General features: G+C 41.4%; 4 protein-coding genes across 11 annotated transcripts; 3 read left to right on the top strand and 1 right to left on the bottom strand.

Moving 5' to 3' along the window:
- Nucleotides 1-23,834: 23,834 nt before the first annotated feature.
- On the top strand, nt 23,835-35,083 carry LOC134351398 (myb-related transcription factor, partner of profilin-like). Its single transcript, XM_063057494.1, has 2 exons — nt 23,835-24,702; nt 34,363-35,083. Exons 1-2 carry the CDS (start codon nt 24,090-24,092, stop codon nt 34,824-34,826), a joined length of 1,077 nt encoding a protein of 358 aa, XP_062913564.1. The 5' UTR covers nt 23,835-24,089; the 3' UTR covers nt 34,827-35,083.
- Nucleotides 35,084-58,911: 23,828 nt separating this feature from the next.
- On the top strand, nt 58,912-165,359 carry zc3h7a (zinc finger CCCH-type containing 7A). Of its 2 annotated transcripts, none has more exons than XM_063059237.1 (24): nt 58,912-58,998; nt 59,516-59,654; nt 79,139-79,244; nt 99,287-99,326; nt 105,572-105,766; nt 106,525-106,683; nt 121,451-121,531; nt 121,623-121,673; nt 122,587-122,626; nt 123,005-123,291; nt 129,524-129,740; nt 130,315-130,382; nt 133,028-133,211; nt 135,660-135,821; nt 139,686-139,891; nt 141,568-141,668; nt 145,114-145,295; nt 150,899-150,975; nt 156,300-156,433; nt 158,693-158,798; nt 158,882-158,990; nt 161,016-161,143; nt 162,953-163,116; nt 164,292-165,359. In XM_063059237.1, the coding sequence occupies exons 3-24, from the start codon at nt 79,177-79,179 to the stop codon at nt 164,479-164,481; spliced, it is 2,949 nt and encodes a 982-aa protein (XP_062915307.1). In that variant the 5' UTR covers nt 58,912-58,998; nt 59,516-59,654; nt 79,139-79,176; the 3' UTR covers nt 164,482-165,359. The 2 variants fall into 2 exon arrangements, with proteins under 2 accessions (XP_062915307.1, XP_062915308.1); XM_063059238.1 differs by lacking the exon at nt 58,912-58,998 and adding an exon at nt 59,277-59,426.
- A 9,641-nt stretch (nt 165,360-175,000) lies between these two features.
- txndc11 (thioredoxin domain containing 11) lies at nt 175,001-263,384 on the top strand. 2 transcript variants are annotated; one of them, XM_063059228.1, is made up of 12 exons: nt 175,001-175,370; nt 193,919-194,135; nt 196,835-196,932; nt 197,886-198,015; nt 221,705-221,798; nt 222,606-222,718; nt 226,637-226,837; nt 232,863-233,610; nt 236,532-236,677; nt 252,067-252,179; nt 254,835-254,915; nt 262,808-263,384. In XM_063059228.1, the coding sequence occupies exons 1-12, from the start codon at nt 175,231-175,233 to the stop codon at nt 263,382-263,384; spliced, it is 2,658 nt and encodes an 885-aa protein (XP_062915298.1). In that variant the 5' UTR covers nt 175,001-175,230. The 2 variants fall into 2 exon arrangements, with proteins under 2 accessions (XP_062915298.1, XP_062915299.1); XM_063059229.1 differs by lacking the exons at nt 221,705-221,798; nt 222,606-222,718; nt 226,637-226,837.
- A 97-nt stretch (nt 263,385-263,481) lies between these two features.
- On the bottom strand, nt 263,482-286,514 carry snn (stannin). Of its 6 annotated transcripts, none has more exons than XM_063059231.1 (3): nt 286,292-286,513; nt 282,300-282,570; nt 263,492-265,176 (listed from the first exon to the last, which is right to left on the bottom strand). In XM_063059231.1, exon 3 carries the CDS (start codon nt 265,077-265,079, stop codon nt 264,819-264,821), a length of 261 nt encoding a protein of 86 aa, XP_062915301.1. In that variant the 5' UTR covers nt 265,080-265,176; nt 282,300-282,570; nt 286,292-286,513; the 3' UTR covers nt 263,492-264,818. The 6 variants fall into 6 exon arrangements, with proteins under 6 accessions (XP_062915305.1, XP_062915304.1, XP_062915301.1 ...); XM_063059230.1 differs by having other exon boundaries at nt 282,300-282,448; XM_063059233.1 differs by lacking the exon at nt 286,292-286,513 and adding an exon at nt 286,066-286,193 and having other exon boundaries at nt 282,300-282,448.
- Nucleotides 286,515-288,358: the final 1,844 nt, after the last annotated feature.

Below are 288,358 nucleotides of genomic sequence, written 5' to 3'. Positions count from 1 at the left end.
GAAAAGAGAGAATGTCTGTAGCGGATGGCGTCTTTGATTATGCCGGCTGTTATATTGAGTCAGTAAGAAGTAAAGATAGAGAAGGGAGATTTTCCTGTGATGGGCTGAGTGTGTCCACAACTCTCTGCACTTCCTTGTCAACACATACAGAGCAGATGCTAGACCAAGCAGTTATGCATCCAGATAGAATGCTTTCTGTGGTGCATTGGAAAAAGTAGGTCAGAGACTCAATGCAGACATGCCAAATTTCTTTAGTATTCTTTACTTCCTGAGGAAGTAGCAGCAGTGGTGACTTTTCTTGGCACGACATCAACATGGCACTTAATGGCGGCTCCTTTGCGTTTATTTGCGAAAACAGTTTAACTTCTACCTTTAACATCTCTCTTTTTTCTTTTCAGGACGGACAGGGTTCTGTCAGAGACCTTGACCTGAAATTGCACTCAGACTTCAGCTGTTTGCGGTGGTGGGACCCACTCCCAGAGGCTCACAACCAGCTGTTTTTCAAAATCCTAAGGACGCAGCATAGAAGGCAAGCACGCCTTCGGGGTTCCGAGGTTTCACGGCGCTATGGATGAGCTGATTCCATGCGGTGCCACTGACTGAAGCATCAGGAGAACAGCGGATCAACTGTCAGAAGCTCTGTACTCGATGAATCGCTGTCTCTTTCTTGGTGGTGGGAGGAGTTTGTCACCGATTCTTTGGTTGGAGAACAAGGGGGAAAAAGGGTCTGTGATAGACTTTTAACACCATAAATCAGTGAGTTGTTTTGTTATGTCTCCTCTCTCGCTGTGAAAGGGGGGCACCTCCTTTTCCCTTTATTAGGGAGAGAGAGAGCCTGTGTGGTATGTTGAATTGTCGGGTGAATGATCAGGTTTTGTTGTACTGCAGATCATAGTCTTTCTTGGGGGCTTTGTTATTGCTTGCTTGGTGGGTAGAGGGTGCTGATGCTTTTATTTTTGCTGAAGCGAGTGGGAGAGGGGGAGGGCCATTGCTTTGCTGCTGCTTGTGCCGAGGAGAGGAGAGGGGAGTAGAGCAGGGCTTTGGGGTTCCAATGTTTTTATTGTCTCTCGTTCTTTGGGGCACTCTTCTGTTTTCGTGGATGTCTGCGAAGAACAAGAATTTTGGGATGTATATTGTACACATTACTCTGATGTTAAATGAAACTATTGAACTATTGAACATGGCCAGATCAGGATGAATGCTTTCTTCTCAAGTCCTGTAAAACTCACAGATATCTGCTTTCTTTCAGTTTTGGCCACTTGTGTGTCCCAAGCTGAAATTGCTCCCTCACTGGCAGCTCAAGCCCTGAGCTCTTCCTTATATATTTCCACCTTGTTTTCTTCTTTTTAAGGCAATCCTTAAGATCTGCCTCTTTGACCTAGTGTTTGGGCGAGCACAAGTATTTCTGTAAATGGCTCAGTCAAGTTCATGAGCTAACACTCTTGTGAAGCAGCTTTGAAGTTTCAGTAGAGTAAAATTAATTTTAGCAGAGTGGTATTATTTAAATATAAATTGTTATTATTATTTTACTGGCATTACCCTCCGCTTTGCTGAAAATTAAATTTCAGTACTCTTTATTTTTAAGCTCCATCTTTTTGTGTTTAAGGTATGGTTTATTTTCACCTGAAGTATACATGAGGACTCAAGGAGTATCACACTACTACAACTACTACGTCGACTCAGGCCTAGGGGGCCGGCATCAGGCACGATGAAGGACTCTCCACTTCTCGCTCTCCCTGATCAGTGTGTTCAGTTCATCTACATTAGCCGCGCCGCTGTCTTCTAGGAGTGTGTTGACCATAGTCTTGGGAGGGCGCCCAGGGTTCATCCTCCCGTGCTTGGGCTCCTATATGATGACTAGGCTGGCAGGTAGCTCAGGATGGCGTAGACAGTGCCCCACTAGTTGCAGTCTTCTCACCTCGATTTTAGTGGTGAGCATCGGCAGGTCGTCATAGAACTCGACGTTCATCATGTGCTATTGCCAACTCACGTCAAGAGCCATCCGGAGCTTTTGTGTATGGCAACCATCGCATAGCAACTTTCGCATAGTCTTGGTGAGTGTCCACGTCTCGCATCCGTATGTGAGAATGGACTCTATGACTGCTATGAAGAAACTCTTTTTAAGCCCACTGGTCAGGTTCAACTTCCAGATTTCCTTCATGTCGTTCATAGCCCTCCACTCCAGCGCCTTCCGTATCTTTATGTCCTTCTCCGAACTCATCATTCTTGACCTGAGGTACTTGTAGTCAAAGACTTTCTTAATGGTATCATTCTTTATGGTTTTGAGAGTACTTTCATCGCAGTTAATCGCCATGTACTCTGTCTTTTTAGCGTTTAGGTGAAGTCCAACTTTATTGCACTCAGTTTCCACTTTTGTCAGTGGCTGCTGTGCTTCCTCCATCCGGTCAGAGAGCAGGACTATGTCATCTGCAAAATCGAGATCTGTGAGCGTAACTGGTCTGACAAGAATTTCATATCATGAAACATTCCCAAAACACAATCAGAGAATCCCGAGCCCCTGGGACATATCTAGGAACCTGCTCTAGCTGAATCTTTATCCTGGTCTTCCCTCTCTGAAGGTGCAGCAGGAGGAGCAGAACCAGCCTGGTGTGACGAGAGGCCTAGTAGAGGATGATAAGGAGCCGAGCGCTGGAGTACTGAGACTAGAATCAAGACGCAATGTGAGACTGAGATGAGGACAGGGTTCTCAACTAGATGCTAGGTGAAAATCCAAAGTAGATCTGACGATTGAGCACCGAACGTCGGTTCAGATGCTCTTTAAATATTAAAAATCTGGTGCCAAAACATGACCGCCAGTTAGCAGGGCAGTCTCAAGTCTTTAAAGAGGCTGTGTCAGCTATCCATATTCCAGAGTCGGATCATCTAAAGCCTGGAAGCTGACACAGTCGGGTGCCTATCATAAAACCTGAGGCTACCCGGGTAGAAGTTACAAACACCTGAAAGCATGTACCACCAGGCTCAAGGACAGCTTCTACACAGCTGTAATAATATTATTAAATAGTTCCCTAGTATCTCACGTACCGGCACCAACTTGGTACGCCCACAACATTTTCCCTTAAATGGCGAAACAATGCACAAGCTACTTTTGAAATAGAAGGGAAAAATAAGCTTGTTAAAATTCTCCAGATTCTGACGTCTATTTGGGGAAATTGTCAAATCTTACTCAGACTAATCATTGAAGTTGCATTTAGGAGATTGCAATCCACAAGTCTGGATAGGTATTGGAAAGTGGGTGGGGAATAAAACTAGAGGAGGTTTGTTGCAGCTGTACAGGTTTACACAAAGAGTACACCTGGAGTAATGGATAGAGACAATTTTAGTCTTATTTATGGGGGGTGCAACCACCACAACTTAGGAGCGATGCAACGATTGCATTGGCAGAAGCAGTTTCAAGTACGGGGCACTAAATTTACGATTGCCTAGTTCTTAATAAAATGGAACTGGAGATTTTCAATGTCTCACAGTTTGTCACCCTCTGTTCCATGTGTACGTGACTGACATTGTGTGTTCATTCATCCTCCCTTGCCACAACCCAGCAAAGACAGCATTAAGAAGTTTATTCCCCTCCATAGATCTGCCTGATTTGCTGAGCTCCTCCACCATTTTTATATATATTGTTCAAGATCTCCAGCATCAGCAGACTGTCTTGTGCTTATAATTTGCTGTTCCACTGCTAAGTCTCTTTGATGTATGCCTACAATGAAAAAGTTTATTCCTTTCCATAGACGTTGCTGAGTTTCTCCAGCACTGTGCGAGTGGCTGCTGAAAATATATTCAGCGGCCACTTTATTAGGTACCTGTACACCTGCTCATTAATGCAAATATCTAATCAGGTAATCATGTGGCAGCAATTCAATGCATAAAAGCATGTGGACATGGACCAGGGGTTTAGCTGTTGTTCAAACCAAATGTGGAAGAAATCTAATCTCAGTGACTTTGACTGTGGAGTGATTATTGGTGCCAGATGGGATGTTTACGTGTCTCAGAAACTGCTGATCTCCTTGGATTTTAACACACAACAGTTTACAAAAAAAATCTTGTCCAGTAAGTGTCAGTTCTGTGGGAAAAAGACACCTTGTTAATGAGAGGTCAGAGGACAATGGCCAGACTGGCTCAAGCTGACCGGAAGACAACAGTAACACAAATTTCTTACTACCTCCTCTTTCAGTTAGTCCTGACGAAGGGTCTCGGCCCGAAACGTCGACTGTACCTCTTCCTAGAGATGCTGCCTGGCCTGCTGCGTTCACCAGCAACTTTGATGTGTGTTGCTAGTAACTCATATTATTGTGTGTTACAACAGTCGTGTGCAGAGGAGGGTTTCTGAATGCACAACAATGTCGAACCTTGACGTGGATGGGCTACAGCAGCAGAAGACCACGAATATACGCTCAGTGACCACTTTATTAGGTACAGGAGTAGCCGCTGAGTGCACAGCTGGATGTTTGCAATATGCATGCTAAATCTGCAAAGACTACAGGCTTCTCCAAGCACAGAGAGCCAATGACTATGACTTATTCTTTTAAAAGTAGCATGTGGAGAGGGAGGAGTTGAAAATAAGAGAGTCATCTTACGCCATTTCATTTTTCTAATCAGAAAAGAGTATAGATTAAAAACAGGGTCTATGTATGAGAATACTGTCAGCCTGAGGCCCAGCAAAAGTTCGGATTCATCCATCTATCACATGTACATCAGAAATGCACTGGAACTGCTTTGTTTGTGTTAACAACCAACACAGCCCAACAACATGATGGGGCAGCCCACAAGCGTCGCCACACATTCCACATCCACTGCCAACGTAGCATGTCCACAATGCTCGGCAGGAAAACAGAAAGGACAACACAACTGAATATAACAAGCAACAAAACAATCTCCATTCCTCCCTGAATGCACATGCACAGTTCTCTAACGACAGGCAGCCTTTGGCCTCCAACAGACCAGTGGATTCAGACATTAGCATTTGTCACGTACCCCGTGACGGGAATAAAGAACCAGCAAAAATAGAAAACACTTTGGAGTCCAGTATTGCTATTAACTAATAATATTTATTAGTAACTATGCAATACAGTAATATAAACGTAGATAAATCAAACAGGTTAGCAATGATTATATATATATACATATATCAGTAAGTGTGGAAATATATATGAAAACCAAGCAAGTCTAGGGGTAAAAAGATACAGTCTTACGATGATGAGTAAAGTTCAGTTCAGTTCAGTTCGTGGTATTCAGTTGAGTAGTGATGGAGAGAGAGAGAGAGAGAGAGAGAGAGAGAGAGAGAGAGAGAGAGGGAGAGATTTGAGTCTTCAGGTGAGCTGGTGCCGTCGATCTTCTCGTCCTCCGAAATCCTTTAAAAGTCACCGACTGTGACTTCAACGAAGGGGACCGGTTTTCTGTGGTGGAGCTATCACCGAGGCAAGGGTGGACACATGGACAACTCCCCACCGGTCACTGCCTTTTCTTTTCACTGCAACAGCCGCTGATCGATCTGCCTGATTGATCCTCCAAAAACCCACTTTTTCTGCGGGCACAACAAAGCTCATTCAGTGCCCCAAAACATGTGTCTGAGGTCTATCCTCTGACCTTCAGTTTTATCTTCCCGTGCTGAGCATCAACTGTCACTCAAATAACTCCTCCTGCCTTTGTCTGTGTAAGAAATGTACAAGCAGGCAAATATCATTGAAGGAAGTATAAACAACCTGTGAGCAGTCTTCATCTCTCTCTCTCTCTCTCTCTCTCTCTCTCTCTCTCTCTCTCTCTCTCTCTCTCTCTCTTTCAAAACAACATGTCGGTGTTAAATAACTCTTTCTCTCTTTTCAAAAGCACAGTTAATAGGGGTAAACGAGTACAGTTCATAGGGGTAATTCAGGACCCCGTCACACATTGACTTTCCCACCAGTCTCGTGGAGATTCACAGATCCAGGCTTCCGCAGATTCAGGACTTCCGATCAGGTTTCGTACTTTGTCTATTGGTATCCTATAATGTTTCTATAATGGCAATGTGTCCTTTGTATTGGTCAGTCCAGCAGGATTCTCCAGCTTGCTGCTGCTACCTACGGCTCTGTGCCACCATGCAATCGAAGAGATCATGGTGATTCACTGGTGGTGAGCAGAACAGTTGGGTGCTGTCATCAAGTTTAACCAGCTGACAGTGCACGTAACCTGTAAGGTATGGATGTAATGCTTGCAATAGCACCAGTAGTGTGAGAATGAGGTGGAACAGATGACCTGGAGCCTGACTGATAGAAAGCGGGAGATGAGCTATGGAGGTGGGGGTGAATTGAGCCATTTCTGAGGTTAGTACTGAAGTTGGCTTCAGTATTTGCAGGTACATTGGCTGAAAACTCAATATGACATCAGTTAACTTCTGAAACGGTATACAGATTCACTAAGACAATCACCCACTCCCTTTGGGTGATGTCTCTGCTCCCTTGTTATCAGACTATTGAATACAACAAAATGGACCCTTGACCTCATGATCTATCTCATTATGATAGTGCATCTCATTGTGTACCTGCACTCCACGTTCTCTTTAGCTGTTACGTTTCCAAAGATTCAAAGCACGTTTATTATCGAAGAATGTATAAATTTAAACCTTGGTGTTTGTCTGCTTGCAGGCAGCCACAAAGCAAGAAACCTGAATAACCCAATTTAAAAAAGACCAAATATCACTGCGCAGAGAAAGAGAGAAAAAAAAAACACACATCATGCAAATAATAGAAGCAAGCCAACAGCATCTCGAACCAGACTGAGCCCCAGATCTGCCCCTGGCGCAGCCAGAGTAGACCCAAGCCAAACTTCGGTCTCCAATTCATCACACTGGCAGGGCAGAAACACACTGCAACCAGATCAGTTCACAGCCTCAGTGCCGTAGAGAAAGGAATAAACATTCGCAGGACAGTGAGCAAAACTCGCCTCTGTACCTGACCCTTGCGCCCAAATCCAGGTGCCCTGATATGCTTGGGCTGCCCAGCCTGAAGCCGTTCTTGATCCCGCCAAACTGGCTCGGTGCTTGGAGTGATTCGACCTCACACCTGGGTGAGGTGAATGAGCATCGAAACTCTTCCACATTGACTCCTTTCCAATTCATCTTCCATCTCCAGCAGCGATATGAACTCCGTCTCTCTCTGCGGCTCAAATACATTGTACCTCACGATGCCTTAGCACGGCTCATACCTCGAGCCAGCCTCACCTCTGCCTGCCTGCTCACTGTCTGCAGTGATAGTTCTGTATTCTATTTAATTATAAATTCTATTACAGTACTGTTTTACCTTGTACTACCCCAATGCACAATGTAATAATCTGATCTGTATGAACTGTATGCAAGAATGCAAAACAATCTTTTCACTGTACCTCAGTACATATGGCAATAATAAACCAATTCCAATCCAATTTCCCTGCTTGTACCAACATTACTTGTACACTATCTCTCCTACATAGATCTCAAGTGAAGAAAGAAAGCATTATTGTAGCCCTTTCTCTTTTACGTTCTGCTGTTTTCTACCCTAAGCAACAGACAGCTCCTATTCCAGCTATAGTGCATCTCCCCTGTAAGAGGTAGACTAGCTATAACTAGAGTTATTGCCCTCGGTTAATCTTCAGCTGTGACTGGCCATATAAGTTGATGTTTTACCCGCATTACAGTCAAAGGCACAAGTTAATTACACCATGTGGCATGATTATTTTTCAGTAAATATCCATGTTAGGTCCCAAGGTCTTTGCTAGTACATAGCTAAACCCAACGAGGAGAAATCTGGCAAGTGTTAAACATTTTGAACTCACAAAGCTGAAAGGAACAGAAGAATTTGGTGGTGGGTGAGATGTTCAAAGTTCAAAATTCAAGGTAATCATTATCAAACTACATATATGTCATCATAAACAACCCTGAGATTCATTTTCTTGCGGGCATACTCAATAAATCCATAATAAAATAATAACCATAATAGAATCAATGAAAACAACAGGAATTCTGCAGATGCTGGAAATTCTAGCAACGCACATCAAAGTTGCTGGTGAACGCAGCAGGCCAGGCAGCATCTCTAGGAAGAGGTACAGTCGACGTTTCAGGCCGAGACCTTTCGTCAGGACGATGGGTCTCGGACTGAAACGTCGAATGTACCTCTTCCTAGAGATGCTGCCTGGCCTGCTGCGTTCACCAGCAACTTTGATGTGTGTTGCTAGAATCAATGAAAGACTGCATCAACTTGGGCATTCAATCGATGTGCAAAAGTCATCCTTGCAAATACAAAGAAAAATAATAATAATAATAATTAAGCAATAGATATCAAGAATATGAGATGAGGAGTCCTTGAAAGTGAGTCCATAGTGAGCCTGATGGTTGAGGGATAATAGTTGTTCCTGAACCTGGCAGTGTGAATCCTGAGGCTCCTGTACCTTCTAAGTGGTAGGTGTTCCTGATGATGGATGCTGCTTTCCTGCAACAGTGCTCCATGTAGATGTACTCATTGGTGGGGACGGTTCTACCCATGACGGACTGGGCCATATCCACTACTTTTTGTAGGATTGTGTTTCCACACCAACGCAAGTTGAATTATTAGGAGTTATTGTGCAGTAAATGCTGAGGTACCTGCCTTTTTCCCAGGTGACAACCAGAGGACATCATTTAAGGTGAGTTGAGGAAAACTGACGGGTTTCTCTCACTCTCCTTTTTCTCCCTCTGTCCCTCTGACTATACCTCTTGCCCATCCTCTAGGTTCCCCCCCACCTTGTCTTTCTCCCTGGACCTCCTGTCCCATGATCCTCTCATATCCCCTTTGCCAATCAGCTGTCCAGCTCTCGGCTCCATCCCTCCCCCTCCTGTCTTCTCCTATCATTTTGGATCTCCCCCTCCCCCTCCCACTTCCAAATCTCTTACTAGCTCTTCCTTCAGTTAGGCCTGACGAAGGGTCTCGGCCCGAAATGTCGACTGTACCTCTTCCTAGAGATGCTGCCTGGCCTGCTGCGTTCACCAGCAACTTTGATGTGTGTTGTTGGAAAATGTCAGAGCTAAGATTTTTACATAGAGAGTTGTGGGTATCTTGGATGGTGGTAGAGATTGATATAATAGAGACCCTTAAAAAATGCTTAGAAAGGCACATGGATATAAGAAAAGTGGAAGGTTAGCACCTGTGTAGCAGGGAAGGGTTAGATTGACCACAAGTAGGTTTATATTGGTTGTCACAATATCATGGGCTGAGGCTGTAGTATGTTGTACTGTTCTATGTTCTTAAGTACTTTGTAATGTTAGTTACAAGTCTGCTAGATTTCAACTTTCATTTTATATAACCATATAACAACTACAGCACGGAAACAGGCCGTCTCGGCCCTCCTAGTCCGTGCCGAACTCCTACTCTCACCTAGTCCCACCGGCCTGCACTCAGCCCATAACCCTCCATGCTGTCCTCAGGAAGATTGGGCAAAGCAACATTTTTTTGAAATGTGTCATGGTTATATATCAGCACAAAATAATCCCATTTGCCTCTTCTGAGTTTTACATAACATGCTTATGGTTTTTTTTTTCTTTTTTATGAAAAGTTTAATACTTGCATTATGGTACCTTAACTGATATGTTCTCAGAAGTTTGGATATTCTCAGAATATGTATGGTACTTTGACCTAAAATACAACAGCAGCTTTAGTAAACAAATATTTCATTTGGTTGTTAGGGCGGGGCTCTGTTTAATGTGGGTTCTCCATTTAAAATCACCTAATGTCCATGCTGAAAAATGGTGGCTTTCAAGTCTCTGGTGTCAAACAGTTATTGTTTCAAGAATTCTAGAATGTCAGCTATTTAGCTTCGACTTCAATGAGAAATACTTTAGTTTTTAAATCTGTCTCTTTGCATATTTGTGTTCATATATGGTTGATTTCTTTCAATGGCTTGCTTAATTAATATTTATTCTCAATCAATGACAAATACTGAGTAGCCACTTTACTGGGTATCTTCAGTATTTAATAAAGTGACCATTGTTTATTTCAATATGTTCATCGTCTTGTGCTGCTGTAGCTAACCCACTTCAAGGTACAGCATGTTGTGTGTTCAGAGATGCCCTTGGGCACACCACTGTCAGAACGTGTGTTTATCTGAGTTACTGTCACCTTCCTGTCAACTTGAATCAGTCTGGCCATTCTACGTTGACCTTTCTCATTGACAAGGCATTCTTGTTTACAGGACAGCCACTCAGTGGATTTTTTTTTGTTTGTTTTTTGCACCATGGAGTATTGTGTTCAGTTTTGGTCACCAAATTACAGGAAGGATATTAATAAGGCTGAAAGAGTGCAGAGAAGGTTTACAAGGATGTTGCCGGGACTTGAGAAACTCAGTTACAGAGAAAGGTTGAATAGGTTAGGACTTTATTCCCTGGAGCGTAGAAGAATGAGGGGAGATTTGATAGAGGTATATAAAATTATGATGGGTATAGATAGAGTGAATGCAAGCAGGCTTTTTCCACTGAGGCAAGGGGAGAAAAAAACCAGAGGACATGGGTTAAGGGTGAAGGGGGAAAAGTTTAAAGGGAACATTAGAGGGGGCTTCTTCACACAGAGAGTGGTGGGAGTGTGGAATGAGCTGCCAGACAAGGTGGTTAATGTGGGTTCTTTTTTAACATTTAAGAATAAATTGGACAGATGCATGGATGGGAGGTGTATGGAGGGATATGGTCCGTGTGCAGGTCAGTGGGACTCGGCAGAAAGTGGTTCGGCACAGCCAAGAAGGGCCAAAAGGCCCGTTTCTGTGCTGTAGTTTTTCTATGGTTTCTATGGTTTCATTCTCTGTAAATTTTAGTGTCTTGTCTGTGTAAATCCCGGGAGATCAGCAGTTTTGGAGAGACTCAAACTTGTTGGTCAGGCACCAACAACCATTCCATGGTCAAAGTCACTTAGATCACATTTCTTCCCCATTCTGATGTTTGGTCTGAACCACAACTGGATCTCTTGACCATGTCTGCATGGTTTTATGCACTGAGTTGCTGCTACATGATTGGCTGATTAGATATTAGCATTAGCGATCAGATGTATCGGTGTACCTAAGAAAGTGAGCAGTGAATGTAACTAGCTGGTTAAGGCAATGAAAGAGAACTTGTAGGGTAAACATTTGAGACTGTATTTGCCTACATAATAATGGTGATCAAACATTGAATGCATTTACAGCAGTGTGAGATATTTTGTCGACATGAATCAGAATGAGAATCAGGTTTGATGTCACCCGCATATGTTGTGAAACTTGTATTTATGGTGGCAGTACAATGCAATACGTAATAATAGAAAAAACATGAAGTACAGTAAATATATATATAAATAGTTACATTAAATCATAGAAATAGTACAAAACTAGAAAAAAATATAGAGGTAGTGCTCATGGGTTCAATGTTCATTCAGAAATTAGATGGCAGAGGGGAAGAAGGTGTTCAGGTATCCTTCACACTTCTGTACCTCCTTTCTGATGGCAGCAATGAGAACAAGGGATTATGGGGTTCCTCTGATGAAATATATTAAAAATTTAATTAAACAAGTAGTTCAAAAAGAGAGTAAAAATAGTGGGTTGGTTCATGTCTGTTCAGAGATCTGATGACAGAGGGAAGAACTGTTCTTAAAACCTGAGTGTATGTCTTCAGGCCCCTCTCTGATGGTAGTAAAGAGAAGAGCGCATGTCCTGGGCGACGGGGGTCCTCAGTGATGGATGACACCTTTTTGAGGCATCACCTTTTGAAGATGTCCTTGATGATGGGGTGGCAAGTGCCCATGATGGCTCTGGCTGAGTTGGCAACCCCCTGCACCTTTTTCCAATTTTAAAATGTGGCCCCTCCTTATCAGATGCTGATGCAACCAGTCAGAATGCTCTCCAAGGTACATCTATTGTCCTTGGTGATACGCCAATCTCCTCAAACTACTAACGAAATATGGTTGCTGATGTACCTTCTCCATAATTTCATCAATGTACTGGGCTCAGGATTGACCCTCAGAAGTGTGGACACCAAGGAGCTTGAAACTACTCACTCTTTCCACTGAGGACTCCTCGATGATGACTGGTGTGTGTTCCCTCAACTTCCCTTTCCTGAAGTGCACAACCGATTCCTTAGTCTTACTGACGTTGAGTGCAAGATTGTTGTTGCAACAACACTTAAGGCCAATTTATACTTGTGCGTCAAATTGATGCTGTAGGTACGGCGTAGCCGCGTACCCTATGCCATAGCCTGACACGCACCTCCCCAAAAATGTAACTATGCGTCACGGCGACACAGACTGCAACAACTGTGATTGGTCCGCTTGCTAGCATCGCATTTCCTCCTACGCTGCAATAGCTTCCCATTGGGTGACTGAAGGGCAGGGAAGGAACTCTGGCTGCAATGCTTTCCATAAAGCTTTACAGACCTCCGAAATTATGGAGCACCCTGTGCTTGACGCCAGTTTGTAGCTAGCTGCTACAGCCTGTTGACTTCCACCTGAAGCTAAAACTCGAATGGTGATTGCCAGTCTCTGAGGATACTGTGTGTACACTGATGCGAAATAAATGGTTGGAGACAATGAACTAAATCATCAAACCTACCTGCCGACATCCGAAAATATTTGAAATGCATTTCCTCGTCCATGTCTCTCTGTGGCCGGACAAGCACAGAAAATTCACCCTCTTTCAGTTTCAATCGCCATTGTTTGAAGTTTGAGTTTCTTCGTGTTGAGTTTCAACAAGAAGAAACTCAACACAGTGGCATAGAAACCCCACCGCTAACTAGTGTTTTGGCGGTGAATTGTAGAGTGACGCAGACACACCAACGCGCAAGTATATATGCTCACAAAGGTGTAGCCCACTTGCGTAGGCTACAGCGTAAGCTAGTATGCACAACTATAAATCAGCCTTTACTCCAGCCAATCTATCTCACTCCCCTAAGCTTCCTCATCACCGTCTGAGATGCCAACAACAGTTGTTTAATCGGCAAATTTATAGATGGTATTTGAGCCACCCAGTCATGGGTGTAGAGAGATTAGAACAGCGGGCTAGGCACGCATTCTTGAGGTGCACGCAAGTATATTGTCAGTGGGGAGGAGATGAAATGTGTTGTATGAGTTTTAATTATTTCTGAACTGAAAGACAATTTGAAAATAATCTAAATTATATTGTTGTCAAAATACATTGCAGTTTGGAAGATTATCAGAAGTGGATTGCATACAGTAATTTAATATTGCTTTGTATCTAAGAGAAGTTGCGAGAGTATATGGTTTTATTGCTTTAGAAATTGATACGTGAGATAGGTACCACAAGGGGACAGAGACTTTATTTTGGATATTGCTCTTTGTAAGAAATCCTCTTAATGGTCTGTCAATAGAATATAACTTGCATTCAACAAGCCAATTCCCAGTGAAAATTGGATTTCATTGATAGATTTTCCTGCAAAAGGACAAATATTTTTCTTTTTCTGTGTGTTGCAGATTAAAGGAAGGTGGGAAATATCATTTGGGCCAGAGTAATAGATGACTAGTTACATATGTGTCTTACTTCTGTGTGAAGTCTGCTATGTTGTTTAAGGTTTCAAAGGTACATTTAATGTCAGAGAAATGTATACAATATAAATGCTAAAATGCTTTTTCTTCGCAACCATCCATGAAAACAGAGGATTGCCCCCAAAGAATGAAAGGCAGTTAAATATTAGAACCCCAAAGTCCCCCCAGCTCCCTTCCCTCCCGCACGTAAAAGGCAGCAAACAATGATCCCCCCTCCCCCCACCAGCAAAAACAAGCGCATCGGCACCCACCACCGAGCACTTAAGCGTGAGCAAAGCAACAGCAAAGACATATATAGACATATCTCTCTCTCTCTCTCTTTCTCTCTCACTCGCTCTCTCTCTCTCTCTCTCTCACTCGCTCTCTCTCTCTCTCTCTCTCTCTCTCTCTCGCTCTCTCTCTAATAAGGGAGAAAGAGATGTCTCTGTTTCACAGCAAGAGGGGAGACATAACAAACAACTTACTGGTTTATGATGTTAAAAGTCCATTGCGTCACTTTTTTCAAGCTCTGTGCCCAAAGATCTCAGGTCTCTGGGCACACAGCCATAAACCTTCCGACTCCCATGACACAACGAACTCCTTCCGGGACACCAACCTTCAATCTGCCCATCTCCAGAGCCATAAAATCTCGGACCTCCGAAGGCAAGCGAAGCTCTTAGGCTGCGCCCTTGGCATATTCAATAAAGGCCAGTCATGAATCCCCAAGAGCAGGTCCCGTTCCCACAAAAGCTTCAATTGTCTTTATTCACAAATTTAATAAAATCAATATGGCATTCCTCTGTTTTATTGCCCACAAGCTTCAGAATTAACATTCATTTCCAGTGTACAAAAGGAATTTTTAATTCCAGCATGTCACACATTTAGCATATTGTGCACAAGGTAAATTATCTAAACATGGGGAGCAATGCTAAGCTTAGGGTGAAAGTGACTTTTCTACAAATAGCTGGTTTATTCATAAACAGTCATTTTCACCCTAAATTCAATTCATATTAGAAGGGTGCTCAGATACAGAATGTAATTATATCTTATTTGAAATTGTGAACTGTTCCATAAAAATTCTCTGTTGTGATTCAATAAACTGCAAGTATATTTTTCTTGGAACCATCTGCAAGAAATTAAAATACTATTTCCATCTAGAATTCAATAAAATGATAATTAAAAGTGAAGTACCTGTCACTAATCAAGCAGAGGCAATCTTGTGTCTGGGTTCAGTTTTGTTCAACCGATCATTCCCTTAGTGTCAGTGGTCTATTGTTACTCGATAAATTGTACTATACAAACTCTCCATATGAACATGGATCATTTGTTGTGTGAGCTTTGCAATTTAAAATGACAGTTCAAGTTCAACTTCAACTTCGTGTATTGCCATTTAAACCCGTAAACAAGTATACTACCAAATGAAACAATGTTTCTCCAGACTGAGGTGCACAACACAGTATGGATAACACACACACACACACACACACACACACACACACACACACACAAAGTAATATTACCACAAATAAATAAACAAATGATAACATGCATTTGCATCACAAGCTAAGAAGTAAACAGTATAACGCTACTGGTGCTTAATACAGTATGTGGTGTGACCTAGATGGTGGCAGGAAGTTCAGTAGCTCTCCCACACACAGTATAAACTGTGGCGCCTAACCAACAAAGTGGGTGACCAGCTGAGATACGATTACTGCTCCAGTCAATTTGTGAATAAAGACAATTGAAGCTTTTGTGGGAACGGGACCTGCTCTTGGGGATTCATGACTGGCCGTTATTCAATATGCCAAGGGCGCAGCCTAAGAGCTTCGCTTGCCTTCGGAGGTCCGAGATTTTATGAAGACACGTAGCCCTCTTTTATTGTCATTTAGTAATGCAGGCATTAAGAAATGATACAATATTTCCTCCGGTGTGATATCACAAAACACAGGACAGACCAAGACTGAAAAAACTGACAAAACCACATAATTATAACAACACACATCAAATTTGCTGGTGAACACAGCAGGCTAGGCAGCATCTCTAGGAAGAGGTACAGTCGACGTTTCGGGACGAGACCCTTCGTCAGGACTAACTGAAGGAAGAGCTAGTAAGAGATTTGAAAGTGGGAGGGGGAGGGGGAGATCCGAAATGATAGGAGAAGACAGGAGGGGGAGGGATGGAGCCAAGAGCTGGACAGTTGATTGGCAAAAGGGATATGAGAGGATCATGCGACAGGAGGCCCGGGGGGAAAGAAAAGGGGGAGGGGGGAAAAAACCCAAGGATGGGCAAGCGGTATAGTCAGAGGGACAGAGGGAGAAAAAGGAGAGAGAGAGAAAGAATGTGTGTATATAAATAAATAACGGATGGGGTACAAGGGGGAGGTGGGGCATTAGCGGAAGTTAGAGAAGTCAATGTTCAACCTAATTATAACATATAGTTGCAACAGTGCAACAATACCATAACTTGATGAAGAAGTCCATGAGCACAGTAAAGTTCAAAGTCTCTCAAATGTCCCACATCTCACGCAGACGGGGGAAGGAAGAAAAACTCTCCTTGCCATACCCCACTACAGTCCGACTCTGAGTCATCCGAAAACTTCAAGCTCTGATCAGCTCTCCGACACCGAGTACCGAGCACCATCTCTATCCGAATGATTTGACCTCCTTCTTGGTCGCCAACAGCAGGCAAAGCCGGGGATTTTGAGGCCTTCCCTCCGAAAGATTCCCGACCACGCAGTAACGACAGCAGCGAACGAGCGTTTCAGAAATTTCTCCGGATGTTCCTCTGTGCTTTCACGTCTATCTCCATCAAATCAGAATTGTCCACGGCCCCTATTTAACAGATACGATATCATTTTTCACCGGAGGGCTGCGCACACGCAGGCACACCGCTATCTTCTCCTCTCGCCTTACGAGTCAATGGACAATTTTAAAGCAAATCGGAATCAGTTAAAGTGTTTTCAGAGTACTGAAGTCTATGTAAGTTAAGTGATTATTTTTTAACCATTGGAACAAGGACTTTGCAGCATATGATTCTGCCAGGATCGGTGAACGATTTTCACCCGGCATTGAATACTGTGGAGCTTGCACATTCTACACCTGACTGTGTGGGTATCCTCCAGCTGTCCTGGTTTACACACAAATCCCAAAGACATGCTGGTCGAGAAGTTAGTTGACTTTGTAAATTGCCTGTAATAGAGCTGAGTAAAGAATTGATGGGAATGTGGAAAGCATAGCTTGCAAAAATAACTAGACATGTATGGGGCCGGTGGTGGGGTGGTGAATGAGATTACTATGTGAGCCAGCTAGACTTGATTGGTTGAATGAACTCCTGTGCTGTCAGGAATTATGAACAATAGGAATTCTGCATCCATCTTTATAAATAAATCATTAGTTTTCTTATTGAAAATTGTCTTATTGACTGTACCTGATATGGACATGCATATATGGCCTGGCAATTCCATGATTTGGCAGGCCAGATTATGCCCCAGTCCTTACCCACTCAACTGCTCATGTTTTCAGCAGTGGTGTGTTCCACAATACACTATACAGTTATTGGAACCACGTCTGTGGTACTAGAACTCATATATCAGCAGTATTGAGCACAAGAAGGACGGCGTGATGAAGGCTGGAGGAATAAAGGAATAAAGGAGAATAGACAATAGGTGCAGGAGTAGGCCATTCAGCCCTTCGAGCCAGCACCGCCATTCACTGTGATCATGGCTGATCATCCACAATCAGAATCCAGTTCCTGCCTTATCCCCATTGATGCACTATCAATTACTCCAAAAGACTGGAAGTAGAGTAAATACTGAAAGGCTTTTATTAACAGTAAAATGGACTCATGTCCATGCTGAATATCTGTCCTGGACTGAGGGAGGAGCAGTGGCACAATCGCCTTTATTCAGGGGCCTGTGGGAGGAGCCACAGGAGCAGTCAGCAGAGGGGCGTGTCCAGACAGGTAACCCAGTTACAACCTATATACATGGTTTACCACATTCACCCCTCCTTTTTAAAAAAGAGAGCCCCGCAGGGTGAAGTGACTGACGATACTTAAAACAAGCATATTTACAGGTCAAGTCTATCAGGCGGTCGAGTCCATCGCTGTGATCTACGTAGCACCAGTGCTGATTGCACCGGTGACGGCGATTCTGCTGGCTCCAGCCTGACCTGAGGTGCCAGCACGTTAGGTGTCGATAACTCCTTGTGCGTGTGCGTCGCGCCCAGTATGGGAGTGTCGTGTGGCGTCTGTGTAGGGCTTGGAGTGCGCGGTGTCTCACGGGTATATATATCGGTGGGTACGGGGTTAATAGTCACCATGGAGTGTTCAGGGTAGGGGCCCGGTGCTCCTGAGGGCGTCAGGTCGCGGATCGAGACCATGTCCTCCCGCCCATCAGATAAAACCACGTAGGCATACTGGGGTAAACACAAGGAATTCTGCAGATGCTGGAAATTCAAGCAACACACATCAAAGTTGCTGGTGAACGAGTCCTGACGAAGGGTCTCGGCCTGAAACGTCGACAGTACCTCTTCCTAGAGATGCTGCCTGGCCTGCTGCGTTCACCAGCAACTTTGATGTGTGTTGCTAGGCATACTGGGGGTTCGCATGAAGTAAGTGAACCCTCTCGACCATCGGGGAGTATTTATTGCCCCTCGCATGTCTCCAGAGCAGCACTGGCCCCAGGGATGTCAGCCAAGTTGGTAGGGTGGTCCCAGTGGTCGACTTTCTGGGAAAAGAAAAGAGCCGCTCATGAGGGGTGGCATTGGTGGCTGTGCATAACAGGGAGCGGATGGAGTGGAGTGCCTCAGGAAGGACCTTCTGCCAGCGGGAGACCGGCAGTCCCTTTGACCTGAGGGCTAAGAGTGTGGCCTTCCACACTGTGGCATTCTCCTTCTCCACCTGTCCATTCCCCTGGAGATTATAGCTTGTGGTCCTACTAGTTGCAATTCTCCGAGCCAGCAGGTATTGGTGCAGCTCGTCACTCATAAACGAGGACCCTCTGTCACTGTGGATATAGCATGGGTATCCGAACAGAGTGAAGAGCTTGCGCAGGGCTTTTATAACTGACGTGGTAGTGGTGTCGGGGCAGGGGATGGCGAAGGGGAACCACGAGTACTCGTCAATTACATTAAGAAAGTACACATTGCAGTCGGTGGAGGGAAGGGGGCCCTTAAAGTCGACACTCAGTGGCTCAAAGGGGCGAGTGGCCTTGATGAGTGGTGCCTTTTCGGGTCGGTAGAAGTGCGGTTTGCACTCTGCGCAGACTTGGCAGTCCCTGGTCATCATCCTGATCTCCTCAAGGGAGTAAGGCAGGTTCCGAGCTTTCACGAAGTGGAAAAGCCGGGTGACCCCCAGGTGGCAAAGATCTACATGTAGGGCGTATAGCCGGTCGATCTGCGCGCTGGCGCATGTTCCCCGGGATAGGGCATCGGAGGGCTCGTTGAGCTTCCCGGGCCTGTACATGATGTCATAGTTGTAGGTGGAGAGTTCGATTCTCCACCTCAGAATTTTATCATTTTTGATTTTGCCCTGCTGTTGGTTATTAAACATGAATGCGACTGAGCGCTGGTCAGTCAGCAGGGTGAACTTTTTGCCGGCGAGATAGTGCCTTCAGTGCCTAATAGCTTCCACTATAGCCTGGGCCTCTTTCTCCACTGCGGAGTGCCGAATTTCAGGGCCTTGAAGGGTACAGGAGAAGAACGCCACCGGTCTTCCCTCCTGGTTGAGGGTAGCAGCCAGCGCAAAGTTGGAGGGGTCACTCTCTACTTGGAAGGGAATGGCCTCATCCACCGCATGCATTGCTGCTTTGGCAATGTCCCCTTTTATGCGGCTGAAGGCCGCGCGGGCCTCGACTGAGAGGGGGAATGTGGTGGACTTGACCAGAGGGCCTTGTCTGCGTAGTTAGGGATCCATTGGGCATAATATGAAAAGAAACCCAGGAACCTTTTGAGGGCTCTGAGGGTGTTGGGAAGAGGGAGTTCCAACAAGGGGTGCATACGGTCGGGGTCAGGGCCAATGACTCCGTTCTCCATGACACACCCAAGGATAGCAAGTCAGGTGGTTCCGAACACACACTTGTCCTTGTTATAGGTGAGATTGAAGGCTTTGGCTGCTTGGAGAAATTTTTGGAGGTTGTTGTCGTGATCCTGCTGGTCGTGACCGCAGATGGTGATGTTATCCAGATATGGGAACGTGGCCTTCAGTTGGCACTGGTCCACCATCCGGTCCATTGCCCTCTGGAAGACAGATACACCATTCGTGACACTGAAGGGGATGCGCAGGAAGTGATAAAGCCTGCCGTCCGCCTCAAAGGCGGTGTAAGGGTGGTCCTCCCGGTGGATGGGGAGCTGATGGTAAGTGGATTTTAGGTCTATGGTTGAGTACACCTTGTACTGTGCTATCTGATTGACCATATCCGCGATGCGGGGTAGAGGGTACGCGTCGAGCTGCGTGAACCTATTGATGGTCTGGCTATAGTCCACGACCATCCTATTTTTCTCCCCGTTCTGAACAATGACCACCTGCACCCTCCAAGGACTTGTGCTCACCTCAATGACCCCCTCCCTGAGCAGCCGCTGCACCTCCGACTTAATGAAGGCTCTGTCCCCCGCGCTGTACCTCCTGCTTTTAGTTGCCACAGGTTTACAGTCGGGGGTCAAGTTGGCGAACAGTGGTGGGGGAGGGATCTTGAGGGTGGTGTCCGTAGCGCGGCTGTGGGCATGGTGTTGGGTGGGATGTGCGGGTTGGTGTGTGTGTGTGGTCAGTAGCGGGGTATATGACGTATTCCTACAAAACTGAGGATTTCCGACAGTGATTGGTGGGAGGGGCCCGTCATACTTCATTGTCACGTTTTTCAGGTGGCTCTGGAAGTCCAACCCCAACAGCACAGGGGCACACAGTTGAGGCAAGACCAGTAATGTAAAGTCCCAATATTCTGTGCCCTGCACCACTAGCGTCACTACACAATCCCCCCGGATGTCTATTGTATGCGACACGGAACCCATGGCGACCCTCTGGTTTACCGGCTGTGTCGCGAGTCTGCAACGCTGCACCGTGTCCGGGTGGATAAAACTCTCCGTGCTGCCTGTGTCAAACAGGCAGCTTGTCCTTTGCCCCTCCACCAGGATGTCCATCATTGACCTTGCGAGTTGGTGGGGAGCGCTTTGGTTGAGGGTCATGGAAGCCAGGGTGGGGTCGCTGTCTTGGTCCGGCGTGGTGGGGTGCCTGGTGAGCACCCGTTGGTCGTAGGCGGTGTGAGGTGGTGCCGACCAAGATGGCCACCCCCATGTCTCGTACGTGGTGGTGGCGTGCAGGGAAGATGGCGACGGCCAAGATGGTGCTCCCCATGCCTCGCACGTGGCGCTGTTCGATCCCGCTGGCGGTTTGGACTGACAGGCCTTGGCGAAGTGGCCCTTCTTTCCGCAGCTGGAGCAGGTTGCTTCTCTGGCTTGGCAGCGTTTCCGGGGGTGCTTCTCGAGTCCGCAGAAGTAGCACTTCACGGACTCGCGACGGGCAGCAGCCGTGGTCGATTCGCCGGCAGGTTGCGGGGTCTGCGGCATCCATGAGGCCGTCGGGAGATCGCGTGCCTGGAGAGCATCAGAGTTGTGCAGAGCAGCTTCCAGCATGTCGGCCAGCTCAATCGCCGAACGTAAGGTAAGATTGGCGTGTTCCAGCAGCCGCTGGTGCACATACACTGACTTGGTCCCTGTGACGAAGGCGTCTCTTACTAGGAGCTCCGCATGCCGTTCAGCCGTCAGCCCCCGGCAATCGCAGGCCCGCACGAGTGTCTGTAGGGCCTGGATGAACTCAGCGCTTGACTCTTCGGGCTGCTGCTGCCGCGTTGCTGAGCAATGTCGCGCATAGACGGTGTTTACCGGCTGCAGGTATTGTCTTCTGAGGGTGCTCATTGCGCCGTCGTAGCTCGGCTGGTCTCTGATCATCGAGTAGACCCGTGGACTGACCCTGGAGAGGAGAACTCTGCGCTTTGCGGTGGACTCAGTCACTTCAATCTCCTCCAGGTATGATTCGAAGCAGGCCAGCCAGAGTTTGAAAGCGTTTCCAGCTTCAGGTGTTTACAGGTCAAGGTCTAGCTTGTCGGGTCTCAGAACGTGTTCCATGCCTTAAAATTACTGTTAATAAAATTGATGCACTATCAATTACTCCAAAAGACTGGAAGTAGAGTAAATACTGAAAGGCTTTTATTAACAGTAGAATGGATCCACGTCCATGTTGTGTCTGTCCTGGACTGAGGGAGGAGCAGTGACACAATCGCCTTTATTCAGGGGGCTGTGGGAGGAGCCACAGGAGCAGTCAGCAGAGGGGCGAGTCCAGGCATGTCCAGACAGGTAACCCAGTTACAACCTATATACATGGTTTACCACACCCATAACCTTTGATTGTGCTATCTTTAAGAGCTCTATCCATCTCTTTCTTGAAAGCATCCAGAGACTTGGCCTCCACAGCCTTCTGGGGCAGAGCATTCCACATATCCACCACTCTCTGGGTGAAAAAGTTTTTCCTCAAGGTGAGAAGGTGGGATAGCACCAGAAAATGGGAAGAGGAAGGTAAGGGGGGAATGAATGATTGGGAAAAGGGAATGGGTTGAAGAAGACAAGTGAAGATGCAAAGGAGAAGTAGAATGAAAATGATGGCAGAATGCAAGGAAGAGACAAGCTTTATACCTATTTTATGAGGAGGTGTCACAGTAGGCATTTGGGCAAGGTGAGGGTGAAGGTAGGAGCAATTGTCTTTCTTCTCCCATTCCAGAGTGTATAGTTTGAGGGAGAAGTTGTCGCCTTAAATAAGAGGACCGAATGCAAAGAGGACTGGACTACCACTGTTGGCTGATATGGTGGGGTGGAGGAGAATTGTGGCACAAGGTGAGGCTGTGGAAAAGTTAATGAGAAAAAATGGGGGTGAGTAGATGCTGGCCAGGCACTGGGAGATGTTCGGGTGTCAGTGAAAAGCATCTGATTAATTTACGGAAGATGGAGAATAGAGAGAGAACATGGATAGGAAAGCCAGTTCCAGGGGATTATTAGGAAAATATAGGCACCTGAATAAGGTACATTGAACCTGTGAATTGCATCAAGAAGTCCGCCAGCTCTTTGTAAACCGGATTTGGGTGCTGCAAGGTTTTCACTGTTGAAAAAAAATCACCTTTGTTAAAAGTCAAGATATTTTGACTTTGTTATCTTTTATATAGCATGAACTATAGAGAAACATGAAATTAACAACAGTGGACCATTTGTAGCATTATTAAAATGTTTTTGTTTGTTTCCTAGTATCCACCTAAATGGGAAGCATACAACATTTTGGGTTAGAAAGCATGCAAATTTGGTTTCATATATTATAATTATATCCCTAATTGTACATAAATCCCTAACATTCAGAAGGCTGTGTTAAATTTTCCATTTGGGAAGCTTTTCCAGCTCAACCTGCAACTGGTAGCTTCTAAAGGTTATAAAATATATAGGAACAGTTATAGAAATGCAAATTACCTTTGCTAAAATGGAAAAAAAGTGTTGCTTATTGAAAGGCTTGCATTTCTTTCACAACATTTTGCAACATGTAAAATAGTTTTTATAATGATTCCCCATCTAATTTCCATTCACTCTGCGGCTGTAGTACTTCTCTGCCGCACGCTAATGAATGCACACGGATGTGTAATCATATATATATATATAATTTCATTTCATATATGTTTCATTTTTATTATCATCATCTACATTAATAAATGTGAAATTATTGTGTAAACTGGAAACCGACCGTCGCAATTATCTGCCAAGCATTCTGAATAATTACACTTCACGATCTTTACAGAAGTTTTCCAGTGGTGAGTCGTAACATTTTTTTTTGGCTTTCGTTTTGTGAGCTTGTTAGTTACTGCAAAATAAGCAAAGGTAGGGATAGAACTTGTGAATTCCCCCCGCATTATAAAATACTTTATTTGCAAGTGATGGTGTGTGTGTAAGACAATGTGGATGCGAAATTGCGAGGATTTCCAATACTTCAGTGATGACACCGGCAGCAAAAGAATGTAGAGAAGACATCGTAGATTGGTATTTACCTGCACCCGGTCCCTTGCGTGTTATTATAACTGGCCGAATGAGCAATATTTGGCGCAAAGTGTCTCTCTTCGTCGTGCATTAGCATTAGGGGTTGCAATAATAAAATTGTGTAATAATAAAATTGAAATAGCGTGCACGCAGTTTGCACACTGCGGATCAACAGCACATTAGCATACGTGACTTGTCAGCCTTGTATTGCAATTGCGTGCAAGTAGAAAGACATCGGATTTTTTAAGAGTGCAAGAATTTGATTTGCCTTTTTTTACTGGTGCCCATCGGGGGATATCAGCAAGTCAGGGATCGGATTTGAGCAACTTTGGTCAATATTCTGTCTTTTTGCAAAATTCCGTCGCAACTCCCCTTGCGACGCCGCAAAATTTCGTCTTTCAGACGCAGCAAAAGTGCGTCGGCCCTCCGGAGTGCAAATTCAACTCAAGAGTCGCCATTTTAAGCTCTCGGGTTTATAGGGGATGTAGCCTCATGTAAAAGTACGCTAGAGTTGCGCACAAACTGCGGCCGGCTGCTCCTAATGGCGCAGGAAGAAGCCTTCCGCCGCCGCAAGCTGAATTTTAACGAGGAGGAGACCGAGGTCCTGATCCGTGAGGTGACACTGAATCAGGAGCAGCTGTTCGGTAGAGGTGTCGCCAAAATTCCACCAGGGGCCAAAACTAAGATCTGGCTCTCAATACTGGCCAAGGTTAATGCTGTGTCCAAGTGTACCAGGGACATAGGAGACATCAAGAAGAGGTGGTATGACATGTGTCATCGGACGAAGGATAAGGTGGTCAGGCTGGCCCAGGAGGCAATGCAGAGTGAGCGGATTGCCAATACTCTGCAGCAGGAGAATGCCCTCCAGAGCGTTGCTAACTATGACCCAGCCGCACTCAGTACCAGCAACGACAGTGAGCCCAGCACCAGTGGGACCAGCCGGGACGGCCACGTGAGCAGGGACAGTGGCAGCCAGCGGAAGAAACCTGCACTACCCAGCAAGATGACTTGGCAAGCCAAACAGGTGCCAGTGCAGCCATTGCCAGATCATCCAGTCCAGTGGCCACCGGTCCTGCTATTCACTATGGGCCAGAATGCTGCAGAGGAGAGCAACCAGGAGCCTCAAGGTCACCAAGCTAATGTAGACTTCCACGGTGAGTCACCTCGCGGAAGTAAGCTTACTTACTTTACTTACTTAAAGCCCATCGCCCCTACTGGAGCATAGGTCACCGAAAGCAGCTTACCAGTGTCCTCTGGTCAGACTTGTCTTTCGAATTGTCCCCACTTGTAACCCATCTTCGAAGACCCTTCCTCTCTCTCAGGGATGAGAACTTTGGAACTTCTGTTGGCATTTCTGTAGCTGTGGGTTTTTACAAGATAGAGTTTTAGCCCCATGCCTAACCCTCATCCTTTCACAGCCAGACTTTGGACCATCCATGGTGGAGTCCTGGTCAACAGCACATGTCACCAAATCTCCTCAGTAACGCACCCAGTAGATATACCTGCTGAGTCTAATCCCTAAAGGAACACAATAAAAAATCACCCCATGGCTCAGTGTGAATCACAGGTAGTTAATGTCAAGATTGCTGCCCATTCTGATGCCAGAGACTGTTTCCAGTTTGCTCCATCTGCCTTAGCCCTTCTTCTACTTGAGAGCTAACCAAAAACATAGATCAGTACAGACCCTTTGGCTCATGATTCTGTGCTGACCTTTTAACCTACTCAAAGATTAATGCTTTCCTCTTGCCTATCCCTCCACTTTTCTTTCACCCATGTGCCTATCTAAGAGGCTCAAAAATGTCTCTAATGTATCTTACTCTCCCACCACCCCTGCCCATGTGTTCCATGCACCCACTATTCTCTGTAAAAACAACCTACCTCTGACATCCCTCCCCCCCAATCACCTTAAGATTGGGCTCCCTTGTATTAGCCATTTTCACGCTGAGAATAAAGTCTCAGGTTGTCTACTCAATTTGTGTCTCTTATCATCATATACACCTGTAGCAAGTCACCTCTCATTCTGCAAATGCTGGGGGAACTCAGCAGGCCAGGCAGCGTCTATGGGAAAAGTGTAAACAGTTGACATTTCGGGCTGAGACCCTTCATCAGGATTGGACCCCCACCTTCTTGCTCTGACTTCACATCATTTTTCTCCAGTAGCGATGAAGGGTCTCAATCCAAAATGTTGACTGTTTACTCTTTTCCTTAGATGCTGCCTGGCCTGCTGAGTTCCTCCAGCATTTTGTGTGAGTTGGTTGAATTTCCAGAATCTGCAGATTTTCACTTCTTTGTGATTGGACACTTCTCATCCTCGTTCTCTTCAAAGAGAAAGGCTTTAGCTCACTCAACCTTTCCTCATAAAACAGGCTCTCTAAAAGCAGGGAGCATCCTGGTTAATCTTCTCTGCACCTACTCTTAATTTTCCACATCCTTCTTACAACGAGGCAACCAGAACTGAACTGAAAAGGTCCAGTTTCTGAAGGTTTCTCATGATCTCTTCAGATTCTCTACTCTGTCCATTAGTAAAGATAGACAGGCAATATAATCTCCTGGTGCATGCCATTGCTTCTCCACAACAAACATCTTACAATTGCCCCAGCAAAGTTCCACTTAAATTGGGAACTTCTCTCTGGAAATTTTCAAATAGATACAGTATCTATTGGGATGTACTTCAAATTCACACCACTACCAGTGCCCATATTGCTCTGCAACACTAACCTTTTGCATATCCTGTTCTCTTATTTAGTTTCTCTGTACTCAGTATGAAACAAAACACCCAAATTTTCATTGATGTATAACATTCAATATCATTTACAATGTAACCTTAACAAGAACTAAAAATCATGTTTCAAGTTGGGTTTGAATTATTAAGTTTTCCTTTTCTGTTCAGTTCAGGAGTGTGCATTCCATAATGTCATAAGATATAGGAGAAGAATTAGGCCATTTGGCCCATTGAGTCTGTTCTACAGTTTCATCTTGGCTGATCCATTTCCCTCTCACTCTCAATCTGCTGCCTTCTCCCTGACTGACAAATGAAGAATCTATCAACCTCTGCCTTAAATGTACCCAATAATGTGGCTTCCATAGCCACCTATGACAATGAATTCTACAGATTCACCACTCTCTGGCTAAAGAAATCCCTCCTCATCTCATTTGTAAATGGACATTCCTCTATTCTGAGTTTGTGTCCTCTGGTCTTAGACCCACCCACCCCCCTTATAATTATTTTTCAGAATCAGGAAAAGAAGAATAATTTCAGAAGATGCATCAATTTTTGGCTTTTATGGGTTGTCGATGTATTGAAGGATATCCAGCCTGTCTATATTGATCCAGGATATTATTCTGTCATACCACTGTCTCATATGTTCTATTACATGGCACAAACAAATATATTGGTCTTCAATCGTTACAGGAGATCCAGATTTTAAAAGCTGCATTCCTAACACAGAATTCACAGTTGATATTCTAAAATGTTTCACCCAAAAGCAAATTCCTGATTTTATTAAGTTGGCTTTTATTCATAATTTTTAAATTGGTAGTTATGGATACACTATGAAGAATCAATGCGCCCATTTTGATTTATGGAAGAGCTACAAAAACCACTGTAGAAGCTGCTGTTGTGTTATGTGTAATTCAAAGGTAGTTTATGGGGGGGAAATGGACCCTGTATACACGCTCCTTTAGGTTAGTCATTTAATTTGTTATTCATTATAGGTTTATGACTCTTAAAAAAGATAATTTGAGTGAAAGTGAAGCCAAATTTTCTGCTAAATTGTGCTTTTACCATGGAATACAAACATTCTCTATTGTTTTTTTTAAATAGATGAAGGACATATTGGACAAAATCTGCCTGTTAAATGACAGTGAGGATAATTTATTTGTAATTAGAATACAAGACAGGAGGAAGTACATAGTCAAATTTTAGTGCCCAAAGATCATGATCCCCCCATTAGTTTCACAAACATAGAATCTCACTATTTATAAAAATCAAGTGCTTTATCTCCTTTCTTGATGTAGAGAATAAAGTCCTATATTTTCAAAAATAAATACGTTTTAATTATGTGATAATAGTTAATTAATGCCAATGGGTCTTTGGCACTGAAGAGTAACTATTAAAATTGTGCATTGATTATTTTAATTAAATGAATATAAAAATAGCAAATATACTTTAAGAAAAGATTTTTAAGTTCCTCTTTTATTCCAAAAGACCATAAGACATAGGAGTATAATTAGGCCATTTGGCCCATTGAGTCTGTTCTGTCATTTCATCATGGCTGATCAATTTTTCTTCCCAGTCCCAATCTCCTGCCTTCTCCGCATATCCCTTCATGCCCTAACTAGTCAAGAACCTATTAACCTCTGCCTTAAGTATACCCAATGACTTGTCTCCACAGCTGCCTGTGGCAAAAAATTCCACAGATTTACCATTCTCTGGTTAAAGAAATTCCTCATCATCTTTGTTCTAAAAGGACACCACTCCATTCTGAGACTGTGTCCTTTGGTCTTAGGCTCTCCCACCATTGTGTATATCCTCTCCACATCCACTCTATCAAGTCCTTTCACCTTTTGATAGGTTTCAATGAGGACCCCCTTCAGTCTCTGAATTCCAGTGAATACAGGCCCACAGCCATCAGATGCACTTCATATGACAAGTCGTTCAAACCAGGAGTCATTTTTATAAATATCCTTTGAACCCTCTCCAGTTTCAGCATATCCTTTCTAAGATAAGGGGCCCAAAACTGCTCACAATACTCCAGTGCTTTAGAAGGTCTCAATATTACATCTTTGCTTTTATATTTTAGTCCTCTTGAAATGAATGCTAACATTGCATTTGCCTTCCTCACCACAGACTCAACCTGCAAATTAACCTTTAGATAATCCTGCACAAGCACTCCCCAGACCCTATGTGCCTCCGCTTTATACTTTCTCTCCATTTAGAAAATAGTCAACCCTTTCATTTCTTCTACCAAAGTGCATGAGCATATGCTTCTCAACACTGTATTCTATCAGCCACTTCTTTGCCATTCTCCCAAACCATAAGGTCCTTCTATAGCCTCTCTACTTCCTCAAAACTCTCAAAACTACTTGCCCCTCCACATATCTTCATATTGTCTGCAAACTTTGAAACAAAGCCATCAATTCTATCATCCTAATCATTCACATATAACGTAAAAAGAATTGGTTCCAACACAGATCCCTGTAGAATACCACTAGTTGCCAGCAGCCAACCAGAAAAGGTTCCCTTTATTCTGAATATTTACCTCCTGCCAATTAGCCATTGCTTTATCCAAGCTAGAATCTCCCCTGTAATACCATGGGCTCGTAGCTTGTTAAGCAGCCTCATGTGTGACATCTTGTCAAAGGTTTTTTGAAAATCCAAATACATAACATCAACCAATTCTCTTTTGTCTATCTTGCATGTTATTTCTTGAAATAATTACAACAGGTTTAGACCATAAGACCGTAAGACAAAGGAGCAGAAGTCGGCCATTCGGCCCATCGAGTCTGCTCCGCCATTTTATCATCAGCTGATCCATTCTCCCATTTAGTCCCACTCCCCCACCCTCTCACCATAACCCTTGATGCCCCGGCCACTCAGATACCTATCAATCTCTGCCTTAAATACACCCAATGACTTGGCCTCCACTGCTGCCCATGGCAACAAATTCCATAGATTCACCGCCCTCTGACTGAAAAAATTTCTTCGCATTTCTGTTCTGAATGGGCGCCCTTCAATCCTTAGGTCATGCCCTCTCGTACTAGACTCCCCCATCATGGTAAACAACTTTGCCACATCCACTCTGTCCATGCCTTTCAACATTCGAAATGTTTCTATGAGGTCTTCCCTCATTCTTCTAGGCAAGATTTTCCCTTCAGGAAACCATGCCTATTTTATCATGTGCCTCCAAGTACCCCAAAATCACATCCGTAACAATCGACTCCAACGTCTTCCCACCCACTGAGGTCAGACTAATTTTCTATCTTCTATACTTGGCCCATTTGGCCTATAATTTCCTATCTTCTGCCTCTCTCCTTTCTTGAAGAGTGGAGTAACATTTGCAATTTTCCAGGCTTCCAGAACCATTCCAAAATCTAGTGATTCTTGAAAGATCATTACTAATGCCTCCACAATCTCTTCAGCCACCTCCTTCAGAACCCTGGGTCCAGGTGACTTATCTACATTCAGACCCTTCAGTTTCCCAAGAAACTTCTCCCTAGTAGTGGTAAATTCACAGATTTCATGACCCCTGACATCTGGAACTTCTACCATACTGTTAGTGTCTTCCACAGTGAAGACTGATGCAAAATAATTATTCAGTTCTTCTGCCATTTCCTTGTCCCCCACTACAACCTTATATGTGAAGATGCATTGGTCATGATCTTTCAAGAATCACTTGATTCTGGCATGGTCCCAGAGGACTGGAAGATTTGCAAATGTCACTTCACTCTTTAAGAAGGGAGGAAGGCAAAAGAAAGGAAATTATAGGCCAGTTAGTCTAACCTCAGTGGTTGGGAAAGTGTTGGAGTCTATTATTAAGGATGAGGTTTTGAGGTACTTGGAGACTAATGATAAAATAAGTCAAAGTCAGCATGGTTTCTGTAAAGGGAAATCTTGCCTGACAAATCTGTTAGAGCTCTTTGAGAAAGTAACAAGCAGGGTTGACAAAGGAGAGGCAGTGGATGTCATTTACTTGGATTTTCAGAAGGTGTTCGATAAGGTACCACTCATAAGGCTGCTTAACAAGATAAAATCCTATGGCGTTACAGGAGAAATACTGGCATGGATAGTGGAATGGCTGACAGGCAGGAGGCAGTGAGTGCGAGTAAAAGGGACCTTTCTGATTGGCTCTCAGTGACTAGTGGTGTTCCTCAGGGGTCAGTATTGTGACCACTGCTTTTCACATTGTTTGTCAATGATTTAGATAATGGAATTGATGGCTTTGTGGCAAAGTTTGCAGTAGTTAGTGCTGAGGAAGCAATGCGATTGAAGCAGGACAGACAAATTGGAAGAAACAGCAAAAAAGTGGTATATGGAATACAATGTTGGGAAATGTACGATAATGCATTTTGGTAAGAGGAACAACAGTGCGGACTATTATTTAAATGGGGAGAAGGTTCAAACATCAGAGGTGCAGAAGGACTTATGGGAGTTTTGCATGAGGACTCCTAAGGTTAATTTACAGGTTGAGTCTGTGATAAAGAAGGCAAATGCAACGTTGGCATTAATTTCAAGGAGAATAGAATGTAAAAGCAAGGACATAATGCTGAGCCTTTATAAGGCACTAGTCAGGCTGCACTTGGAGTATTGTCAACAGATTTGGGCCCCATATCTCAGTAAGAATGTGTTGTCATTGGAGAGAGTCCAGAGGAGGTTCACAAGGATGATTCTGGGAATGAATGGGTTAACATGAGGAGCATTTGGCAGCTTTGGGCTGTACTCACTGGAACTTAAAAGAGTTTGTGGGGATCTCATTGAAACGTACCAAATGTTGAAAGGACTAGATAGGGTGGATGTGGAGAGGATGTTTCTTATGGTGGGTGTACTTAGAACTAGAGGGCACCGCCTCAAAATTGAGGGTTGACCCTTTAGAACAGAGGGAAGGAGGAATGTTTTTAGCCAGAGAATTGTAAATTAATGTAATGCTCTGCCACAGACTGCAGTAGAGGCCAAGTCCGTGGGTATATTTAAGGTGGAAGTTGATTGTTTCCTGATTGGTCAGGGCATCAAAGGATATGGCGAGAAATGGAGTTGAGTGGGATCCGGGATCGGGATCAGCCATGATGGAATGGCAGAGCCGACTTGATGGGCTGAATAGCCTAATTCTGCTCCTATGTCTTATGGTCTTATGGTCTACCTCTCCAGCATCATTTTCTAGCGGTCCGATAATGACTCTCGTCTCTCTTTTACACTTTATGTATCTGAAGAAACTTTTGGTATCCTCTTTAATAAAGCGTCCCAATTCTCTAACTTCCCACTAATTTTTGCTCTATTATGTGCCCTTTCTTTGGCTTTTATGTTGGTTTGACTTTTCCTGTTAACCATGGCTATGTCATCTTGCATTTAGAATACGTCTTTCTCTTTGGGATGTATATACCTGTGCCTTCCAAATTGCTCCCAGAAATTTCAGCCATTGCTGCTCTGCCATCACCCCTGCCAGTGTTCTTTTCCATTCAATTCTGGCCAGCTGCTCTGTCGTCCCTCTGTAATTCCCTTCACTCCACTGTAATACTGTTACATCTGACTTTAGTTTTTCAGGGTGAATTCAAACATATTATGGTCACTTGCCCCTAAAAGTTATTTTACCTTAAGTTCTCTATTCAATTCTGGATCATTGCGCAACACCCAATCCAGAATAGCTGATCCCCTAGTGAGCTCAACCACAAGCTGCTCTAATAAGATATCTTAAAGGCATTCTAGAAATTCCCCCTCTTGGAACATAGCACCAACTGATTTTCCCAATCTTCCTGCATATTTAAATCCCCCATGACTATTGTAACATCACCCTTTTAGCATGCATTTTCTATCTTCCATTGTAATTTGGAGACCACATCCGTACTCCTTTTTGAGGGTCTGTATATAACCCCCATCAGGGTCTTTTTACCCTTGCAGTTCCTTAGCTCTATCTGCAACGATTCAACACCTTCTGACCCTATGTCATCTCTTTCTAATGATTTGATTTGATTTTTTACCAGCAGAGCAGCACCACCCTTTCTGCCTTCCTGTCTGTCCTTTTGATACAATGTGTATCCTTGGACGTTAACCCTCCCAGCTATAATTTTCTTTCAACTATTATTCAGTGACGCCTATAACAGTATACATGCCAACCTGTAACTGTGCTGCAAGTTAATCTACTTTATTCCGTATACTGCATGCATTCAAATATAACACCTTCAGTCCTTTATTTATCTTTTTCGATTTTGTCCACCTTTCATGTTGCAACTCATCCTGTTGACTGCAATTTTTCCTTATCATTAGCCTGTCCTTGCTAGGAGTCTCAATACATGTTGCCTCTGTTTGTAAACCAACTATCTCATCTTCAGCACTATCACTCTGGTTCCCATTCCCCTACCAAATTAGTTTAAATCCTCCCAAACAACTCTAGCCAACCTGCCCGCAAGGATATTGGACCCCTTTGAGTTCAGGTGTAACCCGTCCCTTTTGTACAGGTCGTACTTTCCCCAGAAGAGATCCCAATGATCCGTAAATCTGAACCCCTGCCTCCTGCACCAGTTCCTCAACTGTGCATTCACCTACCAAATCATTCTATTCTTACTCTCACTGGCATGTGGCACAGACAGCAATCCAGAGATTAATATCCTGGTAGTCCTTTTTCTCAGCTTTCTACTTTAGCTCCAGTTGGCGCGTGGCCAAGTGGTTAAGGCGTTCATCTAGTGATTTGAAGGTCGCTAGTTCGAGCCTTGGCTGAGGCAGCGTGTTGTGTCCTTGAGCAAGGCACTTAACCACACATTGCTCTGTGACAACACCGGTACCAAGCTGTATGGGTCCTAATGCCCTTCCCTTGGACAACATTGGTGGCGTGGAGAGGGGAGACTTGCAGCATGGACAACTGCCAGTCTTCCACACAACCTTGCCCAGGCCTGCACCCTGGAAACCTTCCAAGGCGCAAATCCATGGTCTCATGAGACTAACGGATGCCTATATAAAAACTTAGCTCCATAAAACTCTCTTCAGGACTTCCTCACTTTGTCCACCTATGTCATTGGTGTCAATATGCACCAAGACTAGATAGGCCAAAGGGCCTGTTTATGTGCTTTACTTCTCTATGACTGAATGTATGAACAGGTGAAATGGTAGACATGGACAGTAGTGGGTATAAATTTTATAGAGAGTGGTAGGGGCTGCCAGGGGTGATGATGGAAGCAGACATGCTTGTGGTTTTTTAGAGTCATTTATGCAGATACATGAATATGCAAGGATGGAGGGACAAGGATAATGTGCAGGCAGATAGGTTTAGTTTAACAAAACATTAGCGTCAGCACAGATTTCATGGGCCAAAGGATCTGTTCCTGTGCTGAGCTATGTTCCATACACTGCAAAATCTATAACTTTCATAAACATTGTAGGTTGCCTATCAATAAATTGAATCCTAGCAATCATGTGGTTTTTGAAAAATAGTATTCACAATTGAAAGTGTGATCTGATAACATTGCAGTCAGAAAAAAAAACAAGATTTCTGATACCACATACACTCAGAGGGCCACCTTCTCCTGTACCTAATAAACTGGCCATTGAGTGTATGTTTGTGGTCTTCTGCTGCTGTAGTCCATCCACTTCAAGGTTCAACACGTTATGCGTTCAGAGATGCTCTTTTGCACACCACTGTTGTAACACATGGTTATTTGAGTTACTGTCAACTTCCTGTCAGCTTGAATCAGTCTGGCTATTTTCCTCTGGTCTCTGTCATTAACAAGGTGTTTTCACCCACAGAACTGCCACTCACTGGATTTTTTTTGTTGTTTCTTTGTGCCATGCCCTGTAAACTCTAGAGAATGTTGTTTATGAAAATCCCAGGAGATTGGCAATTTCCGAGATACTCCTGTCTGTCACCGACAATTATTGCACAGTCACTTGGATGACATTTCTTCCCATTCTGATATTTGGTCCGAACAGCAACTGAACCTCTTGACCATGTCTGCATGCTTTTATGTATTGAATTGCTGCTACGTGATTGGCTGATTAGATATTTGCATGAATGAGCAGGTGTATCTTATAAAATGGCCACTGAGTATAAATTCTGATATGCATAGCTGAAGACATTATCTTCTCAATGATTATGATATATGTTCAACAGAGACCATTGTTGATGTGAAACAGGAAGACATTAGTTCAAGCGTTGATGTGGATTATTCTTCTCCAGAAATTGGATCTCCAGTAGTCTCCCGAGAAGAAAGTCCATTCCAGCTGGGGAAGAGAGGGCGTAAGCAGATTTCCGAGGAAGAACTATTAGGTATCCAGGAGCAACACAACCTATTACTCGGGGTTGGCAATGATGAGTTGCATGGCATTAGGCAGGAATTAAGAGAGCTCCGAAATGACATTCAAGAATTGGCCACAACTATCAGACAACCCTTGGAGCGTCTGGCAGATTATGTACAGGCACTCCTTCCGTTGTTGCAGCATCCTCCTCGTCCCCACATGACAGAGACGACTGATGCTTTCACACAGCACGATAACAGGGAGTCCAGTGAGTTCCAGTCTCGTGGCTGCCGGACTGGGCGAAAAGCCCGCAAGAGAGCAAAGGTCAATGTGCAATAAAGACAAGTTCTGGTAAAAATGTCAGAAACAATCAGCAGTCCAGGCAGTATCTGTGGAAAGTGAATGAATTAATGTTTCTGGCAGGGAGCCCTTCTATAGAATTGGGAAAGAGAGAAAAAACAAACTTGTTTCTAATGTAAGTTTTTTTTTTCCCTAGAATGCCTACATTGAAAATGTTCTCCGAAGGGACCTCTATTTGTCCCTTGCCTCATTTTGCCAAAGAGTACCTGACATGAAGCACTAATTATTTCTCTGCTTGCAGATCCTGCCTAACTGCTGAGTGCTTCCTGTATTTCCTGTTTTCTTTTTGTTTAAGATTTCTAGTTTCCGCAGATTCCGATCTTCTTCTGAATGTATATGTGTTCAATTAAGATGATAAGACATAAAAGCAGTATTAGATCATTTGGCCTATGGATTTTGCTCCACCATTTCATGATGATTAATTTATTATCACTCCCAACCTCATTCTCTTGCCTTCTCACCTAACATTTGTTGCCCTTACTAATCAAGAATCTATCAACATCCGCTTTAAATAGACCAAATGACTTGGCCTCCATAGCCATCTTTGTCAATACATTCCACAGATTCACCACTGTCTGGCTAAATAAATTCCTCTTCATCTCTGTTCGAAACCTACGTCCTTCTATTCTGAGGCTAAACCCTCTGGTCCTTGACTCCCCCACTTTAACATCTTCTCCATGTCCACTCTATCCAGGCCTTTAAATATTCAGAAAGTTTCAATAAGATTCCCCCTCATTCTTCTGAACTCCAGTAAATACAGGCCCAGAGTCATCAAATGCACCTCATATGTCAACCCTTTAATTCCTAGGATAATTCTTGTAAACCTCTTCTGGACTTTCTCATATGATGTGGGCATCACGGAGTTGTGGCTCATGTGGTTCTGCTGAGGGAATTTGAGTAGCTAAGGACCAAATTAAAATGTAGAACCAAAAAGCTAATAATCTCTGGATTGCTACACGAGCCATGTGCAAATTGGGTTAGTAAAATCAGAAAGATAAACACGTCCCTCAAAGATGGTGTGGGACAAGTGGGTTTGGATTTTGATACATTCAATTTCATCTCTGGGTTTACTTGATTGCACAATAGCTTTTAGTTATATGTTCAATGAATAAGTTTATGTAATGCTGTTATCACCAGGATTTTATTAATGTGTGCTGTTGGGAGTACGGAGAATTCAAACATTACATCTAGATTTGGATTGTTCATATGAAGTATTTTGGACTTGCTTGTATTAGACATTTGATCACATATTTTTGTAGTGTGGACAATTTGAGGCAATGAATTACATTGATCACAAAGTAAGTATATTTGTCATGACATGAACACATTTTTGATAATGTGTATTTTCCTACAGTGTATTGGTGCAAGTATACAAAATATGGCTAGGTAAAATGAAATGCTGTTCGTTGTGAGTAAATTTAAGGCTGTTTTAAGAGTATACATAGATCTTAAGCAACAGTTGTGAAAATGTTTCTGAAACGGGTAACTTTAAAATTTGTAACAACATACACTCAGTGTCCACTTTATTAGGTGTATATTCGTGGTCTTCTTCACAGTATCCATAACCCAACTATTTCACGGTTTGGCGTGTTCTGTGTTAAAGAGATGTTCTTCAGCACAACGTTGTTGTAACACACAGTTCCATTATACTGTTGTCTTTCCGTCAGCTTGAATCATTCTCCTCTGACTTCTCATTAACAAGGAACAACAGGAATTCTGCAGATGCTGGAAATTCAAGCAACACACATAAAAGTTGCTGGTGAACGCAGCAGGCCAGGCAGCATCTCTAGGAAGAGGTGCAGTCGACGTTTCAGGCCGAGACCCTTCGACAGGACTAACTGAAGGAAGAGTGAGTAAGGGATTTGAAAGTGGGAGGGGGAGGGGGAGATCCAAAATGATAGGAGAAGACAGGAGGAGGAGAGATGGAGCCAAGAGCTGGACAGGTGATTGGCAAAAGGGGATACGAGAGGATCATGGGACAGGAGGCCCGGGGAGAAAGACAAGGAGGCGGAGGGGACCCAGAACATGGGCAAGGGGTATATTCAGAGGGACAGAGGGAGAAAAAGAAGAGTGAGAGAAAGAATGTGTGTATAAAAATAAGTAACAGATGGGGTACGAGGGGAGGTGGGGCATTAGCGGAAGTTAGAGAAGTCGATGTTCATGCCATCAGGTTGGAGGCTATCCAGATGGAATATAAGGTGTTGTTCTTCCAACCTGAGTGTGGCTTCATCTTTACAGTAGAGGAGGCCGTGGATAGACATGTCAGAATGGGAATGGGATGTGGAATTAAAATGTGTGGCCACTGGGAGATCCTGCTTTCTCTGGCGGACAGAGCGCAGATGTTCAGCAAAGCGGTCTCCCAGTCTGCGTCAGGTCTCGCCAATATATAAAAGGCCACATCGGGAGCACCGGACACAGTATATCACCCCAGCCGACTCACAGGTGAAGTGTTGCCTCACCTGGAAGGGCTGTTTGGGGACCTGAATGGTGGTAAGGGAGGAAGTGTAAGGGCATGTGTAGCACTTGTTCCACTTACACGGATAAGTGCCAGGAGGGAAATCAGTGGGGAGGGATGGGGGGGACGAATGGACAAGGGAGTTGCGTAGGAAGCGATCCCTGCGGAATGCAGAGAGAGGTGGGGAGGGAAAGATGTGCTTAGTGGTGGGATCCCGTTGGAGGTGGCGGAAGTTACAGAGAATAATATGTTGGACCCGGAGGCTGGTCGGGTGGTAGGTGAGGACCAGGGGAACCCTATTCCTAGTAGGGTGGCGGGAGGATGGAGTGAGAGCAGACGTACGTGAAATGGGGGAGATGCGTTTAAGAGCAGAGTTGATAGTGGAGGAAGGGAAGCCCCTTCCTTTGAAAAAGGAAGACATCTCCCTCATCCTAGAATGAAAAGCCTCATCCTGAGAGCAGATGCGGCGGAGACGGAGGAATTGCGAGAAGGGGATGGCGTTTTTGCAAGAGACAGGGTGAGAAGAGGAATAGTCCAGATAGCTGTGAGAGTCAGTAGGCTTATAGTAGACATCAGTGGATAAGCTGTCTCCAGAGACAGAGACAGAAAGATCTAGAAAGGGGAGGGAGGTGTCGGAAATGGACCAGGTAAACTTGAGGGCAGGGTGAAAGTTGGAGGCAAAGTTAATAAAGTCAACGAGTTCTGCATGCGTGCAGGAAGCAGCGCCAATGCAGTCGTCGATGTAGCGAAGGAAAAGTGGGGGACAGATACCAGAATAGGCACGGAACATAGATTGTTCCACAAACCCAACAAAAAGGCAGGCATAGCTAGGACCCATATGGATGCCCATAGCTACACCTTTAGTTTGGAGGAAGTGGGAGGAGCCAAAGGAGAAATTATTAAGAGTAAGGACTAATTCCGCTAGACAGAGCAGAGTGGTGGTAGAGGGGAACTGATTAGGTCTGGAATCCAAAAAGAAGCGGAGAGCTTTGAGACCTTCCTGATGGGGGATGGAAGTATATAGGGACTGGACATCCATGGTGAAAATAAAGCGGTGGGGGCCAGGGAACTTAAAATCATTGAAAAGTTTAAGAGCATGAGAAGTGTCACGAACATAGGTCGGAAGGGATTGAACAAGGGGGGATAAAACCATGTCGAGGTATGCAGAAATGAGTTTGGTGGGGCAGGAGCAAGCTGAGACAATAGGTCGGCCAGGACAGGCAGGTTTGTGGATCTTGGGTAGGAGGTAGAAACAGGAAGTGCAAGGTGTGGGAACTATAACGTTGGTAGCAGTGGATGGGAGATCCCCTGAGCGGATATAAGTCGATGATGGTGTGGGAGACAATGGCCTGGCGCTCCTTAGTGGGGTCACAATCGAGGGGTAAATAAGAGGAGGTATCCGCGAGTTGTCACTGTGCCTCGGCAAGGTAGAGGTCAGTACACCAGACTACAACAGCACCCCCCTATCTGGACTATTCCTCTTCTCACCCTGTCTCTTGCAAAAACGCCATCCCCTTCTCGCAATTCCTCCGTCTCCGCCGCATCTGCTCTCAGGATGAGGCTTTTCATTCTAGGACGAGGGAGATGTCTTCCTTTTTTAAAGAAAGGGGCTTCCCTTCCTCCACTATCAACTCTGCTCTTAAACGCATCTCCCCTGTTTCACGTACGTCTGCTCTCACTCCATCCTCCCGCCACCCCACTAGGAATAGGGTTCCCCTGGTCCTCACCTACCACCCCACCAGCCTCCGGGTCCAACATATTATTCTCTGTAACTTCCGCCACCTCCAACGGGATCCCACCACTAAGCACATCTTTCCCTCCCCGCCCTCTCTGCATTCCACAGGGATCGCTTCCTACGCAACTCCCTTGTCCATTCGTCCCCCCCATCCCTCCCCACTGATCTCCCTCCTGGCACTTATCCGTGTAAGCGGAACAAGTGCTACACATGCCCTTACACTTCCTCCCTTACCACCATTCAGGGCCCCAAACAGTCCTTCCAGGTGAGGCAACACTTCGCCTGTGAGTCGGCTGGGGTGATATACTGCATCCGGTGCTCCCGATGTGGCCTTTTATATATTGGCGAGACCCGACGCAGACTGGGAGACCGCTTTATGAACATCTATGCTCTGTCCACCAGAGAAAGCAGGATCTCCCAGTGGCCACACATTTTAATTCCACATTCTGACATGTCTATCCACGGCCTCCTCTACTGTAAAGATGAAACCACACTCAGGTTGGAGGAACAACACCTTATATTCCGTCTGGGTAGCCTCCAACCTGATGGCATGAACATCGACTTCTCTAACTTCCGCTAATGCCCCATCTCCCCCTCGTACCCCATCTGTTACTTATTTTTATACACACATTCTTTCTCTTACTCTCCTTTTTCTCCCTCTGTCTCTCTGAATATACCCCTTGCCCATCCTCTGGGTCCCCCCCCCTTGTCTTTCTTCCCGGACCTCCTGTCCCATGATCCTCTCGTATCTCCTTTTGCCTATCACCTGTCCAGCTCTCGGCTCTATCCCTCCCCGTCCTGTCTTCTCCTATCATTTTGCATCTCCCCCTCCCCCTCCAGCTTTCAAATCCCTTACTCACTCTTCCTTCAGTTAGTCCTGACGAAGGGTCTCGGCCTGAAACGTCGACTGCACCTCTTCCTAGAGATGTTGCCTGGCCTGCGCGTTCACTGGCAACTTTTATGTGTGTTGCTCTCATTAACAAGGTGTTGTTTTCCACTCATTGAATTTTTTTTTCTGTTTTTGTTTTTTTTTTGCACCATTCTCCGTAAACTCTAGAGACTGTTGGGCATGAAAGTCCCAGGAGATCAGCGGTTTTTGAGATACTCAAACCATCCCGTCTACCATCAACAATCATTCCAGGGTCAATGTCACTGAGATCACATTTCTACCCATTTTGATATTTGGTCTGAACAACAAGTGAACTTCTTGATCATGTCTGCGTGCTTTTATGCATTGAGTTGCTGCCACATGATTGGCTGATTAGATATTTGCATTAACGAGAAGGTGTCCAGGTGTACCTAATAAAATGGCCACTAAATGTCGTTCATCTAAAGCTTTCAAGTGTAAGAAATAATTGTGAAAATGCCTCTGAAATATGTATCATTAAACTTGGAAGCAACAGAAAAATACTTACACTGTATATTAAAATTATATTACACAAATGAAGCTCTTAGCGATCATTTCATTGGATTAATTCACTTTGATAAAGCAGTGACTTGTGAATGCTGTGAGGGCAACTTTTTGTAACTTGAACAGCTGTAACACAGGGGTTGCCTGTATTAGGTTTTCAAAAGTAAGTATCGTCCAGCTGATTCTTGTTCAAGTATTGAAATGTTGGAAATAATCTGTAACAATTTAATTGTGACTATGATAATTAAAAACTTTGGGGTGGAGTAGCTAGAAGAATAGACAATAGGTGCAGGAGTAGGCCATTCGGCCCTTCGAGCCAGCACCACCATTCACTGTGATCATGGCTGATCATCCACAATCAGTATCCAGTTCCTGCCTTATCCCCACAACCTTTGATTCCACTATCTTTAAGAGCTCTATCCATCTCTTTTTTGAAAGCATCCAGAGACTTGGCCTCCACAGCCTTCTGGGGCAGAGCATTCCATACATCCACCACTCTCTGGGTGAAAAAGTTTTTCCTCAACTCCATTCTAAATGGCCTACCCCTAATTCTTAAACTGTGGCCTCTGATTCTGGACTCCCCCATCAGCGGGAACATGCTTCCTGCCTGCAGCATGGCCAATCCCTTAATAATCTTATATGTTTCAATAAGATCCCCTCTCAGCCTTCTAAATTTCAGAGTATACAAGCCCAGTCGCTCCAATCTTTTGACATATGACAGTCCCGCCATCCCGGGAATTAACCTTGTGAACCTACGCTGCACTCCCTCAATAGCAAGAATGTCCTTCCTCAAATTTGGAGACCAAAACTGCACACAGTACTCCAGCTGTGGTCTCACCAGGGCCCTGTACAGCTGCAGAAGGACCTCTTTGCTCTTATACTCAATTCCCCTTGTTATGAAGGCCAGCATGCCATTAGCTTTTTTCACTGCCTGCTGTACTTGCATGCTTGCTTTCAGTGACTGATGTACAAGAACACCTAGATCTCATTGTGCTTCCCCTTTTCCTAACTTGACTCCATTTAGATAATAATCTGCCTTCCCGTTCTTACCACCAAAGCGGATAACCTCACATTTATCCACATTAAACTGCATCTGCCCACTCACCCAACCTGTCCAAGTCACCCTACATTCTCATAACATCCTCCTCACATTTTACACTGCCACCCAGCTTTGTGTCATCGGCAAATTTGCTAATGTTACTTTTAATTCCCTCATCTAAATCATTAATATATATTGTGAACAGCTGCAGTCCCAGCACTGAACCCTGCGGTACCCCACTGGTCACCGCCTGCCATTCCGAGAGGGACCCGTTAATCGCTACTCTTTGTTTTCTGTCAGCCAGCCAATTTTCAATCCAGGTCAGTACTCTGCCCCCAATACCATGTGCCCTAATTTTGCCCTCTAATCTCCTATGTGGGACCTTATCAAAGGCTTTCTGAAAGTCCAGGTACACTACATCCACTGGCTCTCCCTTGTCCATTTTCATAGTTACATACTCAAAAAATTCCAGAAGATTAGTCAAGCACGATTTCCCCTTCATAAATCCATGCTGACTTGGACCAATCCTGTTACTACTATCCAGATGTGTCATAATTTCATCATTTATAATTGACTCCAGCATCTTACCCACCACTGACGTCAGGCTAACCAGTCTATAATTCCCTGTTTTCTCTCTTCCTCCCTTCTTGAAGAGAGGGACAACATTAGCCACCTCCAATCCACAGGAACTGATCCTGAATCTATAGAATATTGGAAAATGATTACCAATGCGTCCACGATTTCTAAAGCCACCTCCTTAAGTATCCTGGGATGCAGACCATCAGGTCCAGGGGTGTTATCAGCCTTCAGACCCAACAGCCTATCCAACACCATTTCCTGCCTAATATAAATTTCCTTCAATTCATCCATTACCCTACTCTTTTGGCCACTATTACATCTGGGAGAACTATGATTCTGACCTAAATTTGGAAATGTTTTCACCCACTGAAAGGTACATTAATTCGGGTCTTCCCAACAATTTTTTACCATTTACCGAGGAGTCCATGGACCCCTGGTTGGGAACCACTGCACGAATTAAATGCATCACACACGCACTGATGTGCCTTGCTGTAACAAAGATGTTCTTTGTGAACTCGGCTAACATGACCTTGGGTACACGCAGTGGTGTGTCTAATAGAGCTGCAGTTCCATCAATCCGGCAACCCATCTCTGGTGCCTATCCATGTGCAGCTTGCAGAATCTATGTGTAATTGCCTGGATTTGTACCCAGTTCATCCCATATCCCAATGATTTGAGGGCTAGTAAGTTAATTGGCCACTATAAATAGCCCTAAACATGGTGGCATCATAGACTCATGCAACATGGACAGAGACCCTGTGGCCCACACCAAGCGAGATGCTCATCCAGACTAATCCAATTTGCTTGCATTTGGCTCTCATCTTTCTAAACCTTTCCTATCCATGTATCTGTCCAACTGTCTTTTAAACGTTGTGACTGCACCTGCTTCAAACATTTCTCCTGCCAGCTCATTCCACATACTATATGTACCATGTGTAAATAAAATAAAGTTGTTCCTCCCATTCTTAGTAAAACCTTTACTCTTTCATCTTAAACCCTGAGAAGAAGACTGAGTGTGTTCATCTATCAATACCGCTCATGATTTTATACATCTCTATATGATCATCTTGTAATTGAAAGGAAAGGGTCCTAGCCTGTCCAACCTTTGCCTAGGACTCAGTCCTTCCAGTCCTGGCAGCATCTTTGTAGATATTTTCTGCTGTCTTTCCAGTTTAAAAACTGTGTTCCTAGTGCAGGGTAACTCCAACTGCACACATTTCTCAAAGTGTTGCCTCGCCAGCATCTTGTACAACCACACCATGACCTCCCAGCTTCTGGACTCAGTGCCCTGACTGATTAATGCCAACGTGCTAAAAGCTTTCTTCACCAACCTGCCTAACTGTGATCCACTTTCAGGGAACTCTAGTGTCCCTCTCCTACAATGCTCCCCAAAGCCCTAACATTCAGATGACTCGTCACATCTAGTGTGAGTAGATGGGAATACCTTGAGAATAAAATGGGTTGCAACATACACAAAATGCTGCAGGACTGAGCAGGTCAGGCAGCAACTATAGAAGCGAACAAACCATCGACATTTCAGGCCAAGACCCTTCGGGCCTTCCTCCTGCATTTTCTGTATGTTGCTTTGGATTTCCAGCACCTGCAGGTTTTTATGTTCAGAATAAAAAGGGTGTTAGATGGTCAGCAAACAAAAACAAAAATGCTTGAAGAACTCAGCTAGTCAATTTGCATCTGTGAAATGAGCAAACTGTCCTGCAAAGTAATCATACAACCTCCAGTGTAGATGAGGCCACTTTGTGACTATTGAACAGAACTGACTAGATAAGAAGAGCAAGTCAATTGCTGCTTCATCTGGATTGGTCATTTGGATCCCGGGATAGTGGGGATGGAAGAAGTGAATGGACAGGTGTTGCATCACCTCTGGCTGCATTGGAAGATGTTATGAGGAGTTTCATGAGAATTATCCTGGGAATGAAAGGGTTAACATATGAGGAGTGTTTGCTAGCTCTGGGCCTGTACTTGCCAGAGTTTAAAAGAGTGTGTGTGTTGGGGGGGGAGGGGGAGGAAATCTATTTAATCCTATCAAATATTGAAAAGCCTAGATAAGATTGGGTGTAGAGAGGGAGTTTCATATAGTGGGGGAGTCTAGGACCAGCAGGCACAGCCACAGAATACAAGGATGTCCTTTTAAAACAGAGGTGAGGAGGAATTTTTTTTAGCCAGAGGGTGGTAAATGGTATGCTAATCCATGTCAGTCATCCTTGAATAGTTGAGAAAAACCTGTTACCTGGAGGATAATGTTATGGAGACCTTAGGTTATGGGGAGAAGGCAGAAGAATGGGGTTGAGAGGGATAATAAATCAGCCGCAATGCAATGGCAGAGCAAACTCCATGGGCCAAATAGCCTAATTCTGCTCCTGTGTCTTATGGTCTAATAACATTTTAAAAACTTCAAGGTTGCTTGTGCCTAGAAGCAAACTGCATCCCCCAATTTATTATGACAGCATTGCCTGAGGCCAGAGTTGCCCGTCCAACCTGGCTGCAGTGGTCAATTGGATAGGCTGGCAGCATACTGCCCAGGTGAGCATGGGTGGGCACAGACCATGAGCATTGTGTCCAGGCAGTAAACTAGGAACACCATGTTCTATCTCATAAATTTTAAAAGAGTTTAATTAGCTTTGGCTATTGAAATTAGATGGAATTGAAGTTAGGTAGCTATAGTGTATAACAAATTTGGGATATATTTATTTGATCTGGTATGTTCCTGTACAATTCCAAATGGTATCCAATCACTTGATCTTAAAAAAAATAGAAAATACAAGGCAAAAGAGTATGGCTGAAAGTTCAGCTGAAGTCAGAAGTTTACATACACCTTAGCCAAATACATTTAAATTCAGTTTTTCACAATTCCTGACATTTAATCCTAGAAAACTTTCCCAGTCTTAGGTAAGTTAGGATCACTACTTTATTTTAAGAATGTAAAATGTCAGAATAATAGAAGAGAGAATGATTTATTTCAGCTTTTATTTCTTTCATCACTTTCCCAGTGGGTCAGAAGTTTACATACACTTTGTTAGTATTTGGTAGCATTGCCTTTAAATTGTTTAACTTGAGTCAAACATTTTGGATAGCCTTCCACAAGCTTCTCACAGTAAGTTGCTGGAATTTTGTTCCATTCCTCCAGACAGAACTGGTGTAACTGAGTCAGGTTTGTAGGCCTCCTTGCTCGCACACGCTTTTTCAGTTCTGCCCACAAATTTTCTATCGGATTGAGGTCAGGGCTGTGTGATGGCCACTCCAATACCTTGACTTTGTTGTCCTTGAGCAATTTTGCCGCAACTTTGGAGCTTTGCTTGAGGTCATTGTCTGTTTGGAAGACCCATTTGCGACCGAGCTTTAACTTCCTGGCTAATGTCTGGAGATGTTGCTTCAATATATCCACATAATTTTTCTTCCTCATGATGCCATCTATTTTGTGAAGTGCACCAGTCCCTCCTGCAGCGAAGCACCCCCACAACATGATGCTGCCACCCCCATGCTTCACGGTTGGGATGGTGTTCTTCAGCTTGCAAGCCTCACCCTTTTTCCTCCAAACATAACGATGGTCATTATGGCCAAACAGTTCAATTTTTGTTTCATCAGACCAGAGGACATTTCTCCAAAATGTAAGATCTTTGTCCCCATGTGCACTTGCAAACTGTAGTCTGGCTTTTTTATGGTGGTTTTGGAGCAGTGGCTTCTTCCTTGCTCAGTAGCCTTCCAGGTTATGTTGATATAGGACTCGTTTTACTGTGGATATAGATACTTGTCTATCTGTTTCTTCCAGCATCTTCACAAGGTCCTTTGCTGTTGTTCTGGGATTGATTTGCACTTTTTGCGCCAAAGTATGTTCATCTCTAGGAGACAGAATGTGTCTCCTTCCTGAGCGGTATGACGGCTGCGTGGTCCCATGGTGTTTATACTTGCGTACTATTGTTTGTACAGATGAACGTGGTACCTTCAGGCGTTTGGAAATTGCTCCCAAGGATGAACCAGACTTGGCATCATTTTAGAAAACGTGGGCAGAACTGAAAAAGCGTGTGTGAGCAAGGAGGCCTACAAACCTGACTCAGTTACAACAGTTCTGTCTGAAGGAATGGAACAAAATTCCAGCAACTTACTGTGAGAAGCTTGTGGAAGGCTACACAAAACGTTAGTCCCAAGTTAAATTTAAAGGCAATGCTACCAAATACTAACAAAGTGTATGTAAACTTCTGACCCACTGGGAAAGTGATGAAAGAAAGAAAAGCTGAAATAAATCATTCTCTCTTCTATTATTCTGACATTTTACATTCTTAAAATAAAATAGTGATCCTAACTGAGAATGTTTTCTAGGATTAAATGTCAGGAAATGTGAAAAAAACTGAGTTTAAATGTATTTGGCTAAGGTGTATGTAAACTTCTGACTTCAACTGTATATAAAAACATATTTGCAAGATATTCTATTTTCTCCCCTCTTCCATTAGGGTAGAAGTTACAGAAGTTACAAAATCCTGAAAGTACATACCACCGTGTTTAAAGACAGTTTCTATCCTACTGTTGTCATGATCTGATCTGTACGAACAATAAGCAAGACACACACAAAGTGTTGGAGGAACTCAGCAGGTCAGGCAGCATCTATGGAGGGGAATAAACAGTTGACATTTCAGGCTCAAACCCTTCATCAGGACCTGATTTTCTTCACCTCTGTCATAATAGTTCCATTGATGAGGTCTCCACTTTGGTGTCCCTGAAATCTTTCTTCCTACTAAAACATGATTTCTCTTCTATGAAAGTGGATGGAGCTCTCAACCACATTTCCTCTGTTTCCTACATGTCTACTCTCACCCCAAACCGCCAGGGACAGAACAAAGACTGTATTCCCTTGATACTACTGTTCACCCCAAACTCCATCTTGATTTTCTGCATGTCATTTCAACTGCCCTCCCCATTCTCACACCAGTATGATTGTCCTCGGCCTTGTCCACTGCGGTAGTGAAACCTAGCACCAACCCATATTCTGCTTGGGTAGCGTGCAACCATTGGTATAGACATTGGATTTCCCAATTTCAAATAAACTATTCCCTCTGTGTTCCTTTCCCACTCCTAGCAGTCCATCCAGGGGTTCTTTCTTGTCATTCACTTTTCCATCCCCTCTTCTACCCCTGTATTACCTAGAGTTATCACCATCTATACCATCTGACGTCACCAACATACCCATCTGCTTGGGTTTCTTCTCCACTGGTTTGCCTTTTTATCCTTTCTCCCACCTGGTTCCAACTGATTGAGTCACCAAAGACTCTAGCAAATTTTTACAGATGTACCACGGAGAGCCTACAAGTGGTATGGAGCTCCAATGCACAAGATTGAAAGGGATCGCAGAGGGTTCTAGACTCAGCCAGTTCCATCACGGGCAAAAGCCTCCCCACCATCGAAGACATCTTCAAAAGGTGGCATCCATCATTAGCGGTCCTCACCATCTGGGACGTGCCCTCTCCTCATTACTACTCTCAGGGAGGAGATACAGAAACCTAAAGACTCACACTCAACATTTTAGGAACAGGTTCTCCTCCACCATCAGATTTCTGAACAGTTCATGGACTCATGAACACTATTCCTCTTTTGCACCATTTTAATTGTAATTTATAGTTATTTTTAAAATATCATGCAATGTACTGCTGCCTCAAAGCGACACATTTCATGATGTATTTCAGTGATAATAAACCTGATTTTAATCGCCCCGTCATCCCTTATCTGGTTCCAACTATCGCCTACCAGCTTCTGTTTCCATTCTCCCCCACCTGTCTTATGTTTCCACCTATTACCTGTCTCTCCCCTTCTTCTCACTTCTAAATTCAGCGCTGTACTGCCGAATGCCCCTCTGCACTGTTTTGATGCGGGGTCTTGATCTGAATTATCGACCATCCCTTTGCCGTTCGATCCGCTAAGGTCTTCTAGTAGTAACACACAAAATGCTGGAGGAACACAGCAGGTCAGGCAGCGTCTATGGAGAGGAACACACAATTGACGTTTCGGGCAGAGTCCCTTCATCAGGACAGTTTTTTTTTAATATAGTAGGCTTTCAGTTATACACATTGTGTTGAAGGCAGCTTGAATTGTTGTGCAGAGAAATATTGGCCTGAGCCAAACCAGAACAGAAATCCCCGAAAACAAAACAATCACTGGTGTTACGTCGGTCGATCGCCAATGTAAACTAATCATCTGTACCACTAAATAAAATAAGCAAGTATGATTGAAGACCGTGTATGTAAATAACAACGCGACTTCTAAGCAACAAAGACAAAATGCTGGAGGAACTCAGCAGCTCAGGCAGCATCTATGGAAATAAATTATCCGCCCACATTTCAGGCCGAGACCTTTCATCGGGACTAGAAAATAGGGAGAGGGCGCCAGGATAAAAAGGTGAGGGTGGATGGCTAGGAGGTGATAGGTGACGCCAGCTGGGTAGGTGAGGGCAGACGAGGAAGGGATCTGACAGGAAAGGAGAATGGACCACAGGAGGAAAGGAAGGGGGAGAGGACCCAGGGGGAGTTATGGGCAAGTGGGGAGAGGTAAGAGGCCGGAGTGGGGAATAGAACAAGAGGGCAGCGGGAGGGATTTTTTTTACTGCAAGGTGAATTCGGTATTCATGCCATCAGGTTGGAGGCTATCCAGGCGGAATATAAGGTGTTGTTCCTCGACCTCGTCTTCCACAAGGGGAACCCATGGACCGACCTGTCGCAAGGGGAATAGGAATCGGAATAAAAATGTTTGGCTGCCGGGAAGTTCCGCTGTTGGCGGATGGAACGGGTGTGCCTGACGCGAGTTCGAAAGTGTCATTGATAAGAATTCCTCAATTATTACAGACTGACAAACTTAATCTTTGAATATTGAAGAATCCGTTCGTGGCGTGGCGAATAGGATAAATTCCGTCTGAACATGTATTTACTGATGCTGCTGATGCCCAGCTGCTCACTGTCCATGGGGTCTGGTTGTACGCATCTTCCCTCTCTGAAATGTGAAATCTGCTGTCGTGAACCATGCTAGCAATTTTGAGCCAAAGATTTTAGAATGTATTAACCATGGTAAATGACTCTTGAGATATAAGCTAGCAGCATATTTTCTAACTGTAACGAAACCTTTTGTTATACAAGAAAGTGAGTAATGGGACGGGTTTAACTGAAGAACGTAGCGTGACCAAAGTTCTTAAAGCAGTTTTGAGACAGATTAACCCTTTTATGTACTTAATTTAAGTGCAGATTTCCTTTGTCGTACCTGATGAAAAAAAAAATCAGCGGCGCTAAACAATAACGTTTGCAAGTAGTGTGGCGTTCAAACTGGGTTTCTTCAGCTTCTTGTGTGTTATTGGGACACGCGTGCTTGGAAGATTGGCTGCACCATTCAGTATTATTTCTCTCTCGTGTTGGACAAGCACCAGAAAACATGTCGATGTCATTGTTCTGTTTTGCAACATGCGTATGTCTCCCAGCTTATCGTCAACTTTACAGCCTTTGGATTCTAGAGCCTTCAGTTTTATTAAGCCAGGAAGCTCTGCAGAGGACTATTGGACTCAACTGAAGAAAACGGAATGAAGAATTTGACATCGTACAACACGTTTGGATTATATCGGCATCATCCAGAAGGCTTTCTGTGTGGTAGGGTTGGTTGTGAGGTCAAAGACTCAGCTCCAAATAACTCTTGGCCATCACAGCTACAGCCCTGTAAGGATTCCAGTGGAAACACAACACTTAATCAAAAAGGTAGAGGAATCTGAACCCTTAAGAAAGGAGTTTCAATTTCAATAAGGGCTTACATCAAGCTCTTTCATGTTACAAGGAGCGGACCAGAAATGTAAAGAAACAAAAGATCACCCCCGTCTTCAGATCGCAGCCTGCCTCTTCAAATGAAATTAATTTGTAACTTCATCCTTGTAACTTGTGAGTAAAGGTTCAAATAAAATTATAATTACAATTATTCTGTGAAATATATCCAGAAATAAGGTTATCCAATTTTGAAACCAGGAGTCTTACACTTATTTTTCTTAGATTTAAAGTTTTGAGTCACATGTTTCAACTACAGCGTTTTTCAGGAATTTACCTTCAATGTAACTTGAAGTGTGAAATCAAGAGATTCTGCAGATGCTGCAAATCCAGAGTAACACACACACAAAGTGCTGGAGGAACTCAACAGGTCTGGCAACATCTATGGATGGGCAACACACATCAAAGTTGCTGGTGAACGCAGCAGGCCAGGCAGCATCTCTAGGAAGAGGTAAAGTCGACGTTTCAGGCCGAGACCCTTCGTCCGGACTAACTGAAGGAGTGAGTAAGGGATTTGAAAGTTGGAGGGGGAGGGGGAGATCCAAAATGATAGGAGAAGACAGGAGGGGGAGGGATGGCGCCAAGAGCTGGACAGGTGATAGGCAAAAGGGGATACGAGAGGATCATGGGACAGGAGGTCCGGGAAGAAAGACAAGGGGGGGGGGACCCAGAGGATGGGCAAGAGGTATATTCAGAGGGACAGAGGGAGAAAAAGGAGAATACACCTGTCCAGCTCTTGGCTCTATCCCTCCCCCTCCTGTCTTCTCCTATCATTTTGGATCTCCCCCTCCCCCTCCAACTTTCAAATCTCTTACTCACTCTTCCTTCAGTTAGTCCTGACGAAGGGTCTCGGCCTGAAACGTCGACTGCACCTCTTACTAGAGATGCTGCCTGGCCTGCTGCGTTCACCAGCAACTTTGATGTGTGTTGCTTGAATTTCCAGCATCTGCAGAATTCCTGTTGTTTTTATCTATGGAAGGGTCTCAGCTTGAAAGATCGACTGTTTATTCCTTTTCATAGATGCTGCCTGACCTGCTGAGTTCCTCCAGCATTCTGTGTGTGGTATTCTATATATGAAGCATGGTTAAATTTGTATTCCAATACTCCAGCAGCCACCTTCTTGTCTGACTCATAACCAGTGCAAGACTAAGTCTTTAACAACTAAAATTATGTAATTTAAATGTATCCACTAAAATAAAAGACAAAATTGATATTAAAGAGCCTTTGAGACTTTGGATCCTTGAAATCTGAAATGAAACGGAAAATACCAGGCATAATCTGAGAGAGACGAGTTACATGAATATTTCGGATTGCTGGTCATCCATCAGATGAACTTGTTAGTTAAACCACCCTGTTACTTCAGCCACCAAAGCCATACGCCATCAAATTGCCTCCCTAAATCTGTACTTTCTTTATTCCTTTAAAGATATTTCTTAAAACCTGTGCTAATATCACGGCATATAATAATAATAATAAATATTGATCCTGAGTGGAAAATTCTTTTGTTACAACAGCAGCATTTAAAAACACACTTAGCAGTGTGCAGACTTGACTAATAATAAAGTACAGAATAACAATATATACAGTAATAATTTACCAATGTGCAATAATATGCAATAATAATGTACAAAATAATAAAACAGAAGCTATTGTATTATGATGTGTGTTCTCCTGTCACACAGAGACAAACTGTTGTTTATGCTTATTGCATTTGGTAGGAAAGATTTTCTGTAACAATGCTTGTGACAGCTGAGCTGAATGAGTCTGTTTGAAAAGGTGCTCTGCTACTTATTCAGTAGGTCATGGAGAGGATGTGCCAGATTGTCCATAATGGATAACAGTTTGTTTCATGACCTCTTCTCCACCACTAACTCAAAAGAGTCCAGGTTGTAGCCAAAGATGGATCCAGCCTTTTTAATGAGTTTATTTAGTCTTTTTGCATCACCAGCACTGATGCTGCTCCCCCAACATAAGGCCACAAATAAGACTGTACTTGCTACAACAGACTGGTAAAAGATCTCCAACATCCTGCAGCACACGTTGAAGGAAAATAGAGTCTGCTCATCCCCAGAGAAAGTGGCTCACCTGAGGACTGGGAGAAATTCAGAGTTCAGCAGAGGAGGACAAAGGGCTTAATTAGGAAGGGGAAAAAAGATTATGAGAGAAAACTGGCAGAGAACATAAAAACGGACTGTAAAAGCTTTTATAGATATGTAAAAAGGAAAAGACTGGTAAAGACAAATGTAGGTCCCCTGCAGACAGAAACAGGTGAATTGATTATGGGGAGCAAGGACATGGCAGACCAATTGAATAATTACTTTGGTTCTGTCTTCACTAAGGAGGACATAAATAATCTTCCAGAAATAGTAGGGGACAGAGGGTCCAGTGAGATGGAGGAACTGAGTGAAATACATGTTAGTAGGGAAGTGGTGTTAGGTAAATTGAAGGGATTGAAGGCAGATAAATCCCCAGGGCCAGATGGTCTGCATCCTAGAGTGCTTAAGGAAGTAGCCCAAGAAATAGTGGATGCATTAGTGATAATTGTTCAAAACTCGTTAGATTCTGGACTAGTTCCTGAGGATTGGAGGGTGGCTAATGTAACCCCACTTTTTAAAAAAGGAAGGAGAGAGAAACCGGGGAATTATAGGCCCGTTAGCCTAACGTCGGTGGTGGGGAAACTGCTGGAGTCAGTTATCAAGGATGTGATAACAGCACATTTGGAAAGCGGTGAAATGATCGGACAAAGTCAGCATGGATTTGTGAAAGGAAAATCATGTCTGACGAATCTCATAGAATTTTTTGAGGATGTAACTAGTAGAGTGGATAGGGGAGAACCAGTGGATGTGGTATATTTGGATTTTCAAAAGGCTTTTGACAAGGTCCCACACAGGAGATTAGTGTGCAAACTTAAAGCACACGGTATTGGGGGTAAGGTATTGGTATGGGTGGAGAATTGGTTAGCAGACAGGAAGCAAAGAGTGGGAATAAACGGGACCTTTTCAGAATGGCAGGCGGTAACTAGTGGGGTACCGCAAGGCTCAGTGCTGGGACCCCAGTTGTTTACAATATATATTAATGACTTGGATGAGGGAATTAAATGCAGCATCTCCAAGTTTGCGGATGACACGAAGCTGGGTGGCAGTGTTAGCAGTGAGGAGGATGCTAAGAGGATGCAGGGTGACTTGGATAGGTTGGGTGAGTGGGCAAACTCATGGCAGATGCAATTTAATGTGGATAAATGTGAAGTTATCCACTTTGGTGGCAAAAATAGGAAAACAGATTATTATCTGAATGGTGGCCGATTAGGAAAAGGGGAGGTGCAATGATACCTGGGTGTCATTATACACCAGTCATTGAAAGTGGGCATGCAGGTACAGCAGGCGGTGAAAAAGGCGAACGGTATGCTGGCATTTATAGCGAGAGGATTCGAGTACAGGAGCAGGGAGGTACTACTGCAGTTGTACAAGGCCTTGGTGAGACCACACCTGGAGTATTGTGTGCAGTTTTGGTCCCCTAATCTGAGGAAAGACATCTTTGCCATAGAGGGGGTACAAAGAAGGTACACCAGATTGATTCCTGGGATGGCAGGTCTTTCATATGAAGAAAGACTGGATGAACTGGGCTTGTACTCGTTGGAATTTAGAAGATTGAGGGGGGATCTGATTGAAACGTATAAGATCCTAAAGGGATTGGACAGGCTAGATGCGGGAAGATTGTTCCCGATGTTGGGGAGGTCCAGAACGAGGGGTCACAGTTTGAGGATAGAGGGGAAGCCTTTTAGGACCGAGATTAGGAAAAACTTCTTCACACAGAGAGTGGTGAATCTGTGGAATTCTCTGCCACAGCAAACTGTTGAGGCCAGTTCATTGGCTATGTTTAAGAGGGAGTTAGATATGGCCCTTGTGGCTACAGGGGTCAGGGGGTATGGAGGGAAGGCTGGGGCAGGGTTCTGAGTTGAATGATCAGCCATGATCATAATAAATGGCGGTGCAGGCTCGAAGGGCTGAATGGCCTACTCCTGCACCTATTTTCTATGTTTCTATGTTTCTTGTAAACAGCCTTGGTGTTGGTTTTCCAGACAAGTCTGTTGTCAAAGTGGACACCCAAGTATTTGTACTCCTCCACCACCACAACTTCTCGCAGAATGTAAACAGGACTCATCACAGTCCTCTTCATCCTAAAATCAATCTCCATCTCCCTGGTTTTCACCACATTCAGGAGCAGGTGATTCCTCCTACACCAGTCCACAACCTTGTCCACCAGTCCTCTGTACTCCAACTTCTGCCCATCGCTGAGACACCCAACAACCCATATGTCTTCATGTAAAGTTTTGCTTGACATGTAATTCAATAATCATCTTAGGAAGATTTCGAGGAGGTACTATACATAAATGCAAATTGCTTTAAATGTAAGATAAAGCAATTTATGTGCATTTCATAATTAACTCTTAGTTCTTTAGATTTTAGGAAGGTTTAGATTGTGTATTGTGTACAATTATATTGTGTATTCAGTATCTACAATCCAGCACATACAGTGTTAATATTATTTTGTGGCTGTATGTGCTGGATCATAACTTCTTGAGCTGCATTTTGCACTTTGGACCCAGATGAATGTTGTTTTCTTTAGCTGTATACATGTGTATAGTTGAATGACAGTAAACTTGAACTTGAATTTAATTGTATTGCAAGGATAAAATATTTTTTACAATTGAACATATTACATATCTGCTGTTAGTGTATCATCTTGAATGAAGAAACTTTTTCTTATCAAAATAATATGACCAAAAGATTAGTTTGTGTATTTTCTTAATCTCACTGGATACGAGCAAAATACTTCATTGCAGTTGTGTATCTCTGATCATTGTTATGCTCTTAAATTGAATTAATTGACATGTAGAACAATTCAAAACTCTCTTCTCAGTTTTTAGAAATACGTTGTTTTTCCAGGTGAGGCGACACTTCACCTGTGAGTCGGCTGGGGTGATATACTGCATCAGGTGCTCCCGACGTGGCCTTCTATATATTGGCGAGACCCGACGCAAACTGGGAGATCATTTCGCTGAACACCCGCGCTCTGTCCACCAGAGAAAGCAGCATCTCCTAGTGGCCACACATTTTATTTCCACGTCCCATTCCCATTCTGATATGTCTATCCACGGCCTCCTCTACTGTAAAGATGTAGCCACAATTAGGTTGGAGGAACAACACCTTATATTCCGTCCGGGTAGCCTCCAACCTGATGGCATGAACATTGATTTCTCAAACTACCGCTAATGCCCAACTCCCCCTCAGACTCCATCCGTTATTTATTTATATACACACATTCTTTTTCTCTCTCTCCTTTTTCTCCCTCTGTCCCTCTGACTATACCCATTGCCCATCCTCTGGGTTTCCCCCCTCCCCCTTTTCTTTCTCCCTAGGCCTCCTGTCCCATGATCCTCTCATATCCCTTTTGCCAATCACCTGTCCAGCTCTTGGCTCCATCCCTCCCCCTCCTGTCTTCTCCTATCATTTTGGATCTCCCTCCCCCCTACTTTCAAACCTCTTACTAACTCTTCCTTCAGTTAGTCCTGACGAAGGGTCTCAGCCTGAAACGTCGACTGTACCTCTTCCTAGAGATGCTGCCTGGCCTGCTGCGTTCACCAGCAACTTTATGGAATGGTAAGATTCCTTATCTTAGTATAACAGAGATGTAGTATGTTGGGACCTTTAGTGCTACAAGTTATATGCAGATGGTAACTGAGCAGGGTTTTCTTCAAACAGGCCTCGTTGAAGTCCCTGACTATGATTTGACATGTGTCGGGATGGACTATTTCTTGTTTGGAGACGGCGATATTGCGAGTGCTTGATTATAGTCAGCCATTGGTGGTATGTAAGCTGCTGTCAAGAATATGGAGGAGAACTCCCAAGGTAAATGGAATGGATAGCATTTGACCTTTAGGTGTTCAAGGTCAGGGGAACACAAGTTCGACAAAACAGCCACATCAGAGCACCACCGAGAGTTTATCATGAAACACACACCTCCAACCTTTGCCTTTTCAAATCAGCAGTTCAGTGTATTCTGTGAATCAAGAAGCCTTCAGGTCTGATTTCTGCCATATCTGGCATGCTGGAAGCACGTCATTTCTCGTTCCAACACAGAACACAACATTCTCTCATTTCCCTCCGATACAGCAACCTTGCTCTCAGGTCCTCAGTTCAGTTCTCCAGCAACTGCACATTTGCTAACAAGGTGCTGGGTAGAAGGGGCTTCATCCCTCTGTGTTTCAACCCGGCTTGGGGTTCCCCCCAACACCCCTGTTTCACTTCTAGACATGGCAATGAACCTTTGTTTGCTTAAAGGTGCCATACCTGCTTTCTTGAGAGTTAAGCCCACTATGGGACACTATGCTGCTTAATTGGGACAGGAGACTGTTGCCAAACAGTTTCTAACTAGCATCAAATGCGTGTACTCACTTCTGAGGCTGTTAGACACTACATTGTGCTTAGAGCAAACAGTTTTTAAATAGTGTCAGTTGCATGTACTTGTGTCCAAACAGCAGTGATTTTTGTCATAGATAGTTGGCGAGAAATAACCAGTAAGACAATCCAGAACTCTTAGGCTCACTGTAGTTTCAAGCATTCAGGCTTGGAGATGCCAGAAAAGGCCGGAAGATAAAATGAAATGATTTCACTACTTCAACAAGTTAGGAATCATGAAGAATTTGAAGTTATTGACAATCATCTTGAATGTCACAATGAAAATGAAGACTTGAAGGCTGCATTTGTCAAAAATTGTACGAAGGCAGGTCTACCAGGTGTCTGCGCTGATTTTGTTCATTTACGGTCAAACAAAAAGAACACAGCAGTGTGATTCCTCTGTCAATAACTATAGGGAACTAATCCATACTTTTATAGTACTGTAGTAGTATTGAAGTGTTCTAATATGTTCTGTATTTCATTTAAATACATAAGCTATTACTCAGTTAAACGGTGGTTTGTCTTTCTTTATACCGTTATAACTATTTCCATGAAACTCCGGCTAACTGGGGCAGCCACTTAATTGAGCCAAAGTGTACTGGTCCCAATGTGTCCCAATTAAACAGACTTCACTGTATTTATATTCAATGGTTCTGATGCATTTTTATCTCTTTACTTTAAATTGACTCTGCCACCAATCCCAATGATCCAATACCTGAGCATGTCTGGCAGGTTTCTGGACCTGCTATTGATACAGATGATGTGAGATGTGTAAGGGAACAAGAGGAAGATTAACCCAAATCTAGTAAAAATAAAGAGGTTACTTTCCTTCCGGCATTTTCTATTTCTTGTTACCAGGCGACCGAGAGGAATTCACAGGACAGTATTCAGTTTCAGCATGCTTAACTAAATACTTTGATGGCGACAATAATAAATAGAATTTCTGTTAGCATTGTTCAAGTTAAATGTTTTAGAAGAAAGATATTTATCTCATTATGACACAACTTTAAACTATGCTGAGTTACATGGATGCCATTTGAAGAGAGGTTGTAGTGCTATCCTGTGAATCTCTGTTTACAATAATTGGAACGAACAATTATTGCACTCGGAATCATCCTGTTCTTCTTGGTTACAGCGTTTTGAGCCCACATGAACCTCAGCCCAAGATGGCAGGCTGTACTTAAGTGGTCCAAGTTTACTTTGGTGCTTTGGGAGATGAAACCATTTCGTGCTAGGACCTGAAGCTTAGGCATAACCTTTACGTGGATACAAAAGGTTAGTATAAATCTCTGGCTCTTATTTTGATCATTGTCATCAGTACTTTTGAGATGCTCATACAATTTCCAGAATTTGTTTTATTTTCATATAGTTTACCATTTATATAGTGCTAAAGTATGGTCTGGATAATGATTTGTACTCATAATATTGAAATTATAATTGTTAATTTAAGACAGGAAGCAAGGGAAGTGATTGAGGCAGCTGACAAGAAATATAGGAGTTTAGGAGTTCCTCACTCTTGCTGTGTTTTGGAGAGAAAAGAGAACGCTTTAAAAATGATGCTTACAGCAGACTAAAAAAATAGGAGGGTGTTTTCTGTAGATTCTAGGACAATCCTTGGATGGGGAGCAATTTTGGCAGATGGGTGAATGATATGATAGTTTTTATTTATAATACGCCAGCTATATTAGAAATATTTGTAATTGTAATTTCAATGGACTCATTGTAAGCCATGCCTGGAACAGTTTCAGAAAGAGTTGAAGCTAAGTAATTTCATGCACAGCATGTTAATGCAAGATGGAAAATGATAAATAACCACACAAGAGGAAAGTAAAGAGGATACCAACATTTGGAATATGGTATGGTCCATTGTTGTTATTTAATAGGGATCGTCACCTTATCGTGGTGGAGAGGCTTGTGAGTTGTTAGAAGAATTACAGGACTGATGAAGGGTCTTGGCCTGAAACATCAACTGTACTCTTTTCCATAGATGCTGCCTGGCTTCCTGAGTTCCTCCAGCATTTTGTGTGTGTGTGTGTGTATGCACAACAATGACTCGCCCAAATAACACTTACTCCCTAGTGTACTCCACTCAGAATCAAGAATCAGAGCTAGGTTTATCATCACTGATATATGCCATGAAATGTGTTGCTTCATGGTAGCAGTACAGTACAAGACATAAAAATTTCTGTAAGTTACCAAATTAAATACTATAAAAGACAAATTATGAGGTAGATTTTGTGGTCTGTTCAAGTAGTTTCTACCTTTCTTCTCTCTCAGCCATCCATTTAATCTTAACACCAATATATTGTCCATTAACAACCACCCTAGATCATTGTTATTCCAACACAGCTAGCCCATATTTTCACCAAATTTCTTTAATGTGCCCTCGCATTCTCATTTTATCATTCTCCCTAACTGCTCCATGAATCTTTTTAAAGAATCATCAGGGCTCTGGCAAATAGATCTCCTCACTGCAGGAGGAATGCCATTTATAACTCACTTCCTATTAAAGCACATGGCCCTTTCATGGCCAATACTAAAACGAATGCTAGGTTGTTTATGAGATAAGCCTCCAACTGACAAGCACACCTCAAGCTGAAATAACCCCTGGCCAAACAGTAATTAATTTCTATTGGACATCCAGAGGAATCACATTTCTGATCTTACAGGTGCAGGTTAGTGTTAACACCAGTTTACAATCAATCCATCAATAAAATAAAAGAATTTCCAGTAAGAGGCTTGTCATAATGAAATAGATGAGATAATTAAAGCAATATTTAAGACGAGCTAGTATTTTACAGTGCTCTTTAGAATATAACCGTCGCAGATGCAACGTGTTTACAGACAGGAACATCAATTTTCTTTACAGACAAAAATTTAGATGTCAATAATTTGTCCATTTAGTTACTGTGCTTTAAAACATTATTTTACTTTTAAACATTCGTTGTTTCCTTATTGAACGAATAGAAAGCGAAGACTTTACGATGAGATGCCTGCTTGAAAAGCGCGATTGGCACTGTTTCAGTAAAATAATGAGATAAACTTGTTTCAAAGTAATTTCACGTGTACGTTTCCGTCTGCAGTTTAATGACAAGCGAAGAAGGTGGGGAATTAATGTTAGCTCTCGGGTTTCGATTTGCCATTTATTGTACAGTGCTACTTGCATGTTTTGAGCTCTCTATCGCTCTGTAGGTGGCAGTTGTTAACTGACAACGAAGCAGAGGGAAAGACACGTTTCTGATTTAGCAGAGAAAAGAAAATAAGGTGTATGGAGAAATTGGGGCTGTACCCACAAAGAGGACAAAAGATCTTCGTCTAAGCTTGTAAACAGGTCAGTAGCAGTGATGAGCGGGCCAAACTAGGCGATCTTATCCGTCGCACCGTAGTCTTTTGTGTGTATGTGGTTAGATTTTGCAGCGAAAGAGGGGGACAAAAAGTTTGTGATCGCTGGTGCGAGAGGTGGCCGTGCGCCTCCCCGGGTCCTGGCGCTCACGCCGCTGCCGAACAAAGCAGCTGCCCCTGGCAACCCCGGCCGGGAACTGGCCCGGGATGGCTCGGCGGGCCTGATGGCAGACAGGGCTCCATCCCGGGCCTCAGGATTCCTTCACACTCTTCTGAGATGGGGGGCAGGGTGGGGGTGGCTCCCCGACTAACCCCACTTCCTGGAGGCTGGGAGGGCTGGCGGCCTCTAGGTTGGCCGGGAGCCTCGGGCCTCGCGTTGGCATGAGGTGGGTCTAAATGAGGGCTTCGTCGACGCGGATCCGAGGAGGGGGAGGCGCGGTTGCCGGACGTGCTTTGTGTCACAGCTTCAAGAGCGGAGCCCGCTACAGGCCTGCAGAACCCGCGGGGGGGAGGGAAGGGAACACTGGCTCAGCCGTCAATCGCTATGCAATCCTGCCGAGTTATTGCTGAAATGAGTTAAAATAGGATCCGAGCTTGTGTTTTACCCATGCATATTTACATTTTCCTTGTAACCTGTAAGGAATTCAAGTGTTCGCTCACGCTTTAAGTTTTTTTGTTTAGTATAACCCTTGTGTTTTCGGTTCATATATATTAAATGTAATTTGGAATGAACCCAGTCGTAGCTTTTTAAAGCTGTTTATGTAAATAACGGGCTAAACAACATAGTACCTTATGCTTCCTTATGTGGGAGTTGTGGTATGTCTCGATTTCCTAAGGACACTCGGTAAAGATACTGTAGATTCTGAAATCTGCTGTCATATCAAGTAAACTCAACAGTACATGATGGACAGGTTATAAAACGGAGGACTAAATGGTTGTATTATAAGCTGGTAGAAATCATTAATGTTTCCACAAGGATCAGGACTGGATTCTCGGACTATTTGCAGACTATTTTAAGGGCTGGTCTAAAGGAAGAGTATATGGAGTTGTCATCTAAATCTGGCAACGATACAGAGTTGGATTAGGAGAGGAAATGTGGATCTGAAAGTCCTGAAACACCTGATGACCCCAGATTACATCCCTGATGATGTACCTCAGTGCATCCTTGGAGGCACCTCAGCATCAAAGGGAGGAGATGTAAAGGTATATAGACAGGTTAATCGAATGGATTGGGAAGAAGCTGACTGAACACAATGGGGGAAACATAGGAAATTATTGTTTAAAGAAGAGGCATGAAGCTAGTTAAATAATTATTGTACAGTTGGGCCCTGGTGGGTGGGCAAATAGTATACATCAAATCATCATTCAGGTAGAGCAATAAAATGATGGCAATACTAGGGTCAGACAACCTCTGTGTAACAACAAACAGTGCAGCAAGCAGATTCGAAGACAAATTGTACTGTGGCCTCCATTATAAAGAGGGTTGGAGCAGAAAAGTAAGAGAGAGTCATTCTGAAATTGTCTTAGGACTTTTTTTTTGAGATCACACCTGGATTGCTACAGGCTCATTCTTAAGGACGGAGTAATTTCCCTTGCGCAAAAAAAAGCAGCTGGAAAGACTGAGCAGCTCATCGAGTTTCTTCAGTAGAGGAGGATGAACCAGTCCTCATTAAGGGATCAGAGGTGGAGAGGGTCAGTAACTTTAAATTCCTTGGTGGTATCATATTGGAAGATCTATCCTGGGACCAGTATGTATGTGCCATCACAAAGAAGGCACAACAGTGACTGTACTTTCTTAGAAAATAGCGTAGATTCAGTGTGTCATCCAAAACTGTCAAACATCTATAGGTGCACAATGAAATGTATCTAGGCTGGTTGCACCACGGTTTGGTATGGAAACAATAATGCCTAGGAATGGAAAAGTCTACAGAAAGTGCTGGGTGCAGCTCAGTCCATCACAGGCAAGCCCTCCCCACCATTGAGCACTTTTACAAAGAGTGCCTCCAGAAGAACGCAGCATCCGTCATCAAGGGCCCCGCACAATCCAGGCCATGCTCTCTTCTCACTACTAGCATCGGCGGGAGGTACAGGAACCTTAGGTCCCACACCAGCAGGTTCAGAAACATTTATTCCCCTCAAACCATCAGACTCCTAATTCAGTGTGGATAACTTCACTCACCTGAACTCTGAACTGGTTCCACAGCCTGTAAACTTCCTTTCAAGAACTCTACAGCTTCTTCCCAGTTTTATTTATTTAATATGCACAATTTGTCTTTTTTTTGCATCTTGGTTGTTAGTCTTTGTGTATAGTTTTACATAAATTCTATTGTATTTCCTTATTTTCCCATAAATGCCTGCAAGAAAATGAATTTCAGTGTGGTATATGGTGACATATATGTACTTTGATAATAAATTTTTTATTTTGACATTGACTTGACTTTGAGAGCTTGTCGTTTGCTCTAGATTCCAGCATCTGCAACTTCTTGTATCTCAATTCAATTCCCTTGATGGCAGTACCGTGTGGATACTCTTGATAGATTCTTAGTCTGACAGATCTAACCCAAAAAGAAAGATTGAGGAAACTGGACCATATTCACTGGAGTTTAGAAGAATGACACCATTGAGTGTGTTGAAAACAAATGCTGAGAACAGGAGACATTGTCTTGCACCATTAGGAGTTGTGATTACACTGTTCCCTCTGAGGTGCAGGAGTGTGTAACTGAAATGATCCTGCATACATAGCCTTTGTTGTTCTGCAGCTGGGATTTTCTTGAATGTTCATATAATTTTGAAATCTATGTTAATATAATTGTGAAATACCCTATAGTTAATTATGTGATAATGAATATAATCCGTAAATTTTCTAAATAATATAAGTATCACAACCTCTACTTTGAAACATTTTAGAGCTTCAACATAGTTACATTGTCAATGTTTCAAGTTACAACACTGTTACAAATTGTAACAATAAACACAGAATGGAAGTCAGCTGCTCATTGTTAAACTACTGGTTTGCTGAACGCCAAAGCTGTCTAAGTTTAGAAGTTTATGAAATGTGAAAGATTTTCTTTGTTATGCTGTATTTCATTATACCCTCTAATTAATAAATAAAATCAAAAGAATGTTGTTTTTCAATTTTCATTTTAAATATTCATAGTATGCATATCACAAAAAAGTTGTTTTCAAGCTGTATACAAACTTCCTGCCCAGAGCAATGATTGGTCCATGCAGTTGTAAAAAAAGGAGGGAACGTTGGCTGTGGATGGTGAGTTACGGAGTGTTTTCAATACTAAGATTGATGTTTGAATACAAGGAGGATCAAGGGATTGCGGAGTTCAGACAGGAAAGTGAATGAGGAAAAGGGCCTGCTGTAATCACATTGAAGGCACAGCAGGCTTTGGGCAACACAGCTTCCTAGTTCTCTTTGAACTTTAATTTCAGATAGTTTTTAATTTACAAAAATCCTGGAAAAATAATTGCAAGTGTTCATTGGCATATTCTCCGTTGTAGGAACTTTTTTAAGTTAATGCTGCAGATAGTCATTTGAAGACACACAGTCAACAGTGTAGAAATAGCTTCTTCCCCTCCACCATCAGGTTTCTGAACAGTGTACCAACCTATGAGCACTGCTTTGCTATTTTTGCTCTCCTTTTGCACTACCTATTTAATTTAATTTTTAAAAATATATTTTTTATTGCAGTTTATTGTTTGCGTATGCACTGTACAGCTGCTGCAAAACAACAAATTTTATAATTTGTCAGTGATATTAAATTTGATTCCGATTCGTTTTTCATACACCATAAAGCATCCCAAGGCATTTCTCACAAGTAGCCACCGAACAAAATCTGACACTGAACCATCTGACAGATAAGGAGGTAGATTTTAAAGAGAACCCTAAAGGAGAACAGACAGTGAGGCAGATGTCTTGAAAGAATACTCCAATACTTAGGACTTCAGAAGAGCAAAGACACAAATATTGGAGGAGGTTGATGAGAAAGTGAAGGATGAGATCAAAGGGGGATTTGTTCAGTTCAAGAGTGGTGTTGGTCTTTTTGACACTGGTATGCAGGTCAGCATATACAATGGTGGCTGATCACTATTTAGTGCAAGTTTGTCTACATGAGTTCAGATGCTTGTTCAGAGTTTATCTATATGCAAGGTATATATCTATATGATGACAACATAGTAGTATAAACAGTTGCAGCACTTTACTGTTCAATTCCCTAACTTCCTGTCTGCTTTCATCTATGGTATTTTTCAGGGTTAGATTGCACTTAGAATTTTTTCCTTGTAGTTTAGAGTTCAGTGATTTGTTTATCCTTTTTTGAAATACAATAGAGAAAATGCATTAAAATATGGTAACTCTTCCTGAGGACATTTCATAGACGTTAGGAACTGCTCAATAATATTTGTAATAAATTCATAGAACATAGAACATTACAGCACAGTGCAGGCCCTCTGACCCAGGATGTTATACCGATCTTTCGATCTACTCGAAGATTATTCTAATCCTTTCTTCTTATTTAGCTCTCCATTTTGCCTTCATCTGTGTGCCTATCTTTAAGAGTTTTTTAAATGCCCCTCATGAACTGCCTCCACCATCATCCCTGGGAGCGTGTTTCACACACTCACCACTCATTTAAAAAAGAACTTGACTCTGACATCCCTCCCTATATTTTCCTTCGATCATTGTATTAGCCATTCCTTCCCTGGGAAAGAGTCCATGTCTATCCACTCAACCTATGTCTCTTATCATCTTGCTCTCTTCTGTTCCCAACTAGTAACTGTTACTCAGCAGCTTTTGTAAAGTAGAGAGATGGGCTTTATTGAGATTATATAGAAGAGAGTGTAATTATCGGTCCTCTTATTTAAGAAAGGACAATGGAAGCAATTGAAGATGATTTACTACACATAAGTCTGGAAAGGGCAGTTTGCCTTATGAGGAAGGGTGAGCAGGTTGGGCTTATATTCATTAGAGTTTAGAAAGGTGAGGGGTGAATTGATAGAATATATAGATCCTGAGGAGTCTTGATAAGGTGGATACGGAGATAACATTTTCTCTTGTGGGAGAATCTAAGTAAGGGTTACTACTTTTATTTTAAAAAGATGGAAAGGCCCATTTAAGAGAGAGCCGAGGAGAATCTTTGTTCTGTCCTTGCTTTTAATTTCTAGCCCTCTCAAAATGAATGCCAACATTGAATTAGCCTTACCGACTCAGTCTGCAAGTTAACTTCTTGATGGGATTCCGTGGAGAATCTTTTCTCTGTCCTGTGTGTGCCGTAAGTGTGTGGAACTCTCTTCCTCAAAGAGGGGTGGGAGCAGACACTCTATTTAAGGCATCGATGGACAGATATTTGATTTGAAAAGTTTATGTGGACAGGCAAAAATGCAGAGTTGAATGCATAGCCGTGATCTTAAGAGTTGTGCAGCATGGCAACAAGTCCTTCAGCTCACTGAGTTTGTGTTGACAAGCAACCATCCTTTCTACTGCACATAATGCATTTTATTCTCTCCTCAATCCTATCAGCTCCTGCAGACTTTTCCATTCCTCTATAATAATAAGGGCAATTTACAATGGCCAGCCAACCTACCATCTCTGGCATCTTTGGAATATAGGTGGAAACTGGGGCATCCTGTGGAAATCCACATGGTCTCAGCAAGCGAGCAAACTCGGGCAGCGCCTGAGATCAGGATCTAACCCAGGTTGCTGGAGCTCGGGCAACATCTCCACCTACTTTGCCAATATACTGAATTGCAGAGCAGGCTAGAGAGGCTAAATATTTACACTAACTCCGAATTCATATACCTTTGTATATGGCAAAGCATTTGATCAGAGACAATTTCATAGTCAAGTTGTGTCCTTGTTTAACGTTCATCACTGGATACCAATCAGGAGAATGTTTAGCTGAAATTGCCAATATTCTGAAGATGATGGAGGCAACACAGGAACTGAATTTGTATGTTATTGAACAAATCTTGGTAGTGTCCAATATGGAGGAGTGATGATCTATTGGTTTGTTTGAAGCAATGTTTTTGGAGGGATATTTGGATAGTTTGGCTAAAGTTACACTTACTGGAAACTTGAGATGTTGTGATCCAGAATCACAAATCATTGATGGTAGTTTGAATTGATTATATGGCCATTAGTGAAGCTAATGTGGTTGTATAAAACTAATTTGCCCATTAAAACTTTGTAATAAGTTAATGGCCTTCAAAATAGGAGACAGTAGAAATTTATACTGATGTGTCCATAACCATTACTTCAGAGTGACTCCTTGTAATTTGTATAGCTTGTATTTTAAAAATTAATTGTATTGCATGTAAATCCAATATGGGCATTGGTGTAACATAGAGAAATCTGATAAGGTCCTGCAAAGCAGAAGATTAATGCTTCAATATCCTAGATATTATCTCAGATTATTGTCACATTAAGTTGCTTCCTAATTACTTCAATATTGGGTAAAGTCTGTGTTATCTGTCATAATTTTGAATGGGGTTTGAATCCAGACCTGAATGTATGATATATACTCATTGGCCTCTTTATTAGGTACACCAACATTTGTTGCTTTAGCCCATCCTCCTTGTTTGGTGTGTTTTGAATTCAGGATGCTCTTCTGTACACCACTGTTGCAATGTGTGGTTAGTTGAGTTACTGTCACCTCCCTGTCAGCTTGAACCAGTCTGGCCAATCTCCTCTGACCTCTCCCATTAACAAGACGTTTTTGTCCAAAGAACTGCTGCTCAATTACTGCTTTTGTTATTGTTTTTCGACCATTCTCTATAAATTCTAGAGACTTGTGTATGAAAACTCCAGATCACCTCAAACCACTCTGCACCAACAATCTTTTCACAGTCAAAGTCACTTAGATCATATTTCTTCCCCCATTCTGATATTTAGTCTGAACAACAACTAAACCTCTTGTCCATGACTGCATTGGGTTGCTGCCACTTGATTGGCTGATTAGATATTTGCATTAACGAGCAGGTGTACTTAATAAAATGGCCATGAGTGTATATAAGTACAGTATATGATATATAGTAGGGGAAAATGGATGTGGTGCAACTTTTTCAATTCAGGATACAGCAAAATGCTTCAAATTCATTGAACATTCAGAAAATAGAGTCACTTGTAATAAGGCAACAAAATTTCGTCTTAATGATTCAAATAAAATGTTGCACCAATTTTTTCTTCATTGTTTATAAGCTTTTGCACAGTACTGTAGTAATTTTATGTATTGCACTCTACGGCTCCCACACAAAAAAAAAACAAATTTCATGACATATGTGAGTGATGATAAACCTGATTCTGATATAAGTCGGTATTGTGGACTGAGAGCGGGAACGGTGGAGGGAAAGGAGAATCATGGTTGGGAATGGGGACAGGGAGAGGGGAGGGAGTGGGAGACTCCAGAGAGTCATTCTGTAATAATCAATAAACCAGTTGTTTGGAATCAGATGATCTTGTCTGATGCCTCAGGGATGGGTGTATCTCTAACCATGTCATCCCATCCCACCCCTGGCATTTCTTCTGTCTCCTGTCCCACATCGCTCTCACAGAGCTCCACCCTCATATATCCTTTGCTGCTGCCAGATTTACAAAACTTGTTCTTCGCTCCACTTTGACAAAAATAATATTGTGTAAAAGTGGTTTAATTGCAGATCTGTGTCCTTAGAGTTCTAGCTTCCATTATTTTTTACTGTTCATGCACCACTAGAAGAGTAGCTCGCTTTCTGCTCTTCGCATCTTCATGTTTGTAATGTTCCATTTTATTGTCATAGGCATAAGCACATATTCATGTATTTTTATTATCAAAGAATGTAAAAATTATACAACCTTGAGATCTGCTTGCTCACAGGTAGCCACAAAGCAAGAAACCCAAAAGAACCCAATAAAAGAAAAAAAAAATTATATATGGAGTGTAAATGCCACAAAAGTTACCTTTTTGTAGCACTAACACCAAACATTACAGACATAAGTTTCAAAAAAAGCTTAAATTGGACCATAAGACATGGGAGCAGAATGAGGCCCTTAGGCCTATCAAGTCCACCATCCCATCATGGCTGATTTATAATCCTCTCAACCCCATTCTCCTGCCTTCTCCCCATAACCTTTGACACCCTTCCTAATCAAGAACCTGTTGATCTCCTCTCTACGTATAACCCAACGGCTTGGCCTTCACAGCCCTCTGTGGCAATGAATTTCACAGATTCACCACTCTCTGGCTAAAGAAATTCCACCTCATCTCTATTCTAAAGGGATGTCCTTCTACTGAAAGGCTGTACCCTCTGGTCCTAGATTCTCCCACTGTAGGAAACATCCTCTCCACGTCCGCTCTACCTAGTCCTTTCAACATTTGATAGGTTTCGATGAGGTCCCCTATCATTGTACTCGATGGAGTTTAGAACAGACCCAGAGCCATCAAATGCTCATCATATGTTAACTCTTAGATAAGATAGGATTTTATCTTGTTAAGCAGACTTGTGTGAGGCACCTTACCAAACGCCTTCTGAAAATCCAAGTAAATGACATCCACTGCCTCTTCTTTCTCCACCCTGCTTGTTCTCCTCGAAGAACTGTAACAGGTTTGTCAGGCATAATTTCCCTTCATAGCAACCATGCTGACATTGACTTATTTTATCATTAGTCTCCATCCTCATCCTTAATAATAGACTCCAACACTTTCCCAACCACTGAGATTAGGCTACCTGGTCTTCAAGCTTTTGTGCCTCCTACCTAATGGCAGCATCAATAAAATGACTTGGCCACCCAGATTGTGGAGATTGTTTGTGATGGGTGTTGCCTTTCTGAGATATTGACTCCTGCAGATGTCCTCGATGGTGGGGAGAGTTGTACCGGTGATAGAATTGGCTGAGTCCACCACTCTGTAGCCTCTTGTGCTCTGTGCATTGGACTTCCCATACCAGGCTGTGATGCAACCAGTCCGAATGTTTTCCACTGCACTTCTGTAGAAGTTTGTCAGCGTTTTTAATAAAATGCCTTCTTCTTGATTGCATCTGTGTACTGGGCTCAGCTTAGATTCTCTGAGGTGTTGGCTTGAATCTGCCCACCCTTTCCACCGCAAACTCTTCAGCAAGGAAGGTCTGTGAATGTTGTGTTTGGTGTGAAATTATCATTTGCGTTCTGCCAACAAAAACAAATGATTCTGTGATGTTCACATCACCACAGTTTTGTGTGCCTGTGATACCACTGATGCATTATGGTTTTGTAGGATGTCTTTATTTTTGGTTGTTGTTTCAGGTAATTTCCACAATTTATTTTTCATTGCCACTCTGAACGTAATGGAGTTGTTGTTGGATCACGGTTATAATTTAGAGAAACAATGACAGAGTGAATCAGTGATAACAGAACATGAGATATAGTCCCTTTCCCCGTCCCCAATTCTGCCTGTTAATAAGAACACAGACAACCTGATCTTTGGTCTAAACGTTCTCTTACCTAATTCCCTCTTTCACTCCGTGATGGATGAAACTCTCTTTGCCAGCTAACTACAATAGTTTCTTGAGAAATGAACTTGATTTGTTTTAATGTAGTTTCTGAAGGTGTTTAGTAAACCGCACATCCTCAGCTTGGTAGTGATAATTCGTTATCTCGATTCTGCTACGAAATTGTTTGTTGCAGTCATGCATTAGATTTATTCTTTTGAGATTTATATTTTGATTTTTTTTGTTTCTTCCCATAGTCCAAAAACGTATCAGTTGGTAGGGTGATTGGTCACTGTAAATTGTCCCGTCATTAGGCTAGGATTAGTTTGGGGTTGATGGGCGGCTCGGGGGGGGGGGCGGGGGCAGAAGGGCCAATACTGCAAAAATCATTATTTAAACTGCCTCTCTTTGAATGACAATTGTTATCAGATATTATGTCACTATCCCTTGCAATTAGCAAACAGTGATTAAAAATTAGTGATTAAACCAGAAAATGAAATCATTTTTAAGAGAGCTCTATAAGGATTGAAATATACAGACATGATAATGGTAAAAGCTGAAATATTGTAAAACTTTCAAAATATTGTATTTTACAATGTGCATCCATATGAATTACAATTCTCTGAGGGACTGAGAGCTTGCCAAACTCTACTAAGTCTTGGAATGCACCACTGTATAACACTTAAAGAGAACAAAAATCGTTTATATGTATGTGACGCTTTTATAAGTTCATTCATTTTTTTTTCTCTGGAGTTTACCATGGAGCAGGCTTCAAGTTATGAAGAGGACTATGAGGAAGTAAGTCACTGAAAGACACTTCTGGGGATGAGGGTGGAGTGTGTGCTTGCAGGTCTTCCATGCACAGCGCTCCAAGTATCGCTGTCAAGTTTAGAATCAGAATCAGGTTTATTATCATTTCAGTATGTCATGGAATTTGTTGATTTGCAGCAGCAGTACAGTGTAATACATACAATATACTATAAATTATAATAAGACATTTATGTATAAATTAAATAAATACTGCAAAAAGTAAGTAATGGCATTGATTGCTGCCAGTTCGGTCATTATATCTAAGATCTGCAGCATCGTTTAATGCATGTTATCAGGACAAATACATGCTCTGCTCTGTTGCACTCATGTTTTTTTAAAACTCCTTTTGGACTTAATTGATACCTGTGGTCCCGTCGATTGTCTGTCATGTCACCATAAAGGTCACAAAAATGCATTTTCCTTCAATGAAGTGAGTGGTTTGAAATCCCTTGGTGTATGATTATTTTGCCGGTGGCCTCTATTTTAAGAAAAAAGTAAGTTACTTAAACCAGCAGTTCAAATGTATTTCTATTAATGAAAATATGATTAAATCTGTCAGGTTTTCAAAGATTTGAAGTACATTTATTTTCGAAGTATGCACGGAGTATACAACCCCGAGATTCTTCTTTTCTAGGGGAAGACCACAATTTCTATGCTAATAGTTTTATGGGGAATAAAATACAAAACACATTTTCACCTGCTATGAGGTGATATCTTTGCTTAAGATACCTTCTAATTTGTATATTGCCTGTCAAATTAGCATTCAGCTCCTAAAACCATGAGTTTTTAATGTTGGGTATAAGTTATACCACCATCTGCAATTCCCCCAAGTATCTCTTTGTCTATAGCTTTAATTTGTAGGAATTGATGTAGAACAGGTATTCCCAACCTGGGCTCCACCGACCCCTCAGTTAATTGTAAGTGCCCATGGTATAAAAAACCCTTGGAAACCCCTGATGTAGAACTTAATCCACACATCCAAACGAATGCTTAAAGTGCCATAGTGCTGTGGACCTGCAGCAGTCGTCTTTTGTATACACAAAACGTTGTGCAGGTAAGCAGCGTTACTTGTGGGTCTTTTGTGCATTTGCACTTGTGTGAATCTGGGAGTTGAGCATCCACTTGTTTGATGTGACTCCTGGAACTCCTAAAGGACTCATTGTCAACAGACCGTCTGCTGGAAGCGACGGGGTGTGGTGGCCCCTGGACGGTCTTGAGAACAGATACCCTGATTATTAGTATTGAAGATTGGAACTACAAATGGAAATGCCCAGGGAGCGGATTCAAGTTTTGGAATTCTTAAACTTAAAAATGACCTGACATCTGGATAGATTTTGAAAGCATTGGAGAGGGCACCAAGGAGATTCACTGGGATGTTGTCTGGGATTGGGGAAATTCTGTGTTCTGTCAGTAAGAGTGACTCAGAGCTTCCTGTTACCTGTTAATTTTTCGTGCCACCCCCATTTGGACTTGTCTGATGCCTCGTGCAATATTGCAAGATTGAGGATTTACACTGCATATGTGTCAGGTACTTTGAGGTTTTCCAGACTTGATATTCTTCAGTGTTAGGTAACTCACTTTCTGTTTATCCGACTATCCATTTCTGCTGCAAGTCATCCATGTTTGATATTGATCTACCTGTAGCTGTTCTCTCTCCATTACTACAGCCTGACCTGTTGGACTTCGTCCACAGTCCTGCTGTAACAAACACACAACATGGGCAAAGAAATGTAATCACCCTTATGCTGTTCCCATTGACCCATTTTGATCTGGCCTTGCCCAGTCATAATTATTCCTTTTGTCCTATCCATCCCACCTGTTACCTTCTCTTAAACTTTTAAAAATCACTTTTTTTTTCTGATTTTAAGAAGTCTCTGACTTAAAATGCTAACTCTCTGTCCATAGATGTTGCTGACCTGCTTGGTATCTCCAGAATTTTCTGCTTTGCATTCCGATTTCCAGCATCTTTGTTTTGAATTTTCACTAATTTTAATTTCCTTGTGTGCTCAGGTACCTTATTAAAGGTTGTTTTCCTTTTTGTTCATTTGTTTTATGCATGGGAGGAGGTTAACTTTCATTGTGCTTTAAATAAGGACTGCGTTGCACAATTGGAAACTAATAATGCTAATTATTCTGTGATATTCATTTCCTGTAACATGTAACATAATCTTTCTGTTGAATGAAACCTGCACTGTATTTACAGTTCATGATATGTTTATTGCCCTGCTGGTGGCTTGTAGTATTTTAATTTGGTTTCTTTCGCAATATGTAGATGATGTGGACTTAGAGCAGGATTTGCTACAAAGCTATTTTAGTCAAAATGACATTTTGTATTGTGGTTATGACGTTATTCTCAGTTTGATCTGGAGCAAGTTCTTTTTCTAAAACTACATATGATAACGGGTGGCACCATGACACAACGAATAGAGCTATTGCCTCATGATGCAGAGACCCAAGTTCAGTCCTGACCTTGGGTGCTGACTGTGTGGATTTGACACATTTTTCCAAATCCTAAAGATATGTGAGTCAGTAGGTCAATTATGCTGGATAAGCTTTTGAATGGTGGAGTGCTATGTAAGTATTTGATTTAATTAGTTTGAATATTAAGTTAATACATCAAGGTATTAGGGTTAAGATGGAAAAGCTGGCCTAATTCTCCCTAGAGAAAATGTTAAATAAGTAAAGTTCCTCCCTCGCCTCGTGTGGCAACCTTGGGCGTTTTTTTTTTAGTGTTTATTTGTTTTACGAGGCTGAGTTGCTAGCTTGATGTTCAATTCAGCATGGATAGTCATAGTTATAGTCATACTTTATTAATCCCGGGGGAAATTGGTTTTCGTTACAGTTGCTCCATAAATAATAAATAGTAATAGAACCATAAATAGTTAAATAGTAATATTTAAATTATGCCAGTAAATTATGAAATAAGTCCAGGACCAGCCTATTGGCTCAGGATGTCTGACCCTCCAAGGGAGGAGTTGTAAAGTTTGATGGCCACAGGCAGGAATGACTTCCTATGACGCTCAGTGCTGCATCTCGGTGGGATGAGTCTCTGGCTGAATGTACTCCTGTGCCCACCCAGTACATTATGTAGTGTATGGGAGACATTGACCAAGATGGCATGCAACTTAGACAGCATCCTCTTTTCAGACACCATCGTCAGAGAGTCCAGTTCCATCCCCACAACATCACTGGCCTTACGAATGAGTTTGTTGATTCTGTTGGTGTCTGCTACCTTCAGCCTGCTGCCCCAGCACACAACAGCAAACATGATAGCACTGGCCACCACAGACTCGTAGAACATCCTCAGCATCGTCCGACAGATGTTAAAGGACCTCAGTCTCGTCAGGAAATAGAGACAGCTCTGGCTCTTCTTGTAGACAGCCTCAGTGTTCTTTGACCAGTCTAGTTTATTGTCAATTCGTATCCCCAGGTATTTGTAATCCTCCACCATGTCCACACTGACCCCCTGGATGGAAACAGGGGTCACCGGTACCTTAGCTCTCCTCAGGTCTATCACCAGCTCCTTAGTCTTTTTCACATTAAGCTGCAGATAATTCTGCTCACACCATGTGACAAGGTTTCCTACCGTAGCCCTGTACTCAGCCTCATCTCCCTTGCTGATGCATCCAACTATGGCAGAGTCATCCGAAAACTTCTGAAGATGACAAGACTCTGTGCAGTAGTTGAAGTCCGAGGTGTAAATGGTGAAGAGAAAGGGAGACAAGACAGTCCCCTGTGGAGCCCCAGTGCTGCTGATCACTCTGTCGGACACACAGTGTTGCAAGCACACGTACTGTGGTCTGCCAGTCAGGTAATCAAGAATCCATGACACCAGGAAAGCATCCACCTGCATTGCTGTCAGCTTCTCCCCCAGCAGAGCAGGGCAGATAGTGTTGAATGCACTGGAGAAGTCAAAAAACATGACCCTCACAGTGCTCGCTGGCTTGTCCAGGTGGGCGTAGACACGGTTCAGCAGGAAGACGATGGCATCCTCAACTCCTAGTCGGGGCTGGTAGGCGAACTGGAGGGGATCTAAGTGTGGCCTGACCATAGGCCGGAGCAGCTCCAGAACAAGTCTCTCCAGGGTCATGAAAGCATGCAAGGCTGGATTTGAACCCAGGATCTCTTGTTCTGAAGTCCGGGTGCAAATACGACTACACCACTGCCACAGAGCAAATAAATTTGTGAGATTTCATTGAGTAGATAAGACTGTAGCTGGTTTAGATAGAACAAATAGATGAAAGCTTTTTCCACTCACAGGCATTCACTAATTTAGGCAAATCAGTTTTTTTGTAAAAGATACCAGGAAGGTATGACGGGGAAAAATACTTCTAAGTAGCTGGCGTGTAGAATTCAGTGCCTGTAGAGGAGGGCAAAAAATAATCAGTGCAATCTAAAGGGAGTTGGGATAGGGATTTGACACTGAATAAATCATAGGGATAGTGGAAAATACGGGGGAATACAGTATTGCTGTACTAGGAACTGACATAGAATTGATGGGCAGAATGGCCTCTTACCATGCCATAACAGTTGTAGCTTTCCAAGTGGAACAAATTAAGGTATAGTTATATTGGTGAGAATTCCCATACTTAATTGTATCACATACAGTACATGTTTATGCTTGTGATATCAACGTCCTGCCAACACATTAAAATATGCAACACATCTTTTCTAGTGCTTTCAATGTCAAGTAGAGCAATAGAACTTGAGTCTCTGCCTCTGTGGTGTGGTGATCAACCTTCTGTTCCTATTTGTTTAAATAGAAACATAGAAAATAGGTGCAGGAGTAGGCCATTCGGCCCTTCGAGCCTGCACCGCCATTTATTATGATCATGGCTGATCATCCAACTCAGAACCCTGCACCAGCCTTCCCTCCATACCCCCTGATCCCCGTAGCCACAAGGGCCATATCTAACTCCCTCTTAAATATAGCCAGTGAACTGGCCTCAACTGTTTCCCGTGGCAGAGAATTCCACAGATTCACCACTCTCTGTGTGAAGAAGTTTTTCCTAATCTCGGTCCTAAAAGGCTTCCCCTTTGTCCTCAAACTGTGACCCCTCATTCTGGACTTCCCCAACATTGGGAACAATCTTCCTGCATCTAGCCTGTCCAATCCCTTTAGGATTTTATACGTTTCAATCAGATCCCCCCCTCAATCTTCTAAATTCCAACGAGTACAAGCCCAGTTCATCCAGTCTTTCTTCATATGAAAGTCCTGCCATCCCAGGAATCAATCTGGTGAACCTTCTTTGTACTCCCTCTATGGCAAGGATGTCTTTCCTCAGATTAGGGGACCAAAACTGCACACAATACTCCAGGTGTGGTCTCACCAAGGCCTTGTACAACTGCAGTAGTACCTCCCTGCTCCTGTACTCAAATCCTCTCGCTATAATTGCCAGCATACCATTCGCCTTTTTCACCACCTGCTGTACCTGCATGCCCACTTTCAATGACTGGTGTATAATGACACCCAGGTCTCGTTGCACCTCCCCTTTTCCTAATCGGCCACCATTCAGATAATAATCTGTTTTCCTATTTTTGCCACCAAAGTGGATAACTTCACATTTATCCACATTAAATTGCATCTGCCATGAATTTGCCCACTCACCCAACCTATCCAAGTCACCCTGCATCCTCTTAGCATCCTTCTCACAGCTAACACTGCCACCCAGCTTCATGTCATCCGCAAACTTGGAGATGCTGCATTTAATTCCCTCATCCAAGTCAGTAATATATATTGTAAACAACTGGGGCCCCAGCACTGAGCCTTGCGGTACCCCACTAGTCACTGCCTGCTATTCTGAAAATCATATACTGTATCCTGAAACTTAAAAATGGGTCCTAAAAGTGACCAGTGCAGCATTACTCTACTTGAGAAATATTACAAAGATATGTCCTTTTCTCATATGTAAAGATGCTGAAAAACTAATTCACACCTTTACAAGTATGTCAACTAGACTAGATTACTGCAATACACTTACTACTGGCCTTCCAAAGCAATCTGTTAATAAACTTCAACTCATTCAGAACGGCACTGCTAGACTTTTAACTAAAACTGGGTGAGGGAGCGTATCACTCCCATCCTAACTACTGCGCATTGGCCTCCTGTATCTTTTGGAATTGATTTTACAGATCTCTTATTTTGAAAGCTGTCAATGGTCTGGGACCAGAGTATTAATAGTTTTCGTTTTAGAATCCTGCTTGAGCTCTTGGGTCTTCTGCTAGTCTCTTAAAATTAAACAATCTCCTTTAAAAGAAGATGGTCAAATCAGCTTTTTTAAACCACAGTCCTAAACTGTGGAACTCAGTACTTAAAACTATAAGAGATGAGTACTCAGTTGACACTTTCAAAATGCCAGTTCAAAACCTAATGATTTAACCTTGCTTTTAACTAACTTAATTTTGTCTTTTATTTTTAACTTTGAACTACACCGTTTCTATGGAAGGTGCTCTATAAATAAGTTTTTATTATATTTCCATATTATTTAATTTGTATATGTTAGACATTCTTTGCAGTAAGTTGGATGATATGTGCATCATAAGTTGTAAGGTTTTACTAAGAAATGTTGATAGATAGATAGATAGATATACTTTATTAATCCTGAGGGAAATTTGGTTTCGTTACAGCCACACCAACCAAGAATAGAGCGTAATATAGCAATACAAAAAACCCCAACAATCAAACATCAAAGTGCAACCTATACCAGATGGAAAATAAGTCCAGGACCAGTCTATTGGCTCAGAGTGTCTGACCCTCCACGGGAGGAGCTGCACGTTCGATGGCCACAGGCAGGAACAACCTCCCGTGCCGCCAAGTGTTGTATCACGGTGGAATGTGGCCGAAGTCCAACAGTAAAAAGTTCAATATCCAGTCTGCAAACACATTCCTCGATCATAATATGTCCCAGATTGCACCATCCGTTGTTAGCCAGAACAGTAAGCACCCAACTCCTTTACGCTTACCGCTCTCAGTGCACTTCCGGTCAGCCGGGACGGTATTACCCACCGTAGCTCCTCTTCTCCAAACGTCTCTGTTGTCTCGACCTGGTCCTCTTCCCTCGGATGAATGATTGTTCTTTGAAGGTGGGGGAAAATATCTAAAGCAGGAGTTAATGGTAGGGGTCTGTGGCATAAAAAAAACATTAGGAACCCCTGGTCTAAAGTCAGGGCAGCATGGTAGCGTAGTGGTTAGCACAACGCTTTACAGTACAGGCGACCTGGGTTCAATTCCCACTGGTGCCTGTAAGGTGTTTGCAACTTCTTCCCGTGAACATGTGGGTGCTCTAGCTTCTTCCTAAATTCCAAAGACATACCTGTTAGTAGGTTGCTTGGTCATCGTAAATTGTCTGGTGATTAGGCTAAGATTAAATCCGGGGATTTCTGGGCAGCGTGGCTCAGAGGGCCAGAAGGGCCTACTCCGCACTGTATCGCAATAAATACATAAATAAATGTCTCCTTTTTAGTGCTGTCCAATTCTAGTAGAAGTACCTCAAAATATACCTTATTTTGAAAAGCATCGATTGTGCTTGGCTTTCATTTTGTGTGTTATCAGGCAGCTTGGCCTTTGCATCAGTTTATTAATCACTGGCGATCTGTAGTGTTTAATAATTGTTATTTATTTGAGAGAATTGGCTGGGGAGATGCACAACTCTTCTTCTGTATTGCACATTTTTAGTAGAACTTATGATATGCCCAGGATGGATCGCTCCTTTAATCTTGAAGATCCTGAAAAGCCTTGATGCTTATTTTGCTTCTCTGGAATGACGTTTTTCAGTATGTATTACTTGAAATGACATTGCAATTTATCTTATTTATATATTGATTAAAATCAATTAGTGCGCATGTGCTTTTTATTTTATTTAAAGATACAGCATGGAGTAGGCTCTCCCGATCCTTCGAGTTATGCTGGCAGGCTAACCCCCTGATTTAACCCTGGCCTAATCACAGGAAAGTTTTGCAATGACCAATTAACCTCCTAACTGGTACGTCTTTGGATTGTGGGAGGAAATCGGAACATCTGGAGGAATCCCACTCATTCCATGGGAAGGACATACAAACTCCTTACAGAGGACACTGGAACTGAACTCTGAACTCTGACACCCTGAGCTGTAATAGCATTGTGCTAACCGTTACACTACAGTGGCACTGATGTTGCAATGGTACAGAAGAATTCTATGCTTAAGGACAATAATCAGTAATTTAATACAATATGCTAAATGTTTATCTGTGAGAAAGGCAGTGCCACAATAGAGTAGAGTTTGGTATCAATACTTTCTCTGTTCTTGCATTCTAATATTAATCACAATGTACTTCTTCCCTGTGGTTCTCAGAATAGGGCTGGATCAAGCACCATGATTGGGTGTTTGATTTCACTTTTGTTATTAAGCTCTTTGCCAACAATACTTTATCAGAGGAGAAAATACTATTGTTCTGCTGTTTAGTGCAGAAAGGATGGATCACTATTAATTATCATGAGATTCATGGAAAATACATTTAATATAGAAACGATTAAGTCTATCCAATCAAGTTTAATGGAAACTCAAACATATGTAATGGCTAGAGAACTGCTATTAGGTTGGTAGACTTTGGACGTTTTAGTTCCAAAAGTCCATTGACAATTTTATTAGATTCAACATTTTAGTTTGTATAAGTAGCTACAGAAAGTGTTTTCTTAATACAAGATCAGCACTGATTCAATTGATAGGGTTAGTTTTGAACTAAAGATGGTAAATAATTAGTAAATTAACAGCGTGCAGTTTCTTCCTCAGTAAATGCTGGCTGACCTACCGTGTATCTGCAGCAATTTCTGTTCTTCTGTCTTCCAATACCTGCACGTTTTTGCTTTAGGATTTCAATTACGAGAAAGAGAGTGTTAATGATAAGTTTCTGTGATGAGGAGACTTAACACATCTCACAACTTCCTGAAGCTAGTCATGCTAATTAAGCTGAGACCAAACACCTAAGTGCAAGTTGTAAATGCCTGTGATAAGTATGATTGCATTAATAAATCATGAAGCAGTTCTGGCAATTTTACAAGTATTATGAGGTTTAACTTTCTATCATTTGAGCTATAGTTCATGTTTATACATAAGCAAAAAGATGCTTTTTTCATTGCAGTTAATGCAAACAAGTTTGTTTTTAATGTAAATTTCTTTAAGATTTTTGTTGAGTGATTTTGTTTCTTTAATAATGATTTTATTTTTTCTCTTTCTAACTTAGAATCTACATTGTTAGAGGAAGTGAGCGTGAAGGATAACATGACCAATGTTTCCAAGGATAGAAATAATAGGTGGCAGGAAATTCAGAAAGGATTACAGTTTATCCAGTGAGTATCATCTTAACTATGACACTAATAGTACTGCTCTTTGAAGTTTTGGATCAAACCTTTTGTTTTCTGAAGCCCTGCTATATCTGGGCGTTTTCTATATCTGAACAGAGGTTATATATTTTACTGCGTTTGTTGTGGTAGCGACAGAACCTCTGTTATCGCTCATGATCTCAAGAAGTGAGAGTTGATGTTATATGTGTTCTTCAGTATCCTGAGAACTGTGTGGGATTGACAGTGCTGCTTGTGTCACTAAAGTTGCAAGAAAGTGTAATGCAGTTCTGTGAAAATATTGTTATACCCACGCTGGTTACAAATTAGTCCTCACAAACTTGGTTTGTGATCAGAAGTGTGCATTTGGAAGAAACAGGAGAATTAACTACATAGTCTTGCCATGTATTATAAGGGCAATTTGAATGGGTGAATTAATATGTTTCCTTTTCAGTATAAGAATCAATTACATAAAACCAACATAACCAAGATTGAAAATTTTCTGTCTAGTGAAATATTACATCACAAACTGCTCAGTTGTATAGCACTTTAATTATATAATTATAATTCCTAAAATTAATTTGCTGATATTAAATGGTGTTTTATTACACTGGTCAACAAATTTTTTCAAAAGTGTTGCTTCCTTGGAAATGTTTTTCCATTATGATAGACCACTTGAAGCTGAACACAAATATTTAATTTCAAACTACTTGTATCACGCTGGAATTTGGAGAAACAAGAAATTAACTTTTATTCAATATAATGTGTTTAATTGCATAATGGTGCTGATGTTTTGCAATAGTTCAACTAAACTAAAAACATTTTGTTGATTAGTTGAACTCAGTGTCTGAACTTTCTCGTTTAAATGTCCAACAATAATCAGCCAGCATTGATGGATTCCATTTGCCCTGATACCATTTCTCCATGACCACAATATCCTGGTGAAACCTTCCACCATGCTCGTCACTGACAGCACCAAGATTTGCGAGGATGAAGTCTAAATGGGAATCCAAAAAATGTGAGGAGCCCACGCTTTGTCTTGGTCGCTAATTTTACGCCCAAAGTAGAGCTCATTGGCTCTCTTAATAAGGGGAGTCGTGCTCTGACTTTGAGATTTAAGTGTATACTCGGCACAAATATAATGGAAAGTATTGCGGCTGTTGCAACATTGGTGAGACATTTTGCTATCACACATACTCCTGAAAATGCAATTACTTTATTATAATGAGTACACACAATATGCTATGCACGTAGAACGTGCACATCAACGTGATCACAAACTGATATACGTGTAAATATGATGCATAGAGCAGAGTGTACGTGAGGTTTTTATTGCCCTTTCATGCAGCATCTGCCTTGCCTAAGCATGCCCAGGCATGCCTGGACAAGATAGAAAATTTTGTAGCTTACAATGCGGGCAACATTTTAATTGAATTATGAATTGAAATAACAAATATAGACAATTACAAAAGTATGGTGCATGATAGGGAAATGTTGTGGTGATTTTCATGGTCAGCAGCCCAAAATCCATACGATACACCCAAAAATATTCAGGAAGTAAAATCTTCATTGTCCAGTGTAATTTGCATTGGAGTTTGGTTGCTAGAAAATCCCTTTTTGTTTGGCATACAGTGTTAGATTCAGGAAATGTGAAAATTAATATAGATATAATGAGGCAGAAGAACATATTTATAATTTAGCAATGAAAACAAAACAAAAGGCTGAAGCTAAACATAATATAAAATGTGACAATTTATTTTATTGATATGGGATGTGTTGTTTCATGATTATATAAGATTACTTATTGACTAAATTAATCAATCAGAATTTTTTTTTTAGTTTGACTTGTATCCAATGAGATTATTAGTGTGTGCTATTGGCAACATTCCTTATGGGTGTTCCGTAGTCCAGATCATTGACATACATCGTAAAAAGCAGCAGTCCGAATACCAACCCCTGTGGAACTCCCGGCAGCCAGCCAGAATAGGATCCCTTTATTCCCACTCTCTGTTTTCTGCCAACCAGCCAATGCTCCACCCATTCTAGTAACTTCCCTGTAATTCCATGGGCTGTTATCTTGCTAAGCAACCTCATGTGCAGCACCTTGTGAAAGGCCTTCTGAAAATCCAAGTACACCACGTCTACTGCATCTCCTTTGTCTACCCTGCTTGTAATTTCCTCAAAGAATTGCAGTAGGTTTGTCAGGTAGGACTTTTCTTTCAAGAAACCATGCTGGCTTTGGCCTATCTTGTCATGTGCCTCCAGGTACTCCATAATCTCATCTCTAACAATCAATTCCAACAACTTCCCAACCACTGCTGCCTCCTACCGTTCTTAAATAGCAGAGTAACATTTGCAATTTTCCAGTCATCCGGTACAATGCCAGAATTTATCAGTTCTTGAAAGATCATCGTTAACGCCTCTGCAAATCTCTCCAGCTACTTCCTTCAGGACCTGAGAGTGCATTCCATCCACCCTCAGACCATTAAGCTTCCTGAGCACCTTCTCAGTCGTAATTTTCACTGCACAAGCTTCACTTCCCTGACACTCTTGAATGTCCGGTATACTGCAGACGTCTTCCACTGTGAAGACTGATGCAAAATACACATTTAGTTCCTCTGCCATCTCTGCATCTTTCATTACAATATCTCCAGTGTCATTTTGTATTCGTCCTATATCTACCCTCGACTCTCTTTTACCCTTTATATACTTAAAAAAAGCTTTTAGTATCTTATTTGATATTAGTTGCCAGCTTCCTTTCATAATTCATCTTTTCCTTCCTTTGACCTTCTTAGTTTCCTTCTCACGAGGAAATCTGCAGATGCTGGAAATTTAAGCAACACACAGAAAATGCTGGTGGAACGCAGCAGGCCAGGCAGCATCTATAGGAAGAAGTACAGTCCACATTTTGGGCCGAGACCCTTCATCAGGACATAGGGTCTCGGCCCAAAACGTGGACTGTACTTCTTCCTATAGATGCTGCCTGGCCTGCTAGTTTCCTTCTGCAAGTTTTTAAAAGCTTCCCAATCCTCTATCTTCCCACTCTTGCAGTCATTGTGCTGCAGGAACCTGTCTATCAGGTTTACTGTGTGCGTAAGACAATAATCAACAGTGTCATTACCAGAAATGCAATGAAAGTAATCGAGCCTGATCTTCAGATTACTAGTGAGTTGCCCAAGCTTGCCAGTCAGTCACTGTTGGGATAATGTTGTCTTGTCCTGTCAAAAGTGCACAACAAGCGGCAGGCACGCAGCAGATTGATGAGAATCTGAGCAGTCTAAGGCCTTTCTACCTAAAATTGGCTGGCTCTGCACCAGAATGGCCAGTGAGACCTCACCCCATAATTCTTGCCATTCAGTGGTACCAAATGGCCAGCAATGTTCGAGAACATGTTAACAATGTCAACACGAAATGCTGGAGGAACTCAGCTGATCAGGCAACATCTATTGAGGGTAATAAGCGGTCGATGTTTCGGAGAGTTCTGATGAAGGGTCTCAGCCCGAAACATCGACAGTTTATTGCCCTCATTGGATGCTGCCTGACCGGCTGAGTTCCTCCAGCATTTTGTGTGTGTTGATCTGAATTTCCAGCATCTGCAGAATCTCTTGTGTTCACAATGTTGTACTTGCATTCCATGCATGATGGAATGTTTAAAGTTCTAACAATTCTTACCCCGATTTTTTTTTTATATTTGTTCTTGAAGCTGATTCCTATTCATTTTTAGAAGGGGATTTTAGTTTTCTTTTTAGATTCATTTTAGTTCTGTGGCTGGTCCCAAATAACCATCTGCATTTTAGTGGTGTTGCAACCACGACCTCAGCAAGACCATGGAATTGATTGTAGACTTTAGAAGGGGGAAGTCAGGTAAACATGCACCAGCTCTCACTGAGGGATCAGAGGTGGAAAGGGTGAACAGCTTTTAAGTTCCTGGGCATCAATATCTCGGAGGACCTATCCTGGGTCCAAGTCATTTATGTAGTCATGAAGAAGGCACAGCAGCAACACTGCTTCAAATGGAGTTTGAGGAGATTTGGTGTGTCACCAAACACTTGCAAGTTTCCACAGATGTATGGTAGAGAACATTCCTAATGGTTGCATCACAGTCTAGAATGGAGGCTCCAATGCAGATTGCAGGAAGCTGAAGAGGGTTGTAGAATCAGCCCACTCCATTATGGTACAACTGAAGTCATCTTCAATAGGTGGCACCAAGAAGGGTCCCTCACTATCCGGAAAATGTCTGCTTCACATTACTATCACCTAAGGACCCACACTCAAAGTTCAAAGTAGATTTATTATCAAAGTCCAGATATGTTACTATATAGAACCCTGAGATTAATTTTCTTGTGAGCATACTCAATAAATCTATAGAATAATAACCATAACAGAATGTTGTGATTGTTCTGAGAATGTTTTCAGTGATTCGAAAACTGCTTCGTTCCCTCCATCATCAGATTTCTGAACTGTCCATGAACCCATAAGCACGACCTCATTATTCCTTTTTCTTTGCACTTTATTTTGTAATTTTTAAAAAAAGTTTGTCTTTAAAGTACTGCTCCCACAAAGCGATACATTTCATGACGTAAGTCGGTAATAATAAACCTGATGCTAACATGGGATCTTCTCACTGAGTTCATTGTTAGCTTGTGTCCCAAGAAACCTGATTCCTTGCATACAGTAAAATTAATGAACTAATTCTCGTGATTCTCATACTGTAACCAAATGAGAAGTTATCCAAAAGAATAGCTCAGTAAAATGGTAGAGAGCAAAGAACTGATAGTGGGATTAACCTGGGAACTTGATGCTTGGGACTAACCTTGGACATTGCAAGTCTGTTGTCTGAAGGGCATTGATGTGTCTCCTAGTTTTCAGCAATCCAAGTGGCTGACGTGTCAGTGCTGCCTGGACTATTGGTGGCAGGCATTGTCTGATGACACACAGGCTGGGAGTTTTCGTTAGTTTCCATACTTTGGCACTGCAGTCGAGGCTCTCGTTGATTCAGTGGGAAATGGATGGACCATCATTTTGCAACATACACACAAACATTGGAGGAACTCAGCAGGCGAAATGTCGACTGTGCTTTTTTCCATAGATACTGCCTGACCAGCTGAGCTCCTCCAGCATTTTGTATGTGTTCTCTGGATTCCCAGCATCTGCCCATTTTCTCATGTGTGTAGGCCAATATTTTTCTGTCTTCTTACAATAGGTACCATTGAGTGCCTTAAGCTACTTGAAACTCTGCACAAATAGTAAATAAAGGAAATCTTTGTGCTGCATCCTTTCAGCTAAGTGAAATAACAAAATGATTTTGTGTGTCTAAATATTATTCCATAGTGCTTATTCCTGTTGTAGTTTTTCTTATATGGGGCATCTTGTCAAATATTTGACTAAAGTCCACGAAGACAACCTTATCAATCATCTTTATTACTTCCTTAGGAAACCAAATTGAATTTGTAAAACAATATTTCCCTGGCATAAAGTGCTGGAATTGAACCCCGATCTTCTGATTGCTAGCACTGTAAAGGATCTTGCCAACTGCTGAGCTACTGTGCCATCCATTCTTCAAGGGTCTTGTCTGGTGTCTGTTTCTTAAACCTCATATATGCTTCCTTTTTCTTTTTTGCTGTTCTTTCAACATTTCTTCGTCCAAGGTTTCCAAACTTTGCCACCCTTTCATCCTCACATGAACATAGAACATTATAGCATGGTCCGGACTCTTCAGCCAACAACGTTGTGCAAAACTGTTAACCTACTGTCGCACGTCAGTTATGGATTTGCCCCAAAATAGCCATTCCCAATCTACTTTCCCTAGTTCCTGCATCATACTGTTGTAATTAGCCTTCCTCCAATTTAGCATTCACCAAGTTCCAGTTTTATCCTTATGCATAACTGTCTCAAAACTTAGGGAATTAGGAAAATTTTTCCTAAAAGTTCATCCCCAATGAAACTGATCACATGACCAGTTTCTAATATAGCCCCTTACTTGATTGGGTTATCCAAACACTGTTTCAAGAAACCCTCCTGGATGCACATAACACATTCTGCCCTATCTAAGCCTCTGTCAGTTAGGGAAACCCGGTCAGTGTTGGAGAAATTAATATTACCTACTATAACAACTGTTGTTTTTGCGTCTTTCCACGTTTCCCCTAAATGTCCGTTCCTCTGTCTTCTGCTGGCTTACTGGGAAGCCTATAAGTATAGCCTCCTCTTAGCACTAACTTCTCTTATTTCGAGTTCCATCCAGATGGTCTTGCTGGATGAGTCCTCCAAGATGGCTCTATAAGTTCATCAGTGACATTCTCCAGTAATGTAACTCCCCCACCTGTTTAACATCCTATCTGTCATATATGAAACATTTCAACCATTGAAAATTGATCTGCCAGTCTCGCCCCTCTCTTTACCAAGTTTCTGTAATGACTACAGCATTGTTTAAAAAATATACTAGTACAGGCTCTTACCCATTTTACTTGCATTGAAATGAATACAGTTCGGATTGTTAGTCCCACCATGTTCACTTACCTGACCCTGCCTGTTCTTCCTATTACTCTAACGGCTTAACTTCCATCTCCTTATCAATATCTTTACCTGTTGATGTACTTCAACCCCTTACCAACCCCAATGTAGAAGAGAAGGCGCATCCAAGATGGTATTTAGAACATCAAGGCAAAATGTGAAAAGCACACAAAAGCCCCTGCAACAGGAACAGACTAGAAGATGTAGGAGCAGAATTAGGCCATTTGGCCCATCGAGTCTGCTCCACCATTCAGTTATGGCTGATGAGGCAGTGAGGGTGGTTCTTATGATGTATTGAACTGTCTTCACTAATCTGCAGATCATTGCAGTCATACACCATAAAACAATAATAGATTCTGAAGGACTACCAAAGAAGAAACTTTGCCATATACAGTAATATGCAAAAGTCTTAGACACATATATATAGCTAGGGTGTCTGAGAACTTTGCACACGACTGTAGTAATTTTACGTGTTCCACTCTATGCCAGTGCAAAAAAAAAACTAATTTATGACATATAGAGCGCTGATAAACCTGATTCTGATATAGGTCTCTATTTTGGACTGAGAGTTGGAGGGAGGCAGGGAGAGGGGAATCATTGCTGGGAAAAGGGGAAGGGAAAGGAAAAGGAATGGAAAGCCCTAGAGAGATTTGAATCCTATAACCTTGCCCGGTGTTTCAGGGCTGGGTGTGTCTGCACCACCTGCCCCTGGCACTCCTTCTCTGGCACCAGTTCTGCAACCCTCCTGCAATGTTCCACCCTCGCCATTTTCAATATCCTTTGCCCTCCACTCCAGATTGCCAAATGCAGTTAAGTGCAAAGTCTTGGACACCCTAGCTTCATATTTATTTATTTATTTTATTGAAGGCATACTCAATAAATCCGGTAACCATAATAGAATCAATGAAAGACTGTACCAACAGGCCAGACAATCAGTGTGCAAAAGACAACAAGCTGCAAATACATAAAGAAAGAAAAAATAATAAATAAATAAATAAGCAATAAATGTCGAGAACTTGTAATGAGGAGTCTTTGAAAGTGGGTCCATAGGTTGTGGGAACAGTTTGGTGATGGGGTGAGTGAAATTATCCCCACTGGTTCAGGAGCCTGATGGTTGAGGGGTAATAATTTCCTGATGTAGATGTAGGCATGGTTAGTAACTTTGAAAAGATTAGATAAACTATTAGCTTTATTTGTCACATGTACATTGAAACATAGTCTCAAATCAAATCAGTGAGGATTGTGCTGGACAGCCCACAATTGCCACACTTCTTGCGTCAACATAGCATGCCCACAAATCATTACTTATCTTACATCTTTGGATTGTGGAAGAATGGCAGAGTACCCAGAGGAAACTTATGCGGTCACAGGCAGAGTGTACAAACTCCTTACAGACAGCAGTGGGATTTGAATCCTGATCTTATAGCTGGCACTGTACTAGCCTTACACTAACTTTGCAGATGACACTAAGATTAGTGGTGTTGTAAGTAGTGAGAAAGGTTATTGAAAATTACAAGGGAATCTTGATCAGCTAAGTAAGTGAGCCAACGATTGGCAAATGGCATTCATTTCAGATAAGTGCAGGGCATTGCATTTTCAGAAGTCAAACCAGGCTGAGACTTTTCACAGTGAGTGGTCGGGCCCTGGGAAGTGTTGTAGAACAGAGGGACCTGGGAGTGCAACTACGTAGATCCTTGAAAGTGGCAACTCGGGTGGACAATGTGGTGAAGAAGATGCATGCCAGCTTTCATCAGCCAGGACATTGATTATGGGAGTTGGGATGTTATGTCACAGTTGGTTGTATAAGATGTTGGTGAGGCCACATCTGGAGTATTTTGTACAGTTTCAGTTATTCTGTTACTGGAAAGATGTCATTAAGCTGGAAATTGCGCAGAAAACATTGCCTGGACTCAACAACTGAGGGGTGATATTATAGAGGTGTATAACATCACGAGGAGAATAAATACGATAAATGCACACTTCTTTTTTCCCAGAAACAGGAATAAAAAAAACTAGAGGGCATAGGTTTAAGTTGAGAGGGGAAAGATTTAAAAATGATCTGTGTGGCATCATCTTCATGCAGATGCTGGTCTGTGTATATGGAACAAGCTCATTTTTACAAGACAAAAATAATACCCATCGTAGTACAAAATGGTCATAGTGTTACTAAACAGTCCAACTTGTATTGATTCTACTCCTGAAGAACATTACATTATATGCAAAATAAAATTGAGTAATTCAAATAAGCAACTTTAGAACAGCAAAATGTAAATTATCTGAAAGCCTGATTTAATCACAATACCTGGTATTATGACCAATATCTGTTGTCTCTGTCTTTAAGCACAAACCATTTTATTTACTGTTGTTATTAAATTGTGTTCAATTGTTTTCATAGAAAGTAGTTCATTTCCAAATTTGATAGAAGTGCTTGCATTTATAAAATGATTTTTGTGACTTGAGGATATTTCCATATGTTTTACAACCAATTAAGGACTTTAATTACTGCTCAGATGTAAGAATGAAAATCAAGAAATTAAGGTTTTATTTACAATGAAAGATGCTGCCTTTAGAAAGTGTTAATTTTCCTTCTTTGATCGGAACATTTGTCATGTCCTTGATTTTCTTTAAAAAATAAAATATATTAATGTAACTTATGTCATCTAGGTTATGTATGGATTTATGGTTGGAATGATTAATAAACACTTAACAGATTTGTCTTTTTTGATAGAAGTAACAGGGCTAGTTAAGGTGGAAGTTCTGAATAAGTAATATTTTAGATTTCAACAAAATATGGACATAATTTAAAAAATAGGACTGCAAAGAACAGGAGCTAAGCTTCAGAAATGGATTTTAATGTTGGCTATGCATAAGGATGCTTTTGAATAGAGCTTTGTTGACGTGGCATAGAAACATTAATGGATTGCCAAAGGGCTCAGTATAAGGCCTGTTACTGTTCACAATTATAGGTCTTTTGGCTGGGGAACTGGAACAAAACTGATTTAACTTTATAGATGAGGCTGGGTTGGGTTGCATTTTAAACTCTAGGGAAGAGATCAACCAATAATAGGGTTCTGAGTAGACTGGGAAGATATTCTTTTTAGTTGAAAATAGCAATTAGGGCAATATAAGGAAATATTTGAGAAATGATTTAAATGATTGTGAGCTAGACTATTATTAAGAACATTTAAAATTAAGAATTCAGCTTGGTTCATTGTATTTATTTAATCAAGTCTCCCTATACATGACCAGGGGGACAAGCATCAGTACATTATGTTGAATTTGTACAAGGTAAAGCGAAGACTGGAATACCGTGTATAATTCTGGTCGCAGTAAACAGCGAAATCCAGAGAGTGGGAGCTGGTGCAGCAAAGGACGGCTGGAATAATATTTGCATTAGGGGTTTATAATTTGCTTTAAGGAATCGACAGGAGATACTATTTGAATATTGAAGCCTAGTGCTTTCATACACTCAGGGCAAGCTTGCAAGAAAAGAGAAGCATTCATATTTAATTCTAATTCTCTTCTAACTAGGAGGCAGTGAAGGGATTCAGATTCATTTGTTTATCACATATACAGTACTGTACAAAAGTCTGAGTACACATATATAGCAAGGGTGTTGTAAATGTGCAGAGAGCAAATTTGTGAAATCTGGTGGGAGCAAAGGATGTTGGAAATGACGATGGTGGAGTACCGTGGGAGGGGTGTGGGACAGGTGGCAGAGAAGAAATGCCAGGGGCAGGGGAGGCATGGTGTTGACACCAAGCAAGGTTATTTGATTCCAAACATTTGGTTTACTGATCATTACAGAATGTCTGTCTGGTGCTTCCCACTCCCTCCCCTCTCCCTTCCCCTTTTCCCAACCATGATTCCCCTCTCCCTGCCCCCTTCCCACTCTCAGTCCACAACAGAGACCCGTATCAGAATCAGGTTTATCATCACTCACATATGTCATGGTTTTTTTTATGGCAGCAGTACAGTGCAATACATAAAATTACTGCAGTACTGTGTAAAGTCTTGGGCACCTTAGCTCATATATATATACTTTTGCACAGTACTGTACATTGAAACATAAAGTGAAATATGTTGTTTGCATTAACAAGCAGCACAACCTATGGATTGCCAAGTATCGCCGCAGATTTCGGTGCCAACATAGCCTGTCCCCAATGTTCAGCAGAACAATACAAACAACAGCAACAGTCGGTCGACAGCGGATACATTCTCACTGTCTCTCCACTCGGCCTTGGATCATCTAGACAATAGTAATACCTACCTTAGGCTGCTGTTTATTGATTACAGCTCAATGTTCTACGCAGTCGTACTAATCACAAGCTTGTGTGATTAATACAATCAGCACTAATCATAAGCTCTAAAACCTGGGCCTCTGTACTTCCCTCTGCAGCTGGATCTTTGACTTCTTCACCTGGAGACCGCAGGTGGTGCGGATTGTAAATAACATCCCCTCCTTGCTGACAACCAACGCTGATGCATCTCAAAGATGCGTGCTTAGCCCACTGGTCTAATCTCCACACCCCTGATCATGTGGCTAGGCACAGCTCAAATGCCATCTGTAAATTCGCTGACAACACAACTACTGATGGCAGAATTTCAAGTGGTGACGAGGATGTACATAGGAGTGAAATAGATCAGCTGGTTGAGTTGTGGTGTCTGTGCACTCAATGTCAGTAAGGCAAAGGAATTGATTATGGATTTCAGGAAGGGGAAGTTGAGGGAACACACACCAGTCCTCATCGAGTGATCAGAAGTGGAAAGGGTGAGCAGTTTCAAGTTCCTGAGTGTCAGCATCTCTGAAGGTCTATCCTGGACCCAACTCATTGATGCAATTACAAAGAAAGCACAGCAGTGGCTATGTTACTTCAGGAGTTTGAGAAGACTTGGTATGTCACCAAAGACTCTCGCAAATCTCTACAGATGTACGAGAAGAGCATTCTGACTGGTTATATCACTGTCTGGCATGTAGGAGCCACTGCACAGGATCGGAAAACGCTGCAGAAAGTTGTAAACTCAGCCAGCACCATCATGGGCACTGTGCGTCAAGGCAGTGCCTCAAGAAGGTGGCACCCGTCACCCAGGACATGTTCTCTTCTCATTTGTACCATCGAGGAGGAGGTACAGGAACCTGAAAACACAACAGCTTCATCCCGTCCGCCATCAGATTTCTGAATGGACAATGAACTCATGAACATTACCTCCATATCTTTTTCTGTTGCTCTCTTTTAGCACAGTTTAATTGATTTTAATTTTATATATATATATATTCCTTCATTGTAATTGACATTCAAAAAAATTATGTATTGCAATGTACTTCTGCCACAAAACAACAGATTTCACAACATGTGCCAGTGATCTCCAACCTGTTTCTGAACAACAGCAACAAAACCACTCACACATACAAACAGGCCTCCAACCTAGGACAGGCTGCCTCCGGGCCTCAGATCTCCATTTCTTTGCCCCAGTCACTCAGGCTCGCCAGATGCTGGCTGTCCAACACCTGAGACATGCCCACCCTACAGCTTCGACCTTTGGCCCTCACCCTCTGGACTCACTTCAGGCTTCAACTTCTGGTATCAACCCAAGACTCACCAATCAAGGCTCCAACTCTGGGTCTTGCTAACCTGGGGTGGTGGGGGGGGGGGGACACCAGCTTTTGTCCATGGGGCCTGCCACCACAGATCTTGATATGGGGATCACTGGAAGTGGACAATTACATGACAGTCTCGGTAGGCGAGTAGTATCACGAGGCAAAACATACTGTATTTGCTTGCCTTAACCTGTCTCTTCTAAATTGGCCTTGCATTTTAAATGTCCCTGGTTAATTTGAACACTTGTTGACCCTTAGGGTTGCATGTTTACACTTGGAAATGGGGTAGTAATTTAAAGGTCGAATTGGAATGCAGTTCCGTACTGTGATTTGGTGTTTTCGCGATGTCTTTTGACACAAAATAAAGAGAAAATCTCATCGGTCTGGACTGTTCAGGCATTAATAAGCCACTCATATTTGTTTCCCCCTTTCCACCATAATTATTAGTAATTATCTGGCATTGATGGATCCATTTATTTATTGATTTATTGATTTAGCGCAGAGTAGACCCTTCCAGCCCTTTGAGCCACTCCCCAGCAACCTCCGAGAAACCCGATTAATGATAGTATAATCGGAACAATTTCCAATGACCACTTAACCTACCTGCAACACACATCAAAGTTGCTGGTGAACGCAGCAGGCCAGGCAGCATCTCTAGGAAGAGGTACAGTTGACGTTTCAGGCCGAGACCCTTCATCAGGACTAACTGAAGGAAGAGTTAGTAAGAGATTTGAGAGGGGGAGGGGGAGATCCAAAATGATAGGAGAAGACAGGAGGGGGAGGGATGGAGCCAAGAGCTGGACAGGTGATTGGCAAAAGGGATACGAGAGGATCATGGGACAGGAGGCCCAGGGAGAAAGACAAGGGAGGGGGGAACCAGAGGATGGGCAAGGGGTATAGTGAGAGGGGCAGAGGCAGAAAAAGGAGAGTGAGAGAAAGAAAGTGTGTATAAAAATAAATAACAGATGGGGTACGAGGGGGAGGTGGGGCATTAGCGGAAGTTAGAGAAGCCTACTTGGTACGTTTTTGGGCTGTGGGGGGAAACAAGAAGACCCGGAGAAAACCGACACATTCTGCAGGAAGGATGTACAGAGACTCCTTACAGAATGGCGCTGGAACTGAGCCCCAAGTTGTAATACTGCCGCGCTAACCGCTACTGTATCTGCTGCGCATCTACTTGCAGCTTCTTGAAAGGAACCGGCTACAAGATGGTCACCAAAGGCTTGTGCACGGCAGTTCCTTAACTTGTAAATGCATATCACGTGGCAAGCCACAAGCTAGTCGGAAAACAAATACTTTAGTAAGGCACTGCCCAAAGCTTAACCAGCTGTCAAACCGATGAAATAATAGGAATATTATGAATGTTTTTGATGTTCAAACTCTTTAAAAACTTACCACATTTATACAACTTGGAAATAGAACATCCATTATTTGTTTTGGAAAATCTAGGACATTATCTTTGAAATGAGGCAAAAAATGGGAATTGTTAGGGAAAAAAGTATAGGAATAACATTGCCCAATTTAGCACTGTGTGTGTGCACTGTGGATATCATTGTATTGCATTGTACGTTACAATCAGGTTTCAAATCACTTTGACTTAATGAACTACATTACTACATTCATCTTGGACTCCAAGAATAGCTTATTATAGAAGCCTTTGTTATTTCTGCCAGTGACGTTTTCTCATTCTACATTTAATATCGAAGGGAAAACCTTGGGGAAAAATGGACACAGTTTCCCTGTTAATTTCTCACTATGTAATTCATAAAGCCCACAATTTTTCTTTCATGTTGCACTGTCCAATTGACTTATTTAGTTTGCTGTTTGTTCTGGGAGGGGGAGGGTGTTGAAAGTCTTTGATCATTAGTAAGGAACAGCTGTGTCTTTAGTCAGAAGCAGCTTTAAAATGTACAATAGAATTTCACTTTCCACTTTGTAATTGCATGGCATTGATAAAGGTCACAATGATCCCCCTCCCCAGTCTCCTTATGGATATAAAATGTTTACAGCATTCATGCTTCTTGATTACTATTTTGCTTTTATGTTTTATTTTGAACCCATTTGATTAAAAGTAAATGGAATATTTTTCGGTGTACACAAGATAAGGTTTATATTTAACTTTCAGAACCTACACTACTGATTTTTTTTCCTTTCGCAGTTTTACAGTTCCGTCATGTCATAATTGTTCTGAGTATCCCACACATCCTTCTGCACTAATTGTCCCAGGTGACTCATCTTTGTTGAGTTGTCTTTGTTTTTTTTATATTAACTGCCCAGTGTAGACTCCACAGCTCTTTGTATGTCAAGAGTGTTCTAGTCATCCCTCTATCACTGTTCAACCCGTTCAGTCATCTGTGCTGTCAGGAAGTCGGTGGGGTTGTCAATGAGACAAGCCTTGAGACCATTACTATAAATATTTGTTCCAGATCATGACTGCTTTCCTGTTGTCCCTAGTCTCAAAAAATTATTTACAGCCTCACAATTTTTCTTTGATCCTTGGCTTAGGTGCTAAATAGTCTGCTTTCATTCCTACTTCTGCTGTTGTAGCCTTCATTCACACTTTAGTCTTTAAATTACTTAAAGTAATTAAAGGAGTTTTATTTACCCCTTTTCCTTTGCACTCAATTGGGTCATACATAAGAATCACTGTCCAGTATGATAAATACATTATAAAGTATAGGTTTCTGGTTAATTGGGACACATGAGGACCAGTACATTTTGGTCCAATTGAGTGGCTGTCCCAATTAGTCAAAGTTTCATGGAAATAATTTAAAAAGGTATAAAAAAGAAACTATCATTTAAATCAGTAACAATATGTGTATTTAAATGAAATACAGAAAAAATAGAACACTACAACTACCTCTACAATTCTATAAAACTGCATCAGAGGAATTCATCCAGTGTACACTGCTGTGTTCTTTTGATTGACTGAATGAACAAAATCAGTGCAGATAATGAACTGCCTTCATACAATGCTTTTGAATTTTGCATCCTCAATCTTCAATTTCATTGTAACATTCAAGATGATTGTCGATACCTTCAAATTCTTTGTAGTTCCTACCTCGTTAAAGTAGTGAAATTGTTTCATTTTCACTCCTGTCCATTTCTGGCATCTCCAAGCCTGAATGCTTGAAACCACAGTGAGCAAAACAGTTCAGAATTGTCTCACTGCTTATTTCTTGCCAACTATCAGTGACAAAAATCACTGCTTTTTGAACACAAACACATGCAACTGATGCTATTAAAAAAAACTGTTCGCTCTAAGTACGGTGTGGTGTCTACTGGCCACGGAAGTGCACACAACTGACGCTAGCTAGAAACCTTTTGGCAATAGTCTCCTGTCCCAATTAAGTGGCTTAGTGTCCCAAATAAATGGAAGGGAATCCTGTCTACCTTCTTGTTTAGTTTTTTGTTCTTTAAGCGTTGTCCCAAATGAATGGCTACCCCCATTAACTGATGGCATAATTAACCAGGTTCCACAGTATATAAATCTGTTTGATGGCTCAGGAAGTTAGCAGACAATCACATCTTCCCACTTCCTGTAATAATTTTTTTTTTCTCCAAGGATCGGTCCACTTTTAAAATGCATCCACCACCCTTTCAGGCAGTGCATTCATTTGCGAATTCAGCAAAAAACTTGGGACCCAAGTTTGTTTGCTTAAATCTGTGCCCTCTCGTTACTGATCACTGTGGGTTATGGGGAAAAGGCAGGTAGGTGGAGATAAGTCCATGGCCAGATCAGCCACGATCTTATTGAATGGCGGGGCAGGCTTGACAGTCCACTCTTGCTCCTATTTCTTATGTTCTTATGTTTTCCGTGTGTGCTCCTGTTTCCTCTCACAATCCAAAGACATACTAGGTAGATGAATTGGTCATTGCAAATTGTCCCATGATTGGAGTAGGTTTAAATCAAGGTTGTCTTGGGCTGCTGGGCTGTTTGGCTCAAAGGCTGTTCCGTGCTGTATCTCTAAATAAATAAATAATAGTCTTAGGGAAAAGAATGGAAATCAACCTTATCATTTCTGGGTAGCCTCCAACCTGATGGCATGAACATTGACTTCTCAAACTTCCGCTAATGCCCCACCTCCCCCTTGTACCCCGGGCATTATTTATTTATTTATATACACACATTCTTTCTCTCTCTCTCCTTTTTCTCCCTCTGTCCCTCTGACTATACCCCTTGCCCATCCTCTGGTTTTCCCCCCTTCCCCTTTTCTTTCTCCCTAGGCCTCCTGTCCCATGATCCTCTCATATCCTTTTTGCCAATCAACTGTCCAGCTCTTGGCTCCATCCCTCCCCCTCCTGTCTCCTCCTATCATTTCAGATCTCCCCCTCTCCCTCCAACTTTCAACTCTCCTACTAGCTTTTCTTTCAGTTAGTCCTGATGAAGGGTCTCGACCCGAAGCGTCGACTGTACCTCTTCCTAGAGATGCTGCCTGGCCTGCTGCGTTCACCAGCAACTTTTATGTGTGTTGCTTATCATTTCATGGTTGTTAGAAGCCATTAAATTTTGTTTTGCCCTTCTATGCTCTAAGAATTCTGTGCTAATAAACTTGTTCCTTGGTTTTTGCCTGCTTCGGTGATGCTTGCATTTTAGTTAAGTCTTACATTCAACTTAATTCTTCCCAACCTTGCAATGTAACATCTTTATCTTTAATTGCCCCAGGACCTTGACTGATTTTACCACTGCAATCTTATTTGGCAATATACTTCCTTTAGCTCATCTGATTATCTCTCAATTGAGGTGTCCTACCTGGATCAGCATCAGTGTCAGTGTCAGTTTGAATTACGTCCTAAAAACCTTCAGAAATTCAACAGCGTGCTATTTTCTTTTGTTAGAGGCTGCCCCAACATTAGTGTCATCATTATAAGTAAAAGGTCAGTTTCCATCTATCCACTAACAGGCTTACACCCACGTCTCGTTTTTGGACCACCCATCTTTTAACTTTCATGCATTAATGCCAAGTGAATATTGGTTAATTGCACAGTACTGTAATGGGGAACGGAGAACAAGTTGGTAAATTTGGCGAGAGCAAAGGATGTTGGGAATGGCCAGGGTGGAGTGCAGTGGAAGGGACATGGGACAGGTGGCAGAGAATGAGTGCCAGCATTGGCGAGTGGCGCGGGTGCAGACAGACACCACGCAAGATCATTTGATGCCAAACAATTGGGTTATTGATCATTACAGAATGTCTGTCTGGTGCTTCCCGCTCCCTCCCCTCTCCTTCCCCCTTTTCCCAACCATGATTCCCCTCTCCCTGCCCCCTTCCCACTCTCAGTCCACAACAGAGACCCATATCAGAATCAGGTTTATCACCGCTCACATAGGTCATGAAATTTGTGTTATTTTGTGGCAGCAGTACAGCTCAATACTTCAAATTACTACAGTACTGAGCAAGAGTCTTAGGCACCCTAGCTATATATATGTGCCAAAGACTTTTGCACAGGTCTGTATCTCAGAAATATACTAATGCAAAAAAGCAGAAAAAACACAAATAATTTTCATTTTTATCACTGCTGCAATTCACATGCAAACCAATGTCACAAGATCAAAAAGCAGCTAGCATTTAGAAACACACATCAAAGTTGCTGAACGCAGCAGGCCAGGCAGCATCTGTAGGAAGAGGTGCAGTCGACGTTTCAGGCCGAGACCCTTCGTCAGGCACCTCTTCCTACAGATGCTGCTTGGCCTGCTGCGTTCACCAGCAACTTTGATGTGTGTTGCTTGAATTTCCAGCATCTGCAGAATTCCTGTTGTTAGCATTTAGAAATATCATTAATGTAGGAAAATATCCCAAGGCAGTTTATTGGAATACAGTCAGACAACAGGGGAATTGTTCAGAGGTCTAAGAGCTTAATCAGAGAAATAGACGGTAGATTTTATAGTAAAGTTGTAAAAAAATCACATAGTGGAAAGGTTTAAAGAGGAAATCGCAGAACTCTTGTGTGCATGTTGTTTATCATAAAGTACACTGCAGATTTATTATTGCTTTCTATTTTTAAGTCTGTATGGCATATTATGGACCCATATTGCTTAAAAACAACAATCAATGTTGGAGATAGCTTTGGTCTGGCAATCCATTTAGACCTTAGTCACCATCATAATAAAATCAGTTGTCAATCCCCCAAGCGCACTAAGTGTAATATTGTGACTAAACTTTGTATTTCTTCTACATTAGTTGCTAAGTTTTATGTTTAGATGGAATTCTGCTTTATTACGTCTCCAGCTGGTGCCTGTTTTCAGTTGGGGCTTAGTAACACAGTGTAAAATGGACTAGGTATCCTGGACCTGGCCTGCTTTTGGACCCTGTTCAAACATTTGATCGTCTCCTGGTGCCTTCAAGAAGCAAATGGCTCAATGAGCTGGTTTGCCACACCCAAGGCAGAATAAACTGCCAGTGATAAGCAAAGCCTTAGGAAATGTATTGTGAGGTCCCTGTCCAATAACACCCTGAGTGACTTTGGTGACTGGCTAGCTAACAAAACCTATGAGGGGTATAGATAGAGTAAGCACAAGCAGGCTTTTGCCACTGAAGTTGGGTGCAACTAGAACTAGAGATTAAGGATGAAAGGTGAAATGTTTAAGGGGAGTGTCTTCACTTGGAGACTGGTGGGAGATTGGAATGAGCTGTGGCGGATGTGATAGATGCAGATTAGATTTCAATGTTTAAGTGAAATTTGCATGAGTATGTGGGTGGCAGGACTATAGCGCGCTATGTCCAGATGCAGGGCGATGAGACTGGGCAGTTCGGTACCGACTATATGTTCTATGACTCTGTATGCGATCAGTTTATGATAGAGTATTTAAAAACTAATCAATAAGTGAACAGTACATTTATATAGACTTTGGAAGTAAATAACATAAGTACGTTTTGCTACAGGGTCTGCAATTCTGTTGACATGAAGCGGTTGCGTTAGAACTCTATTGCTGATGTGAAGCTGAGAAGCCAAACACGAAGTTTGTTTGTGCCGTGCCTGGCACCTTGCTACTTCACTCAGGCATTTGTACCTGTTATCTGACCTCAAATTATTCACTCTTCATGTATAGAAATCCAAGATGTGCCGAGATCAGAATGGTTGATAGTTTGCAGTCCTGGTCAGCCCAGTTTGAGCCAATATTATTCTTTTATATTTTATATTAGTGTTTGCATGTTCTCTGATTGTTCTTGATGACCAGATACAGTTCTTGCAGTTCATTACTGAATTTGGTCAGTGCTTATCCATCTATAATTTGATCAATCCCTATCACAGCTGATGACGAAGAGACCCCAAAAGTTTGACTGCGAAAAAGCCTTGTCCAGTCCAGCAACTCCTGCAGTAGGAGAATGTGATCATTTACTTCTAGGATACTTGAAACCAAGAAACCAATTGGCATGTGTTTTGTTTTGTTTTCTCTGTCTCTCTCTTCCTCCCCCCCCCCCACCTGATCTCCATTTTCCTTTCACATTTTCTTTTCCTCTATCCCAGGGGTTCCCAGCCTAGGGTCCAAGGACCCCTTGCTTAATGTTATTGATCCACGGCATAAAAAAAGATTGAGAATCCTTGCTGTATCCTATCTTCCAGTTGGTCTTCTCCCCTCCATTTATCTTCCTTTTTTTTCAGTCTCATTTTGTTCCTTGTGATAAATCTTCTGTAAACGAGATCATCCATTAAAATGCAGATACTGTGGCACATTTTACGAGTTAGGAAACATTTGCTCAACAAACACTTGCTTAAAATTGAAGTTGTTTATGACGTATGAAGTTGATTGATGCTCTAATTAACAAAAAGTATAATGTAGTTTAATAAAGATTTAAATTTTTTAATCTGCACTTGTTGTTTAGCATTTTAAGATGCTGATGGATACCAAAGTCTATTTGATTGCTTAACATTCATGGGATAAGTAGGGTGGGGGAGGTTTGTGTGTGTGTGTCAGATATATAAAAATGGTTTCCTTTTGCAGGTCTACACTGCCCTATCCTGGTACAGAGAAGGAGTATGAGGTAAAATAAATGTCTTCTAAATATTTCAAAGTGTATTCATTAACTTCCTTAATACCTTCCTTAACTGTTGATTCTTAATTGCCATCCCTGTTCAGCGGCAGTTAGGGCTGAGCATTAAATGTCAGCTTTGTCGATGCCACTGTGTCCTGTGACTGGATAAGAGTATAATTTTACTGTTAAATTTATGGTGGAGATGATCATTCTTAAGCTTGATTAGAATTCTAAACTTGCAGAATAAAGAAAAGTCTTTAATTGTGTTTCCAAGGTTAGTGGTGCAGTAAATCAGAATATTTAAAAGGATTCAAAGTACATTTATTATCAATGTATGCAGTATACAACCCTGAGATTCATCTTCCCACAGACAGCTATGAAACAAAAGAAACATGGAACCAGTTCAAAGAAAAACATCACCCTCCCCACGTGCAAAAAAACAAATCGCGCAAATGGCAACAAGAACATCAACCCCACCCCCACGCGCAAAAAAAATCGCGCAAAAGTTATTTGGGTTTTTTTGGCTGGATTCCATATTTGCATTTCAAAAGGGAAGGATGAACGAAAAAGGATGCACGAGATGAATCTGATGTTCTATCCATTCATTTAAATTGATGATAAAGTGGGCAGTTTTCTTAATAGTGTGTAACCGTACATTTACTTTTCAGTCCACCATGATTAGGAAAGACGCACTTGGTGTTCATGCTCCTTGTTATGTTCCATCTAATTTCTAAGAATAGGAGTCAGTCACCCAAAAAAAATACTAGAGTACATCTGAATGGTCTGTTTTCCTGCTAAAGCATTATGTAATTTGGAACTCTATAGTGTGATTTTTGTTGCAAATCCAATGCAGCAGACATTGTGATTTAATTGTCATAATGGCATGCATTCCAGTAAAATGTCAGAACCAGTCTTGTGTAAAAATGGAAAATAACTCTTTGAGGAATAATGAGAGGATATAAATATCGAGAAAACACCTAGCTTGCCAAGAAAGTGAACTATTTGTGTTCTGAGGTGCTAATGGGAATTGTAAGTTTAGCAATATTTGCAACTCCTGGAGTATATATTCCAAAACACTTTTCTCTTAAGGCTTTAAACTCTTTAAACATATTTTAAAGCTTATTATACTGAGTATGGTTGTTAATGGTTTATAATCTGTCTTTACAGTGGAATGTGAACTAGAACCTACTAGGTGCCCAAGATGTGGTTAATGCTTAGATATTATTTCTCAAGTGGCCCAGTAGGACAAAAATTATTGCTTGAGATTAGATACTGGCAAAAACAATGGAATTTTATCAAAGGAAAAGTGGGGAATTGCATGAGCAGACGTACCTATTTGGGAAATAAACCACAGAAACAAGCCCTTCAGTTCAACCCATGCGTGCCAACCTCATTGCCTAGTCCCATTTACCTGCATTTGGCGCATATTCCTCCAAATACACTGTTGTATCTCTCCAGATACACTCTTGGTACTGAGTCTAGCTCTGGGGCTCAGGAGGAAGGTGAGGGGGGTGAAAAGGAGTGCTGTAGTGATGGGGGGTTCTACAGTTAGAGGAGCAGACAAGAGATTCTGTAGATGTGAAAAAGATACCCAGATGGTATTTTGCATCCCAGGATGTCTCAGATCAGGTCCCCAGCATTCTAAAGGAGGAAGGTGAACACCCGGAAGTCATGGTTCATATTGGTTCCAATGACATGGGTAGGAAATGAGAGGAGGCCCTGAGGAGAGAATTTAGGGAGTTAGGTAGAAGGCTGAAAGGCAGGGACCTCTGGGGTAGTAATATCTATATTGCTGCCTGTGCCACGTGCCTGAGGATAAGGATAGAATGATTCGGCAGGTGGATGCCCGGCGGAGGAATTGGTGCAGAGGGAAGGGTTTCAGATTTCTGGATCATTGGGATCTCTTCTTTGGAAGGTATGACATGTACATAAAGGACAGGCTGTACCTGAATCCAAGGGGGATCAATATCCTGTGGGCAGATTTACTTGAGCTTTTGGGGAGGGTTTAAACTAATTAGGTATGAGAATGGGAGCTGGAGTGATAGAGCTGAGGATGGGCCAGTTGGTATTCAAGTAGATATAGCGTGGAGTGAGGGTGTGAGAAAGAACGGATAGATGATAGGGCAAAATTGCAGTCAGTGGGATGAGTTGAAGTGTAACGTGGGGGCAAAATTGAAAAAGGTAATGAATACATGGCTGAAGGTATTATATTTGAATGCACATAACATACAGGATAAGGTAGACGATCTTGCAGCGCAGTTAGAGATTGGCAGGCATTACTGAGTCATGGCTGAAAGAAAATCATAACTGGGAGCTTAACATCCAAGGATACACATTGCATTGAAAGGACAAGCAAGTAGGCAGAGGGGTTGGGGTGGCTATAGTGGTAAAAAATTAAATAAAATCCTTAGAAAGAAGTGACAGGCTCGGATGATGTAGAATCCTTGTGGGTAGTGTGAAGAAATTGCAAGGGTTAAAAAGATTAATGGGAACAGTATCTAGGACGTTGGATGCAAATGTCGATGGGAAATAGAAAGGGTGTGTAATAAGGGCAATGCAGGTAGATTGTGAAAATTAGGTTGGTGCTGGACCCCAAAGGAGGGAATTTGTAGAATTCCTACGATACAGCTTTGTAGAGCAGCTTGTGGTTGAGCCCACTAAGGGAAAGGCAGTTAATGAACTAGATTTGATTAGGGAGCTTAAGGTAAAGAAACCCTTAGGAGGCAGTGATCATGACATGATAGAATTCATCCTGCAGTTTGAGAGGGAGAACATAAGAGTCAGATGTAATAATATTACAGCCGACTAAAGGGAATTACAGAGCTATGAGAGAGGAGCTGACCAAAATTGATTGAAAGGAGACGCTGGCGGGGTTCATGGCAGAACAGCAATGCCCGGCGTTTCTGGGGGAAATTCGGAAGGCACAGGATAGTGGCATCCCAAAGATGAAAAGCTATTCTAAAGGGAGGATGAGGATGAGACTGACAAGGCAAGTCAAAGACAGTATAAAAGTAAAAGAGAGCATATAATATGGCAAAAATTAGTGGGAAGTTAAAGGATTGGGAAGGTTTTTAAAAAGGCAATGAGACAAGCCATAAGGAGAGAAAAAATGAAATATAAAGGTAAGCTCGACAATAATATCAAAGAGGATACCAAATGTCTTTTTCAGATATATGAAGAGTAAAAGAGAGGTGAGAGTGGATATTGGACAGCTTGAAAAGGACGTCGGAGAGGTAGTAATGGGGAACAAAGAAATGGTGGACAAACTTAAGTATTTTGCGTCAGCCTTCACTGTGGAAGACACTAGCAGTATGCCAGAAATTCAAGGTCAGGAGACAGAAGTGAGTGTAGTTGCTATTACTAAGGAGAAGCTGCTTGGAAAGCTGGAATGTCTGAAGGTAGATAAGTCATCTGGACCAGATGGTCTACACCCCAGAGTTCTGAAAGAGGTAATTGAAGAGATGGTGGTGGTGGTGGTAGTAATGATCTTTCAAGAATCACTAGATTCTGGAATAATTCCGGAGGACTGCAAAATAGCAGTTGTCACTCTGCTCTTTAAGAAGGGAGGGATGCATAGGATAAGCAATTATGGGGCAGTTAGCCTAACTTCAGTGGTTGGGAAGATTTTGGAGTCACGTGATAAAATAGACTAATGTCTGCATGGTTTCCTTAAGGGGAAATCTTGCCTGACATACCTATTGGAATATTTTGAGGAAATAACATGCAAGATAGACTAAGGAGAATCTGGGATGTTGTTTATTTGCATTTTTGGAAGGCCTTTGACAAGGTGCCACACATGAGGCTGCTTAAATGAGTCCATGGTATTTCAGGAAAGATACTATCATGGATCGAAGATTGGTGAACCGTCTGGAGGCAAAGGGTGGGAATAAAGGGAGCCTTTTCTGGTTGGCTGGCAGTGACTAGTAATGTTCCACAGGGGTTGGTGTTGGGACTGCTTCTTTTTATGTTATATATCAACGATTTGGATGATGAAATTGATGGCTTTGTTGCCAAGTTTGCGGACGATATGAAGATAGGTGGAAGGGCAGGTAGTGTTCAGGAAGCAGAGAGTCTGCAGGAGGACTTGGACAGATTAGGAGAATGGGCAAAGAAGTGGCAGATAGAATATAGTGTAGCAAAGTGTATAGTCTTGCTCTTTGGTGGAAGGAATAAAGGCATAGACTAATTTCTAAACGGGGAGAAAATTTGAAAACTAGAGGTGCAAAGGGACTCGGAAATCCCTGTGCAGGATTCCCTAAAGATTAACTTGCAGGTTGAGTCAGTGGTAAGGAAGGCAAATGCAATGTTAGCATTCATTTTTGGAGCACTGGAATATAAGAGTGAGGCTGTCATGCTGAGGGTTTGAGGCTTTATAAGGCATTGGTCAGACCACACTGAGTATTATTTGCAGTTTTGGGCACCTTATCAAAGAAAAACGTGCTGGCATTGGAGAGGATCTAGAGGATGTTCATGTGAGTGATTCCAGGAATGAAAGGGTTAACATATGATGAACGTTTGATGACTCTTCGCCTATTCTTGCTGGAAGTTAGAAGAATGGGGCGGGTGGGGGGATCTCCTGGAAATCTATCAAATATTGAAAGACCTGGATAGAGTGGATGTGGCAAGGATGTTTCCTATAGTGGTTGAGTCCAGGACCAGAGGACACAGCGTCAAAATAGAGGAACATGCATTTAGAAGAGAGACGAGGAGGAATTTCTTTAGCCAGAGGGTAATGAATCTGTGTAATTCATTGACACAGACAGTGCGGAGGCCATGTCATTGAGTATATTTAAATCAGCGGTTGATAGGTTCCTGATTTGTCAGGGTGTTAAATATTATGGAGAGAAGGCAGGAGAATGGGGCTAAGAGGGACGATGAATCAGCCATGATGGAATGATGGAGCAGACTCGATGAGCTGAATAGTCTAATTTGCTCCCATGCCTTGTGGTGTTAAATCTTTCCTATCCATGTACCTGTCTGAATGCTTTTTTAATGATAAAATTATACATTCCTCTGCTACTTGTTCTACATGTCCATTACCCTCTCTATGGAAAAAGTTGCCCCTTGGGTCCCCTTTCAATTTTTCCCTTCTCACTACCAATCTATACCCTTAGCTTTAGACTCCCATAGTTAAGGGAAAATAAGACTATAATCTTTCACTAAACCCCTCATCCTCAATTTCCTGCACTCCAGGGGAAACATCCAGTCCCTCTTGCATCCTTGTGAATCTTTTCTTCAGCTTTTCCAGCTTAATGTTGTCTTTCCTTTAGCTAGGCAACCAGAACTGCTCGCAAAACTTAAGTGCAGTCTCAACAGCCTTTTGTATAGTTGTGACATGATGTCCCAACTCTTATACTTGACTCCCTGAACAATGAAGGCAAACGTGCCAAACACCTTCTTCACTAATCTGTCTACCTGCATTGCTGCTTTCAGGGAACTATATACGTGTACCCTTAGGTCTCTGTTGTACAGCACTCCCTAGTGCTCTGCCATTTACTGTGTAAGTCCTGCCTTGGTTTAACTTAGCAAAGTGCATCACTTTGCATTTAGCCAAAAATTCCACCTACCATTCCTTGGCCACTTTCTCAGTTGCTGTAGGTCCTGTTGACATCTTAGACAACCTACTTCACTCTCCACTGTGCCACTTATTTTTGGTGTCATTCAAATCTTACAAACCTTACATTCTCAACCAGATCATTAATCTAGATGACAAATACCACTGCAGCATACCATTGGCCTTAGGCATCCAGACTGAAAAACAATGTTCTCTACCACTGTCTGACCCTTACCACCAAGGTCGTTTTGTATCTATTTTGCTAGCACACCCTGGATCCCTTGTGATCTAGCCTTCTGGACCAGCCTACTGTGTGGGACCTTTTCAAGGGCTTTGTAGATTATGTCTACAGCCCTGCCCTCACCAATCCACTTGGTCACATCTTCAAAATAAAATAATCATATTAGTGAGATGTGATTTTCCACACACAAAGCCATACTGACTATCTCTAATCAGTCTTTGCCTTTCCACATGAATTTGGGTCCTGTCTCTGAGAATTCCTTTTATTAACTTTCCCACCACTGATGTTAGACTTACAGTTCCTTGTCTTGTCCTTGCAGCGTTAGAGTATAAATGCATTAGACATTACCCATCCTCCAATCTTATGGTACCTCATGCACGATTCATTCCATCATAAGAAAGTGAGTAAGTTTCTAAATGTGTAACTTAATGTTTGTACATACATAATTTTTCTTTGCAGGTATTTCTTCAAGAACTTGTGAAAAATTTATATGATGAGGGCAATGATAAGTTTAGAGAAGGCAAATGGGCAGAGGCTTTGAATCAATATACTGAGGCCTTGAATGTGGCTGAGTATGCATCTGAAGAAATCAGTATTGTGAACGAAGTAATAGAGAAGCTTTATGCAAATCGTGCTGCCTGCTATCTGAATATGGTAAGATATTTTTAAATTGCTACATAGTTTGAATTTTTTACTAAGGAACTTTGGTAATGTTTGACAGCAATAATGAGACTTTTCATTATGAAGAGCGTTTGATGGCTCTGGGACTGTATTCACTGGAGTTCAAAAGAATGAGGGGTGACCTAATTGAAACCGATTGAATGGTGAAAGGCCTTGATAGAGTGGAAGTGCAAAGGGTATTTCCTATGGTGGGAAGCTCTAGGACCAGAGAACACAGCCTCAAAATAGAAAGGGCGCCCTTTTAGAATGGAGATGAGAAGGAATTTCTTTAGCCAGAGAGTGGGGAATCTGTGGAATTTATTGCCACATGTGGCTGCGGAGGCCAAGTCTTTATGTATATTTAAGGCAGAGGTTAATAGATTCTTGACTGGTCAGGGCATGAAGAGTTAGGGGGAGTGGCAGGAGGTGGAGGCTGAGGGGAATTAATGAATCAGCCGTGATGAAATGGTGGAGTGGACTCAATGGGCCAAATGGCCTAATTCTGCTCCTACGTGTATATCTTATGGTCTTATTATTCTTATGGTGGCAATTTTATTGTTTAACTTGTTGTGAAAGAAATTTTCACAAGGTGCTTTTTTTTCATCGTTATTGGCATCACGACTGATCCCAGTCCTGTTCCTGACTCTTCCAGCAAAGGTCATTTTGCTTTCATTGTTAAGTTTTGTCCATTGTCAAAACTAATTGTTTTTGTCATCCTCTAAGTTTCTACTTTGTGTTACTTGTCATTTCAGGGTCTCTATAATCAAGTACTAGAAGATTGTGACAAAGCTTTACACCTGAATCATAATAACTGCAGAGCACTCTTCCGAAAAGGAAAGTCCTTGAAAGAATTAGGAAGGCATAAAGAAGCCTATGATGTTGTCGCAAAGTGCTCACTGGCTGTGCCACATGTAAGAGAACTACCATTTAAATCTCCCTATTCTGTTTTGTATCTATTTTCCAGAAAGCTTTCAACATGTCAGTATTGTATGGTGATTTTATTTTTAAGTATTTTATTAAAGAATTTTAAGTGCTGGGTAAATAAGGCATGTAATTTTTTTTTCACTGCTGCCTTTACGAAGGAGGTACAGGAGCCTTAGGTTCCACACAACCAGGTTATCACTCTTCGACCGTCAGCTGCTGAACCAGTGCTGATAACTTCACTCACCCCATCGTTGTACTGTTTTCACAAACAATGAACTCATTTTCAAGGACTCTATAACTCATGTTCTCAATATTTATTGTTATTACTCCTTTTTTTGTAGTTGTCTATGCAGATTTTCACTGACTTTTGTGTTTATTCGTATTTACTGTGAATGTCCACAAGAAAATGAATCCATGTCTGTCTGTCTGTCTGGGTACCACATCCCAGTGGTCCCCAACCACCGGGCCGCAAAGCATGTGCTACCGGGCCGCGAGGAAACGATATGAGTCAGCTGCACCTTTCCTCATTCCCTGTCACGCACTGTTGAACTTGAACATAGGGTTGCCAACTGTCCCGTATTTGCCGAGACATCCCGTATATTGGGCTAAATTGATTTGTCCCATATGGGACCGCCCTTGTCCCGTATTTCCCCCGCTAAGGTAAAGCGTTCCTTTGAGACCTTTCGTGCCAAAATGGCGTAAAGTGAAGAAGCAATTACCACTAATTTATATAGGAAGAATTTTTGAGTGTTCCCAGACCCAAAAAATAACCTACCAAATCGTACCAAATAACACATAAAACCTAAAATAACTCTAACATATTGTAAAAACATTAATGATATGATAATTACACAGCCTATATAAAGTAGAAATAATGTATGTACCGTGTAGTCGGGAAGATTTGTATTATATTTTAAGTTATCCATTTCTTCTTACTTTTCCGTTCTTTTCGTGGGATGGGTTCTTTTGCAGCTACAACCATGGATTCCTTCAGTATTTGCCGCCCTCATCCTGCAGCAATTGAAAACGGTTTTTCACCTTGATTGTGTATTCTGTTTTCAGATGAGGGTTGTTGTAGTTGTTGATAATCCAGTGGTTCTGATCTTTTTGGTTTCTTTAATTTTCTCATCTTTATTTTAATTTTGCATATGACTGGTATGTGGTTGCTTCCACAGTCTGCTCCAGGGTAGCTTTTAGATTGAGTTATCGAGTTTTTGAATCTGTTATTGATTGTTATGTAGTCGGTTTGATTTTTTTTGTTCCCATCTGGGCTTCTCCATGTCCATTTTCTTCTTGGATGTTGTTTAAACCAAGTGTTGGTGATTATCTGATTGATTGTTTTACACCATGATATAAGCTTTTCTCCTCTTTCATTCCTTTCTCCCAATCCCTGGTCTCCAACAATATGGTCTTCTCTTCCCTCACCAACTTTTGCATTGAAGTCGCCCATGACAATGATGGCTCCTTGTGATTTGTATTCTTCTAGTGCTTTGTCTAGAGGTTGGCAGAAGGCATCAGTTTCTTCCCCTGAGCTTGCCCTTGTGGGTGCATATACTTGGATGATAGAGATGTTGTTTTGTTGTCCTTTTAGTTTGATTAGCATCGTTCTGTCTTGAGATATGCCAGTATCCTAGCAGGCTCTTGGATGTTTCTTTGTCTAAGATGATTGCAACACCCTTTTCATGTTTATCTCCACCAGGGTATATCATCCTGTAGTCGTCTGGTTGGAATACTCCAGTGCCTTTCCATCTTATTTCACTTAGGCCTAGGATGCTGACTTCTAGCCTCCTCATTTCTAATTTTACGGTTTCTAGCTTACCAGCTCGGTGCAGGGTTCGAACATTCCAAGTGGCAATTCGCAGTCTCTTGTTCTTGCAGACAGTAGTGGTATGACGGTCCGGACTCACCTGTCTGTTTACATGACATCCCGTACCGAGTGAGGTGTCCGCACTATTTGGAAGTGGGCTGCCATTTACGCTGTTGTCTTTTACATTTGTGTATGTATTAACCATGGTTGTACTAGGGATAAAATACAAGAAGTAGCTTCCCCTTGCTTGCTTCCAATGCAGTGTCTTTACAAGACGAGCGACCCTGAACATTGTCCTATTAAAAGGATCTACTGCTCAGCGTTTGAGAAGCAGGAACCATCGATTGTGTTACTCACAACTTGCCTTCTCTTCATCCACCACCTACATTCCATGGCTTCACTGTAACTCAAGTAGGGAGGCTAACAGGTGCTACACCTTGCCTAAGGGTGACCTGGAGGGAGCTGTGGTTAATGGTAACCTCATTACCCAAAGCAAATGCTCCACAGCTGGATGTAGTTTATCCTCATACCCAGGAGATATGAATCCATGTACTTTGATAATATATTTACTTTGAATTTTTTATTTCATAATCATACTTCACATTTCTCATGCCAGGCTGTTCTGTCTGTACTGACAATCAAAGCAATCCCAACAGTCTTATCCCTGTATTTACTTTCCTATACAGTAATTACTTCATTTATTCTCTACCCATAAAATCTGCTAGAAATGTGTGCAATAAAGGAACAGCAGTTATAATGGGTGACTTCAATCTACATGTAGACTGGGTGAACCAAATTGGTAAAGGTGCTGAGGAAGAGGATTTCTTGGAATGTATGCGGGATGGTTTTTTGAACCAACATGTCGAGGAACCAACTAGAGAGCAGGCTATTCTGGACTGGGTTTTGAGCAATGAGGAAGGGTTAATTAGCGATCTTGTCGTGAGAGGCCCCTTGGGTAAGAGTGACCATAATATGGTGGAATTCTTCATTAAGATGGAGAGTGACATAGTTAATTCAGAAACAAAGGTTCTGAACTTAAAGAGGGGTAACTTTGAAGGTATGAGACGTGAATTAGCTAAGATAGACTGGCAAATGACTCTTAAAGGATTGACGGTGGATATGCAATGGCAAGCATTTAAAGGTTGCATGGATGAACTACAACAATTGTTCATCCCAGTTTGGCAAAAGAATAAATCAAGGAAGGTAGTGCACCCGTGGCTGACAAGAGAAATTAGGGATAGTATCAATTCCAAAGAAGAAGCATACAAATTAGCCAGAGAAAGTGGCTCACCTGAGGACTGGGAGAAATTCAGAGTTCAGCAGAGGAGGACAAAGGGCTTAATTAGGAAGGGGAAAAAAGATTATGAGAGAAAACTGGCAGGGAACATAAAAACAGACTGTAAAAGCTTTTATAGATATGTAAAAAGGAAAAGACTGGTAAAGACAAATGTAGGTCCCCTGCAGACAGAAACAGGTGAATTGATTATGGGGAGCAAGGACATGGCAGACCAATTGAATAGTTACTTTGGTTCTGTCTTCACTAAGGAGGACATAAATAATCTTCCAGAAATAGTAAGGGACAGAGGGTCCAGTGAGATGGAGGAACTGAGCGAAATACATGTTAGTAGGGAAGTGGTGTTAGGTAAATTGAAGGGATTGAAGGCAGATAAATCCCCAGGGCCAGATGGTCTGCATCCTAGAGTGCTTAAAGAAGTAGCCCAAGAAATAGTGGATGCATTAGTGATAATTTTTCAAAACTCGTTAGATTCTGGACTAGTTCCTGAGGATTGGAGGGAGAGAGAAACTGGGGAATTATAGACCGGTTAGCCTAACGTCGGTGGTGGGGAAACTGCTGGAGTCAGTTATCAAGGATGTGATAACAGCACATTTGGAAAGCGGTGAAACGATCGGACAAAGTCAGCATGGATTTGTGAAAGGAAAATCATGTCTGATGAATCTCATAGAATTTTTTGAGGATGTAACTAGTAGAGTGGATAGGGGAGAACCAGTGGATGTGGTATATTTGGATTTTCAAAAGGCTTTTGACAAGGTCCCACACAGGAGATTAGTGTGCAAACTTAAAGCACACGGTATTGGGGGTAAGGTATTGGTGTGGGTGGAGAATTGGTTAGCAGACAGGAAGCAAAGAGTGGGAATAAACGGGACCTTTTCAGAATGGCAGGCGGTGACTAGTGGGGTACCGCAAGGCTCAGTGCTGGGACCCCAGTTGTTTACAATATATATTAATGACTTGGATGAGGGAATTAAATGCAGCATCTCCAAGTTTGCGGATGACACGAAGCTGGGTGGCAGTGTTAGCAGTGAGGAGGATGCTAAGAGGATGCAGGGTGACTTGGATAGGTTGGGTGAGTAGGCAAATTCATGGCAGATGCAACTTAATGTGGATAAATGTGAAGTTATCCACTTTGGTGGCAAAAATAGGAAAACAGATTATTATCTGAATGGTGGCCGATTAGGAAAAGGGGAGGTGCAACGAGACCTGGGTGTCATTATACACCAGTCATTGAAAGTGGGCATGCAGGTACAGCAGGCGGTGAAAAAGGCGAATGGTATGCTGGCATTTATAGCGAGAGGATTCAAGTACAGGAGCAGGGAGGTACTACTGCAGTTGTACAAGGCCTTGGTGAGACCACACCTGGAGTATTGTGTGCAGTTTTGGTCCCCTAATCTGAGGAAAGACATCTTTGCCATAGAGGGAGTACAAAGAAGGTTCACCAGATTGATTCCTGGGATGGCGGGACTTTCATATGAAGAAAGACTGGATGAATTGGGCTTGTACTCGTTGGAATTTAGAAGATTGAGGGGGGATCTGATTGAAACGTATAAGATCCTAAAGGGATTGGACAGGCTAGATGCAGGAAGATTGTTCCCGATGTTGGGGAAGTCCAGAACGAGGGGTCACAGTTTGAGGATAGAGGGGAAGCCTTTTAGGACCGAGATTAGGAAAAACTTCTTCACACAGAGAGTGGTGAATCTGTGGAATTCTCTGCCACAGGAAACTGTTGAGGCCAGTTCATTGGCTATATTTAAGAGGGAGTTAGATATGGCCCTTGTGGCTATGGGGGTTAGGGGGTATGGAGGGAAGGCTGGGGCGGGGTTCTGAGTTGGATGATCAGCCATGATCATAATAAATGGCGGTGCAGGCTCGAAGGGCCAAATGGCCTACTCCTGCACCTATTTTCTATGTTTCTATGTTTCTAATTCTCCTGGTGTCGACCTATTTTGGGGGTCATTTTTCAGATGTGGGAGAAACTGGGAACACTCAAGAGAAATCCACATTGTAACAGGAACTTAACACAAGAAAATAGCAATCAGGCCCTTCATGCTTTCCCAATCATCCAGTGTTCATAACTCATCTATGCTCTTCTCAATGCCATTTCTCTTCATGGCTCTATCCCCCTATTTGTCACATACTTATCGACCTCCACTTTAAGTAGCTCTAACAATTTAGCTTTCACGAAATGCTGCAGCAGGGAATTCCAGCATTACACACACCTTCCGCTAGAAGAAATTTCTACAAACCTCACTTTTAAATGACCAGACCCTTAGCTTGTCCCTTTGTTTAAGATTCTTATACTTGCAAAAACATTCCAATTATCAACCCTATCAAGCCTTCGTAGTGTTCTATATGTTTGAATAAGGTCATCTTTCAACCTTCTAAACTCTGAGGAATCCTAACCCAAACTATTTAGTCTCTTATGGTATTGCATCCGTCCCATCCCAGAAATGAGCTGGGTGAATCTCCTTTGTACTGCCTTTAGTGTTACTACTGTATATCTTTGTGTAAGTAAGTGGACCAAACCTATATGCAGTATTCCATGTGAGGCCTGTACAGTTGTATCAAAGCCTTCCTATTTTTAAAAACTAATCTTTTTGTAATGCAGTTCAAAATGCCATTTGCCGCCTTAACTGCTTGGTGGACCTACCTGCTGGCTTTTTGCGATGCAGAAGAGCACGTGGACTCCTCTGTACTTCACCAACTTGGCAGTATTTCTCCATTTAGATAATAATCTGCCTTTTGATTTCTGTTGACCTCACACATGCTCACATTAAACTCTATTTGTCAGTCTTCTGCCCACTAACTTGTTCTATCTAGATCCCATTACAGGATTACAGTATCCTGATCACAACATGCCCTTCTTTTCATATCACTGGCAAATTTGGAAAACTCACATCCACATCTTTCATTCCAGTAGTTAATGTAAACAGTGAACAATTGCTTGCCGAAAACTGATCACTGGCGTACTCCACGTGTTACATCAATGGGCTCATCTGTCAATCTCCCCAATACATCCTTGAAGAATTTGCAAACTTCAGACAGAACCCAGGGTCAGGATGGAACCTACAGTATTGTGCTTAAGTCTTAGTCACATATATAGAGCTAGAGTGCTTAAGTCTTTTGCACAGTACAAGTGTGGAGTGGAGAACAAGTTTGTAAATCTGGTGGGAGCAAAGGATGTTGGGAATGTTGAGAATGGAGCACCATGGGAGGGGTATGGAACAGGTAGTAGAGAAGGTTCCGGGGCAGGTGCAGACACACCCAGCCCTGAGACACCAGGCAAGGTCATTTGATTCCAAACAATTGGTTTATTGACCATCACAAAATGTCTCTCTGGTGCTTCCCGCTCTCCCCCCTCTCCCTTTTTTCCCAACCACGATTCTCCACTCCTTGCACCCTTCCCATTCTGAGTCCACAATAGAGACCCATATCAGAATTGGGTTTATCATCACTCACACCTGTCATGAAATGTATTTATTTTTTGCAGCAGCAGTACAGTGCAATACATAAAATATACTATAAATTATGATAAGAAAATATGGTGAATGCTGGTTAATTGGGACGCAATTAATATTTTGGCCCAATTAAGCGGCTGCCTCAATTAGCCAAAGTTTCCATATAACCATATAACAATTACAGCACGGAAACAGGCCATCTCGGCCCTTCTAGTCCGTGCCGAACTCTTACCCTATCCTAGTCCCACCGACCTGCACTCAGCCCATAACCCTCCATTCCTTTCCTGTCCGTGTCTATCCAATTTAACTTTAAACGACAACATCGAACCTGCCTCAACCACTTCTGCTAGAAGCTCATTCCACACAGTTAGCACTCTCTGAGTAAAGAAGTTCCCCCTCATGTTATCCCTAAACTTTTGTCCTCTAACTCTCAACCCATGCCCTCTTGTTTGAAACTCCCCCACTCTCAATGGAAAAAGTCTAACCACGTCAACTCTATCAATCCCCCTCATAATTTTAAATTTCATGGAAGTAATGTATAAAAAAGATAAACTACCATTTAACTCAATAACAAATTATGTATTTAAATGAAATACAGAACAAATTAGAACACCACCAATTCTAAACACAACAGATTCTGCAGGTGCTGGAAATTCAAAGCAACACACAGAAAATGCTGGAGGAACTCAGCAGGTGAGGCAACATCTATCGAAATGAATAAAGTCAACTATTCAGGCCGAGACCCTTGTTCAGGACTGGAAAGGAAGGGGAAAGATGCCAGAATAAAAATCTGTGGGGGGGTGGGCGGTTTGGAGGGAAAGAGGATTGGCTGGAAGGTGATAGGTGAAACCACGTGAGTGGTAAAGGTAAAGGGCCGGAGAGCAAGGAATCTGATAGAGTGGACTATGGGAGGAAGGGAAGAAGGAGGGGCTCTGGGGGAGGCCTTAGGCAGTGAGGAGAAGAGGTAAGAGACCAGTGTGGGGAAGAGTAGAAAAGGAAGTGGGGGGGGGAAATAATTACAGGAAGGAGAAATCTGTGTTCATGCGCTTAGATTGGAAGCTACGTGGATGGAATATGACATTTTGCTCCTCCACCCTGAGAGTGGCCTCATCATGGCAAAAGAGGAGGCCATAGAATAACGTGTTGGCGAAGAACTGGCGGATCGAAGTCATGGATGCGGCAGAGGATGAAATGTTGGAGAGCTCCATGACAGGCAGAGGAGAGAGGGGCCCAGAGCTGTGGCAGAGACTGAGGTAGGGCCGCCAGATATCTCCACATAGAGGAGAGGGTGACATGTAGACTGCGGAGGGAGAAGTGGCAGGGAAAGCCGTCAGTTGAGCGTAGGTACCTGGAATCCTCAGTGGGTCCGGACTGGGAGGCCTGGAAACACAGCTGCAAGCCACGTGGAATAAGGTGGCAGTGAAGACAAGTTCCCAGAATAGATGCACAGCTGTGGTAGCGAGTCTGAGTACTTGGTCGAAGAGTCGGGAGGACAGCAGAGATCAGAGGAGGAGCAGAAAGAGAGGATCTCATGGAATTCCCGTCGAAGAGACTATTTAAACTTCTTCAGGCATCACCCAAAGAAACTTTTGCAGTGGAGCAGAAAATCATTAGCACAAGAGACTCTGCAGATGCAGGAAATCCAGTGCAACACACACAGTGCTGAAGGAATTCAATAACTCAGGCAGTATCTATTGAAATGAAAATTATACTAATCATACTACAGTACTATAAAACTGTCTATTAGTTCCTAATAGCTATCAACGGAGGAATTCAGGTGTAAGCTGTCGAGTATGGGGTGCCGAGGGAGGGGTAGCCCCTCTAGTGAAGGGATTTGTCATGCACATTCTGGGGCAGCTCACTCACCTTTGGTCTCTACCAGACCCTCAGCTCTCACCTATAGCTTCAAGTAGTTGTTTGAATGCTACAGCAGCCACACACCAGTACGCTGCTTTGACAGGCAGGCTAAATCAGGTGGGCTTCATATCTTGGTGAAGTAGGAAAATATCTGTTCTAGCATGTGAAGTCAGCTCTGGTGGACTGGGTGGGTGAGATCAACAGTGAGATCCACTGGCCAAGAAGACAGTTCTTCAGCACCTCATGGAGAGCGAAGTGCATGATAAGGCACAGACGAAGTCATGGTTATCCACTGCGACAGGGAAGGCCCCAGTTTGTGATGACTACTTGTGCCACTGGACCTGAACTTTTGAGGTTGAGAGGGTGGAACTGAAGCAGTACAACAATTTTTCCACTTTTTCACTGTCATTGTTGGATATGACAGACAACCAACATGCTGCCATGTTCTTTGATTGACTGTAAATGAGCAACATTAGTGCAGACACCTCGTGCAGATAATGGACTGCCTTCATGCAAGTTTTCAATAATTGTATCCTCCAAATTGTTGTTTTCATTGTAACATTCAAGATGATTGTCAATACCTTCACATTATTTGTAGTTTCTAACTTAAAGTAATGAAATCATTTTATTTTTACTCCCAGCTATTTCTGGCATCTCCAAGCCTGAATGGTTGAAACTGCAGTGAGCAAAACAGTTCTGAATTGTCTTCCTGCTTATTTCTTGCCAATTATCAGTGACAAAAATCACTGATTTTTTTTCTCCCCCCCAAACACAAACAGTTCACTTTAAGCACTGTGTAGTGTCTAATGCCCACACAAGTTCATGCAACTGACACTAGTTAGAAACTGTTCAGCAACAGTCTCCTCTCCCAATTAATGGCATATTGTCCCAAATAAGCAAAGGGAATACCTACTATTTTCTTAATTAGTCTTTATTCTTTAAGAGTTGTCCCAAATGAGTGGCTGCTCCAATTAATCGATGGACCAATTCACTTGAATCCACTGTATAATTCAAAATGCATGCGAAGTGTCCAGCACAGGTCAATAGTAAACAGTTAGTTGTCCAAATGGTGAGACCTCGGTGATTGAAGGGTCTCACAGCCTGGGGGAGGGAGCTGCTATCTAGTCTGGCGGTCTTACCTCCTGTTGCTCCTGTAGCTCTTTCCTGATGGTAGTGGGTCTAAGAGATTGTGGGATTGGTGGTAGGGATCCTCTACAATGCTTTGGGCCTTTCAGAATGAGGTCTATTATCACTGGCATGCGACGTGAAATTTGTTAACTTAGCAGCAGCAGTTCAATGCAATACATAATCCAGCAGAGAAAAAAAAATGAAGCAAAAATAATAATAATAAATAAGTAAATCATTTACAGTATATGTATTTTGAATATATTAAAAGTGTGCAAAAACAGTAACACTGTATATTTAAAAAACATACAGTGTCCGAAGATTCAACGTCCATTTAGGAATCGGATGGCAGAGGGAAATAAGCTGTTCCTGAATCACTGTGTGTGTGCCTTCAGGCTTCTGTACCTCCTACCTGATGGTAACAGTAAGAAAAAGGCATGCCCTGGGTGCTGGAGGTCCTTTATAATGGACGCTGCCTTTCTGAGACACCGCTCCTTGAAGATGTCCTGGGTACTTGGTAGGATAGTACCCAAGATGGAGCAGACTAGATTTACAACATTCTGCAGCTTCTTTCGGTCCTGTGCAGCAGCCCCTCCATACCAAACAGTGATGCAGCCTGTCAGAATGCTCTCCACGGTACAACTATAGAAGTTTTTGAGTGTATTTGTTGACATGCCAAATCTCTTCAAACTCCTAATAAAGTATAGCCGCTGTCTTGCCTTTTTTATAACTACATCAATGTGTTGGGACCAGGTTAGATCCTCGGAGATCTTGACACCCAGGAACTTGAAACTGCTCACTCTCTCCACTTCTAATCCTTCTATGAGGATTGGTATGTGTTCCTTCGTCTTACCCTTCCTGAAGTCCACAATCAGCTCTTTCATCTTACTGACGTTGAGTGCCAGGTTATTGCTGTGGCACCACTCCACTAGTTGGCATATCTCACTTTTGTACACCCTCTCGTCACCACCTGAGATTCTACCAACAATGGTTATATCATCAGCAAATCTATAGATGGTATTTGAGCTATGCCTAGCCACACAGTCATGTGTATCTAGAGACTGGAGCAGTGGGCTAAGCACACACCCCTGAGGTGCGCCAATGTTGATCGTCAGCGAGGAGGATATGTTATCACCGATCCGCACAGATTGTGGTCTTTTGGTTAGGAAGTCAAAGATCCAAGGAGGTACAGAGGCCCAGGTTCTCCAACTTCTCAATCAGGATTGTGGGAATGATGGTATTAAATGCTGAGCTGTAGTCGATGAACAGCATCCTGACGTAGGTGTTTGTGTTGTCCAGGTGGTCTAAAGCCTTGTGGAGAGCCATTGAGATTGCGTCTGCCGTTGACCTACCTATAACGCTCCCAGTAAATGTCACAAGTAGGGGTCGAGGGGAAACCCCAGTGATCCTCTCGGTAGTTTTTACTATCCTCTGTAGGGTCTTGAGCTTCAATGCCTTGCAACTTCTGTACCATACAATGATGCAGCCAGACAGGACACCCTCGATGGTGCTCCTGTAGAAAGTTGTTGAATGGGGGTGGGGAGCCTTGTATGCCTCAATCTCCTCAGAAAGTGTAGCCGCTGCTATGCCACGTTGACTAATGAAGAGGTAATGTAGATCCAAGTTAGATTGTTCATTATGTGCACAGCAAGGAACTTGGTACTCTTCTGTCTCTCCATGGCAGAGCCATTGATGTGCATGACTTGCGTCTTCCTAAAGTCCACGATCATCTCTTTTGTCCATATTGAGACTCAGGTTGGTTCTCACACCAGTTGACAAGTCTCCATACCTCCTCTCTATTATTGTTGCTGATGAGGCCAACCACCGTTGAATCATCTTTAGCTGGATCTGGCAGTGCAGTCATGAGTCAGCAACATGAACAGCACACAGATTGAGCACGCGGCCCTGGGGGTACCAGTGCTCAGCGTGATGGAGCTTGAGATGTTGCTGCCAATTCGGATTGACTGGGGTCTTTGCATCAAGAAGTCCAAGGTCCAGTTACAGTGGGTGGTAACACACACAAAATGCTGGTGAACGCACCAGGCCAGGCAGCATCTCTAGGAAGAGGTGCAGTCGACGTTTTGGGCCTGGACCCTTTGTCAGGACTAACTGAAAGAAGAGATAGTAAGAGATTTGAAAGTGGGAGGGGGAGGGGGAGATCCGAAATGATAGGAGAAGACAGGAGGGGGAGGGATGGATCTAGGAGCTGGAAAGTTGATTGGCAAAAGGGATACCAGGCTGGAGAAGGGAGAGGATCATGGGATGGGAAGCCTGGGGAGAGAGAAGGGAGGAGGGGAGCCCGGAGGGTGAAGTGCAGGCAAAGAGTTATAGTGAGAGGGACAGAGGGAGAGAAAAGAGAGAGAGGGGGGAAAAAAAGGGGGGAAAATAAAAAATATATTTTAAAAAATTAAATAAACAAATAAGGGATGGGGTTTGAAGGGGAAGAGAGGCATTAACGGAAGTTAGAGAAGTCAATATTCATGCCATCAGGTTGGAGGCTACCCAGACGGAATATAAGGTGTTGTTCCTCCAACCTGAGTGTGGCTTCATCTTGACAGTAGAGGAGGCCGTGGATAGACATATCAGAATGGGAATGGGATGTGGAATTAAAACGTGTGGCCACTGGGAGATCTTCCTTTCTTGTGATTATTTGAGTTACTGTCACCTTCCTGTGAATTTGAATCATTCTGACCATTCTCCTCTGTCTTCACCCATTAACAAGGCATTTTCGCCCACAGAATTGCCTCTCACTGGATTTTTTTTTGTTCTTTGCACCATTCTCTAAGCTCTGGAGACTACTGTATGTGAAAATCCCAGGAGAGCAGCAGTTTCTGAGATACTCGAACCACCCTTTATTACATTAACAATCACGCCACAGTCAAAATTACTTAGATAAGATTTTTTTCCCAACTGAACCTCTTGATGCATGATTTTATGCATTGAGCTGCTGCCACATGATTGGCTGATTCGATACTTTTATTAATAACCAAGTGTACAGGTGTATCTTATAAAGTGGCCACTGAGTGTACTTTCACTTCACTGATATGTTCACAGATTTTTTCTTCATTCCCTTATGATGTAATTTTCGCATGCTTCATTTTTGCATTTTATTAACTAGGTTGTATGAACACTTGCCCACATTGTAATTATTTTAGTACTCAGAATGAATTGAAGAGCTAGCTTTTCAGTTTAACATCTGACAAGTGTTTAATTCATCACCCTCACTGGCTGACAGCAATAGGAAGTTTTCTAAGCAATGTGTTATTTTACTTTTCCCGAAAAAGCAAACAGAAATAGCGGCCACACATTTTAATTCCACATCCCATTCCCATTCTGATATGTCTATCCACGGCCTCCTCTACTGTAAAGATGAAGCCACACTCAGGTTGGAGGAACAACACCTTATATTCCGTCTGGGTAGCCTCCAACCTGATGGCATGAACATTGACTTCTCAAACTTCCGCTAATGCCCCACCTCCCCCTCGTACCCCATCTGTTATTTATTTATATACACACATTCTTTTTCTCTCTCTCCTTTTTCTCCCTCTGTCCCTCTGACTATACCCCTTGCCCATCCTCTGGGATTTTTCTCCCCCTCCTCCTTTTCTTTCTCCCTAGGCCTCTTGTCCCATGATCCTCTCATATCCCTTTTGCCAATCAACTATCCAGCTCATGGCTCCATTCCTCCCCCTCCTGTCTTCTCCTATCATTTTGGATCTCCCCCTCCCCCTCCCACTTTCGAATATCTTACTAACTCGTCCTTCAGTTAGTCCTGACGAAGGGTCTCGGCCCGAAACGTCGACTGTACCTCTTCCTAGAGATGCTGCCGGCCTGCTGCGTCCACCAGCAACTTTTATGTGTGTTGCTTGAAATTCCAGCATCTGCAGATTTCCTCGTGTTTTAGTTTTCTATTGGTTGATTGAAGGTCTTACCCTCCATCTAGTCCTTCATAAGGTATCAGTCAAATTTTAAAACGATAAAGTGTATAAAATGCATTCAACATTCTGAAGTAGCTAGTTCCTCGATAAGCTACTTGGTTCAATCTTCTGTCTTCATTAGTATCCTCTCCATTTCTCAGAGCACATTTCCATGCAAGTGCAGGAGATGCAACACCTGCCCTTTTTACAGCTTCCATTCTCAAGGTATGCAAGCACTCCCTCCAGATGCAACAACAATTGTCTTCAATCTAGTGTGCTCATAATGTCGTCTTTTCAATGGTAACCCAAACACAGATTGGATGACTACTTGCACAACAGCTCAGTTCAACTAATTTGCTGTGATTTTAATTCTTCATTCCACTTGCACTTTTTCCACCCATCTCTGGCCTCTGTACCATCCCAATAAAGCCCAATGTAAATGCAAGCAATAGTTTCTTGTGTTCAATTGACAAGATGCAACTCTCAACAATTTTAGATAATCACTTTGAGTTTGTATCACTACTGGCCAGTATGATGAAAGACCTGTAATGTTAACTCAGCTTTTCTCTCTCCTCTGATGCTGCCTGGCCCATGAAGTATTATTTCAAATTTTGAGCGTTCTGTTTGTCCTTCTGCTGTCCAGCACTTTTTCTCTTTGTTCTTTATCATCTCCTCCAGAAAGATTAAAAAAAAGATGAGCTTTATTTGTCACTTGTACTTTGAAACATACAGTGAAATGTGTTGTTTGCGTCAACTGTCTGAGGATTGTGCTGGGAGCAGCCTTACCCGTGAAGAGCAGACTTTTGCAATCCCACATCAACCAGCATCAGCACAGCGGGTGCTTGTCTATTCAGTATCTTTTGAGATCTCTATCACAGACACTCTCTTTGTTTTCTCCACTCTTCCTCCTCCTCTGCAACATAAAAGTTAGTCCTGATGGAAGGTACTAAACCTAAAACATTTCACTTTGTTTCTTCCACCACCGGTACTACCTGATCATAAACACGAGAGATCCTGCAGATATCCAGAGCAACACACACAAAATGCTGGAGGAACTCAGCAGGTCATGCAGCATCTATGGAGGGGTATAAACAGTTGATGATTTGGGCTGAGACCCTTCATCCGGACCTGACCTGCTAAGTTGCTGCAGCATTTTGTGTGTTGTTCTGCCTGATCTACCTGAATTTCTAGCAGTTGTACAATTTTTATTGATCAATATAGAACCATCAGTCTTTTGGTAACAGTCCTGCCTTTAAATACAAAACTAAAAATATGTTTACAATTATATTTCAGGACGATGTTGTAATAAAATTAACCCAAGAGTTGGCTCAGAAATTAGGATTAAAAATTCGGAAAGCATATGTTCGAGCTCAGGTGAATGCACTTTATACTTTTATTTTCATCTATTTTCCAGTTCAAATCTTTTGGACTCATAATTAATTGAATGATTGTCTTTTTCTTGCAGCCTCCATTAATTGCTGTCAGTTCCATTACTTCTGCTGAATCTTCTAAACAAGTAAGGGTATTCTTTTAGGCTGCTTAATTTTCTCCCTTGTATGTGTTAATTGTGCAGGAGGTACAGTATGTCGGCATATTTTGGCTTTACCTGCTTCATTAGTGTATGTTAACTTTCAAGCTCTTGATTTTTTTTCTTCTTGATGATTTCTCAAAGATTTTAGATGTTAACATCTTACTTGTGACAATTGCCTGATTAATAACAGGTACAGAGTTCCTCAACTAAATCTGTAAAGTTTGCTATTCTAAATTGGAAAGTTTATTTTTACATAGTTATCATAATAGTTTGGTATTAGATTTTATTTTTACTTTAGCCCTTCGAGCTGTGTCGCCCAGTATTCACCTGATTTAATCTTAGCCTAATGGTACAATTTACTGTGACCAATTAACCTATGTACTGCTAAGTCCTTGGACTGTGAGAGGGAACTAGAGCACCCAGAGGAAGTCCACGCGGTCACAGGGAGAACGTACTAACTCCGGTGGGAATGGAACCCATGTCATCTGTACTGTAGAGCAGTGATCCCCAACGTCGCCTCTGATCTGGGCCGACATTTATGTGCCGGGCGGCACCTAATTAATTAGCTTGTTTATTTTGGCTTTTTTCTTAACGATGTGCTGGGTGCACTCCGGCTACCGCTGCACTGCTGCATTCTACGTATCCCGGTATTGGTCCGCGGCCCGGAGGTTGGGGACCACTGCTGTAAAGCATTGTGCTAGCCAATACGCTACACCATGCTGCCCCACGTTTGTGGATTTAAATTTGTATTGGTTTCTGAAAATACCCCATAATATCTACACTCACCATGATGCCAATTTAAACTGTACATGTGCAGGTAATCCATACCCCTGTCTGTGTGTGTGTGTAAGCGCCTCTTAAACATTAAATAACATTTTAATCTCTATTTTCTCCATAGCCCAGTAATGGTTCAGGTTCAGTTGAAGATATTGAAACAGGTAAAATGAATTTTAATTTTATATTCCTATAAACTCTGCAGAGGTTTGGGAGTAGTAGAGTTTTCTCGTCAGTAATATGTACATGGTATTGGTATTTACTAATTTTTACTATTTTTAATATTTAATATTTGTAATCCAGGGAGTGGGAAGCACAGAATCAAATATCACTGTGATGATTGTACGTTCCAGTATCAATTGTTTGGCGACAATAAAGTATAAAGTATAAGCTATCTTCTGACATCGTATTGCATATAAGAGTGATACACAGAGGTTGCTAATATGTAGTAAAATGCACATGAAATGTTTTCCCTTTCAGTATTAACAAAAACTTTTTCCAATGTTAAATCTTTGTTGCTAATGTTGCATCCTCTCTTGTAGATTTTCCAGGATTAAGTCTTGAATCTCCAGTTTGTGTATCTGTCTCTTCGGATGAAACCCCTCAAACAGCACGTGAATCAGCACCAGTTCTAATTGTTCCTAATTCTACGTCGCCTCCTGTACATCTGTCCGAGAGAAACAACCCTTCCACTGCTACACTGATGAATGGAGGAGGGGTACCTTATCCACTGTCTGAGTCATGCTTAGATTTTACTGATGGAGACAAAATAGGAGAGGACCTGGATGAGCTGCTAGATTCCATGTCTGCTTTAGAAGAAACTCCTGTGGTAAAATATAATGTATTTTAGTAAAGGCTAACATTTCAGTAAATTGAAGGATTAGCAAACATTTGTTAGTGTGTCATTAATATCATTACTAGTTGAGAACTAGAATATAAAAGCAAGGATGTAATGTTGAGAGTTTAAAAAGCACTGATGAGGCCTCACTTTGAGAATTCTGGTCAGTTTTATGCCCCTAACTAAGAAAGGATGTGCTAACATTGGAGAGGGCTCGAGGAGGTTCATGAAAATGATTCCGGGATTGAAAGGCTTGTCATATGAAGAGTGTTTCACAGCGCTGGGCCTCTACTCACTGGAATCAGAAAAAAGAGGGGTGACCTCATTGAAACCTATTGAATGTTGAAAGGCCTTGATAGAGTGGATGTGGAGAGGATGTTTCCTACAGTGGGCAAGTTCTAAGTCTAGAGGACACAGCCTCTGAATGGAGGGGCATCCTTTTAGAATGGAGATAGAAGGAATTTCTTTAGCCAGAGAGTGATGAGTCTGTGGAATGCATTGTCACAGGCAGCTGTGGAGGCCATGTCATTGGGTATATTTAAGACACAGGCTGATAAAATTCTTACTTAGTCAGGGCATGAAAGGATACGGAAAGAAGGAGGGACATTGGGGCTGAGAGGGAAATTGATCAGCCATGAAGAAATGGAGGAGCAGAGTTGATGGGCCGAATGGCCTAATTCCACTCCTATATCTTATGGTCTTATAATTTGTAAGCGCTGAGCGAACATAGAATTGTAAAAGCATAATATAGAATAAGGTAACATACATCAAAGTTGCTGGTGAACGCAGCAGGCCAAGCAGCATCTGTAGGAAGAGGCGCAGTCGACGTTTCAGGCCGAGACCTTTCGTCAGGACTAACTGAAGGAAGAGTGAGTAAGGGATTTGAAAGCTGGAGGGGGAGGGGGAGTTGCAAAATGATAGGAGAAGACAGGAGGGGGAGGGATAGAGCCGAGAGCTGGACGGGTGATAGGCAAAAGGGGATACGAGAGGATCATGGGACAGGAGGTCCGGGAAGAAAGACGGGGGGGGGGGGGAGGGTGACCCAGAGGATGGGCAAGAGGTATATTCAGAGGGACAGAGGGAGAAAAAGGAGAGTGAGAGAAAGAATGTGTGCATAAAAATGAGTAACAGCTGGGGTACGAGGGGGAGGTGGGGCCTAGCGGAAGTTAGAGAAGTCAATGTTCATGCCATCAGGTTGGAGGCTACCCAGACGGAATATAAGGTGTTGTTCCTCCAACCTGAGTGTGGCTTCATCTTTACAGTAGAGGAGGCCGTGGATAGACATGTCAGAATGGGAATGGGATGTGGAATTAAAATGTGTGGCCACTGGGAGATCCTGCTTTCTCTGGCGGACAGAGCGTAGATGTTCAGCAAAGCGGTCTCCCAGTCTGCGTCGGGTCTCACCAATATATAAAAGGCCACATCGGGAGCACCGGACGCAGTATATCACCCCAGTCGACTCACAGGTGAAGTGATGCCTCACCTGGAAGGACTGTTTGGGGCCCTGAATGGTGGTAAGGGAGGAAGTGTAAGGGCATGTGTAGCACTTGTTCCGCTTACACGGATAATATATAGAATAAGGTGTTTTTTTTAAACACTGGTTGTCTTTAGTTCTGGAGAGTATTTTAGTATCAGAATTTATCTGGAAATCGGAAAGTAACTTCATGAGAAAATTAAGTACGTTGGAACTGGCAAAGGTCCCAGGTTTTAATCTGTTGTGCCTATACAGAACTACAACTGGCCTTATCATTCCTGGGCCTACACTAAGTGATCATATTTCTTTTTTTGGATGCTGTTCCGTATTTGAGGACTAGCTTAAACTTTGTGCTTTTGCTCCAAACACAACTGCTGATGGTTGCCTACCTTTGTGAACATGACTTGAAGTTCCAGAGTGCTGCCAGCTTCCATGCCAAGTATCACAGCATAATTCTTCTTCCAGAAAACTTCTCAGTTTCCACAATGTTTTAGGATTTAGCATTCCTTTAGTTGCCAGTGTCTGGAGAGGGTGAAATGTCACAGCCATAGAGGTTTCTCTGTCAGAGCAAGCTGGAGTATGTACCGACAGGGGATATCAAGTTATGTTAGATATTGGAACTGGCTAGAACTTCAGCAACAGGAATTAATATTGATAATTAGTGTTCCAAGGAGAGTGCTAAATCCACATTATACATTTCTTCACATATTTTAAAAACCTGAGTTTAAAGTTCAAAGTAAACTTACAATCAAAGTACATATATGTCACCATATACAACCCTGAGATTTGTTTTATTGTGAGCACACTCAGTAAATCCCAGAAGCATAATAGAATCAATGAATGACTGCATCCAACAGCGCAAACAAACAACCAATGTGCAAAAGATAAAACTGTGCAAGTACAAAAGAGAAAAACATAATAACAAATAAATAAGCAATAAATATTGAGAATATGAGTTGAAGAATCCTTAAAGTGAGTATATAGGTTGTGGGAACAGATTATTGATGGCGTAAGTGAAGTTGAATAAAGTTCAACACCTTATATTCCATCTGGGTAGCCTCCAACCGGATGGCATGAACATTGACTTCTCCAGCTTCTGTTAATGCCCAACCTCCCCTTCGTACCCCATCCGCTTTTTATTTATTTATTTCTCTCCCTCTCCCTCTTCTTTCTCCCTCTGCCCCTCTCACTATACTCCTCGCCCATCCTCTGGGCTTCCCTCCCCCTTTCTTTCTCCCTAGGCCTCCCGTCCCATGATCCTCTCCCTTCTCCAGCTTGGTATCCCTTTTGCCAATCAACTTTCCAGCTCTTAGCTCCATCCCTCCCCCTCCTGTCTTCTCCTATCATTTCGGACCTCCCCCTCCCCCTCCCACTTTCAAATCTCTTACTATCTCTTCTTTCAGGTAGTCTTGATGAAGGGTCTTGGCCCGAAACGTCGACTGTACCTCTTCCTATAGATGCTGCCTAGCCTGCTGCGTTCACCAGCATTTTTTGTGTGTGTTGCTTGAATTTCCAGCATCTGCAGATTTCCTCGAGTTTGCGTTGAATAAAGTTCTCCCGTTTAGTTCACAAACCTGACGGTTGAAGTGTAATAACGGTTCCTGAACCTGATCCTGTGTGAATCCTGAAGCTCCTGTACCTTCTACCTGATAGTAACAGCAAGAAGAGTGCATGTCCTGGATGGTAGAGGTACCTGATGATGGATGCTGCTTTCTTGCAACAGCACTCCATGTAGATGCGCCCAGTGGCAGGAAGGGCTTTACTCGTGATGGACTGGGCCAGATCCACTTCTTTTTAAAGGCTCTTTCGTTCAAGGGCATTGGTTTTTCCATACCAGGTTGTGATGCAAACAGTCAATATACTCTCCACCACACATCTATGGAATTTTGTCAAAGTTTTAGATGTCATTCTGAGTCTTCACAAACTTCTAAAAAATTGGAGGTGCTGCCATGCTTTCTTCATAATTGCACTTACCAGATGGGCCCAGGGTAGGTCCTCTATAACACTGAGGAATTTGAAGTTGCTGACCCTCTCCATCTCTGATCCCCTGATGAGGACTGGCTCATGGACTTACAGTTTCCTCCTCCTATAGTCAATAATCAGCTCCTTGGTCTTGCTGACATTGAGTGAGAGGTTGTTGAGGCACCACTCAGCCAGATCTTCAACCTCCCTCCTAAATGCTGATTTGTTACCACCTCTGATTCAGCCAAGGACAGCAATGTTGTCAGCAAACTTCAAGTATAAAAGGAATAACAATCAATAGACATCAGGGGCAGTATGCGTAGGAACATGCTGTGGATGTAATCTTAGCATGTTCGATGTGAATTCTCTGTCTACTGTGAAAGTGCAACAAAATAGAATTCAAACTGAGATACTTCTAAATGTTCAGAAAATTACAATTGGAAAAGCTTGTTTGTTTTCCTTGAAATGAAGGAGACTGAGTGGGAACTTGAAGGCGGTATACAAACTTCTGAAGAACATAGGTAGAGTGGGTAGTATCATTCCAAACTAGAGGGCATAGGTTTAGGTTGAGAAATAAAAAGGTTAGAGAGGATCTGAGGATTTTTTCTACCCAAGTGGAGATGCCCTACTGAGAAGGTGGTGGACACAGGTCCCTCACTACACCTGAATTGCCAAGCCACAGAAAGCTACAGATTAAGCGCTGGTAAATTAAATTAGTGTGGATGGGTTCTTCAATGGTTGATGTGCTGATGAGCTTGTTTCTGTGCTGTGTGACTTTATGACTAATTGTATGCAACCTAAAATTCTGCAGTCATTTAAGTTGCTATTTGCATTTCAGTGCTGATTAAATGTGTTCTTGGCCACTTACTGCTAAGGGAACTTCTAGTTTTGTTACAAACAAGAGAAAATCTGCAGATGCTGGAAATCAAAGTAATACACACAAAACGCTGGGGGAACTCAGCAGGCCAGGTAGCATCTACGGAAAAGAGTAAACAGTCAATGTTTTGGTCAAGACCTTTCATCAGGGCTATCTTGATCAACAAAACCACATTATAACAGGAGTTGCGTAATTAGTTCAATAAACACTTTTGATGTTGAGATTATACTTCTGCTGGAGGACAATGAAACATTTTGTAATTGAAGTTGCAATTTTACAATGTCCAGTGGACCTGTTGTTACTGCAGTAGTGATACCGTTCTGATTTCACACGCTCCTCAAGTGTTGTTGATGCTGCTTCTCACTACACTCTAGATGTGTCTTGTAGATGGCAGATCAGCTTTGGACTGTCAGGAGGTCAATCACTCATTACAATACTAAGCCTTTGACCTTCTCTTGTATCCACAGTATTTACAAAACTGGTCATGAGTATTTCACTAAATTAGTAGTAGCAATTTTCATTGTCTACAAATGGTTAAAATATGCACTGTATTGCAAAAAGCATACATTGTTGAATTCACAATCAATAATACTAGCTTGACTCTATTAGTAACGTATTTTTCTCTTAATTAGGAAATTATGACAATGTCCAGTGACTGACATAATTTTATATACAGTAAAATATAACACCATCTTCTTGCTTGAATGGATGTATCTTGGTAGCGTTCTGAGCATTATGACCTCATTTCTCGTGAGCAAGAAATTCTACAGTTGTATTGGCAAGCACTCACTTCTCAACTAACATTGCCAATAAAACAACCCTTCTGTCATTCATTTGCTTTTTAAGTTGTGTTTATCCCCAACAGTTTAAAACTGAAATATGTAACTATATGGCCCGAAATGTGCCTGGAGCAACCTTGTAGAGGTGGGGTGTCCTTTAAAGACTTAAATGCCTCCTGGTGTCCTATGAACTTTCCACTCATCTGCAAGACACAGTTAAAAACTTGTCACTTACCAACAGCATTCTATAATTCAAGCATTAAAAAAAACTGCTGGAGGAACTTAGCGGACCAGATGGGGACACTGCATCAGGAGGAATAGCTCAAAATGTCTACCTTCCCTTCGTCTCTCTACCTCCACAGGCGCAGTCTGATCTGAGTATCTCCAACAGATTTTGTTTTAGATTATAGTGCCTGCAGTTCCTGTATCTCTTTAATTAAATTAATTTCATGTGCAAAAATTAACTGTAGCATCTTGTAGAAATAATGTCGTTGGATGTCTGAAAAAAAAATTTACTGCCTGTGAAGTACTTTGGGATACAGCATTACCGTATATAAGACCATAAGACATTGGAGCAAAATTAGGCCATTCAGCCCAACGAGACTTCGCTATTTAATCGTGACTGATTTATTATCTTTTTCAGCCCATTCTCTTGTCTGCTGTCTGTAACCGTAAGCCATAGGGGCAGAATTAGTCCGCTTGGCCCATTGTGTCTGCTCTGCCATTCAGTTGACTTGTTACCCTTTTCAACCCCATTCTCCTGCCTTCTCCCCATAGACTTTGACACCCTTACTAATCAAGAATCTATCAACTTCTATTTTAAGTATGCCCAATGACTTGGCCTCCAGAGCCATCTCTGGTAATGAATTCCACAGATTTACCATTCTCTGGCTAAAGAAATTCCTCTTCATCTCTGTTCTAAAGTGGCATTTTTATATTCTGAGGCTGTGCCCTCCAATCCTAGTCTCCTCCACTATTGGAAACATCCTTTCCACATCCACTCTATTTAGGCCTTTCAATATTTGACAGGTTTCAATGAGATCCTCCTATAAAACAAGTTCTTTAGATGGCTTACTGTTTGTAATTCTTTTGGTCAAGTTAATCTGATTTGATTATCACCTTTAATTGCAGGAAGTTCAAGGAAGTGTTTCAACTAGCTTGCCAGCCAGCCTGCCTTCTGGTATTCCTTGTCCGAGTTCTGTCCTACCACTCCAAGTTACAACCAGTAATGTTCCTTCAGTGACTCTTCCATCTGTCTATTCACTATCTATGAATATGCTGCCATATGATACTTTTGTCTCCAGAATGGATTCTTTAGACTCTTTACCTATTATGGAATCTCAAAGAGGTAAGAATTGTTTATCAAATTCACATCTAAACTTTGACAATGAGGTTCCATAATTCCTTTGTTTCAAAATTAAATAAAAGTTGTTATCCTCAAATATTAAAGGTGTTCTGCTCAGTTCAAAGTTGAAAATTCAAAATTCAAAGTAAATTTATTATCAAAGTATGTGCATCCTATACAACTTTGAGATTCATTTTCCCTACAGGCACCCACAGGAAAACAAAGAAATCCAATATAATCCATGAAAAAAACACACATAACAAAGACCAACAAATATGTGTAAAAGAGGACAGATCATCCAAAGAATTAAAAAGTAAACAAATTATACTGAGAGTTGAATTTCAGTGTGAGAACGTGTCTGAATACATTTACTGCAGCTGTTTTTGCAATATGATACTTGTACATTCATAGCTGAGAGATTATTATTGAGGACTTTTACTTTAGACAAGGAAGCAAAAAATTTGACTATTGATCCAGTGACATAAATTTGCATTCTCCCATGGCATTTGACAATCTAAATTCAAGCAGTTAAATAAAATCAATGTTTTCTTATCTTTTCACTTTTCCTCTTTGGCAGCAAAACCTTCAGATATTGGAACTGGGGTCGGAGCACGGGGACACAGTAGTTCCATTTCTTATTTGCCTGTGAGTAAATAAATAATTTTCACTTGTCTTATCACTGATAACGTTTGATAGATAAACAGACCAATTAAACAAAATGGGTCCTTTTGTTTAAGTTTTGTTTTATTTAAATAGTGAGCCAGAAGTAGGAAATAATTGTCTCTTAAAGATAGAACTATCCATCAAAAGATTTTGCTTTTCTAACAGACCATCTTGTCATATAAGACATGCTTTTCTGTCTTGATTATATCCTAACTGTTAAACACAACCTCTCTGACCATAAGGCACAGAAGTACTACCACTGATACTATAGCAGAAACAAATTTTCAGATGGATACCAAAGCATGCTGTGCATCCCTTAAAAATAATTTAGAATAAATCCAATAAGAAGGGTTCATCAACTGCCTGAGTTCAGCGAATGAATAGAAAATTTCAAATAAAATTTGAGGTTTAATCATTTGCAGACAACAAACTGAAGGATCGATGTGAGGAATAGTTAAACAGATTAATAAACTCATCTGACAGATATCAAAAGAAGTTTATTGAGGAAATGTATAAAGCAATAAATTCTGGGTGGGAAGAATTGTGCTGGTGAGAATTTTGAAAGGGGAGAGAGGAGCTATGATAAAGATTTGTTCTTTTAAAAGTATTAATTCTTGGTTTTGTACATAAAGCTGTACAATCCAATAGCAAAGATGTTCTAGTAATCCTAAACAAATTACTGGTTGACTTATTTTTGGACTTCTTTTTCATGACTGCTCTATTTAAAGATGAACATAAAAATACAGGATAAGTGCAGATGAAATTTAAGTGAATGATAACATAGATGAATCTTCATTCAGTGTAGAAATGATTTTTTAAAATTGGAACACAGCAATAGGTTGTGACAAAATAAATAGACACTTTTGCCAATGATAACCAGTGATTTAAAATTATTTCTTCCCAGCACTCTTTGAGTATAAATGTCAGGAGAGATAAAATGAAATTATTTCTGTGCAACAGGTTGTTACAATCAGTGGGTGTAAGTAATAATTCTCAACATATCTGATTTTTTTTTTAAAGGGCATCTGGAGTAAGTGTAGAGAAATTGAAGTAATTAGCTCTTTAAGGAGCTTTTTATTGGACCAAATTTTCATTAATCTTATAGGAAAAGTTTTGAAATGAAAGATGCTACATAAATGCAGTTTTCTTTTTGCAGTATTGGTCTGCCTCTGTGATAGATGACAGGAAATTAACAGAACATGAGGCTTTAAGGTTCCAGCAAGCCGAAGTCAAAGCGTGTAAGAGGCAAGGAACCTGCTAGAAAGAGAAACAAGAATTGCCAGGATGGGATAAAGTTAATCACGAAACAATTATAAGGGAAAGCTTACTTATAACAGTAGAGTCCATCTGTGGAACAGTACCCTATCACGAGGTTGGAGGAAGAAGACGAGAGTAAGATTTTAAGCAGGTGTTGAATCTTGGAGGAAAAGGCTGAGGAATCTTTTGTTTTCTGGCACCCTTTTTGATTTACCTTTGTAGATGAATTTGATAGCATGGCTTTAGCTTTTTAAACACTTGATTTTTGCTTCTTGTGATTGACAGTAAAATCGTAACCAAAATTGTCTCAAAAGTGGATAAACCAAATCCCCTCCCCTCCTGAGAGCGAGTAGTCATTGGTATGGCATAGTCTGTGTGTCATTCAGTATAGGCAACTTAAATGTTTATTGGTGATGCCACTGCAGATATCGTTATGATCTTATTTCTCTACGTGAATACTTTGTCAAATATGGGGCAGGATGCATTGATTTTTAACTTGAAAATAAATCAGATTTTTTTCTGTCACACTGTTTGCTGTTAAAGCATTACTTGTTAGAATACAATGCACCCTTTCATTACTGATTAGTTGCATTCTCAGTAAATGGCCCATTTTACAAATTTCCCCTAGACATTAACCCTAGACAAAAATTGACATAATCTGTTGTTGCTTTCACATTTTGAGTTTATTTTTCATGAACAGCCAGATAGCCTATTGCTGTGCCTACTTCTTATGAGTTAATTGTGTCTCACTTTGACTCAGTTGCTGCTAGATGGTCCATTCAGTATTGTTCATTCTCCACTTTAATGCTGTGCTGATGGCTGGCTACTTGTATAACACTTTTAAGATGGAGTTAAATGTTAGCCAAACCAGGTAAAGATGAAAGCTACTCTCCCCAGATGGGGAATGAATAAATCAGATGCTGTTTTTTTTAAACAGCATCTGTTCTATCTTTTGTGGTCATGATCATTAACTGAGTTTAAATTTCACAGCTGTGTGCAGGATTTGAACTCTTACCTTGAATTAGTAATACAGTAATTTAGCTACATTTACCCCATGTAAATGGATTATTTATTTGTAAGTCTTAAATCATTACACTTTGAATTATAACATTGTTATTCTTTGAGAGATTTTCTGGCTTTCAGTTTTAAATGAAATAATTTTGATTTACATCGCATTAAGACTTTTGAATACTTCTTCCATTTATAATTTAAAATCAAAACATTACATCTTATCCAGCCATCAAAGAACACCCTCACCAGAGCAGTGAAACATGCCATTTACGCCACGGTTAAACATTCACAAACTATTTATTTGCAGTGTTATATTTTCTGCAAGGTTCAAAGAATTTTATTTTTGTGTTTTTTAACAGCGAAATAGTACAAGTAGCCTTTTCGTTAGTAACAGCAATATAGGAGTTATAGGTCAAAACGGAAGTGCCTTTTCAAGAGGAACAGAAATGGGAACAACTGAATTATCCATGCAACCATTTGGTGGAAATCCACTGTCAGAAACACATGAATTTAAACAGGCCTGTTTGTCTTGTTTCAAAATAGGTGAGAAAAATCTTATCTTAGTTATATTATTCAAATCTTTTCTATTATTGAAATAAATATTATAAGTGCCACTTGCATGACTCCATTTATACTTGACCAATGAGATGTACTACTTTGTATCTCTACCAGCAGGCAAGCATTTTGTGTATCAAGGAACACTTTTTCAATTCTCTAAATAAATGTGGGGTGAGGGTCTGTCCCCATTCGGTAGATAAAATAACTCAAGCACATAGTTAATTTCAAGTCAATTATTATAGTCACCCATCAAAACTAGTGATTTTGATTTTGGACAATCTATTTTATTGTTGTTTTAAGTGGCCAAGAACTCTCATAGGTATTGATGAGGTCAGACAGAATTGTGTCTCCTTTTATTTTTTTGCTGTGCTGTGTTTGTCTGTTGTACCACTTCCAATACTTCTCTCTATTTTTACCTTGGCGGGTTCATCATAATCCCACGAGTTATGGGCCTTTATTATCGTTTCCACCACGATTTGCCAACTCCACATTACTGCATTAGCATAATCATCACAGAATAAAGAGAGAGAAGGAAACATGGCAATCCTTTGGGAAAACATTCTCAGGAAATATTGCATTAAAATGACAAAATAATGAGAAGAATTAAAGTGCCAAGATTTACTTATACTCTATATTATATTACTTTACTCTATATTATATGAAAGATCCAAAGCACATCTGCTAAGCTGTCCTACAGCCGAGTGACACAATGAAATGATTGTAAAATAGTTAATTTCTCAAGTTTGATATACATTTGGTGCTAAGAAATTAACAAATAGCATTAATCAGGTGGCCATTTGCAATAGTGTGAAAACGCCTGTTTGTCAATTCTAGAATGGGACAGCTCATTTAATTTTCAATCAAATACTGAATTGTGAAGCTCTATCAGTGGAAGGAGGGCAACAAAAATGAAGTGGTTCTATTAGCTGAGGTAAAGTAAATAAGAAGTGAGTGTTTAGGTTAATGTTCTGATTATCAGACAAATGATTAAGTGCAGTGCACATTTGCTTCTGATTACAAATTGTTTAGCCACTTGATGTGCTAAGCATTTTGTTTGAAGTCTGCTTTATACAGACTGGTATCGCAGTTTTTGTAATTGATTTTACACATGTTGATCTGCCCATACCTTTCTCCAAACTATTGAAAATACCAATGCTCCAGCTAACATCGCACATTTGAAATAATTGCAACTTTTGTATGGATGAAGAAAATGGCTTGTATTTCTATAACAACACACACAAAATGCTGGACCGACTCTCAGGCAGCATCTATGGAGGGGAATAACCAGTAGGCGTTTCAGGCCGAGTTCTTCCATCATTTGGTGTGTGTTGCTCTAGCTTTCCAGCATCTGCAGAATCTCTTGTATTTATGGCCTGCATTTCTATAGTATAGTACTGTGCAAAAGTCTTAGGCATGTTTGTTTATTTATTTGTTTGTTTGTTTGTTGAGACTCAGTGCGGAGTAGGCCCTTCTGGCCGTTCGAGCCACTCCGCCCAGCAATCCCCAAATTTAATGCTAGCCTAATCACAGAACTGTTTACAATGACCAATTAGCCTACCAATCGGTACGTCTTTGGACTGTGGGAGGAAACTGGTCCCAGAGGAAACTCACCTCACACGGTCATGGAGAGACCATACAAACTCCTTGCAGGCAGTGGCAGGAGTATACCTAGGGTTCCTAAGACTTTTGTACAGTACTCTATTTGTCAACATGGAACAGAGAGCAAGTTTGTAAATCTGGCAGGAGCAAAGGATGTTGGGAATGATGAGGGTGGAGTGCTACGGGAGGTGTGTGGGACAGGTGGCAGAAAAAGAGTGCCAGGGCAGGTGCAGACACACCCAGCCCTGAGACTCCAGGCAAGATCATTTGATGCCAAACAATTGGTTAATTGATAGCTACAGGATATATTTCTAGTGCTTCCCACTCCCTTCCCCTTTTCCCTACCATGATTCCCCTCTCCCTGCCCCCTTCCCACTCTCAGTCCACAATAGAGACCCATATCAGAATCAGGTTTATCATCACTCACATATGTCATGAAATATGTTTTTTTGCAGCAGCAGTACAGTGCAATACATAAAATTACTACAGTACTGTGCAAAAGTCTTAGGCACCTTGGCTATAGTTATATATCCCTAAGACATTTGCAGAATACGGTATCATTCGCAACTATTGGCTGCCTTAAGTGGTTGACAACTAATAAAATATCGCTGTCCTCATTTGAAATACTTCAAATAGTTAAGTGTTAAATTCTTGTCATCTCTTAGCCTGATACGGTGAAATATTAAAGTAGAACTGGCTGCTAAACTGTACTGTGCAGTATAGAGAACAAGGTTTAACCACAGCACGAGAAACGATTCCTTGGCTATGCCTTGAGAGGAAAAACAATTTTTTAAAAGAAGTTCTTTACTATGTCAATCTTTCTACTGCTTTCAGATCCCAAAGGATTGACTTACACCTATACTGGAGAGGGAGAACATAAATGTAAGAAGGATATTTTAATTGGTCGACTGAAGAATTCCGACGATAGGTCTTGGAAGAAGATACGACCTAGGCCAACAAAAAATCAGTATGTGGGACCCTATTACATATGTAAAGGTGAGGAGTTATTAGGTAGTATATACATAAAATATATAGCTCGTGATAGCTTCTCACGTGACTTTTGGAAAGCAAAATAGAATTAGGCGTAAAAGTATTGGCTGCTTTAAGCATTTCCTGATGACCACTCACAGCCTTCTGCTAATTTATATTACACCACTTTTGACACAAGCTCATAATTCCCAGAAAATACAGCAGAAATGATGATGGTATTGTCAGATGCTTAAAAGTCAATTTTTTGAATGTGAATGTTGCTGTTAAGATTACCATTGATTGCCTAACCCTGGTGACCATCAACAAGATGGTCCTTCGCTTTAGTGGTCATGAGGTTGATCAGCCTCCTGTTATGGAGCCATGGAAAGCAGGACAAAGAACCGAAAGTGACCTGATCACACAATGCACTTCCTAATCTCCATCTCCACTGTGGCTACTGGGCTGAAAAATGGGTCTATTCATGTAATAGTCTTTTCATTTTAAGTCTGAACAGATTCCTTTTCTCAAAAACAAAAACTTGTAAGGTGCTTTGCATTGTAATTCACAGTAGTACTGCCATTTTTAATAATCCTTCATGGAAGCTTCACTGGGTTTTTCTGCTTTTTTTTTCCCCTAATCTTTCATGTTTTAGCTTCATACCTGTTTTACATTTACGCCTGAGTACATTTCTGTGTTGAACACAGTACAAACATGTCTCCTTGTCTTTGTCTACAATCTGCAAAGATAATGGCAGTCAGGGTTGACCTGTTTGCTTTGGTATCAAGGCAATGAATTGATAATTGACTCCTTGCTCTCAAACTCAACAAAATTTAAAATAAATAGTGTAAAGTTACTTCATCTTGATTCCTTTTTGAATGTAAGCAATAGATCACACTTAATGTTGTCCGAATCTCATAGCCAGGTTTTAGGATCCAAAAAATAAAAATTCAGATCTTGGTGGTACATATCGTTTCTATCAGAATTAGTTTGTTTTTGATGTTGCAGTTTTATTGTTGAATTAAAACATTTCTAAATGCTGATATGTATCATCAAGATCTGGATTTTTATTCTTTACTTCTTTAAGACCAGGTTATGAGATATAGGCAACATTAAATGTGCTTCAAATCCAGATGAAAGTCTAGATATTTTGGCTATGCCGTGAGGCTATGAGCAACAAATTTACTTTTTTTTGTTTTATTTCATCAAGATGCCACGGGGTGGCACAGTAGTGTAGTGGTTAGCGTAATGCTTTATTGTACTGGTGACTAGGATTCAATTCCCACCGGGGCATTTGTACGTTCTCCCCGTGACCACATGTGTTTCCTCCTGGTGATCCGGTTTCCTCCCACAGTCCAAAGACGTACCAGTTGGTTGGTTAATTTGTCTTTGTAAATTGTCCCGTGATTAGGTTAGGATTAAATTTGGGGTATTGTTGGGCAGCGCGGCTCAAAGGGCCGAAAGGCCTGTTCCGTGCTGTATCTCAATAAATAAAAAATAAAGACACACACACCGTGTATGTACGCAGAAGTTGTTGGAGGAACTCAGCAGATCAGGCAGCATCTAGGGAGAGGAATAAACAGTCCAACATTTCAGGCTGAGACCCTTCATTAGGATTTCATCTGTCTCAGCCTGAAACATCAATAAACGCTGTCTGACCTGCTGATTTCCACTGGATTTCCAGCATCTGCAGAATCTTTTGTGGTTATTATTTGTAGTGTTATGTACTTTGTTTTGCATTGGAGGTTCAAGCTAAAAGTTATTTAGACTACAAAAAGAGACATATATGTTTTGCATGTTTGGTTACACCAGTGGTCCCCAACCACCGGGCCGCAAAGCATGTGCTACCGAGCCGCGAGGAAACGATATGATTTGGCGATATGAAACGATATGAATCAGCTGCACCTTTCCTCATTCCCTGTCACGCCCACTGTTGAACTTGAACGCAAACAGGTCATCAGTTGGTCATTAACCTACAACTGCTGGATGAGTAAAAACAAACGTCACTTGAGAGTACTTAGTGGCTAGCCGTATTGCTAAAGCTAAGAAGCCTTTCACTGTTGGTGACGAATTGATTCTGCCTGCTGCCAAGGACATGTGCCGTGAACTGTTGGGAGAAACTGCAGCTAACAAGATGGCACAGGTTTCTCTTTCAGCTACCACAGTTTCAAGGAGAATCGATGACATAGCGGAGGACATCGAAGCACAGCTGTTGGAACGGCTTAACGAGTCGCCATGGTATGCTATCCAGGTCGACGAGTCTACCGATGTCGACAACAAGGCAACACTGCTGGTTTATGTGCGATACATATTTCAAGACGATGTGCACGAGGTTACGTTGTGTGCACGGCCGCTGCCAACTGGCACAACTGCGGCAGGACTATTCAAGTCTTTGAATGACTACATGTCAGGCAAACTGGACTGGTCATTCTGTGTTGGGATATGCACAGACGGGGCTGCAGCTATGACTGGACGGCTGTCTGGTTTCACTACCCGAGTCAAAGAAGTTGCTCCTGAATGCCAGTCTACACACTGTCACACACAGGGAAATGCTGGCTAGCCGAAAAATGTTACCTGATCTTAACAGCGTATTGAGTGACATTGTTGAAGTTATCAATCACATTAAAGCAAAAGCCCTTAACTCACGTCTGTTTGAGCAGCTTTGTGAGGAAATGGATGCAGAGCACAAATGCCTTCTCTTACACACTGAAGTCAGGTGGCTCTCAAGGGGGAGAGCCCTGGCCAGGGTTTTTGAGTTAAGAGAGCAGCTACAGAGATTTCTTTCAGGAAAAAAGTCACCACTGGCAGCACACTTCAGTGACGAGGAGTGGATAGCAAAACTCGCTTATCTGTGTGACATCTTCAACCTGCTCAATGAACTCAATTTGTCACTTCAGGGGAGAATGACAACTGTCTTCAAGCTGGCAGATAAAGTGTCTACTTTCACAGCCAAACTGGAACTGTGGGGACGGCAAGTGGACAGGGGCATATTTGACATGTTCCCAACATTAGCTGGGATTTTGGGAGAGACTGAGGCTGCACCATCCTTCTCACAGCTGGTGCGCGAACACCTATCTTCGCTGTTGACAGAATTTGAGCATTACTTCCCAACCACAAATGACCCAAGACGTGCAAAGGAATGGGTCCGTGACCCATTTGTGAATGTCCCCGGTGAATCATCCATGTCAGCATGGGAAGAAGATCAACTCCTCGAGCCTGCAAATGACGATGGGCTGAAAAGCATGTTTGACATAACATCTCTGCCGGCATTCTGGATCAAAGTCAAGGCTGAATATCCTGAGATAGCCACGAAAGCACTAAAAACGTTGCTTTATTTCCAACATCATATCTCTGCGAAGTGGGGTTTTCGGCAATGAATGCAATGAAAACTGCAGAATAGACTGGATGTAAGGAACCCCCTTCGATTATCGCTGTCTCCTATCACCCCTCGATGGCACCGTCTTGTTGCAGGGAAACAAGCCCAGGGCTCCCACTGATTCAGTGATATTGGTGTGTTGCAATGATTTTATATGTTCATACGAGGAAAATATGCGCTGTGTGTTTAATATCCAAACGCTACTTAAAATGTTATGATGCTATTGACTTATAAGTGACTTATAATTGAATTATCACTATATTCATGTGAGGAAAATATGCGCTGTGTGTTTAATATTAAATTTATTAGATAAACCCTTTTAGAAATGAAATTGAGTGTATCAGCCACTTATAAGTGACCTATCACCTATTTTCCGGTTGTGATTAACACCCACCCCCCATCGGCCACTCCGGAAGAATATTGTCAATATTAAACCGGTCCGCAGTGCTTAAAAGGTTGGGGACCCCTGGACTACACAATATACGGTTGGCAGATTTATGTTCTTCTGTTTTTTTCAGATGTTGCTGCAGGAGAAGTGTGTAGGTACCCTGGTCACTGCACATTTGCATATTGCCAAGAGGAAATAGATGTATGGTCCCTAGAACGGAAAGGAGCATTTAACCGTGAGCTGTTGTTTGATCCTTTTGGAAGTGTCAGGAAGGATAACTTAACTGTTGCCAAAATTCTACAGGAACACCATGGAATTTTTATGTTTCTTTGTGAGGTATGTTACATATATTTCATTTTAAATTAATCTTTCACTTTTTCCTTGTTAAATCTGGCACATTGTTGCATTTGCCATTTGTAGTGGGATAAGAATGGAACAAAAATCAGTGCAGTAAAGAGAATTATTATTTCCTCAAAAGCTATGCGAGTGAATGGGAAATGAGTGAGGAGGTTTTGAAGTTTTTCAGTAAAGAGATTTTACAATTGGAAATTATTGAGCCATGTCATGTTGGACTCCAGGCCCACTCCTGTCATTCATCTCCCAAGAGGTTCCACTAACTTTTGTGGCTGAGTGGCTCCCCGTGTTCTGGGGACACTCAGTGAGCTGGAGCAGTCTGTAAGCTGCAAGTAGAGCTCGGGCAAATGTCGTCAGCAAGCCTTTTCCAATGGAAACCTTTAGAAATAATTCAAATACATTTGAATGATTTTTAGATTCAAAGATAAATTTAAAACCGCATATACCTTGTACAAAATAATTTAAAAACATTAGATTGTAAAACATACAATTTAAAAAAACACTATTGACTTTACCTAACTTTAAAACTGAAGTTTGATGAGTCCATTCAAATGAAGGGGATCATGACATGCATCAGCCATAGCTGATGTGAAGGTAAGGGTCAGGTAGGAAATGCATCTGATTATTCTGTTCAGTACAATCAGAACCATTACTTGTCTCAAGGTGGAGCCCAAGAGATTAGATAAACCACTGTCTAATCTCCAGCACAATCCTTAACTCTAAATTATGCCGATGTTCTTTGTGGCTGTACAAAACTGGCAGTTAGAAAATAGCATGCTTCAGTGCATTGGTTCTATCGTTGCAATTTCTTTTACGTTCCTTTGCCCTCTTGAATCTTGATGTAGTTTCCTTTTCGGTATCCACCCTAGAGTTTAAAACTACTGCAGTGTACTTCCCTCCCACTGATTATTTTATTGTTCTGTGAGGGCTTTGGAAAGTGACAGGTGCATTCTCGAGAAGTAAGCTGAGAAACAGCTGTGCCATTGAGCTGTGTGGAGAATTGGCATGGAGTTGTTCAAGTAATTTGTATCTTTCCCGGCAACTTTCCCAAGCATACTTTAAGTTTAATGTTTGGCACCCAAGATCAGAATTGTTAAAACCACTGTAGTTGAATGTATATAATGAATTTTCTTTTCACCGATTATATTGTGAAGTATTTAGAGTATCCTAGTCTCATAGCCCATTTCTTGGGGAGATGGCAGTTATTAAGATTATGTGTGTATCTTGGCTCATGGGGAAATGCCACAGACTGGCAAGCCCCACTGTTAATAGTGATTGTGACTAAAGCAGTTTTAAGGACTCTGCATTTGGCATTATTGCAAGGTGCCGAGGATCAAGTATCTGAGCTGCCAATCTAAATGGCAACATTTTAAAGCAGAGATTTATCACAAAGAATAATTGGAACAATTTTAAGAAGAAAACAATTGTAAAAGATATCCTATTTGAAGTTATATCTCTTTATTGACTGATGAACTTTTGAATTACAATTTAAATTTTGCAAAGTTTTAATTTGTACAAGAACAAAATTTAAATAATATTAAAAGCGCAGTTTAAACAATGGCAGTTATTGTTTAAACTGCGCTTTTAATGCATTACGAAGTAGGCTCCAACATGAATAATAATTCTGTAATTAATTACCGTGTTCTTTTTCACTTCAGATATGTTTTGATAACAAGCCCAGAATGATACACAAAAACAACAAGGATAACCAAGCCTTCTGTTCCAATCCAGATGCCAAGCATTTATTTAATAAGAAAAAGTAAGTACATTCAGTACTAAGACTGTAAAAGTCATTAGCAAAGCTGTAACCAATCCATTTTTTTTTAACTTGCAAGTACTTGGAAGTGTTCTGTGCATGGTATGTTTGGATTGATACATAGATCATCCATGAAATAATTGATTATATTTATTCCCATAACCATATACCTCCAAATCTTTCCAAAATCATATTCATTTATGTTTTGTTTTGGAGATGATTGATAACAGCATTGGTACTTTGCTAGGTTAGGAAGAATAGTGGTAAGTTAATAAGAAGGCCTGTGTAAATTGTTTTATTAATGAATACTGTCGTGGAAAGGCCTAGGTAGAGTGGATGTTTAGAGGATGTTTCCTGTAGTGGGAGAGTCTAGGACCAGAGGGCACAGACTCAGCTAAGAGGGACGTCCATTTAGAACAAGGATGAGGAGGAATTTCTTTAGCCGGGGGCGGAGGTTGAATCTGTGGAATTCGTTGCCACAGGTGACTGTGGAGGCCAAGTCACTGGGTGCATTTAGGATGGAGGTTGATAGGTTCTTGATTAGTCAGGACATGAAATGTTATGGGGAAAAGTGGGAGAATGGGGTTGGGTTGAGAGGAAAATGGTCAGCCCTAATAAAATGGTGGAGAAAATTCGATGGGCCAAATGGTCTAATTCTGCTCCTGTGTCTTATGGTCTAATAGGCAGGCAGCTTGCATGCCTTGTCGACAAGAAGCCATTCCAAATCGTCAGCATGTTTCAATGGAGAAAGCAGATCAAAGTTGATCAAGAATGGATCCAAACAGGTTTCAAACACCCACATGCTAAAATTATATTTAACATTGCTGACTCAAACACCAAAACCGATTTGACCCAGAAACTATCTTGTGTTTGTAGTTCATTGAGGCACAATGGAGCTTTGACCAGAACTGCAAGTACATGTTGAGTATCCCTTATCCAAAATTCCAAAACCCTGAAACCTCCGAAATGCAAGATTTTTTTGAGCACTGACGTGTCACAAATGGAAATTCCCACACAGTCCAGGGAAGGTTTCCAGGTGATGCGCATGACTCTGTGCAATACTGACAGTTCTGAGAAGTGACCTCACATATGTAATGAACAGAAGTAAATGCAAAATTTAAAAAAAAATAAAAGGGTAAAGCAAAAAATAAAGATCTCAATCATGTATTAAAAGAATGTGTTCGCCATTGTCGGAATGAACATGTGCTGCTTAATGGTATGCTGATCATAAAACAAGCAAAGGTCTATCACAATGAACTGAAGGTAATTGTGAGTGTTCAACAGACCAATTGCGGAAATTTAAGAAAAGGTACAGTATTAATTTTATAAAGATTTTAAAAATGCTGAAGATAAAGCGTGTGCTTGCTGACCGCAAAACAGCAGGAAAATTCATTGAGTTTGTGAAAATGGGCACTGATGAAAATCTAACACCAGGACAAGTCTACAATGCTGATTGTTTTTATACCTTACATAAAATATTATAGTAATCAGTGAGCAAGATTGCATAGAGGCTGAAGGAATTCTTCCCAAGGTTGTGTTGAGCCCATGGGCAATGCCAGTGTTTCCATTTGCCAAGAAGAATGGGTCTGTCAGAATCTGTGGTGATTTTAAGGTCACCATCAACCCAGTACTGAAAGTAGATCAATGCCCTCTGCCCAGGATAGAGGATATCTTTGCAAACCTTTCTGGAGGAAAACACTTCAGCAAAGTGGGCTTAGCTGAGGCCTACATGCAGATGGAGATAGAAGAAAAGTCCAAAGTTTCCCACTGTAAACATTCACAAAAGGCTTTATCACTATAATAGGCTTATTTTTGGAGTAGCATCTGCACCTGCACTCTGGCAGAAAACTTTGGATCAGGTGCAGCAAGGCTGCCTGGGTACTCATTGTTACCTGGATGACATCATTGTTATTGGTAAGGATGACAAGGAATATCTCCAAACTCTCGAGACTGTTAAAATTCTTTAAACCAAGCATCACTTACTGTGGTCACACTATTGACGCATAAGAATTACACAAGTGTGCTGAGAAAATTCAAGTAGTTGTGAATGCCGCACGAACAAAGGACATGTCAGAGTTGTGGTGCTTGTTAGGATTTGTCAATTACTATAACAGGTTTCGACCAGACTGGCTACAGTGCTCCACCTTTTGAACTCATTACTACAGGTTGGGAAATAATGGCAACAGACAAAGCAGTCTGAGGTGGCTTTCCAAAAGTAAAGAAAATGGTGATGTCAGACATTGTACACACACGTTATGATGTACGTTATCCAGTGAAGCTTGCCATGCATTGTTCAGGATGCCAACACATCCAGAAGAAAGGTGTCCAGAGCTGTCAGAACCACTTATGGAGGAGGCTCCAGAACCTGAGACTGTTTCAGAGCCTCAAGTATCTCCTGCCAAGCAGAGTGACCTCCCTTTGTCAGGAAAGGTGTTATCCCAAAAGAGTAAGAAATCCTCCACAGCGATTGAATCTTTAGCCTTGAGTGGGACAATTTAAAATTTACAATACTGTGCTGTGGATGTCTATATAAGAGATGCATTGAATAGTATTCTGTGTATATTCTGAGATGCATACTATATTGAGTTGGAGTTCATAGCTATGCAGTAGGGATTGGTTGTGTATTTAATACTTCAGTAATATTTGAGTAATATTGTAAATATATTGTCTGAGTACATATTCTTTATTTGTTTAAATAATTCATTATGTGAATTACATACGTGAATTGCATACGTCATGAAACTACCACATGATACGCGTGCACCTTGCTTAAAGTAAAAACAAAACTAAGACCTGTTCTCCTGGTCTCCCGTCTTTTATTTGCAATTGGTTTTTAAGTTTTGGAGTTACAAAACATAACATATGTGTTATGTACAAGGCAAAGACTACTTACATATATTCAGGGTCAGAAATGATGGCGATCCCAGGCTATCTCATTATATATATTCCAAAATTCAAAACAATCTGAAATCTGAAAATCTTCTGGCCACAAGCGTTTTGGATAAGCGGAACTCAACCTGTATGTCCAACATTCTGTTAATTGTGCAGCAAAAATGTTAGGAGTTTCCAGAACTTGCTATTGACGCCAGGTAGACAATCTCTGAAGAGTATTGATAATGGCTGGGGTCACCTGTCTTGTAAAGACACTGCCCAGAAGAAGGTAAACCACTCCTGTAGAAAAATTTGCCAAGAACAATCACGATCATGGTTAGAGAAAAGAGTAGGAACAACAGCATGAAGGGGGTCTTCCCCACAAGCAGACTAAGGACAGATGGCAGACCACGATTGCCCACGTCATACAACATTGCAAGTAATGAAGGAACAGGCCTCTTAAAATGACTGTGCTTGTACTATTCTAAACTCTTACTTGCATTTTATTTCTTTGCTTTGTAGAATTACTGAATATATTATGGTTTTCTTATATAGAATTCTCTCATCTTTTAACTAGGTGCCTCGTTCACATTCTTCGAGAAACAACAGTGAAATACTCTAAAATTCGACCTTTTGACAACACTAAACTACTTGATCTCTGCCGTCATGAAGTACGCTTTGGTTGTAATAGAGAAGATGAATGTCTCTATGCACACAGTCTAGTAGAACTGAAAGTCTGGATAATGCAACACGACACAAGTAGGTGCTCTAACAGAGGCTGTTATTTTCTTTTGATACTGTGCTGTTTTTCTGTATTCCCCTGAGATTATTTATTCAATGCATTCTGTGAGTTCCGTGTAATTCTGCCAAAAGTGTACATCCATTCTGATTATTTTTATTTCCTTGTTACCATAGAGCAAGGGTTCCCAACCTTTGGCCAATAGCATTAAGCAAGGGGTCCGTCAACCCCAGGTTGGGAACCCCTGCAAAAGACCCAAGTGCTTTTTGGAGGGTGGGTGCAGAGTGGGAATCACAGGAGCTTTGTGGTTTGTGCATGGCTTTACAGCACCAGCTGTAAGATTAGGGTTTGATCTTTGAGTTTGTACATTCTCCCCATGACTGCCTGAGTTTCCTCTTGCATTCTAAAGATGTACAGTTAGGCTTACTGATTTGTTAGCATGCTGTGATGGTACTGGAAACTTGGCGACACTTGCGCGTTGCCCAGCACAATCCTTGCTGATTTGACACAAATGACACATTTCACTCTAGATTTCGATGTACTTGTGACAAGTAAAGCCAATCTTTCTCTCTCTCTCTGTGTGGTCATCGAGTTTCCTTTGTCCATTGTTCATTAATGAGGGATGCACCTTTGCTGTTTTCTATTCCACTTGTACCCTTCTGGAATCCAGTGAATTTAGAAGACCTTCAACCAATGGGTCCATGAATACTCTTGAATACAGACCTTTAGGTTCTAGCAACTTGTCTTTACTAGACCACTGCTATACTACAATAATGAATGCCTACCGTTCCATGCCCAAACCACATTTCGGGAAATCTGGTCACTTGGATGTCCTCTTCTTGCCTACTTACAGACAGAGGCTAAAGAGCGAGGCTCCAGAGATAAGGACACCAAAGAGGCAGTCACAGGAGGCAGAGAAGCAGCTATGGAATTGCTTCAAGTCGGTGGATTGGGCCATGTACAAGGAATCATCCGAGGATCTGAATGAATACACCATGGTAGTCACAGACTTTATATAAACAGTCGTAGACAAGTGTGGCTTCACAGAATAATTCAGAGTGTTCCCCAACTAGAAGCCCTGGATAAACCACTAGATCCGCAATCTTCTGAGGGCCAGGTCAGTGACATTCAAGTCTGGCGACCAAGTAAGATACAAGAGGTCCAGGTATGATCTCCAGAAAGCTACCTCATGGGCAAAGTGGCAATTCCAGGCTAAACTTGAATCACTGAAGAATGTTCAACAACTGTAGTAGGGCTTGAATGCTATCAACTCCTACAAAGTAAAACCAAGCGATGTAGGTGACAACAAGTGTTCGCTTCCAGATGAGTTCAATGCCGTCTGTGCTCACTTTGACTGCCTAGGATATTTAACACATCCGGTCAGGATGGCACCTGTGTGCAACACTCCTTTGGTCGACATCTTCTGGATAGACCATGGAAACCATATATTTCACTTCTTTTATGTCTTTGTTTGTTTTTCCCCTTGCGTGTGATTCTGGAACTGTTGGAGCCTGTGATTTACAGTTTGGAGAATGTTTGGGTGTTTCAGCGCTCTGCCGTCTCTGAGAGGGTTCCGGGAGACAAGAGCAGCGTGAGCAAACCTCATGGCGAGAAGTCTGTGGGACAGGACGCAAGCCAATGTTCGTCTCCACTTCGCTGATTAAAGCTTCCATTGCCCGCTGCTTAAAGCGATGAGGGAGATTGAAAATCGAGGCAAATACCAGGAAGGTGAGCACTGGCTGCCTACATTTTTATCACGGAGGAATCGCTTTGCTACCGGAGATGGGAGACTGCATTTTGATCACTGGTGGGATCGCTCTGCTACAGAGAGGGGAGGCTGCCTTTTGATCGCTGGTGAGATTGCTCACCGTAGGTAGGATTGCTCTGCTACAGAGAGAGGAGACTGCCTTTGATCACTGGTGAGATTGCTCTGCTACAGAGAGAGGAGACCGCCTTTTGATCGCTGGTGAGATTGCTCACTGTGAGTAGGATTGCTGTGCTACAGAGAGAGGAGACTGCCTTTTGATCACTGGTGGGATTGTTTGCAGCTACAGCGGGAAAGACAGGCTGCTGTGCCCAGAGAACGTTACCCAGGTTTTCTGCGTTTTGGAAATGGACTTGAACTATAGACTTTTTTTTTCTAGACTTATAGTTTTTTACATTCTGTGTTTTCCTCTCTCTGTTTTTTTGTGTGTGGAGGAGGGGATTTGGGGGTCAATATGCTTGTTTCATTTTTGTTCATTTTTTTTGGTGTGGGGAGGTGGGATTTGGGATTGATGTTCACAATGCCGTTCTTTTCTTTCTTGGTTTCGCGGCAATCTGGAGAAGAAGAATTTCAGTGTTGTATACCTTGATAATAAATGGACCTTTGAACATTTGAACTTTGAAAGCATGGCGGAACCCTCACACACTCCCACAGCCCCCATTGACCCTGTGATTTCAGTCACTGAGGCCGACGTGAGTGCATCCTTCAGGAGGCTGAACGTACCTGGCAGTGCACTAAAGACTCGTACTGATCAAATGGCTGGAATGCTCAGCAATGTCTTTAACCTCTTTGGCAGTCGGAGGTACCCACCTGATTCAAGCAGGCTTCAATTGTTCCGGTGCCTAAGAAGAGCGAAGAAAGGATGGCAATGTCTCTACTTCCTTAGAGGTTTGCAAAGATTAAGAATGACATCTAGAACTTTGCAGAACTTCTATAGATGTGTAGAGGAGAGTGTATTGTCTGGTTGCATCATGGCCTGGCATGGAAATACCAATGCCCTTAAATGGAAAATCCTACAAAAAATAGTGGATACAGCCCAGTCTATCACGGGTAAAGCCCTCCCCACATTGAGCACATCCATAAGGAGTGTTGTCGCAGAAAAGCAGCATCCATCATCAAGGTGCCCCCACTCCCAGGCCATGCTCTCTTCTTGCTGCTTCCTTCAGGAAGAAGCCACAGGACCCTCAGGACCCACATCATCAGGTTCAGGAACAGGTATTACCCCTCAATCGTCAGGCTCTTGAACAAGAACACTCAACTTCCATCACAGAACTGTTCCTGCAACCTCTGGACCCATTTTCAAAGACTCTTCATCTCATGTTCTTGATACTTATTGCTTATTTATTTATCTATTAGTAATATTTCTTTTTTTCCTCTCTTTTGTGTTTGCACAGTTTGTTGTCTTTTGTACACTGGTTGTTTGTCCGTCCTGTTGGGTGTGGTCTTTCATTGACTCTATTATGTTTCTTTGATTTGCTGAGTATGCCTGAAAGAAAATGAATCTCAGGGTTGCATTTGGTTATGTATGTGCACTTTCATAATAAATTTACTCTGAACTTCAGTCCAGTGAGTGTTTCTCATGCCTTGTCCCCTGTGATTGGAGATTTTACAAGTTGTGCCATGCTTTTCATACTAATCCATCTCACTGAATACTGCCAAGTTTTGCCTACCCAGCTGAATCTTTGATAGGGATTTTGGATAGTTTGTGCCATGCACTCATTTCTGGAATAGTCACAGCTTGCTGGTTTATTCCCACCTTTCACATTCTGTCTTAACTAATTCTCAGTCTATACCAGTATATTGCCCTCCAACTCCAAGTGCTCCTACTTATTGACCACATTGAAAGCCTTTTGAAAAATTAAATACACCACATCCACTAGTTTCCCTTATCTATTCTATTAGTTGTATCCTCAAAGAACTCCAGTAGATTGGACAAGCAAGATTTTTTTTTACATAAATGGCTAGTACAAGGGAGCATAATTTTAAGATGTTCGGAGGATAGTATAGGGGGAATGTCAGACGTAAGTTCTTTACACAAAGAGTAGTGGGTGAGTGGAACACCCTGCAGGAGTGGTGATAGAGGCAGATACATTAGGAATATTTAAGAAACTCTTTGATAGGCACATAGATGATAGAATAATGGGGCTATAGGAGGGTCGGATGAGATTGATCTTAGAGTAGGTTAAAAGATTGGCACACCCATCATGGGCCTAAGGGCCTGTACTGTGCTGTAATGTTCTATGTTAAGTCCATGATGACTGATTAATCCTACAGTTTTTAATTTCTTTTTTCCATCTTATTATAAATTCCAATGTTTTCCGTCCCAGTGATGTGGTAATATACTTCGTGTTTTCTGTCCTTTTCTCAAACACTGGGGCAACATTTGCTATTCATCTGCAGAAACTATTTGAGGAACTATCCCACCCCCCACCTTCTTATTTTGATGTCTTCACCCTTTCTTTCCAGTCCTGAAGAAGGGTCTTGGCCTGAAACATCAACTGTTTACTCTTTTCTGTAGATGCTACTTAGCCTGTTGAGCTCCTCCAGCATTTTGTGTGTGTTGCTTAGAAATTTGAAAGACCAGATTCTTGTGATGTATTTGTCTTTCAGTCTCACTAATTTCCCTGGTGCTATACCTTTACTACAACTAATTTCCTTCACTTCTTTAATCTTCCCCGTGGCTTGGTTCATAATATTTTTGATGGTTTTCATTTGTGTCTTCAGTAAAGGCAGATGAGAGTAATTGTTTAATTTCACTTTAATTTCAGTATTTCCCATTATAAATCCCCTATTTCAAACTTTCCTGACGTTATAAGCATATAACTTTAGAAGTGTTTCACCTATGAGGTAAACAATTAGTTTCCCTTCCTACTGGTTCTTTTAGCAAATTCTTTACAGTAGGACGGATATTAGGTGCGTAGAGATTCATAGAGCAGTCCTGTTAGACAGTGTGCTCATTGCTAACTGCACACCACTTATTGGAGTGGTTGCTGGAATATAGGTTGATTGTGACTTAAATCCTCTTGATCTTGTGTCTGGTGTTGGAATGTTTATAGTTTTCAGGTTTATAAATCTCTTTTAGGCATTGTTGCTTTGAAGTATTGATTCATTTATGTAAATAATCTCAAAGTGGGTTATATATTGTAATTTTTGAAGTTCAAAGTACATATATGTCACAATATACAACCTTGAGATTCATTTCCTGCAGGCATACTCAACAAATCTACAGAATGGTAACTATAACAGGATTAATGAAAGATCAACTAGAGTGCAAATAAATATTTTTATTGTATTTTGAAGCACTATGTTGAAATGCATTCAATGGATTAGTTCTATTCCCTGCCACTGTCACCTATAACGTAATTAAAATCATACCATGAAAGGGTTTTTTTTAAAATTGACTCCATTTTAGTACTTTAAAGGAGTACAAATCTCAGTAACAAAATGAGGAATTTTGGTTGGTTTGAAGGATGTTCATAAAGACTGGATTTTAACTTTCAGTTTAGAAAACTCCTTGAATTATGTTTCAGCCAAGTATGATTCAATAATCCCTTAGTATAAATTTATAGCAACAAGTTAAGTTTGATGTAGGAATTTGCATGATAATTAATTTGTTCGTTTATGCTACTAGAAAAAGACGAGTGAATATTGATCATGAACATTTGAAAAAAAGAATAGCCAAAGTGCATTCTTTGAAACTCATTAAAAACAAAATCCCATATCAAACTTATTTTCATGAACTTGTCTTTTAAGACCAACATTATTTCTGTGTATGTATCTTCATTTTATATATCTGTACGTATATATGTTCGTACCTTTGCATGTTGAAACTTTACATTGTTATATTCCCATTGCCAGATATAACTCATGAAGTAATTACTCAGGAATCAAAAAAGTATTGGCAGAACATGGAAGCCAGTGTCCAAGCAGGGCAGGTAAACATCTCCAAATGTGTTTGTGTACGTTGTGCAGGGATGGTTGTTGTCTGACTAGCAAATTCAGTTCTGACAGTTCCTCACATGGACTGATTAACATACCAGACTCTGGGGGTGAGGCAGTTTCTGAGTTCTAGAAATATGTGCTGATATTACAGAGCGAGTTTGGATATCCATGTTCTGAAAACAAGGATTACTCTTAATATTCATTGTATAACAGACTTCACCATGTTGTAATGATAGTAGCTGACAAAGGTTTTGGGGTAAAAAAACAGTGTGAGGGTACGTCAAGACCAAATGTAAACTTTACGATTAATAATCATGAGGAAAATGGACCCAAATATCCCAGACTTAGCTATTTAAATTATTTATTTAGTCTTCAATTTTTTCCCCCAAGATATACTTACATATGCATGTTTATAACTAAATCTTTCTTTTTGAATTTGTCACATTTTGACTAATTGCAGGAAGTTTTGTGTCTTAGACGAACTCTTAACAAAATATTGAGGCTAATCAACAAATAGAAGAGGCTTCACTGGCTCTTAGTGGATTTTGTAAACCAACTAACTTTCAATCCCATCTCAGATGTTAAAGAGATGTCTTTCTCATTTTGATTTATTTCAGAATCCTTCTCTTTCGAATGCATGTTCTTGATCCGATCTGTAGAAATACTGTGAAAGTGAGATTATAAACGAACCGTGCAAGTGCTGATTAAATTAATGTGGTTCAGAACTCAGGACACTTGAATGTGGTATCAAATAACAATATTCATTCTTACCACACCAATATGCAAAATGAATATTACATTTATTTCACTAATTATCCAGTTGGAATGCCAATTGTTATAAACTACGCCTTTTTCTTAGGAATTTTGGAAAAAATTCAGATGTCTCCAATCAGCTCTTCAACCATTTCTGCTGTTTATTCTGTTGCAGTCAGTCGGACATTTGAATTCAGGGTGGCGTTGACCTCCTGCGGAGCCGGGCTGCATAGTGGTCTATGTATAATTTCCAAGTGCTTCTTTCAGTTTTAAACCAGACTTTGTGCACTGAGCTATTACTGGTGTAATACCCACAGGAGGTTTATATTGCTAAATAACACAGTGATATTATGAACCAAGTGTTGGAAAATTACACTGGAAATGATCATTAGGATCTGATTCCTCTTGCTTGATCTCATAGTAGAATCATTCACTTTATGTAGGCGGGAGCAATTGCTAACCAACACCAGATGGGTAAATTCTTACAGAATTACATCACCAGTTTTACCACAATCAAGAGCATGCCTTCATACTTTGAATTAAGCCAGTTATCTATCCATCCATCCCTCCATCTCTCCCTCCCTTCCTCTTTCCCTCTCTTCCTCCCAGGGTACGCCCTTCTGGCCTTTCAAGCCAGGCCACCCCAGCAGCCCCCACAAACCTGGTTAACCCTAACCTAATCACAGGACAGTGACCAGTTAACCTACCCGGTACATCTTTGGACTGTGGGAGGAAACCGTAGCATCTGGGGAAAACCCACACATTCCATGGGAAGGGCTTACTGTCTCCTTACAGAATGGCGCTGGAATTTAACCCCTTACTCCTGAATTTCCCAAGCTGTAATTGCATCGCACTAGCCACTGGGCTACCGTGACGCCTAACTAACCAGTTTGAGAATAGACAAGGGTTATAATTCCTAAATGTGCCTAAGTATCTAGGTATTGAAAACAATTGCAATAATTGAAAATGGTTGCCCTCTCCCACTCAGTATATTTCTTCACTACAAGTTACTGGAATGATTCAGCAGAGAAAGGGATATTTCAGTTCATCCATCAGTTCTGCGGGGTATTTGCCAAATATTGAAGATACCTTGTTTTATCTCCATTGTTTCTTTTCATCCCACTTGTAGAGCAGAGCCGAGTATACCCACAGCAATATTCCATCCATTGTAATATAGCAGACCATGAAGCTGCTGAACTATGCACACACTATAGAACATACTGGGCGTAAAATCTACCCCTTCCCATCCTTACAGTGTTGCTGGCACATCTTTTCCCCACTTAATGAGTAGCTTATCGAAAGTCAAAGTCAAGTTTATTATCACTTGCACAGGTACATTGTAGCAGCATCACATAGATTCAGGTAAGCAGCATTCACAGGAAAAGCATACATTAGACCTACTGTAAATTATTAACTTTACAAGAAATATTTTGATATTCCATTGCAAATCCCGAAGAGCAACTCTTGCACTTGGCGACAAGAGTGAGTCATCAGTGTTAGTTTAATGTGTGAGATATGTTATTGTGATACCAGCAAAGTAGTTCTTGAACAGTACAAATGAGGCTTGGTTTGTAGCCCATTCGCCTGTTTTCCATATAAAACTTGGCTTCTGGCTATAAATACGATTGTACTAATGAAATGCATGTATTTCAAATGAAGCCATAAGCTTCTTGGAGCGACACAGCAGCACAGCTCATAGAGCTTCTGCCTCACGGTACCAGAGACCCAAGTTGAATCCCAACCTCGGGTGCTTTTTGTGTGGAGTTTGCACCCTCCCTTTTTGGATTGATAGGGTTAATTGGCCACTATGGGGGGATGGGGAATGTGGGGAGAATAAAATAGGTTCAATATAGATTGAAAATAGGGAAATTTTTAATTGGGGAAGGGCAAATTATGAGGCTATAAGGCTAGAACTTGCAGGTGTGAATTGGGATGATGTTTTTGCAGGGAAATGTACTATGGACATGTGGTCGATGTTTAGATATTTCTTGCAGGATGTTAGGGATAAATTTGTCCCGGTGTGGAAGATAAAGAATGGTAGGGTGAAGGAACCATGGGTGACAACTAAAGTGGAAAATCTAGTCAGGTGGAAGAAGGCAGCATACATGAGGTTTAGGAAGCAAGGATAAGATGGGTCTATTGAGGAATATAGGGAAGCAAGAAGGGGCAAGGGTCTGAGAAGAGCAAGAAGGGGGCATGAGAAGGCCTTGGCGAGTACGGTAAAGGAAAACCCCAAGGCATTCTTCAATTATGTGAAGAAAAGAAGGATGACAGGAGTGAAGGTAGGACCGATTAGAGATAAAGGTGGGAAGATGTGCCTGGAGGCTGTGGAAGTGTGCGAGGTACCTCAATGAATACTTCTGTTCGGTATTCACCAATGAGAGGGAACTTGATGATGGTGAGGACAATATGAGTGAGGTTGATGTTCTGGAGCATGTTGATATTAAGGGAGAGGAGGTGTTGGAGTTGTTAAAATACATTAGGACAGATAAGTCCCTGGGGCCTGACGGAATATTCCCCAGGCTGCTCCACAAGATGAGGGAAGAGATTGCTGAGCCTCTGGCTAGGATCTTTATGTCCTCGTTGTCCACGGGAATGGTATTGGAGGATTGGTGGGAGGAGAATGTTGTCCCCTTGTTCAAAAAAGGTAGTAGGGATAGTCCGGGTAATTATAGACTAGTGAGCCTTACGTCTGTGGTGGGAAAACTGTTGGAAAAGATTCTTAGAGATAGGATCTCTGGGCGTTTAGAGAATCATAGTCTGATCAGGTACTGTCAGCATGGCTTTGTGAAGGGCAGATCATGTCTAACAAGCCTGATAGAGCTCTTTGAGGAGGTGACCAGGCATATAGATGAGGATAGTGCAGTGGATGTGATCTATATGGATTTTAGTAAGGCATTTGACAAGGTTCCACACGGTAGGCTTATTCAGAAAGTCAGAAGGCATGGGATCCAGGGAAGTTTGGCCAGGTGGATTCAGAATTGGCTTGCCTGCAGAAGGCAGAGGGTCGTGGTGGAGGGAGTACATTCATACTGGAGGATTGTGACTAGTGGTGTCGCACAAGGATCTGTTCTGGGACCTCTACTTTTCGTGATTTTTATTAACAACCTGGATGTGGGGGAGAAGGGTGGGTTGGCAAGTTTGCAGATGACACAAAGGTTGGTGGTGTTGTTGGTAGTGCAGAGGATTGTCAAAGATTGCAGAGAGACATTGATAGGATGCAGAAGTGGGCTGAGAAGTGGCAGATGGAATTCAACCCGGAGAAGTGTGAAGTTGTACACTTTGGAAGGACAAACTCCAAGGCAGAGTACAAAGTAAATGGCAGGATACTTGGTAGTGTGGAGGAGCAGAGGGATCTGGGAGTACATGTCCACAGATCCCTGAAAGTTGCCTCACAGTTGGATAGGGTAGTTAAGAAAGCTTATGGGGTGTTATTTTTCATAAGTTGAGGGATAGAGTTTAAGAGTCGCGATGTAATGATGCAGCTCTGTAAAACTCTGGTTAGGCCACACTTGGAGTACTATGTCCAGTTCTGGTTGCCTCACTATAGGAAGGATGTGGAAACATTGGAAAGAGTACAGAGAAGATTTACCAGGATGCTGCCTGGTTTAGAGAGTATGCATTATGATCAGAGATTAAGGGAGCTAGGGCTTTACTCTTTGAAGAGAAGGAGGATGAGAGGAGACATGATAGAGGTGTACAAGTTAATAAGAGGAATAGATAGAGTGGATAGCCAGCGCCTCTTCCCCAGTGCACCACTGCTCAATACAAGAGGACATGGCTTTAAGGTAAGGGGTGGGAAGTTCAAGGGGGATATTAGAGGAAGATTTTTTTACTCAGAGAGTGGTTGGTGCGTGGAATGCACTGCCTGAGTCAGTGGTGGAGGCAGATACACTAGTGAAGTTTAAGAGACTACTAGACAGGTACATGGAGGAATTTAAGGTGGGGGGTTATATGGGAGGCAGGGTTTGAGGGTCGGCACAACATTGTGGGCCGAAGGGCCTGTAATGTGCTGTAATATTCTATATGTTCTTCTATATAAATAGGATTAATGTTAAAACTCCTGCTTAATGGTTCATACAGACTCGGTAGCCTGAAGGGTCTATTTCTGTATTGTATTGCTCTATGATTCCATAGATTGGATGTATGACTCAAGCAAATTTTGAAGGAATAACTACAAATTTTCAAACCTGTTACTGTAGTAATTATTCCAGTAAATGAGTAGACAGTATCGTAATTAAAAATAACACATTCAAAATGCTGGAGGAGCTCAGCAGGTCAGGCAGCATCTATGGAGAAGAGTGAACAGTTGACCTTTCGGCCTGAGACCCTTTCTCGGCCCAAAATGTGGCATGTTCATTCCTCACCGTAGGCGCTGCCTGACCTGCTGAGTTCCTCCAGCATTTATGTGTGTGTTATACTGGATTTCCAGCATTGCAGAATCTATTAAGATAGTGACTCAATATCCTGGGGCTCTTTATAATGTGGCATAGGTTGGAGTTATTGCCTTGTGCTGCCTCATTGGAGGTGAATAGTCAGTGATTGCTTTTCTTGAATTTTCAAGGTACCTGTAGGTTTTTCAAAATCTAGGAACCTCAACTTAAAGCTCATGTTTGTCTGTGGACAATGCTGGAGGTATGGACAGGTCAGTGAGCCAGACAAGAACAGAAAATACTGCAATGCTAAAGCAAGACATCCGTAAGTAATTGAACAGTTATTGTAAATTCAGTCAAAGGAGGGTTCTTGAATGTGTGTGTAATTGTATTATAGCATCATAGACACTTAGATGTTTATTGTTTTTATTCAATTATGTAAATTTTAAAGAATGCTTGGATAATGCAAAATACCGACTGCCTAATGCAGGAATTAGTTCAGTTGCAGTGGCTAATCTAATTTGTTACTTCATTTTTAAAGTTGTGAGGATATATTATAATCTGATGGATGACATAGGAATTCTCAGGAAAATAGGTTTGCCATTGTTATTTATCTGATTAGTGATACAGCTGAGTAGCAGGGTGGAGATACATCTCTACCAAAGGAGGTGTAAGGTGCTCCTTCCCTCCACCTGCTTGCAGTTCACCCTGGAGCAAGGTGCAGCACCTGCTTAGTCTCCCCCTGCCCCCCAACTGATCAGAGTCAGGTGAAGCCATGAGAGCAGGTGGTGGATGGTCGTATGAGCAGCTGGTGCATATCACAAGTCCTGGTTCTGCAACCACTGGTGCCAGGCAGACAATCTCTGAAGAGTATTGATATTGACTGGGGTCACCCATCTTGTAAAGACACTGCCCAGAAGACGGCAATGGCAAACCACTTCTGTAGAAAAATTCGCCAGGAACAATCATGGCCATAGAAAGACCTTGATCTCATTATGACATGGCACATAATGATGCTGAGTGACACACTGATACATTGGCCATATTGAAAAAACAGTACCCATTGTTAGTTCCATTTGCCTTTGGTGTTACGGTGGCAATGATATTTTGCCCTACTAGTTATTGAAGTGTGAAATTGAAAGGGATTAATGCTGCATACACAACATCCTTGCCCCAATCGTAAAATACAAGTAAAGAGGGCAAGTAAGATCCAAATCAGTCCTGTTGAAGTACTCTTAAAGAAATCATGCAAAGACAGTACAATATCCTAAGTTAGAAATATGAATCAGTTACAGAAGTGAAGTTGTGAGGGGAAGAAACTTCAGCAACCAAACTTTGAAGAATTGAAATTTTAACAATTAAATTTTTAACACCATGATCAATTTCAATGTAGATATGTAGATTAAATTCTGCTTTGATTATGAAGTTACTTGACTACATTTCCTGTGGTAAAATTGCTTTGGTTATGTCAAGGAAATAAAAAAATAATAACTACCCTTTGAATGGAGAGCCAGAAAGTGAAATGTTTTGAGGAAAATAATGGTAGAGTATTGTATTTCTACAACAAAATTTTGAGTACTACAACTCATTACACATCTGTCTCCTCCAAGTTTGATGCGACATTTATGTATAAATAATGCTTTGTGCTATGTGCTTTTTTGTAATTCAGAAAACAGTTTTAAACTATCATGTTTAGGTCTTCAAATATAATGATAATAAATGATTGGGTCCCTTACATGAATAAGGATATACAGAGTATTCTCACTTTGCGGCACTTCAAATAACAGAAATTCTCTTTTTCGGAATTCCTAAATCTCCACCAAAAAATTTTGAAATGTGGAATAAATTTTTCCCTTAAGGAATTTATGTGAAAGAAAAAAAATATAAAATGCAAAAGAAACAACAAATTTTGTCAACTTCTGAAAAGGGTTCATGTTACAGAAAATCAAGATATGGACAATTTTCTAGAAACACATCCCCTCTGTTATATGAAGATAAATTGGAGTAGCATTGTAGACAGTTCAAAGGAAATTCACTGGAGTGGATGATCAAGGGAGACTTAGCAGGTTGAGGCCATGTTTGAAGTTTAGAAGAGCTGAATGTGGTCAGGATGGGGCTTTAACTCATGTAAGATTTCTGTGAGTTTTATTTTCTCATAGGGTAATGAATTTTTGGAATTCTCTATCATTGAGTGTTGTGGAGGCTAAAAATCTTTAAAGTGGGGATAGGTACATTTTTGCGAGATGGGGAATTGCGGGATTTTGGGGACTGTATGAGAGGAGAATTTGAGGCTAAGTGTCATTCTGCCATGATCATCTTGAATGGCGCAGATTTGAAGGTAGCCTACTTCCTTTACAGCTTGCTTCTATTCTATAAGCACGTTCCCATTTCTTCCCCTCACCCCTGATGTGGAGCTTGGCTGTCAAATAGGAAAATCCCTAGAGATTTTGGTGTTGATTCTACATTAGTCTCCGTTGTATATTGATCATCATGCAAAGAATATCAATATATAGTAGACATATGCTACTAGAAATGAAACATTTTACTATCTTTGCCAACATGTTTTTTTTAAACCCGTTTACAGTTGGACCAAAGAGCATCGTGTGCTATTAGTGATGTCCAATGAACGTAAAAAATGGACAACAATACGCCCTTTGCCATCAAAGAAACCAATTCCACAACAGTTTGATGTAAGTATTTGTATTATGATGATATCAAGTAACTAATTGCCATTGCAAATAATGGATCCCATAGTGATATCTCTCTGTTTCAGTTATGCATGCATATAGCGAAAGGAAAGAAATGTGGGTACATTGGAAACTGCTCCTTTGCCCACAGTCTTGAGGAAAAAGACATGTGGACCTATATGAAAGACAATAACAGTAAGTGCAGACTAAAGCTTTATTGTTCTCTGTTTAAACTTTAAAGCTGCTTAAAAATCTACCGTCATATACATCAAATAATTTTCTTCTTAAGAGTAATCCTTCCTTTTAGATTCTTAAACAGCACAGTTCTGCAATGATTATTGAACAAAAACCTTTTTTGATATGGGACAATATGGATTCTCTCCTTTTGCAGTACCTCAACTGTAGAATCCTGAGTCTTTGTGTGTAGTTTTTCATTGATTCTTTTGTGTGTTTCTTTGTATTTACTGTGAATGCCCACAAGAAAATGAATCTTAGGGGACGTATATGTACGTTGATAATAAATTTACTTTGAACTTTGAACTTTTGAGTAGATATACCAGTACAGTTCTGCAGTAATGAACTGGAATAACTTCATATGCTGCTGAAAATCAGAAAACTTAGTACAGCTTGTCACATAATCAGTGCAGTGGTACAATCTGATCTGACTTGCTCAACATTCATACCTCCTGCAGTGCCTATACACAAGCACACGCTTTTTGGCAGGGGAAATTTTGAAGCATGTTAAAAATAATTCTAACCTGCAGATGTATTGATACCTCCCTTAGACCTCAGGACGGGTTGCCAGGAACAAGAGCCAGACAGGATGGGTTAACGCATCTCCTCTGTGCAGGGAACCCTGTTGTCTCAGTTGTTGCAATTTCTGTGTGGGAAACCCAGCGTCGAGAAAGCTAGCGCAAATTGTGTGGCCACCCGTCACTGAGCACTGAGGTACGGGACCTGGCATGGGCAGTGAGTTCAGAACATTGCTGGGCATTAGCCACTGTTCCATTGAGGAGAAACAACCACATTGCTGCTCTGGGGAGAGGTGTGCAGCCAGTGAGGAACGGTGAAAGGCCTTGACAGAGTCGATGTGAAGAGGACGTTTCCTATGGTGGGAGAGTCTAAGACCAGAGGACACAGCCTCAGAATAGAGGGGCATCTCTTTAGAATGGAGATGAGGAGGAATGTCTTTAGCCAGAGAGTGGTGAATCTGTGGAATTCTTTGCCGCAGGCAGCTGTGTAGGCAAAGATTTTATGTATATTTAAGTCAGAGGTTGATAGATTCTTGATTGATCAGGGCACGAAGGGATATGGGGAGAAGACAGGAAATTGGGGCTGAGAGGAAAATTGGATCGGCCATGAAGAAATGGCAGAGCAGACTCGATGGGCCAAATGGTCTAATTATGCTCCTATATCTTATGGCCTTATGGTCTTATGAATATGGACACAACAGTTCCCATCGCCTCCGACAGGATCTGTCAACCCATGAAGCAAGCACATTGAGTCCTTGCAGTGGCCTGCCCACAGTGTGCTAGTTATTGAGCAGCCCTGCATGTTGTACTATTCACCCCAGCACAAGCCCTTGAAATCAGCCTCTCCATTCCCGAACCTGGGCATTTCTTTACTGTGGAAGCACAAACAGGAGGCAAGGGTTTGTGCCAGGTTCCTAGGACCGTAGTGGAGAGAGCCGGGGGCGGGGGGTTCATGCTAGATTCCTCGCACCGCAGAGCCTTGTTCAGTCAGGTTCCTTCCTTTGATAGTTTGGATGGGAGTAACAAAGGCATTATAACGATCCATTGGAGTATGAGTGTGCTATGTTCCTGGCTTGATGTGGGACATCATTTAAAATAAAAACTTCCTTTAAGAGATTTGCTCTCTCCTGGAATTATTGTGACTTACTGTACTTAGATTGTTCTCATGTCAAGGACTGTACACTTTTGGAACAAGTAAGATAAATTAAAGACCTATGATATAATCTCATTCTTATATAATAAAAAAATATAAGAATCAGATGCCAGAGAGGCTGTATGGTTTCCTGGGCACGTTGAACTATTAAACAAGGACCTGGCTGATATTCTATCCGCAGCCACTTTCCTGCCTGGTTGCTGCACACAATAATACGTTTATTCATTGAAAATCTAAATCTAAGAAGCTTTATGCTGCTGATTGTTCATTTTTTGAATTCTTTCCCCATTATTCAGTTTTAATTTTAATTTTCAGTCTTAGATATGGAGCAGCTATATGAAAAGTGGGTAAAAAGCCATGAGCCAGAAAAGGAAGAGGCAGCTTCTGTACCAAAGGAGAATGGGAAGCAGATACACATGCCGACTGATTATGCTGATCTTGTGGTAAGTGACTGATTAAATAGCAAGTGCTTAACAGATCAACTGCAAGTTCCTGACCGTGGTAAATGACATTAAGTAATTTTCCAATATTGATTTCTGATATAGTGATACATTCTCCTGCAAATTGAATTTATTCAAAGTATAATTCTGTAAATTTTAAGTACTTCATTGTGCATTCCAGTCCCTAGTCTTACTTGGTTGCAAGTACTTAAAATTTCAATAGATTATGTTCTCTCCAAGATGGATTTGACTAGACAGCTAGTTCTCAACATTGTACTAGTCGTGCATGTTGTTGGTGAATGTATAGATCTTAGAATGTGACTTCTGTACCAATTAATTCTGGGATCATTATTAAGGACTTTAAGAGCCCTTTATCTTGTTATTTCATGTTCTTGTTATTTATTGCTATTTATTTATATTTCCATTTGCAAATTTGTTGTCTTCTGCACTCTGGTTGATCTTTCATTGACCTTTAATAGTTACTATTCTATAGATCTGCTGAGTATGCCTGCAGGAGTATGAATGTCAGGGTTGTGTACGGAGACATATACCTGCTTTGATAATAAAATTTACTTTGAGCATGATTAAAGGTCAATTACCAGCTCTTGGTATAGTATCTTCTGTTCCTCGTTACTAGAATGTCAAAATAAAGTGCATTTTAATCAAGAAAAATAGAAGCAGTTAAAGTATGACAACAACTTTTTGAAACAACAATTTGCAATCAATGTGGAAGGGAGACATCATTCCTCCTTAGCTTAGAGACGCATGAGACTGCGGATGCTGGAATCTGGGGCAATGCATAAAAGGCTGGAGGAGTTCAGCATCTTTGGGGGGAAATAGACAGTTGACATTTCAGATTGAGATCCTTGATCTAGTCTGAATTCCCCACTCTTGAAGAAGGATCTCAGCCCAAAACAATGACTGTTTATTCCCCTCCATAGATGCTGCCTGACCTGAGTTCCTCCAGCATTTTGTCTGTGCTTTATTATCTGATTCTCAAGTTAGTTTGGAAGCTTAAGTCTTTCCCCGCCTGTGAATTTTTGATTCAAAAATTTGCCTTTGTACTTTGGTAGTTTACATTTTGTTTTTTTTAATATTAAATTACTCTTTATTATGACATACTAATAAAGAGTGAAGCGATGGAGTTAATTTTTATCAGGAGTTGCTACCATTGAAAGTTGACTTAACTGTTAATGATCACAGAAATAATGAATACATTCTTAGTAGTCATACTTCTAAGCACGTATTCAGAGGTGGAGTAAGCAACTGCCAGCATTTAAGAAATGTTTAAGCAAACATGTGAACAGCCAAGCATAGAAAACTACAGGCCAAGATCTGGTAAATGGGATTAACATTGATGCATACTTTTTTTTTTGGAAAGACTGTGTAATTTAGTGTTTTAACAAATAAGTGATACAGGTTGAGTTTTTAGTATTGAAGAAAAATATCAAAATTCCACTTCATCTTTCCGATGCAGACTGGTCTGAGTGTTTCTATTATTAACCGATATTCATTAAAACTATTCTGAGAACTGTTACTTTTGTTCTGCTTGGTTAGTACTTCAATCTTTTTCAGGGGAAATGTACATAATTTGCGTAGATTTTTATTCATCTTATTAATCATACACTTTCTCCAGCAAAAGAAGAGGTGGTGTCTGTTATTCCAGATTTCTGCAGAATCTCGTGTTTATAGTGGACACTACTTGCTTTTTTCCACTTTTGTTCTTACTTATAATGTCTGTTACTTCAAGTTTTTTGTCATTTCGATGCTGCAATGGACTTAAAGGCAATTATTATTGTGTTTCCTTCAAAGAGTTGCTATCACTGTTGGCTTTGTGGAAAAAACTGTAACAGTGAGAAGCAGTGGCAACAGCATATAACCTCAGAGAAACACAAGGAGAAAGTTTTTAGCTGTGAAGATGATCAAAACTGCTGGCAATATCGCTTTCCAACAGGACAGTTCAGTGTTTGTGAAATGTAAGAATCTCTAATTCATTCTTAAACAACATAAACACGCGGTTTTAGCTTTAAGAAAGACATTTCCGTCATTTAGTTAACAGAAACCGTATGTCAGGGCCTTTGCTCCAGTTATATTGGCAGCAATAATCTTTTATAAAATAAAACAATAAACAGCATAATAATTTGTAGAAGACCTTGCAGTTTGTGATTATTTGTCAATTACCTAGCTAACATAGAGCAATAACACTTAAGGTTGTTGTAAATAATGAATGCTGTGTGCTTATTATTACCATCTATGTCCATTCCCAGATATTCATTTCACCTAAAGTGAGTATGTGCTTTGAAGTAAAATCTGTTATCTCATTTGGTTAGCTTTATTATTTTATCCTACTTGCACTACTGTTTTCAGTAATCAAACTACAGTAAGGAAGGCAGCCATTTCTTTGGTCCTGTCAGTACAGCCACAATTAACAGATTTATATCAACACTAAAGATCCAAATCATTATCAAATCATTCCCAGGTCATTCTCGCGGCTACCATAGGGAAGGAGGTACGGGAGCCTTAGGTCCCACACCACCAGGTTCATTAATAGATATTGCCTTTCAACCATCAGGCTCCTGAACCAGCGTGGATAACTCAACACTGAACTGATCCCTGAACACAACCTGTGAACCCACTTTCAAAAACTCTACAACTTGTGTTCTCCGTATTATTTATTTGTTTGTTTATTTATTTGCCGAGTTAATATGCTTTTTTTTCTGGAATTGCACAGTTTTCTTTTGCACATTAGTTACTTCTCAGTCTTTGTGTGTAGTTTTTCATGGATTCTATTGCATTTCTTCGTTCTACTGTGAATGCCTGCGGAAAATGAATCTCAGGAGTATTGTATGGTGACATATACGTACTTGAATCTTTGAAGCCATGATTTTAAGAATTATGAAAGTGTATTGAAATTGTGATTTTAAAAATATGAGAATGCCAAATACAACATTGGTTCTTGAATTAGTATTCGATGAAATTCTCACATCTTGTTTCCTGGCTGCCTAGTAGATTTGAGTCTCACTTCAGTGACGCCCAGCCCCTCAGTAGACATCTGCAATGTTGGTTTAATATGTAATGTACAACTTCTACTTCAAAGCAGTGTTATGGAAGTAAATATCAATTGATACATGTGTGTTTATGTTGATTACAGGCATCAGACTGGTACCTGTGTAGATGGAGAGAACTGCCAACTTGCCCATAGTAAAGCAGAATTACAAGAATGGATGGATCGAAGAGAAGTTCTAAAACAGAAGCTAGCTAAAGCCAGAAAAGACCATTTGATTGCCCCAGATGATGATGACTTTGGCAAATTTGATTTTTTGATTAAAGAATTAAATTAATATAATAACCATGGAATGTTCATATGTTCAGAAATGTCTTATAAATTGCCATTCTCTTGATTGAAACTGAAACTAAGAGGTGTATAAGCAGCAATCCTTTGAATTATCCTCCTGCTTTACTTTCCTACAGTAAAAATTGCTGTGGTATTGTGAAAGTGGCATATGTTAGAAGCAGGAGCATGACAGTATTCACTGTACATTGGCACATTTTATAGCCAATGACACAGTGTTTGGTGAAAGTCGCTGCCTTACTTCAAGATGACATGCAGCTTAACAAGAAAAAAAAACATGGGATATATTAAAGCGGAACAAATTTTTATGATATTCTTTATAATGTCATAGGAATGCATTTCAAAACCTCCTAGGGACATAGGAAAAAAAATTAAGATTTGTATGAAAAGGTCTCAGATTTTTGTTGTAAACATTTTGAGTTTACATAATAGTAAGAGCAGAAGAATTGGGATCAATAATGTGGCACACCATTGTGATAAATGATAATGGTTCAGAGTTTCAAATTTATCATCATTGAATGTGTTAGAACAATAGGAAGCTATTTATGATTTTTTTTCTTCTAAGTAATAGTTTTTAAACAAAATCATTCATCAGTATACAGGATGAATGGATTTACATTTTACCAGTGTCCTCATTTATTGGCAACAGGGAAGCAGGTGTCAAAGAGCAGCATAAAATAATTTGGTTATAAGGTAAAGAATATTATGGTTTGGTTATATATATTGCTTGCTATTTAAATGTTGATTTCCTTTAAAATCACATGAATTGCCAATTGGCAAAAAAAAATTATATGGACCAATAATGTCATTAATAAAGAAGATGAGATGGTTTACATTATACACTGGAGTGAATATTATCCTGCAATTATGTTCCTCATCTTACTTACAAATAGAAGCATGTGTTGAAGTTCTTTCACGTTTTCGATTTCTTTGTAAAGTGGTTTTGTGCCTCCTTATTTGGGTTCCTCGTCAACATCTAACCTGCCGCCCGTCCTTTTCAGCATGTCATCTTCTCACCCAAACTCCTTCCAAGTTCACCTGGGAAGGAAAGTCTGGGCTCAGCTGGAAACACAATCTGTTCGCAGCACAGCATGCTGACAGTGCCAGTCTGCAAAGTTTGGAGTTTGTTGAGTAAAGGTCAAAGAGCAACACGTGCTAGACTCTAGAGCAGGGGTTCCCAACCTTTTTTTTAATGCCATGGTCCAATACCATTAAGCAAAGGGTCTGTGGACCCCAGGTTTGGAACCCCTGCTCTAGAAGTGGAGAGAAAATGCTGATGGGTTTTCACTTTTATCCAAAGATACAGCATGTTAACGGCCCTTCAAGCCTAATGAGCCCATGCCACCCCAAGTGATCAGTTAATCTACTAACCCAAACTTCTTTGGAATGTGTGAGGAATCCAGAGCTTCTGGAGAAAGCCTACATAGTCGTAGGGAGAATGTACAAACTCCTCACAGTGAAGGGAAATGAACTCAGGACTCTGGCACCATAATAGTGTACTGCTAACCGCTACCATGCCACCACAGCAGTCCCGGCAGTTTCCTAAGAGAAGAGAAGGAAATTTTGCTTCTGTCAATAGCTTTTCATCAGAGTTGAGAAGTGTTAGAAAAGAATCCAATTAGAAGTTGCAAAGATAGGGGAAAAGCAGTGGGGAAAGGATTGAGACAAGGGGAATGGGTACAACACAAAAGATTGGAGTGCTGGTTGAAAGGGACTGGATGATAGGGGGTCTGTGGAGTGCCCAACGTGGAAGAGTATAATAACTTGCAAAAATTAAAAGCAGATGAACAAAGCTGTGTGGTTGCTGGGAGAGCTGGCAGTGCCCCCTAGTGTTATTGAATTATCATGGATTTTTTTTAGATTTAGATTCAACTTTATCGTCATTGTACTGAGTACAGGCACAAAGCCAATGAAATGCAGTTAGCATCTAACCAGAAATGCAAAGAATAGTGTTATTTACAAAAGAACTGTGAATAAAAAGTAAGTGCTACAGCACACAACTATAAAAGTACTGAGACAGTACAATATGGGTGCAATACCTCTTAGCGCTGTGATGTGAGGTTCAGCAGGGTCACAGCCTCAGGGAAGAAGCTCTTCCTGTGCCTGCTGGTGTGGGAGTGGAGGCTCCTGTAGCCCCTACCGGATGGGAGGAGAGTAAAAAGTCCATGGTTAGGGTGAGATGCATCCCTGATAATGCTTTTCGCCCTGCTCAGGCAGCGTTTATGGTAGATGTTCTCAATGGTGGGCAATTGGGTGCCGATAATCCGCTGGGCAGTTTTCACCACACACTGGAGTGCTTTGCGGTCCAATACAGGGCAATTGCCCTACCACACTGAGATGCAGTTGGTGAGTATGCTCTCAATGGTACAGCGGTAAAAGGCCGTCAGTATCCTGGGACAGAGGTGAGCTTTCTTGATGCTCCACAGGAAATAAAGGCACTGTTGCGCCTTTTTGATCAGGATGGAGGAGTTCAGGGACCAGGTGAGATCCTCGGAAATGTGGACACCAAGGAATTTGAAGCTTGATACACACTCCACTACAGCTCCGTTGATATAGATGAGGATGTGAGTGTAGCTCCTAGCATGCCTGAAGACCACAATGATCTCCTTGGTCTTCTGGGTGTTAAGGGCCAGGTTGTTGTCGGCACACTATGCAGCCAGGTGCTGGACCTCGTCCCTGTAGACCGTCTCGTCAGCCCCTCTGATCAGGCCGTAGTGTCGTCTGCGAACTTGATTATGGAGTTAGAACCATGTACAGGAATGCAGTCATAGATGAAAAGGGAGTACAGAAGAGGGCTCAGGACACAGCCTTGAGGCACGCCGGTGTTCAGGGTGAGAGTGGAGGAGGAGGGGTTGTCTAACTTAACTGATTGGGATCTGTTAGTCAGAAAGTCCAAGGTCCAATTGCAGAGGGATGAGCTAATACCAAGCTGGCGAAGTTTGGCGATCAGCTTGGAGGGGATCACAGTATTGAATGCTGAACTAAAATCAATGAACAGCATTCTGACTTGAGTTGGATGATGTGATAATTGAAGTTTCCAAAATAAACCTGAACCATTAAATGTATTGATGATATATTTAAGCAAAACAGCTATTCACAATAGATTCAGCAGAATAAACAGTGACATCAATTTTTACGTGCCAAAATGTAGTAGATGCTAGAAATCTAAAATGTAACCAAAAGTTAGAAATACTTAACAGGTCAGTAATCAAATCATCAAATCAAATCAAATTATCATTCAACCATACATGGATATAGCCCAACAAAACAATATTCCTCTGAGCCCAAGGTGCAAAACATACACTGTACATTCAAAATAGTGAGAAAAAAAGACATAGCCATGCAAAAAAAAATATATATATACATATATATATTAGTCCAGGACCCTGAGCGACATGTCCTTCAAAATGATGGCACAGTTCCTAGCAATCCAGCCTGTCGTTCCATTGTCTCTGAGATAGAAATTAAGTACTAAACGCTCTAATATTTTTATAGAGATACAGCAGAATAACAGGTCTTTCCGGCCCAATGAGCCCGCACCACCCAATTGACCTATTAACCCAAACATCTGTGGAATGTGGGAGGTAACTGGAGCACTCAGTGGAAATTCACACGGTTCTACTTGAATAATTTTCATTTCTCTCCTACGGTTAAATAGTACCCTTTGTACCCTGGATTTTGCAGAGATAACTTTGTATATTCTGATTCTGGGGAGAAGTAAGTTCTTAACATGATTCTGGTTATAACAGCAATGAGTATAAAGAGGTCAACCATATAAAGTTATTATGGTAAAGTAAGAGCTCATTTGGCTTGAAGATTCAATGGGTTGAATGGCCTGAGTTATGAAACATCATATCTTTAACAAATGATGACTTTATGGCTCAATTAATCAGCATGAGTTTTCTTAAGGTTGTTATCTCTGGGGGAGATAGGTACTGGGAACTATTAAATGCTCCCAATGGTGTGCATCTCAAATAGCCTCTGACGACTAAGTCCATATCGTGGCCTTCACATGTGGCTTAGCTACCAGGTCTGGGCAAATATTTCTGCTGACAGCAGAAGGCAAAAATGGTTTAATGGTGCCTTAAAGCCAGACGTTCTGGGCAGATGGCCACATTCACCTAGGAGAAGGAAAACTCTGATCTCGAACCTCCACTGCCTTGCGGCTATATCCACTCATGGGGAAGACTTCCGAAGTAAACCGGAAGGAAAAATCAAGGTGGGGTCCTGAAGGCAGTTTCGCGTTGAGTTCAATGCTGACTGGCAACTCTCCGGTGCCAAACGGTGTCAGTCTCTGCCGTTGCTTTTGATTCATCAGCTGCGTGAAAAGGAGGAGCCTGCAGCACAGGCAACAGCTTGCTGTCCATATCCTACTGCCCCGGCTTGTGTATCATGTAGATAGCTAGGACAGAATATCCATGGGCGACCCAACCAAAGGACGGTCTCAATCAGCATGACCATGAATTTCTCCCTGTGGCTTCAGCACGATGCCAAAGAATTGGAATAATTCTCATTTATTGCAACTTGGCATTTCTACTGGAGTTTTGTATTCTTGTTTGCATAAAAAAATAAGTTTGCATTACCAAATTTGCAGCAGTTATTGACTAAAACTTTCCACCTTAATATTTGTGTATTTATGCTACTACCTTGCAGCACAGACTACAGTGTCATTTACATGGAGGGACATATAGATAAACATTTCATACTTGAATTGAATCCTTATGTCTCTATAATAATTGATAAATTGCATTGATTTTCTTTATGGGATTAATAGATTTTAAGGTCCTCACCTATATTTTCAGATTCTACCTCTCCCTCTCTCTGTAATCATGGATATCTGCTTTCTGCCAGTACAGTCCTCTTCCATGAATTTAATTGCTCCTCTATCGTCAGTCCCACCTTCACTGCTAAGGGTTGAAGTTCTGAAATGCCCATCAAAAACATCACCTTAGCTAACTATAAACACAAGAGAGTCTGCAGATGCTGAAAATCTAGAGCAACACATACAAGAGGCTGGAGGAACTCAGCTGGTTAGACAACTTCTATGGAAATGAATGAACAGTTGATGTTTCGGGCTGAGACTCTTCTTCAGGACTGGAAAGGAAGGAGGAAGATGCCAGAAGTAAAAGATGGGGGAAGGGAACAGTGGACTAGCTAGAAGGTGATGGGTGAAATCAGATGGGTAGGAAAGGTAAAGGGCTGGAGAAGAAGGAATCTGATAGGAGAAAAGAATGGAGCATAGGAGAAAGGGAAGGATGAGCACCAGGACGAAGGGATAGGCTGCTGAGAAGAGGTAAGAGGCAAAATTGGGGAAGAGGGAAAAGGGAGGGAAGTGATCTCCCGATGGTATTGGGTACGGAAGTCCGAGTATCTAACTCAGTGAGGAACAGCAAAGTACATGCATGTTCAATGTGGTGCAAGAGTTGGTAATGCTGTTGATTCCGGAACATCGCTGTTCTTGGTAGTAGAAGGCACATACAAGATGCCGTTTAAGAGTAAAATTGGTGGCTACGTAAACAATACATACTTCTGTCATCGTGGTAGAGCATCCATTGGCAGAATTGCTAATCAAACAAACTTCTGTAAAATGTTCTTTGGGCATTGTTACAACTGCTCCTGGCCAGGCTGATGACGCATCACAGAGCTGTCTTGATCCACATGGAAGATTAGGATTCTTTATAACATTAAAAGCACAATTCCTAATATTATACTTCCAAATCATTTAAACCATTCACTAAAATCACCTTCCATTTTTATGACATCTTCAATGCAGCAAGGCCTGGCTAGGTACTTCTCATCTCTCTCATGAGCAGTAACTAGCACAGATGATTAAATGCATGTCTAGAGAGCTAGACTTTTGGAACTGCCCATCAGGAGAAATAAGTTAGCAAAGTTCTGCTTCCAACACATATTTTTCTAACAACTTCCACCATCTTGAACAGGATCATACGACGAAACACATCTTTATTTTCCTCTACCCGCCCACTCTCCGTGTTCTGCAGAGATTACTCCCTCCTTGAGTCCTTTGTCCATTCATCACTCCTCACTAATCTCCTTACTAGCGCATATCCCTGCAAGTGACAGAAATGCTACGTCTGCCTATTCACCTCTGTTTAGGGTCCAAAATTGTTCTTCCAGGTGAGGCAACACTTCACTTGAAAATCTATTGGGTCATCTATGGTACCTGATGATCCTGTGGCCACCTCTATATTGGTGAGTCCATTTTGTTGAACAACCCTGCTCCATCCACCAAAATGTAATTTCCTGGTGACCCACCATTTTAATTCCTTTCCCCATAATGGTATGTTGATCCATGGCATCCTCTTTTGCTACAATGAGGCCACTCTCAAGGTAGAGGAGCAACATCTCATATTCTGGCTAAGTAGCCTCCAACCTGATGACATGGACATCAATTTCTTCTTCTGGTAATTTTTTTCCCTGCCCCTCCCCTCTTCTACTCTTCCCCAATTTGGCCTCTTACCTCTTTTCCTCACCTGCTTATCCCTTCATCCTGGTGCTCCTCCTTCCATTTCTCCTATGCTCCACTCTCCTCTCCTATCAGATTCCTTCTTCTCCAGCCCTTTACCTTTCCTACCCATCTGATTTCACCCATCACCTTCTAGCTAGTCCACCATTCCCTTCCCCCATCTTTTACTTCTGGCATCTTCCTCCTTCCTTTCCAGTCCTGAAGAAGGGTCTCAGCCCAAAACATTAACTATTTATTCATTTCCATAGAAGCTGTCTAGCCAGCTGAGCTCCTCCAACCTCTTGTATGTGTTGCTCTGGATTTTCAGCATCTGCAGAATCTCTTGTGTTTATAGTTAGCAAAGGTGATGTTTTTGATGGGCATTCCAGAACGTCAACCCTTAGCAGTGAAGGTGGGACTGATGATAGAGGAGCAATTAAATTCATGGATGATCAAGAGGACTGTACTGGCAGAAAGATATCCATGATTACAGAGAGAGGGAATCTGAAAATATAGGTGAGGACCTTAAAATCTATTAATCCCACAAAGAAAATCGATGAAATTTATCAATTATTATAGAGGTGTAAGGATTCAATGAAATATTTAAGTATATTTTCCTCCGTGTAAATGACACTGTGGTCTGTGCTGCAAGGTAGTAGCATAAATACACAAATATTAAGGTGGAAAATTTTAGCCATTAACTGCTGCAAATCTGGTAATGCAAACTTATTTTTTATGCAAACAAGAATACAAAACTCCAGTAGAAATGCCAAGTTGCAATAAATGAGAATTATTCCAATGCTTTGGCATCGTGCTGAAGCCACAGAGAGAAATTCATGGTCATGCTGATTGACCCCGTCCTTTGGTTGGGGTCGACCATGGATATTCTGTCCTAGCTATCTACATGATACACAAGCCGGGGCAGTAGGATATGGACAGCAAGCTGTTGCCTGTGCTGCAGGCTCCTCCTTTCCACGCAGCTGATGAATCCAGAGACTGCTCCAGTTTTATCTGTATTTTTGTAGTCTTGTGGCCAATGCTGTTAAAGTTCTTTCCTATTCCTTGTTATAAGATGAGAGGAATCTTACCTTGAAACCTTATTGTGCAGGTGATCTCCCAATGGTATTGAGTTGTAGAGTCCTTAAAAGTTAGTCCATAGGTTGTGGAGTCAGTTCAAGAGTTGAGGTAAGTGAAGTTATCCATGTTGGTTCAGGACCCTGATGGTTGAATGGCAATTATTATTCCAGAACGTAGGGGTGTACTTCCAGTTCCTCCTTCCCAATGGTAATCAGAAAGGAACGCAGGAATCAAGGCCCAGCAAGAAATGTAGGAACAGGAAGTTTAGTGAGTTGGAAGTAGAGTACAGTGCAAAAGTCTGAAGCACGCAAGATTTTTTACATGTATTCTGATGGTATGGTCTCCACGGAGCCCTGATCTCATCACCGATGCTGTCTGTGAGTACCTGAGAGACAAGAGCAAGCGAGACAGCCAAGGTCTGCGGAAGAATTGTGCCAAATTCTTCAAAATGCTTCGAACAAACTACCAGCCGATTTTCTTATGAAACTGCACGACAGTGTACCTAAGAGAATTGATGCAGTTTTAAAGGCAAAGGGTGCTCACACCAAATATTGATTTGATTTAGTTTTTTACTATTTACTAATCATTATAGTAAATTTTCTGATACTTAAAAAGTTTTCGTTTATTATTTTGAACACATCTTCACTTTACATAATTTTTTTTACATGCCTAAGACTTTTGCACCATACTGTCAGTAGCAAAGACTGCTGGTAAGCTGGATGCTACCAGTGGTCCAAATAGAGGGGTAAGAGATCTCCTGTGCTTGCATCCTGTTAGTGCTCCTTTTGATAGTGGAAGTCTCAAATGAAATTTCACAGGAAATCACTTGTAAAAGTTTTTTTTTGTACAGCTCCAGGAAAGCCCAGAGTAAAGATTCAAAGATTAGCTTTATTTGTCAAACGTATATCAGAACATCGAAACATACAGCAAAATCTTTTTGCCAATGACCAATACAGTCCAAGGATATGCTGCGGGCGGCTCACAAATGCGATACCAACGTAGCATACTCACAACTTATTAACCCTAACCTGTACATTTGGAAATATGGGAGGAAACCAAAGCACTTGGAGAAAACCCACATGGTAATTTCAGGATGTATATTGTATACAGTTCTCTGACATTAAACGTACATATTGAAACCAAATGGGAAAACATACAGACTCCTCACACACAGCAGTGACAATTGACCCCTGATCACTGATCAATGACGCTGTAAAACTGCGCTATCCTGCGGCCAGTATAAGATACTGGTTTCAATCATCTTTAACACATTGGCAGACAGCTCACTACTTTGTCAACACCACATTATTTGTGGTAATATTACTTTGCGTTGTGCGTGAGTTATATGAATTGTGTTGTTTATCTTGGTCTGGAAGAACGTTGTCTTGTTTGGCAGTGTACATGGTGAATGACAATAAACTTGAACTTGAAAAAGTATCTAGGTGGGAGGGAATGGGGCCTGTTGTTCTCCAAAACCAGGAAGAGCCAACGTTCAAAACAGGAGAAACACACAACATGGTCGAATCTGACCTGGCGAGTTGCATACTTGTTGGTAATAAAGAGTATAAAATTAATCTCTAATATTCATCAGACTGATAACTTCCCTCCATTAAATCCAGGAAAGGATTCCGAGCTCGGTCATTGTGGTATCATTGGTTACCAGTAAAATGACACCCAGTTCAACAGCTTTGATTATTCAAGTCCTTTATTTATGTTTCTATGGCAATTAGCCAGAAAGACACCAAGGCACTAACTAGTTAACATAGTTATGCTGCTCCTGCTTCTTTTCCTCAAATTGTATTTGACTGCATGAAAGGGAGGTTGAAAAAATAAGGATGAAGGTCACAAGCAGTGTGTACTTAACTAATAAACCTCAAACAAACTATTTGTGTTAAATCCTTAAACCGAAATGTCCAAATGCATTTAGCTCTCTGCATTCTAGACCAAAATAGTGCCAGATTCTACAAGTGGAACTATTAAATACCAAAATCTCAAACAATAGGAATTCTGCAGACGCTGGAAATTCAAGCAACACACATCAAAGTTGCTGGTGAACGCAGCAGGCCAGGCAGCATCTCTAGGAAGAGGTGCAGTCGACGTTTCAGGCCGAGACCCTGAATACCAAAATCTAATGCTTTGTTAATTACAGTTACAGATGCTTCACTCCCACTCCTGATAATATTTTAACCATCAACATTGGTTTATTCTGTGTAAATTTGATCGCTGCGTTTGGAAGGAGAAGGGGGGGGAGGGGAGAGAGAGACACACACACAGACAGGGGCTGTACCGGTGGAGCTAGCCTTCTTGCATTTTCTTCATACTTCATTCCACAGTGCATTGGGATAGCACAGGGTAAAACGGCAGCAAAATGCGGAAGAACAGCTACACAGAAAGTGCAGTGCAGCGCACAATAAGATGCAAGGTCATAACGAGGTAGATTGTGAAGTCAGTCAAAGGTCCATTTTACCGTACTAGGGGACCATTCATTAATCTTTTAACAGAGAGAGGGGGTGGTGTGTGTGTGTGTGTGTGTGTGTGTGTGTGTGTGTGTGTGTGTGTGTGTGTGTGTCTGTCTGTCTGTCTTGTGGGGCGGGGTAAAAATCTGCGTTGTCTCGAAGCGCTATATAATTGAAAATAATTTTACCAACTACTTTTTCATTTCAAAAATTAAATGTATCCATAATAAAAATATATACTAAAGAATAAACATAATGCAAAGCTTAGTGTAATTTTGATCAATACATTTTATGTTGTCATATTATTTTTACATAGCACCATTGTCACGCGTGTGGATTGTGCGAGGGGTTTCCCCACCGATGGTGGGTTGGTGAAAATAGACGGCGGGGGGGGGGGGGTGAAATAACCACCTCGCACAGGGACCCAGAGGCGACCGTCACAGGAGCTCCAGCCTGTTTCAATGACTCCTCCAGCCAGGAGTCCTCCACTATCCCAGGCTGCCTTGTGGACGCGACGTGAGCGCCCCGCCGTCGATGCGCCAGGCAGTGGCAGAGCGGGCGCCGTGGCCCCGGGTTCCGGGGTGGAAGTGGTGGCGAGTACGTGGCGGAGCGGGGTTCGCCCGGCGAAGAGCCTGCGAGGGCTGGCGACCGAGGCCGGGCGCTGTGAGCGTGTGCGAGGCGGCCTGCGCCCGTCCCCACCCCTTCCCTCCCCTCCCCGCTATAAAGGCAGTGCCGAGGGATGCTGAGGCTACACAGGGAGCTCGGGCGGCAGTGCGGGTGTGTCGGTAACGCGTTGTGTCACATGGCGAAGAGACCTGAGCTCCTGTGCGGAGCCTTGGCCGTCATCTGCACCGTGGTCACCCTGCGCTTCGCCCTGAGGTAAGAGGCCGAGCTGCCGTCTGTGGGGCAGGGTAGGAAGCGTCGCACTGGCACTGGCACACTCCTGATCTGGGCGCTAATGCACACTCATGGTCCTGAACGGGGCACTGGCATATGTCTTGCCCTGGCACTGACACACATTCCTTACTCTGACCTGGGCACTGACGCTCCTGGCAGTGGCATATGCATTGCCCTGGCACTGACACACATTCCTTACCCTAACCTGGGCACTGACGCTCCTGGCAGTGGCATATGCATTGCCCTGGCAGTGACACACATTCCTTACCCTAACCTGGGCACCTGAGACTCCTGGCAGTGGCATATGCATTGCCCTGGCACTGACACACATTCCTCACCCTAACCTGGGCACCTGAGACTCCTGGCAGTGGCATATGCATTGCCCTGGCACTGACACACATTCCTTATCCTGACCTGGGCACTGACACTCCTGACAGTGGCTATGCCTTGCCCTGGCACTGACACACATTCCTTACCCTGACCTGGGCTTTCCCTGGCAAGCTGACCCTGACTGAAATGCTTGTCTGAAGGTGTTGATACCGCCACATGACACGGTTGCTTGTGCTGACTGATGTACTCACCTGCCCTGCCGCTGACTGTGGAGTTGTCTGCTGGACTTGGACTTGGCATTGCACCTTGCTCATTTATCCTGACACTGGAATTATAATGCAGTGATTGATGTTGTAACGCTCTGATATCCTGGCCTGCCCTGGCACGAGATGTGTGCATATGTTGGAGTGTGAGGAATTGACTGCTTGCTTGCCCTGATGCACTGACACTGGCCCATTCACCTGCCCAGACACTTGTTGAGTGTTGTCCTGGCGTTGTTAATGCTGAGCTACTGAGTGTGGACGGGGCAGGGAAACGTGATCACTGATCCATTCACACTGTTGGCGTATTCCTGGCAAGCACTTGCTCTTTACTGTTCCCATTAGAACATTCTTAATTGCTCACTCTGTTCAAGTTGGCATCTGTAGTCCCATTCATCCCGCCCTTGTTTTGTTTTTGCATACTTGCACACTGCTCTATCCTGTGTTATTCTTTGTCACTTTCCTCGCTCTCTTGCACTTCCCGTATATTGACCTTACGAAAATAATATTTTAATGTATGTATATATTTTATGCAGCTACGTGAATGCAGAATAGGCAATTGCTTGTAAGTGATTTGACGTCGTAATGTTGAGTGTACTCTTGTCACTGTCCTATTTGTGGAGCTTGAAAGAAAGAATTTTAACCCTTTTTGTGAATTGATACACAGTACAAAATGCTGAATATCTACTTATTTATTGGAGTGTTTTAGAAACATAGAAAACCTATTGCACAATACAGGCCCTTTGGCCTACAAAGCTGTGCCGAACATGTCCCTACTTTAGAGCTACCTAGACTTACCCATAGCCCTCTATTTTTCTAAGCTCCATGTATCCATCCAGGAGTCTCTTAAAGGACTATTGTTTCCGCCTCCACCTCCGCCGGCAGCCCATTCCACACACTCATCACTCTCTGCGTGAAAAACTTACACTTGACATCTCCTCTGTACCTACTTTTAAGCACCTTAAAACTATGCCCTCTCATGCTAGCCATTTCAGCCCTGGGAAAAAGCCTCTGACTATCCACATGATCAATGCCTCTCGTCATCTTATACACCTCTATTAGGTCACCTCTCATCCTCCGTCGCTCAAAATAATTTATTTGACAAACCCTTTTGAATTTTTAAGAAACCCTTTTTGAATTCTAATTTTTTATCAATATTTTTTAAATGTGGTAGTTGAAGGGAAATTAAAAAGAAGCAAGAACTCTGAAATGTTTGGAAGCTACTAGGCATGCCTTGAGCAATGATTTTGAAGTAATGTGTGGTATCTTGATGTGATTGGAAGTACCTCTGATTGCTGGTGTGGATTTTGTTTTGAATATTTTGACTTGGCTTCAGAGTTGGGATGGCACACTCATTCTTTCCAGTTCTGGACCCTGAATTTGGAGATGTCATTCATGTAGTTTTGGGGAAGAAAAGCACAAATTTTCCTCATTTGTACCTGATCCTTCAAATAATTTTGAATGTGAACAAATAGTGGTAGTAGTTTATAGAGTGGATGATATGGTGTTGATTGAAAACTCTAAACAAACTTCCAGGCCTTTTTTGTCATATGTAGTTTTTTAAAAAAAAAACTTGGAATATATTAATAAACAATTTTCCTGCTCATTCTATCCATCAAGTTTTGAGGTTATAAGTTATTCATGTGAAATTTAATTCTTTGTACTTAATTAGTCTAGATTCAGCTTTTATATTAAGGCGGAGCTATCATTAACACAATAAACTGACAGCAACTCTTACTCCTGTATGTATGGGGTAAGCCTAAGATTTCTGTTGATGATTTCCAGCTCTTTCTCACTAGACGGTGTTTTCAGCCACCTTCAGTGTGTTCTGACTAACTGGCATTCTGCCGTGTGAAGTGTGTGTTTTAGATGGTGTACTAAACCATAATTACTGCTTATTAAGTCTTCAGGCCTTCAAAGTAAACTGTGCGATTGCTTGCTTCTGTTTTTCCAGGTAATCCTATACAGCCTCAATGTTGAGATCAGGGCTCTCGGGAAGCCATACCATCTGTTGCAGAACTCTCTGTTTGCTTTTTGATGAAGGTAGTGCTTATGACCTTGGCTGTGTGTTTGTGGTCATTGGCCTACTGCAGAATGAAGTTGGGACCGATCAGGCGCCTTCCTGATGGTATTGTGTGATGGATGAGAATCTGCTTGTGCTCACCATTGAGGATTCCATTAATTCTGATCAGATCACTAACTGTATTTGCAGAAATGCAGGTCCAAACCTGCAGGGAACCTCTGCCATTTTTCACTGTTGGCTGTAGGCACTCATTCATGTAGTTCTCTCCAGCTCTACAGACAAACTGCCTCCTGTTTGAGCCAAATTTCGAATTTTGACTCATCACTCCAGAGCACTTGTTGCCATTGTTCGGCACCCCAGTCCTTGTTAAGCCCTGAAGACTTTAAAAAGCAGTAATTATGACTTAGTACACCATCTAAAACACACACTTCACACAACGGAATGCAGTTTGTGTTTTTGTGCATATGAGAGTCTCTTTCCACTTCAGAGGAATACTTTTTGGCAACAGCTCTTCCATGAACACCACTCCTGGCAAGATTTCTCAGGATTGGAGAGAGGTGTACTTGGATTCCAATGGTTTCTTTGAGTTTAGAGCTGATAGCAGTACTGGACAGCTTCTGATTCAGAAGGAATATCACTTTGATGTATCTCTCATCTGCTGCACTCAGTTCCCATGGCCAATCACTATATTTCGGGTCCTTGACTTTGCTTGTTTCTTATGCTTTTTCAGAAGACCTTGGACAGCACAACTTGAAGCTCCCATCTACTGCAAAATTTCTGCTTGGGAGAGACCTTGCTGATGAAGGATGACCATTTTGTGTGTTGTTGCTGTGTTTACTCTTAGCATGGTGTAAGAATTGATGATTTGAAGGTTAAGCTCTTACATCTGCCACACTCTCATCTTTTAGTTTGGTTGTCCTTCACCCAGTTTGATTCTTTCTACACCCATCTCAGTTTTAGTTAATCAGTTTAGTTCATTCAACTCTGTCATTGATCATTAACATCCTATTTGTTATCTTTGTTTAATCATACACTGGCCTGTATGATTGGTTGTGCATCGTATCTGACTGACTTCAGACTTGTGCAGTTTTGTCTGTTCGCATGTGGCTGCTGAATCCAAGCTGAGTGACATAGACGTCCACAATAACGATGTGGAAACTCTGCTGGTTCTGGAAATGGAGTCTCTGTTATTGCTTTTGTACCTTGTTGGGCAACGATTAGGACTGCTGGGAGTTAGTCCTCCAAGTTGTTGTGAGTAGTTCTAACCAAGGCTCACCAGCCACTTACAGCTTGCCCATTCTGTTCCAGCCATTTTGGTACAAACCCAGTGTGTGCAATGTTAGCTTTCACACAGCCTTTGAACCTTTTACAGGGCCTGCCTCGATTCTTCTTGCACAGCAAAAGCTTGCCATTTTGTAGCTGCTTGAGAATTCGGGAATCCTTCATGATTATGAAATGCCCTGTCCACTGAAACTGTGCATTTACAATCATGCTTCAACACTGGTGGTCCCTACCCTGACTAGGACCTCTGGGTTTGTGACTTGGTCCTGCCTGCAGATGCCAAGAATTGACCTCAGACTACACATGTATCCTGGGCTATATACCTACAAAATAATCAAGTTTTTATTCAATAAGTGGCCTAAATGTGACTCTCTTTAACAAAGTACAAAAATTTCTCTAACATTTAACCTTTTGGAAATTGAATGTTTGGAAATCTAAAATTTGCTCTTTTCTACTGACACTAATACAAAATAAACATCTAAAACAAAATATATATTTTTCAAAAAACTGGAGGGTGCCTAAGACTTTTGCACAGTACAGTATTTATAATGTTGATTTATAGAATTTGTAGAATTTTGTTCTTGTGTAAAAGATCAGTGAGTTTTTTTTTGTCATCAGTTTCGTTCCCTCTTTTCCACTGGTTGTGGATTCCCCGTGCTCTAATCTCAATGTTGGGCTTCTCATGTTGTATGGCAGCAGGCTCTTCACAAAGGGACCTTGCATCCTCCGTTAATTTGTATGCTTGCTGAATGTGCATTAGCACTTGTGAACCAATTTCATAATTTAAGTCTCATATTTCTGGCAATATGAATTAATCCTTTCATTGCACTAGTGTTGTCTAGGCACACTAAATTTATTTCCCTCTTTCTCCTTACTGATTCAACATTTAGCAATTACACTTCCTTATAAGTTTGTTCTCTATTTTAGTGCACCATAGGCATTGCTACCCAATACCTGGCTATTACAGCATAATTGTTATAGGATATTGTTTCAGTCACAGTTATGCACAGTCGTGAGTTAAAGTTCTCACCACAACAGCATATGTATTTGAATTTGGTTATCCTCCCACATTCCAAAAATGTACAGATAGCATTAGTGAGATGTACGGTTGGTGCTGGAATTGTGGCGATGCTTGCAGGCTGCTCAGCACAATCCTCACTGATCTGATACAAACACAGTGGATGTATTTCATGTATGTTTTGATGTACATGAGACAAAGTTCATCTTTATTTCTACAAATGTCACGGAGTTGGTTGTTTGACGTTGAATTTGATCAAAGTTTCAATGCTTCATTTCAATATCAGAGAATGTGTGTAACCTGAACCCCTTACTTTTCGCAGACATCCACAAAACGGGGGGAAAAACAGAATGAATGATTGAAAATGTGAGAACCCCAAAGATCCACCTACCACCTCCCACCTGCAAAAGCATCAACCCCAACCTTCCTCTTCCTCCCCCCACACCCTTTGCTCCAGCGAAAGCATCAACCTCCCACCACCCACATGTTTTCTGCTGTCCCTTCCTGATCTGGTATGGGTTCAGAGTTACACTATCCAATGTAGTTGGTACTTAACTTCCACTTGTAAGACTAGGTAAAATAGTAGAAAAAGAATAAGATGAGATGTAGTCAATCAGGATCAAGTTTGAGTCACTATGATGAACATCCTTTTAAGTTTGATATTCATGTTTCTGTCCATGATGAGAATATTAGTAACTGCTGTAAGAGAGATGACTTGGCTTTCACGCTGTGGTCTCCCTTCATTGTATTACATGGGATTACTACTGTTGAATGAGATTTATTTTGAACAAAACTGGAAACTCAAAGCTGGATATCCAAGATTTGCAGCAAGGAGTCAGCAGAACTGTACCTCCACTCCATGGCCCAGCATCTCTCTTTCTATTATTGCATTAGGTAACTAAGAGGTAGATGAACTCCCTTGGCAATGGTTGCTTCATGAGGTCTGTTGAATGTGACAGGAGTGGCACCAGACATGTCTGCTTGAGGTTGTATATTAGTAAAGCTACAACACAGGACTCAGTTGTATATGGTGACGTATACATACATTGATAATAAATTTACTTTGAACTTCTAAGCAATGAAAGTGGCTAATGCCACAAGCCATAAATTCAAGTTCTGCAGTTCTATTGGATATACTGTCATGGCTAAGTGCATTAAACCACCCCCCAAAAAAAAGCAAGATCAGAAGTGGTGAATGGGCCAACAGTATTTTTTGCACCCCCTCTGAGCCAATTTGATTTATTCTCTTTAAAGTCAAGAATTCATTAACGGCAAGACTGTGGCGCTCCGACGTCCTCAGATGTACTTCAGGCTTGGCTGCTCGTCCAGCTGAAGTGTTCCTTTATGGCTTCTTTGTGGGTATCTCTTCGAAGATTGTCCTAATATGTCACAAGAACAGATACAGGCTACCTAATTACTACCCCTGCAGCCTACATTTAATCACCTGAACTGTAATAAGAGCAACAGTAACTGCCTTCTGAGTAGTTATTATAAAGCAATAGAGTGAATCAATAGAAAAGAAATATTTCTAATGTGGGAGTGAAGTTGTTGGCTTTCAAGATTTGAGGTAATTATGCAAAGTAACAATCTACTTATAGCTGCAAAACTAATAGTTAAATTCTTTTGCTGATGGCTACTTGGCCTTCTGACAAGTTTGAGAAATTGCTCTCATAGGGATCTCCAGGGAAAGTTTTGTCAAGTGTTGCTTGAGCATGGAGTTCTGTTACCTTGCTTTAATGTTATGGTGAATCCTTCAACAAAAAAGATTGATATCAAATATGTTGTGTAATTACTAATACAAAGTGAGGGCTGAGAATGGAGAAAGAAATTAAAATGAAGAAATTGCAAACATGTTAGTTTGTGGATGAATTGGATTTATTGGGTGTGTATGGTCTACTGTTAGAACATCAGGCAGCCCAAGATACCAACAAGTCCTTAACCCATAATCTGTGCTGACCGTAATTTTCAATCCAAACTAATCCCATCTGCCTGCAATGGATATCACATCTGTATCCCCTTCATCCCCTGCCTGACCATGTGCCTCATAAACATTGCCATTTTATCTGGTTCCACCCGGCAGGTCTTCTAGGCACCTACCAAGACATCTGTCTTTGCTTTTCATAATTTTATAGTCGTCTTCTGTCAGGTTATCCCTCAGTTTCTGCTGCTGAGAAATTAATCCAATCTCTTTATAGCTAATACTCCATAATCCAGGCAGCATCCTGGTGAGCCTCTTTTCGTATCCTCTGCAAGGCCTTCACATCCTTTCTGTACAAGTGTGTGCTTTTCTGGCTACAGTACTCCATATGTAGCCTGGCCAAAGTTTTATAGAGCTGCAACATGACTCCCCTGACCAGTGAAAGCAAGTATGCCTTAAGTCATCTTTACTATCTTATCTATTTGTGTTGCCACTTTTAAGGAACTATGGACTTGTTGCTGTATAATTTCCTCTTGTATTTAACCTCTCAAAATACATCACCTCATGCTTACCCAGATTATTAAACTCCCATCTACCATTTCTCTGCCCACATATTTGTTGGCCTGTGTCTTGCTGAATCCTTTGATAACATCTCTTGCTTTCCACAAACCTGCCAATTTTTGTGTCATCTGCAAATTTACTACTTCACCCACATCACAAAAACAGAGGACTCAGCACTCACCATGGGTCACAACTATCCAGCTCATCACGGGCACCAACCTACCTGCAATCAAGGACATGTACAGAGGATTCTGATAATTGGGACACACCCGGGCCAGTACACCCTGGCCCAATTAAGCGAATGCCCCAATAAGCCAATATTTCATGGAAATAGTTTAAAAACAGATAAACTACACATAACTGAGTAACAAATTATGTACTTAAGTAAAGTACAGGACAAATTAGAACACGACTTAGCAGCAGCAATACAATGCAAAATGAATTACAGTAGGTATATATATTAAATAGTTAAATTAGTGTAAAAACAGAAATAATAAAAGAGCAAGTGAGGTAGTGTTCATGGGTTCAATATCCATTCAGAAATCGGATATGGCAGAGGGGAAGACACTGTTCCTGAATTGCTGACTATGTGCCTTCAGGCTACTACACCTCCTTCCTGACGGTAATGATGAGGAGAAGGCATGTCCTGGGTGATGGGGGTCCTTGAAGATGTCTTGGATACTATGGAGGCGAGTACCCATGATGGAGCTGACTAGTTTTACAACTTGTAGCTTCTTTCAGTCCTATGCAGGAGTGCCACCCCTCCCCCCCATGCCAGGCATTGATGCAGCCTGTCAGTATGCACTCCACAGTAGATCTGTAGAAGTTATCAAGTATTTTAGGTGACAGACCAAATCTCCTCAAACTCCCAATGAAATATAGCTGCTGTCTTGCCTTCTTTATTGGTGCATCCCTTGGGATCCCTTGTCTGCATCTGATAATTCTAGCAATGGTTGTATCGACAGCAAACATCGACGACGTTTGAGCTATACCTATCCACACAGTTACTTGTATAGAGAGAGGTGGTAAGAGTGGGCTTCCTCACCTCTGTCTCTCTGACCTTCAACATAGGGCTGTGTACTAAGGCCCCACCTTTACTCTCTGTATACCCACAGCCATGTCGTCACCCACAGCTCCAATCTGCTAATTAAATTTGCTGATGACACTCCACTGACTAGCCTAGTCCCAAATAATAATGAGGCAGCCTACAGAGAAGAAGTCATCACCCTGACGCAGTAATGTTAAGGAAACAACCTCTCCCTCAATGTCCCAAAAACAAAGGAGCTGGTTGTGGACTACAGGAGGAATGGAGACAGGCTAGCCTCTATTGACATCAATGTATCTGGGGTTGAGAGGATAAGCAGCTTTAAGTTCCTCAGCATAAACATCACCAAGGATCTCACGTGGTCTGTACATACTGGTTGTGTGGTGAAAAAGGTACAGTAATGCCTTTTTCACCTCAGACGGTTGAAGAAGTTTGGTATGGGCCCCAAATTCTAAGAACTTTCTATAGGAGCACAATTGAGAGCATCCTGACTGGCTGCATCACTGCCTGGTATGGGAACTGTACTTCCCTCCAGCGCATCTGTAGATGTGAACTTCCCACTATTCAGGACATTTATAAAGACAGATGTGTTTAAAAAAAAAAAGGGCCCAAAGGATCATTGGGGACCGAGTCACCCCAGCCACAAACTGTTCCAGCTGCTACCATCTGGGAAATGGTACCGCAGCATAAAAGCTAGGACCAACAGGGTCAGGGACATCTTCTGCCAGGCCATCAGACTGCTTAATTCATGTTGATGCAACTGTTTTTCTGTTATATTGACTAATGTGTTGTACATATTTATTATAAATTACTATACATTGCACATTTAGATGGAGATGTAACTTAAGATTTTTACTCCTTGTGTATATGAGGGATGTAAGTAATAAAGGTGATTCAATTCAGTAGATCTGTGGGCTAAGCACACGTCCCTGAGATGTGCCTGTGTTGACTGAGGGAGATGTTATTACCAATCTGCACAGATTGTGATCTTCTGTTTAGGAAGTTGAGCCTCCAATTGCAGAGGGAGACACAGAGACCCAGGTTCTGTAGTTTTTCAATCAGGACTGTAGTAATGATGGTGTTAAAAGCTGAACTATACTCAATGAAACAGCATCCTGAAATGGTGTTTGTATTGTCCAGATCACCTAAGGCCATATGAGGAGCCATTGAGATTGCTTCTGTCATCAACCTATTGTGGTGATAGGCAAATTGCAGTGGGTTCCAGTCGTTGCTGAGGTAGGAGTTGATTCTAGCCTGACCAACCAAGGCATTTCATCACCGTAGATATGAGTGCTACTGCTTGATAGTCATTAAGGCAGCTCACACTTGGTCACTGGTATAACTGTTGCCCTTTTGAAGCAGGTGGGAACTTCTGATCATAGCAGTGAGAGATTAAAAGTGTCTTTGAATACACCCACTAATTGGTTGGCACACATTTTTCAGAACCTTACCAGGTACCGCATTGGGGCCTGATACCTTTTGAGGGTTCACCCTCCTGAAAGACAGCCTGAGGTTGGCCTTCGACTGCAGCAAGGATCCTCACAGCTGTAGTTATATTCTCTTTTTCAAAGCGGGTAGAAAAGGCATTAAGCTCATCTGGTAATGAAGCATCGCTGCCATTCATTGTACAGCTGTTCTTGCACAATTGTTATTAAAAGTTCAGAAGTAAATGTATTATCAGGAAGGAGGTACAGGAGCCGCAGGACCCATGCCATTAGGTTCAGTACAAGAAATAATGAGAGAGAGCGCAATAATAAAAAATAAATAGAAGTACTTGAAAGAGCTTGTATATAGATTGATTGTATGTCCATAAAGTGACACTGCACACAGGAATATCTGTACATAAAGTAACTGAAGCAGAGGGTATATCTTCACTCAATTTCACTCATCCAATCACTGAACTCTTCCCACAACCTATGGACTCACTTTCAAGGACTCTTCATCTCATGTTCCCGATATTTATTGCTTATTTATTATTATTTCTATTTTTTCTTTCTTTTCATATTTGCACAGTCTTTTGCACATTAGTTACAGTATTTGTCCATTCGGTTGGGTGTGGTTTTCCATTGATTCTTTTGGGTTTCTTATATCTATTGTGAATGCCTGTTTTTTTTTTAAAAAAGGAAAAATCTATTTGGTAAGAATTGTGTTCCAAAAGCATGAAGACCACAGCATGATGAGGCGTGTGAAATTGAGTGAAGGTATCTGCTCTGATTCGAGCCTGATGATGGAGGGGTGATAACTTCCCGAACATAATCGTATGGGTCCTGCGGCTCCTGGACTTTTTTCTTCCTGATGACAGCAGTAAGAAGAGATAGTGGCCTAAACAGTGGGAATCCTTGAAATTGGATGCTGCCTTCCTGTGATGGGGCTCCATGTAGATGTGCTTAATGGTGGTGAGGGCTTTATTTGTGAAGCAGTCCTGGCACAGACCCCTGTGGAATACCCGTAGTCACTGGCAGCCAATCGGATAAAGCTTTTTGCTCTCTGCCAGTGAACCAGTGCTCTATCCATGTTAGTATCTTTCTTGTAATACCATGAGCTCTAACTTGTTAAGCAGCCCCATCTGGCACCTTGTTAAAGGCCTGAAAATCCAAGTACACAGCATCAGCCGATTCTCCTTTGCCTATCCTGCTTGTTATTTCTTTAATGAATTCCAACAGATTTGTCAGGTAAGATTTTCCCTTGAGGAAACCCTGTTGACAATCTATTTTATCATGAACCTCCAAGTATCCCAGAACCAGATAGTTAACAATTATCTGTTAACAATAGTTAACAATTGACTATCTTTTCAACCTCTGAGGTCAGACTAACTGTCCTACAATTCCTTTCTTCTTCCTCTGTCCTTTCTTGAAGAGTGGAGTGACATTTGCAATTTTCCAGTCATCCAGAACCATGCCATAATCGGATTCTTGTAAGATCATTACTAATGCCTCCACGGTCTCTTCAGCCACCTCCTTCAGACCTCTGGGGTGTAGACCATCTGGACTAGGTGACTTATCTACCTTCAGACCTTTCAGGTTCCCAAGAACCTTCTTCCTAGTGTTACGTACCCCGTAACTGGGTTGCCAAACCAACAGAAATGAATCACTCAGTTGGAGTCTGGATTACTAGAACTAAGAAAGTTTTATTAAAGAAACAAGCAACACAGTAATCGAAAGGATAATAAATGCAACAGTTCAGCAATGATAAAGACACATGTGCACAGAATTAAAATAACAGCATCAATCAAGCTCTATCGTTGTCTAGAGGTAAATGACCAATTTCAAAGTGACACAAAGTTCAGTCCAATTTAGTTCAGTTCGCAGTAATCGTTGCCATGGCGATGGACAACGTGGGGGGAGGGAGAGAGAGAACGAGAACGACTGATCATTCAGAATGGCTTCCACTCACAGACCGGCGATATTGCTCACAAGCAGCTTTCGGGTGGGTCCTTTGTGATGTCACCTGAGGTCACCGACTGTGACCCCTCCTCCAGATGCGGTCGATCCTCTGCAGTGAACCCGGCACCCAAGAGAGGGTGGACACACACACCGGGTTCCCGCTGATCGTACCTTTCCACCCTGTGCGTTTATGGCCCGGTACTTCCCACCGACTTGTGAGAGGCGCACTGCTTCCAGGGTCTCGTTACCTCGGGTGTCGTGTGTGCCCTGCCTTAGCGAACCTGTCCCTTTTTATCCCCCTGCTGGGGTATTGTCTGTCCATCACTTCAAACAGTTCAGGGTTCAAAGGGGGGAGCCGCTCTAGACAGCTCTCTCTCCCGTCCCTTCATTACTCATCTTCAGATCGCCTGTCCATCACTTCAAACAGTTCAGGGTTCAAAGGGGGAGCCGCTCTAGACAATACCCAGACTGATGGCTCCTTCATTAACATGTCCAAATGCTGCTTCATTGTTCCTTATCTCTCCCTCCCCTGAGGACAGGTGGCAGACCACTGCTGATGCCACTGGTGCAAGCCCAGGCCAGCAAACATCTTAATTTATGTATATTCTCGTCACACTAGTAATGGCAACTTCACTCGGTTCTACCCCCGACACTCTCGAACCTCCAGCATATTGGAAGAGCCATCCACAGTGAAGTCTGATGCAAAATACTTATTCAGCTTGTCCACTATTTCCTTGTCCCCCATTACTATCTCTCCAGCATTAATTTCCAGCGGTCCTGTATCTACTCTCATCTCACTTTTATACTTTATAGATCTGAAGAAACTTTTAGTTAACCTCTTTAACATTATTGACTACCCTACCTTCGTATTCCATCTTTTTCTTTATTACTTTTTTAGATGCCTTCTGATTTTTTTTAAAGCATCCTAAACCTGTAACTGCCCACTAATTTTTACTCTATTATATGTCCTCTTTGGCATTTATGTTGGCTTTGACTTCTCTTGTCAGCCATGGTTGCGTCAAACTGCCTCTAGAATATTTAGTTGGGATGCATCTATCCTGCACCTACTGAATTGCTCCCAGAAACTCCAGCCATTGTTGCTCTGTCATCATCCTACTAGTGTCATGTCTAGATCTTGCTGCTTTCAGATGTGCACTGCTTTTGAGCAGTTACAGCTGGAATTGAGACAATTGGACATCATCATTTTCATCACTTATCATTTTGGATCTCCCCCTCCCCCTCCCACTTTCAAATCTCTTACTATCTCTTCTTTCAGTTAGTCCTGCTGAAGGGTCTTGGCCCGAAACGTTGACTGTACCTCTTCCTATAGATGCTGCCTGGCCTGCTGCGTTCACCAGCAATTTTTATCTGTGTTGCTTGAAATTCCAGCATCTGCAGATTTCCTCGTGTTTGCGATCATCATTTTGTGTTGTTTTGCATGACATAGGTGATCATGTCTCATGAACATGATTGTTCTTGACAAATTTTTCCACAGAAGTGGTTTGCCATTGCCTTAATCTGTGCAGTGCCATTACAAAATGGGTGACCCCAGCCATTATCAATACTCTTCAGAGATTGTCTGTTGTCCTGGTGTCAGTTGGTGCATAATCAAGGATGTGATATGCAACAGCTGCTCATACAGCCATCCACCACCTGCACCCATGGCTTCATGTGACCCTGCTCCGGGGGCAGTGGGGACAAAGCAGGTGCTCTACCTCGCCCAAGGGTGACCTGCAGGCTAGTGGAGCACAGGAATACCTTGCATCTCCTTTGCTAGAGACATATCTCCACCCTACTGTTCACAACAGTATAGGGCTGGGGTACAGAATTACACCATTACACCATATGGGCCATTGAGTCTCCTCTGCATTTGATTGTTATTATTACATAATTGATTATTATGTTTAATGCACCCACTTGTGATGAAAAGGAGGCCATTGAGGCTTTTGTTGAGAAATGTGACCAACAACTTAAACCTTTTTATAGTTCAGGGCACAACTCTAACTATTGAAGCAATTTCCCTTGATGCCACACTGTCAGATGCTACCTTTGTTGTTGTAGTAAGGTCAACTCTTTGACATTTCTGGCTGAATCTAGATGCGGCAAACCTTGTCTTTGGCACTACTTGCTGGGCCCACCATTGGGAGTTTACAGGCCATCCCCAGGTTGACTCATGGGCATCCCAACAAATGAGCAAGCTCTGATAATTGTAAATTCAGAAGTCTGATGTGCACGTATTCATTCCTACAACAGCAGAACTAATTTTCTCTTTCTCCATTTTTGGAAATTGTTCTTATCAGTTTAATGCTTTTGATGTCATTTATTACAATAATATGAAGGTATGGTTACCACCTTGACTGATTTCCTTTTTGAGTAAGTATTCTTTTGTGTATCTAAAAAGGAACCTGTTAGTTACAGGAACGGTCTGTAATTGATGGCCACCATACACTGAGGTAGAACATACCAGGGATTGTGAATGGATTTGACTCTGGGAGTAAGAAAAAGTTCCTTGAGTAGGACTGTTCATTTATTCCTTGATTCATCTATGGGACATCTCTATTTGGAAGTTTGCAAGTTTGACTGGTGTGGTTAAAAACTTGTCTTTCTCAGCAAACTGGTAACTCTGCAGTTGCCCTTACTGAAATGTTTTCATTCTATTCCAGATGATTTAATTAACTGAATGTAAATTCCACTGTTTTGTCTCTGGATTTTTGTCCTAGGTCTCTGGATTGTTAGTCTTTGTCTATACACTGAGACCGTTCCAACAATCTTCTCTAAAGCAAATTTATTCCTGAGAAACTGAATCTATCAGGTGTATTTAATATGATTCAACAATGCTGTCTTGAAAGACTTTTATTTAGTTGAAGCCCTCTTTTTATTCAGTGCAGACACTCTAGAATTTGTTCCCATTCATGTTCCATAATTAGACTGCAGTGGTCAAGTCACCAAAGGAATAATATGGCCCCTATGACACTTAGGAAGTGTAGAAATTTGTACAAAGCAAAAAACTGCTCCTGAGAGAAATCTGAAACAAAAAGAACTGCAAGAACACTCAGCTAGTCAGACAGCATCTGAGAAAAGTGAAATAGAATCTGCAGAGTGTCTGTGATATCTTCAGATTTTGATGTAGAAATCTGATTCCATGATTTCTGCAACAAAAACTGGCCAGATGAAATAATTTCTTAACTATTATAGCACTTTTAATGTTTAAATAAGTTTGAAATTGTCACAAGTACCGAGGTATAGTGGAAAAACTTGTCTTGCATAATGTCCATGCAGGGTAATTCATTACAACATCTCTTGTTGATGTTGAGGAAAAGGTTATTGTTAGATACTGTGACGTTGCTATGTCATTAAGCTCTGTATCGCCTTCCTGTACTCTGACACATCATTATTTGCGATACATTCCAGCATGGTGTCACCTGCAAACTTGTAAATGGATTTAAAGCGGATCTGCCCATGCAGTTGTGAGTGTATGGGGAGTAGCATAGAAAGCTGAGCATGTAGAATTGTGGGGTGCCAGTGTTGAGAATAATTGTGGTGGAGGTGTTGCCAACTCATCCTTCTTGTGGACTGTTGATCAGGACGTCAACGATCCAGTTGCAAAGGGAGGTTTTGAATCCCCAGTTTAGGAGTTTGGAGATGAGTTTCTTTTTTTTTAAACCCTCCTAATTTAAACTAAATACACCTGCAGCAATCTGATGGGTGCAACCTTGTCTTTACACCATGTTTCTCCTTTATACCAAGCTTGCCTGCTCTCAGTTGTCCACTTTTATAAATGTTTGATGTTCAGCAAGGATGCTTTAATAGAATAAGTCAGACCATGACTATTGAAGATTTGGTAAATGTATCTATGACATTTATTCCCTTCAAGGATAGAACTAGGCATGTCAAAGCCACCTTTACCCATACCATGGCCACATTGCAGGTAGCTAGGGAGAAGTTTGTGCTTATATAAAGGATTCCCTTTGGCTCACAGCCTGTTTGAAAACTTCAGCAAAGGTGCCCTAGGTTCCTCCTGGCATGCTGGCACAGAGGTTCTGTTTAGTTTTAGCTCATGTGGCAGTAATGGTATTCTTTGATAAAGGTGTCTGCATTCAAAGTTCAGTTTCATCACCAAGGCAGTAATTTCTGATATAAATTTTCCACAAACTTCTTTTCGAAGTGGTCCTATCAAGCTAAATCTGTTTCTTTTTATTGAAGCTGTCTGAACTGCTGAAATTTTGCTTTTTGCATCAAACTCTCTAATCGTTCCAACTATTGAAATTTGCAAATTCTCACTCTAATTGCATTTAGATTTATTTCTGAAAGTTGTGTAAAACTTCTCCATCCTGTGTGATATAAAAATAGAATACTCAGCAGCTCAGACAGCTGTTCTTACAAGGTATCTTAGACCTGAAACATTAACTCTTTCTCTCTTCACAGATGCTGCCTAACCAAATGTTTCCACATTTCCTGTTTTTACGTGAGGTTTCCAACATCTGTTGATTGATTCTTTTTTTGGTTAGCCCTATATGATAACATGATCCTCATGATGGGATATCTTTTGCTTCTTTGAAAAGCCTCAGCTTCCTTCCAGTAATTTGGGCCCATTTCTGTTGTATTTGCTTGTCCTACTTGCTAATGTAATTTTTTTATGAACTGGCTCTAAGAAACAAGACTATAGGTTTGTATTATTACTTGGTTAATATGGTGTGCAAGTTGTATTCACTTCACATACTGTGCCAATAGGATGTTCATGAAGTCTCTTTCTAAGTTTCATCACTTGAAATTAAACTAGGTATTTTGTTATATTTTAGAGCTGGTCTTCTGATGCTTGTGTGCTCAACTGTGTTGTCCTCAATATTGTCACTGAGATTCTGCAAATACTATTGTTGCCACTGGATGGCACCATCACACAATTGAAGTTGTCTGTTATTGGGATAAAATTGATTTGTCCCAGCTTTTGCAGATGCATGCAACAGGTTGTTGCAAACAATAAAAATGACCCGAATTTGCTGAGACTGTGAATATGGAAATTATTCCATTTCTACCCCCTCCTCTGAATAGGTTTCCTGGTAGATCCTAGAACAGGTATGAAGAAGGTAAGTCCAATGGGGAGATAATTGTATTCTGAGCTTACAGTTTGTTGTTTCAAGCACAAAGTTTGTCAAAGATGAGAGGCTTTTCCAGATTTGTATCATTTTCTTTAATGAGACTAATTGAGCTGATAATGCAGTCAGCACACTGTCAATCAGTTAGTAGTCAATCAATCAGTTTCCTCCTTCAGTAAATATCTCTAGTTCCAACTTATTCCACCCAGCACAGTTTGAAATACCTGTGATCATAAGTGAAAGCAAAGTATTCAATATTTCTCATAACTTCTGAGTTCTTGGTCACCACCCTATCACAGATATTCCCTTTTATTGAGCCCACTCCTCCACAACTCAAAAGACATCCACTTTGTTGCTCTTCTAGTTCTAATGAAAACTCATTAGAACTAAAATGTTAATTGAAATGTTAACTTTATGCTGCGTATGTTCAATATTTTCTGTTCTTGTGTCAATCATTGATGTTTCTTCGAAGGGTAAGGTCTAGTTTGCCCCGGGTGTAGAAAATGGGTGCTTGGGACTGTCAGCTCACAAAAAGTCCTGCAGGCCACTTTCTCTGAGGTCACCTCTGCTGTGTGGTTGGTATATTTGTCATGTTCCTGGTCCTTGAAAAGTGCAGTGGATTGTGGAAATACATGGCAAGTCTGGCGAGAGAAACAGAAGTCCTGCTTTGAAGGCCATTTCTCTTCAGTTTTTAAAAATTTCTCTTGGTCCATGCTGAAATGGCATTGAAGTCAGCAGAAAACAGTGTCTGTTTATCGCAAGTGGGGATATTGTTCCTGGTTATCGATTGGAAAAGAACTGTATTTTGTGTGTGTTGCTCTAGAAAATAATTCATCTTTTAGCTGCTTGAACTAGTTAAGTACTGGTCTGTAGGTGAAAGAGTCAAGGTTCCCAAATTCATGTTCCCATCAGCTGTATGATTCTGTTGTTGAAGTACCACAGTGCACTGAGGACTTATTAACAGGCCTCAATAGTCATACAGCAAAGAAACTGACCGTGTGCATGTTGACCAGTGGGCACCATCAGTATTAATACCACCTTTCGCCATTTGTCTTACAATCTTGTGCGTCGAGGTAATTCACATACTTATCTGGACATCTATTAAATGCTATTGTTGACACTGCTTACACCACACTCTCAGACATTCCACATACTTGCTGCTCTCTGGGTAAAAAAGATCCCTACTAATTCCCTCTAAATATCTTGCCTCTTATTTTAAATCTGTGTCCTCTAGTTTTTTCTACCTCTGATATGGGGAAAATATCCTTCTGTCTACTCTATCATGCCCATCATAATTTTATATATTTCAATCATGTCCATTCTTAATCAGCTCCACTCCAGGAAAAACAGATTTGACCTCACCAATCTGTCCTCATAACTAAAACTCTCCCTCCCAGCCAACATTGTGATGAATCTGCTCTCTCTTACCCCACCCCCGGGTCGGTGATACCACTTGAAGGCTTGTGTTAATTGGAAAGAGAATTTTTCAAAATTAAATTATTTCTTTTTTAAAATGTTAGCACTGTTTGATTTCTAATACTGTTTCATTATTTTATATAGCTCTATAGTCCTTAATTTGTGATTTTAATTTAAGTAATTGTACTTTTTGTTTTGGCAGTCGGGCAAAAGATGTGGTCAAATTGGCTCCACCACCTGTCCGGTTTCTCTCCCCCAACTCCTCCGTGATTGATCTTTACATGGGACAGCTAGACCAAGTGGAGAGACACTGTCGCTTATCTGAAGTTTGCGTTATCCTCTTTTATGCCCCTTGGTGTGGAGAGTCGATTTCTGTCAGGGAAGAAATTGATCAGGTTGCAGGAGAGCTTCAGGAACAGGTGAGTCCTGCTCTTCTTGGCTTTATCTTTGCAGCATTTCCTTTGTACCAACAAAGAGATCAATTCCCCATAGGAGCAAGCATCATGAGCAAAATCAGCATTTAACACCCATTCCCAAAATCCCTTGAGGTGGTGACTTTCATCACTGCACTGTAAGTGGTTATTGTTAATAGTTTGGTCCTTTGTTTGCTGGGTCACTTCTGCAAGAAGGTAAAGATCAATCACTTTGTTGCAGATATAGGATCACCATTAATGATAGGATTTAAAGTAGATTTCTCTGTTCCAAAGGATGTTGGTTAGTGTTGAGTTTTTACAAAAAGTTTCATGGTCACTATTTCTGATAAGTTTCTGTTTTAAGATTAACATCACTTAGCAAATTCCGAGTAGATGTACTGTTTCTTCCACATTTTGTTCAGGCTTTCTCTCTCAGCTGTGATACCTCTAAGTTATAAGTCTATTAAATCACTTCATTTTTGGCTGCCTTGTCTTGCCATAAATTCTTTGCCTCTCTTCTTAAGACAATTCTTAAAACCAAACTGGCTAAGCTTTCAGTCAGTTTTGTGTGCATCATGTGTCTCTGTGACTGTGGTAGCTTCTTGTGAAGCACTTTGAAATATTTATGCTGTGGTTGACGCATGATGCGCCAACCACAGCAATGATGGGGGAATAGGAGGTTATGCCAATATAATTTAATCATGTGGCATAATCACCAGCAAAGTTCAGTTGAGTTGAATTGTTCTGTCAGCTTCATAACATCCTTGTAATTTTACAGCTATGTAGAATTTTTAACTATATTATGCTAATTGATTGAAGGATTAAAAATCCTTCTGTATATCAAACCCTTAAATGTTCAGCAGGCAGACTGTGGAAATACTGTTTATGTACTTATCAGTTTCAAATGTCACCCTGTAGGTACAGGGTTTAGAAATTTCTGCCGGAGGTATTCAAAAAATAATAGTAATCAAAAATAATAATTTAGATGTAACACTAGGGATCCCCAACATCTGTTCAGAGCTGCTTGCATTCTTCTGTGCACTAAGTATTGAGCAACATTGATGGCTAAACTATAAATATTCTTGTTCATGTTTCTAGTAGATAAAGTATGATTTGCTTGATGAAAAGTTTAATTGCATATAAAAATGGTTTTTGCAATGCTCTGCTGAGATGTCAAGTCTAGTAAAACACATTGAAGAGTTGTCTTAATGGATCATTTTCTTGCTCATTTTAATGCTACCTGAAATTTAAATCTCATATACTATTATGTATACATTATGCATTCACATCCTGTAAAGATCTTTTGCTGCTGCTTGGTTACTGTGATCTTCATTTCCCCCATGTTTGAATGTCTTGCAGTCTGCTGATTATGCCTTGCAGAAAACATTGGCTTAGTTCTCAGGTTTTGCAACTGTTTTAATATTGAGTGGGAAGGCTACTGAATTTGCATGCTTTTTAACGCAAGCCCTGAAAATTGTGTTTTAATTCTGATCATTCACCTTCTGTATTCTAAAGAATGACAATAAACTTGTTTTTGGGATGCCAAATATTCCTCCCAATATTTTTTCAAATGTCAGAAATTAGATTGAAGTAAATAATACTATTAATATAACTATGCTAATTGTTGCTTACCTTCCTGCTCCACACTCATCACGCTTGCCTACATAACAATATAAACTGATATTCAGTGAATTGGTTCTCTTGATAAGGTTAACATAGGTAATTTTAAGCAAAGTGAAAAGCATGGCGTGCTGCGTTCACCAGCAATTCTTATGTGTGAAGCATGGTCGTCTCAAGTTTCAGTTCAGCGCACCAGGGAAATGCTGAAGGAAATCTGTTTTGGCAATACCTTATCAATCGTTCTTCTGTCAGATCATTTTTTAAAAATTGCTGCACTGCCAATTTCCTCCCCCCCGCCCCCCCAATTGTTGTGATCTCTCTTTGTTACTTGCAATCATCTCCGAAGTTTGGGTATACCTTAAATGCTACTTTTATTGTATTAGCTAACTCCCAACATTTGAAGCAGCTCAGAGGTAATCATCTTAGAGGTCTCATTCTAAGGTTTCATTCTTGAGAGTTGAACACCAAAAATCTCCGCTGATATTGGAGGTCAGGGATAGGAAGAAGGAAGAGAGCCCTTAACTCCGAGAGGAGTCATTGGGACGCCGTCATGACGGCGTTTTTTTTTTTAGCAGGCTTTCTTATTTTTAAGAGGCCGAGTTGCTAGCTCGACGCTCAACCCAGCACGGATGGGAAGCGTGCAAGGGAGCTGGCTGGATTCGAACTCAGGAGTCTTTGCGGAGTCCAGCGCTGATGCCACTACGCCACCAGCCGGCAATCTACTGTATCCTGGGCGATATTTATCAACCATCATCCCAAATCCAACGATTTGGTCATCTGTATTACATGTACTTTTGTAAGAGTTTGTGTGCAGAATTTGGCAAATGAATCTTTTGCATCTGTGAATGCATTTACAGAAGTATTTCATTGGCAATAGAACTTTGGAACAACAGATTTCATGACACATGTCAGTGATAATGAACCTTATTATGGTCTACGCCATACTTTCCTTTTTTTTAAGCCACTGAATGACTGGTTGGAACACGAAGTTGTGCATTTGGACTAAAGCTGATGTAGAGAGTGACACCTGTTGATGTGAGAGGATGTTGAGCTTGGAATAGGACTGATGTTGTTCTGTGTTCTAGGTGCTGTTCCTTGCTGTAAACTGCTGGTGGCATCAGGGGAAGTGCAGGAAGCAGATGAATCTCTTTTATTATCCGGTGATTCATCTATATCAGAGGAGGTAAGAAGCAATTTCCTGATCAGTTGCAGTCTTAACTTGCTCTGGCTGATGCATGACTCTAGTAGACCCATCACTGTATTGTCTAAATATCAGGTCAATAGGGGTTGAGCAATGTATCTTTATTCCCTTGCCGGTATTAGTGTATTAAAGAAAGATTTAGTGGATAGATTATACAGTGAATTTGGAAGTATATAAATTGAGAAGTGCAAACACTCTTGTGTCAAACTTGGTATTTTCTGGTGTAATGGGCAACTTTGTTAACTTCGTGAGCCACGGCTCAGCAATTTTCAGTAGCTATTTATACTCCCACGTGATGGAAGGCAAAAGAGCTGCCAGATAATTCCCCATTTAACATCAGAACTTAAACTATTAGGTTGCAATTCTAAGACTTAGTCTATTTACAATAGTATTTCTATAAAATTTACCCTTCATAAATAGCATGAGTAGGTACTAATATTAAGCCTGTTGTCCTTTAAAAATATATTCTGTTATTATTTTTATTGGTGGTAGAAAGTTGTATATTTGACTCCATTTTTATTTTTGTTTGTTTCCGTTGGGGATTGAGTATGAAGGCCTTACTACAGCATTACAGAATTCAGAGTATCTGGAGTACTGCATGCACTTTGGTCTCTTTTTTTTAAACCAGGTTTCCTGTTGGGAAAGATCTAGTGCTAAAACTATAAACTCCCAACTCAAAGGAACTGACGACTTTGTATAAGGAAATGTACGGGTCAAATGATGTAATCCCAGGATGATCAGTAGAATGAGAGCAGATACTCCACCATCTCAAGGGAAATTAGGGATAGGCTCTTGATAATGATGCCCTCATCCTTTAAATAATTGGAAAAAAGATTATTCTGGATGGTGCTACAATTTTTAAGATAAGTTGAGAGCATATTATTGAAAACAAAGATTTCGTATCACAGTTAATGGAAACTTACTTTTTCTTTTAGATTTGGCCCTATTGAGTACAGGGGACCTCTTACAGCTGCTTATATTCATAGCTTCATTCAAAGAGTTATGAGCCCACTTCAGTATATCCCAACTCATTCAGGTTTGCTGGACTTCCTTTCCCACTATGAGGTAGGCACTTTTATTTGTAGACAAGTTGGAGTGAGAAATCTCCATACTGTATGGTATTTGCTAATGTATCATTAAGGTAGTGATTAAATGCATGCTAAATGCATTTTTCTTGATTATGTAGATTTCTTAAACTAGGATGCCACTGCAGATCTGCAGTTACTAATGTTAAATCAAATGCATGTTTAGGGTTTTATTAGTGATTAAAAGAGCTTTGAATGTCTACCTTGCAGTCTTTCAATGCCGTAATGTTAGAGAGGAGAAATGTAATTCCCTTGTCCTGGTGCTGTTTTATCTGGCAACTACAATCTTGCTTATTAAAATAATGAGTATTTCCATTGGGGATGTTTTAGCTTTAAAATGGTTTTATAAAGTAATTTGTGTTTGTTTGTTTTTATGGAATGACTTTGTACATTGCCTTTCATTTGTGATTTAGGACAGAGACACGGCCACTTTTATGTAGAAAAACTCAGCTGACTGCTAACTTTTACATTACAATCAGTTCACATTGGGTGAGGAATGGCCATCTCACCTTAGTCCAGAATGCCAACTACAAGATAATAAGACATATGAGCAGGATTAGCTCATCCGGTCCATTGAGTCTGCTCCACCATTCCATAATGGCTGATGTATTATCTCCCTCAAACCCATTCTCTTGCCTTCTCTCCATAATCTTTGATGGCCTTAATAAGATCATTTAGACATAGGGTCTTGTGAGTCTGTGACATCCTGTTCCAGAGATATCAGTCAGCACAAGCAGCATCCCAGTGTGTATTGTTAGAATTTTGTACGTTTCTATAAGATCACCTCTTAAAATCTAGGAGCAGTTTAATCTCTCAAAGCAGAAATCTTTACATTCCCACTATCATAAGTTTATCTTCCCATAAATAGGGAACAAGATCTATGTACTGTATCCTATGTGTAGTATCACTATGACCTTGTATAGTCGCAGTAAGATGTCTTTATTCTTGCACTCAGTTCCACTTGCAGTAAAGATCAACACGCCATTACCCTTTTGTAATCACTTGTTCTATGATTTGTGGAAATCCAGGTCTCTGAACACCAGCATGTTATAATTTCTCACCATTTAAAATGTATTCTGCTTTTCCACTTCTCTACCAAAGTGGATGACCTGACATTTTTCCACATTTATTTTGCATCCTCTATGACCTTGCTATTTATTTGGCCATTTGACAAGCTTTTCATACCTTCCTATATCCTTCTAGCTGCCCACACTGCCACTTAGTTAGAAACATAGAAAACCTACAGCACAATACAAGCCCTTTGGCCCACAAAGTTGTGCCGAACATGTCCCTACCTTAGAAATTGCTAGGGTTACTCATAACCCTATTATTTTTCTAAGTTCCATGTGCCTATCCAAAAGTCTCTTAAAAGACCCTATCGTATCCGCCTCCACTACCGTTGCCGGCAGCCCATTCCACGCACTCACCACTCTCTGCGTAATTTTTAAAAAAAAAACAAACTTACCCCGACATCTCCTCTGTACCTACTGCCAAGTACCTTAAACCTGTACCCTCTTGTGGCATCCATTTCAGCCCTGGGAAAAGGCCTCTGACTATCCACACGATCAATGCCTCTCATCATCTTATACACCTCTATCAGGTCACCTCTCATCCTCCGTCGCTCCAAGGAGAAAAGGCCGAGTTCACTCAATCTGTTTTCATAAGGCATGCTCCCCAATCCAGGCAACATCCTTGTAAATCTCCTCTGCACCCTTTCTATGGTTTCCACATCCTTCCTGTAGTGAGGTGACCAGAACTGAGCACTGTACTCCAAGTGGGGTCTGACCAGGGTCCTATATAGCTGCAACATTACCTCTCGGCTCTTAAGTTCAATTCCAATATTGATGAAGGCCAATACACCGTATGCCTTCTTAACCACAGAGTCAACCTGCGAAGCTGAGTGTCCTATGGACTCAGACCCCAAGGCCCCAAGTTCTGTGTCACTAGCAAGTCATTAATATAAATGGGTTTCCTGCACTAATCACTTCAGCAGTCTGGTATCCGCAACTTTGTAATCCACAATGTGGCTCATTTATTCCTATTGTCTTCTATCCTTTAACCAATCCTAAGTCCACTGAAGTACCTTTATTTGCAATAGCATGCGCTCTAGTTTTGTAAGCTTGTGTTGCACCGATTTTAAAAACCCTTCTGGAAGTTCACATGCATCTTTGTCTACTCAACTTCAAGGTATTCTAACCGGTTTGATTTCCCTTTTGTAAATCCACGTTCACTTGCCGAATTTTGTTTTTTCCAAGGGTAAGTTCTGGCATTTTCCCTACTACTGATAATGGGCTAACTAGTCTGCAGAGAGTTCCTCCTTGCTCTCTTCCCCCTTTGTGAAATAACAGGATTACATTTACTACCTTAGTCTATGGAAACTTTATAGAACCTATACATTTTAAATAGAGTACAATTTTGTATATACTAAGCATCAGTATTTCTGAAATTACTTGCCATTATTCAGCAATTTGAACAGTTTCCCTTCAGGTTCTCGCAAGTTCATTTGTTCGATATGTGCCCTGTGATATGATGTAGGTAATCCTGGCCTCATAACCATGGTTGTTCTTGGCAAAGAGCAGTCTACAGAAGTAGTTTGCCGTTGCTGCCTTCTGGGCAGTGTCCTTATCAATGCTCTTCAGAGATTGCCTGCCTGGCATCAGTGATCGCATAACCAGGACTTGTGATATATACCAATGCTTATATGATCATCCGCCACCCGCTGACATAGCTTCTTGTGACCTTGATTGTGGGGGGGGGGGCTAAGCAGGTGCTACACCTTGCCCAAGGTGACCTGTAGGCTAACAGAAGGAAGGAGCACCTTACCACTTCTTTGGTAGAGATGTATCTCCACCCTGCCACCCAAGTATGGATTTGTATCGCATTAGTGCAAGGTTTGAACCTTGGAAGATTGAGTGTCTGGATTCTTATCTTGTACTTCTAGTGCAAATTAAGCCTAATACATAAAGTTGGATATCTATTTGCTTTCTGTTAAAAGTAATTTCTCATGGTGAGTTTCCCTTTGCCTCTGACATATTGCTGAATAGATGTTTGTCATCTTGCAAAATTGTAAAACTTAACTGTTCCAGTTTTGCACTTTCATGCATGCATCGGAGGCAGCGCACTTCAATTGAACTATTTCCCTACAGACCACAAGAGGGCGACCAAGCAAGCATCAAGACATTAATCTATTACCAGGAGAAAACTGGATTTATAAAATAGTGATTTTCCTTTTCTTGTTTGTTCATAAGCTTGTAATGTTCCAGTAGAGCAGTTCATTTTCTGAATTAATTGATTGATTACTAATTGATCTGAATGCAATATGGATGGATGTCTATTAGTGACATGCATTGCAAGCTAAAATACAGTAATTGTTCTGCATTTTCTGCATGACATGCTAGATTTAATAGCTCAGATAATGACCTCCCTCCCCCACCCCCTCCACTCCATGAAAAGATGAATTTAAATTCCAGAAGTTAAGCAGTTTTCCTCTTGTATTCTGTAGGCACATGGTTACTGAAGACTTGGTTTTAGTTTTAGATAAATTTGATTTAAATTTTTTTAAAAAATGAAAACCCTGGGTCTCACCTCTTGATAACTTTGGCCAATGTCCCAAACAGATACTAGAAGTCTCTTTGAACAGGTATTTAGTTGCCTTAATGACGGTCTTTTAATTATGTTAACCCAATTTTTGTCACTTTTTACCATAGAATCTGTAATTAACAGCATTGGACTTGGTTATAGAAAACTGATTTAAGATTATACACATCAGAAAACAGTCTGATTTAAAATAAAGGCATAAAAGGAGTTTTAATCATTCCCTTTACAGACATACTCATCACCATTGTCTATTGTTCAAGGGCTTTCACCAGCACTAATATGTGGTTTAGCGCTCTACATATTCTGGTGTGTTTGTGTTGCTGGATATTAACTGAGGGTATCTATGTTAGGATTAGCTTTGTTCTTGATCTAGAAAGATTTCTCTGGTTAAACATACAAAATGTTGGAGGAACTCAGCAAGCATCTATGGAAATGAATAAACAGTCTGACGTTTGCAAGTCAGGCAGCATCTTTGGAAACGAATTGATGTTTTGGGCCGAGACCTTTCATCAGGACCTGACCTGCTGAGTTCCTCCAGCATTTTGTGTGTGTTCCTCTGGATTTCCAGCATCTGCAGAATTATTTGTCTTTATGTCCTTCTAGTTAATGTGTCTTTCATGGTAAGTATTGCAGTTGTACATTAGAGGTTATTGAATATTATTTTTTTAAATCTGGTGCTACTAATTAACTACAATTAAGTGCTGCTAAGGTACTCATTAAGATTTCGGTATTTCAGTGACAAAAGCTTAGCTAGTGCGTAATGTAGCTGAGTGTTTTTCACTTGCTACTTCAGTGTTGAATGTTAATTAATCTGCTTTGTATTTGGCCTGAATAGATGAACCAAATTCTGTATCTTTAATTTGTAGGACTGGACAGTGAAAGAAACATGAAGGGATAAATACAGCACTGAGCAAGGCAGAAACAATCCTTTAATAATTTAGCCAGAGAGGCAAAGGTTTCATTGAAATTTGTGTCAAATATAAATTTAACTGTAGCTATCTTAACATAAATGTGGAAAGTAAGCCCAAGAAAAGACTTGTGTGTAAGGTGCAGCACAGAAGCTAGTTGTCTGGCTGAACAAGACCATGCCTGGATTTGTGCTGCATTCTTCTTGTTTGGGTCTTAAAGAGTAAGCACCCATTCCTTTTTTCATTCCATTATGTATGCTCCTCTTCAATACACTTGTGTAAGTTGCCTACATCTGGGAGGGAGTTCCATGTAGTCTCTAGTATATTGTTTGATCTCTTGGCAACTGTCTTGTATCACAAGTTTCTGTTTTTTATTCCCATAGGTACAAGCATTCTTCCTGTATCTAATCCATCACAGCAAAACCCTTTTCAGAAGAACAAAGACGCTTTAGAACAGGGATTCCCAACCTTTTTTTAATGCCATGGACCCTGACCATTAACTGAGAGGTCCGTGGACCCAGGGTTGGGAACCCCTGCTTTTGAATTAGTTGAGACTTTACATTTCTAAACCACCCTGAAGTGTTTTCTCTCACTTCTCCAATATGAAATATGTTGTAATATATACATATCGGAATGCTTGTAGTCCTTCACAAGCCAGAAATTACTGTGGTGCTTTTGGGGGCTTACCTTGTGTCACTGTTTTGTTCTTTGACTAATCTTCTTTGTGAACTGTGTTTGCAAGCTTGTATTCTCAGCAGGCTTGAATGAAATAATTTAACTCCCCAAAACGAGAAACCCAGCCAGGTTTATTTTGTATGAAGGTATAACATCCTAACTTGTATGTAGTATAGCAATCAATATTGTGCTCATGTGGACTAGTTGGCATTTGTATCAGGTTTAATATCAGTGGCATATGTCATCAAATTTGTTGTTTTGTGGCAGTAGTGCATTACAATACATAATAAAAACTATAAATTATATTGTATTTAAAAAAAAATAAGTGGTGCAAAAAGAGAGGGGGGAAAATATTGAAGAGTTCATGGCTTCATTGTAGATTCAGAAATCTGATGGCGGAGAGAAAGAAGCTATTTCTGAAATGTTGGAGTGTGTGACTTCAGGGTCCTGTATCACCCCCTTGATGGTAGCAGTGAGAAGGGGGCACATCCTCAGTGATGGAGGTCTTTAACGATGCATACTCCTTTTTGAGACATCAACGTTTGAAGGTGTCCTGGAGAGGCAGAGTTTACAACTTTCTGTAGTTTTGCTGATCCTGTGCAGTGACCCCTTCATACCAGACAGTGATATAACCAGTTAGAATACTCTCCGCAGTACATCTGTAGAAATTTGCAAGTGTCTTTGGTGACATACCAATTCTCCTTAAACTCCTAATGAAGTATAGTTGCTATCATGCCACCTTTGTATTGCATCAATATGTTGGCTCAGGATAGATCCTCAGAGATGTTGACACCTAGGAACTTGTAAATGCTCACGTTTTCCATTTCTGATCCTTCATTGAGGACTGGTGTGTGTTCCCTCGCTTTCCCCTTTCTGAAGTCGACAGTCAATTACTTGATCTGACTGATGTTGAGTGTACGGTTGTTGCTGCGATTTCACTGAACCTGTTCATCTGTCCCGCTCCTGTATGCCTCCTCATTGCCATCTGAAATTCTGCCAACAATAATTGTGTCGTAAGCAAACTTGTAGATGCTATTTGAGCTGTGCTTAGCCAAACAGTCATGGGTATAGAGTAGAGCAGTGGGCTAAGCACACGTTTTTTGAGGTGAGTCACTGTTGGCTGTCAACGAGATGTTGCCGGTAGAGCTGGTAAAGGCAATGACAAGGAAGAAGTAGGGATTTTCCACAAGCCATAGAAAGTGAGATGTGTCAGAATAAAGCAATTGGAATGCCCAAAGGAATTGAACCTCTCCTATTAGGAAACAGTGGTTTCCTTTCAGGAAGTTGAAGATTTTGGACAGGACTCGTAGGTTTGCCTTTTGCCAAATAACAATGAAGTGGCTGATTGAAGTAGCAGATTTGGTAGTTAAATAGTGTTCAATTTAACTATAGTTCAACTGTTGCTCTGTTACTAAAGTAAATTATGTCATCTTTTGGAGTTGGTACATACTTAATTCGTCAGAGAAACACCTCTTCAGCCCAATTTGTCCATGATGAGCAAGGTGCCTTCCAAAACTAGCCCTGTTTCTTGAATTTCGCACATACCCTCTAAACCTTTCCTATCTATGTGCTTGCAGTATCTAAATGTAGTTTAAACATCATAATTTTATCTACCTCTAACACTTCCTCAAAGTGCATTCCACACACCTACTCTTTGTGTATAGGGGTGGGGTGGGGTGTTGGGGGAACTTGCTCCTCAGGTCCCCTTTAAATTGTTCCCCTCTCACCTTATAACCTATGCCCTTGGAGTTTTATACTCCTCTACCCTAGGAGAAAAAGACTGTGACTATCCGCCTTATTTTTGCCCCTCATGATTTTATAAATCTCTGTTAGGTAACCTGTTGGCTGCCAGATGGTGGCAGCCTATTCAGTCTCTTTTTATAACATAAGTCCTGCCAGTAACATCCTTGTGAATCTTTTCTGCACCCCTCTAACTTAAACATATCACTGCACACAATATTCCAGTTGTACTGTCACCATAGTCTTAATACTGGTTGAGTAAGGGAATTTCAAGCTGACGTTGGTGATTCCTTCCGCTCCTTGATAATGAGTGTTGAAGCATATCAACTCCTTTCTGAGTGGTGACTTGGATGACCTCCAATTCGCCTACCGAAGCAGCAGGTTTACAGAAGATGCTATCTCGTTGTCTCTTCACACAACTGTGGAGCATCTGGGCACGAAGTTGCATTCATCACGATGCTCTTCATCGACACAGCTCGGCATTTGACACCATAATCTTCTCAAAACTAATCCGTAAACTAAGGACCTGGGACACAATACCCCCTTGTACAATTGGATCCTGGATTTCCTCACTTGTAGATCCCAGTTGGTTTGAATTGGCAAAAGCATCTCCTCTACAATCTCCATCAGCACAGGAGCACCGTAGGGATGTGTGCTTAGCCCCCCCGCTCTACTCACTTTACCCCTATGACTGTGTGGCTAAGTGCAGCTCCAACACCATATTCAAGTTTGCTGACGACACCACTGTTGTGGGCTGAATCAAAGGTGGTGATGAATCAGCATACAGGAGGGAATTGAAAAATTTGTCTGAGTAGTGTAATTACAACAACCTCTCACTCAATGTCGATAAGACCAAGGAACTGATTAAAGACTTCAGGAGAGGGAAACTAGAGCTCCATGAGCCGGCAATCATTGGAGGATCAGAGGTGGAGAGGGACAGTAACTTTAACTTCCTGGTTGTCATTATCTCAGGGGACCTGTCCTGGACCCATCATATAAATATAATTGCGAAGAAAACACAACGGTGCCTCTATTTCCTCAGGAGTCTGCGGAGATGCGGCGTGTTATTAAAAATCTTGGCAAACTTCTGTAGATGTGTGGTTAAAAAGTGTGCTGTCTGGCTGTGTTACGGCCTGGTACGGGAATACCAATGCCTTTGAGCAGAAAATGCTGCAAAAAGGTAGTGGATTTGGCCCAGTACATCATGGGTAAAACCTTCGGAACCTTTTGAGCACATCTATGTGAAATGTTGCTGTAAAAAAGCAGCATCCATTACAAAGAATCTTACCACCCAGGCCATGCTCTTCTTTCACTGCTGCCATCAGTTAGAAGGTACAGGTGCCTCAGGACTCACTACCACCAGGTTCAGAAACAATTACTACCCCTCAACCATCAGGCTCTTGAATAAAAGGGGATAACTACACCCATTTAAGGACTTTTTTTAAATCTTGATATTTCATGCTTGTTATTTATTGCTATTTATTATCTACATTTGAACTGTTGGTTTAGTTTACAGATTCTGTTTACAGTTACTGTTCTATAGATTTGCGAAGTACGCCCATAGAAAAGAAATCTTAGGGTTGTATGTGGTGACATGCATGTACTCTGATAATAAATCTTACTTTGAACTTTTAATATAATCGGGGAATCAATAACCTGTTGAGAAAGTAAGGAGGCATGGGATCCAAGGGGACATTGCTTTGTGGATTCAGAACTGGCTTGCCCACAGAAGGCAAAGAGTGGTTGAAGATGGGTCATATTCTGTATGGAGGTCGGTCACCAGTGGTGTGCCTCAGGGATCTGTTCTGGGACCCCTACTCTGTGATTTTTATAAATGATCTGGATGAGGAAATGGAGGGATGGGTTGGTAAATTTGCTGATGACACAAAGTTTAGGGGTGTTGTGGCTATTGTGGAGGCTGTCAGAGGTTACAGCGGGACATCGATAGGATGCAAAACTGGGCTGAGAAGTGACAGATGGAGTTCAACCCAGATAAGTGTGAGTGGTTCATTTTGATAGGTCAAATATGTTGGCAGAATATAGCATTAATGGTAAGACTGTTGGCAGTGTGGAGGATCAGAGGGATCTTGGGGTCCGAGTCCATAGGACACTTAAAGCATCTATGCAGGTTGACTCTGTGGTTAAGAAAGCATACTGTGCATTGGCCATTATCGATCGTGGGATTGAGTTTAGGAGCCAAGAGGTAATGTTGTAGCTATGTAGGACCCTGGTCAGACCCCACTTGCAGTACTGTGCTCAGTTCTGGTCACCTCACTACAGGAAGGATGTAGAAACTATAGAGAGGGTGCAGAGGAGATTTGCAAGGATGTTGCCTGGATTGGGGAGGAGGTCTTATGAGAATAGGTTGAGTGAACTCGGCCTTTTCTCCTTGGAGTGACAGAGGATGAGAGGTGACCTGATAGAGGTGTATAAGATGATGAGAGGCATTGATCGTGTGGATAGTCAGAGGCTTTTTCCCCCAGGGCTGAAATGGCTAGCACAAGAGGGCACAGTTTTAAGGTGCTTGAAAGTAGGTACAGAGGAGATGTCAGGGGTAGGTTTTTTTTTTACACACAGAAAGTGATGAGTGCGTGGAATGGGCCACCAGCGATGGTGGTGGGGGCGGGTACAATAGGGTCTTTTAAGAGACTCCTGGAGCTCAGAAAAATAGAGGGCTATGGGTAACCCTAGGTAATTTCTAAGCTAAGTACATGTTTGGCACAGCTTTGTGGGCCGGAGGGCCTGTATTGTGCTGTAGGTTTTCTATGTTTCAAAATGAACCACTCACACTTATCTGGGTTGAACTCCATCTGTCACTTCTCAGCCCAGTGTTGCATCCTATGTTTCTAAAATTCAGAACTTCATGAATAGATTGTGAATAGAATTTTAACACTTTGCTTTAGATGAGTTTATGTTTGGTGCATTAATAATTGCTTTGCAAATTGTATAAAAGAAAATGTTGATTTGGTGTGGCTTATAAATTCAAGTTTGTTTGTTATTTCACTTTCTTAAAAGTAGTTTCTCTATTCTTTCTCTGTAACATTTGAATATTGGCACTGGCTTCTTCATTTTTTGCCCATGTGTTCTTCGGTCAAATTAATGGTATCAAAAAGAATTAGCAGGTATTTTTTTTAAACTTCTGTCCAAGAGATTGGAAAAGGGAAGATCCAGGCCACATACATTATTTCTGTGGGAAGTTCCTTTGACATCATCAGAATTAGAATCAGGTTTAATATCATTGGCATATGTCGTGAAATTTGTTGTTTTGTGGCAGCAGTCTATTGCAGTACATAATTTTAAACTATAAATAGGAGCAGAATTAGGCCATTGAGCCTGCTCGCCATTCTATCATGGCTGATCCCATGCACCTGCCTTCTCGCCATATCCTGTGATGCAGTGACCTGTCAGCAAACTTAATATAACTAAGTATATATTTTTTAAAAAATAAATTAACTAGTGCAAAAAGAGGAAAACATACTGAGGTGTTCATGAGTTCATTGTCCATTCTGAAATTTCATAGCAGAGGGGAAGAAGCTGTTCCTAAGAGGTTGAGTGTGTGTCTTCACGTTCTTGTACCACTTGCTTGATGGTGCCAGTGAGAAGAAGGCATGTCCTTTGGTGATGGAGGTCCTTAATGACGGATGCTGCCTTTTGAAGGTGTCCTGGATGCTGAGGAGGCTAGTGCCTATGATGGTGCTGGCTGAGTTTACAACTTTCTGCAGCTTTTTTCTGATCCTGGACAGTGCCTGCTTCATACCAGACAGTGATGCAACCAGTTAGAATGCTCTCTGCTGTACTCCTGTACAAATTTGCGAGGTCTTTGGTGACATACCAATTATCCTTAAAGTCCTAATAAAGTATAGCTGCTGTTGTGCCTTCTTTGTAATTGCATCAATATGTTGGGCCCAGAATAGATACTCAAAGATACTGACACCCAAGAATTTGAAACTGCTCTCTCTTTCCACTTCAGTGATGATGAATGTAAAATCCAACTCATTGCTGCTTTTGCACTGTAGAGCAAAAACAATAGTTGGCTTGCCCTCTGGAGAGAACTGAGTTCAATACGTGTGATTTTGAAATGTCTGAGAGTGATAAGTATGTGCTGAGGGCTTGTTTCCCCGTGGAGAACCTAGAGAAAGTTGCATTAGCTCAGGATAAAGTGTTGGTAATGTAGAACTAGTGAAGGTTGCAAACTTTTGGAATAAAACTGAAAATGGTAAAAAAATACTCAGCAGGTTAGAGCACCAGTGGAGCGAGAAAAATAATTAACGTTAAAGGTCAATGATCATTCTGTAATTCTTTCCTGAGTGATCTTTTTAACTACGTACATTGATTTGACTAACAACAGAGCAATCACATTTTACTAATAATTTTCTATAAAGCCTTGCTTCTTAAAGACTTCAGTAACATTCTTTGTCCTTAGCTGTGGTCTATGTCTTCCTACAACATAAAGTACCATCTGGTATGCCTTGACTGTTTTGCCCTTATAAGCCAAGGTCACATTCACTGTTTTCAGCCTACTTCTGATCTCTGCTTTAATCAAAGAGTTTCTTCACTGCTGCAGAGAGACGATTTTGGCTATTTTATCTATTTGGGCACTGGGTTTTGTCTGTTTTACTGAAATACACACTTTCTTGCATTCATAACACATGTGGTATTACACCTTAGCAGAGAATTCATTGCAACTTCCTGCCAGGTGTTGTTTTTTTAATTGGACTCATGAGCTTCAATTTGGGCTTTCCTGAGAACTTGCAAAACGTGCAAAGAATATATTGCATTGCAACTGACACGATATGTCATTACGTGAGAAAAGCTATTCTTGTTCTGTAACGCTGTAAATAAAAAAAAACTTTATGGGGTTGTAAGCATCAAGGTTTGTTTATTGTTGTTTCAATGCATCTTCTGGAGGCTTTTATTGAAAGGTAGAGTGGAAAAACTAGTTGGGGAGAATTGCTTTATCAATATTTAAATCTTTTTTTTTAACCACAAGTCCAAACAGTACAATCCTGGAAACTGAGATAACCATATTAATTTTTGGTGCGCGTTTTTGCCATGAAAATTGGCATCTTCTGGGATTTTCCATTTTCTCATTGTTTGTTTCTGGATGTCCTGAAATGTTTTATATGAAAGAAGCTTTTTGAAACTGAATCCATTGGTTTTCTTTTTAAGATAAAAATTCTTTACAGAATTCACATGAAATCATTAATGCCATTGTAGATGGGGAGGTGTGGTTCGGACAGTTTGGAAAGATTTTTTTTTAGAATTTTGTAAAAATCTGGTCACAGCATCTAGCAGAGCAGCACTAGGTTTAACAAAACATCAAGTGAATACAGAGGTGATTGCAGAAGTTGCATTAGTAGCATTTGGACCAGTAGAAATATAACCAAGTTATTGCAGCGGCTTAGAACTGGGTCGTGGTGCTATGAAAAGTATTTAAATTTTGATTTGACAAAGATCAATATTTACCTGAAAAGTAAATGTGCTACTTTGTAAACCATTCATAGGTACATTTTAAATATTGTGTATATTCTAGCTGCCTTAGTGGAAGGGTGTCCAATTCCTGCTACTGTCTGTAAGGAGTTTGTATGTTCTCCCTGTGACCACTTGGGTTTCTTCCGGGTATTCCGGTTTCCTCCTACATGCCAAAGATGTATGGGTTGGTGAGTTAATTGGTCACATGGGTTGTGCAGGCTCATTGGGTTGGAAGCGCTTGTCACTATGCTGTATCTCTAAATGTAAAAAAAAATGTAGGTTGGTAACATTATGTGAAGCAGTAATGTAAATTCAGCATGTACCCAGTGAAAAAGACAATTAAGAGTGAGCAAATATCCCAGTCATGGAATGAAAAAGAATAAGTTGGCATGGACAATTAACGAAAATGCTATCATCTTATCCATGCTGGTAGAGCTAATGGTCACTGTATTTGGGAAGGATAAAGTCAAAGCTGAAATGTGGAAAGCATTTTAGTGCATGAGTGGTAAATCTATAGTTCTCTCAAGAGGAAGTCAAAGGATGTCTTTGAATCTGAGTAATCTGAGATTGCTGTAGCCTACTTGAAAAGAGCAAGTAACTAAGCTTTGACCTATATTGCATGCAGCACCTCCCAGCTGAAAGAATTCATTTTATGTTTGGAGCTTTTATAGAACATTCATTAGAGATTACTTAACATTGTTGATTCACCATTGTATCATGTAACAATCAATAAGGAATGGGGGAGGGTGGTGTAGGGTCAGTAAATGAACCCTAAAGATACTTTTAGGCAGTGAATTCTGTAAAGTTAAATTTCCGTTACCCAAATGGCCATAACATGGGTCGTCTGTACAATTTACTTTGTATCAATATCATATTTAACCAGTTGAGTGCATGCTTTTGATCTCTGCCATATGTCTTTCTGCCAAATTAATGGTTCACTGAAGCTTCCTTTGTATCATCTGTTGTGTTGAAATCTAATCATAATCAAAAGGATTTGAAACTGCATTTGTTCCTGGATTTCTATTTAAAACACTCTCTCCAGTGTAGTAATTGTTAACAAGTTAATTTTTATGAAAGCCAAAGACAATACTTGGCTGTACTCTCTGGAATGTAAGTTTTCTTTTGGCTGTTGAATAATTCTGTTTTGCTTCGTCTACTTGCTGCAGTATCCTTTAAGTGGATTGACATTAGGATATTTTGAAAATACTTCCTCAATTCTAGTTTTAATCCCATAATCATAATGCTGAACATGAATTATCTAATAATCGTGAATTATCTGAAGGAGGTAGATTTAACTTAAGGAGAAAATAAGGATTTTATGAGAGAGGTATTCTTGTGTAATTAACTTTAATTTAATTTTATAGCTTTTATTTTCCAATAAACACTTGTTCAGATATGTTATTTATGTTATTTGTGGATATGATGAGTGTGCGACCAACCTTCATTGTCAGAAACAAAATAAAAGCATTAGATGAATGGTGTTTATTAAAATAGGAGCATTCTTTGTCTTTTTGGTTTTATTTGATAACCCCAGCTAGATCACTTATCCTGTTAGTTATTTTGCCTTAGATGTATATAAAGATTAATACATAGTTTACAAATTTGTTAGTCATTATGTCTTTTCTGTTACACCTTCTATGCATTTCCCAACCTACCTTGGCTAACTTTGTCTTATCTGCCTCCATAGTTCATTCAAAGTTAAAGCCTCTGTTTCAGATTGAACTAATAATTTGCAAAATTAAAAACTTCTATCATTTTTTGGTCACTGTTCCTTTAAAGCTGTTTAACGAGCAGATGAAAGACCAACACTTTAAATCATATTATGCACAATATTTTACAATTCAATATGGGCTGTACTTGCAGAAATGACAGTGAGCCAGATTTTCTTCTACAACAGTTTTGATAGTTCTGTAGCCACCATTATTGATGCTAGCTTATTTAAATTTAAATTCCCTGGATGTTATTTTATTTTTTAACTCTTAACTCCAATTAATTTATCTTGTCCCGTCATTTAAACACAGTGCCACTGTGAGGACCTTGGTTGGGGTCGACCATGGATATTGCGTCCTACATGTATGTGATACACAAGTCAGGGCAGTACGATATGGAGAGCAAGCTGTTTCCCATGCAGCAGACTTCCCCTTCTCCATGCAGCCAAATCCAAAGGACCAGCAGAGACCAGCATGGTTTGGTACAGTGGCGCCATAGGAGTTGCCAGTCACCGTTGAACTCAACATTGGACTGCCTTATGAACTTCAGCTCCAGATTTTCCCTTTGGGTTTATTCCCAAAGCCTTCCCCATGAGTGGGCATAGCCACAAGGCAGCAGAGGGTTGAAATCAGAGATTTCCTTCTAGATGAGTTGCCAACCACAGTTGACGAGCCCCATTTGCTCGAAGCGACTGGTTTTAAGGCAGCAGTAACCCACCTTTGCCCTTCTGTCAACAGAAATGCTTTCACCAGGCTTAGTAGCTAAGCCACATGTGAAGGCCAGGAGCTGGACTTGGTTGGCAGAGGCTATTTGAGGCACACACCATTGGGAGTATTTAATAGCTAGTGGGAGCTTATCCCCACTACCTCCCCAGCTGTGACAGCCTTAAGGAACCACAGTGCCAGTATGTCCTCCATTATTGCCAAGAATCCATTGCAGCCAGTTTTATAGATAGCAAGTTGAACTGTCACTTTGATCTCTTTAAAACAGTGCCTATGTGATCACTGTGTATAATTCAGCTTGAGCTAAACACTTTGCTCATTTGGTAAGAAAAGGAAGGCAGATTATTATCTAAATGGAGTCAAGTTAGGAAAAAGGGAAGTACAACGAGATCTAGGTGTTCTTGTACATCAGTCACTGAAAGCAAGCATGCAAGTACAGCAGGCTGTGAAGAAAACTGATTGGAGTGACTGGGCTTGTATACACTGGAACTTAGAAGAATGAGGGGGGATCTGATTGAAACATATAAGATTATTAAGGGATTGGACATGCTGGAGGTAGGAAGCATGTTCCCGCTGATGGGTGAGTCCAGAACCAGAGGCCACAGTTTAAGAGTAAGGGGTAGGCCATTTAGAACGGAGTTGAGGAAAAACTTTTTCACCCAGAGAGTGGTGGATATGTGGAATGCTGTGCCCCAGAAGGCAGTGGAATCAAGTCTCTGGTTGTTTTCAAGAAGGAGATGGATAGAGCTCTTAAAGATAGCGGAATCAAAGGTTATGGGGATAAGGCAGGAACTGGATACTGATTGTGGATGATCAGCCATGATCACAGTGAATGGCGGTGCTGGCTCGAAGGGTCGAATGGCCTACTCCTGCACCTATTGTCTATTGGTAGCTGATATCTGTTGATACCTACTGCTCAACGTATGTACAAAAATGGAAACAATGTAAAGTTGGTTCAGGAATCGAATTTTAGGAACTTAAATGTTGGTACATAAATTGCTGATTTTGGAGTTCTGAAACATAAATGCTCAGCAGATTAGACTGCATCTTTGGAGAGGCAAATAAGAGCTGAAGACTTGCGTCACTGATCTTTCATCAGAATCAGAAGTTTTTGTGTAAGTCAGTTCCAGCATTTCTTTCTCTATAAGTGGTACCTAACTTGAGTGTTTTAATATTTTCTGCATATACTAGTCCCAGTCATAAATCTTCCCCTTGTAGTGAATGCCTTGCTGTACTGTAAAGGTACTTCAATTCTGATGGTTACTTATGGTAAGATAGTGGCGTGTTCGGTCGTAGAGGCTTTATGGGGCCAACCAGAAGTGTTATTGTCCTTGAACATATTTTTAATGATCACAAGACCCTGCTGAATATTAAGAACTGCAGGTCTACATAGACATAGAACTTGGAATAGTACAGCACAGTACAGGCCCTTCGGCCCATAATGTAGTGCTGACACTCAAACCCTGCCTCCCATATAAGCCCCCACCTTAAATTCCTCCATATACCTGTCTAGTGGTCTCTTAAACTTCACAAGTGTATCTGCCTCCACCACTGACTCAGGTAGTGCATTCCACGCACCAACCACTCTCTGAGTAAAAAACCTTCCTTTAATATCCCCCTTGAACTTCCCACCCCTTACCTTAAAGCCATGTCCTCTTGTATTGAGCAGTGGTGCCCTAGGGAAGAGGCACTGGCTATGCACTCTATCTATTCCTCTTATTATCTTGTACACCTCTATCATGTCTCCTCTCATCCTCCTCCTCTTCAAAGAGTAAAGCCTTAGCTCCCTCAATCTCTGATCATAATGCATACTCTCTAAACCAGGCAGCATACTCGCTAAACCTGGTAAATCTTCTCTGTACCCTTTCCAATGCTTCCACATTCTTCCTATAGTGAGGCGACCAGAACTGGACACAGTACTCCAAGTGTGGCCTAACCAGAGTTTTATAGTGCTGCATCATTACATCGTGGCTCTTAAACTCTATCCCTCGACTTATGAAAGCTAACACCCCATAAGCTTTCTTAACTACCCTATCCACTGAACCTTGTGGGACACCACTAGTCACAATCTTCCAATCTGAATGTACTCCCTCCACCACCACCCTCTGCCTTCTGCAGGCAAGCCAATTCTGAATCTACCTGGCCAAACTTCCCTGGATCCCATGCCTTCTGACTTTCTGAATAAGCCTACTGTGTGGAACCTTGTCAAATGCCTTACTAAAATCCATATAGATCACATCCACTGCACTACCCTCATCTATATGCCTGGTCACCTCCTCAAAGAACTCTTACCAGGCTTGTTAGACACGATCTGCCCTTCACAAAGCCACGCTGACTGTCCCTGATCAGACCATGATTCTCTAAATGCCCAGAGATCCTGTCTCTTTTCCAACAGCTTTCCCACCACAGATGTAAGGCTCACTGGTCTATAATTACCTGGACTATCCTTACTATCTTTTTTGAACAAGGGGACAACATTCGCCTCCCTCCAGTACCATTCCCGTGGACAACGAGGATATAAAGACCCTCGCCAGAGGCTCAGCAATCTCTTCTCTTGCCTCGTGGAGCAGCCTGGGGAATATTCCGTCAGGCCCCGGGGACTTATCTGTCCTAATGTATTTTAACAACTCCAACACCTCCTCTCCCTTAATATCAACATGCTCCAGAACATCAACCTCACTCATATTGTCCTCACCATCATCAAGTTCCCTCTCATTGGTGAATGCCGAAGAGAAGTATTCATTGAGGACCTCGCTCACTTCCACAGCCTCCAGGCACATCTTCCCACCTTTATCTCTAATCGGTCCTACCTTCACTCCTGTCATCCTTTTTTTTCTTCACATAATTGAAGAATGCCTTGGGGTTTTCCTTTACCCTACTCGCCAAGGCCTTCTCATGCCCCCTTCTTGGTCTTCTCAGACCTTTTTAAGCTCCTTTCTTGCTTCCCTATATTCCTCAATAGACCCATCTGATCCTTGCTTCCTAAACCTCATGTATGCTGCCGCCTTCCACCTGACTAGATTTTCCACCTCACTTGTCACCCATGGTTCCTTCACCCTACCATTCTTTATCTTCCTCACCAGGACAAATTTATCCCTGACATCCTGCAAGAGATCTCTAAACATCGACCACATGTCCATAGTACATTTCCCTGCAAAAACATCATCCCAATTCACACCCGCAAGTTCTAGCCTTATAGCCTCATAATTTGCCCTTCCCCAATTAAAATTTTTCCTGTCCTCGCTGATTCTGTCCTTTTCCATGATAATGCTAAAGGCCAGGGAGCGGTGGTTACTGTCCCCCAGAAGCTCACCCACTGAGAGATCTGTGACCTGACCAGGTTCATCACCTAGTACTAGATCTAGTATGGCATTCCCCCTAGTCGGCCTGTCCACATACTGTGACAGGAATCCATCCTGGACACACTTAACAAACTCTGCCCCATCTAAACCCTTGGAACTAATCAGGTGCCAATCAATAATAGGGAAGTTGAAGTCACCCATGATTACAACCCTGTTATTTTTGCACCTTTCCAAAATTTGCCTCCCAATCTGCTCCTCTGTATCTCTGCTGCTACCAGGGGGCCTATAGAATACCCCCAATAGAGTAACTGCTCCCTTCCTGGTCCTGACTTCCACCTGTACTGACTCAAAAGAGGATACCTTATCAGTGAGTTACTTGTTGGCAAAGAAACTGAAGGAGCTGGACGACTTGGTGCAGATCATGTTGCTGCCTGCGCTAGAGAGGTGTCGGGGGAGTCAGTGCGCAAAGGCAGTGTATAGTATGCGTCAGTTTTCTTGTGATTGCAACACCCTGTTGAACATTGTTAATGTGGAATTTTGCAAGTCTGATTCACTGCTATTTATTGGTGGGCAGCTGTGTGGCCTCGGTCATAGCAAGGCTTAGATCTCAAGCTGCGGTGTCGCGCGTTCACAGCCACCCAGAGAGAGAGACATCAGAGGCTGTGCAGCATCCAGGCTGGAGTTCTTGCTGAACACTCCCCCCCCCGCCCCCCCCCCCCAGTGTTTATTCAAGAGTAGACCAGCTGTACAAAGTGTTCAAACTGCAGACGGCAGCAACATTCATGGGACTCATGGTCTTGGACTATGTATTTTTGTGTGACTGTATTTTACTGATATCTTGTATGTGCCTGTGGCCTTATATGTACCTTGTCCTGTGTACGACTGTTGGTACAGTGTTTTATGCCTTGGCCCTCAAGTAATGCTGCTTTGTTTGGCTGCATTCATGGTCGTCATGGTTGAATGACAATTAAACTTGAACTGAACTGAGTGGTTGCTGATGAGATCTAGATGGATTTTGAGATGTACAAAAAATAGAGCAGACAGCTGTTGCATCAAAAGAAGATGGGTTTTAAGTTATAGGATGACTTTGAATCATAGCATTTAGGAAACAACAGTACAGGGACAGACTCAAAGACCAACCATTCCTGCACTAACCATTATGACAATCTGACCAGTACCATCTGCCCATATGTGATAAGTATCCCTCAATGTGGTCATGTGTCTGTCCAAATGCCATTTAAAGACTGTTAACGTATCTGTTTCTATCACCTGCCTTGACAGCCTAATCCAGATACCTAAAATGCTCTTGCCTCGCCTATCTCCTTTGCACTCTTTTCTTTCCCCACCTTCAAAATAAGTTCTCCAGTACTTGACAGCTTCACCTGGTGGGGTGGGGGTGGCAAAACTATTTACACTATATATGCCACTCATCATTTTATACTGTTCTATCAGTTTTATCACTGTATCCACTTGTGTTACTACTTTTAGGGAGCTGTGAGCTTACACCCCGAGATCCCTCTATGTTGGTGCTTCCAAAGGTGCAACCATTTAGTCCCGGCTAAACATAACATTAAAAATGTAGCTTTTTTTTATAACAGCATGGGGGTTGAATTCTTTAGTGGAATGAAAAAAAAAATGCAAATACATTTCCCCCCCCATACCATATGATGTTTGAATGCTGTGTTTTTTTTAAATTATTGAGGCTTTTGTTCTTTAAGAATTTTACACCCCGTTTTTTCAGTTTATACATTATCTATTTAGCAAGGGCAATTGTTTGGATGAAATATAGTCAGTGTTTTTCTTTCAGTACCATGAGGTTAATAAAGGAGTGAGATGATGAAATGAATTCCCTTTTAATATAGTTCAGTGCAATTGGCATTGTATTTATTGCCAGACTGTTAATTGCATGTAAATTGCTGGAAAATTAACACTTTTGAAATTGAAGCAACATACATCAAAGTTGCTGGTGAACGCAGCAGGCCAAGCAGCATCTGTAGGAAGAGGTGCAGTCGACGTTTCAGGCCGAGACCCTTCGTCAGGACTAACTGAAGGAAGAGTGAGTAAGGGATTTGAAAGTTGGAGGGGGAGGGGGAGATCCAAAATGATAGGAGAAGACAGGAGGGGGAGGGATAGAGCCGCGAGCTGGACAGGTGATAGGCAAAAGGGGATACGAGAGGATCATGGGACAGGAGGTCCGGGAAGAAAGACAAGGGGGGGGGGTGACCCAGAGGATGGGCAAGAGGTATATTCAGAGGGACAGAGGGAGAAAAAGGAGAGTGAGAGAAAGAATGTGTGCATAAAAATGAGTAACAGATGGGGTACGAGGGGGAGGTGGGGCCTTAGCGGAAGTTAGAGAAGTCGATTTTCATGCCATCAGGTTGGAGGCTACCCAGACGGAATATAAGGTGTTGTTTCTCCAACCTGAGTGTGGCTTCATCTTTACAGTAGAGAAGGCCGTGGATAGACATGTCAGAATGGGAATGGAATGTGGAATTAAAATGTGTGGCCACTGGGAGATCCTGCTTTCTCTGGCGGACAGAGCGCAGATGTTCAGCAAAGCGGTCTCCCAGTCTGCGTCGGGTCTCGCCAATATATAAAAGGCCACATCGGGAGCACTGGACACAGTATATCACCCCGGTCGACTCACAGGTGAAGTGATGCCTCACCTGGAAGGACTGTTTGGGGCCCTGCATGGTGGTAAGGGAGGAAGTGTAAGGGCATGTGTAGCACTTGTTCCGCTTACACGGATAAGTGCCAGGAGGGAGATCAGTGGGGAGGGATGGGGGGGACGAATGGACAAGGGAGTTGTGTAGGGAGTGATCCCTGCGGAATGCAGAGGGGGGGGGGAGGGAAAGATGTGCTTAGTGGTGGGATCCCGTTGGAGGTGGCGGAAGTTACGGAGAATAATATGTTGGACCCGGAGGCTGGTGGGGTGGTAGGTGAGGACCAGGGGGACCCTATTCCTAGTGGGGTGGTGGGAGGATGGAGTGAGAGCAGATGTACGTGAAATGAGGGAGATGCGTTTAAGAGCAGAGTCGATAGTGGAGGAAGGGAAGCCCTTTTCTTTAAAAAAGGAAGACATCTCCCTCGTCCTAGAATGAAAAGCCTCATCCTGAGAGCAGATGCGGCGGAGACGGAGGAATTGCGAGAAGGGGATGGCGTTTTTGCAAGAGACAGGGTGAGAAGAGGAATAGTCCAGATAGCTGTGAGAGTCAGTAGGCTTATAGTAGACATCAGTGGATAAGCTGTCTCCAGAGACGGACAGAAAGATCTAGAAAGGGGAGGGAGGTGTCGGAAATGGACCAGGTAAACTTGAGGGCAGGGTGAAAGTTGGAGGCAAAGTTAATAAAGTCAACGAGTTCTGCATGCGTGCAGGAAGCAGCGCCAATGCAGTCGTCGATGTAGTGAAGGTAAAGTGGGGGACAGATACCAGAATAGGCACGGAACATAGATTGTTCCACAAACCCAACAAAAAGGCAGGCATAGCTAGGACCCATACGGGTGCCCATAGCTACACCTTTAGTTTGGAGGAAGTGGGAGGAGCCAAAGGAGAAATTATTAAGAGTAAGGACTAATTCCGCTAGACGGAGCAGAGTGGTGGTAGAGGGGAACTGATTAGGTCTGGAATCCAAAAAGAAGCGTAGAGCTTTGAGACCTTCCTGATGGGAGATGGACGTATATAAGGACTGGACATCCATGGTGAAAATAAAGCGGTGGGGGCCGGGAACTTAAAATCATCGAAAAGTTTAAGAGCGTGAGAAGTGTCACGAACATAGGTCGGAAGGGATTGAACAAGGGGTGATAAAACAGTGTCGAGGTATGCAAAAATGAGTTCGGTGGGGCAGGAGCAAGCTGAGACAATAGGTCGGCCAGGACAGGCAGGTTTGTGGATCTTGGGTAGGAGGTAGAAACGGGAAGTGCGGGGTGTGGGAACTATAGGGTTGGTAGCAGTGGATGGGAGATCCCCTGAGCGGATAAAGTCGATGATGGTGTGGGAGACAATGGCCTGGTGCTCCTTAGTGGGGTCACGATCGAGGGGGTAAATAAGAGGAGTTATCCGCGAGTTGTCGCTGTGCCTCGGCAAGGTAGAGGTCAGTACGCCAGACTACAACAGCACCCCCCTTATCGGCGGGTTTAATAATAAGGTTAGGATTAGTGCGGAGAGAGTGGAGAGCAGAGCGTTCCGAAGGAGTGAGATTGGAATGGGGACAAGGTGCGGTGAAGTCGAGACGGTTGATGTCCCGTCGGCAGTTAGCAATAAAGAGATGCAGAGCAGGCAGAAGACCAGAGTGGGGTGTCCATGAAGAAGAGGAGGGTTGAAGACGGGAGAAGGGGTCATTGGTGGGGGTGGAAGAGTCCTTGCCGAAGAAGTAGGCTCGGAGACGGAGACGGCGGAAGAAAAGTTCCGCATCGTGGCGAACACGGAACTTGCTGAGGTGTGGGCGAAGGGGGACAAACGTGAGGCCCTTACTGAGAACAGAGCGTTCTGCCTCCGACAGTTGAAGGTCGGAGGGGGTGGTAAAGACCCGGCACGGATGAGAGCTGGGATCAGAGGGGGGAGGGGGGAGGCTGGGGGTGTCAATGGAGAGGGGAGGGTTGGGGTGAGAGGAAGATGGAGCCTCTGACTACCCAGGAGCTGACGATGGGATCTGAAGGAGACAGGATTGCAGAGTATTGGTGGGGGAAGGGGAGACGGGAGTCACAACAGCAGCACATAAAGACCCGGCCTGGAGTTCAAGGCTGGCGTCGCAGTAGGTGGTTGCGCAATCGCTTTGAAGGTGTCCATGGTCGTTGCTGGAGTCCGGGTTTTGAATATGTCCTGAGGTGTTGGAGCCGCCGAGATCAATGGCAGGGGCCGCAATCTGAAGTTCATGCCTGCTAGCGTCGGGGCCGGCAGGCTCTGGAGTCCGTAGATGTAGGATCTTGCGATCTTTGCCTAACATGACAAAGTCAAAAAAACGGCGATTGCAGGCGTGAATCCGATGGAGGATGAAATAACGGGTAGGACCATTACAGATGGCGAAGAAAGTGTCCTGAAGGTGTGGAAGGGTCTGGGATAGGGACACCAAGTACCTCCTCAAAAACTTTTGAAATTGGTTCTATTTGATTTATGATTCCTTTTTCCTAACCACATTAAATATGCTTCATAAATCCAAGTATTATTGTTGTTACTATATTTAAATACAGTGGCTTGTAACTATCACCTATAGCTTGTTTCATAACACTCGTAATTTAGTATATCTAAACACAATATGGAATTCCTAGCATTTTCGTTACTAGTTTCATTTCAATTATTGCTTTGTGAAAAGGGTCATACAAGTGTTGTGTGCGAAATGTTAACATCTTGCTATATAACAGCAACGTGCTATCTGACATGCTGGAAAGATTGTTTGACTTTATTGCATTAAATTACATCAGTTATTTTTTGGGGAAATATAAGTAACTTGGTGCTTACTGTTTCTCGTTTTGCAACAGTAATAGACAATGCTGATGAACCTTCTCAAAGTTTAGAATTGTCTTCATTTTTCCTTTCTCCAACACAGCCAGGTGTACTTGGATATTTTGAGTTCAACACCTCACCACAGCCTCCTGGTTTTTTGACGTTCTACATCTCTGCATTGCATGCACTAAAAAGAGGTACAACTTTAACCTATTCAAAACACAAAAAACTATACCTTTGGCACATACTGTTTAACAAAACTTTGTTTAATATCTGATGAATGAGTTTTAATTAGTTATAATACAATTAGAATGTAAGGTACAGGAAACTATTTGACTCTCTTGCCTTGAATTTGCCTATCCTTTTTCTTCTCCCCAGCATTTTACTTTTTAACGTATCTATCCATATCTTTTTATGGATTTATTGTGCATGTTCAAATAAAAGTTTTTAAATTTTGAAAACTGTAAATCATATCCATTTCCTCATCCAGTATTTTGTAGAAATCAGTTTTTTTTTCCCCTTTTGGCTTGCAACAATTCTAGAGAGTTAATCTAATAATAACTTTAAGGATATGTAGCAGATTTCCTAGTAACATTAGCACAAGTCGTATCAAGATTCTGGGAATAAATTTACCATGAACTTGAAAACACTGATTTCAGATTTTGGTGGCAGTTTTTGTGGACGTTAGTAAATTTTGTTGTACTGCTGTTGGAGATACCATTTCAAAGAAAGATGACTTCTGATTTTCCTCTGGTTTTAAATCTCTGCACAGTATTTAATAAAAAATCTATTAACTGCTCAACAATTCATTCGAATGACACAGGATGCATTTCTCCAAATTCTGATATTGACACTAAAATGGTAAATATAATTTATGGGGATTGCTGATATTCCATAAAATCAAAGTAATGAAAACTGAGGGTACATTCTTATTTCATGAAGTGTTTTGATCCTGCAGTGGTTTGGTTGAGATCTGCTGAAAGTGAAACGTCTCTTGGTTTCAGATCATCAAGGAACAATTCGTTTTGGTGTGATTACAAGCAAGCAGGTGGCTAAAGAAATATCTGTAACTGATCCTGGAACAATTTATATGCATAGACATTTCAACGCTTCCTTAGTAAGTTATTTATCAGTCAGTTTCCAATTAGTTCCTCTAATTACTGCATAATGTATGGCTTTTGACTTTAGAGTCAGAGTCATAGAACACTACAACACAGAAACAGGACCTTTGGCCCAAATAGTCTCTGCTGAACTATTAAACTGCCCAGTGACGTCTACATGCACCTGAACCATACCCTCCATACCCCTCCCATCCATGTACCTGTCCAAAATTTCTCTTAAATGTTGAAAATGAATCTGTATCCACCACTTTGGCTGGCAGCTCATTCCACACTTTTTCCACCCTCTGAATGAAGAGATTCCCTTAATTGTTTCAACTGTCATCCCTAATCTGTGACCACTAGTTTTAGTCTCACTGAACCTCAGTGGAAAAAGCCTGCTGCATTTACCCTGTATATACCCTTCATCATTTTGTAATCCTCTATCAAATCTCCTCTCAATCTTCTACGCGCTAGGGAATAAAGTCCTAACCTTTTCAATCTTTCCTTGTAACTCGGATCCTCCAGTCCTGACAACATCCTTGTAAACCTTATTGATTTCTTTCTTGTATGTAGGTGACCAAGCTGCATGAAATACTTCAAATTGGGCCTCACCAACATCTTGTACAACTTCAAAATAACATCCCAGCTCCTGTATTCAGTACTTTGATTTATGAAGGCCAATGTGCTAAATGCTTTCTTTACGACCCTACCAACCTGTGATGCAACTCACAAGGAATTGTGGACCTGAATTCCCAGATCCCCCGTTCTATATTGCAGTGGTCCCCAACCACCAGGCCGCAAAGCATGTGCTACCGGGCCGCGAGGAAAAGATATGAGTCAGCTGCACCTTTCCTCATTCCCTGTCACGCACTGTTGAACTTGAACATAGGGTTGCCAACTGTCCCGTATTTGCCGGGACATCCTGTATATTGGGCTGAATTGGTTTGTCCCATACGGGACCGCCCTTGTCCCATATTTCCCCCGCTAAGGTGGAGCGTTTCTGTGAAACCATTCGCAAGCGGAAATGGTGTAAAGCGAAGAAGCAATTACCATTAATTTATATGGGAAAAGGTTTTGAGCGTTCCCAGACCCAAAAAGTAACCTACCAAATCATACCAAATAACACATAAAACCTAAAATAACACTAACATATAGTAAAAGCAGGAATGGTATGATAAATACACAGCCTATATAAAGTAGAAAATAATGTATGTACAGTGTAGTTTCACTTAACAGAGTCGGGAAGATTAAACCAAAACCGATTTGTAGAAAAAAATCGGCATGTACACGCATGCACACATCACGCATGTTCACGCAGGTGCCCGCGCAAGGCTTCATGGTCATGGTAGTCTTTCTCGGGGTAAACACGTGTCCCGTATTTGACTGCTACTTTTGTCCCTTATTTAGGAGTGAGAAAGTTGGCAACCCTCACTGTAAAAGACATGCTGAGGTGAACTTAACCCTACTTGAACACCCCGGTCGGCTGATCCGCAAGAATATTGTCAATATTAAACTGGTCCGCGGTGCAAAAAAGGTTGGGGACCTCTGCTGTATTTCACTTCTCAGTGCCCAACTGCTCACCATGCAAGTCCTGACCTGGTTTTTCCCTCTCAAGTGCAACAGCTCATACCTATCTGCATTAAATCCCATCTGCTATTTTTCAGCCTATTTTTTTTTTCAGTTGATTCAGATTCAGTCACAAACTTTAATAGCCTTCCTTGCTGTCCTCTTACACCCCGATTTTGGTGTCATCTGCAAATTTGCTGATCCAGTTTACCACACTATCATCCAAATCATTGATATAGATGACAAACAACAATGGACCCAGCACCGATCCCTGCGACATTCCACGAGTCACAGTCTCCAATCAGAGAGGCAACCAACTGGCTTTTCCTGTGAAATCAATGTCAAATCCAATTTTTTACCTTATCTTGGATGCCAAGTGACTGAACCATCTTGACCAGCCTGCCATGTGGAACCTTGTCAAAGGCCTTGCTAATATCAATGTAGACTACATCCACTGCCTTGCCTTCATCAACTTTCCTGGTAATGTTCTTGGAGAAACTCTTAAGGTTGGTTAGACACAAACTACCACACACAAAGCCATGTTTACTATCTCTAATCAATCTCTGTCTATCCAAATAATTCTACTTCCGGTCCCTTAGAATACCTTCCAATAACTTTCCCACTACTAATTGCAGGCTCCTCAACCTATAATTTCCTAGCTTATTCTTGGAGCCTTTCTTGAACAACATTATATAATCTCCAATCATAGACACCTCACCAGTGGCTAAGGATATTCTAAATATTTCTGCTTGAGCCACTGTAATTTCTGCACTGGCCTCCTATGGGGTCTGAGAGAACACCTTGTCAAGCTTGGGGACTTGTATGCCCTATTTTGCTTTGACGGCAAACACCACCACCTCTGTAATCTGTGTGTGCTCCATAACCTCAGTGCAGCTTTGCCTCACATCTGTAGATTCTGTGTCCATCTCCCCACTAAATACTGCTGCAAAAAATCAATTTAAGATCTTCCCCCATCTCTTTTGATTCCCTGTGTAGATGATCATGCTGTACTTCTACAGGACCAATTTTGTCCCTTGTTATTCTTTTGCTCTTAATATATCTGTGAAAACTGTTAGGATTCTCCTTCTTTTTGTCTGCTAGAGCAACCTCATGCCTTCTTTTAGCCCTCCTGATTTCCTCCTCAAGTGTTCTCTTGTATTTCTTATACTGCTGAAGTACCTAATTTGCTCATTCCTACCTATACCTGCTGTGCATAGTCTCAGCATCTTTCAAAAACCAAGGTTCCTTAAGCCTTTTATTCTTTTACTCTGACAGGAACATATAAACTCTGTACTCTCAAAACGTCACTTTTGAGGTCCTCCCACTTATTAAATACACCTTTGCCAGAGAACAACCTGTCCCAATCCACGCTTGCCAGATCCTTTATAGTGCCATCAAAATTGCCCTTTCTCCAATATAGAATCTCAACCCAGGGACCAGACCAATCCTTCTCCATAATTAACTTGAAACTAATGGCACTATGATCACTGGATGCAAAGTGCTCCTCTACACAAACCTCTGTCACTTGCCCTGTCTCATTCCCTAACAGAAGATCTAATATCACACTCTCTCTCTAGTTGGGACTTCTATGTATTGATTAAGGAAACTTTTCTGAATACATTTGACAACCTCCATCTCATCCAGCCTTTTACAGTATGGGAGTCCCAGTCAATGTGTGGAAAATTAAAATCACCTGCTATCTCAGATTTGTTTCTTGCAACAGTCTGCAATCTCGCTACAAATTTGTTCCTTTTCCAGCAGACTGTTGGTGGTCTATAATGTAATTCCATTAATGTGGTCATCCTTTCTTATTCTTCAGTTCCACTCCTATAGCCTCAGTGGGCAAGCTCTCCAGTCTGTTTATAAATACAGGTTTTTGTGTTGTGAAAGGTTTCAATAATAGTGCAACATCAGTGCTAGTAATTGAAGATTGGTTCTTGTGAACATTTAGGAATAGTTCGATGATTTGAGGATAAAGCAATTAAGGAAAATGGAAGCTAAAATACTGTTGAGTCATATAGTATGTTTAAAGGTAGGTGGACAATATTTCCTAATGTGTCTATGCTCATAGCATAAAATGACACTGAATAGATGTGGCATACTGGAAGATGGAACTATTCATGAGGGTCAAAAATGATTGTTGGATGATTGGTTCCTATTGATGGTCTTGTGTACTAATCCTGCTTTGAGCTGACTTTGGAAACATGAGAATAAGTCAGATCAGGATTTGATAGTGATCTGGAAGACCTAAAGGATGAGAGAAAACAGATGAGACCATTTTTTTTAGACTAAATTTTATTTATTTGTATTTATCTGCTTCTGTTAGTTAAGACCTGTATCATCTTGAAATGTCTGTTTTTCTAATTCAGGTCTTTCCCCATGAGATCCTAAACTTCACTGCAGTGAATGTCTACAGCTGGGCTTATGAGAATAGAGAGACCTTTATACACTGGTTGCGACCACATGGAAGCAAGAGTCTGCTCCTGAATAATGAGCTTAAGAAAGGGCCGGCTTTGCTATTGTTTTTCCCCTTCAGCCCATTAGCTGAAAAACAGCCACTGATGGAGGAGGTGAGAAGTTAATTCATGTGAATACGTATATGTAGGAATCACAGGATGCTTTCTTTATTCTCAGATCTGCTCTGTATACAAGATGTTCTAACATGAAGGATTTTGCTGAACAGGCTTTTGGCAAAAAATAGCAGTAGGAAATGATTCGGTTAAAACTTAATCTGCATAATCTGCAAAAACAAAAGTTACTTCTCCATGTCATTTGTGTCTGCGTGCTTTTTTAAAAAAAAATCTTTGTAAGAGCGGTCTCTTTAGCAGGTTAGTTCTTAATGTGACTTGCTATGAGGTTTGCTTGGTTTTTAATTTAAAGCATTTCCAAATATTTGAAGCAGCTATGTTGCAAGGTATAAAGATCTTTTCTCAATCCTTAATACTGCTAAGAATTTATTTTGCTTCTTGATTTTTAATACAAATTATCATTTATGTAACACACAGCATGAGAGGTAAACCATTTCCTCACAAGAGATACCAAAATTCTTTAATGCTAGTACAAGCAAATTTCATAAACTCCGTATATACTCTTCAAAGTGAGTGTTGAGCAATAGATTTTTCTGCTTGCTCATATTATTACCTTTATTGCAAGTTTTAGCCACACATTCTGGCACATTCCAACATGGGCTACCCACAGTGTTTGACAAAACAACATAGAACACAAGAAGCAACAAAACGAGCCACTTTCCTCCCTTCCAACCACACACACTGACAGTCCTCCAACAGGCCCTTAGTCTCAAGTGCTTCAATTTCAAATTGACCTTTGGCCTCTGATCTTCAGTATCGACTAGCTGGAGTAGGTTAAAAGTTTAGCTTGACATCATGGGCCGAAAGGCCTGTACTGTGCTGTATTGTTCTGTATTCAGTTTTGCACAAGCAAATGCATGTACATTCTCTGAACATTTGTCTTGACTTTGAGGTTTGGGGGCGGGGGGCAGGGGGAATGTTTCAGTCATTAGTGTAATACTTCCTCATTTTGTAAAGGGAGTAAGGTTAATAAATTAAGACTAGGTTTGTGTGTTTGAATGCAGTGATATAAATCTATTGAAAAGTATCCAAACACATTTAATGTAGGATCACTGCAGCCAGTAGAAAGACTTTTAAACATTATTTATCCTGGCTAGAGTTTAAACATCAGTCTGCAGTTAAAGTGTTCTATATTAGAACCCTTATTTTAAAGACTTACTGTAGTGCCTGTAGCCTCCGTTTTGATGCCATTCAACACAGTAAGTAACAACAAGAATCAATTAAATATTTTTAATAGAAAACGGTCAACTAGCAGCAAGATCTGGTATAAGTGTATTAAATATTAGGTCACATGGTACAGTTCTTGAAGATAAAGTCATGGTTATTTCTCTGCTTCCTTTTTTAAAGAAAAGTAAATGTAAACAGCTGAAAATAGTTAAATAGCTAACAGTTAAGGTTTATACAGTAGAACATAGAACAGTACAGCACAGGAACAGACCCTTTGGCGCACAATGCTGTGCCGAATCAATTAAATGGCTAACTAATCTCTTCAGTATAGAAAATGCACATATCCTTCCTTTGCTCCTCACATTAATGTGCCTATCTAAATGTCTTTTAAAAGTCTCTAATGTTTCTGCCTCTAGCACCAGCCCAGGTAGTGCATTCTAGGCACCCACCATTTTCTGTGGGGTCGGGGGGGGGGGATCTTGCCCTGTACATCCCCTTTGAAATTACCCCTTCTCACCTTAAATGCATGATATTTGACATTGCAACCCTGGGAAAAGGATATTGTCTGCTCTATCTATGCTTCTCATAATCTTTTAAATCTCTATCAGATCTCCTCTCAGCATCTGGCGCTCCAGAGAAAACAACCCAAGTTCATCCAACTTCTCGTTATAGCACATGACCTCTAATCCAGGCAGGTAAACCTTTTCTGCACTCTCTCCAAAGCCCCAATGTCCTCCTATCATGGGACAACCAGGACTGTATACAATGCTCCAGATGTGGCCCAGCTAGAGTTTTATAAAACTGTAGCATTACTTCCTGACGAATTTGGTGCTTCAACTAATAAAGGCAAGCATGTCATATGCTGTCTTAACCACCCTATCAACCTGTGTAAGCACTTTCAGGGAGCTATGAACTTGGACCCCTAGATCCCTCTCCTCATCAGCCCTGTTAAGGGTCTTGCCCTTAACAGTCTACTGTCTCTTTACATTTGACCTACAAAAGGGGCACAACTCACATTTGGCCCGGTTAGCTTCCATCTGCCATTTCTCTGTATATATCTGCAGATGATTTATATTTCATTCACTGTATTCTTTGCCTGTCTTCTATGCTACCCACAACACTACCAATCTTTGTATCGTCTGCAAACTTACTAGCCCACCTATGTACATTTTCATCCATGTCATTTATATACATCACAAGCGGCAGGGGTCCCAGTAAGCTTTCTGCGGAGCACCACTAATCACAGACCTCCAGCTAGAATAAGTCCTTTCGACCACTACCCTCTGTGTTCTATGGGCAAGCCAGTTCTCAATCCAGGTTCACCATGAATCCCACACATCTACATCTTCTTGATGAGCATCCATGAGGGACCTTGTCAAATGCCTTAGAAAATCCAGGCAGACATCAGCAGCAGCTCTACCTTCATCAATCACCCTTCATGTCATCTTACCAAAAAACTCAATCCAAATTAGTAAAGCATAACTTGCCCCACGCAAAGTCATGGCCTCCCTAATTGGGCCATGGTTTTCCAAATGCTCATAAACCATATCCCTAAGAATTCTCTTCAGTAACATTGTGGGACTCGCCAGTTTATAGCTTGCAGGAGTATCCCTTATTGAATAATAGAACAGTAGTTTCAAAATTATATACTTCACCACCAACCTCCAGCCCAATCATTTTTCCATATGCTGTTATAGGCTGTTTTGATTCATTACATCTGTATTGCTTTCAGAGCAATACCTTACCTCATTAATTTTCCATTTAAGTTCAAGTTTGTTGTCAAATGACTATACATTTGTACAACCAAATGAAACAGTGTTTCTCCAGACCACAGTGCAGCTAAACAACACATAAACCAAAATATTGTACTAAAATTCAGGAAACAAAGTATAATTCAAAATACATGTCGTAAAGCACAGTACAGCAGACAGCCCTGCTGTTCTATTGACAAGACCTTGATAGTGATAGGTTATTCAATAGTGTAACAGCCTGAGGGAAGAAGCTGTTACCCAGTCTGGCAGTCCTAGTCCTCATGCTCCTGTGCCTCCTTCCTGACCATAGTGGGTCAAATAGATTGTGGGATGGGTGGTAAAGGTCCTTAACATGCTTTGTCTGCAACACTCCTGTAAATGTCACAAATGGGGGATGGATGAGATCCCATTGATCCCCTTGGCTTTTTTTTTGTACTGTCTTCTATAGGATCTTGTAGTCTGATGCCTTGCAGCTTCTGTACCACACAACGATGCAGCCAGACAGGACACTCGTTGGTGATCCTCTCGAAAGTTGTTAGAATGGGGTGGGGAGTCCTGCATGCCTCAATTTCTTCAAAGTGTAGATGCTACCGTGCCTTCTAATGAAGAAGCATTGTAGGTCCAGGTTAGAATGTTCATTATGTGCACACCAAGGAACTTTGTGCTCTTCGTGCTGTCTATGGCAGGGCCATTGACAAACAGTGGAGAGTGATCGACTTGTGCCTTCCTGAAACTCACAGTCATCTCTTTTGTGTTGTCCATGCTGAGACTGAGGTTGTTCTCACGTCTTTTGACAAGCCTTTACCTCCTCTCTGTTTGTCAACTCATCATTGTTGCTAATGTACGAGGGGTGATTGATAAGTTCATGGCCCAAGGTAGAAGTAGATGAGTTATATAGCTCTCGTTACATGCACATGCAGTTCAACTCTTTCAGTGATTGTGCAGAAAGTTTGAAGTTAATAACTCATCAAGGGTAACCTCAAACTTTCTGCATAATCACTCAGAGTTGATCTGCATGTGCATGTAACGAGAGCAGTATAGCTCATCTCCTTCTACCTGAAGGCACGAGCCCCTCAATCACCCCTGCTGTGGACACTTTCTGGAGGTCCAAGATCCGTATGCTCCATGACCGCTGGACTAAGTGTGTAAATGTAGGAGGGGACTATGTTGAAAAATAAATGTGCTAGGTTTTCTAAAATTGACGCCTCCTATATTAGGCCACGAACTTATCAATCACCCCTCGTAGTATCATCAGCAAACGTAATGATGTAGTTTCAGCTGAATCTGGCTGAATCTTGCCATCTTGAGTCAGCAGTAGACTGAGCACACAACCCTTGGAGGAGGGGGCACCAGTGCTCAGTATGATGGAGCTTGAGATGTTGCTGCCAACTCAGACTGACTGGGCTCTTTCCATCAAGAAGTCCAGGATCGATTTACAGCATGATGTTGAGTCCCAACGAGGACAGTTTACCCATTAGCCTCTGAGGGATGACTGCGCTAAATGCCGAGCTGAAGTCGATAAACATCACCCTGCCACAGGAAGCATCGTTTTCTAGGTGGGACAGGACAGGGTGGAGGGCCGAAGCTATGGCATCATCAGAGGAACGTTTTGAGTGGTAGGCTAACTGAAAAGGGTCCAATGTAGCTGGAAGGTGGGATTTTATACAACCCTTTACCAGCAGATCAAAGCACTTCATGATTGTTGAAGTCATTACCACTGGGCAGTAATCATTTAGGCCACGTCCTATGCACTTTTGGCACCAAAATGATGGTGATTGGCTTGAAGGCCTGCAGGTATAGTGGACTATTTTAGAGAAATATTAAAAATGTCCATTGAGGCCTCTGTCCCTCAGCACCTGATCAGGTGTGTTGTCCGACCTGTATTCTTCTCATCACCTGGGGATAATTTAGTTTCCGCACAATACAGTTGCATGGACACAAGCTCTTCGGCTCAAGGTGCCTATCTGAGCTGGTCCCATTTGCCTCCACACAGACAGCAGAGCAGAGGTCAGAATTTAATCTAGGTTGCTGGAGGACGAGGCAGTAGCTGTACTACTTGTGCCAGTGTGACACCTAGTTCTGTGGATCTTATTCTGACTTTACTTCCTTGGTTGCTGTAGACCTCCATGACTGCATCCATGTGGTTCCTGTTGATAAATAGACACAATTCACAACACTCATTGTGTATAGACCATAACAATTTATTGACTTGGGCCTGCGGTTTCTAGTAGGTAGAGACATCAGATTTGGTTCCCATATGATTTTCCCGAAAACCATACATTTTCATAAAGCAGTTATCTCTTCATCTGAATGCTACCTATTGAGTATTTAAAATGACAGGGATACAGAACCTGTGTGAAATATTTCTACTGCGTTTTACTCGCGAACAGCCAATAAGACTGTTGATTGTTGGGATATTTGCTATTTCAGATCCTGCACTTTTTGCTAAACCTTTGGGAAATAGCTTAAATTATTCATCTGAAATTGCAAGCATGCTAATCTGTAGCACCACAATCTGTATAAATTATAAATAAGTATTTCTTCTGGCTGAAGTAAAAAAAAACTTAATCAAGGAAACAGAGGCTGGGATGTTGTGCAAATGTTTGCCTGTTCAAGAATTTGTTTTTAAATATGTGCCAGCTCTGTTCTATATTATCTGGCTTTCAGAAGGTGATCAAATCACTTATTCCTACAGAAAGGCTCAAACTATGTTTGATATATGGAATTGATGACTTAGTAGACACAAGAAAATTCTGGGGTAATTCAGTAAGTCAGACAGAATCTGTGGAAGGTGATAAACAGCTGAAGTTCTGGCTGAAGCCTCCTTTCCTTCCAGTCCTGATAATGGATCTTGGCCCAACGTTGACTGTTCATACCCCTCCATATTGCTGCCTGAGTTGCTGTGTCCCGCCAGCGTTTTGTGGGTGTTGCTCAAGATTTCCAGCACCTGCAGTATCTCTTGGTAACTGAAAAGGTTAGGTGGTATGGAATTGAGTGGTGCCTTTGCAGTGCTGTGTTTTAATAGGTAACGTTTAGTGACATCATTTTCCTCGTTATTACATTGAATTTTATCTGATTTTATTTCTCAGATAACAGAAGTTATTCTTCAGTATCGCAACTGTAATGCCAGCAAGACCATTCAACGTATACTGCAATATTTGGAAAAGACTGAGCAGGCAGATCAGGAAGTTCATTCGACAGAGTCTTTCTTCTGGACTAGAAAACGTTGTTGTAACACAGTAGTGCCTTCCCATTGGCATTCTGTAGCTCAGACCCACAACGTATGTGAGCTTTGTATTAATCAGACTCTTGGAATTCAGCCAGGTGTGGTCCACATTTCAGAATGCAATTTCATAGAGATGGAAGCAGCTCTGGATTCATTCTACCTCAGAGAGCAGACATTTTTCCAATTGCAATCGAGGATTGTAGAATGCAGCAATTTCTTGAGCTATTACAGCCCATTCAGTTATTACACTGCTTGCTGCAGGACATTCAGCAGTCCAATTACATCTGAACATTTTGATGCCCTTGTCTCTTCAGAACTGTTTTCCAGTGCAGAGCACAGCCAGGGGATGATTTCACATAATTTTCCTCACATTGAGGATAGAACAACTGGTCTTTTTGATTTGCATCGTACTCACATTGCAGGACTGAGTTGTAATACTAATAAAACTCTAAACTTTTACTTACTGGATTCAAACTTGCACTGGAGATTTGCAACTAGATTAGGAGCCAGTGAATCTGCACAAGTGCAAGAATTTGCTACCATTGTTGATCTATGGGACGAAGTTCATTATGTCTTCGACCAAAAACAAGTCCTTGATAAATCTTCGATTGGTAGGTACTTATGAAAACAATTTTCAATGCAGCTGAAATTTTGCTGTATTTTCTGAAATAATTTGTTTACTATTAGTGTATACATACTGTAGTTTCCATTTTTAGTCAATTTACCATCATTTCCCCCCCCCCCACCCCACCTATCCCCATTCAAGAAAGATCACCTTAACTCTGCAATGACGTGAAAATCAAATTTGGGTAATGGACATCCTGAAACCCTGAAATGAGCATGGACTTAATTTTCCAAATTTATTGCTGATTTATTTCCTTTACAATATTTAAATTTTGACTTGCTGTATCTCTAACTTTAAAATCTAAATACAACAAAGTTGTGCTCCATAATATTATGTATCTTTGCATTGTCCTGCTCACTAACCTGCCAAGGGTGGTGGTAGAGGCAGACACATTAGTTGCATTTTAAGAAACTCTTAAATAAGCACATGAATGATAGAAAAATGAAGGACAATACAGGAAGGAAGGGTTAAACTGATCTTGGAGTAGCTTAAAAAGACAACACAACATCATGGGCTAAAGAGCCTGTACTGTGCTATATCTGTACTAAATCTTTTTGCTAGAGTTGTATACTTAGTCCTAGAGTTAACAATCTGTAATTAAAAAAAAAATGTACATTTATCTAGTGTGTTTATACAACTGTGTTGCAGCACATCTAATTTTGGGTTGCAAGGGGCTTTGTGGATGTACCGATGACAATATTTATTCTTGAATTTATTGAGTTTCACTTGTTCAGTTTACCATAGGTCCATCTTAGTAAAACTCTTTCAATTTATGAACAGTATGTTTCTTGCACGATGTTTCGATCTTGCTACGGCATGTTCCCTTGATGAGGATGCTTTCTTTTCAGCAGCCTAAATTAGGATGCAAGTAATGTTCTTAGAGAGAAAATCTTCAAATTCTCTCCAAACAAGCAATTTAGCTTTACTCCTCAAGGCTACAATGACGTGGAAGAGGTGAATTGCCTCCTAAAAATTAACAGTGTCAAGTAAGTTTAATTAATTGGGAAGTTAGTTGGGAAGTCTGATAATTGCAGTTTTTAATCCATTCACAGCAGATTTGAGTGGAACGTCTTTTATTCTTCCTTTACCAGCAGCAGGCCAGCTCAAAATAACTCTGTTTTGTAACGGTTGCATTGAAATAAGGCACTTTTTTAATGTTTTCATTTCTTGGGATCTGGGTATTGCTTGCAGATATTTGTTTCTATTTTTATGTCAGAGTTCCAGCATCTGCAATATTTTATTTTAGATTGGAATTTAATTTTGTTGCACAATATTAGTCACTTCATGGAGCTATTATAGCGCTGGTGACCCAGGTTCATTCCACTGCTGTCTTTAAGAAGTTTTTACATTCTCCCCGTGACTCTGTGGGTTTCCTCTGGGTGCTCCAAAAATGTACGGATTAGTAGGTTAATTGGTCACATGGGTGTATTGTGGCAGTGTGGGGTAGAGGGGCCTGTTACAATGTTGTATCCGGGCAGTATCTCTAAATTTTTTTTAATGAATTAATCTTTTGTCTACTATTTCTAAGCTTAGCAAATTGCAAGATGTCATAGAAACATAGAAAACCTACAATACAATACAGGCCCTTCACCCCACAATGCTATGCCAAGCATGTATTTACTTTAGAAATTACCTAGGGTTACCTATAGCCCACTATTTTTCTAAGCTCCATATACCTATCCAGGAATCTCTTAAAAGACCCTATCATATCCGCCTCCAGCACCGCCACCGGCAGACCATTCCACGCACTCACCACTCACTGCGTGTGGAAAAAAAACGCCTACCCCTGACATCTCCTCTGTACCTACTTCCAAGCACCTTAAAACTGTGCCCTCTCGTATAACTATTTCAGCCCTGGGAAAAAGCCTCTGAGTATCCACAAGATTAATACCTCTCATCTTATGCAACTTCATCAGGTCACCTCTTATCCTCCATCGCTGTAAATCATCCCTATAATTGCCAAGAACCTATTCCGTAGTGAATACTGAAGCAAAGTATTCATTAAGTACCTCTGCCATCTCCTCCAGTTCCATACACAAGTTTCCACTGTCACACTTGATTGGTCCTATTCTTTCATGTCTTATCCTCTTGCTCTTCACATATTTGTAGAATGCCTTGGGGTTTTCCTTAATCCTGTTCGCCAAGGCCTTCTCTCATGGCCCCTTCTGGCTCTCCTAATTTCATTCTTTAGCTCCTTCCTGCTAGCCTTATAATCTTCTAGATGTCTATCATTACCTAATTATTTGAACCTTTCGTAAGCTTTTCTTATTGACTAGATTTTCAACAGTCTTTGTATACCACGGTTTCTGTACCCTACCATACTTTTCCTGTCTCACTGGAACATACCTATGCAGAACGCCATTCAAATATCCCCTGAATGTTTGCCATATTTCTGCTGTATGTTTCCCTGAGAACATCTGTTCCCAATTTATGCTTTCAAGCTCCTGCCTGATAGCTTCATATTTTCTCTTTCTCCAATTAAACGCTTTCCTAATTTGTCTGTGCCTATCCCTCTCCAGTGCTATGGTAAAGGAGATAGAATTGTGATCACTATCTTCAAAATGCTCTCCCACTGAGAGACCTGACCAGGTTCATTTCCCAATACCAGATCAAGTACAGCCTTTCCTCTTGTAGGCTTATCTACATAATGTGTCAGGAAACCTTCCTAAACACCTAACAACCTCCACCCCATCTAAACCCTTTGTCAGGCCAGTGGAATTCTACAAATTAAAATATGGCAGATGCTGGAAACCTGAAATAAAAACATTACTAGTGCTGGTAATTGGGTTGAAGAACTGGTGAGATACAGTCCTATTTTTACCGCAACTGATGGTATTAGAAATTTGTGTTTATAACATGCAGTCAGAAATATTCAATTTTTACTTGAATACCATTTTTGTGTTGCAGAAAGCATAATAAAAAATTACAGCAGGGCATACAGTCCATTACTTCGGCATCTTATTGCTGGAACCAAATCTAAAGCTCAGGAAGAATATTTAATAGCTGAAGTAACAACTGAGACATTCGACAATATTGTACTGGATGTTGAAAAGGTGAACCTCTTATTTCTGTCATTACTTATCTAAGCATTGATGTTTATGGCGAAAGCCATTTGTCTTGTTAAAAATGCCATAGTACTTTACAATTACTGTGATGTAAAGTTTAAATGATTATGCATTTTCTTCAAGCATTTCCTATTTTCTTGTAAAATAATGCAAATAGCTAGTTTGAGATTATCCTGGTGCAAGGCTCTCAGCTCTGTTCATTTCCCTCCATAGATGCTGCCTGACCTGCTGCGGTCCTTCACAGTTTTGTGTGTGTGTTGCAATGGAATTCACATTTCGTTTTGTACTAACAACTACTTTTCATAGTGGTCCAAGCTCAAACAAACTTGGCTGAAGCAGAGTACAATATTGTAAAAGTTGGAAGGAAACCTTGCATTTTGACAAACCCCATTAACTGAAGTATTCTTGTAGCTCCTTTTAAAATGATATTTCTTCCTTTAGAAGATGGAACAACAGCTATTGCCGAACTTCTGTTTATTTCTTGACGTATGCATTAAGCTAAGTGCTTGTCGTGGGAGTAACCAAGGCTTTGGAGTCCAGTTTACATTCTGTTCAAAATCTGCACATTGAGAAGTTTGAAAGATGATGTACTTCCTAGTGTCATTCCTAATTATCATATAAATACACAAAAATAGCTAGCTCTTGGATATCTCTATCTCTGCACAAACTAGTGAGTCAGAGTGATCACCACAGCCTAATGGGAGTATGAACCCCATCTTTCTTTTTCCTATTCAAGTGCTTCCATTTCAAGTAGGCCTTCTTGATTTTACAATTTCCTACCCTGAAAGTTCCAAGAAGTGTTAACAAACATTTTTGTATCCTAGCTGATCTTGCTGTTGTGGCTAGTGGTTTCACGAAACTGTCATCACATTTGAGCTTCATGCCTTACCCTTGATAGAACTGGTCATGAGGATTTGGAAGTAGTGAAACTGACAGGAAACAGAAACTCTTAACACTGCCTCATTCAAAACCAATCTAACCTGTATCGGGAATTGAACTTTCTTGCCTATTGCTATGAAAACAATTAAATTACAAAGCAATTTTGTTTGTGCAGTCACTACAACCTCTAATCTCCTGGGTGGTTGTTAAAAGGCAGCTGTGAAACAGCCTTAGTAAAATTTGCAAACATTTCTTGAAGACTGATGCAGGATTTCTCATTTGGTAGTCAAGAGATGTGTGTTTGCCTTAAGTAATTGCCTTCACATGCAGAGATGAATAAGAACAAAAATAAGATGTTAATAATATCAAATGCTTTATCGTCAATTCATGGAATGAATGTTATTGATCGCAATTTATCTTGCCTGCCTTTGGAAACTGGTATCGGGATTGTACTCTAGAATTAATAACAGGCAGCTTTTTTCAGTTTATTGTTGGATTTGGGTAAACAAGCAATATTTGTGTAGATGTTCTACAAGTTGATGTGGAACTTTTCAGTATTTTAAACAATTCAACTTCTAGATCCACTAAATATCTTGCTGATTTATGAACGTGTAGTAATGCTTCTACGATTTAGTATTTTTTATTTGCAGGAAATGTCCCCTTTGTCAGACGTTAGGGTGGTATGGTTAGCACGCTTTACAGGTGATCCTGTGGGAGATTGTATGTTCTCCCTATGACTGTGTGGGTTTACTCTGGATTTTCTGGTTTTCTCCCACAGTCCAAAGACTTACTGGTTGGTAGGTTAATTGGTCATTGTAAATTGTCCCGTGATTAGGCAAGGGTTAAATTGGGGGATTGCTGGGAGACGTGGCTCGAAGGGCCTTCTCCACACTGTATCTCTATAAAAATGTACTGAGGTACAGTGAAGAGCTTGACTTGCATACCATTCATACAAATCAATTCATTGCAACAGTGCATGGAGGTAGTACAAGGTTTAAAAAGAAATAAGGGTGAAGAATGAAGTGCTGCAGTTACAGAGAGAGTGCAGTGCAGGCAGACAATAAGGTACAAGATCATAATGAGGTAGTTTGAGTCTGGGTCCATCTTACTGTATTGGGGAACCATTCAGTCATTTTAAGAGTGATTAAGCAATTCCGATTGAGGTTGGACGGAATTGGATGCACCTCAACTCTGGCAGGGGTTGCAGGCCATTACTTCCTATAAAGCAAAACCTAACATAATGGCTATGATGTTTCACTCCTAGGTGAGCTCAGTGCTTTTTATGCACCTTTGAAATGGAAAATATAACTATACCTCTGTGAATTCCTGCAGCATCGATGACTTTGATTTCTGCTTCGGAGGCCGATATCAGAACATGTTTCAAGAGGGTGAACCCTCGCACAGTGTCAGACCCTGATGGCGTACCTGGTAGGGATCTGAAAACTTATGTCAACCAACTGGTGGGAATGTTCAAAGACATCTTCAATATCTCACTGTTGCAATTTGAGGTTCCCACTTGCTTCAAAAGGGCGAAAGTCAAACTAGTGCCCAAGAAGAGTAGGATGAGCTGTCTCAGTGACTGTCAGCCTGTGGCATTTAAGTCTACTGTGGTGAAGTGCTTTGAGAAGTTGGTCATGGCTAGAATCAACTTCTGTCTAAGTAAGGACCTGGACTCACTGCAATTTGCCTATCGCCACAAGAAGTCTACAGTGGATGCATTCCAACTGGCTCTCCATTCAGCTTCTGATCACTTGGACAATAGTAATACCTACGTCAGCTTACTGTTTATTGATTACAGCTCTGTGTTCAACACAATCATATCCCCGTTCTAAACTGTAACCTCCAAAATCTCCCTTTGTAACTGGATCCTTGACTTCCTCACTAGGAGACCACAGGCTGTGTGAATTGGAGATAACATCTCCTCCGTGCTGACATTTGACACTGGTACACCTCTAGAATATGCGCTTTGCCCACTGCTCTACTCTCTGTGCACCCACGGCTGTGTGGCTAGGAACAGCTCGAATGCCTAAGAAGGCCTGATAATGGCTATATTTTATTAGGAGTTTGAGGAGAATTGATATGTCACCAGAGACACTCGCAAATTTTCACAGATGTACCGTGAAGGAGAATCTAACTGGTTCCATCTTTCATTTTGTATGGAGGAGCCACTGCACAAGATCAGAAAAAGTTGTGGAAAGTTGTAAACGCAGCCTCCTCAGCATCCAGGAAATCTTTAAAAGGCAGTATCCATTATTAAGGACCTCCATCACCCAGCGCACGCTTTCTTCTTGCTACCATCAAGGAGGTGGTACATGACCTGAAGACTCACACTCAACATTTCAGGAACAGCTTCTTCCCCTCTGCCATCAGATTTCTGAATGGACCGTGAACCCACAAACACTACGTCACTTTATTTTTCCTCTTTTTTTCACTATTTATTTAACTTTTATTAGTTATTATTATGTATTGTAATGTACTGCTGCTGCAAAGCAACAAATTTCACAACATATGCCAGTGATATTAAACCAGGTTTTGCTTCTGATCTTTAAACATCAGTATGAAAGCTGTACTTGGGCCTGGTGTATTGTGCTTTCAGGCTTTTGTATGATAGGAGGGAAGAGAACAGAGGTTGTCTGGGATGGGTGAGTGTTTGTCTGTACCCCACTGCCTCAGTAATTCAGCCAGCATAATCAGAGACCATGGAATGGAGGCTGGTTTCTGTAATGTGCTGAGCTGTGTCCACAACTCTCTGCAGTTTCTTGTGGTCATGGGCAGAGCAGTTGCCATACCAAGTCATGATATATCTGGATAGGTTGCTTCCTGTGGTACTTTGATAGGGTCGAAGGGAGCATGCTAAATTTCTTTAACCTCCCGAGGAAATGAAGGTGTTGGTGAGCTTTCTTGGCCATGATGTCAACGTGAATGGACCAGGGCAGGCTATTAGTGATGCTCACCCCGAGGAACTTAAAGCCCTCAAGCCTCTTGACCTCAGCAGTGTGAATTCAGTGGCCAGCTCTTTTGTTTTGCTGGCATTGAGGGAAGTGTTGGCATGACACTATGTCACTAGGCTCTCTTCATGTTCTCTGACTCATTGATATTTGAGAAACAGCCCACTACAGTGGTATCATCTGCAAATGTGTAAATGGAGATGGAGCAGAATCTGGCCATGCAGTTGTGAGTGTAGAGTAGGGGGCTGAGGATGTAGCTTTGTGGGGCACCAGTGTTCAGAATAATTGTGGAGGTAGCATTACTGTCTGTCCTTACTGATTTTGCTCTGCTGATCAGAAAATCAAGGACCCAGTTGGTAAGGAAGGTGTTGAGTCCCAGGTCTAGGAGTTTATGATGCATTTAAGATTTTAATTCCTCTGTTATTTTTGTCATTAGTGGTAATTGTTGTGGTCATATGTAGTTTGCATATGTGGTTAATGCAGGTATAAAGGTAGGGCAGGGACATCTGATCCAACGTAACCATCTGTTTCATGCCAAAAGATTCAGAGTTGTTTGGCTAATTTCCAAACCATCCAGACCTTGCTGACGAAGGTCTGCCTTTGCTGCTGGGAGTTGAATCTCCCAGCTCTGTCTGACACATGTCCTCTTCCTGCGGATTTGTAGTTGATATATCTGGATGGCAAAAGGTTTACAGTAAATTGGATCTGGCTTAGTCTGGCACTTAAAAGGATTGGAATGGGAAGTAGATGAAATATCAAAACTTCTCTTAAAGCTTCTATCCTGGCTTACAGGCCTCTTACAATTTTTTCCTTATAGAGAACTCTGCACCTTCGCCCCTCTTGTTCTGCCATCCTGTTTTTATACCCTTTGAAATATCTTTCTACCAGGTCCATCTTTAAGATATAATCAGTTGTGGATGCCAAGGTAATTAAGTGTGTAGTGAAAAATTACTTGGCACTTAACTGGTTGCATTTTCAAAAAAGAATAGCCTAGCTAGAAGACTTTATTATAAAAGTGTAGCAGTCAATTCAAAGTGCAATTGAAGATGACCCCGAACATGTAGAGGAAATTCTTTTTCTGTTAAATGGTCCATTTTGTGATTTTTTTTTTTTTAGTAAGGAAGCTCACCTCTGTCCCAGGATACTGATTGACTTTTACCACTGTACCATTGAGAGCATACTCACCAACTGCGTCTCAGTATGGTATGGCAGTTGTCCCTTATCGGACCGCAAAGCACTCCAGCGTGTGGTGAAAACTGCCCAGCGGATTATCGGCATCCAGTTGCACACCATTGAGAGCATCTACCATTAACGTTGCCTGGTGGGGGGGGGGGCGGAAAGGATTATCAGGGATGCATCTCACCCTAACCATGGACTTTTTACTCTCCTCCCATCCGGTAGGCGCTATAGGAGCCTCTGCTCCCGCACCAGCAGGCACAGGAAGAGCTTCTTCCCTGAGGCTGTGACCCTGCTGAACCTCACATTGCAGCGCTAAGCAGTATTGCATCCATATTGTACTGTCTCAGTACTTTTATATTTGTGTGCTGTAGCACTTTTTATTCGCAGTTATTTTGTAAATAACACTATTCTTTACATTTCTGGTCAGATGCTAAATGCATTTCATTGGCTTTGTATCTGTACTTGGCACAATGTCAAAGTTGAATCTAATCTAATCTAAAACTCAAAGTCATGGTATCTACACATACACTCAGTGGCCACTTTTATTTGGATACACTCCTGTACCTAATAAAGTGGTCAGAGGAGTGGAACCCTGTTTAGTCTTTTGCTGCTATGGCCAATCCACTTCAAGGTTTGATGTGCGTTCATAGATGCTCTTCTCTTCTGCACACCACTGTTGTAACGCATGGTTATTTGAGTTACTGTCACCTTTCCGTCAGCTTGAAGCACTGTGGGTCTTCTCCTCTGACCACATTAACAAGGTGTTTTACCTGCAGAACTGCTGCTCATGGATGTTTTTTTTTGTTTTTTTGCACCATTTTCTGTAAACTCTTAACAACTTGTGTCTGAAGATCCAGGGAGATCAGCAGTTTCAGCGATAGTATGACGCTAGCAATTATTCTGTGGTCAAAGTCAGTAAGGTCACATTACTTCCCCATTCTGATATTTGGTCTGAACAAGATTGAATCTCTTGTCAATATGCTTTTATGCATTCAGTGCTGCTACATGATTGGCTGATTAGATACTTGCATTAACGAGCAGATGTATCTAATAAAGTGGCCACTGAATGTTCATCAAATTGAAATGCTTTTCTCATACAAGTTCTTTTAAGAGTGAATTTTATTCCAAATCTGGAACTTTTGGGTAGGGATTTATGAATTGTGTAATAATGAATTTCCGTTGCCTAAATGGCAGTAATGCAGTGGTTGTCTGTACATAATATGTGTAAGCAGTTATTTAGTGGTTGCTTCTTTTCTAATTTTACTGTACATCTCGAATAATTCCCACTTTTCATCAAGTCTTTCATTGCAAGCTATTGTTTTGGTGGAAGTTAATTATGAGAAAGAATAATGTTCACACATTTTAAACCCACTGCATACCAAATGGATGCATAAAATGATGCTGGAATAGACCCATAGTCTTATCTTGGATCTGGTAGCATGCTTCTCAGAATATAAATGTTCATTCTCAGATTGTAAACACAAGAGATTCTGCAGATGCCAGAGACACAAAGACTTCCTGATGAAGAGTGCAGCCCAAAACATCCACTGTTTATTTCCCTCCCATCATCTATGGAAATGAATAAACAATCAATATTTTGGTACAAGACCCTTCAGCATGACTGGAGGAGAAGGGGAAAGGTACCAGAATAAGATGGGAGGGCAGGGAGAGGAGATGGAATACAAGCTAGAAGGTGATAAGTGAAATCTTATTCTGGTGTTTATTCATTTCCATAGATGCTGCCTGACTTGCTGAGATCCACCAGCATTTTGTGTGTGTCATTCTCAGATTGACTTTGTTTCCTTCAGGACCTTAAAACAATAATCCTGTTAATGTCAATGTGTAATTATTGTTATATGCAATGTTCTCTCCTAAATTTGTTTTTACAGCTGCGCAGACCAATCATTGCTCTGTGCAGGAAATTTTTACGAGCTGAAAACTGTGCGGCTCTTTAATGAAACATCATATAAGAGAAATTTCCAGCTGTGTGGCAAAAAAGACTATGTGCATGGGAGCATTTCAGTTACCGTGCGGTTGCGCACATGTGCAGCTTAGTGGGAGCAGTGGTTGTGTGATGCTTACAATTAAATCAATTTTAATGTAATTCCACCAAGAAGCTTGTTTTGGATATTGCCATTTTCCTATTAAATGGTTTAATGGGATAAAGGACCATCCAACTCAAAACCAGTTACTTTTTCCAAGCAGCAAGACTGATCAGCGCCTCCACCCACTAACCCAGCCCTCCACACCCCTCGCCACCACTACTTTATGAACATACAATCAATCTATGTATATAGCTATCTTATGTATTTATATTTATTGTGTTTTTTAGTATTGTGTTCTCTTTCTTATTATGTTTCTTTTTGTGTTACATTGGATCCAGAGTAACAATTATTTCATTCTCGTTTACACTTGTGTACTGGAATTGACATTAAACAATCTTTAATGTATGTTACTACTTTTGATTTAAATTGAACCCAGGAATTTATTTAGTTCTGGGCACATCAGAAATTCAATCTTCTCTGACCTTTAGTAACCTATTATTATATTGGGATAATTCAAATCTCCCTCTGGAGCAACACACACAAAATACTGGAGGAACTCAGCAGGCTAGGCAGCATCTATGGAAAAGAATAGACAGTTGATATTTCGGACCAAGAGCTTTCATCATGTCTACAACTGCTCTGTAGCTTTTGTACTTAAATGAAAATTCCTCTGCATATTTCCTCCTCTAGTTCTTGAGGAAATAGACCCTCTAATACATAGTTATAACTAAACAAATTCTACTTTAAAATTTTTTTACCAGTGTTGTGATGTATTCTTGCATCATACTTCTGCCCTTCCTTTCCTTCCCGAGCATATTTGTCCAAGAATATATCCCCAAGCTTGTCCATGCCAGCCAAGGTGTTCACCTCATCTAATTTCATTTGGCCCATATCCATATTAACTGCTCCAATTATGTACTTGTACAACTATTTAAATATATTACTGCACCTCAGCCATTTTCTCTAGTAATTCATTCCATGTACACATCATCCTCTGCATGAACTTGCCCCTCAAGTCCCTTATAAATCTTTCTCCTCTTGCTTTAAACTTGTGCCCTCTGACTTTGGTTCCTTTTCCCTGGAAACAAGAACGTGTATTCACTTTATCTATGCCAACATATCATATTCCCATGCAACTGTTTGCTGTAAGTTAACCTCTTATTCCCTGTACTTTGCAGATTTATGTAAGTACTTGACAAATCAAATTTTGTTATTTAATTTACTTTTCTGTTGCCCCATTTGAAATCCTAATGCCAAGCTAATCCACTGTGACCTGTCTTTCCCAATGGTTTGCTTTTAACTTAATCTTTTTTGTACCTTTTTAATTTTTGCTGATTGACTTGTGTTCACGTATGTTCTGACCCTTCCTGAAACATTCCGGTGATTGTTACCCATTATTTTGTGCACTATAGCCTTTTCAAATGCCCCAACACCTGAATCCCTACCTTCTGTTCCCTTCTGACTCTCCTATCAAACTGTTCAAGCTGTCCCCATCATCAGTAACACACAGGATATTTGAGGATGTTTGTTGCAGTTTAATAAAACGTTAGTCAGACCACATCAAGAGAAACCCATTATAGGAAGGATGTTAACAACAGGAATTCTGCAGATGCTGGAAATTCAAGCAACACACATCAAAGTTGCTGGTGAACACAGCAGGCCAGGCAGCATCTCTAGGAAGAGGTACGGTCGACGTTTCAGGCTAATCTCTTACTAGCTCTTTCTTCAGTTAGTCCTGACGAAGGGTCTCGGCCTGAAATGTCGACTGTACCTCTTCCTAGAGATGCTGCCTGGCCTGCTGCGTTCACCAGCAACTTTGATGTGCGTTGATAAGAAGGATGTTGAGGCTTTGGAGAGTGTGCCTGGAATAGAGAGCATGTGCTATAATGAGAGGTTAGAAAAACTTGTTGTTTTCTCTGGATGAGGGAAGATCTGATAAAGGTTTATAACAGGGGTCAGCAACTTTTTTGTCTCTGTGGGCTGGATCGCGTATTAATGAGCAGACGGTGGGCCAGATAAATGCCATTTTTAAAAAAACTTGAAATATGGGAATTATCCATTTAAATACATCTAGTTATGTTTGGCCTCAAATTAATGAATAACACATGCTAGAAAATCATTTGTGCTTAAGGTTGCCTACCCCTGGTTTATAAGATTATGAGAGGCATAGAGTAGACAGTATTTTTCCCGCCTAGGTTTGAAATGTCTAATACTAGAGAGCAAGCATTTAGGATGAGAGGGGGTAATTTCAAAGGTGATGTGAGGGACAAGAATATTCACAGAATGGGTGCCTGGAGTGGTGGTAGAGGAAGCTACATTAGAGATTTTTAAGAGACCTTTAGATGGGCACATGAATGTGAGGAAAATGGAAGGATATGGACATTGTGTAGGCAGAAGGGATTAGTTTAGCAGGCCACTTGGTTACTAATTTAGTCAGTTTGGCTCAACGTTATGGGCTGAAGGGCCTGTTCCTATATTGTATTGTTTTGTGAGTCACTCCTCTGCAGGTGCAGTTCATCAAGCTCAAAGGTCACATTTCAATTACATACATTTCCTCTTCCTGAGGAATCTAAAGCCCTCTTTCAGATGTTATTTCTCCAGAAATGTGTTCATTTTCCTATTTTAGTTCTCACTAACACATGACACTAGAATTATTCTGGAGATTGCTACCTTTTTGTGATCTTTTTAATCTTTCTTACTCAACTTTGCCTGCAGAACCTAATCCCTTTTTCCACCTCATACAAGTTACCCCCTTGACATGTATTTAAACGTTCAGCATTTACAGTAATTGTTGGTAGTACCCTTTTCTGCTGTGATTAATCATTGTGGGGAAATATTTCCCTCAAAAGTGATGATTTTAATCACAAGACCATCTGTTTGAGAGCTTAATAATTCATTTACTCTTTTTAAAGTATGCTGCCTCTGACTGTATTTAATATTTCAGTAATTATAGTTTGATTAAGCATTCTTGTTTACATAATGTATTGCGGGTTATATATAAAATTACATAAATGAACATGCACATCTTGCTAAAGTAAAAATGAAACTAAAACACGTTTTCTTGGGTTCCCATCTTTATGCTTTCAATCAGTTTTATCCTTCAGAGTTACAAAACATGACAGTGGTGACAAAGTTTTAAACAAACACTACATGACTACGTACCTGTTACAGTGAGGCATTCAGTTTTATTTTAAAAAGACAATGCAGCACATGTTCTTCGGAAGAGTTTAACAAAAAAAAGGGTAGAAAATGAACAAATTCATGAGTTCATAAACAGCACCGGGTGTTACCAGAAAATAATAATTTTTTTAAAAGCAGATATGGCTGGCTTCACTGGAAAGATTGGAGCGTTCAACCTCACAAAAGATAACTGGATATTGTATACTGAGCAAATTGAGCATTATATTTTAAAGCAAACAGAACAGCCAATGAGGAACAGGTGCCAGTTTTGCTGGGTGTACTGGGTTTAAGGCATACTGTTTGACTGCTCAAAATAAACCAGCCAGAATGAACTTTGTTGATATCGTGGAAGTAATGCAGGAACATTTAGAACCAAAGCCATTGGTGGAATCAAAAACAAAGGCAGTCCATTTTAGTGTATGTGGCTGAATTGAAAAGATTGTCAGGTTGGTGATAGGCATAATGATACACTGAGATCATTTAGTTTGTGGAATTGTACAAGAAAGCATTTAAAAATGGCTCGTAACTGAAGCACAACTTGCATTTAAAAGAGCAGTTGAAATCTTATCAATGGAAACAAGCTGGAGATGCAGTTGAGTTGCCTTCAGGAATGAAAGTGAGTGTGAACAAAATTCCGATGTCTAAATAGAAGCCTGCCTGGCTGAACAAATTGTGTTACCATTGTGGCAGGGGTTTACATACACCAGACCAATGCAGGTTTTAAGGTGAAACTTGCAGGGGAAAAACACAACAAAGTAGGATGCATACAAAGAGCATGTCAAGCAGACAAAAATAAATGGACTGCACAGGGAAGAAAAAAAGTCACGTTGCAATTTCAAAAAGAGTACTAATCTATATAGTGTTGATGAAAATCTGAGCGTGACAAAAGACTGGGTAGCCTTGAGATTTATAATATGAAAACTGAACAATAGACAAGCTTGCACCTGAAATGAATGGCAAATTAAAATGGAATTGGATACTGGCTAGGCTGTGTCAGTCATTCCACAAAGTGAGCTTGAAAGGCATTTCCAAGATACTGAACTGAAGCCTGAAGGTATCCAACTAAGAACTAATACTGGAGAAAAGGTAATGCCTATGGAGATGACACCTGTAACAGGTACAACATTGGGTTGCATGTGGTTTAAAAACAGGAGGGCCAGCATTGTGGGGTTGTGAGTGGCTGAGATCACTACAACTTGATTGGCGATCCATCCAACATTTGCTTGCCACATTCCCTGTAATAGAGTCAACTGAAAGCAAATTACAAAAGGTACTGGATGATGCCACAGCAGTGTTCAAGGATGGCATTGGGAAAACTCAAACATATTAACGGTAAAATGGTGTTAAATGAAAATGCCACACCCAAGTTTCACAAAGCCCGTCCATTTCCTTATACCATCCATGATAAAGTAGCCAATGGAGACTGAAGAAATTCTTTCTAAGGTTGAGTGGAGCCCATGGGCAAGACCAGTGGACCCAGTAACCAAGAAGAATGGGTTCATCAAGATCTGTGGTAATTTTAAAGTCACCATCAACCTAGTACTAAAAGTAGATCAATACTCTCTGCCTAAGATGGAGGATACCTTTGCAAACCTTAATGGAGGGAAATATCTCAGCAAAGTGGACCTAGTGAGGCCTATCTACAGATGGAGATGGAAGAGGAGTTCAATTTGTTTCTCACCATAAACACTCAAAGGCCTTTATTGCTATACTAGGCTTAGTTTTGGAGTATCTTCTATATCTGCACTTTGGCTGTCCAGGCATTCACTGTTACCTGGATGGTCATTATTACTGGTAAAGATGACAAGGAACAGCGCCAAAATCTGAAGTGTTAAAAAGATTAGAAGGTTATGGGCCTGGAACAAGTGTGAATTCTTTAAACCAAGTATCACTTACTGTGATCACATCAACAATGCACAAGGATTATAAGTGTGGTCAGAAAGTTCAGGGTGGATGTTCCAAGGCTTAAGGTTGTGTCACAGTTGCGGTCCTTTTTAGGATTTGTCAACTACTATAACAGGTACCTGGCTACTGTACTCCACCCCTTGAGCTCATTACTACAGGTAGGCAAGAAATGGCAATGGACAAAGCAGTGTGAGATGGATTTCCAAAAGGAAATGGTAACGTCAGACATTGTACTCACACATTATGATCCACATCATTTAGTGAAACTTGCCAAGCACTGTTCAGGATGCCAACGCAGCCAGAAGAAAGGAGTCTAAAGTTGCCAGAACCACTTCCTGCAGTCCCAGAGCCAACTCCTACAACCACCATGGAGGAGAACCTAGAATGTATGATTTGTTTCACAGCCACAAGCTTCTGCCAAGCAGAGTGACCAGCCCGCAACTCCCCTGTCAGGAAATAAGTTATCCCACAAGAGTAAAACATTCTCCATAGCAAGTTAAATCTTTAGGCCTGAATGGGACAATTTAAAACTTACTATGTTGTGGAAGTCTTTATAGTAGTATTATATAGTATACTGTGTGTGTGTGTATAGTATATGTAATATAGTGTGTATACGGTAAATGTATATACAGTATAATCTGTATATAGAGATGCATTCTATATTAAGTTGAAATTTATAGTTAACCTAGGAGGGGTGTTGTGGATTTAATATTTAAGTAAAACTGGAGTAATATTGCAAATATATTATTTGATTAAGTATTCTTTGTTTACATAATACATTGGAGATTGTGTAGAAGTATGTAACTATCATACGCCATTATGCCACCATATCTTAGGTGTGCATGTTGCTAAAGTAAAAATGAAGCTAAGACACATCATCTTAGACTCCTGTCTTTTTTGCTTTCAATTAGTGTTATTTTGGGGTTACGAAACATAATATGTTTCATTGAAAGGAAATGTTTTAAAACTGAAAAGCATCAACTTATCAAAAGAATTTTATAACAAAGGTTGAGGTGCATGGCTCTGTCGTTTGATGTAAATGAAAATCTTGTAAAGTGAATCTGTAACAATATACTAATGTGCTTTCTCTCAATTTCTGCCTATTCCCTATATACAACATTCATTGTTGCTAAGCAAGGAAGATGCTACTGGTTTCTCCAAGTGACTTGCTAGTGCTGCTTATTGTACCTTGGTGCCTTCTGCAGCTACAGGAGATTGACAGACCTGGGTGCCAGGGCCATCCTGTGAAGTAAATCAGGCCTTGATTGTTGACTAGGTATTGGTTGGCAGATCCTAAGAATACCCCGAAGACCTTTGACAGCTCGCTACTGTCAGAGACCCAGTTAACTGCTTTTGCACTTCGTTGGTAATTGGAGAGATTTAAAAGTAGATTTAAAAATATCTTGCAACTAGAGATTTAAGTTAATTAAAAATATTAAAAGAAAATAAACCACTACTTGAATTTTTTAGTTAACATTGATGACCTCATTCAAAAAAAAATAGGGTTCAGTATACAGCTCAGTATGTTTCATCAGCACTGGATTAGTGAACACAGAAGCAGAACACATGGTCATGTACATCAGTATGTGACCTCCATTTTGTCTCCGATGGTGCAATTGAATGCATGGGTTAGAAAGTCAAAGATGATCTTTTCCATTGAAAATATGTTGATAGTGGTTTTCCAGTTCTAGCCAGAGATGAGCAAAATTCTTAAACAGTGTATAGATTTTATTTGGTTAGGCTTTGTGAAAAAGCCTGGGATGTTTGGCGCCATGAAAGCAGCAATAAAACTTCATGACATTTTATAATTTCCTAGAAAATGCAAACCAAGGCTAACCAATCTGGCTGAAAGCAGACAGCTGGGAATTTTCTCCTGAATTATTTAAGGAGACTCTTCAGACCACTTAAATACCAAGATTTCTCTTTCTGCAAGATATGAATTCTGATTTATGATGGTGCTGGTGATGCCCGTGATTACTTACCAGCGGCAAAAAGCAAAACAAAAGAAGCTACCAAATACCTTATTAATAACACTAATAATGATCACTGTTAACAATGGAGGGGTGAACGGAGGCGGGGTTGAGGCAGAGTTGAGACATCCCCGAAAGCGAAAAAAGTCCTGATATCTGATTGATTTAAGTGACGGGCTGCACTGGAAAAGCCACATTGTGGCGGTGAGGTCTGGGGTCCAGGTCCGAGAGGGAAAAAAGACCTGATGCTTAGTTGGAGTTAAGTACTGGGCTCGATTGAAAAGGTCATAGTGTCAGGACTGGAAGTGATAGCTGTTTCTACCTGGTTCTACTCGTTGCTCCGCAGTCTTTACTCAGCTCTGTGTTGAACTGAGGCTCTGGCCTCTGGTTGCAGTGATGACTGGTTTTGCGCTTGTGGTTTTGCAACGTTTACTCAGCTGTGTGATGAACTGAAGCTGTGGTCTGCTCCAGCTCCAGAGATGACTGGCTTCATGTCTTTTGTAAAACTTAAGTTATGAAGCTACTTGCTTACTTTTACCGTTTGCATGATTTGTTTTTTTTTTTCTCTCTCTGTGTATTGGGTGTTTTGATGATCTTTTTATTTAATGGTTCTTTTGGAGTTAATTTGCTTTGTGGCTGCCTGTAAGAAGACAAATCCCATTGTTCTATAATGTATACATACCTTGATAATAAATGTCCTTTGAACTTGAAGAACTTGCTCACAAGTGGTTGGGCCAAATGGCCTGTATTCATGCTGCGTTGCCCTGACTATGACCATAACAGTCTTGATCATGTACAGACTCTACACACACTACCTGAGCCAGCAACTCTTCACTTTTGAACTGATTTCATATTACACCAGTCTGTTCAAGGATATTTTTCTTTTAGGTTCTGAGAGGTATTTGAAAATAAAAATATTACTGGAAAACTTTTGCTTTCAACATTAAAAATCTGAAAAGACCATTAAGTATAGTTATACTTCTGATTTCTTTCCAAAGTTGTTTTTTCAACAGCTGCAAACATGTTATTACTATAAGCAACTAGATTTAATAGGTATCATGTGTCTACATAAAAATCACAAAATCCAATGACATTCTATTTTATGTTTGTTTATAGAGAACAAATTTGTAAATGTGTGTAAAAGAATGAACGCCACCAATCCTAACATCTTCACTTATTTCCTTTCTTTCCTTATTTAATACATTAAGTAATATACATTACTATATTTAATGTAAATATTCAATGATGCTGACTTGTCTCTTTTCTTACAGGATGTCTTGTTACTCTACTACACGCAGTGGTGTGGATTTTGCACTGTTCTCAATCATATCTTCCTTCAGCTTGCTCGTCTCTTCCATGCCAATGATGGAGTTGTAACAGCCAGGTAAGAAATAACTCTGAAGCTTTTTTTTTGTTGTTGTTGCATGTTCCTTTTTCATTATTCTTCCTCTCCTTCCCCCACCCCTAGCCTGAAACTTTGTGTAAATTCTCCAATCTCATTTTTTTTCATTCAGTATATAGGAGTAGAAGTATATCCTCGAGCCTGCTGCACCTTTGCACAGACCATTGCCTTGGCTTCCCATTCCTCTTGATCCCACCAACCTTTTGACTTCCCAACAATCAAACTTGTATATATTTAATGATTCAACTTTTGTACGTTTCTGGGATAGGGTATTCCAGTGATTCACAACCCTCGGAGGACAAATTCCAACATGCTCATTCATGAAAGGGTGCTCTTAATTTGAGACTATGTCTCCTAGTTTTAGATTACCCACTTGAGAGACCTGTGCAAGCCCCAGAATCTTTGTATGCTTCACAGAAGTAATCTAATTTCCTAAACTACACAGCACAGGCCCAGTTTGCTTTGCTTTCCTTCAAAGTGTGTTGAATCAAAAAAATACTTAAATCGCTTTGAGCCATGTCACCCCAGCATTTAACCTAACCTAATCATGGGACAATTTACAGTGACCAGTTAACCTACCTGGTACATCTTTGGACTGTGAGAGGAAACTGGAGTACCTGGGGAAAAGCCACACTTTCCACGAATGAATGTACAGAGACTCCTTACAGACGGCGCCAGAATTGAACTCCAGTGCCCTGAGCTGTAATAGTGTCGCATCAGCCATTACACTAATGTGGCACCCACTTGTAGGGCAAGTAACTCCAAACTAACACACAATGCTGAAGGTCAGCAGGTCAGGCAGTATCTATGGAGAGGAACAAAGAATCAGTGTTTTGGGCTGAGACCCTTCATCTGAACTGGAAAGGAAAGGGGAAGAAGCCAGAAAAAGGGGGGAGGGGAAGGTTTCCAAGCTGGAAAGTGATGGGTGAAGCCAGGTGAGGGCAAAGTACATGCTTTCCATCCTCTTGTCTCTAAACTTGATCATTTGTGTTAATAATGTTGTTTCTCTTCTTGCCAAGCTGGTGAGTTGTAAGTTGAGGTATTAAATACAGAGGAGGTACATTTGTATCAAGGCAGTGTGACCCACATACTCACCCACAGATATTTCCTAAAATCTTGCCTTTTGTAAGTCAGCAGTGAAAACGAAATATCAATGAAATGCCTAAAATTTTGTCACATTATTTCAATAAATCGTATTTGAATTCTGTTGGTGATACCTTACCCCGGTCACATTCTGCCAAGTTTGCACACAGCAGCATCAAACATCGCTTTGTGTTTTGAAATGAGCGTCAGATGCTAGATTAGTACCCTTGGCAGTGTTGAGACAATGCTTAAAATCTCCAAGAACCGGTCCTTCAGATGTATTGGTGAACTGAGTCACTGAAAGTTAAAGGTCTAGTGGTACTAGGTTTTATTCTTGTTCAGTTCTTCCTCAGTTCTCCATTGAAGATCTGCCCAAGCTGGGATCCGTCTGTAAATGGAGCAGCTATCCCACTTACCTGTAAAACGATTGTGCTTTATTGAACCGTTTGGAGACATACCTGCCTAATGTAATCAGTAATATTATAAATACAAAACGTCTCTTCTTGTATTGTGTTCATGAGGCTGGTTACTGTGTTCATTCAAGTTTTCTCCCCCCCCCCCCCGGCTGCACTTTCTACATTCTATCTATTGGCACTTTAAACAGTGTGATTAAATCTTTTAAAATCAGAAGTTGCTGCTGTAGTTTGTGACATGTGATTACTCAGCAGTCTACAGATCAGCCAGGTTGGCAACAATAACATTATTTTGAGTCAGCACTGTATAATGATTGTTCTGAATGCAGTGAATGCATAGTAGTGTAGTTTGTTAAAACTACCATATATTTTAATAACTGTTTCATGAATTTAAAATTAATTGACTGAATTCAATGAATGGTATAAAACAGGAATATCAGTATTTGGTGAAATTTCTTCCCTACATCTACCAGTTACAAAGAATTATAAAGATCAAAGTAAATTTAATATCAAAATATATATGCTGTATGGCACCATACACTACCCTGAGATACGGGCATTCACAGTGGATACAAAGAAATACAATAAGCTACACAAACAGAGATGGACAAACAACCAATGTGCAAAAGAAGTCAACTGTGCAGATACAAAAAAGCTCATAATAATAATATTGAGAACGTGAGTTGTAGAGTCCTTGAAAGTGAGTTCATAGGTTGTGGAATCAGTTCAGTATTGAGGTGACCGAAGTTGTGCACACTGGTTCAGGAACCTGATGGTTGAAGGGTAATAACTGTTCCTGAACCTGGTGATGTTGGGTGCTTAAAGCAGTAAGTCACTCACTTTCAGCTCTATCTGTGCAATCAGGGGTCAAGCAAACTGGATTTTGAACAATGCATAAAATTCTTCTTGCTGCAGATACATTAGCTACAAGTCATTTAAGATTTGAACAATCACAGTTTTATTCACTGGGTATTTTGGATCCCTTATTTGTTTGGTGGAAATCCAACATTTGCTTGTGGAGCAGACTTAGTGAACCAAATGACCTGATTCTGCACCTAATTCTTGTGATCTAACTCCCTTTCTTCAATATGACTAGTTACAGGATACTAAAATAATTCACAAAACTGTTCTATTCTTTCAGAATCAATGTTGCCAAAAATGACCTTCCTTGGGAATATATGGTTGATCGATTTCCAACTGTTCTGTTTTTCCCCAGAAACAGGTAAGGCACACAGTACACGATCCTCCTTGTATAAATACGTTCTATGACAGTATTCTAATATTTATGTTTCTTATCAACTGTCTAACTTGTCAGAGTATGATTGTGACTTGTATCAACTCCTCCACTGTTAAAGCTAACTTTACATGATGCTCCTTTTGGAATTTCTCCCTCCTATACTGACTTTCCCTATATACTGTAAAAGTATTTTACATTAGTTCTGACATTACCATATGAGACAAAAAATTGCATCTTGAGGTCACTATTTCCATCTTGTCCCCAAGCATATCCAAACTAATAAGGTAATTTTGATGCACTATTACTGGTGTAACGTGACATAGTAATTGTGCTGTCACAGCTGCACAGGAAAACTTTTGGAGAACTAGAATCAACAATGGTTCTCATGGCATTATGTTAAATTCCGTATATAGTTTCCTAGTTTTTCCAAAGTAGATGAGGTAATACACTAAGTGCCGGTGTAGCATTGTAGACCATTAACATCAGGGCATAACATGCAAAGTCAGTGTGTTACCACCCCCCCCCCCCCCCCAGCCACTAAGTATGATATGTGAATAATGTGGAAATTGCAGGCATCAAAAACAGAATTTAAGTGAAAGTTAATGTTTTTTTTCCTCTCTAGAACTCACACTGAAGCTGTGCGGTGAGATAGTAAACCGCCTAAGCCTATGCCAGCTTGAATTTAGAATGAAAAATGATTTGATTGAAATGTACAACATTTTACAAAGGATATGCTAGTCCAGATATGTGAATGATGCATCCCCTTTATGGGGTATGTGGAGTATTAGTACCCAAAGAGTGAACCGTTCAAGAGTGAGAAGTGATTTTTCCCCCCCCCCCCACCCCCCCCACCAAGTAACGTGAATCCTTGCAGTCTCTATAGAGGCTCAGATACTGAGTACAGATCAATAGATAGTAAGGAATATGCCATTAATGCAGGAAAACAGTGCTGGGAGAAATAATCAGACACAATCTTATTGATTGCCACAACAGGTATAAGGATCATATTGGTTTATTCCCTGCTTTTATTTCTTGTGTCTTAGAGATGTGGAAGAATGTTTAATGTTTTTAAAAGAAAGACTAACTCAAAAAAATTCTTCCATTTGTTTTTTTTTATTGAATCTGTTAAGAGGATGGAAGGTTACAAATTCCTGATGACTAGCCTGGGAAAGATATGGGCACAATAGTCCATTACTATTAGCTTCCAATGTTGAGAATGATCTTGAATCATTTTACTTCGGACTAGCTACGTCTGTCTTGGTGAAGATTTAAAACAAGCACTGTTTCTTTAGTCGAGATGTATTTGGGCTCCAGTCTGATTTCTTCCCTGGGCCTAAAGTTGCACCTAGGGAAAAACACACTTGCTATTCCATGGTGAAGTACCTCCACTTGCTGTTCATGTCTGGGCCAATCTCCAGCTTATCTATTTGGGAGATCAAAATCCATTGGAAGAAGCTGGCTAAATCCTCAGCAGTGGCTTGACTGCACCATTATATGGCTATCCACAGATAAAGATTATAAAGAGATCTTGTAGATTTTCACAGCGTTCTCAAGTCTTCCCCAATATACAAAGGCCCAACTTGCATATAGCCATGGCATACAAGTGAGCGTTTGGGAGGCCAGTGGTACGGATTTGCTAGCTGCTGTGGAGCTGTAGGCACCTTCTCCCGTGTGGGGACTCTGTTTGCAGCTGCATTTCTGACCTAAGACCTACCTGGGATACAAACGGTCCACAGGAGCCCTGCCATAATCTGGGGATGATCTGTATCTGTAAATTGTGAGAATAGGGTAGGTAGGCAGAATAGTTCTTGCACAAACCTGCTCAGCAAACTCTGAAAACTATTTAATCAACCAAACTGTTAAACTAAGAAAAAGAACAGAGAAAAACACAAGTATTCAAATAAACCAAAACAATTAAGAATTCAGAACATGCTAACACTTTAATTCCTCTTCCATTGAAACTAACAAAACTCCCAGTGCCGAGTCTAATCTTAGGCTGAATATTTAAATCATTTCTCCAACATTGCTACACTTTCCACTTCCACGCTTCCTTCATAAGGAGTCCAGTGTTGGAGCACAGTTCTAGCAAATGCTGACTAATCTCTGATACTATCTTGAGACCTTGTTAGCATTTGTACAAGAAAAAAGGTTTTCTATGTGAAATCCAGTTCTTTAGATCTTTGCTACACTTTAACAAAAGGATATCTGTCTTGTGTGTCTATGGAACTATTGAGTCCACTCTATGTAATAATTTTATAGAAGGGTAACCTCCACTCCCACTTTTTTGTACATTGTCTGACCTTGGTTGTCATCTGGGGACAGCATTTCAGAAACTAGAGTAGGAGGTTGTACAGGATACACTGACCTAAGTCTTTCTTCCTTCTCCAGTGAATTAAACTATCCTAGTGGTGAAAGGGTCTCTACTCTAATTGTCCTGTCTGTAACAAAGAAAAGTACATCTGTTTTATACTGTTAGCATGCTATTCTGACTGCTCTGATGTTGGAGGCAATAGGTTAAACAATGTCATCACCGTAATACCAGAAGCTGTTGAGAACACTGACGGGAATGTAATGAGGCTTCATGTGGACGGACAAGTTAAAGTGGCAAGTGAGGAATGGGGACTCTTTTGCGAATGGTATGCTGGCATTCATAGCAAGAGGATTCGAGTACAGGAGCAGGGAGGTACTACTGCAGTTGTACAAGGCCTTGGTGAGACCACACCTATTGTGTGCAGTTTTGGTCCCCTAATCTGAGGAAAGACATTCTTGCCATAGAGGGGGTACAAAGAAGGTTCACCAGTTTAATGGCAGTACTTTCATATGATGAAAGACTGGATCGACTAGGCCTATACTGTCTGGAATTTAGAAGATTGAGGGGGGATCTGATTGAAACGTATAAAATTCTAAAAGGATTGGACAGGCTAGATGCAGGAAGATTGTTCCCGATGTTGGGGAAGTCCAGAACGAGGGGTCACAGTTTGAGGATAAAGGGGAAGCCTTTTAGGACCGAGATGAGGAAAAACTTCTTCACACAGAGAGTGGTGAATCTGTGGAATTCTCTGCCACAGGAAACAGTTGAGGCCAGTTCATTGGCTATATTTAAGAGGGAGTTAGATATGGCCCTTGTGGCTAAAGGGTTCAGGGGGTATGGAGGGAAGGCTGGTACGGGGTTCTGAGTTGGATGATCAGCCATGATTGTACTGAATGGCGGTGCAGGCTCGAAGGGCTGAATGGCCTACTCCTGCACCTATTTTCTATGTTTCTATCCTGGTGCACCAAACAGAAAAGCAGAGTATTTATTCAACTGGTTACAGATTAGGGAATGTTGATGCTTAAGAGGGCTTGGATGTTTTTGTATGTGATTTCCTGAAAGCTAATGTGCAGATGCAGCTAGCAATTAGGAGTGCTAGTGGAACATTGTAAAAAAAAAGATTTGAGGATATGCCTTCAATTGAGGAAATGCAGCAAAGGTTCACTAGACCCTGAGAACACACACTCAGCATTTTATAACAGCTTCTTCCCTTCTACCATCAGATTTCTGAATGGCTCACTATTTTGGTCTTTTGCACCATTTTTATGTATTTATTGTAACTATGGAAGTATATTTTCATGTATTACACTGTACTGCTGCCAACAAAATAACATTTCATGACATACAGTTGCACGAAAAAGCTTGTGAACCCTTTGCAATTACTTGGTTTTCTGTATTAATTACTTGTAAATGAAGATCAGACCATATTTTAAGTCACAATGATAGACAAACACAATCTGTCTAAACTAATAACATGCAAACAATTGTACGTTCCATGTTTTTATTGAACAAATTGTTTAATCATTCACGGTCCAGGCTGGAAAAAGTATGTGAATCCCTGTATTTATTAACTGCTAGAGCTTCCTTTAGCATCAATAACCTCCACCAAACATTTCCTGTAGCTGCTGATCAGAATTGCACAATGGTGAGGAGAAATTTTAGATCATTCCTCCATACAAAATTTTCAATTCTTCAATATTTCTGGGATACCTTGCATGAACAGCTCTCTTCAGGTCATGCCACAGCACCTCAATTGGATTAAGGTCTGGACTGACTTGGCCATTCCAAAACATAAATTTTCTCATTTTTAAACAGTTTATTGATTTATTCTTGTGTGTCAGATCACTGTGTTGCTGCATCATCCAACTTCTATTAAGCTTCAGGGTGGCTGACCACTACCCTGGCATTCTCCTGTAAAATGTCTTGAAATAATCTTGAATTTGTTGCTTCATCAATAATGGCAAGCCATCCAGGCACTGAGGCAGCAAAGCAGCCCCAGACCATCTTGCTGCTTCCACTATGCTTTACAGCCGGGATGAGGTGTTGGTGTTGGTGTGCAGTGCCCTTTTCCCTCCAAACATGGTGGTGTGTAGTTCTGCCAAAAAGTTCAACTTCTGTCTCATCTGTCCACAGAACATTTGTCCCAGAAGCATTGTAGCACATCCAGGTGGTCTTTTGCAAATGTGAGATGTGTAGCAGTGTTTTGTTTGGAGAGCAGTGGTTTCCTCTGTGATGTCCTTCCATGAGCACCATTCTTGTTTAGTGCTTTTTTTTATATATAGTGGACACTTGAACAGAGACTAGCAAGTTTTAGAGACTTCTGCAGGTCTTTTGCTGCTACCCTTGGGTTCTTTTTCACCTCCTTCACCATTGCATGTTGTCCTCTTGGTGTGACCTTTGCAGGACGCCCACTCCCAGGGAAAGTAGCAACAGTACTGAGTTTCCTCCATTTGTATTCAATTTCTTTTACTGTGGACTGATGAACTGTGGTCTTTAGAAGTGCTTTCGTAGTCTTTTCCAGCTTAATGCGTCTCTACAATTCTAAGGTCCTCTGAAAGTTGTTTTGATTGGGGCACGGTGCACATAAATAGATCTTTCTTGAGACAGAACAGGCTCTGTCAGTAACCTGACTTTATGTGTGTGTGTGTGTGTTTTTTTATAGGGCAGGACACTTCTACAATCCACACCTCCAATCTCATCGATTGGAACACCTGACTCCAAATAGCTTTTGTGGAAGGCATTACCCCAGAGGTTCACATTTTTTTGAACCTAGACTGTGATTGTATAAATGGTGTACTCAGTATTGACAAGAATAAGTACAATTGTTTGTGTGTTATTTAGGCAGATCATGTTTGTCTATTATTGTGACTTGGATGAAGATCAGACCACACTTTGAGTAATTAATGCAGAAAACCAGGTACCTGTAATTGCAATGGGTTCACAAATTTTTTCTTGCAACTGTATGACAGTGATAATAAATCTGATTCTTGCAATGACTAATCACTGTATGAGGATACAAGAATATATTCTTTAGGATATGAAAGAGTGAGTGATGATCTCATTGAAATTGTGTATTTCTTGCAAGTCTTGTCCAGATGAATGGTGTTTGCTTCCTCAGTGGGGATTCGGAATTGTGCCTTTTATTGGAGAAAATTTTCTGCACTAGGAGAGCGATGAATCTGGGTTGTGGAGGCTTGGTTTTTGTAGTTTTTGAAAGCAAAATTTGATAGATTTTCTTGATATCAACAGAATTGTGGGATATGGGGACAGTGGTGCTGATGTAATAAAATCAGCCCGTTCATGCTTTTTCTATTTTTATCAGATGCAGATATCCCATGATCACTGAATGTGAATATTTTTAAGGATTCTCAGTGTGCCTTGCATTCATAAGTACTTAACAGTGCTAATGAAAAATGAAAATACTTAAACTCACTGCAAATTAAAAAACATTTAGCCTTAGCAGTTAGCACCTCAGAGCTGTAAAATTGTTACTGTAATAAATGGGCTTGCAAATCTTTTACCAGGTATAAGCTGTCACAGTAACTGCCTTTTTTTGTAAAATTTGCGAAGTAGTTGCCTAGTTTTCCAAGTTGTGCATTATTCAGAGTTGTATTCTACGTAAGTTATTCAAAGTTTTGGATTGGAGTATTTTTGTTCACTAACTTGTGGAAATATGAAATCAAACTAACAGGGACGATGAAGTATGATAAATGTCCTGGTTATGACTTGCAATGACATGTACATATGTTGATGAACATGTGATAGGTTAGGAAGAATGTTGCTCAGAAGCCTGAACTCTGAATCCTTGTAAATGGATTTTACTGCTAATTCTGAACTGACCTGTCAATGTCTTCCCTTTTTAAGTGCTGATAAGTTTGGAAATCCTGAAGCCTGCATTTACTTGTGGGATTCTGCTCCCAAATCTGGAGCCATGTTGTACTTTGTGCAAGTTCCTTGTGCTAGTCAGTGGAGATTCTACAGCTATGAACTACGTGAAGTAGAGTTTTCTTATTTTCCACATTTATTTTTAAGTCATATTTGCAGCATTCCATTTCTAGGGTGTTTTCACAGCTTTTAAACATTTCTGAATGTCAATGAAATTGAGAAGTGGTCTGCTTTGATAGACACCAAAACTAGGAAGAGCTTGTTATAGTTTTTTTTTTCAGATGTTTTAAGGCCCAATTGTTCAGAGTTTCACTAACTGGCTTTGGGGTTGTGCAGTTTTTGCCCCCATATTAAACATATCCCTTACCTGTAAACAGAAATATCAACCCCAGTTTTAATGTTTGGAATCTGCATGCCATATTGAATTCTGAATTGTCTTATTCTCATCACAGCACATCTCATCGCATTACGTAACCTAGTCAAAAGTGGCGAACTAAAGGTAACTGCAAGGAAACAACATATACTGCTTCAACACCCTTTGCCCTTGTCCTCAATCTGGTGTTGATGAGACCAATGTATTTTTTTGATGTGAAAATCTGTGGTAGCTGTAAAAGGAACGCTTTCCCATTTTAAACTAACTTACAATTTCAAGTGACAATTAATTCAACTTTTGAAATTTCAGTTCTACATTAATCATGTGTTCATCAGATTAAACCAATGTTTAAATGTATTTATATGTGGAGGGAATTGAAACCAGCAATGTGAGCTTTTTTTATTGCCACTTAATGCCTCTTTCAGCGATGCATTATGACTGACTTGAAATAGAAACTATGAACCTTTTTGCTTTCCTTTTGCTATCATCTTGAAAAGCACTGCTTTCTTCTAAACTACAAAAAAAGTACTTCTAATTTCGTGTTTGACTAATTCAAGTCAAGCATTCAGTCTCTTAAAACTTTAATGGAGAAATAGCTGTGGGAGTTTCTTCATAGTAACTGCTACAGGAAAGCAGCAGAAGTCTCAGACTGAATAATGGTAGGTTGTATTGGACAGTATTTTCAGACACGCATGCCATTTAAGTGTGTTAATCTTCAAGACAGATTACTGAATGCAAAGCAAGTCAACTAAGCTTTGTCTACTGGAGGATGACTTTTGTATAAACTGTCAAAGTTCATGCATGAGTTAGTGCTGCAGAAGATCGCTGCTTCCTGTAGATTAGTTGCCATTCAAATTGCAAAGCTCCATTGAGGAAAACAAAATAGTGGGATTATGCCTTTTTAAAATGCCCCCCCACCCCAAAATCACAAGTAGAACCATAACTATGACATTTATTTAATCCATTCACTTTTGGAACTTTAATTGAACCTTAATTGTTTTCTTATTAAAGATGGCATAATTTTAATTTTTGTAGTTTCTGAGGTAAGTGTGTGGAAAACACTGCTGAGCTTACAGTAGAGGAGGATACATTAGGGACATTTTAAGAGACCCTTAGGAGGGCTGTGTGAGAATTGAAGATGGATTGAAATTGGAACAAGATTAAAGATTGACATTTCATCATGGATCCTACGTTCTATGGTTTTAGAAAGCTCCTACATCTAGGAATGGTGAAAAATCCACAAAGAAGAATGTGAGGAGAAAATGGAGAAATATGCGTATTTTAACTTTCCTTTTTTTCTTTAAACAGGAAAGACTTAAGTGTGAAGTACCCAGAGGATCTACCATTAACTGTCCCCAACCTGGTGAGGTTTATTTTACTGCACTCTGCCCAGTTAGTTCAGCAGGACCCATTCCACTCCTGTAACCCAGAGTGTATCCAGAAAGCAGCTGAGCTGCAGAAAGACCGCATTAGCCAGCTGGAGGAGGAGATAAAGAGGCTCCATGCAGAGATGCAGGTGTTGCACCAGGCTGAAAAACAACTGGCTTCACAGCTGTCTATGTCTAGGCACGAGGAACACCAACTGAAGATCCACAACAAAGCTCTACAGGAGAAAAATGAAAAGCTCAAACATCACAACGAGAAACTAAAAGATCTGTACCATCAGAGGAACACCGAGCTAGCTGAAACAGCAGCAAAATTAAATGAGCTTGCAGCAGTATCAAAAAAGTTGCTCAATGAAAATATTTTACTAAAAACTTACATGACTTCAATTGAAGAGGAGCTGGAGATAAATACCTACCCTTCCTCAACACCATTTCCCATTGAAGAATCTGAGTTATCTTCCACTCATTCAGAAAGTACAGGAGCTGAATCTCCAAACTAGCTACACAAACATTCAGGATGAACATTGACTTTAAAAAAAATTTGAGCCATACTGCTAATGTTTTTAAAATGTACTTGGGCCATGATTTGAAGGGAACTGGGCTTGGTGTGGGAGGAGAAAGAAAAACACCTGTTAATTTTTATCAAATGAGTAAATTTCTTCTTTCTGATAACCAGTTCTTGTAAAACAAAATCCTATCAGGTTCTGAGCTTAATTTTTTTTGCAGATAAGTACTGGTAAAAGGGGAAATTCTTTATTTGTTTACATTGAATATTGCACTAATGAAATTTGATTACAATGTACATAGAGTAAGTTCATTTGTAAAAACAGAATTACAGGAAAGAATATTATGGTAGAGTACCACAATCAAGTTTTTAAATTAAACCATTTCAGTACTACAAACCCCATTTATACATGCGTTCAATTTTAACAAACTGCTCAGCCACCATTGTTGTACAGACCTTCCGGATCATTTGTAGTTTCCAACTACAGCCTTCTCCATCATAGGCCCTGATTAGAATCAGTTTTTTTTTTAGAAAGTGCTTTGGTAGCATCCTAGCAGTCATGTCATTTCAGCACAACCTCATGCACAAGTTAGAGAACAATTCTGCAGTCTTCATTGTGTAACTCCGTAGAAATGATTCCTCTCTTCCCCCCCCACCCCCATTCCCTGCTTCCATTTCCTAAACTAAAAGATCTTGCAGAATCCAATTTAAGGGGTGAGAGACAAATCTGAACTAGTTCTGCCACAAATAATGATTGTAACATCAGGTTATTTTAAAACAAACACGTGAGATTCTGCAGATGCTGGAAATCTTGAGCAACACACACACACACACACACAAAATGCTGGTGGACCTCAGCGAGACAAGCAGCATCTATGGAGTCGACAGTTCCGGGCCGAGACCCTTTATCAGGAGTTAAGTTAAAAACCAGATTTCTAATTCTGTAGCTGCTTCTCTTCCCCCTTACAACCCCTCCCCCAATTCCAACTTGGCCTCAAACACAGGAAAACACTGCAAGATTATCAAAACCAGGTCTGGTAACACTTACAGCAGATCATTTTTGCTTTTCAGAATACAAATGCTATTGTGTGGAAAATGGACTAGAATTTCAACCTCATCCCCACACACTTACCCCCCCCCCACTAAAATCCACAGGTTCAGTAAGAATGAAAATTACAGTAGCTACTGCATTAACACAAGCTCGAGGGCTTAGAATTCAAGGAGGAAACACTTAAGTTTTAAATGGCTAGTCTTGATTTCCTTTAACATGCAGTTGCAGATCAGATTTCTGATTACACCAGGTCCAGCTGTAATGCCCTTTTTAATAAGCAGCTTGAAGAGATTTAAACTTTCACAGTATGAAGAATGATCTGACTACAAATGTTTAGTCCAAAACAGCAGACGCTGTCACATGAACTGCAACTGCAGATTAGCCGTGGCCTTCCGAACCATTCGCTGTCAGCTTGGCTTTCCGCTCGACCCGGGGCCCTTTCGCAGAGTACTGCACCAGCAGAAAGGGCTCTTTGGTTTCTCCTTCCCCCACGATGCTTTCCTCGTCTTCTGACTGGCCTATTCGCTGCAAGCGCAGGTAGCACCAGCAGCCCAGGATCAAAGCACCGAGAGCTGCTATGGCGATAAGAATGACAATTACTGTGACCACTCCGGTAGTGGGGCTGTGGTCCATGGACATGGTAAGTGTCTGTGAGTCTTCAACTTCAAATTTTGAAAAGGAGGTTTCAGCTCAGTGGCTGGAGAAGGTTCTGCAGATGAGATGCTTGTAAAAGAATCTGCAATGGAGGGGGGAAAAAAAACATATTAGTATGCTTTCCTCTTTTTTTAAATAAGGATTACCAATTGGCATATCAACACAAGTACTCCAGATGCTGGCAATGTAAGTAATGGAATAAGTGGTCAGGTAATAGCAGGGGAGAGAAGACGGAAAAAAATGCTCAGGTCAGTGACTTTATCAAAATACAGATCAATTGAAAGCAGTCAGAAACTTGCACCTCTTTCCACTGGTGCTGACTCGCCTGCTGAGAACTTACTGCAAGCACAGGAGTTCAGATTGTACATGCCAGTTTCTGCAAATAAACTGATCTGCATATTTGTTTTTAAATTAGGACTGAATAGGTTTGTGGGAGCTCCCGTTCTATTAAAAGATTTTAATGAGGAAAAACCTACAAAAAATTAGGTGATTAATTTTCAAGTTCCTTCCAAATCAGTAGGATTTTTAAAGAAAAAGTATGTGCTAGTGTTAATCTTAAAATATAGTACTTAAATTTAGCATGCTAATGTTTTCCCCTGAAAGGTTAAGGCCAATTTCCCCTGTATTTTAAGTATAGGAAATAGTTCTAAGAATCATTAGCAGGGAGGGGGGAAAGGAAGGATAACATACAAGTTGGCAGAGTTTTAAAAGAACAGATTCCTTCATACTAAGCTAAGCTATGTTGCATGCAAACTTCCAACATAGCACGACAATGTTGGTTACTTAAGATAAAGGCATAGCAAATCGCTAGGTATAGAATAGCACATTAGGTTAAATCACACACACCCATGTACCCCAGTCTGTCCCAATGTGACTACACTAACCTCCCTCTGCTTTGAATGTCCAACTGAGCTGGAAGCCTCACTGTTCCACCCATTTATTGCAGCACGATCAGAACATTGAACAACTTTTTTTTTGTTGGGAGGTTCTGTTTTATTTAGAGAAAGCAGCTGAAGTGTATCCACCCTCAACCCCGCAGCAGGATAGTTCTGTGGTGTGAAATAAAAGTGCAGAAATCAGCAACTTGCTGTCAGCCGGAGTACTATCTAGGCTATTACGCATGCAAAGTATTACTAATAGAACAAGCTGGGGGTCAAGCAAGAAGGTGGGGAAAACTGAAATCCCCACTCCTCATAAAAGAACAAAGAAGAGATGCTCAGATTTGTACAAAGTTTCCAGTGAGAATTTACTGCTGCACATTTAATAACAAAGCCACTAAAAATTCATCAGATCTGCATCAAAGTTGAAAGTAAATTTATTATCAAATGTATATATTACCTTGCGATTCATCATCTTTTGTGCATTCACAATAGAACTAAGAAATACAATAGAATCAAAAGAACTACATACAAAGATTTGCAGGCAACCAATGTGCAAAAGCAGACAACTTGTGCAAATACAAAATACCGTAATTAAATAATACTGAGAATATGAGTTGTAGAGTCCTTGAAAGTCAGTCCGTAGGTTGTGGATTCAGTTTAGTGTTGAGGTGAAAGAAGTTTTATCCACAGTTGTACAACAAAGCAATGTTTCTCCATGCTTTAATTTTGCTAAGGGATCTCAAAATCTCAATTCATTACCTATTATAGAATAGTACAGCACAGTACAGGCCCTTTGGCCCACAATGTTGTGCCTGCCTCCCATATAAGCCCCCACCTTAAATTCCTCCATATACCTGTCTAATAGTCTCTTAAACTTCACTAGTGTATCTGCCTCCACCACTGACTCAGGCAGTGCATTCCACGCACCAACCACTCTCTGAGTAAAAAACCTTCCTCTAATATCCCCCTTGAACTTCCACCCCTTACCTTAAAGTCATGTCCTCTTGTATTGAGCAGTGGTGCCCTGGAGAAGAGGTGCTGGCTATCCACTCAATCTATTCCTCTTATTATCTTGTACACCTCTATCATGTCTCCTCTCATCCTTCTCTCCAAAGAGTAAAGCCCTAGCTCCCTTAATCTCTGATCATAATGCATACTCTCTAAACCAGGCAGCATCCTGGTAAATCTCCTCTGTACCCTTTCCAATGCTTCCACATCCTTCCTATAGTGAGGCGTCCAGAACTGGACACAGTACTCCAAGTGTGGCCTAACCAGAGTTTTATAGAGCTGCATCATTACATCACGACTCTTAAACTTTACCCTTCAACTTATGAAAGCTAACACCCCATAAGCTTTCTTAACTACCCTACCCTCCTGTGAGGCAGCTTTCAGGGATCTGTGGACATGTGCCCCCAGATCCCTCTGCTCCTCCACACTACCAAGTATCCTGCCATTTACTTTGTACTCTGCCTTGGAGTTTGTCCTTCCAAGTGTACCACCTCACACTTCTCCGAGTTGAACTCCATCTGCCACTTCTCAGCCCACTTCTGCATCCTATCAATGTCTCTCTGCAATCTTCAACAATCCCCTACACTATCCAAAACACCACCAACCTTTGTGTCATCTGCAAACTTGCCAACCCACCTTTCTACCCCCACATCCAGGATGTTAATAAAAATCACGAAAAGTAGAGGTCCCAGAACAGATCCTTGTGGGACACCACTAGTCACAATCCTCCAATCTGAATGTACTCCCTCCACCACGACCCTCTGCCTTCTGCAGGCAAGCCAATTCTGAATCCACCTGGCCAAACTTCGCTGGATCCCATGCCTTCTGACTTTCTGAATAAGCCTACTGTGTGGAACCTTGTCAAATGCCTTACTAAAATCCATATAGATCACATCCACTGCACTACCCTCATCTATATGCCTGGTCACCTCCTCAAAGAACTCTCTCAGGTTTGTTACACAATCTGCCCTTCACAAAGCCATGCTGACTGTCCCTGATCAGACCATGATTCTCTAAATGCCTATAGATCCTATCTCTAAGAATCTTTTCCAACAGCTTTCCCACCACAGACGTAAGGCTCACTGGTCTATAGTTACCCAGACCATCCCTACTACCTTTTTTGAACAAGGGGACAACATTCGCCTCCCTCCAATCCTCCGGTACCATTCCCATGGATAACGAGGACATAAAGATCTTGATTTCAAAAACAGTTTCCAGTCCATAGATGTAGACTATAAGTATGGCCATGGGCACTAACATTTATTCCAAATATAATTGAACGGCTGAAGCTCATCTACACTCAGTGGCCACTTTATTAGGTACACCTGTACGTCTTGTTACTGCAGTATCTAATCAGCCAAACATGTGGCTCAATGCATAAGAGCATGCAGACGTGGTCAAGAGGTCATCAGAAGAGGGAAGAAATGTGATCTAACTGACTTTAACCGTGAGATGATTGCTGGTGCTGGATGGGGTAGTTTTGAGTATCTCAGAAAAGGCTGATGTGGAATTTTCACACACAACAGTCTCCTGAGTTTTTAAGTGAATGGTGCGAGAAACAAAAAAAACACCCCTTGAGTGGCAGTTCTGTGGGCAACACTGGTAGTGACAGAGGTCAGAGCAGAGGGGCGAGAGTGGTTCAAGCTAGACAGGAAGGTGAGAGTAACTCAAACAACCAGGCGTTACGACAGTGGTGTACAAAACAGCGTATCTGAATGCACAATATGTCGAACCTTGAAGTAAATGGGCTATAGCAGAAGACTATGCACATACATTCAGCTGCCACCTTGTTAGGCATAGGAGGTACCAAATAAAGTGGCCACAGGGTATACAAAGGTGCAAAGCCAATCTGCCAAAGCATAGGGCACATGCTAATCTTTGAGATTGAAATGTTAAGATTGGAAAGAGCTGCAAAAGGAGACTACGCACTGATAAACGCTAGCATATTTAATAAAGTGTCCCCAGTCAACATGATCAAGCACTATCATGGGATTATTATAAGGGTGCTATGATAGGGGTTATGAGTTCCTTTTAGCCATAGACAAATTTGAGTTCTTAAAAGAATCTCTAGCAAAATAATTCTCAAAACATTCAGTTCTGGTCACCTCATTATAGGAAGGATATGGAAGCTTCAAAGAGAGTGCAGAGGAGATTTAACAGGACTAGAGGACGTGTCTTGTGAAGATGGGTTGAGTGAGCTAGGGCTTTTCTCTTTAGAGAGTAGAAGTTGACTTGATAGAGGTGTACAAAATAAGAGGCATAGATCAAATGGACAGGCAGAGACTTTTACCCAGGGTAGAAATGGCTAAAACAAGGGGGAATAACTGGAGGAAAGTATGGTGGGGGGGGGGGGCGGGAGAGGAGCATCAGAAATGGTTGTTTTGTGTTTTTTTTTAAACAGAGTGGTAGGTTCATCGAATGTGCTGCCATGGGTGATGGTAGAGACAGATACATTAGGGACTCAAATAGGCATATGGATGAAAGAAATATGGGGGCTACATGGGAGGGAGATTAGATTAATCTTGGAGTAGGTGAAAGGGTTGGCACGGTGTTGTAGGCCGAAGGACCTGTACTGTGCTGCACTATAGTGTTCTATGTATCTTTTCTATAGCCAATATCTTTTTGATACATCCACTCCAAAGTAACAGAGCAACTGAGAACTAGGATATTTGCTGCTAAATGTCTATAGTCCTCATTCCCCCCCCCATACAAAAGGAATCTATGAAACACTACTGTATTGGATAAAAATTATGAAAATACACAGTACAATATTCATTATAACCCCTCACAATAAATAACAACGTTCTTTATTTGAGGCACAGTGAAAACAAGGATAGTTTTATTCGAACTGTATATAAACACAATTCTGGTCACCATATTACAGGAAAGATGCATTTGCACATTTTAGAATGTAAAAAGAGATTTGAGGATGCTACCAGAACAAGAAAATTAAACTGAGGAAAAATTGGATTAACTCATATTTTCACTGAAATAGGATGTGGAGAGATGCAATTTCTGTACTTGTAAAACTAGAAAGACCATATCTTGAGTTCAAAAACCAAAGGATATGGTTAAAGTAACTGCTATTAAATTTAGAAGGGAAATGAAGAAATACGTCTTCAAGAGTGGAGAGGGTTTGCAACTCACAAGCTGAAGCGTGGTAGTGTTTAACATGTATGTGGATCAGACTAAGAAAAATTTCTCTCCTCTTTTCCCCGCCTCTTTCACTCTCCCCCTCAAGTCAGTATGGACACGTAGCTCCTAAGCAGTGGATGAATGGACTTCCCCATGGTGGTGGCCTCCAGTGAAGACATTGGCTCAGATTTGATCTACCACTGCGCAATTTAGCACCGCTAAGAGTTAATAGGCATGATATCGTTAACCTTGCAACTATGCACCCAAATACTGGAGGATCAAGTCCGCAGAATTCCTCGTTTACCTCTCACCCTAACTATGTTTATGAGATTGCTATCAGAATGCACTACCTTGCAACACCGAAAATTACTTCATAAATATTACATTGCACTGTGCTGCACTGGCAATATCCCAAAAACAAATACGGATTTTCAGAATGCCTGCTTTGAAGTTTTCTGCATCAGGGACTACAGACCTCACCTGAACTCAAATTGTCCTTCAGACCAAACCATTCAATTCATGAAGTGAAGTCACCACAAGGCTAACATTAATTCTTCACCTAAATGTAACTTACTACATGTTGCTTTGTCACCTGAAGGTGAAGGGAAAGTGGTAATTAAAACGCCACTTGGTTAATTCAAAATGAAGCCCTTAAATTTGACCTTGGTAGAACCAGTTAAGCACAGGCCTAATGTTTTTACTAGCACCTGGTGCAGAACTCAGTTTTCTGGATATAAAATTGAGATAGAGTTATTGAGCACTACAGCACAGAAACAGACCCTTCAGCCTATCTACTCTGTTGAATTATTACTCCACTTAGTCCCATTGAAAAGAATGTGCTGAACTAATATAAAAACATTGAAATGTATACCTATTACTCTCTTCCTTGGTACATTCTACCTATAGCAATAAATCAGATTCTAGACAAGTTTCCATTTACCTTTCAAATGTGGAGGAGTGATCAACAAACAAATGCTCCAATAAATCAAAATCCTATTGGGAGTCAAAAGTCTATTTTCTTGTATGCAGTTACTAGTGTTTCCAGATGTGTAAATTGTTTTGAAAGAAAATTAAGCTTTAGGTCTCTTGAGCCAATTCCCAGGTGGCAGCCAGGATGAACTGTTGGAAAGCCTTGGCAGAGGAATGCAAACCAAGACAGGATGGAGAAGTTTCAGTCAGTTCCAACCTGCAAAGCTTTTCTTCACTTTAATTGTGAAAAGCAGGTCATTCTACAATTAAAGTATCCTATTCCTGGATTATAGCTAGTGTGAAGCATAGTAACTGATCACTTGCACTGTTAATAAGCAAATTGTATGAAGAAATAAAATTTCCTAGAATATAACCTGCATGGATTGCTCAAGTCATATGAAGATGATGTTTTTGATATTTGGATAGCTCAGTGCAGTTTTTGAAATTACTTGGACAAACTTTTAGTACTTTGGAGGTTCGGTCAGGACAGCTATACATTGTGTAAATAAATTCTCAGAAGTCTGCTAGATCTCTTTCTTCAAACCCATCACAATAAAATGCATACTCTGCCTTAGGTCAATGATGTGGGGACTGAGTTCTTATATTATTCGGCATTTATGAACAAGAATTTCCTCACTATAGATGACCAAAACTACCATCATGACTCCTAATCTGTTCCAACCACGTGTAGTTCTAGCCAAGCTTCAGAATAGATCTATGCTAGTACTGTCACCAATTTCTATCCCTGTGGCATCTGACTCCTTTTGTTACCTTTAGATCTGGCTATTCAACCAACCATGCATCAATCTTCTCAGTGCATTGATTTATTCAGCCTCACTGCCCGACAACCGATTTGAACCTTGCCTACTCACAGGAGCATTTACAATGACAAACTAACATCATTGGACTGGGAGGAAGCACACACATGCTGTACAAACTCCTTACAGACCACAGCAGGAATTGAACCCAGGTTGCTGGTACTGTAAAGTGTTATACTAATCACTACGCTACTGTGCCATTCTGTACTATGTGGGGATGGGGGTATGTATTCAAGTCTCATTCAAACATCGTTACCTACACCAACTCAATTCCTACTGATTTTCATAACGTTCCTACGAAGTGTCTTCCAAAGCGCTTCAAAAAATGCTAAATGAGTTGCTTTTCATAATTTGCAAGATCTGCTGCTGGCATCTTCAGGGAACTCTTATTTGATTAATAGAGCAAAGCAAGGCAGCTTAGGTTTGTCCTGCTAATGAACTTCTGGGAAGACTGTAAGTTACTTTTAAATTTTAGAGAGGTTGCTAGATTGTACATCTGTGACGGTGTATCCATTCAGGAAATCTGATACATTTATACAGTATGAAAGAAGGATCTTGATGACTTAAAGCTCCTGTTGTCGCACCTTTGCTAGAGCCATGTGTTGGCAGGAAGTGACAAGAACAGAACCCTGCTCCATAAATACATACCCTCTCTCAGAAAAGAAATATGCCACAACAACCCTTCGCAATAAAACAGGCTTACTTTGGTATTCAAAGCATTAGACCTTGTGCTCAACAGGCAAACATTAAAGCCAATTTTTAAAAATAAAAATGTGAACCAACTTAAATCAAATGGTGCCATTAATATGACATTTCTCTTACGGGCAAGCTAAGATCTAGATACTCAGTGACCACTTTATTAGGCATACCTATACACAAATATCTAATCAGCCAATCATGTGCAGCAATTCAATGCATAAAAGAACGTGGTCATGGTCGAGAGGTTCAGTTGTTCAAACCAAACATCAGAATGGGGAAGAAATGTGATCTAAGTGACCTTAACTGTGGAATGATTCTTGAGTTTCAGAAGGGGTGGTTTGATTATGTCAGAAACTGCTGATCTCCTGGGATTTTCATGCACGACAGTCTGTAGAGTTTATGGAGAATGGTGCCAAAAACAAAAAAGAAACATCCAGTGAGCAGCAGTTCTGTGAGCAAAAATGCCTTGTTAATGAGAGAGGTCAGAGGAGAATGCCAGACTGGTTCCAGCTGACAGGAAGGCAGCAGTAACTCAAATAACCACACGTTACAAGTGGTGTGCAGATGGAACCTTGAAGTGGATAGGCAACAGCAGCAGGAGACCACACCGGGTCCACGTCTGTACCTTACAAAGTGGCCACTGAGTGTATATGGAACTTTTTGCATCTGAGAAGAGGAAATCAAATTTAGGAAAGTAAACATGGGGTTGTGTTGATTAAATGGAACACTCCTTAAAAAGGTGCATTTAAAAGTTGTCCTTCACCCCACTGGATAATCAAGCAGAACTGTTTCCAACTCTGCCTAAATTCATGGATCAAAAACATTGCTTTTGATTTATTTGTAATTTAAATTAGTTTGAAAACAAAAGCAATAAGCACTTCCATTTTAACAAACATCCGGAGAACAAGCTGTTAAATTAGTACATTCACAAGGTAATCATTGACTACTTTTAGAAATGTCTCAAGAACATTCATAGTGTAAACCTGCATGACACACAAAACAGCAAAACCAAAAGAATGGAACAACCCTTTTAATGTAACATCTGAAACTGGTTTCCACAATACACCAAAAGCAAAAACAGAACATACCTAGTCCTTGACGACCAATGTCAGTGAAGGATAAGTATACATGTATTTTATATCTTTCATTACTATCTTCACTGAACTATTCTCAATCCACCATCTAAGTGACTGAAGCAGGTTCACTATTATATCACTTGAATGGGAAACTACCTCACATTCTCTTTGAGCTCCCCTCCTGTTGTTTCCCATTGAACCACAGAACATTCAATTCCTGTCTCTGACTCCACCGCAACTAATATTGTAAATAGTTCTGCAACTGGGTGCAACCACCCATAAACACATCTAAAATCCCCTTTTAGTTGGGCTGCACAGTGGTGCAGCTTGTAGAACTGCTGCTTCAATGGTCCAGAGACCCAGATTCAATTCTGACCTTCAGTGATGCCTGTTGGGAGTCTACGTTCTCCTCCTGACTCCAGGGGTTCCTCACGGTGCTCTAGATTCCTCACACATCCCAAAGTCCATAAGACATAGGAGACATAGGCCTGTTGAGTCTGTTCTGCCTTTCCATCGTGGCTGATTTATTATCCCTCTCAATGCCATTCTCCTGTCTTCTCACCATTTGACACCATTACAGATCGTGTGGATAGCCAGAGGCTGAAATGGCTAACACGAGGGAGCATAATTTTAAGACACTTGAAAGTAGGTACAGAAGGGATGTCGGCTACGTTTTTCACACAGGGAGTGGTGGGTGTGTGGAATGCACTGCCGGCGATAGTGGTGGAAGCAGATACAATAGGGTCTTTTAAGAGACTCTTAGACAGGTACATGGAGCTCAGAAAATAGAGGGCTATGCAGTAGGGAAATTCTAGGCAGTTTCTAGAGTAGGTTACATGGTCGGCACAACATTGTGGGCCAAGGGGCCTGTGCCGTAGATTTCTATGTTCTATGTTCTAACCCATCAACCTCCACTCTAAATATACCCAATGACTTGGCTTCCACAGCTGCCTGTAGCAATGAATTCCACAGATCCACCACTATGTGGGTTGGTTAATCGTCCATTAGACTGCCTTTCGCATGCAGGTGGATGGTAGGAGCTTGGGAGGGGCAAGTTGAGGAGGATGTGGAGAGAATAAAACTGAGATTAATAGGATATTACAGCACAATACAGGCCCTTCAGCCCACAAAGATGTGCTAACCTTTTATGATCGTATGGATCCAAGGAAACATGGCTATGTGGATTCAGAATTGACTTGCATACCTGCAAACTTGTTAACCAACCCAACATTCTACTTCCTCATCCATGTCATTTAGAAAAATCACAAAGAGTAGGGGTCCTAGTACAGATCCCTGTGGAACACTACCGGTCACTGACCTCCAGGCAAAATATTCTCCATCTATCACCATCCTCTACACTAATTATGCAGTTTTTAAAGGGTAGTTGATGGTTAGTATGAACTTGATGGGTTGGGTCTCTATGATTAAATCAACATCCTCATCTCCAGCTTCAAGTTCTTCAATATGATGTTGTCCCCTGGAATCATACCATCCACCCAAGCAATGGAGCTCCAACCAAAGCAATGGAAAACAACTGGTCATGTTTGACCAATCTATTGGAGTTTTTCGAGGAGGTTACCAGGAAAGTGGATGAAGGGAAGGCAGTGGATGTTGTCTACATGGACTTCAGTAAGGCCTTTAACAAGGTCCTGCCTGGGAGGTTAGTTAGGAAAATTCAATCGCTAGGTATACATGGAGAGGTGGTAAATTGGATTAGACATTGGCTCAATGGAAGAAGCCAAAGAGTGGTAGTAGAGAATTGCTTCTCTGAGTGGAGGCCTGTGACTAGTGGTGTGCCACAGGGATCAGTGCTGGGTCCATTGTTATTTGTCATCTATATCAATGATCTGGATGATAATGTGGTAAATTGGATCAGCAAATTTGCTGATGATACAAAGATTGGAGGTGTAGTAGACAGTGAGGAAGGTTTTCAGAGCCTGCAGAGGGACTTGGACCAGCTGGAAAAATGGGCTGAAAAATGGCAGATGGAGTTTAATACAGACAAGTGTGAGGTATTGCACGTTGGAAGGACAAACCAAGGTAGAACATACAGGGTTAACGGTAAGGCACTGAGGAGTGCAGTAGAACAGAAGGATCTGGGAATACAGATCCAAAATTCCCTCAAAGTGGCGTCACAGGTAGATAGGGTCGTAAAGAGAGCTTTTGGTACATTGGCCTTTATTAATCAAAGTATTGAGTATAAGAGCTGGAATGTTATGATGAGGTTGTATAAGGCATTGGTGAGGCCAAATCTGGAGTATTGTGTTCAGTTTTGGTCACCAAATTACAGGAAGGATATTAATAAGGTTGAAAGAGTGCAGAGAAGGTTTACAAGGATGTTGCTGGGACTTGAGAAACTCCGTTAAAGAGAAAGGTTGAATAGGTTAGGACTTTATTCCCTGGAGCGTAGAAGAATGAGGGGAGATTTGATAGAGGTATATAAAATTATGATGGGTATAGATAGAGTGAATGCAAGCAGGCTTTTTCCACTGAGGCAAGGGGAGAAAAAAACCAGAGGACATGGGTTAAGGGTGAGGGGGGAGAAGTTTAAAGGGAACATTAGGGGGGGCTTCTTCACACAGAGAGTGGTGGGAATATGGAATGAGCTGCCAGACGAGGTGGTAAATGCGGGTTCTTTTTTAACATTTAAGAATAAATTGGACAGATACATGGATGGGAGGTGTATGGAGGGATATGGTCCGTGTGCAGGTCAGTGGGACTAGGCAGAAAATGGTTCGGCACAGCCAAGAAGGGCCAAAAGGCCTGTTTCTGTGCTGTAGTTTTTCTATGGAAAACAATTCTAATATTCCCTTTCTCAATGTTGACCTCTCTTCACCTTCAACACAGTAAACCTCAATCTCATACCTATGATAATGAAGAGTGGGGCTGCTGTTGTTTAACCCTGTTCTTACACATACAGTTATGGTTGGTTTATCACGACCTGGTATGGAAACACCAATGTCCAAGAATGGAAAAATGGAAAATCCTACAAAAAGTAGTGGATACAGCCCAGTCCATCACAGGAAAAGCTCTACCACCACTGAACACAATTGCCAGGAGCGCTGCCACAAGAAAACAGCATCCATCAAGGACTCGACCATCCAGGTCATGCTCTCTTCTTGCTGCTGCCATCGGAAAGGAGGTACAGGAGCCATAGGTTCAAGAACAGTTATTCCCTTTCAAACATCAGGTTCCTGAAACAGCGTGGATAACTTCACTCACCTCAACACTGAACTGATTCCACAACTTATAGACTCACTTTCCATGGCTCGACAACTCATGTCCTCAATATTTATTTGTTTGTTTGCATTTGCACAATGGTTGTTTGTTGGTCTGTGTTTTGTATTAAATTTTTCATTGATACTACTTTCTTTGAAATATTGCAGAATATTCTATTTTATTTCTTTGTTCTACTGTGAATGCCTGCAATACAATGAATGTCAGGGTATATGCTGACATACTTTGAACTCTGAGCTTTGGCCAGAGCTTAGGGCTACCTAATAGCCTCTACTTCTTCCTCCCCAATATTACAGGATATAATGGGTAAGTCATTCAGCATTCAGGAAGTTCATTGGTCCCACTGCCCTAACAACCACACTCCCTCAAGTGCTTAATCACTTCTTTTTAAGACAACAATTGAGTTAGAAGCAGTTAGACATGGAATTTTGGAAAAGCTGGCATAAATTTGGGAGGTAATAATAAAGGGATCTGAATGGAAAGTAAGATTGGAAGTGGAGACAGGTCATTTTCAGCAATATTTTGGTATTAATCATTTGAAGGGGGTGGGCTGATGGCAACAAATTTGAAGACGGGATGAGGAGTCACCTGAGGCCCAAATCCTATATCTTGTTCTCAAATGGTCAAATATTTTATTGTCGCTGAAGGAAATTATTTTAAAACTGCTGCATTCATGCTTGGATACAGCATTATCAACAACGAAGAGTCAGGTCTCACCACAAAGATGCAGGCCTTTCAGCCCATCCCTGTCCATGCTAGCCAGAACAGCAAGTCCCGCTCAGTGGGCGTTTTAGAAAGCAGCAGATATCTGCATCAGAAATCTATCCTTTACCTCATCACATGTAACAAATCAATATACACTCACTGGCCATTTTGTCAAGTACTCCCATTCGTTAATGCAAATATCTAATCAGACAACCCTGTGGCAGCAACTTAATGCATAAAAGCATGCAGGCATGGTCAAGAGATTCAGTTGCTATTCAGACCAAACATCAGAATGGGGAAGAAATGTAATCCAAGTGACTTTAACCGTGGAATGATTGCTGGTGCCAGACGGGCTGGTTTGAGTATCTCAGAAACTGCTGATCACCTGCGAATATTTCACACACAACAGGCCCTAGAGTTTACAGGGAATGGTGTGGAAAAAAAAAGGCAGGAAGGTGACAATGACTCAAATAACCACACGTTAGAACAGTGGTGTGCAGAAGAATATTTCTCAACGCAGAACACGTCAAACCTTGAAGTGGATGGACTATATTACAGCAGAAGACTACGAATCTGCACTCAGTGGCTATTTTATTAGATATCTCCTATATCTAATAAGAGTGACTACTGAGTGTATATGAAGCATAACAACATACACAAAATTCTGGAGGAATTCAGCAGAATAAATAGTCAACGTTTCAGACTGAGACCCTTCATCAGGCCAGGTTCACTGTTAAAAACAATTTTTGAAGTAACGATTCATGACTATTAGCCACTAAGTATCCAGCCCACTGATAAAAGTTGACTTGTGGCCCTAAGCAGACAGAATTGGTGGCAATTGCTTCAAAGAATCTCTAACTCCAGTCCCGATCAGAATCTATCAGCCTTTCTGGCATCCTTACGTTTATCTCATTATATATCCGGTCCGAATAATAAAATTGTTTCCTTCAGACTTCCTCCCTGTATCTAAGGATTATAAGAGCTCAAAGAGGTTTGGCAGAGGCTTGCGTGCCTCAGTGACCCAGAGAGCTACGCTGGCTGGAGTCAGGGCCTTGTGCTTTGGCTCCTGGTAGGGTCACCCATGCCAAACAGGTCAAAGGGTAGAGGCCAGAGTGGCCCACCAGTCCTCCAGGTTTGCAGGTTCAGCTCAGGGCTAACAACCCTGACTGGTCAAACAAAACTGTCATGGATGAAGAATCCTTCTATTTCTGAGTGTGATGGTATTCCTCAGTCTCCACCCGGGAGTTGCAAGACTGATAGTAGTGAAAGCTACTGACATGATGAAGGAACCCATGAACACTGCCAGAAATGGAGGGCCTTCACTGCTCTCCTAAACATCAGCACCATTAGCACAGTAGAAGTGGTTAGGTATTACAAAGGCACATGTGCACGTTTTGCTACCTAGTCCTGGAAAAATAATTATGAATTCTTTCATATTTATCAGCAGCGCCCTTGAACTGAGATTCAAGCCACTATTCGGCATGGAGTCACACAGAAGCCAGACTGGTTAACGGTACACGGTTCCAAACCCCCAAAGGGCACTGATAAAACCAGATGGGTGTTTGCAACAATCTGGCGAACACAAGCTCACCATTACGGCCACAACTTACTAAGATTTTCACTTGCAAATTCCTACACGTGTACCATGGAGAGCTTTCTAACTGGCTGCATCACCGTCTGGTTGGGGAGGGAAGGACTGCTGCACAGGATTGGAGTAGGCGGCAGAGAGTTGTAAAATTAGTCAGCTCCATCTTGGGCACCAGTCTCTGTAATATCCAGGACATCTTCGAGGTCTGATCCCTCAAAAAGGTGGTGCCCATCACCAAGAATCCCCACCACCCAGGACTTACCATAACCATAAGATGATAAGGTACAGGAGCAGAATTAGACCATTTGGCCCATCGAATCTGCTCTGCCATTTCATCATGGCTGATCCACTTTTCTTCTCAGCCCCAATCTCCTGCCTTCTCCCCATACCCCTTCACGCCCTGACTAGAATCTATCAACCTCATAAAGACTTGGCCTCCACAGCTGCCTGTGGCAACGAATTCCACAGTGAGTTCCCCTCATTGCTACCAACAGGAAGGAGTTACAGAGTCCTGAAGGCACGCACTCAGTGATTCAGGAACAGCTTCTTCCTCCCTGCCATCCGGTTTCTAAATGGACATTGAACCCATGAACACTATCTCACTACTTTGTTACTTCTATTTTTGCAGAATTTATTTAACAACTTTATATATATATATATATATATATATATATATATATATATATATACACAGACACACACACACTTACTGTAATTTACTGCAAAGTTAACAACACATGCCAGTGATATTAAACCTGATTCTGATTCATTATCCCACAGATAAATACAGACAACTCCCATACGATATGGCCGCCTGGGGCGTAGTGGCATCAGTGCCAGACTTCGGAGCAAAGGCCAGCTCCCCAGGCACGCTTTCCATCCGTGCTGGATTGAGCGTCAAGCTAGCAACTCGACCTCGTAAAAAAGAAATTGCCTGCTACAGAAACGTCAACAGAAAGAAGTTGATGGCCTATGCTCTCTCGTGAGTTTAAAAGGCAATTTCCTTTCCTTCCCGTGCAATGGCTATTTGGCAGAAATTTGCTCACACGGAACTCAAGGGCTGCACAGTAGCATAGCAGTTAGGGCAATCGCTTTACAGCACCAGTGATCACCGATCAAAGTTCAATTCCCACCACCATTCACATCTTAGAAAAGATGTAAACAAGGTCAAACAAGTACCGAGAAAATTTACAAGGATGTTGCTGGGTTTGGAGAACCTGAGTTATAAGGAAAGATTGAATAGAACAGGACTGCATTCCTTAGAACGTAGAAAATTGAGAGGAGTGAGGAGATTTGAGGGGTGCAGATAAGGTAAATACAAGCAGGCTTTTTTCACTGAGGTTGGGTGAGACTACAACCAGAGGTCATGGGTTAAGGGTGAAAGGTGAAAAGTTTAAGAAGGGAAACTTCTTCACTCAGAGGGTCATGAGAGTGTGGAACAAGTTACTGGCACAAGTGGTGCACGCGAGCTCGATTTCAACATTTAAGCGAAGTTTGGATAGGCACATGAATGGCAGGGGTATGGAGGGCTATGGTCCCAGTGCAGCTCAATGGCAGTAGGCAGTTTAAATACTTATGGCATGGACTAGGTGGGCTGAAGGGCCTGTTTCTGTGCTATGACTCCATGACACTGTCCCTGAGGAGTTTGTACATTCTCCCGTGATGTGTGGGTTTCCTCCGGATGATTCAGTTTCCTCCCATATTCCAAAGACCGACGGTTAGGGTTAGTAAGTTGGGGGCATGTTATGTCGCTGCTGGAGGCATGGCGACACTTGTGGGCTGCCCCCAGCTCACATTCATTGATTAGATTTGCTGCAGAGTCATGTCAATGTACATGTGACAAATACATCTAATCTTTATATTTAATCTCTTCACAAACCACCACCCAATAATTGGAAGTATGGAATAAAATTGGCCCTCACAGAACCTGTGAGGGAGGAAAGTAAATAAATCCACAAGATTTGTTTTTATTCCAATCTACACTTGTTGACCTACTCATAGATCACAGAAAAAAGTGATACGGGCCAATTTGAGGAATGTAACTTCCACCCCCCCAACCCATTCCTCCCTGCGGCACTCATCTGTAATAAACTATTAGTACTTCAATATCCACTCAGTTCCTACAGGCTAATAGTATGTTAGAGTTCAGTGTGTCATCCTAACAGATAAAAGCACCTGAAAAAGCAGCCTTTTGCTGCTTAATTATTAAGTTTGTTAGCAAGCTGTGCAGTTCTCAATGGGTAACCACCTCCTCCTTAGTCCCAGGACTAAGAATGGGTTTCTTATTTGAGGACAATTTAAATATACTTGTTTTGCAATCTTAAGCGTCATAGAACACTACAGCACAGAAATAGGCCCTCCAGCTCATCCAGTCCGTACTGAACCGTTATTCTGACCCGTCCCATCGACCTGCAGCTGAGCCAATGTCTCCCTTACCCCTCCCAAATTTCTCTTAGATGCTGAAATCAAACCCGAATCCAGCACTTCCACTGGCAGCTCATTCCACACTCTCACCACCCTCTGAGTGAAGCTGTTCCCCTTAAACCTTTCACCTTTCACCCTTAACCCATGACCTCTACTGGTAAGTCTCACCCAACCTCAGCAGATAAAGCCTGCTTGCATTTACCCTATCTATACCCTTCATAATTTATTATACCTCTTATCAAATCTCCCCTCATTCTCCTGCACTCTAAGGAATAAAGTCCTTTATTAGTCTCGAAGTAGAATAAAGTCTCTTAAAGACTTTTCTAGTGTACCTATATCACAGATTCCATTAGATGTCCTTTAAGGGTTGCTGGCTACAACTTATCTGAGCGGAACAGAAGTTACATTAATTCAGTTGCCCAAACCTAACTCTCTGGAACTCCCGTCCCATGAAACCTCTACAGCACTTTAAAACCGATCAAGAAATATGGTCCACAGTTTATGTCAACATCCAGATCTGATATTTACACACATATACTGTTCCATGCACAAAATGCACACAGCGTGTTGGGTAGGGATGGGGGATGGTGAAAAGGGGTGGGGGGGGAGCACAGGGATAGATAGCTAACAGGCAGAAACTGCAGCTCATTTAGCAGAACTCTCACCTCAGTCTGACAGATCTGAGTTCGACCCTTACAGCAGGAAACCCCCGAGCGCAAACATCCAGGCTGATACTCCAGTGCAGTACTGACTGAGTGTTGCACTGTCAGAAGTGCCAATCGTTGAGCTGAGACTTCAAACTGATGCGACAGTGCTGTTTCAATGAAGAGCAGAGGAGTTACTCCCGGTGTCGTGGCCAGTATGTGTCCATTCATCAACTCTACTTCCTTATTATATTTGTAGATGCTCACTGTGCTTAACTGGTCACTGCATTTTCTGCATAAGAGAATAACGACATTTCAGTACGGATCTGACTTGCCTGAAAGAGCTTGGGACGTCCCAAAGGGGATGAGGAACACACCACAGCAGAGCAGATCTTACCCATGTCCGCGACACCCCCACCCCCGGTTCAGAGAACTCCAATATGCCCACCTGTGAAAGGGGCTAACAACTCCATCCATAAAAACCCGGTGCTCCAAAAACGCCAACAGAAGCTCCAAAGACCTCATCTCTGGGAGAGGAAGGATCACCGATGGGCTACACCTGGGGGCAATTTGAAAGACTGGTCCAGGGTAGAGGTCTCTGGCCAGTTGCTGGCAGTGGCCTGAGCCCAGTGGAATTGACTCGGGAAGGGGAGGGACTCAGAGAGGGGTAAAAAGGATGACCAGAAACATAGCCACAAAATCCATATTTACTGAGCAGCTTTAAACTGGTCTAGAGGGTTCATGGGGCATGAGTTCCAGAGGTTGGGCAGCTGCATTCATAATACAGTGCAGAAACTAGTTCCTAGTCGTGTCCTGACGAAGGGTCTCGGCCTGAAACGTTGACTGTTACCTCTTCCTAGAGATGCTGCCTGGCCTGCTGCGTTTACCAGCAACTTTGATGTGTGTTCCCAGTCATGGCAGGGCCACATTACTCATCAACTACCACTCATACTAACCCATTTTATTGTGGAACTCAATACCCTACTCAATTCCATCAACTCCAGTTTGGAATGTTATCTGCTTACTTTGATCATTTACACATTTTTTTCCCCATACATTGGCTGTTTTTTTCTTTTTTAAAAGGTTCTATTGGGCATCTGTTGTGTGGTTGCCTACAAGGAGACAAATCTCAAGATTGTATATAGTATACAACTTCGATAATAAATGTACTCGGGACTAAAACTTCAAGACTCAGTTAACACTTTTAAACAGCAGCTCAAAACCTATTTATTTAACCTTGCTTTTAACTAACACCAACAGCATTTATCTTTTACTTCCATGTTTGCAATTTATCCCATCATGAAGTGCTTTGAACTACATCATTTGTATGAAAAACGCTCTACAAGTTATTAATATTATGAAGAAAATTTTTAAACTTTTTTTCACCACTCCTACTGGTAAAACCTGAGGTGTGGGCAAAACCAACCATTTCTCAATTGCAACGAACTTTCCGACTTTTCTAGGGGCGTTCAGTATTGTGGCTTACTGAAGATTTACATAGATATTGCTGTGTAATCCTAATTGCTTAATGCTATTGTGTAGTGCGTTTGGGGTGTCACCAGTTGTAGATATTACCGTTGACACAATGTGTTATAATATTTATTACCATCATTCTCCCCAGATTCAACCGCTCATCCAAACACAGGGGCAATTGACAATTACTAACTAAACTACCAACCACAACATCTTTGGGATGTGGAAGAAAACTCAACCATCCAGAAGGGAACCGACGCAGTCACAGGAAGAGCATGCAAACGCCACACAGACAGCACCCATGGTCAGGACTGAACCTAGGTTACTGGAACCGCAGAGACTAGCCATAAGGGTTCAAATAGAGTACCAGCCCGACCACCAAATGTTTGTTTTCTAGCTACGCCAAGCCCTGTAAGGAGGGTCCCCACAGGCACTGAAGAGGTTCCAGAGGTTTACAAAATGATCCTGGGAAGGAAAGGGTTAACCTGTGGGGAGAATTTGAAGGTTCTGGGCCTGTACTCGCTGCAGTTTGGAAGAATGAGGGGAATCTCGGTGAAACCTACTTAATATTGAACAGCCTAGATAGAGTGGACGTGGAAAGGATGTTTGCAACAGAGGGAGATTCTAGGACCAAAGTGCACAGCCTCAAAATAGTAGGACTTCCCTTTAGAACGAGATGAGGAGCAATTTCGGTAGTCAGAGGGTGGTAAATTAGTGGAATCTGTGGAATTCTCTGCCACAGCAAACTGTTGAGGCCAGTTCATTGGCTATGTTTAAGAGGGAGTTAGATATGGCCCTTGTGGCTACAGGGGTCAGGGGGTATGGAGGGAAGGCTGGGTTCTGAGTTGGATGATCAGCCATGATCATAATAAATGGCGGTGCAGGCTCGAAGGGCCGAATGGCCTACTCCTGCACCTATTTTCTATGTTTCTATGAATTAACTGCCACAGATGGTTGTGGACGTCAAATCTTTGGGTATATTTAAGGCAGAGGTTGATAGCTTCTTGATTGGAAAGGGCATCAAAAGTTATGGAGACAAGGTAGGGGAATAGTGTAGAGAGGAAATAAATCAGCCATAACTAAACAGCAGGGCAGACTGGACGGGTGAAATGGCAAAATTCTGCTCCTATGCCTTATGCTGTCGGGATGTTCCAGGAGTTAGAGCTGCTGCCCTGTGTTCCATCTGGCTATCAGGAGTGATAGTGTGGAATTTGCAGGTTCTCTCCTCCACTATGAGGGTTTCCCCAGGGATTTTTTTTCTGATTTCCTCCCACATCTCAAAAGGTGTCTTGGGGGTTACTGGCAACTGAAAATACTCCTTTATGTAGGGCAACGGCCAAAAAAGAGTTGAGAAGTACAAGAGAGGATGTCTGTAAATAAGGAGAGGCCATACAGGGCTAATAGGACTGCTCCTCCCGGAACCAGGATAAGCCCAAAACAGCAGCGCGAACTTTTGTAGATGTTCCGTCAGAACGTGGCTGTGGGACAAAACCACAGATTACAAGCTGGCAAGAAGTCAAGCATTTGCTTCACCTACAGTCCGAAGTTGTACGGGCAACCTCTCGAATGTTCCGCTCAAAAGGGCTTGAAATTAGAACTGACAGGCAAGCAGCAGTTTTGTGGCATTTTAGCACTTGTATTGCCGCAGGGCCGTGAAATTTGTCAAAAATGTACTTTCATTAAAATAAAACATCTGATTCCCTAAACTGATCCAGTGACCTTACATTTTTCACGTGTTTCCCTTCAACATTTGCTTACGGTTGAACTACCAGTATAGATCAGGTTTTACACCAAAAAAAAAGCCAAAGCGCTTGTGAGCAAAATTCGTTATAAAGGAATTTTACATTTTGCCAAGGAGACTGATGTAAACAATGAAGATACGCGACGTTATGCTGTTCAATATTCTAACTGCATCAGAAGTTATTACTAAAAGAAAATCACTTATAAACAACAGACATTCGCCTCTTATTTTGTAATAGTCAATCACCTAAACATGACAGTGCATGCACTGCCTACGAAGCATCTACCAGACACAAAAAGGCACCCAGGGTGGTTTTCCAGTTGCGAATTTAAAAAGAGAGCGAATTGGCCATATTTCCGTAAACAACTAGGAAATCGATTTCAAGGCAGTCTACAATCGCAAAGACTCGGTTCCCATGCAACTCTGCAGTGGGATGAACACCATTAATTTTTAAATTCCTGCTGAAATCGCATCACAGCTCGCTGCGTGCGGAACATGCAAAAAGAAAAATAAGAAATTTCAACCCATTTCCCCCAAAAAACCTCACATTATTCAGCGGCGCGGTGTACATACCCAATTAGCCGCTGCACAGTTTTACGACCCTGATACCAGCAATGCCATTTAATATCGCGGTTTAAACACTGCGTCGCTTTGTTTCTCCGATCGCCGGATCCTGCATTGCTACAAAGGTTTCCACTGCGGAAAGCAGCGCCCCTGCAGTATATATTAAAAATGAAAGCGTGCAAAGACACATAGAGCTCAGGGCTCTTTCATAAAAATCAACACAAATATTGCTCACCATTTTTTGCATTCTCCAAAGAATCGCCAGTCAACGTGCCGCTCAGTCCTGGGTTAGTGCAACGTTTGCTACAGGCGGGCGAAAACTCCCCAGCACCATCTCCATACTGCTGCCCAATCTTTGCGGTGCTTCCCGGCCACCGTGCGGCAAACACTCGCCCTGCCGCTCCTGTCAATTTCCTGCAAAGCTGCGCGTCCAGGCGCCGCCCCGGGGCCGCACGCTCCCGCCGCTGATTGACGTCCAGGCGCCGCCCCGGGGCCGCACGCTCCCGCCGCTGATTGACGTCCAGGCGCCGCCCCGGGGCCGCACGCTCCCGCCGCTGATTGACGTCCAGGCGCCGCCCCGGGGCCGCACGCTCCCGCCGCTGATTGACGTCCTGCGCCGCCCAATCGGAGGAGGGCAGCGGCGGCGGCCAAGGGCAAAGAGGACCCCGGGGCGAGGTGAAGGTTCCATTTTGACACACAGCCCGGAACAGCCGCCGTGTCTGCATTTAGCTCTGTCCCCGCAAACTGCACATTTCCACCACCCGGCACCATTTTGATGCGTTGCACTGTCAAATTATTTCCAAGTGGGAATGCATACCGAGAAGAACGAGCGCGGACGAAATGTACCTTTAACCTGCACCTATTCTGTGCAATTTGACCACACTTGGATAAAACTGCAGTCTCTAAAATGTTGTGGAATTTTTTTCTCGGTTTAAATGAAAACCTTCGATGCTGTGTGTTTTACCTTTTTTTCCATTTCATATAGCGCAACACTTCCTAATATGCATGTATATTGGAGGGCTTCACAATCCAATTATCGAAAATCATTCCAAATTTAAAGGGGTTTTCAATAATTAGAATTCACATTTCTTAATATTGCTGCTTTTTAAGCGGTGGGGTTCATTTTCCATCAACAGTCAAATGTGAATAAAAGTCTTCTAAGGTAACAAAAGGTTTTCTCAGATTGTTCATTTCATATAGAAACTCGGTTTAATTTTGTCATTTATATTAGATTAGATTCGACTTTATTGTCATTGTGCCGAGTACAGATACAAAGCCAATGAAATGCATTTAGCATCTGACCAGAAATGCAAAGAATAGTGTTATTTACAAAATAACTGCGAATAAAAAGTAAGTGTAACAGCACACAAATATAAAAGTACTGAGACAGTACAATATGGGTGCAATACTGCTTAGCACTGTGATGTGAGGTTCAGCAGTGTCACAGCCTCAGGGAAGAAGCTCTTCCTGTGCCTGCTGGTGTGGGAGCAGAGGCTCCTGTAGCGCCTACCGGCTGGGAGGAGAGTAAAAAGTCCATGGTTAGGGTGAGATGCATCATTGATAATGCTTTTCGCCCTGCCCAGGCAACGTTTACGGTAGATGTTTTCAATGGTGGGCAATTGGATGCTGATAATCCGCTGGGCAGTTTTCACCACACACTGGAGTGCTTTGCGGTCCAATACAGGACAATTGCCATACCACACTGAGATGCAGTTGGTGAGTATGCTCTCAATGGTACAGCGGTAAAAGTCCGTCAGTATCCTGGGACAGAGGTGAGCTTTCTTGAAGCTCCGCAGGAAATAAAGGTGCTGTTGCGCCTTTTTGATCAGGATGGAGGAGTTCAGGGACCAGGTGAGATCCTCGGAGATGTGGACACCAAGGAATTTGAAGCTTGATACACGCTCTGTTGATGTAGATGGGGATGTGAGTGTGGCTCCTAGCATGCCTGAAGTCCACAATAGAAACGGAAACATAGAAAATAGGTGCAGGAGTAGGCCATTCGGCCCTTCGAGCCTGCACCGCCATTCAGTATGATCATGGCTGATCATCCAACTCAGAACCCTGTACCTGCCTTCTCTCCATACACCCGATCCCTTTAACCACAAGGGCCATATCTAACTCCCTCTTAAATATAGCCAATGAACTGGCCTCAACTGTTTCCTGTGGCATAGAATTCCACAGATTCACCACTCTCTGTGTGAAGGAGTTTTTCCTCATCTCGGTCCTAAAAGGCTTCCCCCTTATCCTCAAACTGTGACTCCTCGTTCTGGACTTCCCCAACATTGGGAACAATCTCCTTAGT

Source organism: Mobula hypostoma, chromosome 9 (assembly GCF_963921235.1).
Source record: "Mobula hypostoma chromosome 9, sMobHyp1.1, whole genome shotgun sequence".
Lineage (NCBI taxonomy): Eukaryota > Metazoa > Chordata > Chondrichthyes > Myliobatiformes > Myliobatidae > Mobula > Mobula hypostoma.
This window is presented reverse-complemented; position numbering and strand designations above follow the sequence as displayed.

Bases quoted from the DNA above. Each gene is read 5' to 3' on its own strand.
- LOC134351398 (XM_063057494.1), top strand. From the start codon at position 24,090: ATGGCGCAGGAAGAAGCCTTCCGCCGCCGCAAGCTGAATTTTAACGAG. The intron at 24,703-34,362 runs GTGAGTCACCTC...TATGTTCAACAG, and splicing joins AGCTAATGTAGACTTCCACG to AGACCATTGTTGATGTGAAA.
- zc3h7a (XM_063059237.1), top strand. From the start codon at position 79,177: ATGACCAATGTTTCCAAGGATAGAAATAATAGGTGGCAGGAAATTCAG. The intron at 133,212-135,659 runs GTGAGAAAAATC...TACTGCTTTCAG, and splicing joins TTTGTCTTGTTTCAAAATAG to ATCCCAAAGGATTGACTTAC. The intron at 156,434-158,692 runs GTAAGTAATTGA...ACCCGTTTACAG, and splicing joins AATGCTAAAGCAAGACATCC to TTGGACCAAAGAGCATCGTG.
- txndc11 (XM_063059228.1), top strand. From the start codon at position 175,231: ATGCTGAGGCTACACAGGGAGCTCGGGCGGCAGTGCGGGTGTGTCGGT. The intron at 194,136-196,834 runs GTGAGTCCTGCT...TCTGTGTTCTAG, and splicing joins CAGGAGAGCTTCAGGAACAG to GTGCTGTTCCTTGCTGTAAA. The intron at 222,719-226,636 runs GTAAGTTATTTA...TTTCTAATTCAG, and splicing joins GACATTTCAACGCTTCCTTA to GTCTTTCCCCATGAGATCCT.
- snn (XM_063059234.1), bottom strand. From the start codon at position 265,079: ATGTCCATGGACCACAGCCCCACTACCGGAGTGGTCACAGTAATTGTC.